Source organism: Molothrus ater, chromosome 18 (genome assembly GCF_012460135.2).
Source record: "Molothrus ater isolate BHLD 08-10-18 breed brown headed cowbird chromosome 18, BPBGC_Mater_1.1, whole genome shotgun sequence".
NCBI lineage: Eukaryota > Metazoa > Chordata > Aves > Passeriformes > Icteridae > Molothrus > Molothrus ater.
Window position 1 is genome coordinate 5,948,590 of NC_050495.2, and position 288,358 is coordinate 6,236,947.

General features: G+C 42.7%; 1 protein-coding gene across 1 annotated transcript; it reads right to left on the reverse strand.

The window, feature by feature from the left end:
- Positions 1–5,607: 5,607 nt before the first annotated feature.
- GALNT9 (polypeptide N-acetylgalactosaminyltransferase 9) lies at positions 5,608–138,115 on the reverse strand. Its single transcript, XM_036393115.2, has 11 exons — positions 137,535–138,115; positions 113,202–113,382; positions 91,733–91,899; positions 89,833–90,007; positions 77,388–77,585; positions 69,669–69,786; positions 24,540–24,725; positions 20,482–20,619; positions 18,060–18,155; positions 11,554–11,721; positions 5,608–10,850 (listed from the first exon to the last, which is right to left on the reverse strand). Exons 1-11 carry the CDS (start codon positions 137,773–137,775, stop codon positions 10,704–10,706), a joined length of 1,815 nt encoding a protein of 604 aa, XP_036249008.1. The 5' UTR covers positions 137,776–138,115; the 3' UTR covers positions 5,608–10,703.
- Positions 138,116–288,358: the final 150,243 nt, after the last annotated feature.

Sequence of the window (288,358 nt, forward strand, 5' to 3'; positions counted from 1 at the left end):
CAAATTAAAACTAGTGGGATAAATAAACCAGCATCTCAGGTGCATGAGTGGGGTTCTGTGCAGATATTTATTTAAGGATGTTCTGCTCCCATAAAATACCTGAGCCCTTACAGATTTTTTTCTTCACACTGCTGCTCCTCTCCTGTTCCCATTTTCTTACTGATGGTGCTGTGCATGAGAGTGCAGGAATTAATGATGGCAGTGCCCAGCCCAGGGGCTGCCTGGGTCCCCAATTTTCTGTGGCTCACCAAGTCAAATTTCCAGCCCCTTGAGCCCTTCTGAGTGCCTGTAGATAAGCATTCAAGGGAAGAGAGAATCTGACCCCTGTTTCATGTTCAAAACAAGGAAGATTAGGCAGTATGCAGCCATGGTCATGCTATTAGGCTCCAGGGGAGATTATTACTATTTTTTTTAAATTCACAATCCCTTCAGAGTGTGTTTGGACATGTCCAGAAGTGGTAGTGGAAGGTAGTTGTGTTATTTATCTGAGATCTCCAGGTCTCGCTCACAGGCCTTTCCTGAGCATCTTCACAGCACAGGAGATGCAGGATAGCTGTTCTCACCTTCTCTGTGTCCCAGTCTTGCTCATATGGGGACCAAAGAGCTTCCCTTGGACCACCAAGGGACAGAGGGATTCTGGCAAGCACATTGCCTAAATCCCTCTGTGGATATAGATTTGGTAAAGGCACCCTTGACAAAGACTGGCTTCTGGAGGCCAGTCCAACACCTCAATCCATAGATGTTGAAGAGATGTCACCCCAAACTCCCATCCCAAAATATTGCCTCTCAACATCTTCATAAACAGACTTTTTTTTCTTTTCTTGGACTGACCCCTTATTACATTTCAGGGGCTAGCTTGCAGAGGACAGGTTGATTTGCTAATACATGAATCATTATTGCTTTGAGCCTCTGAGCTAGCATTTTTATGAGCATATTTCAAAATGTATTTGATTGCTGTTAGAAATAATTTCAGTTCACGCTCGACAACCAGGCCAACCTAAGCCAATATGCTGTGCCTGGCACTGTGGAAGGATGTTGTGAGAATTTAATTACTAACTGCAAGTTACTGTGCATATGGCAAATTTTAAATGTAGTGGGGTTTGGTTTTTGGCTTTTTTTTGCCTCCAAGATAAAACCACCCAGTTGTTAAACCCAGTTGTTTAACTCCAGCTTATTAAGATTTTTATCTAGCATTTCTGATAAAATTGTTTCAAATTATACACCCTACAGAGAACAGCATGCTGCCTTTTCCTGTCCATGAGCTGCTTTTTGGCCATAAATGTCATCCAAGCCAAAGTGAGCCCTCTTTGCCCTTCTGTAAGCCTGATTTGAACGTTAGAGATTAGATTTACTTCATTGCCTTCATTCAAGAAAGCTTTTGGAAAAACATTTGTTTTATGTGATAAGGTACAACAAAACATCACTAGAACAGAACTTAGTTCTGGCAGCAAGAGATTCACCTTGGGGAATGAAGGGAGGGAGGGAGGGAGGGAGGGAGGGAGGGAGGGAGGGAGGGAGGAATGGTGGAGGTGTAGACTGTAAAAACACATTTAAAATAGCTTTTACTTGTCATGTCCTTTTCCACTATTATGATGCTGTTGATGCTCTTCTACTGTTTGGCCTCTGTGTGCCATAAGAGCTCTGTGATATATGTCACACTGATATTTACACACCAAATCAGAACCTTATCTTGAATCAGAATCCATCAGCACATTAACAAGAGGAGGAGAAGTAGTTTTTAGAGGGTTATTTATTTTAGAGTGTTTAGAGTATTAATATAGAGATGATATGTATATATGGCACATTAAACCCACAGGTTTTTATGAAGTCCTCAGGCCTGGCACAAATTAACTGATTAGTAGCCTCATTTTTCTAAGCAGCCAGCATTTTTCTACTTAATCTCAATCTTCAGAGGATGTATCAAAGAACAGTTCTGTGAGACATGATGCTGTGTGCATTTGCCTCAGACTAAATTTATCACCCATGCATTTATCAATGCATTTCAGAGGAAAAGAAAGAAAGAAAGACAACCTAAAGGTCCACTTTGACTTGTGCTCAGGCAAAGAACTTAAAAATTTACTTCAAAAACCACTAGAATTGTAAGGTCTTGAATAGGCTTAATAGTTACACAGAGTTATAAAGAGGGAGAAAAGCCTTGTGTCACCCTGGCCTGATGGCTGGCGAAAAAGGGTCTCTGATTCAGACTTAAGAAAGATGATTTGGCTCCAGGATCAAAACATGAAGCAGACCCCTAAGAGATGAAAAGTGTCATGACTTTTTTTCCAATAAAGCTGAACACAACACAAATCCCTCACTGCCCCTCAGGAGCCCACTGAAGCTTTGAAATTCCTTTCTTTTCAGCAAAAGAAGGCACAATGCAGTATCCTGGGTCTCAGTATTATGATAGCTTGAGACTGTGAGGAAAAAACATGGCTTGGACATGCTAGGATGTATTCTGAGTATTTTAAACAAAAACTCCAACAGGGTTATCATTCCAAATGTACCTTTCCAAAGAAAAAGGAAAAACATTTTCAAAATACCCTGTGCAACTTTAATGAACCCACACTCTGCTCTCAAGAATGACTCAAAATAACTTGTACCATCTAAAAAGAGAAAAAGTGGAGCAAAAGTTATTTAGGTTCAGACTCACAAAAATATTTAACTACTTAATTGTGGTGAGTTGGACCTCAATTGATCTGCTGGACTTGCATTTGCACCCTTGATGCAGATTGTAATCTTATAACTCTCCTTTAGGTCAGCAAGACCAGAACATCCAGGATCTGCCTAGCCTTGATCTCCTCTGCAGGGTGAGAGTGGCCAGGTCAGCACCTCACCCAGAATCATCCTGAGTAGCCCCAACATCTTGCTAATTGCCTATTTAATATAAAACAATCAGCTTTGCAATGAAAATAGCAGTTTCCCCAGTTTAAACACATCACTTTTGTGTTTAATTTCCTCCTTTTTGATGATAGGTGGCACCAGCTTTTCCTCAGAATGCCAATGCTTGAAGTACACAGAGAATTTCAATAGGTTTTGGCAAATGTTTCACTGCTAACACACCACAGCACTGACCTGTGTGTTTTGGAGCTCTGTCAACAGATTAGGCAGATTTCACTGTAATAAACTCCAAAAGCAGAAAAATCGTTCCTGAATCCTGATTAAAATCCCTTTATTAAAGCTCAGTTATTCATGTAAAGAAGCCAGGGCCTTATCACCAGGTGAATTGCTGTGTGTCAGTTCCTGCTTTCCAGGTTGGACAGTGCAGCTCAGTCTTTAACTCTCACTTTTGCCGTTCAAGGAAATCCTGATGTGCCTTGCCCTTCCTTCCCATTCCATTACTGGAACTCTGAGTTCCTCAAGAATTTTTTCTGCCAGCTGGGCCCACCCAAAGATTCATCTTAGAGCCTCCGCTGTCAGCAGGACAGAGGCTGTTAGGAAGCTCTGCTAGGCTTTTTAAAAATAAATAATGTTGCACACATGATCCAACATGATCATATCACTTTGTTGATCACAGCTTTACCCCTAAGTTCTGTAAATGACAGAATTTTGTTAGTTAGAAGGCTCTTTTTTTTCCAGTGCATCTCGTCTACATCAGTAACACACCCAAAAGAATGATAGAAAAAGATGAATCCTAAAAGGAAAATGGTAGGATTTGGTTAAACAGTTAAGTTGGGCTAATGGTAAGAAGAACAAAGTCCAGGAAAACCTTGCACTAAATTTGCATGGGTTTTGTTTGCTGGTTCTTAGGATTACATTTAGTTTTAAACACTGAAATAAACTCTTGGATTAATTCACAAGTTAGGAATGTTTAGTAAATTATAGAACAAAGGAAGAGGGTTTTGTTTGTTTGCTTTTACCTCAACATTACAGATAGGAAAATACCCCAGTCCTTATTTCCTTGCTTTAAATGAGTCAGGATGCAAAGGCAAGGCTAACTAATAAAGGTGTTCAACTATGTTACAGTAACAATAGACAGCCAAAACAAAATGAAAACATGACCAAACCATTATAGGCTGAAAAATCATTATCACTGCCAGTCAGTGCTCAGTTACAGGCACATATTAATGATTCACAGTCAATTCATGAAGATTTATTAAACAAAAGGGTGGCTACATCCATGGAATACATTCTTCACAGTGAAAAAAACTCATGCTTAGGATAACTTCTGCAGAAAAAAGGTTGTCAGATGCAGAATTGCTGACAAAATATTTATACAAAGCTAATTTTGCTGGATATTATTCGCAAAACATTCATTCTAGCAAGCATATGGTACCTTCAAAGGTGATGCTTCTCCTTTCTCAATCAAGAAATGTTGGCTTGATTACAATAGGAAGTTGGGTCTACAAAATACCTTAGCTTGAAATAGAGCAGTGTTTCTACAGAGTCCTCAGCATGGAGTTACAAAGAAATGGGAAAGAACACCAAGACTGATCCTGGGGATGGAGCTAAATTTGCCAAGGCTCTATCAGGCCATTCCTTCTGAGGCTGGTGGTATTGTCACCCAACTGAAGACCACAGCCAACCCTACCTCCTCTGGAAAAACCAAGGAATAAACAGCTGCTCCTCACTTAGGCTGTCACTGTCCTTGCAGAAATTGGGAAGGAAAAAGCTTGGGCGTTCAGGTATCACCCAGCTGATTCAGCTGAACAGAGGGGTGTAAGAGAGTCAGGAACATGGGCACATGTCCCATCCTGGTCACTTACCTGTAATCCTCCAGCAGGAGCAGCAGGGCAGGGAGGAATGAAAGAAGGACTTGGATCCTTTCTCAGATGCTCTGTTCTCCTTGATCACAAATTGCAAACTTTGTCATACACACTGGAGAAACAGCCTGGCTAAGATCCAAAATCAATGTTAAAACCAGCAATGTATGTTTTATCCCACTGAGCAGCTCAGGAACCCAATGGGTTCTCACCCTGCTATCACCCAGCACAAGAGATGACACAGACCATCTGCTTGTGCAGTTACAAAGTTGTTTGCTGGTGACACAAAAAAAAGCATGACAGTCAGTTCAGAAATATATTTTAAAACAGGATGACAGAGGTCAAACGAAAAAAGGTGTTAAAAAAGAGTTGGCAGCAGTTATTCACAGCTTTTCACCATAAGAGAACTACAGGGCATCCTATGGAATGAGAGGCTGTGGTACTGACTCACAGCAACTGTGCTATTTATTACAGCAGGATGTTGTGATACCCAGAGCTCTGAGTGGATTGGATACACACAGGCCCAGTGTCATTAAATCTAATGGTTGGGTTGGTGTGTAGAGCCTCTATCTTGAGAAGGCCTTACCCTGAGAAATTAGGGGGACATACATGGTGAAAGGATCATTCTACATTTTCCCTGCATCCTATTTCATTCTTCTTAACACCAATTATTGACAGTTTGCAGTGGTGAGATATAAATGACAGTAGTCTGCACTGTTATCAATCCAGTTGTGCACCTCCAGGCCAAGTCTCTTACGAGTGTGTGGTGACTGCCTTTCAGAACACAGTATGTGCAATTTAAATTTTAAAATGCCCATATGCTTTACTATTCTAGTTTTCCTTTGTGTGAATCTTGGAATTTTAATATGCGTGTCCAAATGTACAATGATAAAGCCTGCAGCTCATGTCAGCAGTAAAATGCATAGTAATTTATTAACTTTTTCAATGTGAATACAAATTGGTTTGATGATGTGTGATGATGTTCACATAATGAAAAAATATTTGCAGTCACAACTTGCATTCTAGTTACTGCATTTTTTTAATTAAACATTACAAAGAGTTTGAAAACTGCACAACACTTGTTGATGGCCAATAGGAAACACTAATACTATGAAAAGTAATCAATGCTTTGACATGTCTTTGAAGACACTCTTGATTCAGAAATTGTTTTGCAAAAGCAGGTTGCCATATATTGTTTCACTTGGTATTTGTAAGCATTCTTGGCCAAAACCCATTGTTTTTATTTAGGACAACCCCCAAACTCAATACCTTTTAGTTACATGTCATTAATGCTTTTGTAATGTAAGTCACTGTATTTTATGAAGCCATTCTGAAATCCATTATAATGCACTAAAGAGGTCACTGTAGTTTGGGATTCTTTCCAAAGAGAATTTTTGGGTATTAAGTTTCCTGTGGTGGCATCTAGATCTAGAGATACGATCATTCCTTGGTTTCTTTCCAGCCCGTTAGCTAGATCTTCTAATTTGCAACACCATCTTTTATCTGTGCTATGACCTCTACCATTGACTTTGATCAGCACTAAGAAGCAGGCAATCAAAGTAGCAGCAGGAATAAATAGGACATCATTGTTAGAAACGCCTTCAATCAAGTGAATTCTGGTAGTTGTTCTTGCTCCCAAAGCCTCTCATGAAAAAACAAAGGCATTTGTGCCCTAACTGAATAATAACATGCTAAACTCCCTCTGAACTACAACTTCTATTGTAGCTCTTGCTATAGCCCAACTCGCTGGATCCTGAAACTGGCCACAATGCACTTTTGTGTGGCTGGTAATGAACCATTGCAAATGAATACTGGATACTGAAGGAATTACACACTGTGTAATTGATCTAAAGAACAGATTAGGACTGGTGCTGTTTCATTAAATCTGACTAGCTATGACTTAAGTACGTAAAACTGCAGCCATCCTGCGTCAGATAGATTACACCCTTGTCACATGGCAAGTGAGGTTTTCATCTACTAGATCACAGTTTTTTAAAAGGGACAGGCCAATGAAAAGGACTGTAAATGAAGGAGCACGAAGGCTTCATCTTCAGACACATTGAGCCCCAAATTACTCATTCAGCTGAGAGAAATACTTCAACATTTTCAAAATATGTATGAAGAGCTGTTGTTTGTTTCCATATTTTGGTCTTAAATGACTTCTGTGCAACCTGAGTTTGGTTTTTTGCATGTGGAATGGCCCTGAAGAGTTCTGGTGGGTGAGCACAATAGAGAACTTACATGATTGCAGGGGAATCCAGTGAGTCCTTCCAAAGCATCAACTTTTCTCTTGTTTCCTTCCCACTGGAGCTTAGCATGCCTCAGGAACCAGCAAGCCAGTAAGGCTAGAGGACAGTTCTGGCTGAGGAACAAAATTAAATTCAGCTTGGAACATAGTTTATAGCTCTCAAAAAAGAAAGGGCTTTTATTACCTTAGGACTCAAACTCATTTTTAGGGACTCTAATATGCTTAGAAAATAATATTTTTCCTGGCTTGGCTTTCACAACAGTGTGCTAGACTTTCTTACTGGTGTGCTTGTCTTTCTTACCTTCTATTCTTTTGTCCTATGACCTAGTATTTAGCTCCATAATCCCCTAAATCAAACAAAATAGCATAGAAAGCCTTTGATCTGAATTTTCTCCACAAGGCATATTACACTACATTGAATTCTTTTCATGAGATCTAGAATGCTGCACTGTGGGAAACAAGACTGAAAATTTGAACACCATTATTCAGGATTTCAGATTATACTATGGGGTGAAATACTGACAAAAGGACCATAGACTTTGGTTAAAACAGATAATACTCAAGGCTTTTTTTATTATTATTCCTTTGACGAGAGAATATTTAAGACCCTCTCACATGCAGAGTCACCATGTTAGTACCACAGCCAAAGCAGTGGTTCATACAGATAAAGAATAAAGTAAAATTAATCCAACAGATGTATTTTGCAAATATAAGAAATTGTTCCAGCAAGTCTTAAAAAAATGACAATCACATAAAATACCAACTCCACCTTTTAAGAGCTATTTGATTTCTTTTATGTTATTATGTAAATCTCAAAGCCATTTATCTACCACAAAAACCTGTTTTCCTTCTTGTGCCCTAAGTCTGGTTCTTGCAAGCCTCCTGCAGCTGGTGGCCTTGGCACTCAAACCTGCCAGGACTGACCACTCTCAGACAGTGTGGCCACAGTCAAATGCCCTAGGGGGCAAAATCCCAAGACACCCAATTCTCTTTGATCATGGTGGTGTCAGATGAAGGTTTGAAATCTCCCTTGAAATCTCTGCCAGTAAACACAGATCTATCTGGTCCTCTCAGCTTCAAAGCTCCTAAACTGCCCATGCAAGACTCCTTTCAGCAGAGTAGATTGAAACTCTGGTATTCCTCTAAATATTCAGCTTTCCTTTTTGATTTACCCAGGGTTTGAAAGGCTTGCTGCCCTACTGCTAACCAAGGATGAAATGTGGATTGTTAATAAAAGACAAGGAAAAATAAAAGGGAAAAAGAAAGCACATGGCATATTTGCTTCTGTTCAGTACTGTAACTTCATACTCTAATAGGTCACACTGATATATAATTAATTTCCACTTCCTGCCATGTTCATATAAAACAGTAGCACTTACTCACTGGAAAGACTAAAAATGGGTGTGAATGTCCTGTTACTCCCCCAAAATCTCACCTGGTGAAACCTCTTTTCCTTCTTTTGCTTTCTCACCTCCCTCAAGGAGTAAAACTCCATCAGAGCAAACAAAAGGAGAATAAAGCTTTCATACACTTTAAAAGGTGGAAATTGTATTTGGAGAGAAGATGAAAACTCACTTACAAACTCACTCCTGTACAAAGCCTTCAACATCTGCTGCATAGATGGTAAATATAATTTTAAATTGTCTGATAGCTTAACATAAGGAGGTTAAATGCAGGGCAGCTGTTCCCAATCTATATTTAGCCTGAAGTTTCCTACCTGTTTTGGACCTGCAGGAAAGCTTGAATACTGAGATTGTCCGTGATTTTATACAGTATTGCTTGATTTATTAAAGATGCTACTCTCCCTGCAGGTCTTATTAACACTTTTCAAAAGGTTGTGTTCAACTTACCACAAACACAGAATTTTAAGTATTTTTGTATCTAGAATCTCACTCAGAATTACTCTTTTGTATATGTTCACGTGTAACTTGGTCCATGAGACATGAATAAAGATCAGCAATTAGCCACAAGTAAACTCCAGGAGAATTGGCTTTGTATTGCATCTTGCACACTCTATTTCAAGAATAAAACTGGGGCAAAACATGGTGATATGCTTTCTAGATACTAACCAAGACTTGACAAGACCTGATGGATTTTGCATGTTAAAAAGTAAAAATTTTATTACATATCATGCCCTTGAAAAATTAACTTTGTTTCCATTAAATTTTGTTCAGCATGCCTTGAAATAGGAATGGCAAAAGTTATTCAAGGAACGGATCACCAAGATTCACGGTACCACAGTGACTGCAATTATCTATTTTCCTGGCTCAGTAAAACAAAAAATTTTTTTAAACTATAAAATATTAAACTGTGAAATGAACAGATATCATCTCTGTCTCTCCTTCAGTATGACTGAAATCATCTGTACAGAAAAGCTGTGTGCCATGGACCCACATCCAAAACCTGCTGATGACAGTGTTCATCAATTTTGACAGCTTTTTGGATGAGACCTTGTCACTGCTCTGTCCATATGCACTGACCCTGCATGAACCACTGGATACATTATTAAATTCAGGTTTACAAAGATGCTGCCAATGGGTCAGCTACAGTAAAATATTTATATTTCAGAGTAACAGTATTTATATATGCTCCCTACCTCTTGCTCTAATTTGCCTTCTTATCACCAGGCTTGTGTTTGTTTTTCAAATGCTGAAAAGACTTTGTTGGTTTGTTCAGGAAATTTGTCTAGACAGTGCTCACACAGCATATTTGCTCACATTTGACATTTTCACAGGATGGGAAACAAAATGGAAGATCCAAGTTTTTAAGCTCCACAGATGGCACCTAAGCCAGTCAACTTATTCCAGAATAAGGAGGATTTGGAGTATTCTTGTTCCAGGCAGTCTCTGGAACAACACAACAGTGACCTGCAGGACAGGACACACACTCAGGGCTTTGGGGCCAGCTGAGGCCTCCTGAAATCCATCCATCCATCCATCCACCAGCACATTTACTGCCTCAGAAGAGCCAAATATCCAAGTGCTAAATTGTGATGTCTCTACAGCCAACAAATGTAAAATGCGGCAATATAACGGAGCATGTGGCTATTTTACATATTCAACATTTATCTGTGTCTAACTAGAAGAGGTCTCTAGAATGCTGCTCTCCAGCAGCTCAAAGGTTGAGAACCACCTGTAAACATTTGCAGAACAGTCTCTTTCTAGAAACAGAGACTCCTAAACAATCAACCTTGAAATGTATCATATATTATAATATATCTCCAATGTTATTTACAGATCTTCTTGTTTAGTACAACGAACCAGACATGCTGAAAAGGTAGGATTTTTCCAGTCCTCTTTTTTAAAGTACAATAAAAAAGGCACATAATTATTCACCATAGGAGTTGTGCACCAGTCCAAAACTTAAAGCTAAAAAGCTACCCATCAGAGAACTCTCTTTTTGAGGCAGTATTGAGATGTCTCCTTTGAACACAGCATAGAAAGATCTGTCTGTCAATTCCTCTAGGAGAGCTTAAGCAATCCACTTTCCTGTTGTGTTCTGGTCTTGACAAGATTTCCAAATCAACAGAAAACTCTCGTTAAGCTTCCCACGTCATCTGCTGGAGCAAGGAAAAGTCAAACAGGGCATGTGTGTGTCTGCTTTCCTTTTTCTTCTTTCTTTCCTTGGAATGCCCAACAATGGAGGACTCTTGAGAGCCAAGACTTGTTCAAACTAATTTGCTTTAAGACAAATGCCTCAGGAGATATGGCACACTGAGCAATGGACAGCACAGGAGAGGCAGCTCAGCCCCACAGTCAGTGCCGCCCATGCTTGATCCAGTTTCTAATCATCCATTTCTGCCCCGAGCACCTTTGTACGACCAATCTGAGCCCAAAATTTGCATCCTTTGACATTTCCACTTCTAGACAACGGCCTGTGTCTCTGCTGATGATTGGACCATTCTAGGAAAAAAAAAAGATGGGAAAAAAAAGATTAGAGGAAAGAACACACAAGGTGAATGGATTAGAAAAAACAGTGCTAGATCTGTAAATCCTTAAAAAACATTATAAAATGCATTTCTGTATCTATCAAGTGATAAATGGCCCAGAAAGTGCTAGAAATTCCTAGCTAAAGCTGGCTAATACATAAAAAATACCACACCAATTCCTTGATAATTGTACATTTAGGAGTTGCTGGAAAAATCCCCCCAAATCATGAGAAAATCTCTAAAAGGCACTAGTGAATCCCTGCAGAGCTCAAGCAATAGGAAATCCCAGAGACTGTAATAATGCTTTTGAAAGTCTTAAAACTGATTTGAAGATTCTAGATCTTAAAAAATGCCTATAAAGGTGCTAGAAAAATTCTAGAAAAGTTCTAAATGCAAAAAACTCCTGGACAGTAAACAATTGCAAGCATGTTCTTGACAATCGGGACAGAAATTGAGAATATTCCAAAACAGGATAAGTGAAAATTCCTAGAAATCATACCCCAAAATTTCTAGTAATAATAAAAGAATATTCCTGGGTAGCACATGATCTATGGAAAACATATCTGAATATTTCTACAAAGGACTGGGGGGAAATTCCTGGTACAGCACTCCAAAGACCTCCCTGGCATCATCCCTCTTTAATTCATCTCTTCAAGGCTTCCTCAGCTCTTCCACACCTGTGTGAAATCCCAGAACCTCTGTGCTGGCCTCAGGACGTCTTCACACTTCTTGAGGGTGGGCGTCCTGCCCTTGCCATCGTCCACCAGGCATTTGGAGTCGGGCAGGAAGGCGGTGGAGCCCAGTGGCCCCAGCTGCAGGACACCTTCCGAGCTGTAGCGGACGAGCTGGGGGAGAAAGGAGAGTTCTGAGCTGCTGAGGAGCCCTCGGTCCTGCTGCACATTGGTTCTGCACATGCTGCTCAAGGGCAAATCTTGGCAATGCTGGTAAAACAGAGCACAACATTCCCTTCTCCCACACTTCTGCTCCCCACCACTCTGCACACTGGGTCTGGCCCACGCTGCTCAAGGGCAAATCTTGGCCATGTTGGTAAAAAACAGAGCACAACGTTCCCCTTCTCCCACACTTCTGCTCCCCACCACTCCCCACCCACTATGTCACTGCAAAAAGGGCAATCAAGGAAGTGAAGTAATCAATATGTAAATCGTGCCCACTCAGCAGGAGTTGATTTAACAAGGACACAATGTCAATTTTGTCGTGCAGTTTGTTCTTAAGAGCTCTGTTAGAGGCTATTGATAGCAACAAGTCTAATTAGTTTTGTAAATAAACATTACTGAAAAAATCCAGCCATGCAACCCGTATCCAAAAATATGAGAGGAAAAAAAGAAACCATGAGGGAAATGGCAGCAAATTTGCTAACATATGCTTCAGGCCTACATAATAAAGAATGACACTCTGGTATTTCAGTTTTCTGTAAAGCACATTAAAGCAAAAATGCACGATGCTAATTTGGCAGCAGGCCAATACGTCAAATCAGACTTATCTACTTCTCACTTCTGTGCTTAACCCAGAGTCATTAAACCACCATAATATTTTGCCCTTCCTACTCTGAAAGTGCAACAGCCATGTGCCAAAAGACTGCAGAGTGGAGTCAGCTACGTGGCTTGTGTGCTGTCAGTCTGGATGCTGCAGGGTGAGGATCTGAGCTACCAAAGAAATGCAATTACCACCCAGGAAATTCACTGCCTGTCTGCTCCTATTGCTGTTATATGGCTGAAATTACTTAACAAGAAAGGGAAGGAAGGTCAGAAGTGCCTGCCATTTATTGGATGCCACTGACCAGTGTGTGAGATATCATTAAGAATCAATCAAAAAAACTCAAATTAGAGTCTGGCTTTCTACTGCCATCCTTATTAACCTCAGAAGAATCATGCTGTGAATAATCATTTCTTGCTGGTGGTAAAAAGAGCATGGTCTACTTGCTCCCAGACCAGATGCTCTTTGACATAGTATGTGTTCATTTTCCCACCTGCCACTTCTGTTCAGAGCAGCCATGTGAAGCACAGAGGTAGAAGAGAGCCTACATCAGAGAGATAACCACATGAGGATGCTCTGGGTCTGAACAGTGCCTTTGTCATGGCACAGTCTGGACACACTTAATCAAGTTTTTCCCAGTCTGAGGTTAGGAGGAACATATGTAAAATAAGCTCAAGCAAGCAAAGTAATTCAAAATATGAAGGGACTGCCAGGTCAGACAAATTAACTTTGTTTTTTCACATATAAAAGGAGCTGTTTAAAAAACTGCAAATCAAACACAACATTTTGTCTTTTACTTTTTTTTTCTTAAATAAAACCAGACTGTATATTTCACACTTCTATTTAATGGGTTTTCAGCAGAATTCAAGTGCACTGCAGGTATGGCTGAAACATTGACCAGAAAATGTATTCATTATCTCTCTGTAGTCCCAAAATACTGCCCTACAAGCTTGTTGGTTTTGCCTGATGTACATAATCAGAAGCAGTGTTTATAATGGACTATCTGCTCTGTAGGATAGGATGGATTTTCCTTTTTGAGATGAGCAGCATTTTCTGTACTGGTATTAAAATAGTCTAAAATATTCTTTATCATCAGAATCTCAGTAGCCAGAGCTCCATGTGTTCTGTATCACAGTGGTCATGCACTTTGTTATAGAGCAGCCTGTCAAAGCAGAAAGGACCAGTCCTGCTTAGGCTTTAGAAGTGGCAGATGCATTAACTCAATTCTAAACTATCTGCAGTATTGAAAGTGGCAGTTTGTGTTACAGCTCAACAAGGTCAGGGATGGCTCCGTGCAGGAAACTCTTATCTGTACAATCTTGAGACAAATGGAACAGCATGGGCCTAATTTCCTGAATCTGCACTTTCTGTCAAGTTTTTATGGCTGTTCCAACAGTCATGAAAACTTAGGCTTATTCCACAATAAAATCAAAATAGAAAAAAACCCACCCACAAAGGATTATCTCAGTTCAGACCATATTACATAGGAAAGCTGTAGAGCCTGCTTCTGCAAAAGCAGACCAGAATTTAAGGTTCAAGAAACTACTATATGATTAATAATATCTCCCTCCAAAGAATTCCTGTCTTAACTTCCTAAAGACAACATAAACTGTGAAAATAAAATAAGCATTAAAATAAGTTGCTTATTACAATAGGCTAGAAAGCAGGAACTGGGATACAGCCAATTAAAATTGTACCTCCTGTGTTCAAACTTGATCTTAAGTGTCACTAACTTATCCACAAAGAAATAATTCCTATTTATGCTAGGACTGTGGGCATGATACACCATGTCAAATCCATTCCCACTGCCAACCAGCCAAAATTAAATGACAAATTTCCCTTCGTTAAGAAATATTAAATCCTATGAATTAAAAAAAAATAAAAAATCTGTGCAGTTTTTGATGGGCTGAGATCCTTAGAAATCTACACACTCCAAATTGCAAGCTGCAGAAAGAAGCACACTTCTACACATCACATTGGGATGGACCTTCACTCAGTTTTTCTCTTTTATCTAGGAAGAGCTGAAGGATTCAAATGACACTGAAGCCAAGTGCTCTATTAAATACTAAAGATCTAATCCTGATACCATCTGCTATACTGATGTAAGATAGGACAGTTTTCCCTTCAACATTCAGAAATCTGAGCAGAATGCAAAAGATGTCAAAGGTTGTTTATCAAAGCCACCATACCTGGATCAAAAATAGTCAGTGCTGCTGCCTATGGAATATGATCCTCCAGGAATATTAATGTGGTAAGAAAATGGCAGCTTTAAACTGGAGGATTGGACTTCAAAAACATCCTTTCCTGCTAACTTCCAGCCAGGTGAAAAAAGCACCAAATGATTGCAGGTAATTGTTTGTAGGAAACAGTTACTAGGATGGGCCTGGTAGCTATCCACACTAAATTTAACCTCTCCCACTCTCACTCTTGTTCTCCAGGCAAAAGGAAATCTTTAGTGGTTCCCTAGCCCTGCAGTTAAGGCAAGCTGTCAGCTGACACAGGAGCTGAAACAGTGAGTAGTGCAGGAATCCAAACACCCTACATCTCCAGAATACCTGTCCCCTCAAGGCAAACAGATCCCAGCTTATCAAACTTCCATGTTTGCTCCAGAATCCCACCCACCTGTTCCTGCAGGTGGAGAAAGCACCTGTTCATCCACCCTGCTGCCCTGCACACAAATCTGGCCACTCACAGCTCTACCCAGCAAAATGTTAAATACCTGCCTCTAGCAACAGTTTAAGCAGAGCCTTTCATCTCCTCTCACTCTGTTTGTGTAGCTGCAGCCCCGGAATCCGAGCAGGGAGCTCTCCCTTCCCTCTGGTTGCTCTCAATGCAGAGGGAGCTCTCTCTTTCACAGCTGCAGTGCCTCCCCTGTCTCTGCTGTGAAAGGGAAGGGAGGAGGGTGGCCAAAGGGGCTGTTCACCCTGGCCCTTCTATCCCAAGATGCCATTTCATTCTGTTCTCCTCTCCTTCACACACCATATAATCAGCTCTACATCATGGCATTCAAGGCAGGCTCTGAGACAGTGAATATTTCCACTAGGGCTGTGTAGTGCTCTCAGATGGTTCAAAACCTGCATGTCCTGGAACCATTCTATGAAGCTTCCAGAACAACAAGTTCCACTTTTGGGGGTGTTGTATCTGTCCTCACAATCTCACTTTCTTTTTTTTTTTTTAATTTATTTTACAACAAAAGTGTATAGTACCACTGGGCTTTGCAGCTGATTGCACAATGGAAGCCACACACAGAGGCAGAGCAGTTCAAGCCTCCAAATATATTTCTTTATTTACAAATCTTCTGTAGCCCTGGACTGTTTCTCCCAGTAGTATTTCCAAATGTTTTTTTCCTGAAAACCATTAGACTCAAACTTCAGATCTAATGAACACATATAAAAAGGACACTACTTTGCTGTAAAATAGGTTTTGAAATTGACTCAGACTGATGCAAAACCTTGTCTGGATATTCTTAGCTGTTAGCTTACAATGACTTAGCTCAAGTCAAACTCATTAAACTAAATTGATGTAAACTCAGGCTAAATGCATTCCAGAGCATCCATAAAAGAGCTTGTCCCTGTTTGAATAAAGAAATTTAAAAGCTGATATCATTACAAGATGTGATTTATCATGGTGAAAACTGATCTTGAAAATACACATAGGGAAAGGCAGTCACAGTGGAGTGGTTTTATTTTGCCACTGTAATGCAGGACAACAACATCCAGGGGAAACAGAAGGGTAAGACATAGAGAAAAAGAACATTTTATCACAGATGAACAGCAATCTTATTCCTAATTCAGCTTTCTTTAAACACCTGCCTGACTTGGGTGGGTTTCAGTGGAACCATGTGTACACTAAAATCACTGGTAATCTGCTTGTCAGAATTGAAGAATATGAAAAACAAACAGGGCTGTAGCTAAACAGGGAGAGGCTTTCCCATTGCTAGGACGTATGAACAACACTGATAACCCAACTGGGGAAAGGGAGTTCCATATTTATATGAATTTATATTCAGTAGACATGTACAAATAACCCAAATCTCAGCTCAGTAAGGTCCTATGCTTGAGATGAAAAATGTCAGAAATGGAAAGCTAAATGCAGCAGACAACTATGCTCACCCAGGCTGATTAGAAGAGGGGCTTAAAAAAATGTTTATTTAATATATTAAAACACTTGCTGTCAACACCTTTCGTGCTATGTGCTTGAATATCCTTGATTAGGGTTTGTGCAGCTGTGGTTCTCACACTGAATTAATTTTGTAAATTGTGGTGAGATTATAGAAGTTTTCCAGCTGTGTAATCATTAATTAACTTGGCTGCATTTGAGTGGCTCCAACCCATGCTTGTCTGTGAAATACTCAACTTAGATAAAACATCACCTTTGCCTTCATTTGGTGTTTCTTGCAGAATGAAAAATCTTTTCTGTTTTTGTTGGTTTGTTTGTTTATTTAAAGGGAAAAAATCACTGTAACTTATGCCCTCATCTCTTTTCTTCCTGAAGTCAAAGTCAAAGCCTACTCTGTGAATCAGGAATCATGGAGGCAAACAAGTAGGTTAAGGACTTAAATTGCAAAATAAATTACAGTCAGAACCATTTATTTCATTACTCTTCTAAGTGCTAGCACACTATGATAGAGATTAGATGTTGCTAAGGGACTTTCAGGAAGGACTTAAATTTGCAACTTTCTGTTCCGATTAGGATGGAGCAGGAGACTGAACTCTCTCTGAGCACCTTGACATCTCTAATGAGAGTCTTCTTGAGGAGCTAATTTACATCTATTTAAGCAATGCTACTTTGTTACCTTATTCAAAGGCTGCTCCTTCCACCTCTACTAGGAGAGTGTCAGTCAAATGCTCCATAATGATCCTGCCAAAGGTGGACATTGTGCCAGCAGGAATTACTGTCTGTCTCACTTCACCTCCGTGGTGATGCACGAGCCAGGACTCCCAATCAATACATGCATGACTGAGCCTTGGATAATTGTTAAGCCTGATAAGGTCAGAGTTTATTTACACAGGAGAATGTTCATTAATATAGTTTTGATTCAGATGCCACTTCAAAAGAAACAAGAATTTCATTTCAGAAAAAGCTCAAGTTCTGGATTTAAATATCCAACTTGTATGCGTAAAATCACTATGAGCATGGAAAGAAGAAATGTCATTTTTAAATCTTCAGACATCTGAAAGAAAATAATAATATGCACAGAGACTAAAAAAAAAAAGGAGAAATCTTCTATTTTAGAAAAGTCTTAGAGGATATTCTTAATTCCCTTTGAAGCTGATGTTAAATATGTGCTTAACTTTTTGCCTACTTGGAGAATCAAATCAGCAGCATGATAAATAATTTCTGCCCAAGAGCCTGCTGGACCAAGGAACAGTTAAATTAAAGAGGTACCATGAATAAGTCATGTTATAGCAAGAACTGCTCACTCCCACAGACTACCTAAATTAATTAATCTTCAGTGGATCCCTGGTATTTAAACAAGTAATGTGATCCTTCTGTTTTCCCAACTGGCAATTTCAAAGTATGGATTCACAAGCTGGACAACCTTGGAAAAGGCACCTGACAAGACTGAAGCAAAGCCAGGAATTATACTGCCAAACTCAACCCAAATACATCCAAATTACTCTTTGTTTCTTCTGAATATTCTCTAAGTTCAAGGTGTCTCTCTCATGATGGGATTTTCACCCTTTACCTGGGAGGACATTCCATGGCAGGGATAAAGGATGGCTTTGTCATCCTCTTCAGCCCCCTGGTCCAGGCAGTAGCCACTGGCTTTGCTGTTCCGCACCTGGAACCAGATCAGAATGAAAACGCTTCAGCTGGAAATTAATCCCCATTTCAGTCCAGCCCAGCTAAATCTCAGCTGTGCTAGAGCTCCTGAAAAAACTACTATGTAAAACTGCTCTCTGAGGGACACATTCTTCTCCTTCAGCTATGACAGGGTGCCAGCAGTGAATCTGCTCCAGGAAAAGACATTATTTGGACAACCTGCTGTCTTTATACACCTTGGGTCAGAGGTACATTTTTGACAATTACTCAAGGATCAGAACTTCCTAAAATTCACCCTAAGAAACCCAGGCCAAGTTTTGCTCCAAATTGTCAATGTGCAAACATAAATTTTCACCCTGTATGTTGAGAATGTGGCTTAACAAACAGGATAGGAGCTACCCAGGATTGGTGTTGGATGTGACGTGCTTTTGTTTCTTCCTGTGGCTGATATAAAACCAAAAAAGTATGTGAAAAATTTTTATCTGAACTGAAAATATAGTACATTGTTATGTACAGAAGTGACATAAAGCACATTTTATGAAAGGGCACAGGTTCAGACATCCAAGGAAGTAAAAAATTTCTGTGCCTCCCTAGACAAGAAGAATTTACAAGTCTATAAAAACTGGGATGGAGCTCTTGTGAAAACTCTTCCAGCCTTTCTCTTGAGGCTGGAAGCATTACACACATATTTTGAACATAGAAAAACTTTAGAGATATCATAAACAAGAAGTTATTTAGACAGACACATCAAAAGACTCAACAGGTCAATTTTGGTTTAGACTGTGAAGTACCTGTCTGGCCACCCCCATAATTTAGAAACAGCAGCTGCATAAGGTTTCAGAAAAAAATCAGTATATATTTCTTCAGATTATAGTGTACAAGCACAACAGGGAATCCAATTGAATAAGGGGGCTCACCAACAACTAAATTTCAGGAGGTTTATTTTTATAGCTTGGGTGCTATAAAGGCTAAAGAAGATGAAGACAGCTTTATGAGATGGCTTTAAAAAAGGGGGAATTGAGTCACTAGGAAATATTCTTTTACTACTGTTTCAATCTGTCTCACGTCTACTCAATACATTTATTTTTCTTGAAACTCACAAAAATCCGACATCTTTTCCTCCAGGAAAATAACCAGAAGGACTTTACAACAAGCCTGATGTCATTAGGATAAAGCCTGAAGACTAAAAGGGACCTAGGATGGTTTATAACAGGTAAACACCTTGTGTGGCTTTATTCTATTAAAAATGTTAAAGAATTTGATACTTGCATCACTGAACTTCCTGTTTGACTCAAGAACCTTCTATGTGACAGCTCAGGAGGAACGAAATTTATTTTAGAGCCCAGATTGCTCAGGGTCTGATATAATTGACACAACATTGGCATTTCTGCCAATGTTCTCCACTGTTAACAAACTTCTCAGAGCTGACAGATACCAACAGCTCCTCTTGAATTTACTCAACGTCTTTTCTCAGTTTCTGATGGGGATAGTTATATTAGGATGCAAAGTGATATTATGGAATAAAACTTCCACTTTGTATCAATGTCTCAAGTGCCTGACTTATTTTTGTATGAAGTCAATCAAATGGAAGAGAAAGGAACAGTCTCCATTTAGCTGTCTCGTGGGAAAATATATTGCCTTCGGATTTAATTGCAGCTCATGTAGACAATTATTTGAGCTCTGTTGACCACTGACGTTTTCTTTATGATGTCTGTGGCATCTTATTGGGGAAAATGATTGGCTCAAACTTATGTCTCAATGTTTTAAAATGAGAGCCAAGGAGGTTGTGTGTAATTGTCAGTAAGGATGACTTCACCTGTGCTGCAGCGTCTGTCACAGTTGAGAGAGCCACGATACTCAGAATATCACCACACAATTCCAGAAGGCTTCAACCCATACAGAGTAACATCATATTACTTCAGAAGGCTTCAAACACCTGCCCTTCTTGTTCTTTAGCCCAACCCTTTATCCCCCTCATGCTGATGCATTGCCCCTGTGTGCCCTCTGTTCCCTTTGGTGGTTGCTCAGTGCCCTGGGCACTCCATGGCTCGTTGTTTCAATGCTGCTCAGCTGCTGCTCACAGCTGTAGCTCATTGGGCATAGGGCTCAGCCACAGCCCCACTCCCAGTCACCACAAACTGTCTACCTACAACCTGCTGCCCTCCAACAAAAGGAACAGGGCTTCTCAAAGCCACACTCCTTAGTGTTGATTAAAAGGAGGGGAGGGCATTTTTGTCACCACTGCTGTGCTGATGTGTAATTGCTCTGTACATCCTGATAGCCGGCTCTGAAAGCAGAGGAGTGCTGGAGTGCAGCTGTGATGTGTTGCCAAAGACGTGCTGTACCTCTCCATAAGTGACTGTGTTATTGTAGACCCTCATCTCAGGGTACACGTTCTCCAAGTACCACTTAAAGCTCCGGCACTGCAGTCGCTGTCGCAGAGCAATTCTTTCAGAAACGTCTCCAAAGTCAACTCCAGGGTTCTGCAAAGCAGAAAACGAATAAAGAAATCTCACTGCACTGGCTTTATGGTTGTTATCTTTACTGAAATCAAATTGGAGTGTATTTTGTGTACCAAGCTGTATTTCCCCCTTTTCCTTCTTTTGTTGTAAGCAGCAGCTCATCAAACAGCTGGTGCTGAGTGCAGACAATAAATATTAATGAAAGCCAGTGGAAAAAAGAGAATAAAGAACAAAAGAAACCCCAAAATAAATCAAAATAATAAGAATACAATAAGAATGTTGTTACTTACAGCAGTTCTAAGTGTTTGCAATCAATCCTGAAGCCTTTGTTTTCAGATTCATTTAGAATTTAGGCAGTAATTCTGATCTAAAATATGGCAGCTTGGTCATGGTTTACTCCAGTAAGAGATTTGAGTATTCAGTGAAGTAAATGATGTCAGAACAGATCTGTTGAAACTTCAAAGCGAAGCTGCTCAAAAATCATTAAGCTCCACTAAGCATTCATATGGACCAGCATTCAGTTTTTACTAGAACTGCAGCTCATTTGCAGACTTGAGCCATAGAATGCAGTTAAACTCAAAACCTTTATAATTCTACTTCATAATTTAATTCACATTTAAATACAAATCCCATGAAAGACACAGGCTGGAAGATTCAAGTTCATATGAACAAAGCCATTTAAAACTGGTGAGTCCTGAGTTAGAGTCTGTTGATTTAAAGTGTCATAAATCATCACAGTTCAACATTAAGACAGTAAGAGTTACCTCATCCAAAAACCTTTTCTGACACTATATTAATCAAATGGACTGAAACTGGGGAGTTTTGCATGAGATCTCTCTGAAGTGCCTTGTGCTTTTCCTCCAGAAGAATATCTGTACATTTTACAGATTGTTTCTAATGCAGGGTTCCAAGACAGCAGCAAATCTTAACTCAGGGTTTATTAAGATCCCCAACAGATGCCTGGTTTTCAGGAGAGAATACAAGTGTGATACTGAACAGGTTTTCCTATTTGCCACATAAAGGGTTTGCTGTGCTCACTGCTGCTTGCTGATGCACGTTCTGTCAGGAGCCCTCAGTGCAGCATCCATTCAAATGAATGTTAATTTACATGGTACTTGAGGCTGCATGGAAGGAGAGCAATCCTCTGAGGCACTCAGTGCAATAAATCATCCAGTGTAAGATTCCTTTTTTACTAAAATTGTCGAGGAATAAATCATAAGTGGGAATATACCAAGTATTTGTTTAACTGGAATAAAGCTGTGCTGACCTGCTGCTGAAGGTTAGAGGAACATGATCTTGCAGATGTGCCCAAGACCATCTGCTGATCTAGAAAAACATTATGCACATGTTCTCAATAACCTGTGAGTTGTGAAAAACATGGTGGGAAGAAGAGTTAATGTGAGAAGTTAAGAATATAAGTTGTAGAAGAGCTAATTTGGGTTGGTTTTGTGGTATGGGAAAATGCATGTGTTTTACCTGCCTCTTTTCTGCCCTATTTAAAATGAGGCAATACAGTGCCCTTTTTTGCAGTGCTGTTTCTGCAGAGCACAAGAGCAGCAAATGGAGCAGCTATGAAAACAAATTGAGCTGTGCTCACCCTCTGTGCCAGCTGCAGCCACCATGGGCAGGTTACAGTGTGATGGCCCAAGAATGAGATGTCCACAGGATTTACTTTGTGGACATATTCTTTTTAACCAGCTAGCAAGGTTTCTAATTCCCCTGCAGAAGGTTTTTGTGATGGCTTATGCCAAAAGTACAGTTCTTCTGTCATCTGTATTGAATAATGTCATGAACACCAACTTTTCTCAGCTTCTTTTTCCTGAGAGCTAATAGGCGGATTTTTATGATATATATTTTATCAATCAATCAATTTATTTTATGAAAAGGAAATTTTAATGTTCAGTACTTCTGCTGACTTTATGTCTTTTATTGTAGATGTGCCTGGGTTTTTTTAAAAGCTCTGCTGTATAGCTCAGTGCAGAAAACTGCATCAGTAAGTAATCTCAGAGAGATTAAAGGAAATAATGTTTTGGCGTAAATGCTTATTTAAATATCATCTTTTCTCAGAATTCATTTGCACATGCCATCAAGCAAGCAAATTTACAGAGGTTAGTTTTTCATCTCCTAATTGAAAAATGACCATTTTAGCAAGTGTACTTTATGTGTTCAGACAGGGCCAAAATGCTCATAAATTTTTAATGGACACTGCACTGTCTTCCTCCTACTGTCACAGAAATCTTGCGTGAAAAAAGTGATGCAGTATTGCCTTTTTTTAAGGGAAAATAATTCTCTGCAATTACCTCTTGTGCCAAAAGAAGTCACCAAAAACACATTGCACAGTGTCCAATATTGAACAGCAGTGAGGGAATTTAGAGCTGTGAAAATATCTGGCATATTCAGACATCAAATGGACAAAGAGGAAACATTGCTCCTTTCCAATGTGTATTTTAAAAACTGTAAGGGGAAAGAACAAAAATGGGGTTTCATGTATTAACTAGGTACCAAAGTATGAGTAGGTATTTAGGACACACTAAATCTAATGAAGTCTTTGACAAGACTCCCATGACTTTGATGAACTCCAGGTCATATCTGAATATTCCCAGACACCTTTGGGTTTGCATATTTCCTGTTCTGATAGGAACATTCCTGTTCCTATTTGCTTCAGCTCTGGCCAAACCCCTGCTGTAAGGGTTAAATAAACCATCCTTACCTACAGATCAGTGTATGCTACCCCTCAGCTGCTCTCCCTGTGCCCTTTCACATGAATAATTTGGATGCAAACACAGCCAAGGAACACACCAACAGCCAGCTTCCACCTGGCTGGGATGTAACATAAAACTCTTTCTTCAAGAATTGTGCTCAGTGCAGATGTAGCATGTGATATACTTACAGAGCTAAGTGATAAATGGAACCTACAGTTTATCTAATATTTATATTACATGGATTCCTAGAGGCCCTCACATGCCATCTACAATTCATATGCACAGTGAGCAGCAGAACGTGCCCACATTGCACCTTTCAGCCTATGGACAATAAAACTATTTAATGTGTGATTCTTTTATTGCATACTTCGTTTTTTATGCTGGTGAGGTCTACTGAGTCTCACAATGAATGATGATATTTATTTATAGACATTTCTGTTGTCCCCACTGTTGTAGCATATGAACACCTCAGAGTTTAACAGCGCCCCAAATTAATGACTTCTAGGGGAGCACATAAACCTGAGACATTTTGCTCTAGTTAAATTATAAATCTGTGTCACTGCATACAACAGTCAGGACTGAGTGCACAACTAAACTTAGACTGAGGCAGCAAGTTCTCCTGGCAGAACTCTCTGTACTGAGCATGCACCAAAGCACTTTCCCTGAGATTTGCCCAATTCGTGCAGCTGTAGTAACACCCTTCCCCTGTCACTGTGATATTTTCTGAAAAATCCCTTCGCCAGGATTTTTCTCCTGAGAAGATGAGAAGCCTCAGCTTCTCCATGTTTTGCTCCTCTGGAATGTAGCCTGGAGATCGTTTATCCAAACATGTGAATTGTTTTTAATTAATCACCAATCACAGCCAGCTGTGTCAGGACTCTGGTCAGTCACGGAGTTTTTATGCTCATTCTTGTCTAGCCTTCTGATGTATCCTTTGTCTTTCTTTAGGATAGTATTAGAATATAATATAGTATAATATGATATAGTATAATATAATATGATATAGTATAGTGCAATATAGCAGAGTATAATATCATAAAGCATAGTATAATATAGCATAATACAATATAACATAACATAATATAATATAATATATCAACCTTCTGAGAACTTGGAGTCACTTCTCATCTCTCACCTCGTCCTGGGGACCCACAACACTGGAACATTCACTTCAAGAGCTAATGAGGAACAGCTTTGTGTTTCTGCCTGTGCTCAGGCCAGAGTGTGGGCTGTACTCACTGCCATGGGGATGTTCCAGGCCATGTAGACGTGAGACTTGAAGTCGTCCATCCAGACCTCGGCGGCGCGCAGGGCGTTGCGCTTTGCATAGTAGTCGATGTCGTTGTTGTAGGGCTTCTTGGTGCGCTCGATGTGCGCCACGCGGGAGCAGGGCAGCACCTCCATGCTGCCCCCGCACTGCCACACCTGGGGGAGGCACAGAAATCATCTGTCAGAACACCCAGGATATTCCTCTGACTGCCCTGGATGGTTTGAGACCCTGGCAGGGGGCTCAGAGACCTTGGTACAGAGTCAAAGACACCCGTGCCTTTGATTTTAGCCCATGGAAAAAGTGACCAACTTTGTGTGAAGATTTACAAGCCACAAGGGTTTGAGTAGAATGTTAGTGAATTTATCACAGGGTGAAGAAGTAGAATTTTGGAGATTTTGAATGGGGGTTCAAGAGGCAAGATGGAGGAATCTGGGCGTGTCCTGTCGTTCTTCTTCCTCTTGCTCCCCATCTTCTGCTGTGATGGTGACACCTCTGGATTGGTTTAAAGTAGAGAGAGACTGTCTAACATAGGTGATAGGTATTGGAAAATTATTGTAAATAAAGTACATGTAGTTCTTAGTATCAAAAGATAACACCACCCTGAGGGAGGTCAGTGTGCCTCAACCCAAACTGCTGGACAGACCTCCAAAAGAGAAAGTATTAGATAAGAGAAAATAAACAACCTTGAAAACCAGAGCCGAGGAATCCCGACTTCTTCAAGTGCAGGGCTGGGAAAAATGACTTTTTAATATCTCAGGAGCCATTTCAGCAACATGAAACCTGAGAAACAGCCATGTGGCTTCTCTTTCCCCTCCAGAGGCAACACAGGTGCTTCTGTGCATGTGCTGTGTGTAGGGTGTTTGCCAGTCAGTTCAAAAGGATCACCCAGTTCTCCTCTAGCTGCACATGGCAGGTGGGTCTGAGGGGAGGCAGATGGCTGCATTAGGTACATAAGTTTAGAATCCTTAAAGGGACAAGTCCTTCACCACAGTGTCACTGTTCTTGGGACCATCAGGCAGAAAACAAATTGTGAGGTGGTAACCTCTGCCATGGGTGCTATTTTAATCGAGTGCTTGTTACTGAAACTTCAACAAAAATCAGCTGTGTCATCTGGCTGTGTTTGACACATGAATGGGGTATGGAAAGGGCTCTAGGGTCACCACAGAGCCTTCTCTTCTCCAGACTAAACATCTGCAACTCTCTCAGACTGTCTCCACAGGAGAGGTGCTCCAGACCTCTCATCATCTTATCTCTGTGCCCCTGAGCTGATGAAGAGGGCTAAAAGGGGCAGAGTGGAGGCTGTGTCACCCAGCCTGCCCAGACACCATGGAACCCACAGTGTGCAATTTTCTCCCTGCTGATTGTTTACTGTCTGAGCTCCACGGCAGGGGGCAATGAGGATTTGTCTCTTTGCATCAGCAAGATCTGGAGTGATGCAGAGTGTGGGAGGCTTATGGATCCAGCTCCCTCAGGTCTGCACCTAGTAGAAAAATCTGAAAATGAAAGATATAAAAATATAAGCAGTAATCCAGTACTTTCCAAGGTTGCCTTTTACTGAGAATAAAACCACATTTCCATAAAGATGCATTCCAGAACTATACTGGGGCATTCTCCACCTAACCTGCCTTTTCAAGGACAAAGATAAAGTGCTTGGGAAGTGGCAAATAAAATCTCTGCTCTGGCTTTTCTTTTTTTAATACTTTGTTAGGCAATATTTACTTGCTGCTTTCCAAACAGTTCTGTAGTAAATCATGGGCTACTGAAATTTACATTTGATAAATGGAATACACTGAAAAACACACTGCTCATACATTTGGACTGACATGTGCTGAGGGTTTCCAGTGCAAAGAGAAAGTTCTAAAAAAAAAAAAAAAGAAAAAGAATTAATTGATTTTCACAATCAGAAGGAGAAATGAGCAGTACACTTTAGTATACTGCTATTTGCCCAACCCAACCTGAAAGTCAGCTGTTTAATGCACAGCACATTTTTCTTTCTATTGATATGCTTAATGACCTTGTAACTCTTATTTATGTATTTTGGTACCAAGGGCAAGTACATTATCTGAGTGACAGATTTATTTCCTTTGAATGCCAGTGCTCACACAAACCTGAAAACGAAAAGCTACTAAACTGCAACATTAAAGAAAACAGTTTAGCTCATCTGTAAATTCAACACAAACAGTTATTTATCAGTGATAAATTCTCCACAGATGAAATCCACAGGGAACACAGACACCTGGCTTTGAAGGAAACACAATAAAAAAGGCAGCAGCAGCCTCAGGCCAGATAAATCTCACTCTGTCTGATCCTGGTGCTCAGCTCTCAGTAGGGGTCTGCCTGTGGTGTGACTGCCCCATCCATATTCCCTTGGACTGCTTTTCCCTGACACTCGGTCCCTTCCCTTTCCCCTCAGCCTGATTTCACTCTTTAAAGAGCCAACATCTGCTGAAGAGGAGGAAAGAAGGAAGGAAACAGCCAGAAAATACTAAAGGAAACTTTTCTTCCTTAGAAGATGCTGAAATTTAACCCAGATGACTTGTTATTTTTCTGGGAGTATGTAACTTTTAACACCAGCAGGGGATGTTTCCCTGGATAAGAATGGTATTTCCAATCCCAGAGAAAGAGAACTGGATGTAGAGCACAGGGGCAAGGAATCAGATACCCGTGTATCACCGGGTGAACATCATTGTGCCACCATTTCTCCACATCCCAGACAAATGCCACAGCTCCTCAGCTGTGGGAATTTCTTTCCAGGCCAGATAAAGTCTCCTGTTTCACTTCATGAGGATCAGGTGCTGTTCAGGGGAGCACAGACATGACCCAGTCTCCTCACACCCTTTAAGCACATGGCTAAGTACAGGGTGAAGATTTTGTCTCCTTCCCTTCCAGCCCAATAATTACTTAAACTCACACAACATAGAAGAGTTTCTGTAGTAGAATCAAACATGTGCATCCAAAACTGGGCAGCTGAGAGCCATTATGTGAGATTTGGAGGAATACTTGAGACTTGGTCTGGAAGGAGGAGGATGAGATGTTCAGCTCACCTTCTCCTCTCTGGACACAGAGCTGAAAGGCAGAAAACCATTCCCTGTCTGCTTCTAACAAAAGGTGAAAGAATGAGAAAACTTTCACTGCATGAGTCAGGTGAGAGACAGGTGAGTCAGCAGCTGATCCTGAACTGGTTGATTCCCATCCTCTTTTCATTCTCAAAACTGCACTTAATGACCCATTTTAACAGTAGCAGACAACACATTTCCTTCCACATCAAACTATGAAATTATGCCAGGGAAATAATTACATGCCTCTGTAAAACATTTATCAAGCAGGGTCCTTAAAGAACCTTACTGGGGGAAGCAAACTATTTCTAACTGTGAACATGAAATGATGCCCAAGGCCCTCCAAAGAGACACATTCCAGCAATCAGAGAAAACTGCCTTCTGTGTCTGTGGCTTATCTTCTGGGATAACAACACATTTCCAGCCCAAGTTATTCCTCTCATATGGAGCTGCCAACAGTAAATGTGTGTCTCAAGGTTCATTTACTGAGCTGGTGGAAGGGTTACAGTCTTTGAGCTGCTGCCCACAAGGCTGCACATCGCTGAAAATCCCACTCTGCCTTCTTTTCCCCCATGCAGAGGCAAATTCCTTAGAACAATTTTTTTTTTTTTTTGGCTTCCCAGCATGTACTCATCAAACTTCTGCAGTGGGGCAACAGCCCAGGCTCCATGTAAGGCCAGGAGCAGCAGCAAAGTAAGATGTGTTCTCCTTGACTGGTGCAGCTGAGCAGCCCAGGGACTCAGCTTTGCCTCTGTGAGCATCTCACTGTGCAACATTTTAAGACATGATCAAGTAATTCCAAGAGACACTTAATTTATTTGCTAATTGTAGCTAATTTCTAATTTCAGCACTGCTCTTTAGGCTGCTATAAACAAAATTGATGGCAATTTAAATGTTACCATAGCCGTGTTACCTTAGCATTTTTACTGCTAATTATCTCAATCAACTTTTCTATAAACAGACATATTAAGTATTGAGAAGAACAAGTACCCCCATCAGGAGTAAATTACAAACTGAGTGATTATGTTTGTGGCTTGCACTATAATGATTTACTGACACCAATTATCAGCTATTCCTGTACACCTGAGGTGTGGCTGTCCTGCAGGAAAATGTTTATTTATGCAGCAGCCAGCTGGACATCACATTTTATGCATCAGAGGAAATCTGAGATGAGGCTGTGTCTTGTCTAGCATGGCCTCAGTTGTGCATCAGCAAAGCTCTCTGAAAGCAGGTTGGGTACATTATTTAGAAAGGCTAAGAAGGTGCCAAGCTTTAATTCTTGCCAAACAAGAAGAAATTTTCCAAGGAAATGCATTTTCCCACAGGTACTTTCTACTGAAGATTGAAACCATCTTTATCAGGATTTAAAAAAATTAAAGTTAAAAAGAGTTAAACAAGCCTGGCCACCACTAAGTAGGAAGTTGAGCTGGGCTAATCAATTCCTAAATCTTGGCAATATACATAGAGAGAACATTGCTGGTGTGTTCTCCTGCCCTGCAGGTGAGACCTGCTTCCAACAGCATCATGTCCTGCAGAGCGAATGTCAGAGCTCAGAAATATCCTGGGATTTAATATTTGCCATTTTTAGCATTTTAAATATTATTCCTGGGATTTAATATTTGCCATTGGCAAGAGAGAAGCAACAGCTCCCAAGAGGCTCTTGCTAATTAAAGGGAGGGCTCTTCCCTCTCTATGGACTTGGTGCTCTGTAAATTGAATATCACATTATTGTGTACACTGGAGTGACTGCACAGGACTATTTAATTTGGTACAGATGATCTCACCATAAGCAAAATCAATAGGTAAAAATAAAAATGGCATCAGTATGAAGAAAAAGCTGGGGAGACAGTTTGAACTTTGAAAACCTAGACTGGAAGTAAAGATTGTGGTCCTTAAGAACATTGTACCTTGCTGTGAATTTTGCAGCTTTAACACCCTGGTGCTCAGTGAGAGAGAAGAGGAAGCTCTGCACTTATCCTCCAATCCTTAAGGGATGTGCCAACTCTTCTAGTGCCCACACTAGAACCCAAAAATTAATAGGAATATTGCACACTTAGTATTCTTGCATCTCTGATATTGACAATTTATGTAGTTCACTGAAAACTGATCTTTCACAGTAATTTATAGCCTGACATTTTCTTGTTTTCTAATGGAATCTTATGGATATTCTCTCCTGCATGTATTCTCAGAGCTGCCTAGAGAGTCATATTTAATCAGCTGTGCTAGATAAAGTGCTCTCTCTCTTTTTTTCACTTCACATAGGAAGCTGTTAGAGACTGGGGAGCTGTCATAATCAAACACATCATATGGAAAAATTAATCACATGCTCTCCTTTTGTTCATCAAGTGCATTTTTATCACCATCTTTAAAGGCAGCCATAATTATGGTTTAAAAAAGTCCCAACTGTCACTTCTCAAAATAGCCTGTGCTAGTTAATGGTGCACTTCTAGAGCAAAAATCTTTCCATGCTGGGACAAACCAGCTCACATCAGAGAGACTTTTAGCTGCCAAGAAGAGACTTGAACACAGGAAGAAATCACATCTCAAGATCCACAGATCTTTGTTTTGTCAGAAGTTTCAGGATAAACTTCTGACCTATGCTTTCAAATTACAGGACCCCAAAGGGTCCTTGGTTGACTGACACTGACCCAGTGACAATCCTTCCTTTTTGCTCTCAACTCCTGCTCAAAGCAGTTTGCAGATAATCTGCTCACAGCAGATGCAGAGGGAGTGTGACAAAACCTCAAATATGAAAGTTAATTCTGTCATTAGGAGTCTTCTTACCCTGCATGTGTCAATGCCCATCCTTTACTCTTGCCCTGGAAGGCTGGAAACACGGAGCAGTGTTTTTGCACTAATGATTTTTGGAAGGTTGCATTTCACCTGGGGCTCTCCTCATGTTTTTTTCCTGGCTCAAACAGCAAAAACTTAATTGGAAGAGAGAAGAGATATGAAGGATAGGGAAGTGCAGCCATACAAGTGTTTAGGATATGTCTGGCTCTAGTATTACTGCTTTATGATTATTATTTATATCAATATTTCAGTTGTCTCGATGAGGAATACTTGGAAGCTTGCTGCTTTTCCCACAACTATTACAGTAGAGTTCAAGGGTGTGCTGCAAGATTCTCCTGCAGAGTCATTTAAAGTGAATTTCATGGCAGACTCAAAATGACACCTTTTCTTTATAGAAAAGTAAAAGAATTTTTTCATAGGTACTTGATTAGCCTTTAAAATTTGTTAGAATTTTTTGGACTTTGACCAAGCTTTGATCCCTTGGGGTTTTTTGGTATTTACAGATGATTTGCTTTCAGAAAAAAAAAAAAAAGGCAGAGGAACAATAACATTCTTGCAATGAGACACTCAACACATGCATGTTTTATATTTGTCTGGTGGCTTTTCAGTAGCAAAGTTAGAGGCTGTCCTTCACATGTTTCTTAGAGGTTACACAGAACCTCAAGCCAGTTAAGATCTCAGATGTGACAACAGAGAGAAGATAAAACCCTTCTGTTAACCCTCTTAGAGAGGCAAACAGATAAGCAAGAAGAAATTGAAACATGTTCTAGAGAAACTCACACTCAGCAACTGCTATCTTGCTGTAAAGATAAACTTTGTGTGTAAAGAGCTAGGGCTGATAAATTAATAGACTGGCTGCTATGTGAGGGAGGAGATAGGATTTAAAATTATATGAAAAATGCCCCATATGCTTTAACCACTAATCCCATCTCCATAAACCTATATTTTGAACAACTTTTACAAAGGGTAATGCACATTTGAAAAGAGCATGTCTGGAGAAGAAGCAAATCTCTCTTCTGCAAGGAAAATTCCAGACTCTCTGAAATGCCTTGCTGGTGGAGGATGGAAATTCAAAACCCTTCCAAGGCAAGAAGAGCAGCCTGACCCTGCACAGGCAGGATTCCCTGTGCCACGCTGGGCTTTACACACAGACCTCACATGGCAAAGAATAAAATATCTTAAGCTCCAAAAGGTGGTGGTGGTGGTTCAGGAATTGTTGTTTCCTCCAGGGGAAGCCCAGTCAGTGCTGGACAAGCTCCCCCTGCTCCAGCCTCCCTACAGCACTGCCCAGGGTCTGGCAGGCAAGCAAGCACTGAGCAATGGGAGAAGGGAGAAAGGACAGCCAGAGAGCAAGGTTTTCATTTGCAAAGGCTTGTTTTTCTTAGCAAATTAATGAATGTTGGCACCTCAAAATGCTCCAGGAGATGTTAACGGCTCCTACCACGTAAATGACAGGCGTAGGAAAGAGACTGCTTTGAGGCAAACCCTCAAACTTCATAGGCTACAGATAATAACTCCATTTTCTCTGAGTTCTCCTCAAGTCTAAAAGAGGCTGCAGATTTCTTCTGGTCTAGTACCATCCATATATGTTGTGTTTTGCAAGCACAAATCATTTTTCCTCTATGAAGTAAATGAAATTTGGTATCTCTAATGTAGTTTGCTAATTGTCCCAGGCAGATGCTTCTCATAATGTATTCCTTCAGAATGCATTTGATGAGAATAATTTTCTGCTTTCTTACAAATTTACTCAACTTTTTTCCCAAATCAATAGAATCACTGTCAGTCATTTCTGTAAATATGCCAGCACAGATCCTGTTTGTACTATAACTGTTAAAATTCAACAAATTGGCCTTGGAAAAATACAATCTATATGGGATATATGAAACAGCAATAAAGACCAGCCTGTTATTCCTGTTCCTCACATCTCCTTCATTTGATTGCTTTAGGTTTTTTCTCCTCACTTATCCCAAAAGACCATAGAGAAAATCTCCCTCTAAGTTCAAACCCCAGCAAGGGATAAAGTCTTATGTACACTAAGCTTACATGAGAAAATCTGCAGCTGAGCTCCTGCAACATTTAAGTTCTTAGGAAAATACCTCTTTTTGCCAGCCAGTGCTTTAATAACCTGCACCAAAGCACCAGGCAATGCTGACTGCTCAGCTCAGCAGCTGAAACACAAGAACAGGAACTCACTGCCACAGTCCAGCCCACAGAAAATGCCCAAAATTAGATAAACTGAGCATGGCAGCAATCTCCAAACTACATTGAATCTCTGGCAGATGCCAGGGGAAGATCAGCAAGAATACCTTAGGTCAGACTAGGGATGCCTTGCTTGACATAGAGGTGTTCACATGATCACAGAAATCTTTTGAAGAGCACAAAATTAACCCTGCAACAGCATCTCCCTTCAATTGTCACCTAAGCTAAGCCAGAGGGAAAATAAAAAATAGAAGTTAAACTTTTTCTTTTTTCCACCAAAGTGAGTTCCCAACTTTCTTGTGCAATACCAGTAGTTCACACTTGCAGCCTTTTGCTAATGAAATAATACTTACTGTGTGCTCAGCCTTCAGTAAGAAGGGTGAAAAATGATAAAATGCTTCCTGACATTTTAGCTGAGACCACAGGGAGGAAGAATAAAGAGTGGGATTTATTGATGCTTCAATTAGAATAAAGTCATTCTTGAATGAGAAAATATTGAAACAGACTGACTAATGAAGTGATCACAAAGGGTCTTTTCAAAGGACCCTAAGTGGAGTCATCCTCATTTGTTTTCTCTTTCCACAGCAGACCCTTAAATGATCTTTGCATATTGTCTACACTAAATCCTGCAGGGTTGCTATTTCATTTTAAAGAAAAAAGCTTTTAGGCTGCAAGGGATTAATTCAGTGAGAGCTATTATGCTTATTGTGGCTTTGCTGCAGAGCCAAGGGATTTACTATATGCTCATTAGATCCTGCTTTGTTCCAAAACAATCTTTTACGATGCAAATTTCAGCATGCTGATCTACTTAAAATAACATTTTCCAAAAAAAAAAAAAAAAAGGAAAAAAATAAAGAAGAAGAAGAAAAAAAAAGGCTATTAAAGTAAAAGCTTCTTCCAAGGCAGGAACACTACAAATTCAGATTAATTACTAATGTTTTAGACCATGAAAACATCTGATGTCTCAGCTTAAATTCAGCTTTGAACATGGTTACAAGAAGTCCCAAGAACTTGGTGTTAGGGGCACACAGCAACACCATGGGTGCTCAAACAGAGCTCAGAGGCCACATTGTGAGGCTGTCACAGATGAGGAGCAGTTGTCACCTGGCTGCTTGGTGGCTGAAGCACAAAAGGTTTGATTTGTTCAAGCCTTGGCACCTGAGGCACCAGCAGAGATGTTCACTCACACGGTGCGAGCTGGGAGCTCTCCACAGCCCTGCTCCATAACGATCCCCAGGGCAGTGCTGACACCAAAAAGAAAGGAAAGAAAGCAAGGCAAAAATGGGGAAAATGGCAGAAAAATGTCAGGACCCACTGTCCTCAGGCTGGATGTGTGGCACTCAGGGAGCTGTGGCAGTTTCCATCTCCTGTCAGTGCTCTTTAAACTCACCTGCAGACTACTGAGGATGAAGGGGCCACTCCTGTTTTTCAAAGCATTAATTCCACCTTGTTCCTGCTCTGTGACCTTCCTGAAGGAGCAGTTGTATGAACACAACCATGAATATTATCATCCAGGAGATCTACCTGATAGCTCATCCTTAATAGTTCCATAAATCTTGCTAAGTCTTGGTGCTGTAGGTGTACAGCAGAGATAATCCTGCTGGAAGGAGCTGTGTGAACTCATCCCTCACCTGCACAGAGCCCAGCCAGGCTAGTGACACCACATTAAAGCATTCTGTGCCCTGAACAACAGAACTCAAACTGGAATTTGCACTGAAAACTGATCTCTAGAAGGAAAATTAGTAAAATATCTGAGGTGAGCAATAAGAAAAATATCAGTTAGTATGGAAGTACTAACAAATCATTACAGTAATTCTAGGCAGCCCTTCCCACACTCCCATTCTGAATTAGATCAGCAAACTAAACATGCAATTTACACTTTAAAAACTCACAAATCATCACCTGCTTATAATGGACAAGTTCAGCTAGAGCACCTGCTTACTGAAACAACACACAATTACTGAGTTCAGCTGATGTCCTGTTTTTAAACAGTAAGTGCCAAATGCTTAATAACCATTAGATGCAGATGTGTGTGAGCATGGCTGTCACTGGGAATGCTTATTCACGTGGGATGAAAAATCCATGATTAATATTCTCCTCCCAGGGCTATGGGAAAGTGCCAGAGGAGGGGCAATGCCCATAAAGGACTGCAACAGAATATTTGAGACTTGTCTGAAACTTGAAAAATGCCTCTGCCTACACTGCACTCTCACCCAGGCCCCAGCAGCCTTGGCAAGCTACCTGAGCTGCAAAAAGAACATGAGAAAATGCAAAAACCCCCTCTGGTGAGTCTGTTACAACATGCTTTGACTTTACTTTCCTGACTATCAGAGAGCAGATGTCTGGAGTGGTTTTTAGATACCTCAGAGAAAACTCAAAATGGCACAGAAAAGGAACTTTTAGAGAAGAAAGTGCCACTATATCCTAGTGATTCACTCTGCTTAAATGCTTTATTGCTGCTATTAATGGACAGATATTAACATTAATCATAGGCTGTGAAATAAGTGACAAATGAAGCTATTTTGTACATCACCTAAAGAGCTGCTGAGGAGATGCAATTTGGGTAAAACACAAAGGAAAAAGGCTGTTTGTGATTTTGATGGACAGCTCCCTAAGGAATCTCCAAATTCCAGGACTGCAAAGTAAGCTGTCACATTTGTAGATTTGTTGCCTCTCCAGGGAAATTTGAAATGAGGTGTATCACCAGCCACAGCCTTTTACTGGTTCTTTTAACTTCATTTCTTCAAGATCAGTTACTCCATTTACAAAGATTTAGATTAGGGTTTGCTTTAGCTGACAAATTGTTTTGTTTGGTGGATTTTCTTTTTGGTTTTGTGTTGTATTGTATAATGAAACCAACAGAAGTTTATCAGTGGTGACATATAAAAGACTTTGCTAGGCATGTTTTTATTCTTTAAGGTACATAGGCCACATTCCATCTAGCATAAGGATGGGAAAGTACACACACACATTTGGCAGTATTTTTCCCAAGAGTTAGAAGTGTCCTCACAATTGAACTCTGCAAATATTAGCTCAGCTTATTGGAAAGATAGTGTCCCATATTATAAAACTGCTGAGCAAATAAGGGATGTTCTTTGTTTGCAAGAGATTTCTAGAAGTTAAATATATAGAGATACAGATATGGTTTCAAACTGAACCAAAATGGTGCTTGACATTTCAAGGTGTTTGACAACTCAAAGTATGGATTGAAAGTTCATTTCAGATCCAGCAAAATATTTTGTTTCAACAATATCTGAAAATAACCTTTTTGAGGATGTAATATAATGGCTTCTCCTTTCTCAACACATGCACTCAGATACACTTCCTTGCCAAATCTATATTCTTTCTCAGATAAATTATTTGGCAAATTAATGTCCCGTTATAGACAAAAAAATCATTAGTTCATTACAAAGAAGGCATTAACATTTACCTTTTGCCTTTTCACAGCTTCCCTAATTAAGTCATTTATCACAATTCTTCACTTGTATCAGCACAAAACTTACCCTAAAAGCATGTCAGATGTGACCAGAAAAATCCTGCATTAGAATAAATTCAGAGCTCACATGGTGACCCACAGCACTTTATGTTCCCAGCCAGTGCCTGTACTCTTACATCAGAATATACACTTCAGCTTGGCTAAAATAAATAACTAAAAAAACCCTCCTCTGTTACTCCAGTAACTTTTTGTTTCTGTAGAATGTCAGTAATCTTCAAATGCTACTTTGCTTCATTAAAGTCTGAATTTCCAAGAACTGAAAGAGAGAGTGCCACAGGGTTAAGCAATTCTTTTATCACATGGCTGATGTGTTTTATCCCTGCTGGGTCACAAGTCCTCTTCATTTACTGAGCTCCAGGTTTCATCCAGCTATTTATTTGTGGAGCCTTTGTTGTAAACATTCTAAGCTGCCAAAGAAATTATCAAGAGTCTTTCTTATTCAACCTAAATACAATTCTGTCAGGAAAAAAAAAAAAAAAAAAGGTTTTCTGGTAAAATGGGATGGATGATAAAAAATAACCCAACCAACCAAACAATTACAGGGGCTGCATTGCTTTGCCTATAATCTATAAGAAAATCTGAAAAAAAATATAGCTTTACATCATTTTTATGAAGGTACTTTTCTGGACTTGCAGTTCATTTAATTTTGCCCTGGAGCACGTTTGCTGTGAGTAACATGGAATACAAGCCACTTGTCTGTCCTCTTGTCTCTAAATAATCTCTTTTCATCGTCGCAGAGTCAGGCTGTCACAAGCAGCTAATACCTCTACAGAGATAAAATAAGACAAAAGCAATAACCACACTCAGGCCCCTGGGGATTTCTTCACTAGCTCTAACTACAGCGTCCACTCTATCAAAATCCTGCCTTGTTGCCCTGTGTCAATGTTTACATGCTCTGCTGCTTCTACCACTTGTGTTTTCAGAGGGATTCCAGCCTTATCAACTGCTCTGTCAGCTGATGGCAACAACTATTTCCTTTCCCCATCTCCCCTGCCTCTGTCACCTGCTGCCAACCAGCTCAGTAACAGCTCCTGCTCTAGACTGAACTGTGCTGAGCAAAAATTCCATTTTTACATGAAGGATGCTGTGTTTAAAGGAATAATTCAAGTACTCTGAGGCACAGGACACAAAGCCCTTTCTGCTGCTTTCTTTTTGTCCTGTGTCCAATTGCTCAGACTAAACTGGAGGTTGGGTGGTTTATTTTGGCTGGGCCAAGTAAAGACCTAATCCCAGAGCTTTTGTGCCAGTCCTGGTTCATTCCCCCTTCCTTCCATATTTCCCCATCCCTGCTGTTTGAGCTGGCTGTGCAAATGCTCCAGAAGTTGGGTAAATTATAATTCAAGATGATAACTCTAGTTTAAACACATAATAATATATTAATATCTATATAATAGATAATAATAATATCTAGCATATATTATATATATTATTATATATATTATACGTATAATAATAATATTATATTGCATCATTTTGACATTTTTGGGAAGGCTAAGCAAGCAGCTGATATTTAAGCAAATGGTAATCTCTGTTTCAGAATGAAGAGGAAGAGGAGATAATATTTCTGGTAGCTTTGCTGGAAACAAAATGCCCAACCCTAATTTATGTTGGCATGGACCTGTTAAAGGGTAAATTTCAGTTTTTTAAAAGAGGAGTACTGTGGCTGTTAATGTGGCAGCAGTTATGGAAGCCTCAATTACATCCAGATGCATTTTGAAATACCAGGAGCATTTTGTCCTCTGAAAGATGGACATGGACAGAAATAAATATTTCCTTCCATAAAATGATCCTAACACAGCCAGCTGTGGTGAGTCTCTGGAACAGGCAGAGAGCTGCTACTCATTAGCAGATCTCTGCAGGATTTCTGGCTAGAAAACATCAGTTCTGCTCAGTATTTCAAAATTAGTGCTCAACCCAGTCTTTCTCACCTTCCTCGTTTTGAAGAGAAATCCCCCTTGGTGCTCTGACAGGAGCTGAGCAGCCCCAGGTGAGCCAGGCCAGGGCCCCAGTGAATTCCCAGCCTTTCCAGGAATTTCCAGGGTCCCCAGAGCTGCTCCTGGAGCATCCAAAGGAGCTGCCAGGCAGCACCAGAAAGCTCTGCAGATAAACCTGTCCCGTGTCTGCACTTGTCAAAATGCTCAAACAGACAAGGAAAAGTCCTTGTCTTCCTCTGACAAATTAAATGTATTTTACTAGTGTTCCTCCTAAATAGGAGAAGTGTGTTTTTTAACCTCAAAAATGTGCAACAGAGTGAGATGTAAAAAGCCCAATCTATTTTCTGAGAGAAGGCCAAGAGACAGTTTAATAAGCAGCTGCACAGGAAGAAATTCTTGCTTGTAGCTCTTTAATGTAGCAGAAGAAGACATAATGAAATCTAATAATTGGTAGATCATGTTAGAGAAATTCTGACTTCAGAATAAATTGGAGCTTTTTAAACAACAAAGATGATTATAAATTGAACAGTTTGCTGATACCACTGTGGCAAATTCTCTAATACTTTGAGGGTTTTTGCAGTCAGAGTAGGCATCTTCTAAAACCTGCCAAATTCTCCAACAGAAATGAGGGGGCTCTCTGCAAGCTGCTGGGTCAGGATCTTGGCCCTTCGTTAGCCAGTTTAATTAAAGAAGCCTGATGGAAGTTGGGGAATTTACCCTTGTACATCAAATTCACAGAGTATCAGGAAGGAAGAAAATATCACAGCTCAAAAGGAAGTCAATCAACTGGCAAACTTTGCTTTTCCAATTTTGATAAATTATACAAAACTTTTCTGTAATAAAAATTAATCAGGCAAGCTTCCTAGCCTGGGCTAAACTCAGCCTAATGATCCTTTGATGTAGAATTAGAATTTCTTCCAACAGTATTTCTTTCCTCAAATTTCTCACACTACAATTATTGTAGTTACAGGGCAAGAGATACAGGTGGAGATGAACAACTCCTTCATGAGCTGGAAAATAATGAATGCACATTGCATCAACTTCTGGTAATCCAAGAGAGAAAACAACAACCTCTTACTCTGCCTGTCATGGCTAAAGATGTGCAACAAACCAAAAGTTATCAAGCAGAACACACTTATTGCACCTGTGAGTGGTACAGTCATGATTTAATATGTTAATAACCATGGTTTTATATTAATAAACTCAAGAGTAGGCAGCAAATAATAGTTATAACTAAACAGGAGTGACCATGGCCAGGGCTGAGCTTGCTGTGTGACAACAGCTCACAAGCAAATGTTCTGTAAATGTCTCTCTCCAGCAGAAAGTGGAAACTTTATTTTGAAGCTGGCCTTTGGGACAGTCATTACATGATGCTAGGTTAAAAGTGAAGTAAAAAAAGCCAGCAGCAGAGTTACTGGTGTGGTGGGGTGCTCCCAAACCCACCCTCTGTGAGGGCAGAGCAAAGGCACCTCCAGCCTGTCAGGGTGACTCACAGGACTCCAGGGACTCTGAGGTGTCCCTGCAGGGCCAGCCCAAGGCAGAGGTCAGGAGATGTAAAAAGCCCAATCTATTTTCTGAGAGAAGGCCAGGAGACAGTTTAATAAGCAGCTGCATAGGAAAAAATTCCTGCTTGTAGCTCTTTGATGTAGCAGAAGAAGCCATAATGAAATCTGTATCCCTATATCCCTGTGGGGATTATCTCAATTTGGACCTTACTTCCAAACTGCTCTCCATTGTTAACCCTTAGATTGCCCTTTGCCTGCCTACATAATGAAAACATGCAAAGAGAAACTTTTTCTATGCTTTGAGATCGTTAGGAAGCGATGCTTGGCTGCTGCTGCAGCATGGCCTCACTGAGGGCAGGAGAGCAATTTGCAATTGCCTGTAGTTCCAGATCCAGCCAAGCACTTGACTGCTTGCCTAACTGCACAGCCCTGTGTTATTCCATTGACTAGAGCAGGACCACTCACACAGTTAAAATTAAATGCCTGGTTAAGTGCCTTGTAGGTTTTTGGCTTGTTAACAATTCACAGCCAATACCTCAACCTGCTTAGGCTGTCTCTCCTTCTCACTGCAGTGCTCCTCTGGAGTTTAAAAGCTCCTTTTAACTCCAAATTGAACAAGTAAATGTGCTCCTGAAAACACCCCTGAGAAGATCTACTGAAGAACCTGCTATCTTTCCAACTTATGTAATTTTTTATAACAGATCTGTACATCACACTTATCTCATTAGCAGTCATCTCCTCAGGCAGCACATACAGTGTGGGTGGGTTTTCCTTTTTTTCATTTACCTAGGAAGTCTTGCTGTCTCTAATTCTCCATGAATCTCATGAATTGCCACTGAAATCTTTATAGCTACAGTAGCCTGGGATGTAATGTTCTAAACCAATTTTATATCCAATAAAACAATTTAATACCTAATAAACTTTATGAAGAAAGTGGCACATTTCTAAGTAGTGCCTCTTGCTAATGAAATCAAGCCAAAGATGCTTGAGGGAGAAAAGCTCCCTGTCTGTGGGTAGCAGCCACAGACACGGATTTGTGCTGACACTCAGGACATCAGAGACCCCCCAACCCACTGGTACAATCTGATTGCCCAGCCAGATTTGGCAAAGCTGTACCAACACTTCATCAGTGAAGAATTGCTAATTGTTGTCACAACAGGCATAACCCCCTGAAGTGTTCGGGTATGGAGGGAGAGTCAAAATGCCCCAAAGTCCAGTGAGGGGGCAAGGAGAGCTCCTGCCTCTGTCCCACTGCAAGGTTTTACTTTGGCTCAACTTCCCAAAGGCACAGGCTTGGCTCCCCAGAACAGCAAGGCTGGAAAAGGCACAGAAACAGTCTCTCACCTTCCTAGTTCAGCTAAAGAAAGTGCCCGAAAACCACCACAGATGTGAAAAATGAGAGTTCATCTTGCAAGAACTTTCTGGAGCACTCACACATTGACTATGAAAATTCTGGGAAGAGATGATTTTTGGGTTTCATTTGAACAGAGAACAGCAGACATAACCTCAGGATGAAATCGGCATTCTTGAAAACAGAACTTCATTTGGGAGAACAGTCTCATCATTTTGCTCCACAGAGCAGCATGTAACAGATCTAATCAAATAATTGTAATATGCTTCAGCTAGAAAGAAGGCTAAGGAAGAAAAACTGTGTGTAAAGGAAAAGAGGATGGGTCACAATAGCAGCAATGACTTATGAGGGTTATTTCTCACATCTGAAAGCCCAATAACTCACAAGTACCCCGGCCATAAGTGAATTATATGAGCCTTTTGTGCAAGTAAAATTTTCCATTATGTACCTAGTCTGATGCACTGTAACAATTTGTCTCTTTTCACAAAATCATAAGGAATATTTCCCAGAGAACATCAAAAGCCACAGAGGGTAAAAAGCTTTCTTGCCTGAGAAAATGCCCATACCTCAATCATCAACACTGCTCTACATTTAAAGCTGCTTCAGTGCAGAATGCTTTGGATGCTCTCTAGGAGGTGTGCCCCACAGTACATCATTGACATACAGTCTATATCCTCTGTTTCCTTCTCTTTTTTCCTCTGGCACTAAGATTAAACTGCACTTTCAGTTTGGCTGCTGTCAATTTGCATTGACTCACTGACTGTGGTGAAGTTACTCTGAATCCATACCAGCCTAAAGGCAGGAGCTGGCCAGAAGAACAGCTTTTGTAATCCTCCCCTGTCACCTGATTAGTTATCACAACAGGACCTGAGAATGCTCCATGATTTCAGCATATTAAAAAAAAAAAAAAAGGCAACTAATAACAAAACTAGTGGTGTATTTCTGCAATTTGCCTCTTGGAGTAGTTTGGATGCTGTGCTCAGTATGTAGTGAGGTGCTTCATGTTTCTAAACTTACCTTAAAAAAAAATGAACTTTAAAATGAAATTTCTACCCTATTTTTTATCTCATAGAGAAGCATTGTAGAGGGTGATCATGTGCTTTCAGGAAAATAGTACAGTAATAGACCTGAACTTCATTTCTCAGTTTCTCAGCTGACACTTCCAGGGTTTGAAGAAAAAGTCCTCGATGTCATAATGACTGTAGAGAAGTAGGGACCTCTGAGTGACCTCATTCTGGACAGAAAACTGCTCCAATTCTAACCTCTGACTGCTTCAAAGGCTAATTCAGAACAGCAGTCCCTGTTATCTAAACCAAACTGGAAAATGCCAGCCCTGATTCTTCACTCCAGCTCAGGATACCACAGCCTGAAGAGACCAATTTGTGGCCCTGAGATACTCGGTCTTGTCTAAATATCTGATGTCTGGGCTTTATACTATGGTAACAAAATTTGCACATTCCCTCCTGTCCATATTCTGCTGCGTCATCCATTTCTTCATTTGGAAAAGAAAAATGAAGAAACAGATGGGTGCACAGGCTTAAACACAAGCACAGGTTTAAGCATTTTCCCTGGCCTGAGTGGGAAGTTAAAACTGTGCTCAAAAACCCCTATTATCCAGGACTGGAATGAAATCTGCCCTGGGTGCTCTTGCATCTCTGTGAGATGGATCTGTGTAATCATCTTCCACTTAATCAAAACACAACGCAGCAGAGCTGTGATTACACAATTTCAGATGACAAGTAACAGTCCTCATCATTTGTTTTGATGAATTCTGAGTTCACTATGTAGATAACATGGTTAATTTGTTATTCAGCTATGACTTTTAATCATTGAAGGACATCCTGTGTCTGACCAGGAAAAAAAAAAAACCCAAACAACTCAACAACCAAAGTAACAATAATCAAGAAGTATTTGATAAATGTGATATGTTTTGAACAATTTTGTTTAAGGTGTTGAGCTTAGCAAAAGCAGGCTAAGATAGCAAAAAATTTACTAATCAATGAATGGAAAACCCTCCCTAATCCTGCCATGTTTCACTTTTCTGATATTTCACATCTGCAAGTTGCTGCACAGGAGTCGAGGTTTTTTTCCTTAAATTACAGTCGTTTTGTATTCTGAACAAATTCACTTGCTCAGCAAGAGAAATGACATTAAACTGCTGACAAAATGTACAAAGCAGAGCTGGTTTCAGATATTCATGCTTTAGACTGTGTCAAAAGCACTGCAAACATTAATATCAAACCATGACTACTTCTAATAGAAACCATGAAAGGAGCCAAAATAAAGTGTGTTTTCTAAAGCAAGAAGCTGAAAAAAAAAAACCACGTGTCTCAGCATGATAAAGAGACAGTGGAAAATTCAGGTACTGATTTCATGGGTATTAACTATGCATAATATACCTGTGTGAGAAGGCAGCATAACCTTGTGGGTAGGGCGTTTTTGTAAGCCTGAGAAGAGGAGCTGCTTCTGTCAAAAGCAGAGCTTTGGAATCAGACACCCCACACTTCAGTGTTCTCCAGGTAAAAGGCAGATAATAAAATTTCCTTCTGTGGAAGACACAGGAGAATCAGAAGCTGAAAAAATACAAAGCAATTAAAAGACCCTGGAGTGGGTTTTTTTTTTTTTTTGTTTTGTTTTTTAAAAAAACAACATCAGGGTTTTAAAATACCGACAATTTTCTCACACATATTTAGGCAGGGCTTTTTGTGTTGATTTAGAGTGAGGGTCCTCCAGATATCCCTGATTATTGGTTTGCACATGGCAGATCTGGGGCTCCTCAAAGTCAGCAAATGCGCCTCTTTTTAGCCACCTGCAGTTGTTTCTCAATTTAGCAGCAGCAAGAAGATGCTGGCTGAGCAGGGTGACCCCCTTTGTGCTACTCCCTGCTTCAGCACACTGTGCAGCACCTCACTCCTTCTGCTGGGTGGATCATCACCACTGGAAGAGCACATGCCATTAAATATAATTGTCCCCTAACTGAAGTGTCATCTGTGAAATGGTTACTACTCCCAGCAATTTGAACAAGACACATATTAGGACAAACCAGTATTTATGTCTGCAATGGATGATATCTACCCCAAGAATGAAGTAAATTGTTCTTCTTTAAGTCTTTGATCTTTAAGGGCAGTAATTTAAACCATTTATACACAGTGAACATTTCAGTGTATACAGCTTTCATCATTTTCAGCCATTTTTAGCCACAGAATGGGCCCTGTCTGTACTAAGGTTAGCATCAGGGTGACTGCTTTCTTCACTGTTTCCCTAAGCAAAATTAAAAGTGGCATCAGGTACGGGGAGATCAAAACTTGGCTCTCATGTAGGTCCAGAAGAGGAAATTCAGTGAAGCTTGAAGGAGAAATTGTTTAGTCTCCAGCTCCCCTTGCCTTTTTACAACCCTGAAAAGAACCAAAGCATTTACACCCCAGCTGCCTGGTGGTCCCCTGGCTAACTTTAGCACCTGGGGTAGGTTTGAGCACTCACAGTTTGCTCCAAGTTGTATTAGCCTGGCCCATCTGTTGGTGTGGAAAATGTACCTGCAAACACAGAAGCACTGGAAGTGCTCGGCTGTGCCATTAGTGAGGTGATTAGTGGCACTGGCAGGCAACTCTTGCACTCAGAAGGAAACAAAATACCTTTTCATCAGCTGAAACACAGAAACTGAACCCATAAACATAAAGCATCTACTTTTCTGAAAGTGAAGAAAGAGGAGAAAAACCAAGAGAAACATCATGGCTCTAAAATGATAAAAGCCCTTCTAAGAACCACACACTGCATTTGCTGAAAAGTCTGCAGCATCATTTGTCAGTTATGAAATGTTAAAGTGAGGATCTGAAGATGGAGCAGGTACATGACACCACTCTATTTTTGCTCTCTGAAAGCCTTACAGTGCTTTTAGCACAAGACAACGTGGAGGTGCTGATCCCATTTGTGGCAGACGCTTGTGGGCACTGGCAGCAGCATTGGGAACCTGCTGGGTGCAATTAGCAAGCTCTAATATTGCACAGGAGTGGCAGCACTGGACATCAGAGCTCATGCCAGGGCTTGCTGCTGAGGAGGGACCAGCCTGCTCCAACCTCTGCCACAGGGACACCAGCACTTCCTACCAAGGTGCCTTCTTCTCCCAAAACCACCAGGGAACTGATGCTTCCACCAGCAGCTTTTCAAAACTCAGCTAAAAATGCAATGGATTCAGGAAAACAAGATCTGATATTTCTGTTTACACTCTTTAAAAGCAGCCCAAGGCTGTAAAATTTTGCAGGAAACATCACTCTCATTTTTTCCAGCTGAATGATACAAAACTACAAAACAAATTTTACCCCTGCTGTAAAATGATGTTTAGTGATGTTACAACTGTGTTATTTAGGGACAAAAAAAAAACCCACCAAAACCAAAAACAACCTGAAAAAAGGTCTCTGAGCTCAAAAACTTCCTACTTTTTCTATGCATGTACGTCAACTAATGAAACATATTCTTCCTACTGAATAGATGACTCCCTGTCTCCTTTAACATGACTTTCCTTCTTCCACAGCAGAACTTTGGAAATCCAGTCTTGGACCCACAGATCTTTGTACCTGGCACTCAGAAACAAAGATCCCATCAAAGACCCTCTCTTTTCATCCAGTCACACATCCTGGCATTACAGGGTGACACCACAATGCAAATAGAGACATGAATGCCATGAGTGGGATCCAGACTCTTGGCTCAGCCAAATGCACAATAAAGACACCACATAAGAATTAAAACAAAACTTGTGGCTGAAAATCCCATGAACAATCCAACTTTCTTATTGTTCTGATATACCCTGAAGGGTGCTTCAAAAGAGAAGAGTGGCAAACTCTCTCTTCACAAGGAATGGCTGTAGCACCGTATTTTGCTGCCTGAAAAAAAAAAAAAAAAAACGTTTTAAAGAAAATAGAGCAAGAAAAAGGTCTTTGGAGAAAACTGCCACAAACTGACAAGAGTTTTGCCTGACTGAATTCAAAATACAGCCCTGCTCAGCCCATCTACTAAAAGACAACGTTTCAAAAAAAATTCAGCTTTTGTGAAATTCTTTGGAAGACAAATCTGATTGACTTGTCAGCAGTTCCTTACTGTTCTGCAGTTCCAATAGCATATGATATGAGAATCAAATATTAATAACTTTGTTTCTCAGAAATGTTTCTGTAACATAAGGAGGTGTCTCTCATGAACCTGTTGCTTAAAATGATTGTGATTTTTCATCTTAGATGAGCTCTGAAAGCCAGCACCACTAAGAGGGAAGCAGCTTTTGCGACTCCTTCAAGTCATTCAGCAGAAACAAAGCAGAGAGGCAGCATTTGGTGATTTGAAGAGCACAAGCTCTAATATTTCTGCTTTTCAGAAGGTGCATTGGTTCACACCATCACTCCTGGCAGTGCAGCATCACACGAGGGCATCATTGCACTGTAAACACACTGAGAGGAAACCAGCTCCTACCTCCAACACTCACTGTCCGCTCAGACAAAGGGAAAAGACAGATGAAACAAAGGCAGGAACTTCCCTAAAAGCTCAGTTTTTATCTAAGGAAAGAGCAATGGAGATGGTGCACCTATTTAATAACACTTCCCAATCATTTCTTCCTCCCTCCCTCCCAGTCAGCATCCCCTTCCTCACTGTTATTCATTTTCAGTGGAGGACCACGATGGTTTGAGCAGCTCCCTGCTGCCTGCTCACAGATTTCTTTGTGGTGTCTTTGTGAAAATCAATGCTACAACACTTTTCAAATGTAACTGTTTGGTTTGAGGCACCCATTTTTGCAGGCTAACACGGACAGGACAACTCCCAGCTGCCCTGCATTCATCTCCTGCAGCAAAACCCTTCGGCACGTGCTTAACTTTAACTTTAACCAGGCACTCAGCTCCTGCTGGCATCAAGGGGACTTCCACAAGTGCTGCACTCATGGCAAAGCCCCAGAGATGCAGTAAAAGTTTGGGTCTGCTCAAATCTCTGGCTGGTTCACCTCCCGAAGCTTCTCCAACCTATTTAATGAAAAATCAACATAACCACAAACCACACTGTGTACTCCTACCCAGAAAATCAGGTTAGACAATTTTAAGATAAATGATTTTTTTTTTTCTACTGTTGTTTTTATATGTGAATCCTGTTATTACTACATGTGAATCATCAAGAAGGCAAATGGGTGCTCTGACACACCATTTAAATTTTGGGAGCATGTTTCCTTGTCAGTCATTAAAATGACATGGTGGTTACACATATTTTGATACAAAATATTAAAATCACATAAACACATGTATAATTTTAGGAATATATATATGGGATAGATATAGACACACTCTTGGCATCCTTCCACAAAATGTTTTTGCTTGAGGGAAAATGCCCCACTGCTAAGTTCCAGATCATTCCAATTGAGCAAACACCTCAGCAAAAGTAACACTACAAGTATGAAATTAAGTTTGAGGTGTTCTACAGTACTGTAAGCTCCCTGCAGAGAGGATCAGACAGAACTGCAGTCAAAGTGTTATCAGAGAAATTTTCAAGTGAAAATTCACCGGGATTTGGACATCCAGGTCATCAAACATCCTCTGGAAAATTTCACCCTTTTTATGGATTATTTCTCAAACCAGATGCACACCTAGCTTTATAAAGAAACAGAAATGTGACAACACATGTGCTTGGGAAGGGGGAGAGGAAGGAAAAGGCATAATCTGCCAGCCAAAATAATATTTAATATTACAATTACCTTATTGCTTCCACTCCACTTGATTTTTTTGGGCTAGCAATCAAGTCAGAAGGATTTATAGTATCAGAGGACCTGGCCCTCATTTTTCTTCTGAATTGTCTCTATTGGCTGCACATCAAAATAAATATGTCTTGGGCATTTGACAGGGCAAAGAGCCAAGATTGCAGGTTCATGGAATTTTATTTTTTTTTTTTTGTGATTTGTTTGTTAGTTTTCTTAAGCTTCTTTTGGAAAGGTTTAGTGGTATTTATCTACTGCAAGCAAGTGGGCAGGGCTTACAAGAGAAGCTTTGTTCAGCAGGCTTTGGTGTCAGGGAGGCTTGCTGCCTTATTTGAGTACCTCTCCTTTGTGTAGGGGATTTGTTATTTGTTTGTTGTCAAGATGCCTCTGGGCATTAGCCCCCACTCCTTTAAAGAGATTATTTTTCTATTATTTTTCATGCTGTTCCCCCTCAGCAGTTTCAGCTGCTGTAACACTCGAGGATGTTCCAACAGGCAGACAGATAATGGAGGGACACTGAAAGAATTCAATGTTGGGCCTTCAGATTTTCTTTCCTGACATAATTCTCCTTTGAAGTGGCTTCTCAGTCCCCAGATACTGACTCCTCGTTCCTTGCCCTGCTTGATCTCTACTTTAATACAATTTTTGAAGTGCTGCAGCTTTACTTGTGTCCACATGGCTCCATACTACTATTACCAGACCATGCACAATAAAGAAGGATCAAGAAGCCTACCCCTCCTGGCAAGGCTGACCCTGGAAAATAAAAAGCCTCTTGGCATCCTGATGGAAGTCATAAGGACTTCATTTTCTCCAGAACAGCTAATTGTCTTCTTGAGCCACTTACCTGGGAACTGACCCAGTTTCAGCACCCAGGTCCAATTCCTGTGCTGGATCACACAACCCTTCACAAAACCCAGGTCTTTCAAATGTGAAAGAGAGGTCACTCTGGGCAGGAGGCTTAATTTGGAAATAAAACCCCAAGTCAGCAACGTGGGAGATGCCATTAGGGTAATCTCAAGGCAAGAATATGGGGAAGAACAGGCAGACAGGGGAAAAATTAATATTACAAGGTCCTATTTCACATCTCAGCAGGCACAAGGTATGAACTTGACAGGTTTGTCCTCTGAGCAGCTGAAGGAATGAATCCCATGCACAGAGCATGAGTTCCAGTGGCATAAGGCATTTCCAAGCTGTCAAAAAACCCCCAGCACTAAATTCAAGCTGTTCTGATTCACTGGTACATGACTATAGAAATAGTGAGTCTGGCACCTTTCAGCTTTCTTCAGGATTGCAGCTCTAAAAGGATGATGTCTGGAAAAACATCAACAGCTTTCAGCTTGCTAAGGCAGAAACATTTCACACAAGGCTTTTTAACACATTTGAGAAATAAATAAAATTTAAGTGCTACATGCCTCTGGATCCAGTACAGCTTCCCTGAACTGGTGTGGACTGGCATCTCATTACCAATTTCATGGAAACCACACTCATTTGTCAACTAAGAATTGGACATAACCCCTTTATCACTGGCCATAACCAAGCTTTAGGACACATCTCAGAAGTTAAATGAAATGCAGTATCAGCAGGTTTACACAGGGCAGATAAATAAAAGCCTAAAGGAAGTGGTGGGTAATAACTTGCACAAAGGGGTAGTTGAGGTGCATGAAAAAGAAACATTAGGTGGCTTCACAAAAATCAGACAGTAACACAGTTCAAAAAGAAAGTTATCTTGAGACACTGCACTAAATCTAGTGATGAATGTGCTGATAACTCAATACTTAGCTTTGTGTCACCACTGTAAATCAGAGGCAATTTTTCAAAAGTCTGAATGTTGTTCTTGCTTAGTCCATCTTCAGCTCAGAGTTCTCAGCTCTAATGGCAAGAACAAAATTTATAGTCCAGAACTTTGAGCTGATTCTTGTGCTAGATGGGAGCTTGTCTCCAAGAGGTTAGGCTAACATATTTCTTACTCTCACAGATGCTTAAAAGTTGTTAAGGAAGTCTGAGACTGACAAAAAGCAGAACAAGATATAGCCTAGGACTTTGGGAAGAGATAAGAATCAAATTTTAAACACTTTCTAATATTTGTCATGCAAATTCTTCCTTCTGGAAAGGTTCTCTTGTTCTTCACTATCAGACCAATATTTTAGAGTCCTCAGATATTTGTTTTCATGTCTAATATATATATTTATCCATGAACAAAAGTCACTGAGCCCAGGGCTCTCCCACCAGCACAACAGAAAATGCACTTAAGGGCTCAGTGGTGCAGGACACAATATAAAACTTTTCCTTTTGATCCAGATACTTTAGGGCTTTTCAACACAAAGATAATTAAGACTGGTTAATTGATAGATATCGAAGTGAATGTGCATAATTAAACAAACATAGTGGGTTACTATGGAATTTCTAATTCAGGTGGAATTCTCTTTACAAGGCAGATCTGGGTTAGCAGTCTGAGGCAACTTTGCACACAGAAGTTTCCTTCACACTTTGAATTGATTCACTCTTTCTGAATCAGATCAGCAAGACATTAGTTTCTTTGACATCTTCACTGAAAGGATGTGTCAAATTCTGAAAACACTTTGAAATTTGTCACAGACATGTAAGTGAGAGAAGTGATTTAGTCTTCAGTGTTGACATGAATAAGTGGTTTAGTGGCACCCTTTTGAAACACTGCACAGTGAAATGCATTTATGTCGGCTGGAGGAGCAATCTAAAGCAATCTGAAAGTGGAGTTGGTAAACACAGAGACAACATGCAAGAAGGAAAACAACCTCACTGAGATGCTTGGAACAAAGGCAGAGAAAAGCCTTCCACACTTTGTCAACTTACTGTACCCCATACACCATAAAAAAGAAAATTAAACTGTGCAAAGATGGCTCAGCACTGACCATGGCTGCCCAGATGTCCTGACAGCAGCTCACACACCTGGCCAGACCAACTGGGCTGGAGATTCTGTCCACAGCAGCTGCTTACAAGATGTGTGTAACATATTAGTGACAACTTCACCTGCAAAGCAAGGTAATGTTAGGCTCTGATTAAGATCTCATCACTGAAACCAAAGACATGGATCTATTTAATAGATCCATTTTTAATAGGCTCATCAGCTGCAGAACCATATTGTCCCACTTGCACATGACAAGGAAGCATAAGACACTTGTGATAACCAGCTCTGTTCACATGTCTGAATCATTCAATTAGCTTTTCCCCTTTGTGACAAAAGAACAGTGCAGATGACACAGCACAGGCTGAGAAAATCCATCTAATGCCTTCATGGATATCTCACACTGGAGGAAGTGGTAGATTGAGCCCAAGGTTTGTGCTGCAGCCTGACACTGATATTTTAAGCAGTCTTCCCTAACTCACTCGTTTCCTTTCTAACCCTCTCTGAAGGGGCTGAGTTACAGCAACAAACGCTGCCACTGTGTGGTCAGTTTTTTTAGCATTCAGGTAAACACAGCACACTTTTTGTTCTTCATTCCCTCCCCTCCAAGGGGAAACTGAGAAGCAAGTTGATTCATCTCGTTCCAGTGATGACTTGGATGCAGGAACAAATTCAGGCTTAACGTGTGTTTTGCCAATACCAGCACATCCCTATCTACCTGTGAATGAACAAACCCTAATGATCTGCACACAGAAGCAAAGATGAGAGAAACACGGCTAGATGTGAATAAAGCAGAGAAAAGGACTGAAAAAAAAAACCTGATTCTTTTTTCTTCGGTATCATAGGGATTATTGAAATGCACTTTTCAATAGAGAAAAAACAAATTACAGAATGAATCAATGTTTGAAATCTGTCCTATTTCAGAAGAGAAAAACAAATGCATATTTTAAATTACATTGATGATGTGCTCTTTCTTCTCATTAAATTGATTTGCACAGTATTAAATATCTAATTAAAATGCAACCACTGAATTGTTTCTCTGGAGGACAGGGAATCAGGCAGGACAGGAGGGCAGAACTGAGGCTCAAAGAGCTGCAGCACCACAGCTTCACATCTGGCCTTAATCCCAAGCAGCTTTCAGGGTGTGAATCACTGAGATATTCTGTCCATGCAGGGCACAGCAAACATTTACCCCTCTGTGATAATTTCTCTTCTGGTCCAAGCCCACGAGGCCAACAGACATAGTGCAATAAACAAATGTTAATGTGCCTCATTCTTGCCAGTTAATTAATAGTTCTTCTCAGAAACCATTTAGTAAATTATTTGGATGATGCACAGTGCTTTGAAGGCGTTTTGCAGTCACTAATAACACCATTCTGCCTTCCTATTCCACAGCTGGTTTTATTAATGGAATCTTTTTATGGACGAGGGCTGATCTGCAAGAATATTCACAAAAATAACACCCAGAAATATGTTCCATATAGGTTGTTCTGAATGCCTAACCTCTAAGAGGCACAGCTGTTGCAGAAAGCCATCAGTTTGCTGGCTGCAGAGACTGATTGCCTTCAGGAACTCAGAGCCTAACATTCCTGTGTTTGGTGAAGGTGCTTGCTGTGACTTTTCTAACTTTCCAGAAGACATCAGAGTTCCTAACAAGGAAAAATTCACTTGCTCCATCCCTTATTGAACTCTACCAAGTCTAATGGGCTCTACTGATTCATTTTCACTTAATTGGCTCTAAGATGCTACCTCATTATTAGTTCAGCTGCAGGCATTCACACCATCTTGGAAAGGTAAATTGGACCTAAAACCAGGGAATTACTCCTTTAATTAGGTTGGATTGATCAGAAAGGCTACAAAGATCACCTGCATTAACTACAAATCAGCACATGTACCCTGCTTAGAGTCAGGGAGTGACAAATGACCACAGAGACCCTGTCTTGTAGCACCCAGCAGTGTGAGACCAAGCCAGGGTTGGTTCCAGTATGGAATGATCCATCCAGGGTTGGTTCCAGTATGGAATGATCCATCCAAGGGGCCACAGACTGCAATCAGGCTTAGCTGAAATTTGTTATTGTAATGAACTGAACCTCCTCAAAGCAGCAGATGCCAGGAGGGAAGGATGGTGTATGGATTTCCAATACCAGCCAAACAGCCTCAATCTTGGAGCCAAAATTCTGTCACTCTGATGCTCTGTGGAGTGTCTTGTTTATGGACTTTTATTACTTACTGGGCTTTGTAAACCACTCATTCCAGAGCTCCCCGTGGTATCAGCAACTTATCACCACTTGCCATCAGCTGTTGCATATTATGTACATTAGTAAAGTTCCCCACAGAAACACAGAACAACAGAAGCAGTTTGGTTTATTTTCCCCAGCGAGAAGGAAAATAAAAATCAAGATTTCCACAGAAATAAGGTCCTGAATATATAAAAATTAATAACAAGGCACTAAATGTTTCTGTGCCAAATGAGAGAGTGGGCAATGAAAAGCTCCTCATTGTGTTGGTGCCTGGCTAACCCAATACACATTCTGGGAGGGATTATAAGAATTGCCTCGTGCTCCTGTAAGTGTCCTTTTTCTATGACATCAGCTGCTCAGGTGATCTTAAGGATTCTCCCTTTTTAGCACCCAACCTCTGCCATCAGACAGCTCTCAGTAAGAGCTGAGCCACACAGTGGGGCATGCAGAAGACACTGCTGCTGAGATGGTGCCAAAATGTACTTTAAGAAGATTCCTGTTGCTTTAATTATTTCAAGTTCCATTGAAAACCAGTCCTTAGTTACAATACAGATACCCCTGCTTGCAAAAGCTCATAAAGCAATCTTGGTTGCTTGCAAAACATCTGTACTCTGTGTGCTGTTATGGCTATAAATCTGTGTTATGCTCCTCTGCACACCAGTATTTATCTTTGTTGTTTAGTGCACCCCTGCACACTGGAGAATTCATTAGGAAAACGACAGAGTCATGCAGTGTGGCTATAAATTAGTGTGCTGCTGCCTGAAGAAATGCTATTGATTTTGCATGGTACTCCCGGATTTGCATGTTTGCCAGTTAGCTTAACCATAATACCATCATGTGTATCAAAAAATACCCTCCAGAGTTGAGTCTGCAGCCCAGCTAAAGGTAAATTCTGGCAGAATGTGAAGCCTTCACAGAATGCCAGGGAGGAAAAAGGCCCCAAAACCAATCCACTAAGTGGCTTAGATTTGACCAAGCATGAAAAAAAAAGGATAAAAAGGACACTGCTACACCCAGGGCAAAGAAGGAAGCCCCTGCAGGACTGCTGGAGATGGAAGACAGGAAATTCCAAGGAGGAACATCTGCTTGCAAGCCTTGGTTTGTCTCTTCATGGGCTGCAGCTGCCTTGGCATCTCCACCTGGGACAGGCACATCCCTGTGTCCTGTTGGCTGCAAAAGCTGAGAGTTGGCTTTGACTCTTTGGCAATCAATTATTGCAGGAGAGCCAATTGATCACAGATCATGATTAGCCAGATAATTTGCTTCATATTTCCATTAACGAGCCCAACAGGCATGATTAATTGCTGCAGGGGGTAGAATTTCAGCATGGCTGGTGGGGAACTTGCTTTGTAATACTGTGAATCCCATTATTGTTAATGGAAATTTAACAGCCAAATCCCCTGTGGATCACTTAGTAAAAATTACCCCTTGAGGTTAAAGGGCATTTCATTAATAGTATTCCAGGATGCTCTGATTTAAAAGTACTGTGAGTCTTTAGTGTCACACAGAAATATGCATCCCACTGTTTTCTGCATATCCCTTGTTATTATATCTATCACTTTACCCTTCTCAAATGGAATTTCAAAACACAGCTCAGCTTATTGAAATGTAAGGCACATTAAGGGTAAATTTTCTAAAAGTTATTCAAGGAGATTTATCTGCTAAATTCCTATTAATATTAATGGAAATGCCTAGACAGTACTCTGAAAATGAACCCAAACAATGATTTATCAGTTTCCTTGGTTCTTGATGCCTACATAGAGCAGAAGGTACACCACATTCCAGCCAGGATTTGGGCTGGAAATGTGGGTACCACACTGTCACAGCTGATGACATCTAATGCTTCATCTGGCACTAGTCTGAGATGTAGACAGAGTCTTATAAATGACTGTCTGGAGCCAACACATGCATGTCACTTCAACCTAGCAAAAGGATATGCAGAAAAGTGTTAAGTTGTCACTCTAGAGTGCCTTCCTGACTGTCAATCACTAAGAAACACCAGTGACAGAGTGCTCCTATTGTTGGGCAGTCAAGTTGATAGAGAGTTAAGTTCCTCTGAAACACAAAGCTTACATTCTCCAGGAGCCAAAGCCCATTAAGGCAGACACCCAGAGGAGTCACCTCCTAAATACACATGAAACAAAAGCATAACTGCAGACACTAGACAGTGTGGCTCAGACTGATGGCACCAATCATATCCAATTTAGATTGGATTTGGCCATTTGAATGTCAGCAGTAGTGCAGTGTGTGCATGGGGCCACTCATTTAACCTCCACTATGACCATTCAGTGAAAACACAGCCCTGAATGCAGGCAGCTGCCTGTGCACATCTCTTTGACAGGGTGTTCTAATCATGTGGCATTGAACATCCACAGGAACTCCCTCCAGTAACATTTCACTGATGCAAACCAATAGAAATCCACAGATGATTGCTTAAAAAATAATAAATAGGTACTCTGATGTTTTGGTTCAAAGTGAGAGAAAAGACTGACTGGATCAAAATTCATAAGCTGGCACAGTTAGTGTCAGCCACAGCTTGATGCCACCACAGCCAAGTTATTGGCAAAACCCCTGACTAGTTTGGGAATACTCATGCACATAAGCTGAAACATCCAAATTAATCAACCTAAACAACCTGTCTATGATATTAAGCAGTTATTAGCATTAAAACCATACCTAAAACAATTTGGTTGCCCTGGCTATGAAGACGGATTCCCCCAGCCCACATTTCCAGGATTTAATGATACAAGGCACTGTAAGGATTTAAAATTTGTTTTCTGTTCCACTTCTACGCCCCATGATTGTTTTTGTACTAAAACTGTGTCCATATTATGCAATCTGCTCCTTGTGCAGTGTGGGGCCTCAAGGTCTGTTTCCATCAAGTGGGAGAGAGGCAGCACTGGATTCTCATTAGCATGAGATAATTCTGAGCTACTTTGTCCAACTACCTGAGGGGAACGAGTGGATGAAAAGAAAGAAGGCAGCATTAAAAAACAAGCAGCCACACAGAGAAAGAGAGACCAAAGGAGCAGAAGAGACAGTCAGGCAAGAGATAACAGAGGTATAAGGGATACAGCAGACAAACCTCAGAACAGGATTCATTCTTGAGACCTTGAGGGTGTCAGAGACTTCTCCCTGTGCATCTGAGTCCAGCCCTCCTTCGAGTCATTAATCAGATTCTATTTACATTCACCTCTGTGCTCATTTCCTGAGGTCACTATTTCCAATTTTACTTTCAAACATAACAAGCATAACAGCTCTACAAGTCTTTCTTTATCCCACTATCTTTCTACAGTCAGAGGGGATGTCAAAAGAAAGCTCTGTGATCAACAAAGGCCAATTTCCCTACAAAACATAAGCCTCTTCTGCTTTTCCTCTGCATTAATTTCTGTTCAAATTAAAACATTTCCTTTACATTCTCACTTCATGTCACAGACAGGACACCTGGTTAGTTGTTCTTGCAATTAAAAAGGCAGCTATATTTTTCTACCCCAAGTAATAGATTCTCCCCTTCTCATCTAGTTAGGCTTCTCCTATTAGGCAAGAAACTCCTCAAACCTCTAATGCTCCTCTTACTTTGAACATCCATTGTGAAAGACATTTATGAGCTTTCCTGGGAGTTGCTAAGGTGCTTAAGAGTTCTGGTGTCCACAGCAGCACTGAGCTCATAAGTCACTGGCACAGCTAGAGGAGAATGTGGAACATTAAGGTCTGGTGGAGCTGAGCCAGGAGAGGCGGAGGGAGGGAGAGGAGAGTGATGAAATAGAATGAGATACATTGGCAAGAGCAGGAGACAGAAGGTGGAGAAAAAGTCTAAAGACTTGCCAGAAAGAAAGGATTTAAGACTGGGAAAAAAGCTGAACCAAGGTGGGAAAAGGGTATGAATGTTCAGCACAGCCCTTGGACAGCTCAGGATGGTTTGGTCCTGGGCATTTGTCTCACACACTTCAGTGCCTCATCCCCACCATCCCCACAAAACACTTCCTCTGTTGCCAGTTCCATGTGCAAAATACAAAAGATACCCAAACCTCCAAGACTGCCTTAGAGAGGATTTAATGAGTGCTGCTTGCATAGCACACCTGCCTGCCAGGGCTGAGAACTGAGCAAAGTCAAACATGTACCTCCCTCTGCATCTCATTTTCATGGTGGCCAAGCTGGTGCCTGTCACACAACCAGCCTGGTTATATCTGCACCTTCCTTAGCCCTGCTTTGGTTCTGCCAGGCAGAACTGACAGCAGATCTGTGTTTAGCCCAGAGACTGTTGTGAAAGCACCTAGGGATAAATAGGGATGTGGCTGACAGTCAGCCCTCCACACCTAGACTCTAGGAAAAAAAGCCAGTGCCCCACAAGGTATGCAGAATGACAAAACTTTGTGTAAAGATCTAAAAAGCCATCTTAATAAGTGTGAGAATTTGCTATATTTTCATGTAGAAACTGCCTTTGACATCTGACATGACAGGAAGTGTTGCTCCAGTAAGATGGACAACAGGGCTGTGCCTAATTCAAACAGGCAGAGGGAATGGAAAGAGAAAGAAAGTAAGTTATAGCACACTGACACATCACTGCAACTTCCTGAAGAGATACTGAATAGGGATTAATGGGGAAAGAGAAAAATGAACCACATTTCCCTCAGCAATTATTTTTGCTGTGCTTCCAGCTGGAGACAGCCACGAGTAACCTGTTCAAATGAAAGCACCTACAATGCTCCAGGGCACACCCTGACACCAGCCTGGCTCTGAATGCAGCTTTCCAAAATCCCTCCCCACTTCTGCTGCAGCCCAGGGAACACATCAGCATAACCCCAGAAGCAAAACACATTGGCCCTCAAGTTAAAAAATGGCCCAGGGAGGAGATGGGAAGGAGGAGGCAAGGTAAAGGAGGAAAGTTAATGAACTGATTCATTTTATACCAGGTCTGGCTTAACACTGAGGGTGCTCACTGCAGAGCACTGAGGGCTTGGCTCCATGATCCATTTTCCACAGCTCCATCCCCTGCAGGGATAGGCCAGGCTCATTTCAAGCAGCTGGTACTACCAGAGATAGTTTCCAAACCGACTTTACCAAAACCCCACATCTCCTCTCAGGAGGTTCCTGGCAAAGCTTGGTTTGACACAGAATCAGAGCCGTGTCCCACTCTGCTGCCCTGCCCCCTGATCAGAAAATAACAGATATTATGAGTGGAAACAGGGAAGCACATTTGTAGGAATGCAAAAAACATCCTTAATAATCTCTGCAGCCTTTTTGACTGAAGATCGTTCGACTCTTATGAGCAAATCCCTCCACATTTCATTTGGCATGTGTTCAAGAAGCCCCAGTTCTAGCAATACTAATGCTTCTCTCTTATCTGTTTACTTCAACAGCATTTTTTTCTGCAGTTCCTAAGTCTGGCACAATACTTCCCTGGCCCTCAAAATATAATTTTCATTCTCCTCCCCATCGCTTTGTAAACATTTATTTTTTTTTTCCTCTAATACCAGTAATCAGAAAAGCACACATTTTGAGGCTTGGAGACACCTGCCTGCATTGGCTAATCTTCCCAGAGCTCCTCTATGATTCTCAAAATCCTTCTTGCTAGGCAATTTGCTTCTTCCCACTCAGCACCACAGCTGACCCTCCTTTCTCTCATACACCCCATTTTCTGTCCTTAACACCTTAGCCCTGTGTATGCAGGATATCACCCATCTGGTGAAGATTTTGTAATCAAGATAATCACCTTATTTTTATATTAAAAAAGGCATTTCTATACAAGCAAAAATCCCTTTTAGAAACTCCTTCCATTCTAACACTACACATGTATTGAAGATGTGTCAGTTCATCACAGCACCCAAACATTTTGGCACATAAACAACAGATTTGTAATAGTCTCTTTTAGGTTATACATATGTTATTGATTATGTGTATTAAAAGGACAATTTATGTACAAAACTGGTGGCTGTATATTTATAGTTAGGACAATGGAGCTATGCAGAACATTCACAATGAAAATTTAAAATCCACTTAATTTAGACTCTGTTCTGCTTTCATTTTGTAAAATCAATTGAGGCAAACCCAAAGTTTCTCTCTTTAATTCCCTTGCTACAAAATATAACACATCCATACCTTTCTGCTTTTGGAGAGAAAAATCCTTCTGCATTTGGAATTGTGCATTTCAGATTAACTGTACTATGAAGCTCAGTGTCTCAGCATAAATCCAAGTATTTCACAGAAGCCCTTGTGAGGAAGAATGGCCCAAAATGAGCACTAGTCCATGATCTCTACTTACATATAAATATGCATACACAGACTTATTTACACAAACACACAGATGAGTTATCAAGATGGGGAGACAGAATGTGTGCATGGTGCTGCAGAAAGAGGGCATGCTTAATTAAAGGATATCAGTAAAAGAACAAGTTGAAATGTCTGTGACAAAGTCTGGGTTTGTGATGTGTCTGATGTTGGAGAGCATTGCAATATTTGATTGTAGATTTAAGAAAACTGAAAGTCCTTAGGTGGAGATATATGAAATAGGAGCAAAAAAATCCCACCCTATCCGTCAAATTCTTTTCACATGCTCATTTAACAATCAACAAAAGAGAAAACACTCTTATTAAAAAAAAAATTAACTAGTGATTGGCATTGCTAAAAGTTATGCGTAAGAGGGAAATGAAGGAGCCCAGTTACGTTTTATAGGAAATCGTAGAGAAAGAAAGCATGTACTCTGTCATGTGAATTTCTCTAAATATCAGCATTGGTTTCCAAGTAAAAAGACCCTGCAAAGCCAAGATCGGACATGCAGAATTCAGTTGTGGCTTGACAGTGTTCAGCATACCAACAGACACTTCCAATGCCTTCTACTTCTGTTTTACTGTAGTTAGAGACCTGCTTGCTGTTTGGGACCCAGAAGGGCTGAGCCCAGGTCATTTTTACCACCCTGGAAGGGTGGGGAGGGCAGTGGGTGGGTCAGGCTCCAGAGCCCTCTCGCTTCACAAGGCACAGCAACCCAAACTCCTTCTGACAAAGGAAATCAATACCACAGCCGGAGACGTGCCCTGGCTTGGCACAGAATCTCAAATGAACAAAAGGCCTCCTCCTGCCTGAAGATCACCCCCTGAGCACTGTATCAAAGCTCACCTCATTTAATGCAAGCATCTGCAGAGGGTATTTTCCCCTCCAGGCCTCCCACGTCCTTCTCCAACATTTGCTGTTTGAGATCAGTAGTCTATACAATTTATCGCACCTGTCAAGGCTAATTTATTCATGCGATCTGGCACTAATCAAAAAGACTGAGATCGATGTGCCAGCAAACCCTGACATTTATTCATATTTTAAAGTCCTATTTGACCTTGAACTGCAGCTAACTGGAGCTGAACTGTCAGCACGTCTCAGAGGCTCGGGGGGTCTGGCAGATCGGCGCCTCTCGGCTACAAGAGCGATGTCAGGGCAGCAGAGCTTGGGCCAGCAGCAGGACAGGCTGAGCCACAGACAGAGGGCAGGAACACAGCACCACTCACAGCTCAGTGCTCACACACCCACCAGCCAGCCCAGCACGTGCACCAGGGCAGCTGATGCCTTAAGATTTTCGATTTCGTATTTTTCAGATCCTATACTGCATCAGTGCCTAGCTCTAAACTCCATGGAAAGTGCAGGTAATTGTCTTCACATTTTAGTTAGGCAAAACAATCCCTCTGTGATCCGAGGACACCTCAAAGCCTCAGGCCCTGAAAAGTATGGACAAAAGTGAATTGGGGAAGGAGCAAAATGGGAGAATATGACTTCATTACCTGAAGCTGTAATTGGAGGATTATTGCCTGATACGCAAATAGACCACACTTATGTCTGAAAATCTTGACCATTGTCCATCCTGGGGGCAGCCTCTGCAAGGCTTTTGGCTGCTCAGAGTGTATCTATTGAAGACCTTTGATAAATACCCACTTTATCCTTCTAACTCTGTCTAGCCTCTGTTCTAGGCAGCCATTCCAAGGCATCACAGCTTGAGACTGCACATTCCTGCAGTACAAGGGCTTGGGAGCCACTGGATTTCTTGATGAGAGACAGGAAGGGTGAGGGAAGGGAGTGAAGCAGGAATATGATGTGTGTGTGCACAGGCAGGATATTTCACGCTTCCTCAGCTGCCAGACTGGCCCCAAGGGCTGTTCTTGGCAAGTGGAGGGGAGGCAGAGACAGAAAATGACACCACCTCTCCTCCCTGGGGGACCAGGGGCAGTGGTGCCCACCTGGCCAAAGAAGATATATGAGAAACTGTGCAAGCCACCAGGAACCTGCCAGCACAATGTGGCTACACCAGCTGGAAACAGGAATGGGAAAAACAGATCTCAAGAGGATTTTTGAGTGTGTTTTGCACTCTTACTCAGGCTTTGAATGTGCTTTGCACTCCTGCTCAGACCCAGAACTTAGGACTCACTCATTCCTTCTGAAGTCCATCACCCTTGTCCTTTCTTCACTCAATCAGGCCCTAAAGGAACACAGGAATTTCAAGTGCACTTCTCATAATGTATGCAGGTGCTGTAGCCTCCAGTAATCATTTCGGGCTTTGAATTCAGACCAATTAGTAGAGAAATACAATAAAGTTTGTTTTAAATAGATTCAGCCTGGCTCTGCCATCAGATGCTCTCAGACATCCCATGGGGGACATCTTTGGAGCCTTCTGCCTCAGTTTCCTCTTGGTTAAATGAAACCAAACTCATTTACCTGCTTCTTCAGAGCATGCCAGGAATTACAGACAGGACTTGCTCTGAGGTTATTGAATCAGTTGCTTTTCTTCTGATAGGAAGATATTTGTGCAAATTACATTCTCTCAGAGACACAGAGGAAATCTGTGGCATTTTAGGTAGAAATATTCAGCTACAGTTTTACTAAAACACGTGAATAAATTATTTTATCACAGTCAAAACACTTGGCTATGTGATATGCAGTTGCACCCAAAACAGATTTTGCAAATGGATTTTGTTGCTTCTCTGGGTTCTCCTTGGCTGCATTTCTCATGCTATAAATTCTGTATGTCATATTAAATATGATTTTTCAGTGAGATCTGCTTTTTCTAAGCCTAGAGTACAAATAGAAATGACAGTTACGTCATTTTGTGTTTGTTTTCCCTCTCTTTTAAATAGCTAACACCTTTCCATTATGTTGAAAGAAAGCTACCAATGGAAAGCAATTGGCATTTTGACCAATGCTTTTGTGCACATTAAATATATGTCTAACACTGCCATGAAATCTAATCTGATATTCTGGAAGAGAAACAATGACATATGAGGATGCAGAGGGAATTTATCTATGTGAATCTAGACTGGCTGCAGCATGCAAGCAGTGAAACTACACACAGAGCTGGGTTACAATAAACATGCTAATAAAATATTTCAGCCAACGCGTTTCCCTATTTTTCCTGTGTAGAAAACAAAATTTATGAGCATCTTGAAATGTTGTGGCTGTAAGAGTTTTAATGATTCTTTTTTATCTGTCTGTGCTTGGCCAGGATCTGGTTCCCTGTTCTGGCTCCTCTAAGAGGAGGTGCCAGGTCCCACTCCTCTGGGAGCTCTTTGGAGGAGAAGCACCAACTCACCTCTCACTGCTGGCTAATCTGCTGCTGCCTTCTGCACAAAATGCTCTTACCAGCACAGTGTTAAGCTGCCTTTTTTCCGTGTGTTACACACAATGCAGATAATGATAAATTTGGCACCGAGGAGTGGACCTTTATCCAACAACACAGCTACATGAATTAATCCTTCCCCGCTCCTCTGCTCAGAGGTACCTGTCACACAGGTCAGCTCAACATGCTCTGCCTTATTCAGGTGACACTAGTGCAAGGATAATTATTAGTCAGTTAGAGATTTCTTTAGCAGACCAAAAAAGGTACAGCAAGAAAATGTCAACCACCTTGCAAAGCCTTCCAGGCAGAAATAAAACAGAGCCAAGCAAACCTAGGCCCCACAGCTCTTAACCCTCCAAGCCCACAGCTCTCAAAGATCAGCTCTGTTACCCTCATGCTCCCAAGACAAAAACCCTTCCCCTTTCCAGTGGTGATGACTTACACATTTAACACCATAAATAATGGTGTTAACACCATAAATAATGGTGACCTGAGCACTCCTGCAAGGGGAGCCCCTCAGCTGTGCATTTAAATACCTACAACCCCACCTCCAGACCTGCACTCAGCCTGGAGGAGCTCAGCCCTAAGGCTGAAAAGCATTTCCCCAGTGAGATCACTGGCCCTGGTCACTGCCAAGGGGAGCAGTCTGGGCTGTGACCCACACATCCAGAACTTACCCAGGCTGCTGGGCTGGGGATGAGCACACAGGACATTGCTTCAAGCCAAATCTTTGCCCCAACTGCAGAAATCTGGGCTGAAAGGACTCATCCCATCTTGAGAGCTCTTTATATTTCCTAGAGATGCCTGATTAAACCTCTCATCCCCCAAAAAACAAGAACCAGCTGGGGAGCTACTCAAAAAGTCAATTAGGAAAGGGGCATCCCCTCTCTCTGGGAACAGCTGGTGTTCTGGATCACTTTCACATCTTCCCTTCTTTTTGTGTGGAAAAAGGATGCTTTCCACAGAACTGTTGTTTTTTTTTTTTTTTTTTTTTTAAGATTTCTGAGAGAGATTCAAAATGGTTCCAGAAAAACTCAAAGAAATCTTTTGCCAGGTGTGCTGGGACCAGGCTAAAGACTGACAGTTGGGCACCTCTGGGTGCAAAACATCCCAAGCCAAGCTTTCAGTAATCAGCATCAAAATTTAGAGTTCTACAGGCCATTTGGAGTTCTGGATGAGCTGTTATTTTGCAACACAAAATATGTTGTATCAGAAAGTTTCTGAACAGCTGTAGCTCATCTCTAGTGTTTGGTTCAGACTCATCATTAGACAAGTGAAACCTATTTCAATCTCAATTAACACTCTCCTCTTCATTTTCCCCCTCCCTCTCTCATCCAGTTCACACTTGCCTCTGAAGAGGAACACATGTGAGATTGAGATCAAACCTGCAGGAAAGGGGCTGAGAAGAAAGTGGCAAAGACTAAGGAAGCTTTTTTTTTTTTTCCCTCTCAGTTCTTTTGCTGTTGATCTCTTTCTGAAATTTCCAGCCCTGTGCTTTGATAATGTCCTGGTACATGAAAGAGTTAGTAACACAAAATGTTACACTCGATGGAGCATGATGTGATACAGGAGCCAAATGGCCAGATGCTCTTTTCTGAGCCATTTCCAGTGCTCCCACTTTAGAGAGGGTTTTTAAGGGTACTCACAAGCTCCAGTCCTGTACTGTGCTGGCAATTTCCTGCTGCAGCACCACTGTGCTGTGTTCTGATGAAACCATTGTTGCCCACTCAAGGTTAAAGTTATCCTTATTTTAGTAAAATGAAAAATAATGAAGAAAATAAAAGAGGGCAATATGGTTAAAAGAAATTGCAGATAGGGAAGGATTTGGGTTCTGTCCCCAAAACCAGGATCATACATCCCATTAGAAGTACAATTAAGACTATATTAATAATCTGGTCAGAGAAAAACCCAAGTACTCCTAACCCCATCAGAAGAGGCCCAGGGCCACATTTTAGCTGTTTAGCTCTGCTTTACACTGTTTACACATCCTGCTCTTTCATGTGGGGAAGACCCTTTACAGAGGAAACCCTGTGCTTTGAAATGTGGCTGAGGTCAGACATTTGAACCCTGTCCCCAGGGCTGCTTATCACTGGAATCATCCTGTCCTCATCTGCTTTCCCACCTTCTCCCTGGATCTGTTTTGGGGTGGGAATCTGACCTCAGAGCTGGGATCAGAGTCCCTGGCAGTGCTGACAGCTCCCTCCCAGCTGTGAGCACAGATATTGCCCTCTGCAGCCCATGGAGCTGGCCACTGCACAGGGGCAGCCACCAGTGGTGACTCTGGGTGGTTTTGGTGACTCTGGGTGGTTTTGGACACTCCAGAGCTGGAGTTTAACACCTGCAGGAGCTCCTTGCCTTGCCACAAAGTCTGTCTCCATTTCCAGACAGAATGTGTGACTGCTGGGCACAAATGCCAAGCCTGATCCCATCCTGCCTGAACCTGTGCAGCTCCAGCGGAATCAGGAGATGCTGAACCTTGGATGTGCTGAGGGCCTGGCTCATCACTTCTGCACACCAGCACAGAACCAGCAGCTCCAGGTCCTGCTCTGAAGAGGGGAGGGAGCTGGGAATTCATGGAATGCAGGCACCACGACTTCAATCCTTTGACTTCTTCATGCTTGGCTCCACAAGCTTAGCGTTCCTTTACCTCAGGAAATGCCTAGAAAACTGCTAAATTAAACTGGAGATGGTAAAAGGGGACACCTTTACTCACGCACTTTATCTGGAGGGTGAGACCTGGGAGGGTGAGATTTATCACTGAGATCTTTGCAGCCTAAGCACTGGGGCAACTTCCAATAACAGCAGATTACATCACTTACCAGGATTTTGCTTAGGCAGTGTAGAACTGCTCAGAAACATTTTAATAGCATTTAACTTCATGCTGAAAATGCTGATTTATTGCACTCCAGTGTGAATAGGCATGTCTAAGGACAGAGCACACCACTTTTTCAGATGTCAGCAACTGTGGGGTTTTGTTAACATAGTTCAAGTGATTAAATGTCTTTGAACTAAAAGGCTTTAAGACTTTTAAGTCAAAACTGAATTAATTGATACAAAAAATTATAGCTTGGGAAAGGTCCAAATAAAAATGAAGTATTTTCAGATTCACCATAATACGACACTTTGATTAACCTCTATTTTTTGTGCAATTTTGACTTGTATTTTACCACAGCACATGTGAAAAAATGCTGGAATTTTGAGTAACTCACCAGAGCTGAGTTTCTATTTAGCTCTAAGACTAGGAACCTGGCCTCATGAATCACACAGAGCAAAAAGCATTGTCCAGAATTCAGAATTAAAGTTTGCTATACATAAACCTTGTGACATTTTTATTACAGCATACCAGTCTGGAATCTGCATTTAAAACACTGACTGCTCAAAGGAATCTAAATCTCTTTAGCTAAAGGTAATAAAATGAGGTCAAAAATTCACTACTCAACAATCTACCATTAGCATTTCTGCTCAGAAAAAAATGTAGTTCATCTATTTTTAAAGAAAGTAAAGGCAGAGCATATAACAGAAGTTGGGAAAGTATAATGATGTGCTTGTGTATGGAGGTCCATTAGGTAACGAGTTTCATTTCCTCATCAAGAGATTTTGGTGCATCTACATCAGGATTTTTTTACAGTACTTGTGTAAGGCAGAAGTGGGACTGCATTTCTGTTGGCACAACCCATGGTTTCAGCCTGGCCTCCATCACCAACTAAATCAGAGCAGCAGAGAGCACTCAGGGTCTGAGCTGGATCCTGGCTGGGATCAGCTCCTTTCAGTCCTGAGGAGCTCTGTGCTCCCGAGATATTGCACTGACAGTGCCACAAAACTGGCCAGAGGTACCTGGGACACACCTGCTGATGTGACTCAGTGCTACTGGGAATAAAGCAGCCTGATGCTGGCCATAAAAGAAAAGGAGTTTTACTTGCAGTTATCAACGCGGCAACAGATTTTTTAAAATGTAATTTGTTTGGATTCTTAATGGTGGAAGCAGAACTTAATTTCTGCTGCAGTATCCTTTAAAATAAATGCTTGATCTCTTTCCACCCACCATTACAGCTGATGGGCACAAAGTAGAAAGAACAGCAACTCATTCACCTTATCACTGGAGCACCAGAGGAAGAGAGGGATCCTTAGTGCAATGATTAATGACTCACTATAAAAAGATGCATCATAAACTGCTTGTATTAGGTTAAATCATAAACTAGGCTTTTAATGTTTATGTGATCCCTTTCTAAATAATTAAGTGTGTCTGTAGCTCCCACTAGGAATGGAACTCACATGATGCTTGCAAAGCATGCAGCTTCTTACAGGGTCATAATTTGGGACCCTTACTTAAAGGGACCCCTGTCTGCCTCCACATTCAAGCACTGCTTGAATTTCTCTTCCTGTTGGGACATCTCTCTGTACTCAGAGAGACCATTTCATGTTCAGGAGCAGCAAAGATGGTCTCCCCTGAATTTAGAGTGTCTTCTTCAGCCTGTGCTCATGAAGGGCAGCTCATCCACAGAGGAGTCAGCCAAGACTGGATGCTGTAATTTCCTGTGTTTAGGTGCTAATAATAACTCCCATCAGCTTCAGTAGCTGGTTGGAGATCAGTGAGAGAATGGCACCGTTTGTCCTAACAGAATTCCCCCAATTTATCCATCTTGTGGTGAAACTGCCACCTTTAAAAAATACAGTGCAAGGTGACATTATGTAAGTGTCCATCCATTTCCTTACTTCACAAGCCTGCAAATGTGTCCATTTCCCTTTTATTTCCCAGAACAGCTGGTGCTTTTTCTCAACCAAACCAGAATCTCCCTCTCTTGGCAAACAGGCATTGGCTTCAGTGTGAAGTCACCCCATCAGGAGAATGTTGCACCTCTAACCATTCTAACCACCATTATTTGCTCAAAAAATAATAGGAGTTTTAAAAAGACCTGCAGACCCCTAAATACTCTCAATAGGCACAGCAGGCAACCCCAGTCTTTTGCTGCACTGCTTATTCATACTCAATACAGAAAATGTCTTTGGTTAATTATTTAAATATTTCCATCTATGGAATTGAGAAAAGGGAAAAGCCAACAGTGGAGAATCCAAGGTCATGATTTTTTAAAAAACAATAGATTTCATGGGAATTAGCTGGGTTATCAAACAGTATCCTCCCAAATCAGCTCATTAGTTTCACTGAGTTTCCCGATTTCATTTTATTAACACAATTTAAACAAGGGTTCACTAGATGCAATGTAATCTATTTCAGACACTCCAAGCCTAATCCCTTTTCTCTTAGCAGTTGCATGATAATAGTTTTCAAAAAAGTAGAAAAGGATTATTGTCACAGCTATTTTAAATAGGGACTGTTTTCAGCCAAGCATGGGCCACCACCTTCCCTACATCTTATTACTTATTATTATATTAATTTTTGTTCTTTACTTATTCATTCATGTATTCCTTCCTTTTTCTATCTTTCATTGCTTCACACATGGTCAACAGCACCCCACTGTGCAGGTGGGGAGGAGGCACCAAATATCCCTGCATGGGTCACTGCACCAGGCCTTAGGAAATAAGTGATTTTTTTGCAATTTACTTGAAGGTTTTGGAGTTAAAAAAAGCCCAACTAGGTAAATTCACAGTGGTTTTAAAAATAGCCTAGAGAGAAGGGAGAAGGTTCCTGTGCATTTTCACACTGTTAGTTTCTGACAGCTCTGAAAGACTCACAGGAGGGGATCACACATAGGATTTGCAAATTAGGAGGCAGACACTGTATATTACTTGCCAGGCTGGAAACACAGAGTAACAGACCTGTGCTATGGACACACAGCTTATTTCACAACAAACTCAAACTCTTGTATTTTCATAAAACCTTTCCAAACAGCAAGGATAGCTTTTCTTATAGGGCAAAAAAAGGCCCCCAACCAAAAAAAAAAAAAAAAACACCCAAAGAAAAAGAGCTGTTTCCTAGATCCAAGCTTTCTGCAGGCTTTAAGAGGTTCCCTATCCCTGAAAACCCATCCTCACTCACCTCAAATCCTTGTCTCTTCAAGCAAGTGCCATTTCATAATCCTATTAAAACCTTTGCCTCTGTTTACCAGGAGCTCTAATCGTACTCAGCAAGTTCTCCTGGGCTAAGGAAGAGCGACAGCTTTCAGATTTCTTAGGAGCCTTATTCATCAACCACGCCAGGGTTTTGCCAGAGTGTTCAATCTATTCTGGGAGCAGCCATGTGGAAAAAGCTTCAAACAGCTCAAAGCCCTGCACAATGATAAAGGAAAGCTCACACAATCCTGGTAATAGCCTGACCCTCTTAAGGAAAATTGGATGATTTGTGGTAGCAGTTTTTCTGTCCCCTATGTGAATTCTGAACCTTAAAGTATAAGCAGTGTATTCACACAGTCCCATTACAAACCCATCCCTCTTGCAATGCTGGAATAACAAATACACACCCACATGTGAAAATAAACTCTTGCTGCAGTGACCTTCCTCCTCAGTCCAGTGGTGTGAAGGAGTTTGTAGCCATTTTAGAAAAAAGAAGAGCCAGATAAAGAATGGACTAATTTTATGTTCAATGTTTCACCAAGAGCAGAATATATGCTTTAACGAGCACATTACATGCACCAGGGACATGTTACTGGGAAGCAGGGGATAAAGAGTAAAGGGAAAATAATTAAACAGTCAGCTTTATAATGAGGAAACTCTGTTCATGCAACATTAAGTGGCCTAATTTTCAAATGCTAAGCAAAGCCATGTTCCTTGGGCTTCAGGAGGACTTGCTGGCAAGAACCACCTTGAAACCAAGGGCAAAGGATCACAGGTATCAAACCTCCTTTAGGTCCACTGTTATTCCAAAGTCATCTGTTCACACTTCACACTGACCTGTCCAACAGGATTGAATACCTGCACCCTGTATTCTTATTCTACAAGGAGGATCCTTAGAGTTGTAAAATATCCCAGCATTCATAATGTGTGTATGATGAACATTACAAGTGATTTCTACCTGCCTGGCCTTAGTTTTCTGTAGGTGTTGCATCTGTCAGAGCACAAATGTACAACCTCAGCTAAGGGCAAGAGCACCTGGAGACTTAGAGTGGCTGTTTGCACCAGGAAAGAGACTGGGAAAGGGGAAAACCTTTCTCACTGGGCTCAGACACTGACAGGGTGAACCAATAAAGCATGTTCCTGACTGTCATCAGTTCTCTCGAGGGCCAAAAGGCCAGGAACATTCATTAACTGGCACTGTAACTTCCAGATTGTCCTGCAGCACCAACTCCTCCAGCACTACAGCCCATCAGTCAGGCAGCAGCTCTGCTGGGCCACGAGCTCCCCAGCGCCCTCTGCACATGCACAAAGTCTCTGTGTTACTCACTCTCATGCCTAGCTCGATGTTTTCTCCTCCATAGACCTCCATGCCAGGGTCCAGCAGGCCAATCTCACCAAAATACTCTCTGTCCACCACAAAGGAGCATCCAATCATGGCTGGTGTCCTGCACAGAGAGATCAAAGCAGAAAATTAAGCCATTGATTAGCTCTTACAGACCCCAGCTCATAACAAATGTACATAGATTAAACAGTTCTTTGTTTTCAAGTTTACATTCTAAATTTACCTATTAGCATCAATCACATGGCACTTCATGTATGCAAGAAATTCTCTGTGTGCTGTAATTTCTGAAGACTTTCTGTTGAATCAGTCTCTAGCTAGAAGTGGTCTCAAAGCTCTAAAAAAACCACATGGGGCCCTGGATACTCCTGGCTGGGCACTTCCATCCTCTGCTGATGCATATATTTATACATCAGGATCTTTGCATTTATAAATTCAAGTTATTTCAGGAAATGCATCTTCTTGATTATATTTCCCAGAGCCAAGCCTGGAAAAGGATTTGCCTAAAAAAGCTGAGAGCTCTCCTGTACCCAGGATGAGACATATTCTATATACATCTTGATTTCACATCTTGTACCACTGAAAAGCATATCTTAGGCTAACAAGGAATAAATTTGGTCTTGGAACTAAAATGAAAGAAAGACACAACCAAGGTAAGGAAATTCAGTACCTTTGCAATGAAATAAGCCTTGGAGGGAATATTTCAGGTATATTTTTAAAGTTTTACCCATGATAAAAGAGGGAAGGAGATGAGGGAGAGAAACACACACCACTTTCTTCATTTTCCTTTTCTTATATTCAAAGCTAAACACAGGCTTCACTGGATCAAGGCATCACTGCTTTGCAAAACTGAGATGCTAGTTTGGGCTTAGACTCATTCTTTTTCCAGCCCTGTCTCCCCCACAGAAATCCTCTGGAGGCAGCTCCTTACAGCAGCAGGATGCTCCCATGAGGATGTCTCCTCCCTTTCTGATGAGGAATGGCACTGCCAGGCTTTGCAGACTGCTCTCAGGTGCTGGAGTCTCTCTCTCTGGGGGATGGATTGCTGCAGCTGTAGGCTCTGTCCATTAAAACCCTGAGTTGTTAATTGAACAGGAATGGGAAATACATTTTAGATGCAACTACATAATCATCACTCACAAACGAATGCCACTGAGTCTTTGCAACTCCCTCTCTCTTCTAGGGTTTATTCCTTCTCATTATATATATTCAAAGATAGACTTCACAAGCTTTCACAGCTTTTTCAGAGAAAAAAAATGTTTTCAGGAGTGAGCAACAGCAGCAGAACAATGACAGAAAGAACCACATCCAGCTTTTATAATTTTATATTGGACTACAGTGTCACACTGGCATATCACAAACACTTCTCAAAAAATGTGCTGGAATTAAGCTCCAGGCCCTCACTTGGCATTAGAACTGGGTTTTTCCAGTACCTGAAATACTCCAGTCCATCCACCACTTTTAGTGCAGTGCAGCAGAAAGCTGGAAATGGCCACATGAGCAAAAGCAGCTGTGTTAGCACCTCTTACCCCCTGCTCACTGCCAAGGGGCAGCACATGAGAATCTGAGTGCCCCCAGCACTTCACAGCTTCAGAGCACAAGATATTAACCTGCTTTATATAAAACAACCTTTTCCCTCAATCATGCACTCTCTAGTAAAACAGAGGCACTTCTAGAAGGAGAAAGCAGCAATTAGAAGTGTACTATTTTTTACCAACACCTCAAAGGTGTTGTGAAACTTAATTGATCTGTGGAATATACCTTGACACAATGGAGGATGTTATAAGGATTAATTATAATCAACAGGAGCACTCAAAGGATAATGTGGGAAACACAGCAAAATGGGTTTTACAGCTAAAAGCTTAAAATGCAGCCTAGAGTTGTATTGATTCTGCACTGGAGAAAGATACAGCATAGTCAGGTTGGGGGAATTACCTGACAGCATTGCTGTAGCAGGGGAGGCATGAGAGAAACATTTCTCTGGGAATGCCCTGGGAAAGGGAAGAAGCACAAGGAGGTTTCTGGTGCTGAACTCTCCCTCCTTGCAGCAGGAGGAGAGGCCCTGTGAGAGAGGGCAGTGCCTGCCATGGGATGGGGCACATTGGCCAGGGAAGAAAGGCATTTGCTGCAGGACTGGTTTGTGTCAGTGAGACCCCCAGGAATAAAATGTGGGTAAAATTCCAGCAGTGCTGACACCCATTTCTCCAGCCAGGTGCATCCCCCTCCTTCCCTGACTGAAGGGAGATGCCTGGGGGCTTCACCAAGAGCCAGTGAAGGAGAAAGGGATGGGGGCTAAACTGCACATGGTACAGTCAGTCTTCCTCTGCCTTATGCATCTTTCTCTCCTGCCTAAAGGCCAGCATATATTTATTTTTATATATATTTATATATACATATGTGCACAATGCAATCAGGTCACATTTGAAACAGTTTCCTGAGCAGCCAACTGCAACTTCCAGGAAAACTGACAAACACTCACAATAAACACATAAATTCAAACACAAATAGAACCATAAATAAATATATAAGCATGAATGTATATATACAGGCATAGAGAGAGAGACAAGGAGTTTCAAATGACACATCACACATCCAATCTCTGAGTGTTCCACCTCCCCCAGCAGGATGTTTCTTTGATTCAGGTTCTTAAGAAACACCTCAGCCTTGGTCTGACATGTAAGTGGGGAAACCTGCAGGGTACCTGCAGAAATATTTCTATTTTTCTTACAGCTCATGTCTTTCTGCAAGAAAGAGTCACACCAGGCCCCGAGAACACAACTCAAGGACAGATTTGCTGCTCAGGAGATACAGGAAAAAAAAAGACAAGATGACAAGCTAATGCTCATCTAGAAAGGCAGAGCAAATAGGGATGCAGAATAACTCTCTGATGCCCTGTGGAAGTAAATTTTTTTGGAACAGGCAGGACACCCATCAGAACCTGGACAAATAAAAGCAAAACTGCTTTGTTACAGGCTCCTGTGAACCAGAAACTGTAAAGATGGCTGTGAGCAGTCAATAATCACTCCCCAGTTTTATTATTACATGGCAGCATGGTTTATCATGAAAGACTTTACCTCCTGAGCTCAGGTGGATTTCTTCCCAGAGCAGTGAGGGCTCAGGCTGGCTTCATCATTATTGTTACTGCAGACCAGCATGGGGCCTGACTTGCACATGAGATGGGCACACACAGTCTCAGATAGAAGCAGCAGCACAAAACACTTCACTGGGGGCACATCAAACTCTAATTTATGTCCATGAGCAAGGCACTGGCACTCTCTGGAGCAGCTGATGCAGTGCATGTACATGCACATCCCTACTGGTAGCAAGCTATGGCATATTAAAGCAGTAAGTGAGAACATATGCAACAATGAAATGCACCACTGCTGCTGGAGGAAGATAAAATGGAAAGCTGTGCAGTGCTTGGCTGGGTGAGGCTGACTAATGACTCTAATGTTAGTGGCTGCTGATCAAGAAATCAAATGCAGAGCAGTCCATCATAATCACAGCAGGTGAGCGAAGACAAGTCAGAGCCAGAGTTCAGAATACCAGAAACCTTCCTTGCTGTTCCAAAACCCAGGGAAAAAAAAATACAGCATGCATTAAAAAAGCCAGCTCGTTTCAATGCATAGTCAAATTCATGAGAAGCCCTGTGAACCAGATCCTTTGTTGCACAGTGTGGTGCCAGATGATAAGGACATTTTTGGGCAGCGTGCTCGCAGGAACATGAATGGAAAATGACGCGATGGACACAGTGAGTCAAAATAACAATCCTCATTTAAATCTTCACCTCACAGACACCTTCTATCTCAAATGTCAAACATGGAAAATGGATTGCCTGCAGAAGCCAGCTTGGGGAACATCAATTGTTCTGAAGTTCAGAGTATTAACGTGGGGGGGAAGAAAGAACCGACTTTAAAGTGCATCAGAAATCTTTACAAAATCTGACACCTTGTTCTTGCTATTTCTTTACCTTTGTTAGCACTTCAAAGCCATGTCCCCTTTGTCACTTAGCTCACAACAGCTGATGTGACATTTTATGGTGCACACTTGACATGACTGCCCATGAGTGAGCCACTGGTGTGAGGGACAGTTGCTGCTCTTTGCCAGCAAGGCTGAGTAGAATCATGTCAGTGTTCAAGAAATTAGAGGGTCAGGCTTAAAATAGAAAAATTCTTAGGAAAGAAGCACACCTTTTTTGTATTCCCAGAAGAAAACAGGAATTGGACCCTGCTTTTCCAAATGCCTCACCCAATTCTGCACATTGATGATATTTATTCATACAGTGCAAACATGAGAAATGCCAGGGCTGTGATCCTCACTGATATCAGGGTACACATGTTCTTTAATGCTGAAAATCTCTAATCCATCTGGAGATCTGGCAGAGAGTATTCAACTACACCAACCACAAAACCGGTCACAGGGTTATTTGTTACCAGATTTTTTCACAAAACACACAGAGAGGCACAAACCAAACCCACTGCTTGCTGGAAACAGAGTCAAACAAAGCCTGAAGAGGGACAGTGGTAGCAAGGACTAAATGGACTTGCAGTTTTCATGCTGATGAGCAGCTCTGAAATCTTTTGAATGCACTGGACAGACACATGGATTCAAGCACCATCAAAGTGCACAGTTTCTGTCTTGTAAAGTGGACTGAAATGGGAATCATGGGTGCAATATGTGATTTGGAAAGCTGGTTACAAAACCAGAACCTGTACCAAAGCAAGTCACATCTGATATTTTTTAAAAAGTTACTCACTAGCCTGACTTTGCCTTCCTTTTGAAAATACACTTTAAATATTCCACAGCTGGTAAGTTCCCACTGTGACCACTCCCAAATCTCAGTCCTAAGGACAGACTTCCTTATTGTTTTCATCAATAACACTCACACAGTCACTCTTTCCACTACCAAAATTACAGTGGCATATCACTTAAAAGCCACAAAATCACATTATATTTCCACAGGCAGGAACAACACAACAGCCAGATGCTTTAGTAAATCCACCTGGGTGCTAGAGCTTCAGAGGCCCCTCAGCACACACTGCAGTGTGGCCATAAAGGGGGTGCTCTGCTCTCCTAAATCCCGTCCTTCAAAGAAGGAAGTGTTCATTGTTGCAGGTGGATGTCTCTGCATTTTAGGGCATGGAATTGTTAATTTGCAGAAGCCGTGCTTGGGCAGTGGCAGTGGGGCAGTGCTCCTGATATTTGCCAGCCAGGGTTGGGTGTTCTCCTTCTGCTGCTTGTCTCATCTGTCTCTGGGCAGTTTCTGCACTGGTGAACTGGAGGGTTTCTTTATTCAGGTTCAGAATGAAATCTGAACTGCTCTTGGGAGCCAGCTACTCTTGTGCATCAGATTTTAACCCTGCTCAGTGCTTGAGTTTGGATTTGAGTTTTTGATTTTGGATTGAGTTTGTTCACTCCTGTGTCAGTCCAACTCAGTGCCAGCATGGCACCAGCAAGAGCCTGAACATAAATCTGAAGGAAATCCATGGTAAATCAGGCCCTTTATTGCTGAGGTTTAACCTCTTAGTTCAGTCTTATCTGTTATGTGATCATTGTCTCCAGAACAGAAGATACTGAAATACTGGAGCAATCCATGGGAAAATTACTACAATGATTTCACATATAAATTGTGAGTCATGAAGTGCACAAAACCTTTCAGGAGTGAAAGCTTTGGATGATTAATTTTCCTTTATCAATAAACTTTCTCAGGGTTGAGTGAAACAGGTATAAAACATCTGCACTTTTAAAACAATGTGAGGTGAGCAGGGCATGTTACCCAGGAAAACTGATTTCCTAAGTAATTACTTCCCTGCTTATTGAGGTTTCCAGCCAAGCAAAAGGTCAGTGATGATGGACTGTGCTGTCCTGCAGTAAATAAGGTTAATATTACTGTATAGCTCTGTTTTGCAGTCACAGAGCATGAGAATGAACCTGAGTACAATTTTCAACACCTGGTGAAATACAGATTAAAATATTCCTCTTGATGAGGGAAGGATCCTGTGAGGTGGTTCCATCCCTCTGATCACTTAGAAATGTGATCAGTGTGTCAGTGTCCTTTCACCTCCAAAAGATCACTGGCACTTTTTTCAGGTGGGTCTGTTGTTGGAAGTGCTTGGCTGAACTTTTCAGGATCTGGCAACTCAATCTTTGCACTGGAAGGGAAATATATCAGCTCCTCTGCCAGAGCCCACACTGGGAGCATACAGTAGAGTTTTAGCTTGCTTTAAGATGATGCAAATATACAAGAAAATGAAGATGACTTTAAGCTGGTAATTTGTGTCCTTAAGAAGTCTTAAAAAAAAAGAGCATCCTAAAGTGCATACTTAGGCTTCAAATTTTTTAGCATTTATTTCTAGAGTTGGTAACAGCAGTACCCTTAACCCAGCACAATATGTCCCAGAGGAGCTGTTAGACAAACATCTGCACTGGAGATGAAAGGCTAGGAGATGTGAATTTTCAAATGGAGGGGAGAGAAAGCCTTTTTCACATCAGTTCCAGTTTTCCCACCGTAACAATTCTCAGAAACACCTTCACCATTCCTGTAATGGCTTTTCCTCAGAAAATTCCATTCCTGTAATGTACAATGTTATCTTGTAGGGAAAAATAAATTGACACACTGACTACATGGTCTGGTGTAGGTTCGCTTTAAAATTCAACCAGTAGGAAAACTCCAAACATGAGCAAAGTTCTCAAAAAAACCCCAAAAAACAAAAAAAAACCAACAACAAAAAAAAAAACACCTCAAAAAACAAACAAAAAACCACACACACAAAAAAATCCCACAAAAAAACCCCAACCAACCAAAAAAACCCCCAAAAACCCACCACAAACCCAAAAACAAACAAACAAAAAAACCAACCCAAAAAAAAACCCACAAAGAAAAGAAAAAAAAGAGCAGTTCTCAAACACAGCTCCTAGTGATGCTCCAGGGAAGCTCTGGTTTGCACAGATGATCAAGACTGCCCACAGAACAGGAGGGAAACCAGCCACATTGTAATCCCACACACAATACCTTTGTTTCTCTTACACACAATGGGCCAGAGTCCACTGGAAAATAAAAGGTTAGATGCAAAGGATCCTGCTATTCTACTAATGGCCAGAACACGTGCTTGAAGCACATACTCAGAACCAGAGCACTCGTGTACATTGTGGGGCAGCTCCGAGGGGCAGCACACACATCCACAACTTTTGTGGAGCCATTAGACTCATTTTGTTATTCCTGCAGGCACAAAGCCTGTAGCTTTATTTATAGTGGATATTTTTGCCCCTGACGAGGGGGAGAGATGAATGCATCTGACTCCTTCTTATCAGAAGGCTAATTAATTACTTGAGTATACTATATTATTCCAGACTATATTACACTATATGACATTACAACTAAACTGAATTTGCCCAGCACTCAGCTGCACTCCACTGCACTCATCTTGTGACTGTCAGGGAATGGTCCTGACACACACACACCTGATAGGCCAAGGGAACAAACCACTATCACTCTGGGCAACAATCTCCATGTTGTATTCTACTTTGGCACAACAAATAAGAATTGTTTTTTCTTTCTCGGAGGTTCAGAAAATGTGAAACCCAGAAATACTCTTGGGAAGAACTGTGCCTTGCTTTTCTCTGTGAAGAGAAATGTGGCAACACTCGTTCAGACAGCCGAGATGGAAACACCGCTCTGCCCGAAGTGACAGCGCAGGGGAGATTTACCTGATGGGAGCTGACTCATCCCCTTTATCAAGCCAGTCCTGTGGTGGGATGATGTACATGCACCAGAGCCCCCAGTTGTAGCCGTGGGCAGCGTTGGCGTACTGCTGCACCTCGAAGGTGTTGTACTTGATGTTGTCGATGGCGGGCAGGATGATCCGCTTGCGATCCTCCTTGATCCGCGTCAGCGCCGGCTCTGCCCTGAGAGCAACGAGAGCAGCACAGCGTGTTACAGCCATGCCACCCTGCAACCCCAGCGTGTTACAGCCATGCCACCCTGCAGCCCCAGCGTGTTACAGCCATGCCACCCTGCAACCCCAGGGTGTTACAGCCATGCCACCCTGCAACACCAGTGTGTTACAGCCATGCCATCCTGCAACCCCAGCGTGTTACAGCCATGCCATCCTGCAACCCCAGTGTGTTACAGCCATGCCACCCTGCAACCCCAGCGTGTTACAGACATCCTGCAACCCCAGCGTGTTACAGCCATCCTGCAATCCCCAGGTGCTACAGCCATCCTGCAACCTCAGGGTGTTACAGCCGTCCTGCAACCCCAGCGTGTTACAGACATCCTGCAACCCCAGCGTGTTACAGACATGCCATCCTGCAACTCCAGGGTGTTACAGCCACCCTGCAACCCCAGGGTGCTACAACCATCCTGCAACCCCAGCGTGTTACAGCTACCCCCAGGTGCTACAGCCATCCTGCAACCCCAGTGTGTTACAGCCATGCCATCCTGCAACCCCAGTGTGCTACAGCCAACCTGCAACCCCAGGGTGTTACAGCCATGCCATCCTGCAACCCCAGCGTGCTACAGCCACCCCAGGGTGCTACAGCCATCCTGCAACCCCAGCGTGCTACAGCCATCCTGCAACCCCAGAGCCCGCTTGGCAGGCTGAGGAAATGAGGTTCTCTAATTCTGTTGAGACATAAACTTTAAGGGATTTAGAGATTTTAGAGGAGCTAAGGTTTTAGTTGGAGATAAGCTTTATTGGAGATAATTAAAATAAATAGGTAGGTTTTGATGAACTAAGAGTTAACTAAGTTAACTAATAATTGATTGCTTGTCAACACAATGTTTTGTTAGCTGGGTTTATAATGAAGAATATAGAAACTGGTAAATAGCTTTTAGGAACATAAGACAATTGTAGGCCTCCTCTGTCCTGGAACCAATTGAAGACAGGAACGGGAGTTCTACCAAGGGTTCATTTGTCATATTTGCATTGAAAAGGTAGAAAGAGGAAGACCTCATTTACCTCCTCATTTTGGGACCCCTCCCCATGGAAGGTTCCACCAACCCATTTCAAGGAACAAACTACACATGCTTAATAGCTTTTGAAGTAATCACCATACAAAGTGGGGAATGGGATGTACCAAAGTTATGAATATTTGTATTTTGGGTATTCAATACTTGTATAGATAAAAGGACTCTGTAATCACCTGTAAATTGGGGTATGTATTTGGGAGCTATCCCACAATAAACATACACTTTCTAACTTTAAACTGTTAGAGAGTTTTTGTCTGTCACAGTTGGATATCAGTACTAGATCAATATCCATATTTTTTAATAAATCACTGTGAGCATCAGCACAGTGAGATGGCAAAGCCAGAGCAGGCAGGGAGGGATGGGGCACGGATCACAGACACACGCTGCTGGGACTGCAGCTGGTGTGGGACACTGCACACAGCACCTGCACAGGAATCAGCACTTCTGTGAAGCTGTGCCAGAGATAACTGTTGCCCTGATTTTTTAAGATTTTCTAAGCCTTCTGATGTTTACGTTCTTGTAATGAACTGTCTCACACACTTTCTGTAAATAACTTATTGTTTTGCATTCTGTTATAGAGGAGAAATTTGAGAGACTCTTAGTTTGTCCAGTGTAATTGGAGAGGTGGCACTTTCACCCTCCAATCCACTGTCACTTTTAGAATCTATAGATGTTAGAGTCAGAAAATAAACTTCATTTTTTTTGCCTTGAAAACAGCCGTGTGTGTGCATCATGTTTCGTGTCCTAGAGTGACCCCAACAACACAAAATTTGACCTCATATTTTGCCTGTTACCATAAATGTTCTTTTAGGCCAGCAGAAGATACTGTATATGGTTCAGACTCTCAATTCCTATGGGTTTTAGGCCACACTTGTGCATCCCCATAGAGCCAGTGTGACCTACCAGATCTGGATAAGCCATTATTACTATGAGATTATATTTATGAGATTAATTAGCACCTCTGTGAAGCTGTGCCAGGCCTAACAACACAAATTTTGACCAAATACTTATTCTAAGGCCTGGAGACTGTTAATTCATTTCACAATGGACAAATGTTGAGAGACACCATCACCAATAGCAGCTAAATGGTCTCCTACTAGCTGCACCACCAGGATTCCTGGCAGCAATTAAATACTGGCTGGCATGGCCTGAAGAACTAAAAACACACCAGGGGCTGCAAGAATCTGAAGGTTACACAAAGATTTTAATCCTGTTTCCCAAGACTGACCCCATCACATCTAGTTTGAATGACAAATGTGGCTGCATTATGCCTTCTAAAACCTCTTTGGTGATGAGAAGATTTCAGGTGCCAGATGGTGCAAAAGCAGCGAACTGCAGGAAATGTTCAAGCATTTCAAAAGGCTTTAAAACATCAATGTGCTTTCCACAGAAGCTACATCCCAAAAGGAAAGTAAAAAGCTTCAGTGCAAACACTCATTTCTGACCAAGGTAGTCTGAGTTTGCTATGAATTTACAGAGAAACTGATCCAAAGAGGTAGCAGACTTACATAAGGGTGGAAATCGTTCCTCAAAGCAGTATTAGAAAGAGCCACTGGTTCACTCTTTTGTGTGTTTCCCCTTGAAATGTGCTTTGAAAATTTTGCAGAGCTCTCACATGGATCTTTAAGGGAATGGTGGTTTGCTGAGACTCACAGAGGTAGGAGGATTTGAACACTGATCTTTTCTTACTTTTCTTTTGCTGTTGGTCAGAAGACAATTGCTCCTTTGTGATTTCAATGTTACCTCATATTTTGCCTGTTACCATAAATGTTCTTTTAGGCCAGCAGAAGATACTGTATATGGTTCAGACTCTCAATTCCTATGGGTTTTAGGCCACACTTGTGCGTCCTCACAGAGCCAGTGTGACCTACCAGATCTGGATAAGCCACTTCCATTATTAGTATGAGATTATATTTATGAGATTAAGTCTTTTAAAAACCAGTGAGTGGGTAGCAGAAACACTTGCAAATCCAACAAAGCAGGGAAAAATGCAGAAAAGCTGAATCTGTTTTTTCCATCATGTTATGTCTGCTAGAAGAAAATACAGAAGGATGGACATGCCATCACTGGTCTGGTGACTCCATGCCTGGGCTACATAAACCTTTGGGCATAAAGCTCTCCTTCTCCCTCTAAACTCTGAAACAAAGGATTTCAGAACACCAGAAAACAGGTACAGGTGTCACTAATGTTTGCTTGACTCCCATGGCTTAAACAAATTTATTGTGTTTGAGTCTGATTTCCAGACCTGCCCTGCAAAGAGGGAAAGCTGCTTCCATGCCTTCTGAAGCAAAAACCTGTAAATGGCTTTCCTTTGCAAGAATCAAACTCTGTGATTCACTACTGTCTGATTCTGGAAAGGTCTCTGACAAACAGGGAAAGACTGGGAGTTTTCCAAACTACTTTTTATCTCTCTTGGTGGGAATTCTTTGGTCACCAAATCCTCAAGTCCTCAATTAATGGCATGTTTATGCTGAGACAAAGCAAGACTGTTTAACCATCATACTTAAAACTATCCTGGACGTTCCATGTCCCTTCTACAGATCCTCCTGGGGTGCTCATTTTTCAAGTACTTTACTTTGTAGGGTAGATTGAGATTGTGTAATGAAAAAGCTGAAAGAAGAGAAGGATTTCTTCTCCCTTAATGTCAGATACCTGCAATGGACCCCCCACATGCACAGTAATTGCCTCAAACTTTCATTCTCAGCAGAGAGAGGCAGAGGCTGGCACTTTTATAGTCAGATGCTTCTCATAATAATGTAGACACTGAAACTAGGTGAGATTAATAATGTTCCAGAGGAGCCTGTTTTGAATATAAAGGGAATTTAGCCTGCTACTTTGCAAGACATCTTAAAATTGGACTGCTGAAGTATATCCCAAATAATGGTTAGAGAGATAATGTGAAGAAAATATTCAACAGTCATACTGGGTTTTAGCCCTTAATCATATTTGTGATTGTGTTAATCCAATACTTGAGTCTTGCAAATGCTAACCTGGGACCTCATTTTCTTCTTTATATGAAGAACAATCCATTCCCAGCTCTGGAGCTGCTCTCACACAAACTATCACCAAACTACTGTCACTCTACACCTCAAAAACTTCCGTTTTCCCATTTGTATGGCTCACATTTATTACCACCTAACTTGGTGTTTTGCATCTGAATGGCACAAGGGGGGATCTCTGGATTGTAATACAACAGCTGGGGTCAAAATGCATGATGAAGTTCCATTACTCTCTATCAATCTATTAATGTGAAATCACAGATTCTGAACTTTCAGGAAATCTGAGGCATCTGTCCTTGTGACGGGTGTTCTGCTTAAGTCTTCTGCACTCAAGAAATGTAAATATTTAATATATTACTGCTTCGAGAAGAGTTGATTTCTCTACCCTCAGGTTACAGATGAAGTCAAGTGCCATGCCAAGGTTATGGAGTCAATTGGTATGAAAGCAACTGCTGGAACTTCATCTTCTAAACCTCCCATCTCACCCATGGAGGTGATTTCCTAGTTCTCTTGGTACCCAGATGTGTGGAAATCACATCTCTGTATGTGTTAGGAGCAGGAAATATCGAGTATCTGGACAGACTGCACAGCTACCTAATTTCCAAAATATTTTCACACCCACAAGTAAGAAAGTAGGCTCTGAGTCACAGAAGGAAAGAGAAAATCCAGGCCAGAGCTGTTCTCTTTGCAAAAATGCAGAATGAAGGGCCTTTTAATTAAACATTGCATACCTGAGAGATTTCACAGCCTGTCCTGCCCTATAAAAGACAGCAGAGAGAGCAATGGGGTGTTCAGAGGCTCAGCCCAAGCTGATCTCTGTGAGATCTGCAGGAACACTCAACTCCCAGAGCCTGCCAGTGCCCTCTCACTGCCAGCACTGCTGGTGGGCTGTTTGTCTGCCTGCCAAGATCCCCAGGTAATGGCCAATAAAGGAGGGCTCTGAGCTTGAACAGGACTGGCCAATGCACTGTGTTTGCGTTGCTTATCTTGAATAATCCATGGAATATGAGAGGGTTTCATTGCTATTCATGGCTAGCAAAGCCCAGCCTCAGAGCTGCTCTGTAATGCTGAGCTGAGCTGCACATTCATCAAATCCTTTGTCAACCTTCCTGGTCACTCTGGCTTTATGTAATTGCTTCAGATTTTAAAAAAGAATTATGATTAAATCTTTCCAAGTAATTTCTAATTTTTTCCCTAATTTTAAACTGCTACTTTATTGTGTAGATTTACCCCTCCTCTTTATAGACACCAGCATTCTTTCTATGGGGTTTTTTTTTTTCCCACTTTTCCTTGTTTTTTCTGCTGTCCATCTGCAGAAGGCAGGTGCTTCTGGCAGCTCACAGGACTAAAGGAAAAGAGGGGAAAAGGTTGCTGATGTCCAGGGATGTCCAACACACTGAGCTGATGAGCTGCAATACGTGTTTGGAGGATTGCCTTTCCACATGGCACTGCTGGCAGTGAGGCAGGATTCAGCACTGCCTGATTAGGTGCATAAGCCAGATGTGGATTTTGGGATCCATCTCCATTTTTCATAGTGCAAAATTGTTAGGTTCCTAGTTTGCATCTGAGTCAAGGTACTTTATGGGCAAAGAGCAGCATGCATTGTTAACAAGTTATTTACTGGAGCAAGAGGGAAAGTTCTCCCAGGCATATTCATAGACATGATGGATTTCAGTAAACTAAATATAATCAAAAGGCTCTGCTTTAAAGGTAGTGCTTCACATCATTCAAGTGGGGGTTTTTTTTCCACTTAATAAAAACCAAGCAGACAATTTGGACTGGAATTTGAGTGACATATGAAGAGCCTCTCCCTTCCATCCCCTCTAAAACTATTTGTCAGTGTCCTCCTCTCTCTCTGAATAGATTGTTGGTGAATGGATAAAACCAGAAGAGAAAGGACAATAAATTTAGTTCTCTTACAGACTCCACTAGGCTAAAGGGTATTTTCACTTCAATTTTATTCACTTTGATTTGTCCAAGTCAGTTGAGCACATCACTAAACAGCACATGCATTCAATGCTTTTGCCTACCAGTGGAAAGATTTCTTCATTAACAACAGATTTTCCAAGGTGTTGAGCACCCATGATGACTTTATTGGGAGTTCCAGCAACGCTGGCTCTGTGAGATTCAAAGAGTAAATGCTCCCAAGATAAGCATTGGAGGTAGGAAGGGAGCTGGAAGGCAGAATTTCAGGCAGAGTACAGAATGAGCCTGTAAGAAGATTGAGAGCAAAGGCAGGGGCCATACTGTGATCACACAGGCCTCTCCAATCCTATTGTAAGTCTATCTCTGAACATATATGCATTCTGTATTTAACACTGGCTTGATTCAGAGCAGCTCAAACCCCACGGGAAACCACAGCAAACAAAAACTCTGTGTTGTCTTACATCCTTATCAGATTGCTGGAGAATTCATGCCAAAGGGAAAGCCTGATTTGTCACAATGCTAAAAAGAACAGCTTCTTCCAGATAAAAAACACATAAAAAGAAGTTAGTAATGAGCTCCTCGGGTGCACATGATTATATAATTCACCTTTTTAAATATGTAAAAACACCTGCTGACTTCAAGCAGACTTTAAAAAAGGCACAACATCAGAATAAATGCGCAAAATCCAAGGGAATCCACATGCATGCCACAGGCCACATCTCTGCTGCCTAGCTCTGCCACTTCAATGGCCTTCACAGCTTCAGGGATGCTTTGCTAACATGCAGCATCTGAGAAGCAGACCTTACCTTCCAGTATTTAGTTAGAATGGCTGTATGAGGCATTTGTCAATAAATTCCTCCCTGCAGCCCAAATGTCACTTTTTCTAAATTTGTTCGCAAGTAAATCCTTTCCTAAATGACAGGAATTACACTGGGAAATGTCTCTCCAATTTTGCCCTATCTCATGTGGGTATATACCCTGATCTCTGGTTTATTTTGAGATAAACATGTCTCTTTTTTTTTTTAGTTCTCCACCATCCCTATGCTGCTTTTTACTCCAATAAAAAATGAAGAATTAACATTAAAAAACTCCAGCCTTCTTTGTCCTGCTTTCACAAATCAGAATTTCCTCTTCTTGCAAGCAGTCAGGGAAGAGTCCTTATAAGACATAAATGAAAGACAACATGGTCTCATCTGCTAGATTTTATGGCTCACTGGGTTTAACACCGTATTTTACTCTGGCTCTACCACTGTCAGGTACCATGAAGTATAAACTTAACAGAGAAATGTAAGAAAAAAGAAAGCTGTGTAAACTGAAAGCTTATTTTGCATGATTTCACACGCTACCTCACATTTCACTGACAATATACATTTATCAGATGCAGACAAGCAGATCTACTGACACACATAATTCTTCACTGAGGCCATCTACAGAATATTTAATGCAAAATGCTTTTCCTGTAAATAAGTGTTCAGAGAACTAAAAAAGGAATAAATTTCATTCTCCCTTCCTTGGTCACTAAGAGAACTCCCCCATCTGTCCTGCCTGACATCTCTATCAGCATTCCCAAGTGCCCAGGGAAGTTTCAGGCCCACAGTCCCCAGCTGGAACAGAGGGAACTCAGCACCAAAGCCTGCTGGAGAGTTAAAGATCAGCTCTTTGGCTGCCAAACCTCAATGGCTCTTTTCTGCACCACTGAAAAGCAATGAGGATGCTTCAGTGAACATCCTAGCTTGTTGAGGTAGATGAATAGTCAAAGCTGCTTTTCTGGTACATCCTCTGCATGTAGGCTGGCACCCTCCCATGGATCCCAAAGGCCCACGTGGCTTCTGTTGGTTGCTCCACTCAGATTATATTGGTTTTGCTATCAAACTTGTATTCCATTAAGTTATCAGAGTGATCCTAAGGCTTTGGATGAGGAAGAACTCCCTTTTCTTTTCATTTGGGTTCCCCAGGTCAGCCTGAGCCCAGGGATGCTCAGTGAACCATGTCCTGAGCATGAGTGATGTGCCTGAACGCTCCAGAGGAGAGAGACTGCACAGGAGAAGGACTGCAAAGGTAATTTCACCTTCACCACTTCTCTCATTTAGAAGGAAAGAGCCACCTGGACCTCGTCATGTCCCCAGAGAGCCACCTGAGCTTGAAAAGAGGGGCCAGGGAGTTTATCTGCAGGTAGAGATTGGCTTCCTGTATGTACACTGCATGAAAATGTCACCAGGGAGCTCTCAGGGGGACAAAGACCCTGTGGCTTTGCCCCAAAAAGCACAACCACGTCTCTGCTACAGAGCACTTGGGATAACCAAAGACACCAGAGGATTAGGAGGAAATCAGCTTCCTTTATCCTTTACACACCTTTTTGAGAATCCATTGCCTATGGCCACCACAACAAACTGCATTACAGTTTACAGTATAAAGTGGCATCTGCAAAGTACCATCCACAGGCCTAGGGATCTTGATCTTTAGCTCTTCTTAGTTTATTAAAACACCATTTTTGTATATTTTTAAAACACTGACAACTTCAGGGATCATCCATAAAGATGGGATGTGTGAGACACAATCTGATGGATACTCAAATTTCACGTTCTCTTTCTCATGTCAGCCTCTGTCTGGCTGGTATGTTGAAATATTTTGATTAAATCCTCTTACTTCACTGCTTCCTTATTGAAACTCATCCTTTGTCTGGCAAAATTTTAATTACTACAGGACTGCATAACTCCATTCAGTGCTCTGATAACACCTCTGTGATAGGAGCAAAAGCAATTCCTAAGATAGAATGCAACTATAATACTCTATCATTATGTCTTCTTTTATGGCTCCTAGCACCCTCTTTATGGCTGCTAATATATTGTGGTTTCTGCCTTCCACCTACTGATTTCTGCTCTCCTTCACTCAATGTGTCCTTTTTCTCACCCAGAGAATTAACACCCTATCTCTGTAATCTCTTTCCTGCTCCCAGAAATAATGTAGGGAAGGTCTCTTCTCCTTGTCATGTTATTCTTTCCCATCTCTCAAAGACAGAGGTTTTTACAATGCTCTGCATGTTCTGCAACACCATCAGCACCCAGGATGTGCTGTCTGCTCTCAGGGGTGCCTTCAGGCATGCTGGGTGCACCTAACCCAAAGGTCAGAGCAGGAATGCTCTAATCTTCAGAGGACTGAAGGAAAACTGAACTAAACAAGCTTAACTACACCCTCAGAGGGGAAAGCACAGCAGCTTTTCCTCCTCCTTGGTTCTGCTGGGTTGCTGACTCCCACTGACATCAAGTAACCATCAAAAACAGACCAGGTTCTACTCCAACGGGACAGGCAGAATTTTAGAAATGAGATGTACACATGCATTACCCTGTAATTCTGATTTAAAATTCCATTTGAGAATTAATAGCAATGGCCTCCCTTTCAGGCAGTCCTCTCCACTTCCACTCTCACAGCAGCTGTATTGGCTCACACTATCAAAAGCCTTAAGGGGAACAGGTCAGTTGAAAATCACTGCTCTGAGATAACACATTTCTACATTTCTACACCTGAGAAGCCAAAAAGCAGCAATTAAGCACAGCAAAATAAATAATTCAATAGCTAATTTGACCTGCCAGGTTGCAGAGTATTTTTTTATATCCTACCAGATTGTAATTTAGTTTAGAAGAAGTGTCCCTGGAGAGCAATGCTGTGAGAGCCCATAAAATGCTATAGTATGATATCAGGCAAAAAGCCACCTGTAAATGGGTCACTATTGTTTAAAGAAGTTTTTGTTTTTTTTTTGCTGTCAGTCCTGCATATTTCATGAGGAAGTGATGAAGTCCTTCTTCGATTCTTTATGAATTAATCTGCCAACTGATTAGGCAGGTAAAGCAGCCATAGATTGGGAAACTAAATTGCACTGCAGGCACTTGACTTTTAGATGGAACACAAACCAAACAGAAAGCTAAATGCTCTTTTCTGTGGTAAAGGAATTGGCTTCTTTTTAATTGCCTCACAAATAATCCATGGACAGCTTTTAGTGGGAGCAATCCACGTGGCCTCTGAATACATAAATAAGCACTGAAAATGGGGGGAAATATTCATGCAAGGTGCAACTTAGTGGGAGAATAGAACAGCAGAGCTTTAACAAGAGACTCCCACCTGATTCCTGAGTTTGTAGGGCTGTGGAGTGGGGGCAGTGCTAACCTGGTGGGAAAAAATAGAGCAGTCCAGATGGAAGGACCTCAGTTCCTCCCAGTCAAAGGAGATGAGATGAAAATGGAGATGACAGGCAACCCCATGTGCACAGGTGAACTAAAACTGGGAGAAGTGGGTGGAGCAGGGTTTGAGATGGCTCTGAGCAGCCACAAAGGCTGAGTGGAACAAGAGGAGAAACACCAGGGAATACTCTGAGCCCACAGGTTGATATGAAGGGACACAGGAGGCTCCTGGAGCATGTTTCTGTCCCCACTGGTCACTGAGTGCCCCACAGCAGGGGCAGAGCTTGGCTGAGACCTGAGAGCTGTGCTGGAAGGAGGGTGCACCAGGGAGTGGGCAGAAAACACAAACCTTTTATCTTGGATGTACTCTCTCATTTACTGAGCACTCCAGGTTCTTCCTGTGCTGATTTCAAGCCTTTCTGACATTAAGGCAAAGCTGTGCAGTAAAAAACCAAACCCTAACAAACCCCAAAGCAACCACAAAGCAACCACAAAGCCCTTTCCTGCTTACTGACACAATTGCTGATCCTCCCTGGGTACAGTACCTCAGACTGATCTCAATGTCCTTCTAAAATGATAACAAAGTTCTCCTCAAGCCCCAGAAAACTGCAGCTTGGGCAGGACAAGCACTGGGGACAGCACCCAGAGCATGCTCTCCCAAGTTCCTGATCCTGTCCCATAGCTGATATTACCCTAGATGAATGTTTGAAAAAACCTGAAAGATCTACTTGCTTTAAAAGCAAATAAATAGATTAAACCAGCTCTTAAGCTTCTAGAAAATTACTACAGCTGCTATTATAGTCTAACATAGTCCTAAGGAAAAAAAATGGGATGATCATAAAACAGGTGCACTACAAGACTTATTTTATTGCATCTCCCATTTTATAAAGATATTCATGAACATATAAAAATAAACACTCTACTCCTTTGCAATTAAGTTTCTCTCTAGTTGTAAGTACAGCTATTTTTAGTTTTAATTTGAGGATATCTCCCAGAATTGCAGAGCATAATCATTTCCACCATAACTCTGCATCATAATTATCAAATACCAGCCTATCTTTGGAAAATGCATGTTTTACATGCCAAAGGTCCCAGAAGTCCTTTTGCAGCTGATGGTACAGATCAGCTCCTACAGTCCCAACTTCCAGTAATGCCAAATATTGGCCACCAAGTGGTGCTACAAAGATTTATTCCAAATGCAGTTCTGGCCCATTAAACCAAAAGGGGATGGGGAAAGTCATGCTAATTTCAAGCCCTATTAAAATTGCAGGCAATAATTTAATGTTTCCCTCAAATGTAAATGCAAGGAAATTTATGAGGAAATCAGATTGGTATTCAAGTTTCTAAGAAGAAATGATAGAAAATGATGAGGAGGTAAAAGAAGCACTTGAAATCCTCCAGCCCAGAGCCTCCTTAATGGTGTCTCCCCATCTGACTGCTTTGGGATTTCACACCCATTGTGGTTCCAATTACTCCTCTCTCCACAGAGCCGTGGTAGACCAGGCACAGCAGCTTTTTTATGGTCTTGCAGCCATTGCAGGAGCCTGTCAGCAATGTTGCAATAATGAGGAGCACAATTCAGGAGTGCTTGCTGAGGTGATCCCTCCTGTCACCGACATATTTTCTGAAAAATACTTTTTCTAGGATCTTTTCTTCTGAGAAGCTGAGAGGCCTCAGAAATGAAATGTAAACAATAATTATCTGCTGCTGTGGAATGCAACAGCTGCATTTTTGATTGGTCTCATGTGATTGTTTTTAATTAATGGCCAATCACAGTCCAGCTGTCTCGGACTCTGGTCAGTCCCAAGATTTTATTATCATTCCTTTCCTTTCTAGCCTTCTGATGAAATCCTTTCTTCTATTCTTTAGTATAGTTTTAGTATATAATTTTCTTTCAATATAATATATATCATAACATAATAAATCAGCTTTCTGAAACATGGAGTCAAGATTCTCATCTCTTCCCTCGTCCTGGGACTCCTGCAAACAGCACCACGCAAAACCTCATCCCTGCAGCTGACACAGCCCTCCCTCAGCCCTGTCCCTGTGCCACTGTCCCTCTGGGCACAGCCAGCACTCACCAGCCAGTGTTGAACTCCACGTGGGCATCAAAGAACCCCACGACAGGGGATGTTGCAGCTTTCCAGCCCTGGATCCTGGCTCGGATCAGCCCCTCGCGTTTGTTGTTGCGCACGATCTTCACCAGGCCCGGGTACCTCTTGTGGACGTACTGGTCCAGGTTAAACTTCAGCTCAACTGCAGGGCAAAATCAAAACCCACACAAGCATTTAGAATGAGAAGGACCCTGCAATGTTGTGTTTTACTCTTATTCTGCAACAGAAAGGGAGAGGAGTCCTTAAATATTCCCGAAGCCTTAGTGAGTCTCAGAGATACAATCCCAGTACTGAGGCATGGAGCAGTTCCAGGGGTTTCAGCCCAGAGAAATTCCCCACACACCAGAGACTTGCCCAGCTTTAATATGGATTTGAGTATACTGTTGAAGAGGTAGTTTGCCTATGTATTTTTAAAAAATGACTATTCTGATTCTCTGATGATTTGCATTAGGTTACAACTGGCCTCTGGAAGAACAATTCTGACCATAAGCAAGTGTAACATGCCAGTCTGGTGATTTTTTTTTTCTGATTTATGCTGTTTAGTAGGAGTGAGAAAAATAACCTCAATGGATTTTGGGTCAAGAAGTAATTCAGATCACAATTAATTTCCCTTAATTTTCAGGATTTTCCCTTAAATATAATTAAGATTCTTCAATACTAGGCTTCTTTCCTTTTTAACTAAATGGATATTGAAGATCTCAAATAGACTTCTCTTTTGTTCATTTTCAGGCATTCAATCACAGATGGAGCAGAACTCATTCACCCTTTTCAGCTTCATTTCAAGAGGCTTATAAACAGGCAAATTACCAAAATGGTCTCTCTATATTTTTTTTTTAAATCAATGCAGTTTGGTAATTCATTTACTCTGCAACTTATTCATAAAGTGGCTTTTGCCTAAATATCTTTATCAGAAAAAATAGTAGAAGCTTCCAGGACATTAGCAGCCTCATTTTTCTGATCTATATTAGACAGTAGAATCATTATCATTAGAATCAAAGACTTGATAAATCTCCAGTTTTTTAGAAGAGTGACAGAGAAAAGCCATATAAGAGTTCACTGAGAAATGATGAGTTCAACTCTCCTCAGGATTGCCTTGACTCAAACACTTTGCAGTCTCACATAATTACTCCATAGGTTACACTGCCATAACTGAAATCTGAATTGCATAAACAGGTTCTTAAATCTATACGTTTTGGAACTTATTTTCATTTGAGTTGTCTCTTCTCTCAGTTCTCTCTTCTCTTCAGAGATCTCAAAGAGTAAGAGCAACTTAAAACTGAAAGAACTTAAAGCTGTTGATCTGAGGAGGAAATGCTAAATTTTAGGCTTATTGGAAATAAATATAATTTTAGAAGATTAATCAGATCTAGAAGTGTAATGTACAGATTTAAACCCTACAGCTCTCATCCCTTGTATCCTGAGAATCTTCAAACATGACTGTATTGTGAAACATGCTGATAATAGCACCCTATATGCTCACCAATATTTGGATTTTGGATTAAATCATGAAGAAACAATGTGCTGCCATATAAAAGAGTAGCATCTATCTTTAAGGGGAATCTGTAGCTTCACTTTTCCTTGGCAGCAGAACTTAAACTTTTATTCTATTGATGATGATATTCCTCTGGATTTGGAGAAAAGTGTCCTATTTAGATTGCCTACATAAATGCCATTCATTCTGTTAGGATTTCAATGAAATCAGCAGGCTTTATCCACATAATGTTTATTTGTTATACAAATAGTCAATATTTACTCACAGCTTTGTGCAAACGGCTCGATCAACCCTCCCATCAACAGACACATTTACATTTCACACCTAGAATGCACACGGGGCAGCGTGCTTAGAGGCAGAGTGACAAAAGCTCACCATTGTCACTGTTGTCATCCACCAGGATGATCTCCTTGAGCAGGTGGGATGGGGTGTGGTTCACCACGCTGTGCACCGAGCGCAGGATGACAGAGAGAGCCTCGTTCACAAAGATGAACACCACCGAGATCTGGGGCAGGTCCTCTGGGTAGGTCATCTGCTTGCACCTGAGGGGAAAGACACAATTAAAACCCAAGCAGCCACTGGGAGCCAAAACAGACTGAAGAGCATCCTCTTCTCCTTCCTCTCCATCTGCGTAGGGATTTGCAGACTTTGTCTTTTCTTGATGCTTGAGGCTTTAGCTTTTATATTTTTCAGATTCTGTGCTGCTTTATTGTGCAGGTCTGTGCTTCATATTAGGGGATGGTGAGCTCTCTTCACAGAGTGAGGAGATAAAACAATTCCTTCTCTAGCTGGGGACCAAGGACAAATGATCCAAATCTCAGGCCCAAGAACACAAACAACGTGGACTGAAGAAAGAAAAACAAGAAGGATGGGACTTCATGGGCTAAAGCTGTAATTGGACAATTAACTCAAATAAGCTAATGGACCAAAACTTCTAAAAAATAGAGATCTCATGACCAGTTGTCCATTTTGTGACCATTTGGGTTCATCTTGGGTGTAGCCCTGGCTGGGCTCTTGTACTGCCCAAGGCGGATCCATTGAGGCCTTTTAATAAATCCCTGCTTTATTCTTTAGCTCTGTCCAGCCTCTGTTCTAGGTCAGCCTTCACAAGGCATCATTGTAACCCCAAGGAAAGATGCAGTAAAGGCTCGAAAGAACCAACCTGGTTAGGAGTAGCACCCTCTCCATCAGCCCAGTGTAAAACACAGGGTGTGTGCGTGCACACAGATTTGCAGCAGCTCTCCTTCCCTGTGAGGTTGAAAGCATCTCTTGAAAACCAAAGGACTATCAATGATTCTGCTCAAAAACATCCTGGAGAAGGCCTACAATGGCACAGCCTGGCTGTCCTCCATGGGGAACCTCCAGCAGCTCTGCTGCTAACTCACAACTGCAGCAGAACTTTAAAACCGGCATTGGCTCAAGCAAATTTTGCATTTGCCCACAGAGAGAGCATTTGCCACCCTTCCTGACTGCACAGTTTGTGCAGCAAGAGCAAACACATGGTGGTTGTTGTACAGGCCTGCACTTGCTGAGTTGTCTGCAAACAGGTCTGCTTCCTCTGAGATGCTGCCTTGCTAGGCTGCTACATCCTCATTCACAATTTGCTTTTGTGCTGCTCACTGATATGTATATTTTACCACAGACCATTTTGAGAAGAAAAACTGAGGCCTGGAGAAGTTCCACAGCACAGAGCAGAGCTCCTGCTTCCCAAGTTCTCAGCCAATATCCCTCTGTAACACCACACTGCCCTATTTCAGTGGGATTCTCTCCCATTAGCAAAGAGGCTAACTTTGAAAACTACCTACCTGTTCTCACAGTCCAAAAGCCATTCAGAATTACCATAGCAATTGCTGAACTTGCTCTCTAAAATACTGCTAATGATATCACAGAAAATGACTTCTCCTGCTCTTATCAAACTTTCTGACCTCTATGCTCATTACTTTGGCATAAAAATCACTTTTTTCCCCACTATCAGCAGTCATGGGGATAGGGCAGGTGACAAATGCTTGACTGCTGACTAACCTCTGGAAGTCAGTTATGAATTCTAGTAAAGTGTAATTATTCGTAATTCCTGCTCCCAGCACTATTTGCTCAGAGACCTGAGCACTCATCATTGATTCCAGTGCTACCATAGCTACTCACTGGCAGCCTGCTGGTGGCCTGTGCCACACAGAGGACCACTGTGTAAAGCTTCTGGCTAAGCAGTATTCTTACACAGCCTAAAAATAAGCCTGGAACAAGGAGAGAGGTTTTCAGAAGGCATGAATGTTCTGACACAGCCCTCGTTTTTGAATTTCTTTTTTGAATTTCTTTTTTGAATGCAATTTTCCTCTTGAGCATACTGACTTATCAAAGAAGTGAATCAGGAATACTGCAGTAACAGGAAAGAGCCATCAGCTAAAAACATGGACCTTGCAAGGTTTCCTGTGATGAGGGACATATTTTACCTGACAGTAATTTTCTCTAGAGTCCCACACATCCCAAATTGCGCCTCAGGAAATCAGAGCAGTCCCCATGGAGTGGGTGCCCTGCTGCTGCAGGTGAGGCAGAGGAGGAGCCCACCCCAGGCCATCCCTCCTCGTGGGGTCCTGCAGCAGCACTCGGAGCTGCCAGGGAAGGAGGGAGGGAAGCAAAGTGTGAAACCCATCTGTGATGCCCCAGGTATTGGCTTTTGTACTTTTCAGATTCTGTACTTCATATTAGGGGATGGTGAGCTCTCTTCACAGAGTGAGGAGACAAAACAATTCCTTCTCTAGCTGGGGACCAAGGACAAATGATCCAAATCTCAGGCCCAAGAACACAAACAATGTGGACTGAAGAAAGAAAAACAAGAAGGATGGGACTTCATAGGCTAAAGCTGTAACTGGACAATTAACTCCAATAAGCTAATGGACCAAAACTTCTAAAAAGTAAGATCTCATGACCAGTTGTCCATTTTGTGACCATTTTGGTTCATCTTGGGTGTAGCCCTGGCTGGGCTCTTGTGCTGCCCAAGGCGGATCCATTGAGGCCTTTTAATAAATCCCTGCTTTATCTTTAGCTCTGTCCAGCCTCTGTTCTAGGTCAGCCCTCACAAGGCATCATCTGGAGACAAAACAAGAGGTTGTGGCACAGGAGGAGGGATTGCAGCAAGAATGAGAGGTCACTCAAAGCAGCACTTAGTACAGCAGGGACAAGCAATTAAAGGAAAGGTGGGATCACCACAAATGTCCAAAACAGAGAAGCATGTGTGCAAGGAACAAAGTTTCCTAGGAACAGACAGGGAACCACTGAAATACTACAAGACCTCAGAGAATTAGGAATTTTGCTGAACATTTCTGAGGAAAAAGTATTTGTTTTATTGGCAAGCGAACTGAAACACCTGGGTACCCACCCATGTGTTCCTGGTCAGACTGATAGCATAAGTACAAGTGGGACTAATTCCAGTGCTTTTCTGCCATCCTCCCACTTTAATTCAGAGAAGAAAAAAAAAGGAAAAAAAAATCTAATTCTAGCTTTAAAACCAGCACTCCTAAGCCATAACCTCCTAATTTTTGATTTATTTGTTCTTCATCACATTCAATCAATGCATTATTGTCCCAAGTGTGGCTCCATGGCCATGCTGGTTCACAAGACTTTTCATGCCTTAGTTCTCAGTGATTACTTACACTGTAGGGCCTCAGGGACTGCTTTAGATAAAAAGCTGGTTTGAATTTCTTATTCCACCTAGATGAAGTCATCCCTATCACTTCTCACTGCAACCTTTTGTCTCTTAGTTCTTCCCTTTTTTTTTTCTATTGGCAGGACATAGTTGAAAAACTGCATTTTGACTGCATTTGGAAAGAGTATTCCAAACAAAATATATTGGAATATCTTTGGTAGTGCCACTGCAACAGGAACACCTAGATGGGAAAAAGCAAAGCTCAGAATTTAGCAGTAGTTTAAAAGCTGTCATAAATTTATTTATTGCAGTGAGGATGAAGAACAGCAAAAGCAGCTGTCCAGCTGAGCACTTTCCAAAGAACAGCAGTGATTTAAGGGTTTATTTCCTGCAGACTTCAAGTCAACCTTGAACTCCCAACTCCTTAGGTCACTTCACAAAATGAGATTGATGCGCTGAGGTAGTCAGGAGAAATTACTGGTCCACTACCAAACACTTCTGATGATGCTTGAGAGCATGAGCAATCCCAGTTAAGGTGTCTTTCCTTAAAAATCAGTGGGTGCTTTAAGTGCTTTGCTGGATTGTTGCCTGAGTTCTTCCCAAAGTGTTCTCTAATTAGACACCAGCCACAGCAATTTACAGTTAATACTTCCTTCATTCCAAGAAACTCTAACCAGAGTTTGACACTCCTAGCCAAACAGACATGAGCAAACCTCACCCTGCCAAAGCACACCCAACTTTGGGTGCCACCTCAGCCACCTCTGCTCAGCCAGAGGCTGACAAGGGCTCTGCAGAGGGTCAGCCAGAGTGCCTGTGAGCAAGGGACACAGAGAGTGACAGAATTCTCCCTGGAGCAGCCCTGAACTGGCCCTGGAGGAGGCAGCAGGGGATAGTTCATTACAGAGGGAAAGGGAAGGCTGTAACAAGCCTGCTGACTTCCAGCAAGCCAAAGGGCATCCTTGTAGAAAAGGGCTGGAGCAGCAGCCTGGACACAGAGGAAATCATCAGGCAAGAAACCTATGAGCTACTGATGGGGCAGCTTAGCACAAGACTAGGCACTTTTATTATTTCTTTTGAGAAGAAAATTACCAGAATGGGAAGAAATCAAACTGTACAAAATGCACTATCAAGGCACACCTTTATAATCCTTCAGCCTTACTGCCAACAGAACCATAGTAAAAAATTTGTAAATCATCCCTTTTTCAGCCCTGGTGCTGGGCAGTGCCTGAGTGTTTGAAGCTCCCAGTGCTCTGCCAGGGAAGGGAGCTGGATCCCACCACAGTCTCCACTTCTCTGCACCAGCTCTGACCACACTGTGAACTGTGTGAAGAAGAACAATTTCAGCAACTGACAACTGAAACCTGGCCTTGTTAACATCCAACACTCCTGAGTTTGGGAAGAATTGAGTGTACTTTTGACCTGTGTGGTAGCTAAAGATGGTGTGAGCTGGACAGGCATAGCTCACATTCAATGTTCCTGTGATTTTAAATCAGCATTCAGGACTGTCAGCAGGTCCCACAGAGTACAAACAGCAGAGGAGCCCAGGTCTCCAGGGCACACAGGTGCCTGGGCAGGGACACAATGCTGGATGTCTGCAGGACTGGGGATTCCAGAAAAGCCATGACAATGCCATGGCTAATCACTTCCATGGGCCAGCTGAGGATGGATTAAACCTGATGTGTGAAACAGCCCTGCAGGCTCCTTTCATACAGCATGCCAAGCATCAAACCTGGGGCATCCTGCTGTTGTCTTGGGAAAGGTCTTTGAGTGTTCTCATTCTGCATTTGCTACTGCAGAGCTTGGCTGGCAACCCAGAGGTATTTCCTTTCAGATCATTTTTCTCTGTTCTAGAGATGATTTTCACTCATTCATTCCCTTACATTGAACTGGCTCCTTAATGAACATTTTCCAGCCAGCCTCCTGAGCCCAACTATGAGAACTGTCTTGCAGGCTTCATAAGAAAATGGGAAAAGCTCTTTGGTTGGCAGATCAGAAACTTGGGGAAAAAATCATGTACTAACATAAAAAGGTCACAGATCAGAAACTGGGACATGAGAAAACAAAAGGTGCTCAGCTGCACATGAACCTGCTCATGGCAACCTTATAAGCTTGGAGGCATTAAAGGGAAGGAAATTTTCTTGTGGCTGAAGCTTCATTCCCTGATAGATGTATTTACTCTATTGGTATCTGATCCAAGAGAAACACGTGAAGTCCTCTATTTATCAGGCTGCTCTCACAGTCCATTTGGGTTGCACTATTTTTTGTGAAGGACTGTCACTGCAGCCATGCAGGTAGTTCAATGCATTACCAAAAAAAAAAAAAAAGAACCATCTCCCTGCTCTATTTCCCCGCCCTTTTATCCTGTCTCTAAACTTGCTAAACTCCAAAAATGAGTTTTGCTCACAGACCTTAATATACTGAGTTTGGAAATGGATTAAGCAATGCTTTTAGAGATTTCTGACAGCTTTACCCTTCAGGAATAAATGCAAACAAAATTAAAGCTGCTTCATGAATCTTTAAAGTGTTTAATACAAGATACGTTTTTCCAATGAACTATTGGGACGGAGATGACTGAAGGTTCCTCTCCTTCACAAACCTGATGAAATTGCTGGGCTTGAAGAAACATCTGCAGTTCTGGCAAAAAAAAACCCAATCCCTACATGATCTGTACCTGGAAAGCTTCAGAATGATCTGTGTTCATGTTTTATAGCCACAGCAGGAGAACAAGTTGGAACAGCTCCTTATTTGGTACACGATCAATGAAAGGACAAAGATAAATATTTTAAAAGATTATTGAACTCTTTCTCTTTAATGCTAACAAATACTACTTTTAATCACTAGGTCAATATGTATTTTGAGCCCTGTTAAACCAAAGGCTCAGATTAATCTTACCTACATGGTTACCTTTTAGCACCTAAATGCTACTGTGACTCCTATAGGCACAGACGATTTACCACAGCTAAATCACTAAATTTAGTGCCTAGCTCAGTGCCCGATTTCTTTCTCCAGAAACCCACTGAGGCTTTACAGCTAGTGCTGGATGCAATAGTAACTTTTGAGCTGCAGAAATAAACTAACATTCCCTTCCTCTTCCACATTGGCATGGCAGAGGAGACGTGACAAGCTGCAAATGTCTCGTTCCCCAGCATGGATCCAGCTGCTGACCAGTCTGCAGCAGCAGCAGTGACAGGCCACAAAACTGATTAGCTTCATGGATCATGAATCTGTCAGCCAGAGGCTCCAACCCCTTCCTAATTAATTCTCTTTCTCAGCAGAGGATGTTAACTGTATTATGGCACAACATTCTCTTTCCGTTGAGGTGGATTTTCCAGCCCTATCCAAAAACCCAAATGGAAAATTTTTGAGTTCAAGGCTTGTTCTTACTTTCTCTCCCTGTTTTGCAGCTCAGGGATATTTCCTAAGAACATACAATATAAATACATTTCCTATATGTTCATTATATACTCAAATATATATTCATTTCCTAAGAACACATAATATAAATACAACTGTGAACAGGAGAGCAGTGGTACAGAACATTGATGCTCTATGCACCTTGAGAAAAACAGCACATTGTGTTTTCAAGTAAGGTAAGAAGAGAAATGAGCCATTTTCAGAATAAGCCTTGAAATTATGGTGATACCAGAAGATACTTTCTTCACAGTCTGTGGTCCTTATGGAACATCTTCCATTTTGAAATATCCTACAGCAGAAAAATCAACACCTTCCTCCTGAATTTGTTTGGGGAACTGCAGGTACAAGATACAGTGCAATTCTTGTTGGTGCTGCAAGTCTGAGGAAATCCACTAAAATAACCTTTTCTCCATCTTTTCTCATATACAGTTTCTCACATACATTTTCTCATAAAGAGAGATCTTAATTCTACTCCATACTGTGGGAATTCCCACCAGCTTTTTTCACATGCTCCTTGACATATTTTTTTCTTATTTTGCATCCAAAAGTCTAGGAAAGAAATCCCCTACACTCATCAGAAAGAAACCAGGCCAAGTCCTTGCACCTGAGCTAACCTCAAACACTTCCTGTATCAAGGAAAAATGTCCTTTCATGTCAACCACAAAAAAATGACTGCAATGTGCAATGAGTTTTCCAGAACACATCTGGTTCTGGGAATTTCCCACATTCCCAGGCTGGACAATTGGATTTGATGTCTGTAGGATTTGCAGACTGAAGTACAGCAGCAGCCTTCCTAAAATAACTGTTTTTTGTACCTTAGGAGTCTCCACTGTTCTATTTCCTACAGGAAAGACCAAATTTGCAGGAATTTCTGTCCTGTAATATTTCTATGAAGTCCAAAGCCCTTTCAAGCTGGACACAGGTAGGTTAAAGTTCTCCATCAATTTTCAATAACACACATTGGACAAGGGTTCCCTGAGAATGACAGATTTTTTTTTTTTTGTTCTTTTGCCTTTCTTTTAAATTTCAGGCCAGTACAACTGTGACTAATTGCTCTGCTCATAAAAACCCAACACATGTTTGTGCCTTTTGTTTTATAACACGTTTGCTCTATTTGGTTTAATTCCTCCTTTCTCAAGCAAATTATTTTTATATTTATAGTAGAAAGCCCTGAAAACTGTCAATCAGTGACTGATAGCACACTATATATGCATAGTTAACATATGCAGCAAGATGACTCTACTTGTAGAGAATATTAACCCTTATATTTAAGATTATTAGACTCTTCAAATGTAGCTGCTGCACACATAAAATAAGAGGCCTTCTATTTCACTAAGCTATTTCTGGTTTTCCTCAGGCAAACAATACCAGAAACATGCCATTATGTCTAATACCCTTATTGATTTATACATATAAAAATGCTAAAACTAGTTTCAATCACTTTTAAAACAAGCCTCTTTATTAACATGAAAAATGGCTCAAAGCTCGTGCTCACATCTTTCTGTAGTAAAAAGTCTTTGCCTTTTTTTTTTTTGGTAACTTAACTTGAGTCGCTAATATGTTTTGAAATACCATCTGTAAAAAATTTCCACTCTATCCCCCAGTGTGCCTGTCCGGATCTGCCTCTGGCTGTATGCATGCTGCATCACAAAGCATTAGGCTCATTGGAAATTAATGGAGAGGCTGAAATCTGCTTTCAAATGCTTTCCAAAAATCCCCAAAGAAAACAGATCCCCTGTGCAACTTTATTTTTAATGGTGTTGCACTTAAATTTAAGGAGGAGCTGAGCTAAATTCCAAGTGACATGTATTCTGCCTCGTTTTAGGTGATTAAAACAAATGGATTGTTTAGTGATTCTCAAGATTTTGCAAATATCTTTGCCTCTGTTCCAACTGGATTCTTAGCTTGCATCCTTTTAAAGTAAAAACTAGAAAATAATTGTCTTTTAAAAAAGCCATAAAGGCAGTCTTAGAAAATTCTGCTTTGAGATTGGAGAGCTCTCTGAAGTCAAGTGAAATATAAAAATTGGTGAAACTGATGAAACTATATTAAATAAAGGCCAAACTAAAGGCATTATGTCAATTTGATTTGAAGGTCTTATCAGCAAAATACATTCAGGAAAACACTACCTTTTGTGCAACTTTTTAAAAACTTAATTTTGGGAACTATGTTGTCTGTGAAGAGGAGCATTTCAGCTTTGCCAAAACTAAAATCTCGTATTTCAAACAGGGAAGGTTTGCAAAGAGCCCATCCAGAAAGCCAGAAGATGTTTCCCAGGGTGCATTGACAAAATTGGCTGCTGCCCAGTGTCCCCACTCCTTGCTGCTGCCACCAAGGGTCATTGCTCTCCAGCAAGCCATGTGGAGCCATTCAGCTGCACTTCCAGCAGTGGCTGTTAGCACTTTTCCCATCAAAGAAGTAATTTTCCACTCAAGGTGATGCATCAAGATCCCAAAAAGGGTTCTTTGTGGCGAAGGGATAATTAATCCCAGCATGTCTGCAGGGAGTGAGATGGTAACAGCCCAGATATCCAGGGGTCCATATCTGAGGGCACCACCTCCTCTGAAGCTCCTCTCCCATTGCCTACTGAGCCCGTGCCAGACATAAAGGAAAAGCAGTGGAATTGGTGAAATCAAAGGAATTATTTTCAATAAATAATGCATAAGAGTAAACTCACCCTTTTCCATTTGCACAGAAGAGTTTGCTGTACCTTTGAAGCTATTTGTTATTCAGATAATAATATGTAAATACAGGAAGTTATCCTTGACTATTAAAAATGTACTGCAAGTATTTAACATTAAAAATTCCAGATACTTTTGTTTAATTTTGGCTATCTCTCTGCCTCAGCTGGTGTTGCTGGTGCTGGACAGAGGCTGAGTATCAGAGTGTTACCTGGAAATGTAGGGCAATAAAAAAGTTTTCAAGGTAACTGCTGCAGAGCTCTTCATGAATTTCATTAAGGGTTTGCTGTCACGTTGCAGTGTAGTGGTAAGGAGGAGAATAGAGGAATGCAATATTTTTCCACTATCACTTCAGCTAACAATGTTTTTTATGGTCTGGGGAGGATATACAACCACGTTTGGCAAACAATCCCTTCTTTAATAGGCTCCAGTGTATTTCACAGGAGACCAGCTTTAATCTCTGGTCAAATTCAGTTATGCAGCAGAATGTTTCTTTCTACCTATGTACAAATACAGGATAGTTGGAGGAGTAAACCACCAAATGGGAGGTCAGCCATAAACTGGATAAACTCCACCACTGCCTGCCAAAATTGTAGCGAGAAGCTCTTTGATCCTGACTTGTCCCAACTGCTGCAAGGCTGGTTGTAGCCCAGCAAGGTAATGCTCCCCTGGTAATCACAGCACTTTTCTCAGGTGGTGCACAAGCTCATTTGACTAACCAGCAATAGCCTTGAAATGTTTGAACAGTAGTCACGGGCTTCCTCCTACTTTAAATGATCAATTCCTATCAGAGTAAAAACAGAACCAAGTTTATGGTGTGTGGGAGGAATTATGGTTCAAATAGAGCAGTGTTCCAAGAACAAATGCATAAAGAACATTGATTTAGCACTGAAAATGGGAGTATTAAATCCAGGATGTTTAGATGCTTTATATGGGATTGAGGAGAGAGCCTGGTGGCAGCAGCTGAGTGTTCATAAAAAGTCTGAGTCAGGCAGGGAGGACAAAGGAAGGTGCATGTGCTGTGTGTGGGTAGGAAGCTGCCTGACAATCAGATGATGGAGCACATCCAAAGCTCTCCATGAGCTCTAGGTCAGGATCCCACAGGATAAATCATTGGGCCAAATCCTGAAGTGCAGATGGAACTTTACTCTCCCCACATCTTCCCCAGTGATACTTGCAGGGTTGTTCTCTAAGCATCACAACTACTCTGTGAAATGTCCTGTTCAAGGAAAGCACCTGAGCTTGCCTTAACTTCACTGAGGTTATTCATACACTTAAAACTAGGAACATATTTAAGTGCTTCTTTGGACTGGAGCCTAATTGCACTTTTATAGCTTTTGTTTAAATTAAAGGCTAGTTAGAGGTGAACAGCACAGTATTCAACAATTTCATGCACTTAGAAGTTAAATGTTAACAACAGTTCCCTTCTAACTATTTATGTTGCTTCAGTTTGTATAACTTGAGAAAACTCTTGTGGTTTTATTTAGCTTTGGTTGCATTTAGAATTGCAAAAAGTTTTTAAAAATCCAGCCACATTTACTGTCTAGCATACAGCCAATACCTAGAGCACGCACTTTATAGCAGCAAAACAGTGCAGTGCATGGGGATTTTTTATATTTATGAGCTCTTATCCTAATTTAAAGAAAAAACAGGTCAACATGTGCTTGCTTTTCACTCAGGTTGACAGAAATTAGGCACACATCCTAGACCAGGCAACAAACTTAAGTAAGGCTGTGAATTTGAGCAGGCCAAGGACACTCAGAGCCTTTTCCTGGCTCTGAGATTTGGCCATTGCAGCACTTCACTGTTCCTGCCCAAACCAACCTGCTGAGAAACTACTCCCCACTTCACTTCATGTTGTCTGGTATCTTTTCTGTCTTGTCCACAGACATTTTAAATTCACATCCTCAGTGTTTGCAGAGTTCAATTAATTTGCCACCACAGAGAAAGGCAGGAGTGAGCACCATCACCTGTGTGCCCAGCAATCCTGCCCTTCCTCATCCCTCATCTGCAGACACACACATCCAACCAGATCCTTCCAGGCTCTTTGCTCAGCCCTGCACTCAGGGAAACTTTCCCCCCAGTGCTTCCATGGATTCCCAGCTCTGTCAGGCAAAGGAGGGGAGTGCTCCTCTCTGAGCAAACAAAACACAAATTCCCTGTCTCTTGGTACATGGGTTAATAACTCCAAGGCAATGAGGCAATGGAGTAGCTGGAGGTCAAGCATTTGTTTTCAGGCAGTGTAGAAAGTACAGGAGCAAAGCTTCAATGTCATTTTTATCTTGGGTTTAATGTAAACTTCACCATGACCCTCTGGGAGAGCTGTGTCCCAGTGAAACATCCACAGCAGGGATGAAAGCTTGCTCCAGTCACTGAATGAGACAGCTGCTTGCTTTGTGGATGGAAATAACTAAAATTTATGCCTTTCCTCTGAAATTTTAGGGGTACAGACTAACTTAGCAACAACGCCCTAGGGTATTTTAGTGCACTGTTTTAATTATAATTGCTGCTATTAATATTCCACCATTATTCAAGTCTGAAGCACTGTGCCTGCCTGAGAGGTGTGTTTCATTCCACCCCAGAGGCCAGCCCACTGCTGGGGCCTTCAGAAGACAAAATGCATAAATGCAGACTAACAGAAGTCTGGGAGTATAGAATAAATAATATACTCACCCCCTGGAGCAAAGAAGAAAATAAACTAATTAAGGAATTATTTGACAACCTGAAGGCATCTCTCACAGGTAAAATGCAATTCCAGAGGGTTTCTTTTCTAGAAGCTGAGAAACAGGGAGCCTGTGCAGAAGCAATACACAGAGATGATATCTCCAGTAATTTAAAGCTGCCTGGAGCCTCACTGATAAATCCTGACACACCAACACCACCTGAAATTGTGGGTGCACTTAGACCAAGCTCCTTTGGTGCTGCATCCAGCCAGGTGCCTGGGTTGACTGTGGTTTGTTTTTGAGACCACAGCAGAAGGTCCAGAAGCAATGCAACAGAAGACAAGAACATTTCAGAAAGCAGCAGGAACAGAAAATAGAGTCCTCACACTTCAATATCATAAAACTTTCAAACAGCTGAACTGGCAGGTGCTGTTTCAGAGAAACCAAACTTTGGGAAGCATCTAGATCAAGCTAACCAAGACAGGGAGCTAACCTTTTCCAGCCTATATCTGTCAGGTACTTCTGGGTCTGGCTACTTTTAAGAGTCTCTCACTTTTATTAGCACTAAATTCACTCAAAACAGGAGACACAGGCAAAACAAGCACGAACTGACACTATTAAAATGAAACACTGCATCAACCTGGAGTTCACAATTCAGTTTTATTTCAGACAGAAGAGTAAATTGTCTGACATTTTGGCCTGGTCATGTTTTTACCACAAAGACACAAACAACAACAACAACTAGAAAACCTTGAGGTTATGTGACCTGAAACCTTGACTTTCCTATGCTATGAAACCTATCCAAATAAAATAGGAATAAAAACCTGCTAATTTTTAAAGCTACATCAGGAAGTCATCTGGAGATAACACCTCACACTGTCAGCAGAACTAAATTTGCATAAGCCTTTTTAAAAAGAAATGAGAAATATTATTTCAAACTGTTAGAACTCCTTCAAAGCCCTACAAAGAGTCTCAGGTATAGTATAACAGAGATACATGCAAGGAAACATAAAAGGAAAAGAAATGCCACCCTGAATTCATTGCCTGTCTTGTTCTGTTACTTCTTTTTATCCTGTAATGTGATATCATGGAGTGTAACATAACATGACAGTTCAGAAATTTACAGGAATATCCTTTTCTCCCTGGAAGTGATAGCAGGCAACAACCAGCCACGGGCTCAGGGGAGGGAAATGAAAGAAATTCTCAAATGCCAGCACACAGCTGCAAGTCCTGGCTGGATCTCAGCAGCGCTTCTGCCCTACAGATATGCATTTACCTATGAAAGAGCAGCTCACAGAATTTGTGGACAGCACCCCACCATTGCTCTTCTTTAGGAGGAAATACTCTTTTTACCATGGAAATACTGGGGCTTTCTGGTTTCAAGTTCAAAAAATTACCACAGTCTCTAAAGCATACTTTAAAAGGGAAAAAAACTGTGGTGCTTAAGGTGAATGTGCAGGTCACATGAGACACATTTAGTCTGAGGATTGGTGAGAAAAACTGAGGGATGCAAAGCAGCTTTTTGATCATTGTTTCTTTTCCTCCCAGCTGACCAGGCTGCCCATCCTGGCAGGTCATTCTTCAGTGAGTGTTGCTAGCACAGAGATCTGGTCCTGTTTCTGCATGCCTCAGAGCATGTAACACTTTGGGCTGGATTCCCCTGCAATCCTGTTTGGGCTGGATTCTCCTGCAATCCTGTTTAATCTGGCTGCCCATGGCTCCTGAAGGAGGGACTTGCAGAGGACATTACACCCTGCACATGATAGGCAATGCTGCCATGGCATCTCCATCCTCTGCACAGGCAGCCAAGTCCATCACCCCAAATTAGATGTCTAATTTCTAGTCCCTGTTATGCAACCCACCTTAGGTAAACTATTCATGTATTCAAGAGTACATTCTGGTGCAGACAAATTGCAGGGAATGGCTTCCAGCCTTGCTGCATTTAAACACAACATTGCAATCAGTTATTTTTCATACTCCCTAGTTAATCAAATTCAGCCTTCACTAAATCTACATTTATTAGTGCTGACAGTCATGCAGAACTTGTCTTCAACAATTAGTATACACAAAGGCACTGCAAAAATGTAGAACTGAAAAATTACTGCATCTGAACATAAGGTGGCTTTTTGGAAAAGGTTGTTCATTTTTATGGCTCTTTTTAATTTAGCCTTTCTGGTTCTCCTTTCATCCCACGGGTCAGTGTTAATAATCAAGACCTATGTTATACACTTTGCAGTATAATTAAAGTCACTACTTAATTGGAAAGCCTAGCACTAAACAAAAGGGAATCAATAATGAATCTAATGGGAAAAGCCAGAGAAAACATCTATTGAATATCAGAAATAACTGTGAGACACTGCCATGTGTCCAGCACTGCTGCTATGGAGACAGCATGGAGCCTGCTGATGGGGAGGCTCTGCTCATGAGCCATGTCCTGCAAAGAACTCTGGTACTGGCCTCAAAAAGGGGATGGAAGCTTTCTCAATATATTTTTGATTATTATTGGGAAACAGTCACTGTTTTAACCTGTTCCTCAGTCTTCTCATTGGAGTAATTTAACATTGCACAACTAACTAAATATACAAAGACCTAAAGGTGGTCTGGGATTTGGGAGACCAAGGTTTGAGCCCACATTCCACCTAATCCATCATTATCTGTGCCAGGTGAGCAAAGCTCCAGAAGAATTTGGGAGAAAACCTGAAATATCTTCATAGACAGGGTCAGGTCATGGCTCCAGGCCTCAGCAGCAGAGGGACTGTGCTGATACAGAGCAGTACCTATGGTTTCCTCAGAGTTTTCTTGCCCAGCCAAAGAAAAAGGTGGATTTTTTCCTCTCCTTTGAGGGATTTGCACAGTTCCAGCCTGAGCCCCTTACAGCCAAACAAGAAGCATTTCCCAAAAGGCAGAGACAAGCCTGTGGCATACTCAGGGATACACAAATAAGCACAGCTGGCCCAGGGGCAGCACTGTGAGTGAATTTAGGTTGTCAGCTGATATCCCAAATGAACTGAGTCAGAACTACAACACCAAATGCTGGGGAGGAGCTGGTCAGAGCCCAGCTCACTGCAGAGGAGGAGCACAGGGATTCACTCAGTCCACACCAGCTCCTCCTGCTCCTGGGCAAGGCAAAAATCAGCTGAAATTGGCTGCATCTCTCTGGGGCTGCATCTCCACTTGTTCACACAGCTAATGTGCATGCAGAGGTGCTGTTTGTAGGTGATTCACAGCCCAAGGAAAATGCCCAGCCCATGTAACTTGACAAAGCTACATAAACTCCCAGAGCATGTGTCTGCATCCCTCTCCTTCACCCTGCTCAAAATCCACATCTGGACATTGATTTGGGATCTAATTAAAACACTTCAGTTAGTTTCATCTCTTACTGAATTTCCCTCCAATAAACAATCTTAATCTGTTGCCCAGAGGTAATTCTGTCTGCTCCGTTTTCTCTCTGTTTTTCCTTCTCTCTGCTTCAATTTACGTCATATGTTCAGAGTGGGCAAAAAAAAAAGATTTTTCAGAATTTTAGCATGGTTTTTAGATTGATTGAGAGTGGGTGCAAAAACAAAGTCAAATGCTTTCCTATGAAAAATAAGCCTAATTGAAATCAAAATATCATGCCTATACTTTGATTGTGAAACACTGTTCTGCTTAAAAAAAATGAAATGCTTAATTTCAATTAACGTTTCATTAAACTGTGACCTGATATTTAATCTGAAAGTATTGGTAGAAGCTAGTAATGGAAAATTCATCATTTCAAGAGTGATTTTTTAAATGGGAAACTAAAGGTTTCATTGGTCTAAACTCTTTGTTTAAACAAACATTTCACAGAAGATGTTCAGCCTAACACAAAATATTTTTAGGCGTTTTTTTTTTTTCACTTGTCATTTTCTGCTAATCAGAAATTCTGATTCCTGGAAAGCTCTGAACTTCAAATATTCCTTGTGAAAAGGCCCATTACATTGCACTCTGGTTAACCTGGAAAGGGTCTGTTTTAATTTGCACTTTCTTGTGTCATTTCTCTAAGTGGCTCAAGGAACACCCAGCATCTCCAGAGGATTTGAAAACAGGTCACGAGGCAGAGCAAGCAGCAATGGTGGGAAGAACCAAACAACCCCAGACCCAGCCTTGTCCAGTGCACTGATCCCAAAGCTGATGCTTTGTGAGAGCCATCTGCCTTCGTGCCCTGCTCCTGCAGCCACGTCCAGCGGAGCACGGGGGTCATCCAAGCACAGCACTGATGACCAAGGCCATCCAAATCCAGCACTGAGCCTCCTCCAGCACAGAGAAACTGCAAACACACCCCTGATGGGGCTGCAGAGAGCTGCTGACTGATGGCTGAAACAGCACAGGGGCTCCCCAGACATCTGCTGCCCAAAGAAAGGGTCCAGGTTGAAGGGGTTGGTTCTGCCTTCACAGAGAGCTGGAGCTCAGTGGCCACTGAGGATCATCTCTGACAGCAGGGCTGCTCCCCAGCTGCTGGCCTCACTGGAGCTGCTGCTATTAAACCTTTGAATGAGCAAATCAGAGGTCTATTTACCCAGCCTGCCCCCTTGGTAACATTATTTGATCAATTCCGGAATTCTTTTTGATAGGTAATTAAAAAAGCTTTTCCTTAGGTATGGAGTGGATTGAACCATTAATTACACTTCACAGCCCTAGAGATGCAATTCTTTTGCAATTGTGAAATGTCTATGGCAAACCACAAAAATGCTTGCCTCCATAAAAGAATTGAATAAATGAAAGCAATTTCCTCAAGACCCAAATTTCTCTGAATTTTATGGCTTAAGACTTGAGTTGCCACAGCATTAATAAGTTTGTTCTTTAGGGCTGAATTTTCTCAATACAAACGTCCACGACTGTAACACAAAGAAAATATCTTCTTTGGCTGATAGATCCAGCAGACTGAATCCATATATTAATATTATTGTTATCACTGAACTGCCACAATGCACTGTGCATCCAGTTGCTCAAAAAAAGATCAGTTAAATTAAAGATCCTCACCAAGCAGCGACAATTTTGTGTAAAAGCCAATTTAGCCATTATGGAAGCTGCAGGATCATATTAACTTTTCTCAAAAGTATGCATAATGCATGACAGCAAGTGGTTTTGACAAGTGCCTGAGTGTTTGTGTCTGTGTGTGTGGATGTGTCCTGCATGTAAAGAAAGCCCTGAAGTAATTTAAGTTACAAAGTCAAGTGATAGAAAGATAGAAAATGCTGGATTTACAGGTGTTGCACCTGTTCAATTCAACCCCTTGCTATCCAGCCTGTGCTTCAAAAAGAGCAGGGGAATTGATGTTATCCTGAGAGACAATGCTTTTGTTTGAAAGCATCTGGTTAGCTGACACTTCCCAATTTTCCAGCATGCTACACTGTAAAACAAACAGCTTTTGTAAGTTTGGGGACCTTTACCCCGTCTTTGAATGACATCCCCTAAGGTTTTGGACATTTCTACTTTCCTTAACTTTGATAGTCAAAATCTACTGTTACATGGGGCTTCAGCACCTCTGCCTTCATGCATGACTGGGAAGGACTGAGTCTGATCCTTTGTTACTGGAGCAGGAGCTGAAGTTTTGGCTAGAGCTGGCAGCAGTGGAGGCTGTTGTTTGCCAAAAAGGGCAGGAGGATGAAAACTCTGCCAGACTTTTATAGCCACACAGGGAAACCTGTTCTCCTCTGCCCAGTGCCTGCAGGGGTTTAGGTGGCTGACCCTGGGAAGTGCAAAACCTCCACCAAAATCTCAAAATCAAAATCTCCACCAAAATCTCTGCTCTGTTGCTTCAGGTCTGGTTTTGACTGTTCAGTCAAACATTTTCCCATTGAAATTATGGTAAGAGAGGCATGGACAGAGCCCAGCAGATTTTACAGCATTCCCAAGGGCAGGATTCAGGACAATTCTACACCTAGACATATTGGGAGGGATAGCTGCCAGGAATACAAGTTCTTATGCTTTCCTACACACAAGGTTCATTGGCATCAGGAGATTATTTTCACTCAGTGCTCAGGTTTTTTCAATTATGACACTCATTTTATATATGGAAGAACATATATGGAAATTACTCCAATAACACTTCACCATCAAATAACACTTCTCCCAGAGAACCACAGAACAAGCTCTAGCTTAGTTGTGTGCTTGCAAAACAAAAATAACCTGTTCCTTACAAGAAAATGGTCTCTTTCTTCCATCTCATAGAGGAAATAAGATGTGTTAGTGAGGACTAGAAGTCCTGCTAATACTTTACTGCTGTGAAGAAAAATCAGGACATTAAACATTCTGAGCTCCCTGCAACATATTTTCTACAGTGGTATAGACCTTGAAAAACTTCAAATATTATATTATTTATAAAATATAATCTGATAATATAATCTCTAATAGATATTCAAAAATCTCTGATATTGAGAAGAAAAAGCTGGGATATATTTATCATACCATGCTAGAATCAAACTGTGATTTTGTAATTATTGTGTGATCTGTAATCACAAGCAAGAAGTTTACTGCCATTGCCTCTATTTGGCACACAAACAAAATTTGCTGTTGTCTCCTGTACCAACAGAAATCTGTATCCTAAAGAAAAGGTTTCTGAGCTAAAAGGAATAAAAGCAGTGGCAGCAGCAGGTAGGAAAGCAGAACAAAATGTGAGAAAAGCATCTTGAGGGCTGGAGTACCCACCCAGGTTTGAGGCTTTGCTGCAGTGGAAGGACAGGGGGAGGTGATTCCAATTTAGGAGCTTCTTGGTCATGCTGGCTGACTCTGCACCTCTGTAGTGCAACATATTTTTTAATTTGCTGCATGGGGATGAAAATACCTCCTGAAAAGCAATTAAACTGCCAAGTGTTTACGAACCTATGCTTGTAGATGGAATAGAAGGCTTATTCTATCAGAATAAGAGAGTGGACAACGGTGAGAGAGGAGTTCAAATGAAGTAAAATCCAGTATTTCTCATCAAGCTTGGAGTATGATTAAGCTTACAAAGTCCTGAGTTTGCATACTGAAATCATGTTTACTTTCATAAATTGTGCCTGTGCAATGTAGACTTGAGTATAAATTCTTCCCGTTCATATCTTTAATATTGGTTTGTGAAAGTACATAGGTTGGATATTTCAAATGGAAGCCAGAATGGGGAGAAAGCAGAGTTTAATACTTTGGGAATGCAAATTCAGATGTTTTTATTCACAGGCTGGACTTGGACTTTGTACATGGCCTTGGACATTGATTCTACCTTGCTCCTCAATTTAAAAATGAAAAGCCCTCTCCTTTAAAAAATGGACACTTCTGGGAATGACATGAATAGAAATCACAAGCAAACTGACAATGGAGAGGGGAGACCACTGGGCAAGTGTGCACACAGAGACATTGGACAAGATTTCAAAGTCTGTCTCAAGCCCATGGAGATTCAGTTCTCTCCAAAACATAATTAGAGTGTCTCTAAACCAGACTCTAAACCAGAGTCAAGCTCAGCCTTGGTACATGTCCTCCTTGTGCTGGGGGCCACAGAGCTGGCTGCAGTTCCAGTGGGGTCCCAAGAAATGGAGCAGAGGGTCAGGATCCCCTCCCTTCCCTGCTGCCCATGGGGAGGGATGAGCCCAGGACACCTTTGGCTTCATGAGCTCCATGTCAGCCAACACCTCTGCTGCTCTCAAACCTTCTAAGTGGGCAAAATCTTCTTATGCAAAGACCTTCTACCTTCCCCACACACTCTCACTCATTTTCCATAGCAAATTCAGTCTGAAGGGTTTTCCTGTGACTCATCTAGAGGCGAGTGCATCAATTGCAGCCTCTAGATCTAACTAGAACCACCTCAGGAGTGTTCAAACATGACAAGGGAGGCAGTTCTCCCAGTAACACAGATATTTAATCATCTGGCATGGCCTGATGAGATACCCACAATGAGAATGTCAAAAAGCTCATCTGAGTGACTCATCAAAGCTCCTAAGCAAAACTTGGGAGAGCATAATCTGAAGTGAAACATCCCTGCATTGCAAAGGGTCTCATGCCTCTGACAGCTGCTGAGCTGGATTTGAGCTCTGCAGCCTTTGCTTTTGCATTTCCCAGCAGAACACATCTCATTTATCCTCATCCCCCTGCCCACAGCAGCAAATAACAGCCAGGTCAAACCTCACCAAGCTCCATTTGGGAAACTTCACTTTGACTTTAGGGTCTCTGGGCCTCATCTGATGCACAGCTCCAATATTTGCATAACTACAGACTCCTCTTTCCCCAGCATAATTCCAGGATGGATTTTTATGATACATCAAGAGAGGAGAGATGAGACCATTAAACAAGTCAGAGTACATCAAACGTGGTATCAAGGCAGTAGATTGTCTTCTTTTTGCCTCTTCTGATACCTGGGTTTTAGGTTTTTTGTAGCAAGGGTTTGAGAAAACAAATGCTGAGTCAATACTTCTGGGATCAGTTTAATATGCAACACAGCTAAAGAAATTTGTAGTTAAGCTGAAGTTTTTTTTTTGGCAGCTTGAACTACCTAAAATCCTAATTCAATTGCAACCTACTCACAGACCACGGCTGTTTAGCTTGGCTAAACTTTTCTCACCATTTAATAAGATACTTTTTTATTTAACTTTCAGTTCTGCCTAGGAGCCCCAGTGGGTCTTTTAAAACAGAAAATTATTATTAGAAATTAATTAAGTATTCTTTTCAATTCTGTCTCCTGAGAGCAACTAGGCATTGTTGCTGATCTCCTCTGCATTAAGACATTACTGATTGTCATTCATGGGATGATAGTGTGGATGTCTCATCTGGAAAATATATAACTCCATAAATATGAAAGATTTGAAAGTTATTTAATACAAAATATAATAAATCAGTGCAAATAATAAACATGTAATTGCAATGTCAAGCATAGCACAGGCATGTGAAGACTATAAACAGTGGAATAAAAATAGACACACATTCCAAAGACAAAAAAACCTTACTGCAATTACAGGACCCCGATGGATTGCACTTAGTCCATGTTTCAGCACACTGCAAACCCTGACTAAACAATTCTAAGAATATCAAATGCAATTAAAGACAATTGATTTGATAAGCTGGGGTTATTTTTAAGGGACCAGTGACTATAAAGTGTTGCACTGCTCCCCTCCCACTGTACGTGACTACAAGAGGCACAGACTAAATCTGCAACCTCTGAAGGCTTTTTCTAAATGAACCAAACCCAAAAAGCACTGATATCCTGATGTAATTTTTGATCTGAGACATTGAGCATGCATATTAATGTACTACTGACAGAATTAGCTATGCATTTAATTTGGCACTTCATGCTTGAGATGGCAGTTGGTTTATTTCATTTTCACTCAGCTCAGGGTATCTGTACAAGTAACTGCTGTCATATTCCAGCCAGAAAGGATGTGAGGAGAAGAATGGCACCATGGCTCAGCAGAACAACAGTCAATCCCTTACTCCAAATAATAAAGCAGAATTCCACTTACTTTTTAGGTCTGTAGTCAGGGATGGACCTGTCCAGTGATATCCTGTCACTGAGCTGGGCATTGTAACCATATTCTTCATACTTAGTCTCTGATTCATGGCTATCATCTCTCAGGGTAGCAGCCATTCCCCCCTGGCCCAAGCCTCCTGGACCTTCAACTAATCCCATGGGCTTTGCCAGACCTAAATGAAACAGATTAAAAAAAAGCAAATTATTAATATAAAGGGTATAGACAGAACCTTTTCTGTGACACAGAATGTTTTCAGATAAATGAGATCTGAACTCCCAGCTCTTAAAACCCTCATGGCTCTGTGGAAATTATGCTCAGTTTCTCAAACCAAAGTCCAAATCAACACATCTCGTAGTATCTCTGCATAATGAGCAAACTATAAAGAATCAATTAGCAGCTTTCATGATTCCTTCTTTTTCCAAAATGGCTAATTATTGTTAAGATAATTAAGAAAAAAATTTTCCCCATTAGAACTGGAGTGTCTCCCCATGTAGCCCATTAAAGCTTCACTCATTTTAAGGGAGAGATGTTGAATTTCTACCACCTGTGGGTGTGCCAGTTTAACTCCACATCAGTGTCAGTTCTGGTACCTGCTCTGTGACTCCAGGACCACTGCAGCCCTGGTCCAGGTTTGGTTCCTATGGACTGGCCACCAGCTTCTGTTGGGTAGGAAATACAGGATAAATCTGATTTCACTGCCTGAGTCAACAGATGGGTGATTTGGACTCAAATACACCCTGCCCAGCCTGTTGCCACAAAGATGTGCTAAAAGTATTTTAATGGAGCTGACACTCCACCTGGGAATCACTCCAGATTTCCTCTGCACTTCACATCTGACAAATGAAATATGTAAGATACTCAGCTCTGTAGAGCTCACAGAAGCAGAAAGTTTGGACACTCAGTAAGTGCTGAGAAATCAGCCGATTAACAATGCATTTACAGGTTTCATTCACTGGTCAACTCAAAAATAAAAATAAAAATAAAACAAAACTAAACCAACATAAAAATGCTTGTATGATCACATCACCAGGAACCTCTTCCATGGCAACAGGCATTTAATTTGGTGCTGAATCCTCATAAATAAGCTCCTCAAATATCCTGTGTTTAATGTCAAAGCTCTCCTTTCCAAAAGGCTGGCTATCAGCAAGTCATTATAAATGACAAAGTTATTTATAATGACCCTGGGAACACCATACAGGATGTGTGACTCTCCCCCAAATCATTTACAACACCAAGTAAAGCAATTAGAGCTTGACCCACTCAACATTTTTCAAATCAAGACTTTTTCAAGAGGAAAATGACATTATTTCAACTAAATGATTAAAAGAAAGGAAGGAACCGTCAGCATTTGGTAGCAACAAACACACATGGCAGAACAAACGTGGGACTGCTTCTCCAAGGCCCATTAAGGAGGGCAGTTCAGACCCTTGTGAGGAAATTCTCTTGCACCTCACTGCAGACAGAATTTCCTTACTTGTTACAGCTCCATCACCATCTCTGTTTAATGACAGACAGCCCAGAGAGACATTGGTTCATTACTGATCTGAAAGGGTAAAATTTTGCATTTTTTCCCTCAGTGCTTATGACAAAATCCCGTTCTGAGATAAAGTGCAACAATACAAACAGTCACAAATTAACATAAAAGGAATTCTGCTCCTGAATTTCAGACACTGCTGACAAAAACACATAAATGCTGCAATCATTGGTGAGTCAGGACAGATCTTGCTTGTGTTTGTGTCTTTGATGCCTTCATGCTCCTCATCACCATGCACTGAAACGTGACTAAAACTCAAGACTAGTCTGGATTTCAAACCAGAGAAATTCTTCTAGTTTATTAAGTGAAGCACTTCAATCCATGTCAATATTCTGAAAATATTTTAGGGAGCTTCATTTTGAAGAAAATGGTAACATTTGTCCTTTTTGTTCCAATTTAGGATGAGAGGCTACTTGGCACATCGACTTTCCTTTGGAAAAATTTGAACAGAGGGCCCTGCATGCCTGGCCTGACAATGATTCCTTGCTTGAGTAATTACAGAAATTACACGTCTGAGACTCCACATCTCTCCCCACTCAAAAGGAAAAGCAGAGCAGCCTAATCTTCCTGCATGATACAGACTTAGACTCAACGGACACCAGCAGCAGTGATGCTGCAAGCTCTGCCTGACATGCCCAATATATGGAATCTAAAAGGAGCTCAGTTTCTGAGAAAAGTCAGCTGTACCCTCAAAAAAAGAGTCAAATTAAACACTTTAAAAGTCAAAATCCCGGAAAACTTGACAAAGCCTATGTCCTTGAAAGACCATAATGTGGAAATTCATTTGATGATCATTTGGAATCATCTGGGCTAGGTTCTGATATAACATCAAAGCAAATTGAAGATGACTTCATTAAAATTAACTGACCTGCTTTAATTAAAGGGTCTCCAAGATGTGATGTGCTCATTTGACTTGAAACAACAGTCTAATTCCAGTGGTTGAGAACTTTATTCTTCGTACTATATGCTCTTGCAGTTTATGGAACAAAACACTTGAGTCTTCATGGCACAAGTAATGTGAGAATGAAACTCCACCCCACAGGAAGCATCAAGCACTTGGATATTTTACTTCTGAGAGAACTGGTTAGACAGCCTGCCCAGCCATCCATGATGACAATTATTTCATGTACCTTTTTCTAAATCTGATATTCTAGCTCCTTGTGCTGCTGATCTGATCCTGTTGTGGGAAGGAGTCATCATTTGTCCAGCTTCCTCTCAGAGCATATTTCTGTGAGCTTTTTGCTCCAGCTACCACATTGTAGCTTAGTCTGACTGACAGTTATCCCAGAAATGCAGTAACATTGACCAAAATAAAGCAGCAATTAAATAAATGATATCACATTGCTGCCTTCTTCAAAAAGAGCACTAGAGTGTCTCTGGAAGGTCTTAGGAACAATGAATATACTGTATTTTATGTATGTGTGTGAGAGGCAGCAATTACAGGCAATGTTCCTCAATGCATGGTTGGTTAGCCAGACCATGCCTCACATATTTCCATTGCATTTTCCATCTCAAAGTTGATTTGCTGTTGCTTCAGCAATTGTCTCCTCAACAGAGGGCTTTCTCCCATCACTTTCTGTGTCACAATGATGACTTGCTAACCCCCAAATCCACAGTTACTGCACTGGTCAGCCTTAAAAAAATTAAAAAAAAGACACAGAAAAGGAGTTTCAGTTCAGCAGCATCTTCACAAAAATAGGTTGGTATCAGGAATTGGGATCAGGGGACAGGTGATGGGATGAGCATCCCCCAGCCTGGCTGAAGCAGAGGCTGCTGGTGAACACCCCCCAGCACATCCTCCAGGCCCTCATCTGAGAGCACTTTTCTGTTTTCTTCTTGTTTTGAAGCTCATTGCAGATTTTCATCTTCTTCTCTTACCTTTAGGTTATTCACCTGCAGACCAAATTCTCACCCATTTTTCCACAGCATCAGAGGGCAAGGCACAGAGCCAGAGCCAAGGACTGAGATCATGGGGCCAGCTCTGAAATGGGGATGTGCAGAAAGGGGATGCCCAGTGAGCAGCTATTCTTCAATCTATCCTTTCTTTAAATTTTCTGGACTAAAAATATCTGCAGCTGATACACTGGGAATGGTCATAGACTGTTCCATGCTGCAGATGACAATGAGGTCACAAATAATTAGTGTCTGTCATTCATTTCAAATTTATTGCTCTCACTGCAGAGATTTCTGTGTAGGACAGAAATTGGGAGAATGGAGAGCAGAACAAGCCAGCCTTAGTTCCTTAACCAGATTAATTACTCCACAGGATGCATCATTTTCTAGGAAGAAAAGAGATCTTCTATTTTTCATCATAAACCCTGTCACAATGGGAAAAGTACTAAGGAGATTTATATGAGAAACTATGGCAAAATCTAGATCAGATTATGGCTGTGATTATTTTACTATCATTTTTTTTTCCTTTTTGCAGCACAATTACGGGCAGCTGTAAATCAGGTTCAGCCAAGGTTCTCAGACAAAATTAAACTTCTGACAAATCAAAATAAAAATAAGTGATTGAAAATAATAATAGAATGTCATAACACTGAGAGAACTGCTGCAAAATCTGCAAAATGCCCTTGCTGGCCAGTCTCAGCCCCAGCTTGAGAAGGGCTCCAAAATCCAGGCTTCTCAGCTTTATCTACACATACAACCTCTGCATATTTGAATAGCTGCAGAAAAGTATTTCAGTTTCTAGCACCTTCAAAGGAGGGAATAAAGCATTTCTTCTAAAAAACCTGGCACAGGTCAAAAAACCTGACAGAGTCACCCAGGAATTCTACCTGTGACTCCTGAAACACTTTAACAGGAAACATAAAACTCATCAGCAAAACAGTTGTTTCCTTCTTTCTCCAATTATTATTTCTCAGCTGAAAATATGACTGCATATCATGTAAAGCAATAAAAATCTTTGGATCCTAGCTCAATCAAAAGAAAAAAAAAAAAAGAATCAGGGACAATAGCAACTCCACATAGATTGACAAAGCTGACTTTCAGCATTTCCAGTTACAGCTTTGCAAAGAAAAGAAAATGGTTCAGAGATTCTGGACTAGGTTCAGTAACAGCTTAAACAAGACTCATCTTACAATATCTTTTTAAGCTATTTTTACACAAACCCACCTGTTTAGAGGCAGGAATTAAAGCAGTTGCAACTACTGAACAAGCCCCAATGCTTCCACCTTGAATTACTGTATTGTGCTAATTTTGTGATCTTGTTCTGTTGCAGTTAGAAACCTCAGCTGAAGGTTAGAGCCTCAAAGAATGGCATGGAGTGAAGCACTGATCTTCCTCCTTCAGGAGCTGCATGTCAGAGTGAAGCACAAGAAAAGCAGCTGGTTGGAGGAGGAGAAGTGCAAGGCAGGTGAGCCATTCAACACTAAGCTAAAGGTCTCAGCTCTCCAGCTGTTTGTAACTTCATTTTACTGATGCCTAAAAATAACTATTAGCTGATGATTTCTAAAAGAACACACACCAGAGAAAGGCTCTCTGGTGTAAGCAGCCCCTTTTCTCTCACAGCCCCATAATGGCATAAATTCAGTGAATGCATTGGCAGTTCACTGCACTAATATTAAACCTGAAAAACTAAAAGCATTTTTCTGTTGCAAGCACAAGGATCAACAATATGCAGGAAAAAAAAATCTTATTTGGAACTATTTCACTATTTGACAGAGTTTCAGCCAACTTTGCAAACAGTAGCATGCAGCATGGGGAGTTGCTGGTGTCTAGCTCATGATTCAATCTAAATGTTAAACAGAGCCTGGCCCTTAATTTCTGCATATCCCAACTTTCCATATCCCAGATCAGCTTCTCCCACCATGACCCTGAAGCAAGCCTACATAATATGTCAGATTTGCTGCCCAGAGAACTGATCTGAATTTTGCCCATATCAAAAGGTGCTCACTTTCTGAGCTAGAAGGAATGCTGAATGTGGAGATTTATTTTACATACAGCAACATCCAGCAAATCACATCCCACAGGGATACAAGCTCCAACTTTTGGAAATTGGAGAACAACAAACAAAACCCCATCTAATTTAAGTGACTCCAGCACTTCCATTTATCTGAAACCCAAAACACAATCTTATTTTTTTATAGTTGTACTCAAGTTTGCTGCATCCTTGCTTGAAAAGTTTACATTCCCTGGTGCCTGGTATCAGCCCCAAGTATCTCTGCAGATATATCAGGGAGAAGACAAACAGCATCCTGCAGCTGATGGCTTGAAAAGGACAAAAGTACAGCAACCTGTGAAGCTGAAGCACTTGCTTTGCAACTTTTTGCCTCTAGAAACAGGGGGTGCAGTGGTTTTGTAGCTTAACCTCATCTCCAGACCCCAGTGGAAAGCCTGAGACAGCATTTCTCAGTCTTGGTGCCCAGATGAGAGGCAATGCTATAAAAGACATCCATCTGTGAGCAGGTGAATGATAGGGAAGGGGTGAAGTGATTTGGGAGCTCTGCCTGGAGGGGGGCTGCTCCTTTCCCACCCCCAGCAGCCAGTCAGGCAGAGAGTGCAGAACCAGGAGCCTGGGAAATTATGTGGATTATCTGGAAAGAGGACTAATATCCAACCCCTTGTGTGCTTTGCCATATGTTTCTTCTTCAAAACAGGGACTTTTCCAGGTTGCAGAGAGCACTCTGAGACACAACATGTGCATATCTGTCAAATGCTCAAAATACATTTTATGGAAAATTCCATGAAGGTGCCCAGGGCTGTTCTCAGCAGCTGGGCTGGAAGCTGACCCTTATTCCATCCTACACACTCTGCTCCCACCATATTGATGCTTTAATCCTTAAATCCTACATGCTAACTCCTACCAGGACAGGATTTGGCCAGGAAATTTTTTTCCTTAGAATTTCCATGGCACGTAGTCCAGACTCAGGATACCACTGCAGCAGGTACTACATGAACCCAAAGAGCTCATGTTGTCCTTAAAATCCTAAATCCTACATGCTAACTCCTACCAGGACAGGATTTGGCCAGAACAGTTTTTTCCTTAGAGTTTCTATGGCATGTAGCCCAGACTCAGGACACCACTGCAGCAGATGCTAGATGAGCCCAAAAAGTCAGATCCCACCCCAAAGAACTCACCATCAATACAGGTAAGAACCAGATGCAAGAAAGATAATGAAGAAAGGAGACATGAAGGCAATATAACAAGGTCAAGGTGTTTCTGAAATGATCCTTTTTGTAGAATAGCTTGTGATAAAAGCTCCCTAGTCATTCAGGTAATTTTGAGATGATGAAAGGTGACAGTTCTGTGTCTGTAGAGGGAAGGAGTCCATCTCTGGTAAAGCTGCCCCCTGCCAAATGCAAGACTTAATACTTGGAGGAAGAGAAGAGGGATATCTGAGGAAATAAAAAGGCTGAGGTGTAGAAGACAGGAGTAGCAGGACAAACTGTGTTAGTCCACCTTGGCACAACGTGGAGAGGGATCTGGTTCATCAGTGTTGACAAAAGGCCTGCTGGGGACACAAAGGAACAGGATGTCCTTGCAGAGCCATGTTCACCCTGAATCTGCTATTCAGTGGTGCAGCACACACACCACTGCCCTCTTACAGTTGCCTCATCTTTTGTTCCTTGGCTTCACAGAAACTGCAGCACTGCGTAGGCTACTGCCTCTCTAGACACAAAATTCATTAGTGCTTTTTAATTGGAAGAAATACTGTGTTTTTATGTACAGATATCTAATATCAAAAGTAATTGCTTTTATAGAACACTCATTTGGAGCTGGTTACCCCTTGAGATGAGAAAATGTATTCTAATTACAACAGATAATTCAGGAGGAGATAAACAGATTGAGGACTGGAAGGACCAAGAAATAGCAGCTGTACAGTCCATTGGAGATGAAGATAAAAGCTCATTTGTGAGGTAGGACACTGATCCCAAATTTACAGATAATAGGAGAGGTGCCAGAGTTTTGCCAGAATTTTGATATAAACAAAAATGGATTTCCTCCTCAAGCAAGGAAGAGCTGTATAAGGATACATTTTGAGAGGCAAAATAAAAAGCCCCTACCCCAGATGCATAATTTTAAATTATATGTGTGAGACTGATTTTTTTTAAAATTTTCCTTTCAATGATCAAAAAGTTCATTCACAGAGAAAGATCACTTTGTTATCTTTAAATAAATAACAGATGCCACGATTCTTCTAGAAGTTTTTAAATCCCAGCTGACTCGTGGTTTTTGCTGGTGAAACATAAAATGTATTTTTCTCTTCAGGGCTTTGGAGGAAAGCCAAAAAACTCCTCTGGTGATGGCATAAATCTGGAGTTGAGGGGGAGGAGCTGAAATGTTGGTGTATCTGCCTGGCAGCCCACTGATATTAAAAGGAAACAGAATCTGAGTGTCATCAGTTTGGCACCTGTCCTCTGGCAGTGGCCAATACCTGAGGCTTCAGAGGAAATGAAACACAAACGATGAAGCACTTGGCCAATTAAACTCTGCTCAGTCCCTGGAAGCAGAGCTCCCTCTGAACCCCATAGGCAGGTAACTAAAGCCCTGAAGCATAATATTAGATTACCCTCATTATCTTAACTCAGACAGGTAGAAACAGGGCATAAAACTACCCAGTGTCCTTTAAAAGCCCAGCCACTAATATTAGATTCAATGGGCTCCTGCAGCAATGAATTCTCTGCTACTGTCACGGTCAGAGTGTCACCAACTCACATGAAATGGATCATCTGTATCAATATATTAGATTTGCTTTAATTTTTCCAGGGAAACAGAGGTGAAAACTCCTGGGTGAAGTGATCATTAAAACAATAACAGAGCCATTCTAGAGGAAGGGAGAGCGACTTCTCCTTGAAAAGCTCCATGGTCCAAGAGCTAAAACTTTGGGGTTGTTTAATTAGATTCAGGAACAAGCTGGTTCAGCCAAGTTAAAGGGTTTTAATTTCATAAAAGAGAAAAATATCTTGTGAAGAGCAAGGAGTTTGCTTGTGTTAATCAAAGGTAGGGAAGGGAAGCAGTGGACCATGGTGGAAAGGGAGGTGTGACCCAAGGCTCTGACAGGATGGAGCCACAGCTGGAAAGCTGCTGTTGGATGCAATGACATTTCCTTGACCCTGCAGAGCTGACTGCACACCTCTAATCACTAAAAATACCCCTTTTGACTTCTGGTGCAATTCTAGATGAGAAGTCCCTGACTGCTCTATTCTCAGACCAGCTCCACTACAACAGTCAATCCCACAGGCATAGGTTCCAAAAGGGGAAAAAAAAAAGTCTTTAAACACAAGGGACTAAAACCAACCAAAAACAACTACGTAATTTCAGGTCCTATGCAAGTTCCTACTGTTCTAGACTCCATTGTGCTGATAATAAAGTCCAAACTCACCAAAGGCTCTACCACATCTGACATTGCCCAACCTGCCAAATTACTGCCCAGGGTTCACCCTCAGGTCTCTGTCTCAGAGGGATTTTGTCCAAGGTTAAGGAAGATTCTTCTCTCCTGCTCAAGGGTGTTTGGAGAGCCCTGACAAGGGCCAGACAAGCCCATCTCCTGCAGCATCATTTTGCAATCATGCTCCACATTATTTGCAGACACTCATATGCCTCCCTGCTCATTTACCTAAACAGCCTGCTATTAAATTAAACTAACATAATCACACAGATAGCTTTCCCAACAACAAAGTCATATAGAACACTTTGCTATTTGTATGGCTGAAAAGCTCCTGGTCGTTCAGATCATTTTGCACAGCAGAGGATGGCAGCATTAAACCCAGACATGGGAGCTGCTGGAACTCAGAGTCACGTCATGCTTGAAAGTGGATCTCCATTTTCCACTCCTGTGAAATTACTCACTGAGTTCACCTCTGGCAATGCAACCACAAAAAGGAGCCAATGTTAACAACCACAGACCTGCTGGCTACAGCCACTGCTCTCCTTCTGTGCTCCAAGAGCCACTGCCTGCTCTTCCTATTGGCATCAGAGAATGAAGTGATCTGAGAAAGTCCCTGGGTTTGTCAGAGCAGGGCTGGCTCTCTGTCTGCTGCCTCTCCATCTCATCATCAGACATTTCTCCTTGGGAATAGATGGGAGAAGACATCAGCTGCTGTTGAGGATGAGAGATTTCAAATACTCCCACAAAATCTCTTGAAAAACAGTTAATTTGGATATTGGTTTTCTCAGGAGCCAGAGAGAGCCTTGATTCCTCCCCTTTCCTTTCAGTGTGGTATTGCCTTAAAAGCTCTGTAAGGGTGACATACTTTTTTTTTTTTTTGCATCATTGCACATTGGTTTCAAAACATACTCGTTTTCCTGACAGACTGTCTATTTCAGATCTGTAGATCTGTGTATTTTTCTTGACCTGTCTTTGTATTCTTCTTTCTCAGCCACATCTTTGACACCTCTCAGGGAGCTTGGCTTTTGGCTCTCCGCTTTTCCTCCTCTTTCCTGCCTTCACTTTATTTTCACATCTCATGTCAACATACACCACAGCTGTGCCTTGCTTGTCAATGCCAGGCTGCAATGCCTCCTTCCATCAACCTCTTAATATGTGTATGATTTAATTTCCTACCAGCAGGACAAGTCAGCTCAAAAACAAATACAGGACACATTTTAAACAGCAAAAAGACACTCCTGAACCCAGCATCTAAAGAAAAGTGCTTACAAATTAACAAATTATGGCATATTTGAAGCTAAAATGGATGAAGTAAATTATTCTGCAGAGTCCTTCTAATTGATGAGATGAAGTGACAGCCACATTTATAACAGATCTATCTACCAGAGAATGTGCGCTACTAAAGGTCTGAGTCTCTCCTGCTAACAAAGGGGGAATAGAAGGAGATTCCACAGTGCTGAGAATCTTACTTGGATTTGAAGTGCCTTGCTATTGTTAAAGGAAATGTTGAGTCTGGATGTGGTTTTGGCTCTAGAAAGGAAAGCTCTAGAAAGGAAAGCTCTTTCTTTATATTCATAAAAGAAAGCCTATTTAGGAATGAAAGACACGATGTTGCATGGATAGCTTGTAACATAAGATTAATCAGGGATTTATCAAGGACAAATAAAAAGAATTAGGTACCACATTCTCTGGGGGAAGCAAATCAAAGGATGAGATAGCTTTGCAAAAGAAAGGAGAAATGAAGATAAATAGCAATTGCCAATAAATTTGAGAAAATAAAGATGTAATGTTAGGGGGAAAATATTGGCACAATGTTATATTTAAAAGTGGTAATAAAAACATTGTTTACTTTGATTTCTGCCCTTTCTGGTTTATTGTTGATATAAAGATAAATTGACTCAGAGTTCCAGGAGCGGGAAAGCTACAATCTCCTATTACAGGCACTGTAAAAACCAGCTCTCCTATAATAACTGATTCATTATTAACAAGATTGGCTTCATTGCATGTGGGTATTTGTAGGAATTGACTGTGACCCAGGGCTGATTTGGGCCCTGACAAACCCACAGCAGGACCCCTGGGCTTGCCTTGGAGAAGGCAGGATGCATTTGGTAACAATGTGCTGCTTTGATCTACCTACAGAGCACGTTTAAATTACCACACATATATAGAATTCAGATCATATATAAAGACAAGTTTTTGCAGTTGTGAACCAACCTTCTTCAATTTACCTTCCTAATACCACTGACTGCAACAGTGCTTATCTGTTTTTCACCAAGGCAATGTAAAAAGAAACTCAAGTTTTGAGACTCAATTTTTCTTCAAGCTTTCCTCTCCTTTATGCCAAAATTCCATGAAAGAAGGAATGTCCCTGTCCCCTGATGTGTCTCTGGTTTGTACTTACGACTACATTATGAGGTGTTAAATTGCACAGTAAAAAGAGAAATGAGGACAGTGATAGAAGGTGCCTTTATACAGCAGAAGATCATCCTTCAGTGGAGAGACTGGCATGAATCAAAATTTGAATTTCAGGAACCCGAGTTCTGAGTTTACAGCTCAGGCTCATCACTCCTCAAGGACACCAAGCAGACACTGCTCTGCGGTCACGCTTGAACTTCAGGTCACACCCACATTGCTCCTTAGCAGCAAAAGCTTTCCAGCACCAAGTGGAGCCAGGGAAGGGCAGGGCTGAGCCCTGGGATGGGATGGGATGGGATGGGATGGGATGGGATGGGATGGGATGGGATGGGATGGGATGGGATGGGATGGGATGGATGAGCAGCAGGATGCACGTCACACTGCTGAGCACAGAGCACCAGGATTGCTGCTCTGCTCGCTCATAATTTAATTATTCACTCCACTGAAAGGCACTGAGACAGGCTAGTGGGATCCCAGTCTGCCATTTCAGCAGGATGAAAATAAGGCAGGCTCTCCTGCAGTACTGGTGTAGTGTCAGGGAAATGTCATGCTGCTGTAGTTATTAACTGAAATAAGCAGGAAAGTAGAGAAAAAATGCTTGTGCTATAATATTGCCAATTAACAGAGCAAGCAAAGAAGTTCCATGTGGACTTCTGAGTCTGATTCCTTTAAAAGCTCAGAACTTAATTTTCATTATTGTGTTTAAGTAAGTAAAAATCCAATTTGTCACCAATGTGATTTTTAGCCCGGTTTGCTAAGAAAAACCATTTTGTGGGATCATGCTGTCTCCATTTGTCTATCAGTCTGCTTCCCTCTCCATACTCTCCCTTCACTCTGCTTGTTAGATTTCAAGGAGTGCTTCTAACTTCAGCCAAAGCTTGGCAGACAGTCAGAGGTCTCCAAAAATTGCATTTCTGTGAGTGTCACAGAAACTGACATCTGGGAAGAAAGTGCCATTAAAATGTTCCTACTGAGAGAAGAGGTTTGGTGAAAGATCAAACACAAGAGACCTGTTGGAGCTCTTAGAGACCACCCAAGAATTCACTTGTGGGTTGCCAACCCGCAAGAAATTGAGTTTTCTTGGTTTAGCTGCTCAAGGAACTGAACACATATTTTTTAGGATTAAATGTGTTAATTACTGACTGTCCAGGTCTGTTGGATGCCTGGCTGTTATATCCACCACTAATTAACAGTATCCCACAGTTAACCTGAGGACACAGATAAGGGGAGGGATCAGGGGAGCAGAGAGATGAGCTGTCACCACAGATAAGGAGCCCCCTGGAAATGCAGGCCAGGTCTCCTGGGTCTGGGACTTGGATTTCAGCAGCTTAAAATATTTTCTTGACCCCTTCTGTCCCCAGTTCCAGTTTCTGGAGCTCACACACTCTGCTTCTTGTCAGGGGTTAGTGGCAATGATGAGAACCCGGGTAAGTGATAAGAGAGTGTGTTTTCTGGTCACATTTTAGGGAATTCCTAATGAAATAATGAGGATCCCATTTAAAACTACTTTTCCATATTACAGAAAATTCACATGGAAATGCCTGACTTGCTAGATTAGCACTGCTACCCTTGGAAAGGGAGAACACAGGCTTGGAGGTGAGGCACCCTGACAGCAGGACACACCACTCCATGCAGCTCTCTCTCTTTCCCCTGGAATTAATAAAAAAATTAATTCCTTTTGATTTCTTATTGTTGGAGTGCTTTTCCCTCCCCACCTTTGATAGGAATATAAAGCAAGGTATCATCCTAAAACCCATGAAGCCTCATGAGCAGAGGAGCAAACAAAACCTCTCTCTCTTTTTAACAGGGAATCTGTCAGTTCAGTATCTGTCAAAATACTTTTGAAAATAATCAACCTCTAGTTTCACAACCATATGCTGAGGCACTGAGGAGCCACAGGCATGCAATATCACCCATCAAACAGATTAGAGGCATCTTCTTCCAGCTCAGGGACAAAACCAGAAGATCATACACTGATTTCTGCTTCTAAAATGAATTTCCATCCTGAAATATCATTTTGCTTTATGACACTGCAGCGTGTCTCAGCCTAGTCATGTCTAATTGGTCCTGATCCTGCATGAGCTGTCCTGTCCTCTGGGCCTGGTTCTGACTTTGCTACTCAGTGCCATAAGGAATCCACACAAGAGCTTTTCTCCCCTGAAACTGGTCCACAATAGCTGTCAACACTCCAAGTTAAGATGCATTGTCAAACTGTGGAATGGCTGTCCTGGAGTGACCTGTTAAAAACACCACTGATTAACAATATCACAATATCATTGGTGCTTCCATGGGGAGCTCCACTTCTCCTTAGGGCCAGAACAGCTCTGCCATGAGCTACAAACCCTGACCCCAGCTCACTCATCCCATGAGCACTTCCATTGGCTTTAAAAGGAAAATTTCACACTGGCTTCATTCTTCCACAGGCTCCACTGTGTCTCAGATTCTATTTGTGCTCCAGCTCCTTGTCAGGCTGATTAAAGGCTGAGAAATGCCTAAACAAGTAGTCCTGTAGCATATGCAAAAATCCTTCTGCAATGCTCATCTCCTTCTCTGAGGGCTGCATCACTCAGCCCGTGGCCCTTGGCACGCTGGGCTGCTCCATCCCAGCTTCAAAGTCAGGGCCAGGTCTTTGTTCCCTCATAAATATTTCTCCTCCATTTATGCACATCTTTTGTTCACTCTTCTCATTGTGCAAAGAAGGACTGGAAATTCTCACTTTGGGAACTTTTTAATGAGTGACAGAAAGAGGGAGACAAAGCATCCAGTTATTAGGCAGATCAGGTTCAGAATGAATCACAGAAGAAATTCTTCCTTCCATGATCTCATCCGAGAGGGCTCTCTGCAGCCTGGCTTTGAGTTATGTGGGCCTGGAATGGGAATGTAGCTGTGAATATGGGACCCATACCAAGCTGCCTCTTTCAGGAAGCAGAGGGTTTTGCATACAACCCCACTGGATACAGGCATTATAAAAGGCACTTCCCTTCTGGAATTAATTTTCTGTTGAATGGAAACGCATCGAGCCACATGGATCTATTTCAGGAGGAGCATCATGCTGGCACAGGTCTAAAATCAAAGATTATTGGGTTTGTGTATTCAGAGCAGGAATAGCTGAGGGTGAAATGTTCAGTGCAGGTGCTGCCATGGTCACGTCTGTGCCTTTTAAAGGAGCACCCCACGAAGGATGTGTTGAGTGAGTTTGCCAAATGTTAAATTGAAGAAATAGGTGACATTTATAATTAATACCTGCAAACATTTTCACTGCTCCTTGTGATACTAGCAGTGAATAAACAAAAGACATTTTTCAACTGCTGAGAAAGTTGCAACTTTCTGGCAGATGCAAAAGTTCATTAAAGAGTGGTAGAAATGACTGGCCACCTGAAGAAAGGTGGCTCCAGTGAAGAATTTGGCTCCCCTCATCCCTGTGATGGTTTTGGAAAGTCAGCAGCCTAAATCCACAGACCTGGGTCCTGGGGACTCTCCAGACAACACACAAATTTTGTAACAGAACTACCTAAAAAAAAAAAAAAAGCGTTTTCCATAACCAAGGCTAGCACAGGCTCGCACCTAAACCACCCAAGCACCCATTTTTCCATCCCCAACATGAAAATTCAAAGCATCAACTCTTCCAGCAGCTGGGCAGCTCAGCATTAGGCTGTGCAATAACTCCAACATTCTCAGCTCTCTCCCCCTCATGCCCCACTCCCATCTGTTACATGGAGCCACCTGCAATCCATCAGCAGGTTTTAGCATTAACAGCTCTGGGCTGGAAAATCTGTTTTTCCTGTTAGAGGTGTGAACAGTGCCTGGTCCCTGCTCTGGTAGCACAGCCAGCACTCACCCCCAGCTCACAGCAGAGCAATGGGTGCCAGCATTGGCCACCAGCTGAATTCTGCTCCTGGCAGCCGCCAGTGGGGCTGAGTTTTGCAGATACAGAACTTTGCAGCTATCAGTAGCCTCGTTTCACACATGGCTGCATGACCAGAAATCTGTCTTACAAGGAACCCATAGAGCAACTGCAAATTTTCATCCTGAGGAAAACTAACCTTTGGGTTATACAATGCTATTTCAATTGGGGATATTTTTAGTCTTATCACTGCCTTCAGTTCAGCATGCACAGGAAAGAATACCACCAATCTTTGCTACAACACAAGGCTTGCTTGAAAATGAGTTAATATAACAAAAAATACATTTTTATTTACAAAAGCTGTTCATCCTAGAGGCATATGAGAGCTGTAGAAAAAAATAAACTCAATTTCTAAAAGGGCAGTAAGGCCCCATTGCCAAATAAAATACAAAACCAGCATAAAAAATCCAAATGAAAAACAACCAATTAACCCTACCACCCCACCAAAAATGCTAGAGGGGAAAAAAAAAAAAAGAAAAAAGAAGAAGCAGCAAACTTCCCCAGCATTGCAGGAAAGGCCTTTCCAGCTGTCTTCATGGATATCTTCCAAGAGAAACAAAATCCTGTGCAACAAACCCCCTTTTCCTGTGCAAATGGCCCTGCAGTACCACGGGCAGTACAGCCACCATGAAGTGCTCATCTGACCTGGTCTGAGAACTTCTTTTTGCAAAATGCAGACTGGAGGCAAACAGCAGAAGCAACAAGAGCCCTCAGGATTAGGAGTCAGAGGTAAAAAAAATACAAAGTTCTCTACTAGAAAGGGGAATCCTTCCAAAACCTCCCAGGAGGAGGGGCCCTGTTCTCAACCATTCTGAAGCAGCACAGGGACACAGCAAGGCTTCATCCTTTGTACTACATAGACATCATCATGACTACCAAGCCTACTCCTCATCCTGTGACAAAAATGCCTTCACTTGGCCAAATTTACTACTGGAGTTACTGTACTGAGAACCACAGACTGTGCTGATGCCTCTGGATCAATAGCAAAGATTAATTTAGGCAACTGGTTTCTCCAGGACTAAGTGCACGGGCGAGCTGAGGAGAATTTGAGTCACTGCTGCAGTGATAAAATCCTGCTTGAGGCAGTCACCCCGTGCAGGCAGCAGTGTCTGTCACCCCCACACTGCCACAGCAGGGCTGGCAGCATCTGCACTTTGCTTAGAAAGCAGTGCCACTTTTGCACCTGGCTTGGATTCCCAGCTGAACACGAGTGCTGACTCAACCACAGACGTGGCAATTTCAACAGGAACAAAATCCAGCAACACACTGGGAACACAGAGAGACCAGCCAGCTCTGTGCTGTCAATCCTGTATCCTACAGCTCCTTTCCACAGGGCTGTCTTGGCTTTGCACAGGGGCAGGAGGTGTCAGGAGCCTGCTGGGGGAGAGCAAGGCTGGTGCCAGTGCTGTGCCATTCTGCAGGGGCTGCTCAGCCCAAGGGAGAGCCTGCTCTTGCAGCAGCCTCTTGGGCTTGTTGCTCTAACCTGCAGCCCAGGAGGTTGAGACTGGAGCAAATGCACACTAAAGAATCTCCAGCAAGTCCCTTTGTATCCTCTACCACCAAATCTGAGTTATTTAAATGTGATTCCAGACACTGGGATTCCAAACATTGTGCTGTGAAATAGGTAACACTCTCCTGTAGTACTTAGGCATCCATAATCTCTGCCAGACAGAGCCATTTTTAAGTAGCAGAAAGCTACTAAAACAGAAGCTCTTTTAAAAACCTTTTCCTTGGTTTAGTTTTCTTCATCATTGCCCACTCTCCCAGGATGACATGCAAATTACAGCTCATGTATTAAAATTATAAATCAGACCGGTGGCAAGTGAAAGTGCTTCTAGAGAATGGCTCCATGGGAGGTGATACAAGGCTTAAGATATTCAGAAATCTATATTCTCACCTTCTCCAAAAACGTTTTGCTCATTTACTTCAACAACTCTTCAGCCCCCAAGAGAACTCTGCGTCCACACTGCGCATGATGACAAAGCAGAATCACTCTATTGTCTCCTCAGCTCCCTACCCTGCTGCTGCCCTCAGACTCTCCTTCAGAGCCAGTAATCAAGGACACATTTGATGGGGAAAAAAAAAAAAAAACAACAACAAAAAAGATTAGGCCTTTTACCACTTGTCAGTGATTCTCAAGATCAGCCCATTTCTGCTGCATTTTGCCCTCAACAGGGATACAAAACAATTCATGGCCCCAGGCTCATCCTTGGTTTGTGAGAAGATCCCTCAGAACAAGTCATCCCAGTAAATGAAACACAAACACAGAATTGTTCAGAAATGAAATGGCCTGAGAAGTGCAGTAAGAGGGGCAGGGAATGGTGTGAGAGCTCCTCTGGAACACCCATTCCACTGGGTTTCCCATAAAACGTGCTGCTGGGCTCTTTCCATGCACAGCAAGGAGTCCAACTGAGCTAAACCAGGTGGAATAAAAGTTAGTGTGAAGAACTGCAGAAAGCAAAGTCCCCTTCCTCACTGTGGGAGGAGGGCATCAAACCAGAGGGATAAGAGAGCAGAACTCAACTCCAAAGTACCACTTCCTTGGATATAAACAGATGTGGATATCACATCTTGCTTCATGTGGACCTACACCAGATCAGGGGTGTGATGTCACTTCAAGAAACAAGAATTTGAAAGCCCAACAGATCAAACTGAGAAATAACCAACAGAAACAAGGTTGTCACCTTTATCCTCAGCAGCACTACAGTGAATTTAAACTCAGAATAACCCCAGCTAAATCAGAGGGCCCTCTGATTTAGACCAAGTTGCATCATTGCTGCCTTCTGTTGAGTAAGTCAAGAAATCTTGGCTCAGGAGATGGCCTTACACTCTTTTAATCTCCTGCAGGACTTGCTGAGTAAGCAGCCAGTGCCAGTTGTGCTGTATCTTGTCTTCAAAACTGTCTGGAGAACCTAGATCTTCCAGAACCCCTGAAAAGATAGAAACTCTAAGGCAGAAAGACAGTTTTTAATCTGTTTGCACCTGCCCTGCTGTCCTCGAAACGAAGCTTTCCACCTCTGAAGCTTTCAGATATTCACAGGCATTTCCATGGCACCACAGCTATGAGTTTTAGGAAAAGCAGACACATCCAATTAGCATGTGGCTGGTTTAGCTCTGTGCTCTCAGGAGAAGATGACTTTGGGTCACTGGGAGGGTTTCTCTGGCTTTCTCTCTCAGGAACTGGAGGTGTCTTATTTCAGAGGACAGTTTTGATCAATAGGACTCCAACAAGGTTGGAAGCTGCTCTGCTGTCACTGGCTCTCTTCCTTCCTGTTATCCAGAACATCACAGGCTCTTTTTATTTTCTACTTTTTCCTTTTTCTGTCCTTCAGTGTGCTGGTTTAAACTAAATGATGGTAATGACGACCAAGAGAAACCCCACAAACAGCAATAATACTTAAAAAGTATGCCAAGTATACCAAGAAACAGAAACTGAATGCCCATTACTAAAGTTAGGGAGGAACATTAAAAAAAAAAGGCAGATTTGTTAAACATGACTCATTTATTTTCCTTCCCTTCATAAACCTTAATATTTCCTTGGATAAATGCCACACATTGAGTGTCTGGAACCTCATTCCAAAATGATGCTCCTGGTTCAACTGCTACCTGCCTTTATTTACTAAAAGATCAAACAAACAAACACTAAAACTCCCTAAACTCAAAAAACCAGCTTCACCTCTCTCCATCAAGGGTATTAAATTAAAGCCAGGTTTTCTAATCCTCTGAACTTGTGCAAGGGCTGTAGGTGTGCAGCCACCACACTGCAGCTCCTCTCTGGGAAGATGACAGACCCATATTTGCTTTTCCAATTCCAGCTAAAGGTACAAAGAAATGGAAAGATACTGAACCAGAATACAGCTGAAAAGGCAACGAAACCAACATCAGGCAAAGGTTTCCTTTCTGCCTCTGTAAACATTGCTTTTAATCTCATATGGTACAAATGATTCAAGTTCCACAAAAATGAGTCAATGATAAAATTACCACATGATTTTTTTTCCTGTCAAAATACGCTTTCTTCCCAGCTACAAAGGCAAAAAGCAGAAACATTACATAAAAAGTAGTTACCACTATATGAAACAGAGTAGAGGGAAAGACTTAAAAATCACTGATGTGCTGCTGGAATGGAGACATATCTTTTTGCATTTGTCAATATTTTTCAGAGCTGAGTGCAATTTTTTCTGTTTTACAAAAGAGAGCTGCCCTCTTTTTTAACCAAACTTTTAGAACTTTTCTTCCTAAAGTGCCTAAATAGAGTAATTCTATTCAAATATTACCTTATATTTATATAGGGGCTATCCAAATATTGGCTCATTATGTTTTCCCTCTGTTGTTTTGGAGAATAAAACCTTGACCTTCCTGAAAGCACTGATTGTGAGTTCCCTCAGCTGCATAAATCAATACTAACACAACCAAAACAAGTTTGATGGGGAAATTGGTCTGTTGGACTTGACCATCACTTTGCAATACAGAAGGTCAAGTTTGCATTGGGTAAGTCAATGGTGACTTAGCCAAGCTTGAGAAAATGACCCAGCACTATAGAAAATACTGTGTAGTAAACCAAGAAATGGCAGCCTAACTTAAAAAAAAAATAGCATTTTTCCCTTATGTCTTCATGAGAACCAACCTTGCTCTTCTTTAAAAATGTCCTAAAAATGATACCACATGAAGAGAAGCCCACCACCAGAAGGAAACCACATGGCTGAGGGCAGAGCCCACATGTGAGCTGATATTTCTGGACATGTTTTGGTGCTAATTATGCCAGATGTATGCTAGCAGCAGACCATAAACACATAAGACAGAAATAGTTACAAAATGTGTGGGCATGAGAAGGTGCAGTTTCATTGGTACAAGGCTGCACTCACACTAAATGTGCCCTGTGTACGTGTGGCTTTACCCCTCTTCTCTACCAAGTATCTGATCTTCAGCTGAGAGCTGCCAGCTGTAAAAACTTCTTTTTGACAACGTGGACATGTGATGTGGACATTCACATGACTCTCTTGCAGCCTGTTCCCAACCCTTACTTTCAAACGTGGAAATTTGGATCCATTTTCAACCAGTCTAGAGCTTATGAAGAATAAACTGCCCTTTAAAAAATACTACTGTAACTTTTACCTATGCAGATTGCCAGGCTGAATTTTAAATGCAATCACTTGGCTTCCAGTGCACTCTAAAAATCAGGACTCCCAGTCAGCAGGAATCAGTACTCTGCACCCAGGACCTGCTATTTCCATCATTTGAAGCCTCTGTGCTGCAATTAATGTGAATTGTCCACTTTTTCCCCCAGCCTCCTCCATGAATTGCATATGTAATGTAAACCCCATTTATCACACTGGAAATTGCTATTGCATTTAATCTTCCCAAAGAGACCAAAATCGAATTATGATGTGTAACGAATGATAACCTGTCAAATTCAAGGGAAAACTCCCAGCTCATCCCTCCACATCTAAAATAGCACAGGTCAAAGGGGTCTAGTGTAGAAGACATGGGTAGGAAGACATGATGTGAGAATACATAATGAGAAGATGAAAGCTCTCTAAATCTTTGCAGATTGAATGAAATCTAATTACATGCTGTATTGATTGTTGTGTATTACTGGAAAGAGACAGTGAAAAGGGAAAAAGGCAATTAGACTGAAATTGTAGTCTGACCTTCAATTGCTTTTGGCATCAAAGGTTATGCTCTACTTGGGGCATCAAAAATTCTTTATCCTCTCTGGTGAATCATTATCAACAGACTTAGATGCAAAACTGATTAAGGGAAAAAATTCAGTCAATTCAATAATTTTTTAATTTTTCCCCTTTACAAAAAAAGTAAAGGCAAAGGAAGAAAATACTAAGGTGTTATCATTATGACATTTAATGAATTGCTACCATGTCTAGCTGGTATGAGTTCTGTGTTGAATGACAATAAAATATATCCATCAATAGCAATCCCATAGCAAAAATAATAAAAAAGAATATATATACATTGCTCAACTAGGTCTATAATAACTCTGTTTTTCAAAATAAACATTGTACCCAAGGTCAAACATCAGGACGTAATACAAAGTCTCACCAAGAAAATTCCACTGACATGTTTCATTGCTTTCCTTTCCCTTTACATGCTCTGTTCATTTGCTTCCACCAAACCCAGCAGCAGCTGAGGGAAAAGAAAGCTTTCAGAAATACTATTTTCCCCAAGTTGATAAAAAACCAGAGCACGAGCCAAATGAAAACTATTGTTTGGGTGGATGTCTGCACGACTCTGCAGGGAATCATGGCAATTCTCATTCATCCTATTCTAAAAACTCCTGTTCTGCCAAAGATAATGGCAAGGACCAGCTTTCTCCTGACTTTCATCCATGGTCCTCTGTGTTCTGCACACACCTCCACAGGCACTGCACTCACTGATTTCATTCAGACTGAAAAGTTAATGAGTTCTCAAGTGATCAGTTTTGGGTTGCCTCTTTATACATTTATAATGTTACTGCCTGTGTTTCTTTTCCTTGCAGAAGGTACACACTTCTAAATAACATTTCCTTGATTGCATGTAAACAAATATGTGTGACAGAAACAAAATTCTGTGCAGCTGCAAGGGTGGTATCTCTCAGAGTAGCATTTTATTGCTCTGGATCATCAACAGAGTCCCTAGAAAATCCAGGCAAGTTTTATGAGTTCAGGACTCATCTATATAGAAGAGAAAAATAAAATAAAAGAACACTGAGATATTACCAAAAATATACTTAATAGGTAGTTCCAAATTTGCTGATCTCAAAGAGAAAGGACCAAGAGCAGAAAACTCAAATACTGGGCTGTGCTGACCTGCTGCAATGGTAGCATTGAGCTGGACTCAGCCTCCTGGAGCTTTGAGGGGCCCTGGGTATGCAAGGAACTCATATTCCTCCTGAATAAAAACCTGTCTACCTGTGTCTGTCTCTCCACACAGAAGAGACTTTGACCCAGCTGATGAAAAAGTGACATCCAGGACAGCCTCATTTGGCTCTCTAACCTTGTGATCAGGCAGCATGGGCAGGGCTGAGAAACCTGACTCAAGCCTGAGGTGAAGCTGCAGAGCTGCAGAGCACAGAGTGTTTGTGCCACAGCAGCCCTGCTGTGTGACACAGCACAGCCCTGTCACACAGGCTCCCCTGGATCCCAGGGCTGCCCATTAATGACACAAATAATGAGTCATGGCATTACAAACAGAGCAGCAGCCAGCTAAACCCAAATACAGATGCTTGGTCCTGATCTCACTTACAGCAATGCAGCTCTGATGATTTCAGTGGAGAATCTCTTAATTTCTTAGGACTTTTTCCTTCTGTTGAAACATGATGGGGGGAAAAAGTATTTTTTTCAGAATTAATCTATGTTAATGTACCACTGTGTAATAATAAGAAACTCAACAATCACATCAGAGAAAAAATTAAGGATAAATAAACAGGAAATTTTAACAGCTCAGCTTGAAAAACTTTCTGTATTTTCCTGTGTAAGAACTTCCAGGAAAAGAAAACTGCCTGCAGTGTTTGATATGACCTGAAGAAGCAATACAACATTAAGTTCAAGTAATTACACCATGACGATCCATATCCAATAAATGGAATTAAAGAAGATGAAGAAAACAGTTCCCAAGAAAGAGGCATGCTTTACAGAGAACTTCCAGTCATTGTGTGCAATGGTCCCTGCCTATCATGGTAAGGACTCTGCTGATTCTCCAGGGGATGCTGTGCTGAGATGAACACAGAACATGGAAATCCTTCCCAAAGTCTCCCCTATGAAGAACACCAAGAACAAATCTATTTGAGCAAAAAAGCCATTCATTCAGCTGTAATGGATATATCTAATTTAGTTTGTGAACTTTGTGGCTTGGTGGAATTCACGAGAATGATTTTCCTCTTAAATCCTACATTCTTCAAAACTGTTCCAAAATATGGTCAGAAAGCACAGCTGTTGACACTTTCTCTCTAATTCCTGAATGTGTGGGTTTGGGACCAACACCCCACTCCACATTCCCCCTTCTCTCTGCCCTGTTCATCCAGAGGAAAGTGTGAGGGGATGCCTGTTCCCTAACACTTGCTGGCACAAACTGCATATTACCATAGCAGCCTAACTTAGATTTATACATTCATTCACAAAGTAGTAATAGGAAACATACTTTATGCTAACCCTCCTATTTGTCTGCACTTTGAGGCTACAGTAGCCTTTCTTAAATCAATGTTACAAGTAAGATTTCCACAAGCAGCCCAGAAGCACATATTAAACATATCTACACTGACCATTTTATTTGCTGAGCATTTATTTAGTGAAACACTAAATGTTACATTTATATTATAATCTCATGCAAAAGTTCACTCCTTCAGCCTTTTCTTGTCCAAAACACTGCTGTATTTAATCACATACTTATTTCTTTGGTGTCTCACACTTAAAACTTCACAAATCCACGCAAATACAAATGCAGTCATTTTGAAGAATTAGTTTCTATATCAAATGTTATCTGTCCTATAACAAGTTTGATGGCTTAGCCTATTGTAACTACCATGGAAGGGTTCTTTGCTTACCTAGCAATATTTTACAAGGCTGGTGAATTAGAATGGTAAGTCATAAAAAGAACTGGTGGATGCTTCCCCTCCTCATCAATGACAATAACAAATTTAAATGGCAAAATCATTAAGGAAACATATGGGTGCTATGTTTAAACAGACCATTAATAGTGCACAATGTAAGAACTCAGCAGAATGTTTTTAAGATAGCTCTGAAACCAAGAATATGACTTCCAGCTATAATCTAACCCTGTATTTGCTATACAAACAACTTCCTATGCAGAGTTAATACATCCAGACAAACTGTAAAACCTGGTACAGTTTGTAGGGACTTCCTCTGATCCTGAAACCCCTGAACTGCAGCATCCTGAACTTTGCATCTATTGAGGAAGTCCTGACTTTGGACCAAGAGTTGGCAGAGAGGCAGGGTGGTGGTGGGAGGCTCGACGAACCCCTCCAGCAAACCCTGCATCACCTCTTGCCCTCGGTTTTCAGCACTTCAGTGCTGGGGTCGGTGCGAGTGATGCCCGGCTCCCCTCCCCAGCGGGGGGACACTTGGGGTCTCTCACCCATCCTGCAGCACCCCCCGGGACACAAGACATCCCCTCCCAGCCCCTCGTACCATTGAGCTGGTTGTAGACCACTTCCTCCAGGTGGTCCAGGCGCTGCAGGATGGACTCCCTGTCGGCCAGGCTGCCCACCTTGGCGCCCCGGCTCCTGGCCCGGCGGTCCGCGCTCCGGACGATCTGCACCAGCTCCTGGGAGCGGTCCTGGATCCTGCAGTACACGGAGAACAGGATGATGCCCACGAAGACCAAGATGTTCACCGTCAACAAAGTTTTGATTTTCCGTGCCACCGCCATGGGAGCCGCGGGCGCGGTGGCGGGGGGCGCATCCAGGCGCGGCGAGCGGCGGCCCCGCGGCCACCCGGAGAGGGCAGCGCCCGGGGCGCGGAGCGGAGCCGGGGGGAGCGCGGCCGAAGGCAGCGGAGCCAGGGGGAGCAGAGCCGAGGAGAGAGGAGCCGGGGGAGCGGAGAGAACAGGAGCGGAGCCCGGGGAAGAGGAGCGAACGGGAGCGCAGCCGAGGAGAGCGGAGCTGTCCTTCAGCACCGCCGCGCCGCTCCCCGCCCCGCGCCCGCCGTCGCCCCGCGGGGCCCGCGCCGCGGCGGGCAGGGCGGCATGGAGCGGGGCCGAGCGCTGCTGCTCCGCCGAGCCTCCTCCTGCTCCTCCTCCTCCTCCTCCTCCTGCTGCTCCTCCGGCGGCTCCCGCCCGCCCGCCCTCGCTCGCTGTCCGCCGCCCCGAACGCAGAGCGCCGGTGCGCAGTGACGTGCTCCGGGGGATCTCATCTACATGCACACGGCGGAGCCGCGCCCGCCCCGCTCCGCGCCCTGCCCAGCGAGCCCGCCGAACGCGCCAGGGGCCATCTTATCATCGCTGCCCACCTGGAGAGAGCTGGTCCTGCCCTCGGGCAGCTCCCGAGGGCGGCAGGACCAAGGCGTCCTTGCAGCCCCCGAGGGGAGGTGATGCTCCACCCGGCTCAGCGGTGGAGAAGAGATGAAATAAGTTCGCACGCTCCCCAGCAAGAGGGAGAGCTGGTAACGCACTCTGCTCCGTGGGTTTCTCGGCAGCCCGAGTACGGCTCTGGCTTGGGATCCTGCATGGAAATGACATGGTTGGGACCACATGCACAGGCAAGAGAAGTTCTTGCCAAACATCCATAGAAAAACGGACTCATAGAATAGTTTAGGTTGGCAGAAATGTTTAAAAGCCCATCTGCTCCATGCCCCCTGCAATGAGCAGGGATATCTTCAAATAGATCAGGTTGCTCAAAGCCCTGTCTGAGCTGACCTCAAATGTTTCCAGGGATGGGGCGTCCACCACCTCTCTGGGCAACTTATGACAGCACTTTACCACCCTTGTCAGAAAATATTTATTCTGTATATCTAGTCTAAATTGATAATCTCTCAGGTCATAACCATTAACACTTTAATCTCAATACCTATGGACATTAAATATGTCCTTTCAACAGCTTCTCCGTTCATCCTCACAGGATATACAGAAGGTCTATCCTTTTATACAAAAAGATATACCCATCTCACTTAAAGGGTTGCATACCATAGGATATATCCTGGTTCTGGGAATTTTTCTCCTTTCATCCTTCCTTCTTGGTTTCAGGAGCTACCAACTCAAAATCTAGCAAAGGTTACAACCTCCCTGAGTTCATCGAAGCTTGGCAAGCCCTGCTCAGGGTTTTCTGAGATATAAATTCTCCACTGCTGCTTCTGCTTCTGACCCTCTTGCTGCTCACCTTCTGCAAGGCCCCTGAGGGTGCAGTTTCTTGGAGAAGATGTGTTTCTGTCCTAGAGGAATTCTCTTCTCCCCTGGTCTTTTGAGGATCACCAGTGAGACCTGTGCTGAGCAGAAAAAACCTAAACTGGAGTTTCACTATCATCTCATCTTATCCCTGGAAGAAGATGCCACAAGTTTCTGCAGTGTCATCTCTTCCAAGTATGGAAATATGTACAGGATTTTGTTATTTCCTACATTACTGGATTCTTAAACACAAATAATGCCTAGGTGCAGGATGAGATCTTTCACTCAAACTGTAGCAAAACTCTCTTAGTCACTCAGCAGAAGCAGCTCAGAATCTGAAATTTTCCAGTGCTTCGATTATTTCAGGGGTATTCTTATTGCAAATCACTCACAGAATTACATTTTCCTAGCATATAACAATTTGGTTTAAGAAAATATTGAACTAATGCTCAAGTGCAGCTTATTTGATGGCTCCACAGCATTTAATATATTATAGCAACACCTGCTGGTCTTGATATGGTTAAGAATCTGTTACATCCCTATTTCCAATTATAAACTCCAAGTTCACAAGCTGGCCACAAGAATTCAGATTAGATTCTGACACAAATTTATAGTTTGTCCCAAGGCTTGTAAAACACCTTCAACATTCTTAGAGAATTTACCAAGTTTTGATGAGGATTTTTTGCACCACTGCAGTTTTAAACTGGCTTTCACAGACATGATTTCATCCATGACTGGCTTAGCCGAAGGAAACCACTTTTTCACCTAAGTAAATTTCTTAAATGGTCAGCTTAAAATATTCTCATATTCTTCTGTACACACCACAGACTGTGTTCACATGGCTGAAACCTCACCCAATATCACTCAAATAACAGCTAGCTCGTGTAGCTCACTGTTCCTTCAGACAACTCAAAGCAAGTTGCAAAAGAGATACCAGAGCTGACTGAAGGACAGAAGTGTTTCTGGATAAATACCATGATCAAATGATTTATTTCATTTTTTCCTTGGAACCAAACAAAAAAGGCACTGTAATATTTTTACATGAACAGCACTTGAGCTGAAGCTGCTGTTTCCTGCCCAAAAGGAAGTTCCAATTTCAATTCCCACTGAAAAGACTTATGTAGCCAAAAGAAAATTTGATCAAAATCAATATATATAACAGCTGGATTTCAGTGAAAATGCTTTAGCTGAACCCATAGGAATCAGCTCTGATTGCTGATCCGTCCTGCAAAGGGAGATCATGGGAGGCATTGCTAGCTGTTCCCAATCAATGGATCAAGCCAGAGGCAATGTTGGGATTCCATTCCAAACCACAAATCCACTTTCTCTCTCTCTCTGATTTTCACTCCTATTCATCTCCTATTTCCATTCATCATTGAAGATGGATCACAAAGATGCTGTAAAGGCACACCATGACCCCGTGCATTCAGATGGCAGCCCTCAGGTGATCCCACTCCACATCCCTGTGCTCCCCCCTGTGCTCAGCCAAAGGGAACACCTGGATGAAGGACAGCTGGCTGCAGGTGAAGGTGGTGTCAAACAGCCAGAGGTAAGGACTCTGAAAAGCCAGGCAGCACTCAGAAATATCCATCTGCCACAAGCATCTCCCTGAAAGCAGCAAAGATGGTTTATTGCCTTGGGGCACTTCTGAGCTGCTACTGGGCTGTCAAACTGCTGAGGCTGTAGTGGTAACAGCAGCATGTAAAACCAAACCTTGATGTTGTCTGAGGCTCTTCTGGAAGCTGTGCTTGGTCTTGTGCAACGTTGGCCTTACAACATTTGTATTTGCTTCTGTTAACTCTTGGTTACTGCAGGATGCTCCATCTTGGCATGAGGATGTTGATACAGAGGAAAACTTCAGCTGCTTCTGCATTTAAAATCCTGTTCTACTTAGCTACTGAACTATGAGACAGAAAATTTCACTTAAAACAACAAGAACTAAAATATTTTGAAAAGAACTCGAGTAAAGCATCAGTCTTACAGCCACTATGTACATAGCCTATCATGCAGCTCCTCAAGGCAACAGACTCCAAATCAATCTCACCCAGTTCATTTGGAGCTACAAACCTCAACCAATACACAATGGGCTTTTTTAGCCATCTACTGAAATCTGTAAATTGTACAACAACTGAGTATAATCAACATACCCACCATCATCTGGACAGTTCTCAAGTTAAGTTTTCCCCAAAAGTGCTCAGAAAAATGTATTAAAAGAGACCATGTGGAAGTGCCATCCCTACAGCAGAGTCCTTGGAGGAACCACACCTTCAGTCCCAGGTGTGGTGAGTACATGCTCAGATAACCAGTGAGTTTCAATGTTCTATGAGGGGTTTTATGTTGAGTTTCATTTTAAATGAGATGAAGGAACTGGCTGATGAAACGAAAAAGTAAGATTTTACTTTGGAGAAAAGGCAAGAAGAGGATGATTAAAAAGTTGCTTGAAATTTTTTTGAATTTTAAAAAGCATAGGTTGAAAAAAAATATTGAATTCAAGTTAATAACCATAAAATCATTCCCAACCACTTTTCCAAAAGGACAAGATTGATTTACCATTTCTAAAGAGACATACCTTTCTGATCATCCTACTGCATGATATGAGACATTTGCAGGAATGAATAATCTGTAGAAGGGAAGACTTTGATGTTTCAAGTATTTGAGGACTAGCTTTAAAAAAGAAAAAGACACCACAGACAAAAATATTATGCCAGTGATGATCTCCCACTGCAGATTCCAGCTGTAGTTACTCACACACAGACATCACCACCATTTTCCCAGTGAAAACCCACCTGCATTTGCCTGGACTTTGCTTAGAGTTTTAACACAGCCTAATATTGTTCTACTTCATTTTCTACTTTTCTACTTATTTAGAAGAAAACAGCAGCAAAAGCAGCCAGCAGAGTTTCAGACCTGTGAACACCCAGACACACAGAGCTGAGGCCCTCACCCTGTTGCAAAGAGGCACTGCAGCCCCTCAGATGCTGAGATGCCTTAAAATCTGAACATTTCAGAAACTATATATATATGTAATATAGGTGTATATATCCTTTTAATTTTCGCTGTATCGGTCACTTAATAAGATTACACAGAAGTTTCATAAATGGAATTTGGGAGGCTTCCTCTAAAACTGCAGCAATTCCCACTTGCACATGGGACAGTTCTTCAAATGTACAAATCATGCTGTGTTCTAGCACCTGTGACACAAATATGCACTTCTTTTATATTCTTCCTGTTGCATTAAAGCTCCAGGTTGACCCTGCAGAGTGAATTTATAATAGACAGCACAATTGCCAGCAGATCTGCTGCTTTCAAGCCTGTGAGATTGTGCTGATGACCACCCTGTAGTAAAAGCATGCAGATAAAACTCAACAATTATCCAAACGTGCATTAAAACCCCTAAGAAACCTGTCATTGTAAAACCAGAAGATAAATAATGCCAAGACTAAAATATTCAACCCACATACATTTTACAAAGCTCTAATTAATAAACATTACAGCTCTCACCAATTTTAATAAGAATTGAGTGGAGCTGCCTTTTAAAAATCCAACTGCATAGTCCTCCATCCATTTCCTATTATTATCTCCTACTGTAATTCCTGAATAGGTGCTTGTTTGCTAAGAGAGGATTATCACCATTCACCATGATCAAAAATTACTTGCAGGGACTTAGATTTACCCATGCAACAAGAGAAAAAGCATCTTTGAGGACCTTGTCTCCCCTAAATGAGAGATGCTCAGCCCACCTGCACCTCAAAACAGGGAAGGTGGCTGGGACCAGCTGCTGCACTGGGATTCTGAGCTGCAGACTGATGGTTTTGATCAGCCCCATAACTTACTGCAAGGAATTTCAGAGTTGCTGTGATAAGATAGAGACTCGCCCTGGAAATAAATCAGGGAAGCTTTTCAAGGACGGCTTCTATGTTTATGAGAGTTGCAATAAAGAAAATAAATGTGCAAGAGATATATAAATGTAATTTAATATCCAGCTATTACAGATATAGAAATTACCTCATTATACTCCTTGAAATCCATCTTTACTTATTCCTGATGCCAGAAAACTTACAAAGCCCTAAACAATGGTTAGGCTGTTAGCATGCTGAGACTTCTACTTTTCACACTGTCCAACATTATCTTCTGGTTCTTCATGTTCCTTCTTCTGCTGCTCTCATGCACTGCACAGGCTTTAAAACAGAGACTGCTTTTTTGATGGGGCTGTTTTAATAAAGGCTTCATGAATGATACCCCTAATTCCAAGAGAAAATCAATTTTCAGCTCTGTCTGTGACGTGTGGATTATGATCCTCAGCTCCTCCTTGGAATCCATTTGTCTCACTTCCATTTCTACTCTTAAACAGCCAACCTTATGGTGGCACAATTTCCTGTCAGATCTTTTATTAGTCTTTGATCAGATATTATTTTAGGAAACCTGTCCAGATCAAGTTTCCTATTCCAGCATGTTTTTAATACAGCAGTTCTGGCTCTGGGGAGAAGCCTGTTCCCAGAGACATGTGGCACCAAAAAGGAAGGATGGGAAGGATGGAGAGGATGGAGAGGATGGAGAGGATGTTTCTCCCTGTCCAATGCAGCTAAAAGCTGATGAAAAAGCTGAACATTATCCCTGGCTTAGAATAGTTAAAAATATTTTGCTACTGGAATGGCTCTGAATCCAGTAGGGCACATTAATCTTTGGCCATCACTGTGGCAGTCCCAGTTCTGCCAGGAGGAACTGGCCTGTGGGCTGGTGCAGGTATTTGTCCAGGCTGATCCTCTGGTAGGAAAAGAGCCTCATGCAATATTCATTACTGACTCGTCTCTGTCTTGATGCACATTATTAAGAGCTGCCTGGCCCTCCAGCAACATCTTCACAACAAAATTAAGAAACACAGCCAGCCATCATGTCAAAGTCCTAAGAGATTAAATATTCTAAGTGCAGCAGCACCAGGGTAAATTAGTATTGTTACCTCCTGACCCCCAGAGCTGCACCCAATGCTGGCTTTAAACAATAAAAGTAATGAGATTTTTAGATTCCATTTATTTTGAAACAACAACTGGCAGCTTGAGAGAAGAAAACATGTTTTGGCAAATAAAGTTGACATTGACATTTTTAGTAAAGAATAGCTTTATGGTGCCTTGTCACTGGGCAAATCTGAAGAATCACTGCTGCCTCTGATGTATGATGTTTTTCACAGGGACAGTGTATGTATGAGTAATAAAGAACATTTAGTACAGTTTGTATCTGCCTTTAACAGAGATGTTCAGAATATTTAAATAGAAACCAAAACATTTCTAGCATTGAAGTCTTCAATGTATTTTTAAAATATTTCATCTTAAAAAAAAAAAAAAATAAAGGCTGATGCATGATAAAATTCCATCCTAAAACTATGCCTGTGAGAAGCCTTGGCAGATGGAAGTAGGATGACAAAACCACATTCATTTAGTTGGGTTGGATTCCCTAATATTCCCAGTGAAGGGCAAAGTCTAATTTAACAGTTTTGGAGAGAGTTTTTGGGGAGTTTTGGGGCTTTGTTTTTAACACACTTGAAAATGAGCCAGTCAGTAGGAAAAGAACATTTAAGACTATATTGGACCATGCAAATGCTTTCAGAACTGTTCAGTCTTTTCCTGCTCCAGACCACACAGCTTCTCCAGCTTTCAATTTCTCCATCTGAAAACTGGGGACAGCTTGCCATAAGGGAAGTGACAGAATTTGCTTTTATTAATCTCTCTCTCAATTGATGTAGAGACCATATGGAGTTTAAAACAAAAAGAAGTCCAAACCAAGAAAAACAAGGAAAACCAAGGTGTTAGGAGGCACCAAAAGTGCAGTGGGGAGGGGAGCTGCAGGTAGGCAGAGACATGGAGGTAATGACATGCCCACATATTCATCACCCTTTTAGCTCGAGGTGCTGGGAAGACATTCTCTATTATTCATTAATTCTGTGGTGAGAAGACAGATTAAGCATTTTTCCCTATTAATTAATCTTGCTCTGGGCTATGAAATTGAAAAGCTTCATTTATTTATATATTTACTTATTTTGAGGGAGAACAATTCCTCAGCAAAGCCCTCCCCAGTGAAACTGCAGCATCAAAGCCTCTGGCCAAGCTCCCAAGCATTCCATACTGTGCCTGCCTTCAGCCTCTGCATCATGATATATAATTACAGACACAGATCTGCTTCTGATACTAAATACAGGGAGATATTTTACACTGGGGGCTTGATTGTGGTACAGACGTTAATACCAGCCACAAAGGACAGATCACATCCCACTGATATAAAGGAAATGTGAAATGGATCAGGCCTGTAGTTTTCTTTATGTTATTTACTATTATATATTCTATCCAACACACATCCAGTGGTATCAGCTCACAAAAAAAAAATCCTGGCATTAAATCCTTTCATGTCCATTGAGCTGATTTTGATTCGCATAAACCAAGGATGAGCAACAAGCAGTGTGTGAGCAAGTGTTTTATTGGTGGTTTTATTGCCCTCCGCCCCTGAGGCTCACAGACCCCAGGAGGACATGGCTGGGCTGAGCTTAGCAAGGACCTGCTTTGGCCTGAAATCCTGGCCTTTCAGCTGCTGTTTAACAGTCTTGCAGGGAGCTGCACTGCTGCCTGTTAGCACACTTTGTTCAACACAATTAGTACAATTCCCTGCCACAGAAAACACCAAGGGATAGCTCAGTGACAGACTGGGGTTATTCAACTCTTGACAAAAGGTTAGGAGAATTCTCTTGAACCAGTAATTGTCTGTCACATGAAATACTGCAACTTCTTGAGCACAAGGAGGAGGACACCATAACATGAAGTGGATTAGGGCAGGAGGAAGCTGGAGGCAGGCAGGTTAAGAGAGAGGAATCCAAATGGACTTGCAAAAACAGTCTAAGAAAGAAAGGACAAAAAAAAAATAAAGAGTAGAAGTTAATAAGGACCTCAATTTTTTCTGATGTTTGTAGGTAAAGTAACTGAAGCTGCTTTCCTTCCAAGTCTTCAAGCTTTTTGAGGTCAGTATGTGCACAGGGAATTTCTGTGGTATTGCACAGAGGGGCCTCAGAGGAATTGGCACATGAGCTAAAACAAGAATGGCATAGGAGGAATAATGGATTTCCTGTGGTGACAGCATTGACTACACCATGAAAGGAGACTCACAAAATCAACACATCATCCCAAAGCTCCAGAGCCCAATCCAGACACGCTGCCACTGTTCCCGGGTAACTGGAGGGAAGTGGATTGCCTGCCCTGGAAAATGTTCTGCAGGTTTGGTTTGAGGAAAGGAGCTGTAGGAAGCCTTCAGAAGGGGAACATCTTTTTCAAGTACATGAGTGCACAGGTCAGGCTTGGAACAGAGGGTAAGAAAGGCTTAAAGTGAAAATTTACAGTTTAATCTTGTAATGGAGCCAGAAGGGATGTTCACAGCACACATTTTACTACTAGCTTTAACTGGTCACAGATCCAACTCCTGATTACCACTAAATTAATTCTGTTGATGAATCCTTCAGTATGTATCTTACAGTCCTCTTTTCTCCCACATGATACTTTCCTAAATTTTTTGTTCTCAATGCCTGAATGGAGCATTTATCTACAACAGGACCCTGATCTTGACTGGGACAGGGAGCTGCTTCCACCTGTCACACACAGATAGGACAAGTGATAACAGCAGTGATAAGAACAGAGCATCTTCATAACACCCACTCTATGTAGGACATAAATGAATACATCAGATTATTCTTTAAATAGCCTACTCTAAAATTAGATGAGTGAATGCTGCCACATAGCACTAATGCTAATGGAAGAGCTGGATACCAGGAGCAGACGGTGTTGAGAATATTCTCTGCCTTGAAAATGTTAATTCATTTAATTGCCACTGATTGTACATAGCATCAGTGCAAATTCAAACACGAGAACTGAACAAGCAGTTCTGAGCCTGACCTTTGCCAGGTGAAACCGTGAGTTTAAGGAAAATCTATCTCAGAATCAGCAATGTATTCTCTTTCATGCTCACCTAGCTTTCCAAAGCACACTGTAGGTGTGCAGAAAAGCCCAATACTAAGATAAGTGTAGCTCAAATTCATCTCAAACAAAATGCAATTCTGTGGCACACCCAACAGTTCTGAGCCACATCTTCCATCACCTTGTTCCTCAACTGCATGATTGTGAGCTTGCAGCAAACCTGGTGGTGTCTTAAAATGGCCAGAGAAGGAGCATTTCTATCCACTCCTCTAAACAACAGCAAATCCTGTAATAGATAATTCAGTTTTATGGTTGGAATTTTCCAACCTAAACCATTCTATGATTCAATAATAATTCCTAGCCCAAGGGGATTCTGGGGTGCAGAGAAGAGAGAAGACCCCTTTGTTTTATGGAATGAAAAGCTGAGATCTGATAGCCAGCAAGACACTGAACAGAGCCATGATGGACACAATTTGCTATGCTAGAGGAAAATTCTTTAGTCTTTGGGGAATTTATTGTCACAAGCCAGCTGCTTATACTGGATTAGAAAGGGAATTAGAAAATACACAACCCAATTAAAAAGTAATGTTTGTTTGTTTGCTTCTTGCAGTTCTTTTGCTCTTTCATACTAATTCCTTGTCTTTCTCATTTTTACGGAATTCAATATTAATATTGATATTCACAAATAAATCCCAAGATTCATGTCTTTTTAAAATGCCTCCAGCATTTTTTTCACAGCATGGCCTGATCCTGATCCTGCAGCTGTGAATGCTGCAGTTTCCAGCAGCTCAGGATCCAGCCCCAGGCATGGCTCCAGTGGGAGGTGACCTCAGAGCACAGTGACCTTTCCAGAACATCAAACCAAAATGAAAAGGTGCCCCAGCCTCTCAAGCAAGGACACTGAAAGGAATCAATATCACTTTGCACAGATTTACAGCAAAGCTGAAGGAGGGATCATGCTGAAGGCAAGACAGAAGGGGAATTTTTCTCTGTGTGTTTTTCTGTTGGTGAGAGTTGGAAATGGAGCTGGCACGTAACAAATGCTGGTGGTTAACTCTGCTACCCTCTGGAATGGTTCATTAAAATAACAAGGACAATAACAGGTGATATTTCAAAGTGGCACTGAAATTCCAGCAAACAAACTGTAGGACTGACTGTAAATACCTGCGCAGGCTTTAAAAAATACCCAACCCAGATTTACCAGATTTGAGGGTAAATTCCCATTTTCCATCAAAGCACAGCAAAATCAAATTACACAACTCCTTAGACCTATGAATTTTCTGTTGCTTTTAGAAGAAAAAAGGTTTTTAAAAGTTCTTCCTTGTTGAAAAGAAGAAAGAAATCCAGTAATTTATTAGGTTCATTTAAAACCTGTGGAAAAAATTGCAGCTAGAAAGCTTGTGGCAGTCTACTTATTTTTACTTTCATGAAAGAACTCACATGATTAGAAAAGAAACACAAACATTCCATACTGAGTAAAAGAAAAACTTCAAATAAGAAAAGAAGAAATAGGAAAAAGAAAACCCTCCAAAATGATGGCCTAGAAAATTCCATTAATCTTCAGATGAATAAGATGATTATATTCAGATGATAATATTTGATTAGATGATAACATTTGCAACCCATTGTCACATCTGACATTTTGAATGGTTCCAATCCTGATAACTTCTCAATTTGGGAAGTTTATAAAAAAAAAAAAGGACTCATTCAGCACTAACATATTTGCAAGTCCCATTTTTTTTCCATTTTTGTGCCATTTCTGCTGCCATCCCAGAGCTGGGCCACCTGGCTGCAAAGGGGCTGTGCTGCACTCTGGTGAGCTCAGCAGGACAAGGCTGAATTTGAATTTTAAATTGCAGAGTTCCCTCCATCTTTCAAGTTATTCTTGTTTAATGCTCAAAGCCAGGAAAGTCAATTGAAACTTAATTCTCTTCTTCTTTGATTTATAGCAGCTGTGGATTAAGAAGCTGATTTGGGACAGATTCAATTGTTTCCTCACCGAAAAAAAACCCCAAAAACATAAGAGCTTTTCTAAAGGTTTGCACCTTGAATAATGGTTCTGTGTGTTTTATTGTATTGCACCACTATATTTTATTAGAAAGCATTATTCAACCCTTATTTCCTGGAATTTCACCGTGGCCCATTAATGTGTTGTCAGAACATGGGAGTGACTGAACAGAGCTCTGTGCTCAAGACAAGGGGCTTGGTTAACCTGGGATTGCATCCATTGAGAAACAGAATTCAGGCATCCCAAAATGGGCCATATGAATTCACTGCAGCTCTTAGTAGGATTTTTTTTCAAATAAACTTTTAAATAGTGACTTTGTTTCAAAATTTTCACATCTTTCCACACTTTCAAATTCTACATTTCTAAATGATGCCCTGACATGAAGTGGGGCAATTCTCACCCTGAAGAACTTTCACTTTTATGTACATATACATATATGGATTTCACTATATATTTTAGTGAAAAAGTTTAAATAATTCATTTAGGTCTGGATATTTCTCTTCACCAATGTTTTGATTTAGTCCACAAAGGAACAAACAAACCAATTATTTGTATATCTCCAGTCTCCTTAGTAAGCCTTCCCTTTTCAAGTTTATAGGAGACAGCATGCTTCAAAACAACCCATTCTGATCTGGGGCTTAGAGAAAAAGATGTTTAGTTCATATAAATCAATATACCCTCAGTGAGGAACATGAAACTGTGCTTTCATGCCAGGTCAGGAACCTACCTGGTTTTACTATCTCAATTCAGAGTAACTTTTTTGTTTGAAAATGTATGTGTTTCATCACTAACAAATATTCAGTTAAAAAAATAATAATTACAGAAAACACGAACGCTGTATTTCCCTAAAATATGAGCATTGAAATGCACCAAGTATTGGAAGATAGGGATGTGTTGTACAAAAAACAGGACCCCTTGACAAAAGAGGAATGCTTTGAAAAGATAAAGGGAAGATCAATATGTTCCATCTTTATAGGCTCTCATCTTGTATTCTCCTGTAGTCTCAAGTCAAAGCCTACTTTTGTCTGTAGTATAACAAAGAGTATTCGTGTTATGAAAGGTACAGTGGCTCCTTCTTTATGCTCCCTGATAACTCATAATTTACAATCAGTCTGAGATTCAAAACAGCTTTTTCCTCACCTGCCTGGCTCCCCTGGCAGAGCAGCCCAGGTTCCCTGCAAGGCTGCTGTTCCCTCTGGCTGATCCCTCCCTGCAGAGCCTGGCTCAGCTCCCTGCCTACAATGGCCACTGCAGAAAGCTGGGGGAAAATAAATCTGTTTATCTATGTACCAGGGACTGCCATACCTGACAGCTGTGTTACACACTGAATGAAGAACACACCTCAAAAATACCTTCAGTACAGGTGAGGATGTAGATCCATCCCCACTCACCAGAGCTGCAAAGACAAGGTGCTGGTGTGGTGCAACATCTGCCCTGAGGTTGTGCTGCCTTGCCACAAGCAGCTGAAAGCAGAGATTGACCTAAGCAGCCAACTTTGCATCCTGAGAGTCCTGCTAGGTAAATATGAACCAGCCCTCTCAACAGGTAAATATAAACCAACCCTCCTCAAGAGGTAAATATTAAAGAGCTCTGCTCATCAGGTAAATATGAACCAGCCCTCTCAACAGGTAAATATGAACCAGCCCTCTCAACAGGTAAATATAAAATAGCCCCCCTCAAGTGCAACCCACAGCTGCACAGCAGTTACAGAACAAAGCTTTTTCTGAGAGAAGTACCTGGGTGTGACAGCAATCACTTGTACATAGAGACACCACTTTCTTCCCTTTTCACCTAATTATCTGTATTTAAGCTGTGCCTGTTTACAGGGAGTCATGCAGGATGGAAAAGGAAGTAGAAGATCACACTCCCTCTTCCACAATAACCTAAAATAGCTTCCCTGGAAACACAGAGTCCCTGTGATGTTCCTTGGTGTCTCAGCCAAGAAAACTTTACCAAGTCCTGAGTCGTGAGGTACACTGTGAGTCTGTTATTTTTGCTTGTATTTATAGCAAGGTTTTCCTCTCCAGTTAAATAGCTTTGGTGTTCAGCACTATTTTGAGAATTTCTGGAGGAGTTGGGGGGAGGAGGAAGGGACAGGGGATGGTGGGTGGTCTGTCTGGGAAGCAACATCCCTCCAGAAACTCATGGCAAGGCAACTTGCTGGACCACCTACATGAGTTGTCACTTTCTGTCTCCACAGACAAATCACTCAAGAAAAATGAATTCTCTTCAAACCCAGATTGATTGATTTCTTTCTTTTTCATATGTCACCATTCTGGCCAATTACAATTACACCAGGAGCAGACTGGTTAGCTCAGAACATTCTCCAGCAACTGCACAAAATAAAGAGTGGGGTGTTAGAGGGTGCAAATGAACTCATGCAAACACAATCTTTGTCCACCAAAGCAGCTCCACTTACAGGCCCCCAGAGCTGGAGGCAGTGGAACGTCCTTGTTTCATTTCTGAACCCCAGAATCCATCATTGTAACATCAGGGATTGCAGGGAATCAGAAAATCCTTTTCCATGTTGGCTCTGATCACAAAACCCCAGCACTATGCACTGATGCAGAAGCCCATCAAAATATAAGATGGGTGTTTCTAATCTGAAAAATCAGTCAGGACCTTCACCTGCTTGCTGCCACCTGTCCCACCTGAGGAAAGCAGGGTGCCCACCCCATGCAGAGGGCAGCCCTTGATCCTGGGCAGCACCAGGAGACTTGCACTGCTTCCTTAGCAGGGGCTGGAAATCAGACCCTTGCTTTGTCCTGACACAAGTGTATTTGTTCCTTGTGTTACAGCAGATAAGGAAGTAGCCAGCAGGACCACAGAGTAAATGATGCCCACAACCAGCCTGCAACTTGCAAACACACAAGAGCACCTTCTTTAGAAACTCAGAGCTCTGTTAGTTGAAAGCCTGAGTTCTTGATAAGGAGGCAGATGTATCCTTGGAAGAAATGCTAAAAAAACAAAATCCTTTTGCTGCAGACAAAGAAAGGCTCTGAGGACTGAAACCCATTTCTTATCTTCTAGAGAACTGTTTTGTCTGGATGCTATTAGCACAGCATTCCTCTGATCATTTGTAAATGTCATTTACAAACCCTGGCGCAATTGTTCTTTGCAGAATAGATTACAGGGTCCAGCCTTCCTCCTTTCAGAGTGCAGCCCATGCTCTGTGTTTAATAAGGATGTTGATATTGTGCTTTTCAGTGCCCATGACCCAAGTGCTGCACTGTAACAAACACTGCTGAATGTGTGATGTGGGACCACAGAGCATCCCACTCCCAGTTTGAGAACCTGCACTCCCCTTCTCCCAGAGCTTCCCTTGAAGTCACCACTGATCCAGGCTGGATCAGAGAAATGGGCTGAGCCACTGGGAGTGAGCTGCCTGAATTCCCTGTGCTCACAATCATGCACACAGGGATTTCTGGCCTGTTCAGGGCTATCTTCACATCTGGGTTGATCCCTGGCCTCACACCTCCTAGTGTAACATCAATTTGCAGTATTTTTGATACTTGTTTTGTTTTTGCCAAGAATGTCACAAATAACAACTGCTGTTTACACAGACCAGATTGCATCTGTGTTGTCTCCTCAGAGGTACTGAGGCAGACAGAAAGGGAAGTTTTCATTTTGATCCTATGCTAAGAATTGCACATTTCTTGACCTAAATCCTGCCTGCAGAAAGATCTGAAATTCATGAGTGGTGTCCATTAAAGAGGTATTTGACATGCCTCATCTCCATTCCCTCCTAAACAAAACAGGGCCCAGCTACCACACCATAGCATCTGATCAGCAAAACAATGAGGGAAGAACAAGAGCAGACGTGGCAAATAAAGCTCTTGGGATGGCACACCCCAGACAGAATTCTGTCTGGATTTAATTGCTGCATGCAGGCAATCTAGGAATATAGAATAAAAGTAGTGGATGCTTCACCAGCCATTCATATGGGGGCTGTATCTGCTTGCTTAATTTTAAAATTCCAGTTATCAAATAAACATGCTGAACTCTGGGCCACAAGAAGCAGATGCTGTATGTTTACATCTACTTTGAGCTGTAAGGTGTGATTTTTTTCTTGGTATTTTAGTGACAATGTCCAATCCTGAAAGGCACTGGCTGTTTATTAATTTCAAAGGAGGAAAGGGAACTCTCTGTTGAATTAATTAATTTCCTTCATTTCATGCAAGGCTTCAACTTCACAGTTTGTGATCAAAGAAAGGACATCTACAATAATGTTAAATATGGTTTAGGTTTTACAGTGTGCTATCTGCTAGTTTGGTTTCCACTTCTCTAACAAATCTCTTGCAAACATATCATGCACAGGCTCTGCAAAACACCACACAGGAATGACAGAGAGAGGGCACTGGAACCAATGCTGAAACCAAACAAAAGCCATTTACTGCCCTATTATGACCAGTTCAGAGCTGAAATAGTGTAACATCTCCTAAAAACTACCCCCTCCAACCTCCTCAAAACCATCCATGAACAAACACCTTCAGCAAGGGGACTGGTCCCATTTCTTCCAGAGGAATCCAAAGCCAGGTGATTCCCAAATGCTGCCTGGTACCAGATCCCATTCTGGTGACCTCTGGATTTCTCTTGGAGCTGCAGTGAGCAGGTCCCAGCCAGAAGGGAGTTTGCTCCCTCAGCACCCTCCAAAGGTGTGGAGCTGGTGAAACTCCAGCACCAGAGACTCCACTGATTGCAGCCCAACACAGAGAATTATGTCATGCTTGCCAAAATATTAATGTGTTTTATGCTCCAGTGTTAACTAAAAACATTTCTTAATCCATCGGCTAATCCAAACAAACAAATTAGTATAATTGGAGAGTTGTGCTTGTGAATACAAAGCACAAAGAGAGGGAACATGAATTGTCTTGTTGTCATTCCTCTCAGGCAGCATGTGCAGCTAGTTCTGCTCCTTGCAGTCTGAGCATACTGGTATAATTGATGGCAACATTTATCATAACAGCAGCACAAAAGCATCAACTGCTTGATGAATTTATTTACTCCTGCCCAGAAGTGAAGCTATGATTGGACCACTTTATAAACATCAAAATGCTGTAGACCTGGTCTGCTGTTGTTGATTGCACAAGGGGAGAAGAGGGGGAAGAAAAAAAGAATTAAAAACAGGGCAAAAAACCCTTGATTGGGAGGCTGGAGGTTCAATGAAAAGACAAATGTCTTTCATTAGAGGAAAACAACCATTACTTTATCTAATTAAAAAAAAAATAATGACTCTTGCATCCATGATCAACAGCTGCAGCATGGTCTGCTGCAGAGTTTAGTCCTTTCTCTGGCAGGTTTTTTTCCCCCAACCCACAGCACTCCTGGAGGCAGAGAGCTGTAAAGAAAGCACCAACCTTCCAAAGTAACATGACAAGGACACTGGGCTTAGCAAGGCAAGGCCAGGAACCACACCAAATTCCTATTTTGTCATCTCTTGTCTTCCACAGAGAAATATGGGGTCATGTTCTCTTTGCCCTGACACAGCATAGCCATCTGAACTTATGCAAAGCTCTGCTGCTTTTCCTGAATGGATTCTGCACTTTTTGTCCCCAGTTGGAAGGAAATCCAACAGGAAATAGGTCCAATGGCTTTACATTTGCTAGGTTTCCAGACTGTATCTCTAAAAGGGTCTGAAAACATTGCTTGAGATGGAATGGTCTGCCACACTCAGTCTGCATACTAATTAAATATCATGGTTTTTCAAACAATAGTTTAAAAATTTTCCTTTTTCCCTGGTTGGCTCCTTTGACTCCCCTCTGGGAAGCAGAGAGGACAGAAGTATCTGGAGATGAATTTCAAACATCCAGTTGCTGTTTGGAGCAGTCTCTATCCAGCCGACAGCAGAGCCAGCAGCAGCATCACAGGATGATTCAGAGACAGGGAAACAACAGAAATTCCATTACAGGCTTCTGCAGGGTAAAGAGTTCACCCTTAATGAGATCTTAATGTCTTATAACTCACCAGATAAAATTTAGTTTATGATATTTATGCTAAGACACCAAAATGTAGTCAGCCCTGACACAGTCAGGCTCTAAAGTGCATAATTAAGACTCAGTGCTTCAAACTGCTGAGAAACTCATATTTGATTGAGGGTAGATTTTTTTTTTTCCTTTAAAATAATAGGTTCTGTGCTCAATGGTGTCAGCTTTCACAGCACTGGGACAAGGAATTCCAAACCTGCCTTGCAACAAATAAATTTAAAAGCTCTCAGGGGTACGTCCCAAGGGGAACAGTGGTGAGCTGTCCTCCAGAGGCTGTGCAAGCTATCAGGGGTGAACATTGTAGGGCAGAGACCAATGTGCTCCACAAGCAGTGTGACAACTGACAGCTGCTGTGTCAGGCCCCAAGCTGAAACAAGTGGGATTTCAGGAGCATCCCAGGCCTTGAGAGCACAAAGGTCACTCCATTTCTTTGTTGTTTGCATTCCTTAATGACGTGGGAGCTTTATAAAATTCCTGCTGAGACCTTTTAAATTCCCTTCCTAATTATGCTGCATCTAGCTCTGAGGAGGCACACACAGGGCACTTGGTTGGAGAGAGTGGTACAAGCACCATGCTCCCAGGAACAGTCTGGGAAGGAGAATGGGAACAAGCACACTGCCTCCAGGGCCTGCAGGACCAGCCTGGAATTAATCTAAAGATTATTTTTATGACTGGCACTCGTCTCCCCTTATTGTTTTATGCAGCACTTCAAACTCCAGGTCAGTGTCACACAAAGAACAATAAGATAATCATAGTAATAAAATGCTAATCTATCCCATTAACCTCTGCCTGGAAAATTGCAGCAGACCTGGCTCCCAATAACAATGCAGGGAGGCCTGAGGAGAGAGCAGATTAGACAGATTCCAGCACAGGGAAATAACCCACCAAATCCTGCTGCATCCAATTGCTAATGTTATACACCCCATGGAAAATTGGATGACTGGGAAGAAGTCAAGAACTGCTGGTGGCACAGTTTCCATGCTGGCTGCTGAGCACAGGAATTGAGTGAGCCCTGGGCAGCCCAGCCAGGGAGAGGGGTGGCTATTAATGGAAAAGAAAAGCCTGCATAAATAGGGGTAAGCAGTTTCCACCACACTCATTGCTGTTCAGTGAAAGGCACAGCTGCACCTTTCTCTGAGTTATCAAAGATTATTTCAAAAGAGCACAGAATGGCATTCACAGCAAGATACATCCCATCCTCTCTTCTGTTACTCTGTTCTACAAAGCACTGGGATGTGGTTCCCTCCCTTTAGCAAAAGCCTCTGGGCCAAAATATTGCTTTCCACACGAGGTGGCTGCTCACAGGCAGCCTGGCCTGACCCAAGTCCTTCACAGGCTGTGCTCCCTTTGCCAGAGAGGCAGAGAGGACACAGATTTCCAACAGCTGCAGTTGGGACTTGGAAGAAAATTTAAATTCTCAGACAAATGCCTCGGTAGATGAAGCAAGGCTGGCCCTGCTTGCCCCTGCTAACAGGAGTCAGCCAGGCCTGGCTCTGCTGGGAGCCACCAGAGCAAACAAATGCTGGGCATGGAGGAGCTGAGCACAGCATGAGAAACCCAGAGAGCAGGCCCTGTGCTTCCCTTTTCAGCAGGAATCTCATGGTTACTTCAAAAACCCTGCGAAGGAAGGCAAAGGGACTCTCTACTGGCTCTCAAAATTCAAGAGGCTTTCAACAGCAAGGTACAAATATCTATCAAAGACAATTATTTTTGCTTTTAGTGTAAGTAGCTCCTTAAAAAAATAAACCCACAACAGCACGTAGCAGCTGAGGACTTTGCTTCCCCCATACCAACAGCACACCTCTGCTGTAATCTTTGCTTTCCTTCCCTTTTACATGACAGAATGAAAAGGTGATGGCATTTCCATGTGGTTACTGCTCTTTTCACTGAATACAAAGCAAAGGGTGTCTCTGGAGTTACACCTTGGCAGTCTGAGCCGCTCTTCAGCCCCAAAGGCAGCAGAGGCCCAAGGGGGCTGAGGGCTCTGGAGCTGGGTGTGCCCATGGCCAGCTCAGCTCAGCTCAGCTCTGGAGGCAGACAGGAGCAGCTCAGAGCAGCCTGGCTGCACTTGCTGGCACTGCTCACACTCATTTCAGGACAGCACCAGGGCCCATCAGCAGGGTTGCTCTGAGCTGCTCTGTCTCACATGCACACAACATCTCACAGGAGAGAAAACCACATCCAGCACGGTTTGCAAAAAGTCCTCAGCAACATCAGAGTGAGTCCTTCCTTGCTATCCAAATATACTTTTGAGGGATATTTTATCACAGCATTTATAGGGTTTTCTAAATCATCATTATTGTTTATAACTATTAATACTCTTTCTACATTAATTAACTATTTTGCAAGCACGTAAAAGCCCAGCCAATTTACAGGCATTTCTCTGCAAACTATTAATAATCTCTCAGGTGTGCAAGATTATTTGCAAGCAACAGTGGGATGTACAGCTCAGGGCAACACCAGGCCCACACAGTCAGAGGCAGGAACAAGACTGACAGAGCTGCCAGTCACATCTCCTTAGCCTGGGTCTGCTGAGGAAGAGCTTCCCCTCTGCAGAAGAGATGGAGCTTTCCTGTAAAAGCCCAACACTATTGACCACATTAGAAGGGCATGAACAGTTTGCTCTTTATTTTCCATTGTCTTTCTGCTCATTTCTTCTCTCTGCTGTATTTCTGAATGATCTCATTCCCTTTCTCCTGCTTCACACACCAGAAGGATCACTAAGAATCACTCACCCTCCAGCCTAGGGAGAAAGGGGAGCAACGCTTTGAGGAACTCAGAGCTGCTGCAAAGAGTCTCAGCTGAGGTCCAGGATCCCCTGTGGCCATGGCAGCATGAATCCCTGTGGAGATGAGCTCTCACAGGGTGCTCTTGCCTTTCTGGGGAGCTCTGCGTCCTTCCCTAACTCCAGGCTGATGGAGCTGCCCCACAATGAGGAGTGGCTTTAGAGCCAAGCTGAGGATGCTGTGCACAACATCTGCAGGCAATGTGAACCAGCACCAACACCAAGGCAGATTTATGCCAGCTGAGAAATCTGCTCTCTCCCCAGCCCATCCTGCAAGAATAAAGCATTTTCTTTCCTCAGTCATGAGACACTAGCAGGGTTTGCAAGGCTCTGTGTCTCCAGCTCCCTCCAGAGCCAGCCCTGCCTCCTGAGGCTGCAGCAGTCTCACCCAGGATGTTTGGTCTTTTAATTCAATTCCCTTAAACCAACAGCACTGCTGAGGCTTTCCCCTTCCATTCTCATTAGCAGACCAAATATGTTCTAGAATGAATTGCATAATTATATCAGCAAATCCATTTTCTCCTGCAATTTTTTCTCCAGTTTCCCAAACTGCAGGGCTTCTTTTTCCCTGCAGAACTCCCCAAAGAGATGCCACAAAGCAAAGCAATCATGCAAAAAGATTTATGACAGTCATTTGTATACATGAGTATGCTCACAGACATTCAAGTTCCCTCTTCTGTCTTCTCCTTTTATTTAGTGTGAAAGCACAAGCTGTTCCCAAGTCACATTTATACATTTTTCATAAATCAGATACACTACTCATATCATTTTAAAGATGGACATGAAGGGGGGTTGTGTGTTTTCTTGTGTTCAGGGTCCCAGCACACCTCATGCTTTGCCTGAAGTCTTTAAAAAAGCATCAAATTTAAGCAAAAGTGACACTCACCTCACCATTAACCATGCCCTGGACTGAGCCTTTGCTCAGTGTAGGATGAGCACAAAGAGAGGGGCCTGGGGAAGGAATGGTGCTGCAGACACAGCCCTCAGCAGGCACAGGCTGCTCTCATGGGGTCACCTTCCAGGTTGTATTCCTGCTCAGGAAAAGCAGGACACAGAGCTGAGCAGCAGCACCCCAAAAAGAGCATGACAGGAGTTCCTGCAGGGCTCCACCACAGCCTGGCTCTTCTTCAGCATTAAACCACCAAGATCTGGTTAAAACACATGATTCATGAAAACTTACACAGATTCCTGGAGCTGCTGTGGACTTGGAGAAGAAACACAGACATTTCCTCTAGGTTTTCCCCTATCTCAGTTTCCTATTTGCAAGGGCCCACCCTATTTTACAACACCACATAGCAAATGTAGAACATTTGTTAAAAACAATTTTGTCCTCAGGTTCTTCTCCTCAACCCATCTTGTTCTCCCTGAAAAAATTAATGAAAGCTGAATAAACTGGGAAGAAATGTATATTTTTTGCCCTAAAAACCCCAGCAGTATTCATACATCTCATCTTGCAACCTGCTGGAAGAACAAGCCAGGTCACAGCTTGATTAGCCCATGTTTGTCTTGTGCTATCCTTTGCTTTATTCTGTGCAAGGTAAAGGAAAAAAATGCTCAAAATGAGAAAAGGCAGGTTCAGCTTGGAACCCTGGTGTCCTGGATGGAGTTTGGGCTGCCCTGTGATGCAGGGAGAGTCCCAACATTTGCACAGGTTCCCTGAGTGCCACAAACCCAGAGGATGCCATGGTTGCATGTCACAGATCACACACACACACAACTCAGAGGAGTGGAAGCAGCAGCCCTTGCCTTGCTCTGCTTTGGCAACTCTTCACTCTGATCTCATCAACATCTAAAAACCAGGCAAATGGCAGAATCCAGGGCAGAATCCTCCCCTGCTTTGCATCGTTTCTGCACAGGCACACAGCCCCCTGAAGAGCTTGGCAGAGGGCACTCAAAGCACAGCACATCCTCTGTCCTGTGTGCCTGGTGAGGAGCTCAGCTCAGTACAGCTCAAACTGGACACACAGAGGCACTGAGTGAGCTCCTGGGCAGGATTTCTGCCCTGTTACCCAGCTGAATGCTTCCTCTGAGTTACCAGAAAATATCAATCTCCTCTGTTCCTGGGAATGTGCAGCATGGAGAGTTGAAGGCCAGGGAAGATTCAGCCGTGCAGAAATATTTCAGTGCTCAGCACAGAGCCTCCTCTTCCAGCTGCTCTCTCAGGGTTTGACTGACATCAGTCACCCAGAGCACACAGATCCATCTTTATCTGTGTTTATCACATGTTTTGTGCTACTTAAGGCAAGTGTCTTCTCTGCTGCAGCAGAACTGCCAGAATTAGGATTAGTTATACAAATTTATCTTTTTTTTCCTTTCTTGGGGAGAAGTTGAACAAAGCGTTTTTCATTCTTGTCAAATGTACATTTGCAAAACACTGGCATCTATTAGACACAAAAACTAAAGAAGGTGACATTAAAAGCTGGGTAAAAAGAGAGTTTGGGCTGTTTCCTGTGAATAAAAGACAAAGAATTGCTAGACAAAATCAGATACTTTCTGAAAACATTTCATTTAATTCAATAGAAGCACTTTGCCTGATGATGATGATGTTTGCCTGGTGATGATGTTTTCCTAACACACAGATGCTGAAGCTCTGTTCAGAAAGGCTTTGAAATGACACTGAAAGATGCCATTTCTGTACAAGAGCAGTATCAGAAAATGTTCCATATTTTAGCAGTCCAGAGTATCAAGATCACTCAGCAGTAGAAGGTGGTGAAAGGAAGGGGCTATAAAGTTATCAAAACAAGAGGAGAATCTGTCCAGATTAGAGAGAACTGTGAACAGAAAGTCTCTTTATTTTTAAATACTATGTTATTAAAAGCCTAGCATGACCAAATTATGCTGAAATTGTTGCTAAGTGTTGAAAGAATAAAGATGAATATGACAAGAAGGGGAAAACAAATCACACATTAGGAAAAAATCACTTTCTAACTGATAGCAATTAAACCTGGGTATGAAGGTTAGTCTCCTGATGTGATTTTATTTCTAATCACTGCAAAGGTGGCTGTGTGAAGCTGTAAAGCCAGTCAAAATGTGTCTATCTCAAGATCTATGGATTATACACTTGGCAGATTATTTCTTACAGGGACATTATCAAGCTGCTGTTCCCAGTGCTCTTTTAAATAATCCTGTAAAGATAACAAGTAATTCTCTAATTAAAAACATTCTTTTCCATCATGTAAATCACTTTAAAGATATCTGTGACTGATATGATGGACATTACAAATTCTGGTAGCACCCACCCAAGCCTGTGCCAGCAGCATGCTGGGATATAATTTTATCTAATTGATCAATTAAATTAAAATAATCTTTGAAACAAGCTATAATAAGAGTTGTATAATTCCAGTGCTACCTATTATATTCCTTGCCTCTTTATCTCCTCTGTCTCATTAAAATATTCACCCAGGCCCTGGCTGAGTAATAAAATGGCAGCTCTGATGGTTTCATGACAGAGCAGTGGATGAGCTATGGCTGAACAGTTCAATTAATTCCAGCCTCTCCCCATGTTAACTGTTTCTTACTGGTATAAAAGGTATTGAACCAGGTCCTTTTCTGCATCCCAGTTGTTTCATTGCTGGCAGAAATTCTCAGCCTTTAGCAGACAACCAAAACTAACATACCCCCCATGAGATGGCAGGTTCTTTATGGGGATGCTCCGTGCTGTAAAAAAGCCCAAAAACTCCCACTGTATTTTTTTTCATCTCATCATTCCATGAACAGTGTCAAAATGTGATTACCTCCACCTCTCTGTCTTTTTGAAGAAACAGCACATGGGATATCCTTTTGCAGGTGGTATTCATTGGTAGTTTAAAGTGAGTTCTGATTGCTTTGCTTTATTTGGGGACAAAAAATTGCCACATGAGGGAAAGCTGAGAGACAAATGGTCTGGTGGGTTAGAAAAAACCAAGAAAATTAAAAGAAGGGGAATAAAGAACCTGGAAGAGAAAAAGTGCAAAAATCTGACATCTTTCATGAAGAAGATTTTGTCTTTCATATTAATTTACAACCATTTTGTAAACCTTGAAGAAAGAAATCTAAATATCTCCGTCTTACTTGGGAAAGAAGGAAGTTAAAAGAGACATGCTGCCATGCCCAGATGACCACAGTCTTTTTTGGGATGCTGATCTCAGGAGGGTGAAGTTTCCCATTTTTTCACAACTCAGTATATTGCAAATGAAATCTATTGACTCAGGCACAGAATGGGGAAATTCTATTTCAGCCAGCCAAGATCAATGAGCTGACTACTGACCAGTAAAAGAGTCAAGAATTAGCAAAGCAAAGGACTTTTTAATGGAACTTTATATTGTCAATCTCCATCTGCCATCCAGAGTCTTCAGCCAAAGCAGGAAATTTATTCAGACATTACAACCACCTAGCCTTACTCTGACATTGGGATATAACATGCCTTCTCTTGTTAATATCATTCAGCAACAGCTGCATTATATTACCTGTCAAAAATTATTAATCCAATTCTGTTTTCATGTATATTTATCATTTCCCTGCCAACCACAGTCAAATGATTCTGTAAGACACATCGATTTCCTGAATGAATTAAATGAAAAGTGTCTGTCATAAGTTTTACAGACAGTGGAGTGATTTTCAGGTACTCTCAGTTTTTTGCTGTATTTTATTCCTAATAATGTGCAGAAAATAATCAGGGAACAGGTATGTACTCATTATGAGACCTTTTTTGCTTCCTTAAATTTCACTTGCTTAGAAGAACTGTGCCATGGAGCCAAATATTCTTACTTTCCTCATATTCTTACCCCATTTCAGGCAAGCTCCTTGGGCAAAATACTATTTTACCATAACTGCTCATCTGAGTAGTTCCCAGAATCAGAGATAACCAAGTTACAGAACCAAGGGTTTGGGTTGGAAGGGACCTTAAAGCCCATCTCGTTCCAAGCGCCCTGCCATGGGCAGGGACACCTTCCACTGTCCCAGGTTCCTCCCAGCCCTGTCCAACCTGGACACCTGCAGGATCCAGGGACAGCCACAGCTTCTCTGTGCCAGGGCCTCAGCACCCTCACAGCAGAGCATTTCTTCCTAACACCTAATCTTCAGTTTGGAGCCATTCCCCCTTGTCCTGTCACTGCAGTTCCTGAAGTTCCATTTTAACAAAACCATTCTGTGCTCCTGCCCTTCCATTCAAATCATGACACCCAACAGATGGGAAGTCCCTGCCCAGCTCCCAGCACATCCCATGGCAGCTCTCACACCCTGTTTAAACAATTCCCCATTTACAAAACAGTGCCCAGGTGCTGCAGGGGAGCACAGACTGCACTCTGCCTTCCACAGCTGGGCAGCCACATGGCAAAAAGTGCAACACAGCTCCTGCAGGGGATGAATATTTACCATTTACATCTAGTATCCACAAAGAGAATGTCATGCATAGCAAAAACCAAGTGTGAATTGTTGAAAGACGACTGGAGGCCTTGGTCATTGAACCCAGGAGTCCTGAGGAAACAGGACAATTCTCAAGCAAGTCCCTTTCATTATTTTCTTCAAATGAAATTATAATAAAGTTCACCGTGCCTAAAGCAAAAATTAAGGTCCACAGGGACTTCAAAAGTGATAAAAGGATAAAAGTTATGTTAATAGGAACAGTGAGTTTCCTTCAATCCAGAGCAGGAGGTGCCAATCACCTGGAGAGAGCAGACAGAACCTTTCAATGACATTAACTGACTGGTGAGGAGAAGTTATTTTTCTGGAAATGTCTTTTCCTTTCAACTCCCTTCAAGTACTCATGAACTGAACAAAAACCTTTACAAGTTTCTTTGTCTCCCCTCCAGCCCATCTCCAAGGACATCTTGTAGATGCCCCAGTGTTTGGAAGATGCTGCATCACAAAGAGGTTCAGCTCTTGCACAGGACCATGACTGAGTGGGGAGGCAGAGTGACTCTGATTCATCCCAATTTGATCATGCCAGAGGGAGCACCCAGGTGACCCCAGAGCTGCTCATCCCTCAAGCTCCGTGCCTCCATCCCATTCCCCAGGATACAGCTTCACCCATCCTCATTATTTGCAGGCAGTAAATCTTCCCCACCCTCCCAAGGGCTGAGATGCAAAGTGAAGCATTGTTTTCAGGGCTCTCAGTGCCAGCAGCTGAGTGATGCTTCTCAGAACGACACCAAATGAGCTGTGCAACACAGCCTGTTATGAGTTGGACCTTGTGTGCAATACATCAAGCTTTTAAATGTGAGACACAGCACTGTGCAGGTGAGGTTTGCTGCACAGGCTGTAGAACAGGCATGGTGCTGAGCTCAGCAAAGCATTTGCTGCCTGTGCTCTGGGCTCTGCACTTGCAAAAAGCACAGCAGCTCTGACCAGGGCCCTCTCTGGCACACAGCACATTCCCCAAACAAATATTTCACATTAGTAAACCAGACAAAGATTTGTCTGGTTTGACATGGATGCATGACAAGGATATATGTACAATAGTGAGTTTTTCCACATTTTCCATATCAACATCTATCTCTTTTGTCCCCTGCTATTTATTCAGATGCAAATACATCTGGGAGATGACACAGGGGGACAAAAAAGGGGACAATCTCCTCCCCTCCCCATCCACCTCTTTTGGTCAGCCTAATCTTACCCAAATAATCTCTTAGCAGGAGCATATGAAAGAAGGGCCCTGACTTGAAGGAGCTCCCAGGAAAACAGGCAAAGTGAGAATCAGAAAGATGATTTCAGCATTTGTAATTGTGTCTGGGTCAGGCAGAATTATGCCAATTATAAGGACACTGAGAGAAGGCTACAATATTTTTTATTTGAAGGCATGACAGTTTAGACAGGAAACCTGACTGAACAAAGAAAGAAAAAAAGGTATTTCTTGGAAGTGGTCAAGAAAATAGAGTCTGTCCACTGCCTGAAGGAGGGAAGGGAATTTGGGATGAGACAGTGAAGAGCTGGTTTCTAGGTAATAGTCTAGGTCAAACTGAGCATATTTCCTATGCTGCCCCTGATGCTTTATTGCTGAGGTAAGAGGCAATGGTTTCATATCCCCACCAGGCAAAGCAGATCAGTAATTTCTCCAGGATCATCTTGATTTCATTCTCCTCTTTGAATTCTAGCTTTCTGCATTTGGTATTTCCTCAGCAAATTTATCTGCGGCACTGTGAATAACAAAACAATGCTATTCTACTCTCAGTATTCCCAATTCTGCTGCTATTTGCTCTGGAGCTCTTTGCTTTGGCCATATTGACTCAGGTATCCCACAGCCCAAAACTGCTTCAGTACTGTTTGCAAAATTGAACAGTTACTCACTGAAATCCTTCATTTCTCACACCCACCCTTGCATTTAGAATCATCTCTCTGTGAAACAGCTAGAAAACATTCCTGAGTAAAGAAGCTGGCTTTCCTCCCCTGGTCTGACAAAATGTGAAATAGGAAATCAGAGCACAGTGACAGCAGAGCCTTAGCTCGGGCTTCATTTAGGCCTTTGAGAGGTTTCCTCCCTCACCAACCTGCAGGGACAGTAATGTCTCTACAGGTGTACAAGAAGTGCTACTGACATCCCATCACACTCCTGCTGCACACTGAGTATATCACAGAATGTGGAGCTGTGCAATAATTCCTTTCTTTTCCCCTCAATATTACAATGAGGGATTATGCAGCTGCTCAAGAAAGCTGAAAAGTAACCTACAGTTGGATCAATGGAGATTCAGACTCAGACCATGTGTTTCCTGAGAAAAATCTGTGTTCCTTCCTCAGAGCAGCTCCCCAGAGCTGGAGCAGGAGCAAGCACTGCATGTGAACATTTGGGTGCGGATTTGTGCTGTGCTCAGAGGGGACAGCCAGACAGCTCAGCTGGACAAACCCCCAGCTCAGCTCAGCTGCCACTGGGAAGTCTCACAGGTGGTTATAAATCAAAGTTATGAATTGATAGCAAAGTGCTCCTGAGGACAGGAAGAGTTTGGAGTTCAGAGTGTGCAGGGTCGCTGCTCCGCGGGGCTCTCGCGCCAAAACCGCGCGCAAGCCCAAGGGGCTCTCTGGGAAGCACCTGGGTTTGTCTGAGCTTCTGTCCCCAAACAAGCATCTGAAGCTTCAGCTGGAAGAGGAAACGACACTGTGTACATATTAAAACAGCTACAATGGAGGAGGAAATTGCCTTTCATTAATTTTCCATAAGTAGATTACACCAAGCAGAGTGTAAACAGTCCCACGGGCACCAATTACCAGGCTTATTCTATAACTGAATTGTCCTAAACAAGCACCATTTTAATTTGAATATCAAATACTTTACACAGCAGGAAAGAGAAGGAATAAACCAACCTAACAATGCATTTGTTATGGATTTCCACAAAATTGCTGTGGAAACCTCTGTGTCCCCAGTGGATTGTGCGCGGTCTCTTCCCACATGCTCATGCTGCACATCTCCCTCCATCACAGGAGAGGCAGCATGGGCACATGCCAGCCATTGTGCCACTAACAAAATGGCCTCAGAATCTAAGGAGAGGCCAAATAATGAAAGTAAACCAACCAAACAAAAATACCACAACAAAGTCCCCCCTACATTTAATTAGATTTTGCATGATTCCCTTGTTTTTCTTTTTTTCTCCTTTTAAGAGACTAACTTAGAGGTATTTGCTGCTTCTAAAGGTCTTAATGAAATCAGCCTTCAGGCACAATTTTTCTCTAATAAACTGGAATGAATAAATACCTCATATGTCCAGGAATGAGTGAAGCCAGTGGCATTAAAGAAACAGAACCCAGCATTATCCAGGTCAGTTCTCCAACATAAAAGCAGCAGCACACATTCCCATGAAGATCTGGAAAATCCTTCTCATTTCCTAAACTCTAGCTTGCTTGTGAACTATGAACATTGGCAACATCAGCAAAAGGCCAAAGATTCAATAGATGAAATTAGAAATGAGGAAATAGAATTTTCTACTCTATCCAAAGGAAGGCAGGGAACTTCAGAGGACTCTGCACATCTCTCAATTCCGGTGAAACACAATTTTTTGTCTTCATATTTGTATATAGTGCAATTGTGGCTATTTCAGACCAGCCCTTGTGAGTCTTATTCTCACTCAAACACATTAAAGCCCTGTAATTTCTGTTTGTGGAACTGAGAATGTGCAACCAGTTTGGGCTGGAGAAAGGGTCTAAGAGAGGGCTGGGTTACCCCAGTTTAAAAAGCAGGAACCAAGGCATGCATTACTAGTTTAACCAATAAAGCTGAGGCACAAAGCCTGAAGAACATCTGCTTAAACCACAGGGCTCTGAGCTCTTCATCTTCTCTCTCAGAACATTCACCCTCCAGAAACAGTAACAACTCTGGAAAAAGCATCAGGAAGTCTGCCTCCTGATCTGAATCTGCAACACACCCTCTGCCATGGCAGAGCTGCAAGGTGCTGTTCAGAGCCTTTACTGGTACAAGTTCAGCAATCCAGCCACAGCACACTTGACACTGCAGTGTGTTCCAGCAGACCATGCTGTAAATTGAAAGCCAAGTGTTCTCTGTACAGTTCTTGAAGAAATAATTTAGTTCCTAGGTGAGGGCAATGTTGTTAAATGTATTTCAAGCTCTGAATACTAAACAGTCCTTTTTTTTCCTGCTGTATATTTTGGGTTTGTTTTATATCACATAGATGAATGGGCAGGGAAGAGCAGCCTTCTGGAAACCAGGCTTGGTCTTTGCCCAAAACCCATTTTTCATTTTCATGTAACAACAGCAAGAACTGCATGTCCTTCACTTGTACTTACACCACTGAAAGAAAGGCCCTGAAGAGAAATGTGGAGAGAAATTTTTACATGTAAAACAGAAGTTGTGAAGTTTTCTCTTCTCCAGTTTCATTAAACAGAAGAAAACACAGCAATCATTTAGACTGAATCTAAATCCTGTTTTATAACCAGTGTCCAAAAAGGCCAATCCACAGCATCTCTCCATTAATGTCTACATATATCAAGGCAGGATTGAGCCACTACATCAACAAGACCCTGCAGGAAAGAGTTTGCTCTCTGCTCAATCTGTCTGGCTGCTCCTACAGCAGCAGAATTTGAGCCCCTTTCCCCCCACAGTGGCAGAGTAGAGGTGATCAGCCAGGGGGCTTTGTGCCCAGACATGGAGTGCTCAGGAATCCTGTCCCCATCAGTGCCAGCCTGTCCCCTCCTGGGCCAGCCCATGTCCCGCTGAAGCTCCTTGGATCCCCACGAGGGGCTTCAGCCAGCCCTGCCTGGCCATGGCCCACAGGCATGGACAATGCTGTGGAACACTTCTGGAATTGGCATTTAATTTTTGCCACAGTTTATTAGGCTGATACATCATTCACAGAAGAAGTGAAGAGTGCAAATACCACTGCACCAGCCATTTCCAGACTTTGCCACCACTGAGGAAGCAGGAAGGGCAGGCCTAGCATAAAATGTTCAGTCTTTCCTATGGCTGCCAGGATCTCAGGCACCTCTCTTGCTCAACGTGGGAAATGAATTTGTAGAGAATTTTTAAAGTTTGACAGAAAATTCACATAATATGCATGTATGTAAACTTTGACATAAGAAATGGTTACTTAGAAATGTTATAGAATAAGATCTGCTGAACATAGCATAAGAGCTACTGCCTTAGAAATGCCACGGGATAGGACAGACACTGTTGAGAGAGAAATAGAACTAGAAACAAGTTTCAAAGGATGGCTTTGCAAATAAGACTAGATACTTTGGAGAAATAGAACTATGAAAGATTCATTGTAGCAGGACCCACAAGAGGCAATTTTAGATGATTGGTTTTAAGGTATTTACAGCATGATGTGGCTAAAGCTGATAGGTCAAGAAACACTTGTATTGTAATTAGGAGATAAGTAGCTTCTGATTGTAATAGCATGAATTATAACACCTGTATTGTTTCACCCTTCTTATGAGACTGAAAATGGAATAAAAGTTTTTAAAAAACACCTCTCAGTTACCCCATCTCTAAATCAGAAAAGAGCATAATCCAACAGCTCATTACATATATTTATTGTCATTTATCCCATGTTCCTGTATTCTGCTTGCTTCCTGGATCTGACAGGGGCACATACTTCTCTTTCAGCCCCATCCATTATTACCAATCCAATGGAAAAATCATTCCAGGTCCCTGCTCCAGCACAGATTTCCATGTGACCTTGACCAGGTCATTGCATCCCAGTTGTTCACCCAGGGTCTTGCTTCAATAGATCACCGAAAATATAAACCACAATTTCCTGGAACAGATAAGTTACCAAACACAGGGATAAGGATTAAGGGTGGTTAATGGGCTGTGCATGCTAAACTTTACTACAGAGGTCACTGGGTTCTGTCCCCCACCATAGCCACTGTGTCCCAGTGTCACACAATGTCATGTTAGCAATCCAAACCACATCCAAAGTCTCCAGTTCAGCCTGTGAGATGAGATCTGTTGGATGAAAAATAGCAGCAACGAATTTCAGGCTCAGCAGAGAAGGTGCCTGTATATTTATGAGCCTAAGCCCAACCTTTAAAAACTCTCTTTTCTCCAGTGCAGCTTTCTTCAACAGGAAGTCATGGATAAAACAAAAAGAAGGTGCTAATGATAGAATAGTCAGGCAGAAATAATAGATTCTTACTTTTTTCACATCCCTAGAAGCACAACAATTTATTTACTGGTCTTCAGTACCACATCCTGCTGTTTTTCTACCCCCAAACAAGACCCTGTGGGTTTAATTAAGTTTTCAGAGGAGGCTTGGGAGACATGATTTCAGTCAGTCGATGTCATTTCTTCCACGTTTTCTACGGATGCACAGAGAAAAAAAAACCTACACAGCAAAATAAATCAAACATGTTCCTGGTGAGCAATACACCAGACAGACATGGCAACCCTCTCTTGTCCTCATGTTCTCACGCTGCAAGAACACAGTGGAGGGAAGGCCAGAAAACCTCTGCCTGTGCAGGACAAGGAAGCTCTCAAAACTTAGCTCCTCATGGACACCATTCTTCACCAAGAAATTGGAATGAGATGTACCTGAGTCCCCTGATGCACCTTTCCTCCCTCCCTTGCCACATCCACCTGCCACTGCCTTATCCCTCAGTGTCTCTAATGAGGTTGGCATCTCCAGTCTCATGTTTGAGTCCCCTACAGGCCATGAACCAATGCTGAGGTCTGGAGGGATCCCCCAGGAGCAGATCCAAAGCAGTTTTGAGACCTCTGAAGATGCAGAAGGGCACCTGCAGCTGGGAGTGCAGCACTTCCAAAATCCAGCAGCAATCGGACGCGGATCTCGGGACGAGTTAAGGAGTTTATATATTTGGCCCTGTAGTTCTGCCTCAGTACATCACCTGCACTGCAGGAAAACAGGAATATCTGACCTCCTGGGAGGGTAAGGAAACACCCAGGTGCAATAGGGAGCTGTGCTTGTGCAGCAGGATTTGCAGCACGAAGATCCAAGTGGGCCCTCATGGCAGACCCTGTCGTACAGCACGTTCAGACTCACAGAAATGATGCTACAAAAAGTATCAGGATTTCTTTTTACACCTTCCTGATGAAAGCCTAGACTTGTTAACAACCCTCTTTCAAGTCAAGCAGCCAGCCAGTGCTCCTGTTTCATAAAATACTGTGTTCATGTTGAACACAACATACTCTGCAGAAAGAATAAACCATTTTTTAAGGTTGTTTCTAGCAGAACTGGTGTCAACAATCTAAACCTTTTGCCTCCACTTTTTTTTCTGACACAGTGAATGTGTTCTGCACCCACAGCAAGCATGCTAAAATATGTCCTTTGCCCCAGCATTTTGAGGTAATCTCCCACCTGAATCATCTCTGTCCTGAATCCCTGCTTCATTTTTGGGAGGCTCCAGGTCAGTATCAAGAGTCTCTTGACTGTGGTCACTTGTGGGCACATTGACTCTGTCTTTCCAGAGGGAAATCCTCTGCCCTGACTCATAATTACCAGCAAACCATTTGAATTTCAAGGCAATTTTGCTTTGGAATTTTAAATGACCAAAAAAAATTTCCTATAAAAAACGGGAGTTCCTGCAAAAACAAAGGAGTTTAGCACACCTATCCAAAACCTTAGCTGAACACTACAAGCAGTAAGAGGTTCAGGAATTGTGCTTTTAGAGATATTAAGGTCAATCCATATTTGAGGAACATGACTAGAACCCCAGAACAATAACTGGAAATAATTCCCAGGCCTGAGCCTTCTGTCTGCCTCTGCAGGCAACTCCCCCCGCCCTTAAACTGCTTAATCTCACAGGCTCCTGTCAGTGTCTTTTTCATTATTTTAAAAAATGACTGAGTTTATTTTCTCTCTTTGTTGTTTTTAAGCCAATGTCTTAGAAGCCTGAAAGTGAAATATATTTCTTTATCAATTCCTTGTTTTTCTCCTCCTCTGCCACCCATGCACAGTGGTTTGCTTGCTGAGGCTCATTCATGTGTAGGAGCTGCTGGCATTGATGTATTTTCTTAACAGGGTGGAGGGTTTTGTTTTTTATATTTTTAGAGCTGGCTGGCACATTGATTTAGGCTGGCAGAAAGAGCAGATGAAGATGATGTTAAGTTTACAAGCAGAAATAGGCAGGGAGAGGATGCTGGGCTCCTCTACCAGAGACATCTCAGTTGGCTACCACACAGACAAGCTCAGGACTTCCAGACTGTAATTCCCTGCCAGTTTTACTGTGACTGATGACCCACAGGTAAAGGAATTCACTTCCTTTTGAAGGAATATTTTGTGGAGATTTTGTAATTGTTTCTACTCAGACTCATGGAACACTGCTGGTCACTTGTAGGTAAAACCTGGATGTGCACAGTGGTAGTGGGAGCTCTCTGTTACTCCAGGAAGATGGATGTACACCAGTTTATCCCTTCCAACCATTTATCAGTTCATTAGCACCACTCAAAATTCTTTTTGTGGATGTAACACACAGAAACCCAAACGCAAACAAACAAAAGCAGTGATTTGTTTACAAGTGCTCTTTTCACAGGAACACCAGCCTGGGAGTGAACACTGCCGTCCTCCACTACCTTCCTGCCTTCCTTCAGCACTCCAAACACTGTCTACAAGCTCCTGTACCAGATTATCTCTTGCATAGAGATAATCTCATAAATTAACTCTTGCATGGAACCAGCTCTGGAGCCCCTTAGCAGGTAGCAGCACATTCCAAGGCCTTGTGGCAAAGATGACTCAAGGCTGATAAGGAATGCATCATCTCCCATCAGGTCACACAACCTGCTCTCTACAGAAAAGAAATGTAAAGAGCCACTGGTCCTCTTCCATCCCCAGCATCATTGAGCAGCATCTGAATAACTCAGAGAAAAGTTAATTGTGGCCAGGATGAATCTGATTACCTTAATTAGATGCAAGCTCTCTGGAGGGAGGAGGGAGGCTTTGTCTTCTCTTTTAGAAAGAGCAGCAGTATTTATCTGGGGGAACCAAGACATGCCAGGGATCCTGCAGAGAGGCTCATGGTGCTCCACTGTGAGACAGAGTCACAGGGAAAACACAAGAAAACAGATCCAGAGCTGATCTTGGCCACTCCAGGTCCTGACTGAGCACCTGCTTGAATTTCACAGAGGGGTATTTCCCCTTGCAAACACCTCAATGCACTGCAGAAAAAAAAAAGGACTCCCTCTTCTTTCACTCTGCTTCACCCATCTCCAGCTATGGGAAATCCATGCAATATCAGTAACTTTGAGTTAAAATCCATCTTTTAGCTCCAGAAACTCTCATGGCTGCTCATTCAGATCTTTGCAAGGGCTTTGGTTGGTGCATGAAGCCATTTTGCAGCAGTGCTTTGCACACAAATACGAGGCAAACATTTCAGATCTGCCCTGAAAACATGCTCATGCTCCATGTGGACACATTTGTGTGTGTCAAATTTGTCATCTGCCTGGGAAAGGGTGAGTGTGTGAGATCCTGCACCCCAGTAGAGGCTGCCATGAACAAGAGCAGGCTCAGACTTACACCAGTATTTCCACTTCTCCAACAATAAGGACAACTCAGAAGCAATCTGAGAACACAGAATTTCATGCATTGCTTAGGGTCTCTTGTAATATCACAGATTATTATCCCTCCATATTTGTCAGAGGAGTTTGGAAGAAAGAAGGAGGATTGCTGGAAATTGGCTTTTAAATCTGGCTTCCCCTGAGAAAGATGGTCATGCTCTGAGGTTTGTGGTATTACTTGATAAGCAGTGATTAAAACAGTAATCCCGAATTGTAATCAAAAAGCAGTCAAGGCTCTGAAATTACTTTTTACTAAGCTTTTTTCCCCTTTCAAAGACAGCTCTGTATGGCAAAAGATAATAAAACACCACAGACGCTGTTCCAATTTCATTTAGAAATATTTGAGCCATTAATTTATAGTTTGGAAAGGTTTTTCCTCTTGTCTTTAAATCCACCTCAAAAATAGGTCTATAGTCCAGGAGAAAGGAGGAAAAACTCTTTCCTGTGGCTATATTGCTCTTGAATACCTGATATATTTACATGTCATCACAGTATGAAGCAGAGGAAAGGTTTCCCCATACCCAGTGAAATACTCAAGTCAGCCTTCCCCAAACTTTCCCAGGCAACAAAATATCCATGTGTGATTGTCAGCAAGAGCCCCTCCTACTTTATATGGCTTTGAGATTTCTGACATGGAAAGCTCCTGCTGGCTTGGTTTCACAAGGAGAATTCAGTGCTCTGACTTCAGGGCTGATGTCTGCAGGTTCACTGGAGGAGGAGACCCAGAGTGGTTGTGCTCAATAATTCTCCTCCAGCCCACTCAGCCAGAGCTGCATGTTCACCTTTCCCTCATCAGATCAAAAGCACCAGCAACAGCTCATGACAGTTTGATTTTCCACTCAGCAAATGGCCAAACTATCAACCAGTTTGTTTGAAAACAATGATGTTGCCAGAGGAAAGAACCAGTAGCACATGTGCTTTTTAAAATTTCAGACGTAAGTACAAAGCTTTCATTAAGCTGGAAAATTTTCCATAGTTATGGGCAATGATTTGTGATTTTTCCCCTTTGTGCTGATTTTGCAAGAGAACAGAAATAAAATTCATCAGGCTGTAAAAATCAATAGTGATGCTTTGTCCTGTGTAATAGAAAAACTGCAGAAGTTTATCAAGCTGAATAGCAAAATTCACAAAGGAGTGCAGGTCACATCTGAGGGAGGAACTCAGCCTGCTGCCTGTGTGTCCCAGCCTAACCCCACACTCCAGCCTCAGTCTTTATTAGGGACAAAATAAAGACACTACAAGGTATTGCCTTTTGCCAAACATGCCCTTATAGCTCTGCCACCACACTTATTTATTTTAGAAACAACTTAGAGATTCCTGCTCTGTAAATGCCACTCATGGACTACCCTGAAACACAACTCACACCATTCCAGGTCTCACATTTCCCCCAAAGGTCAGTCAAGTGTTTTTTAAACCATATCTCTCCACAACAGAGTTTTCAGCCTGACATTTCCCCACTGCACATTTCCCAAAGCCCACTGAGGAATCCTGAGGAAACAGGATCAGCTGCTGCAGCTGCTGGGTGGACACAGAGCAGCCTGAGGATGAAGTGGGAAACCTCCCCCAGGCACCTCCCCATCCTGAGTGCCTTTGGAAAAATGTGGAAAGAAAAGCAGTAAACTTGTGTGTGTGTTGATTATCCAGCCACACTCCTGACACTAATGAATGCCCTTGTTTTACAGGACTTGACGGAAGCAAAGCTATAACACAAACTTCTAAAAAACAATTTTTCTCAGGGATAAATGCTCCCCTTCTGTTCCATTTAACAGCTGGATAGTGAAGATGAAGACAAAGCACACGTTTTATCTGTGGATTAAATTAAACCCTGGATTACAAATTGTAATTGAACATAATTATTTCAATAGTAGAAAAATTTAAGGTTGTCCTCATGAGGCAGAATTTGCCCCACAGAGCAGCATTAACATGATCAAAATGGTTATTTTCTACTAACACACATTCTGGTATTCCATTTTCGAGCAGCTAGCAAAACATCCTCCATTTCTTGTGGAGGAACAAAAAATCCCAAGATACCTTTATGTTTTATGCTACTCTCTAAAACCAGCAAAGTGTAAACTCCATAAAATGGCTTTTAATCTAGCACAAGTTTACGTTATACCGTGTGATACAATCATCTAAAATAAATGTTGTGGGTTAAAATTGGAAAACAGAAGATGAAACCTAAAAAACCTCTCCCTTTTAATGCCTGAAGAACAAACCCCAGCTGCCTTTCAGAAGCAGAGAACTTCAAACCAACAGAATATTCTATCAGCAGTGCTGCTAAGGTTTGCTTTCTCCCCATAGAAGGAAAATTCCTACTCTTCCTTGGCTGCAAGAGTTCTACTGCTCATGTCAGCAGGGCAAGCAAGATCTGACTGACAGAAAAATAGTTCTGTGCAGGATACAGAATCTGTGATAAATGCAAATGTCCTTTTATTACTTTATCATTCAATCTCATGATCTTACACTGGTGAAATTGAAATAAACATAATGTAAAAATTAAATTTAAAATATATGAGTAGGACTCTGCTAGAAATCATAAAATAAGGGCTGCATCAATGAGGAGATTTATTTTTGAGCACTGGGTTCATGTCCTTTAGAGACAAAAATAGGTACTCTGGACAAGAGACAGAAGTTGCTAAGCAGGCATCAGGTTTGCTGTAAGGACAGGCAACTCCCTGAACATGTCTAAAGTCATCAGCTCCCAGAATATGGAAAATCACTAGTATCCTTAGAAACCCTAAAAACCCACATAAAATCACTGGGTTGTTTTTTGATTTTTTTTTTCTTTAAGTATGGCATGGGTCAAAATGTCGGCATATTACGTGGTATGTCATAAAAGTGAAAGTACTCAAAGGCAAAATTGACTCAGTTACATTTGTATTACAAACAGCAAGAAGCATCTGACTCATCAGAAGATGATTTCATCCAGCCTTTTCAGAAGGATAGGCACGAATGCATCCAGTATCCCTCAGGATGTTGTGGGATGCTGTGGGAACACTCAGAGCCCCAAAGATCAAGAGGAGCCCGTTTTTCTGGGCAGCAAGGGACACCAGAGCTCCTTTGGAGGCAGGTGAGTGGTTACAGACACAGGGGAGAGGGGGAAGCTGCTTCAGCATGAAGAGAAATGCAGCACTTTTAGCAGCAGTGGTTGCAGTGCATCCTGCTGAAGTGGAAGGGAGCAGTGATTTGGGAATAGGAGAGGGATGGCAGCAGGAGAAAATCTGATTGGCACAGTGGAGGGGCCTGGTTTGATGGGCTGCAGGAGAGGAAGTTCTCCCTCAGGTGTGAAGGAGGAAAAATAACAAAAGAAGGAGATAACTCCATTCCAGACATCAACAGGAGTAAGACTGCCTCTAGGACAAAAACAGGATCACAAAAGGCAAAATGAAACCTGAGAATAGGGAATGCCTAGAAGGGAATCTCTCAGTTTTGCAGAGAATGAAACTAAACCTGAGACACACTGGATAAGAAGAAAACCAACAGGGGGACTGAAAAACACAGCAAGGAAAGCTGTGAAACCTTCAGCTCTCTTGACCCACAAGGCACAGATAGAAAAATCTTGGGTTAACATTTTTATTTCTGGGATTTTTTGGGTTATTGCTTATATAACTTTGTTTCCATTGCAATAAATATAGCAATATATTAATAATTACAATGCAGGATGAGCACTCCTGCCCTGATATTTGTAAGGGAATAGAAACTGTAATGTACCCACACACCATCCAGAGCCATACACACAGCATCCATAAACCTGGATAAAGGTCAGGTTGTGTCATTAATCTGCTTTTAGGATCCTTCACAACACATCAGGATCTTACTGCAATGAAGACTTACAGACCAAAGCAAGAGCTCCAACCACATTATCAGACTAAAAAGTGGTGGATCACAAGGAGGAAAGCAAGGTGTTACTGCTGACATAAAAGTAAGCAAAAGTGAACTCTGGCAGTCGTCATTCAGAGGAAGACAGTTTGAAGATTTGAAAGAAATGAACAGTAAAGCTCTATGGACTTTTAACAGAAAGCTTTTCTAATTCATCTCAGAAATCCCAGGTTCTCCTTCCCTCCCCCCCATCTCCCTCAGAGCTGCTGTAAGTGCAGCTCTAAAAATACACAGATCTATGCAGAACACAGGTGTGTGTCCCACTTCTGCCTCTCCCTGTACACAAGTGAATTGGGATCATGATTTGCAAAAAGAGGAAATTCTCACTCTATATTCAAAAGGTAAATAATGACTCTGACCTACTGTTCTGACCCAAGACAGTGCAGGCTGTCCTTTATCCATCACTTACTCTCACAGCATACAGAGCAGTACAACCCAGGGAGTAAATTAATCATTTTCTCTTTCTGCAGTGTACAGGATATGGACTGCTCTACTGAGTGACTACTTCTTTATAAGATAAGGTTAATCAATAAAGATAATTAGACACTTCTGGTTAATACATCCACGTCACTGAAAAAAACTCACATTATGTCCTGCCGTTCCCTGCTGAAATAAAAAACACTGGAACAAATCCAACTGGTATAAAAATGACCTAACTGTATGGCATTGAAAAACTCAGATTAAAAACACTGTGTGGTTCACTCCAACCTGAACATGCCTGAATCTCAGAGGAAATCACATCCTGCCTTATCTACCACAGTCTGAGCCACGAGGTTAAACCTCTGTGTTCAGCCAAAGCCTCCCTGATTTTAATGGATCTTTGAGCAATTTGTAGCAAGTGTCAATTTGTCAAACCCCCAGATTTGAGCTGGTATTTGGCATCTGGGCAAAACCAGCTGAGAGAAAACCCAGCTCTGTTTTGGGGCACAGGGGATCAGCCACAAAAAAAAATTAATGCCACAAAAAAAATTAACCCTTTTAAGACTGACCCTTTTTCATTGTTCTGTGGCATCTCTGCACAGCAATTATAAAACCAAAGTCTGATTAACCTCACTCTAAGCCCATAACCTCTGCCTGCTCAGGCTTCTTTGGATGCAAAGGGAGACTGAAGGATGGGCAGTTTGAGGTTCTGAGGTGCCCACACTGCTCCTTGGAGAAGTCCTTCTTTGCCATTGCACCTGTGGCACCTACAGCTTTTATTTGTAATTCCTGTGACCTGTCCCAGATCACTGCTCAGCTCTGAACAGGAGGGCAAGATAAACCTCTCCAGCTTCCAAGGAGAAATCTATAGCCATGGACAAGCAGCAGCTCATCGGGCTAATCTCCTCTTGTCCCACTTTAACTGAAGCTTTTAGCAAACAAATATTGATCCATTGTTCCACAGCCACAAATCCTCAAGTAATTCTCACTGAAAAGCAGTGCTTCTTTTTGTCAGGGAAGCTTTCTTTTAACCAAAAGAGAGAGGGGAAAAAAAAATCAAATAAAACATTTTTTAAGATTTTGTAAGACCAGCAGTCACAGATATTTTGCTCCTGCCCACAGATCAAGAACTCTCACTAAGTCACACAATCCTGTTTTGCTTCCACTTCCCTTGGTTAACATTTCATCCCCAAGTAGGATTTGGGCATAATTTTACTTTTTTATAGCTGTGCTATTGAGTGTCCTCTGCTTTTCTTGCTCACATTTCACCTTTTCACTGGCACTGCACTAGAAGCCTTCCCTGCTTTACTTTCCTGTCTGTAGAGTTTTCCCTTTCTCAACTTCAGAATGAAGGCTCCATCTAAGAGATGTCACCTTCTTATTTTTGTAGGCCCCAATACCCAGCCACATGCAGCAGTGGCTGCTCAGAGTTCCAGGGATGCTTTGCCATTGCCTAATCTAAAATATCCAAGTTTATGTCTTTCAGAAGTAAGAGATGGCAGCAGCTTTAATGAAAGTGGAGAAGAAACAACAACAAAAACAACATAAACCCAGCAGGAGCCCTGGCTGAGAAAGCTGTTGCAGAGAATGAGTATTTTGCTTTTCCTCTTTAGGAATGATAATAGTTTCTTTTCTACCAGCACATCTCAGCATGTCCACACTGGTGTTATTTTCACCTAGGTGGTTGGAATTAAAAAACCAAAGAAACAAACACAAACAAAACCACAAACAAACAAAAAACAAACCAACCAAACAAAAACCAAAACAAAACTCAATCAGCTAAAAAAAAATAACAAGTGTTATGCTGAGGTGGAATTACAGAACATTGTGAGATGATGACCACAACCCAGAGGAAACATTCACAGAACTGGGTGTCCCAGAAGTCTGAAATGATGGGGAGGAATCAAGCTCAAGTGGGCCAATGGAGAGGGGCTGAAGAAGCACAGACAGGACAGTGCCTAGAATTTATCATTCTAAAAGCAGCACAAACAGGAGGCAAGGGAGGTGGGAAATGAGCCCAACGCCTCTATTTTATGAAACAGAATAAAATTTTGGCTAACAAAAAGAAATTTCAATGTTCTTATAGCTCCAAAGATCTCTGTTGCCTTTTGAAATTTGCCTTGTGTTAGGTAGCAGGTGGATCTCTCATGAAAAATTCCAGCTCTTCAAACTGGGGCTGTAGGTGACACTACTGCCTGCATTACACAAAGCTAAAGCAGATGATCACCGCTGATCCTGAAGAAAATTAATTTTTTTTCAGATAAACAGATTTTACAATCCAGAAGAATAAGAAGGGAAATGCTCAGCTCTGCCATTTTTACTTTTAAATGCTTTTTTGCTCTTCAACTCTGAGGTCAGAGACAACTTTACTATAATCAAAATCCCAGATCTACTGAAGATTATTCCGAATCCTTATATCACCCAGTTTAATTGTTTTCATTATCTTTGGAGTTTTATTATTCTAATTATCTGTGTGCTTTTATTATCCTAAATATTGATCTTTCCTTCTAATTAAGCCTATAGTTAAGATAGGAATATATTGAATTAATTTCAACAAATAAAGCAAACCTTTATCCCCTTGGTGCCATGATGGGAGATGGAATCCAACATCTGGAGAACTCCTAAACAGCTGAATTTTGTTTACAGGATGTGAGAATCTGAATTTTAAACCAGTTTCTACCCAGAACTGAGGAGCAGAGCATTGCCAGCTCCCTGGCACAGCTGAGCTGCACTGGGGAGCTCTGAAGGGAAGAAAATCCTGATCCCACACCTGAGCTGAGCTTGGCACAGCTCCTCTCTCCTGGGCTACACTGGGTGTCACTGCAATGCCAAGGTTTGGCAAGCAAATCCTGCTTTTCTGGGCCTCGCTGCAGCCTTTTGCTCCAGTGCTTAGGAAGTTATCACGGCGTGTCATATTTCATTTGGAAAAAATCTATTTTGCATGGTTCCTTCTGCAATTTGCATGTGCTTTGCTTGCTCCTCACAGCACTTCATGTGTGACAGGCACTTGTAGTAAAGGAGGAATATACAGATATGGTTTTCTGTTCAAATTTGGTTTTGTTCCTGCTGAGCCAAGACTTTGATGCTAGACAGAAGTGGGAGGAATGCCTGAACTCACAGCATTTTAATTTTTTTTTTGAAAGATTTACAAAATGCATTAAAGTGGTGTATAAACACAGAGTATTAACAATTCTGTGGCAAATAAATTATTAGCTCTTTATGTTGTATGATAATATTTTTCTCTTGCATTTTCTTCTCAAAGGGACCCCTGTTAAATATTTATGCAATAAAAGATAAAGATGGTGATGCTACAGAGCAAACAATTAGGCTTTCCTAACAAATTCCTACAGTAAATTAAACAACATGTTCCTGAATTTTAAAATCCTTCTCCACTAATTATTTCAAGCTGTATTCCAGGATTTATTATACTATTTTGCATGGAATTATGTAGGCAAAAATAAAAACAAAACGCAGGATAATGATCCTTAGTCTAGAGTAGGTATAGGAATACTGAAAAGAGTCCAAATAAGCATACAGGCTCCTGTGTCTCACCTTCTAATGCACAGATGGATTTGGGATAAAGCCATGTAGGCCTTTAGCAGAAATAAAAAGTCCTGATCAAGTATTTTCCATCCCAGGGCAAGGGGAACAAAAGATGGATCTTGTGCAACTGCCTGAGCCAGCAATGATAGTGTGAGACATTGCACCAAATGAAGCAAATCCATCCTTACAGACAGCAGGAACTGGTGATGATTTTTACGCTCCTCAGGTTTTCTGGTTAGCAAGGAGCAGCCCTGGCCCAGCTGTGCAGCAGGACAGCCTTTGCTGGGTATATAGGGCACAGGGAACTGCAGAGCTGCATTCTTGTTCCTAAAGTAGGACACACTACAAAGTCTTATTAATAACACAGTCCATAAAACTGTGACAGTCCCAATGACTTGATTTGTAAGGAATGCAGAAATCCTTTAGTCAGAGGTGGACAAGGATCCAGCATCAAGCTGAGTTCTGCAGACAAAACATTATCATTGTGCCTGGAGAAGTAAAAATGGCCGTTGAGTTCCAGAGGAGGCCCATTCCAAGTCCTCCTGCAAGAGCTAGACAAATTTCTGACTTTAATTCCAGGGCACGTCTCAGACAATGGCCTGGCCAGACACCACCACCCTGCAATTCCTGCTCACATTCAGATTTCATCTGAGTGCACCCAAACTCCAGACTGGGAAATTCAGAGCAGCCTTCTGCCTTGTGGCAGCTTTATCACCTGCTGGAGCAGCTCAGTGCTGCCCATCTGACAGCAGTGTCAATTCAGTTGAAACTTGATTCTTAAAAGCAGATGCACAGCTTCAAAACCTCCTGGTCTGTCACATATGGAGATGCCATCTGCTTTGTTACTGCCTCAGTGTGACCCAGTCACTCAGCTCTTCCCTTCAAGATCTACTGAATGCCAAGACAAAGTGAAGTTGGTGATGGGGGGGGAGGAAATTCAGATTTACTTTTCATTCTGCCTTGACTAAGGGGATGAATAAACAATAGAGGTTTATTCTTAAGTACCACATAAAATTAAGAAGTGCATATGAAGAACAAGTGTAGCTGGACAGATAAATCACACAGTGACGAGCATGTTCCTTTATTTTTCAATTTTAATTTTCAATTTTAATTTTCAATTTTTCAAGAAGCCTGAAGTGCCTATTCTCTCCTGAGGCCAGCTGTGCACAGCTGATGGCTCTCCAGGAACAAGAAAAGCATATTTACTTGCCACCCTGGTTTCTTCAGTTTTGTTCTGCATCACAATGGTACAGGTAAATGAAAATAACCTGCTGAAACATTCTGACCATTCAGATAAATAAAGCATTCAAGCTTTAGATTGACCTTGAAATGCACAGCCAGAACCTGGACATTTAAAAGTTCAGGCACAAGGAACAGGTTTTTCTTGAACAGTGAATTGGAGAAACACAATTGAGAGGTGAAGCCACTGTTAAAACTGATAGAGAAAAATCCTGTCAATCAGGATCCTAAGGAAAAAAACCAGTCCTATGGGGTGCTTGAAAACTTGATGCTTAGCTACCCATTAGATTAGGAAGGATGGTAGAATCATTTCCATGGCTCACACTATTTATAGACTGTGCCTATCATCCCTAAAATGCCAGCAAAAAAAAAACTCAGAAGAGCCTTCTCACAGCAAAGAGGAGAAGATCTAATTCAAAATCCTGGATATCACCAGCCAATTAGCAGCTTCAGCACAGATGTGAGCTATCCTTCTCCCTGCTCCACATCTTGTCAATCATGCCTAGGTAATGCTCACTTCATCCTTAGTTTATTTTTTCAGCTTTTCAGGACAGTGGCCATGGTAATAAATGACCCTGTTGCTCCCATAATACAAATGGAAGTCAGCACTTGCTACTGCTCATGGAACAAGAGGAAATAGAAAATGGTTGTGAGGGGACATCAGGCAAAAGAACACTATTCAGACATTGTAAGGCCATCTTTAAGGCAAATCTTTACTCTGGATAAAGATAGAGAGTTTGGAATAATATATTTAGACCCCTCTATACCTGGTTATGGTCCAGGCCTAGTTCCACATCTTTGACAGAGCCTCTGAAAATAATCCAGTCCAGATGCAGCATTTTGAGTCATTGATATGAGCAAATAGTCATAACCTGTCAGGGCTTCCCAGATAGTGAAATGAAATATTAATAACAAACCTAAGATATAATTCCTCTGATAAACCAAAGGATAGCACAAAAGCCACACTGCTGCTGTCAAAAGAGCTTTGCTTTGAGAAACCTCTGGAGCTAAAACATGAGTCACATTGGCTTCCCACTTGCAGAAGCATCCTGGGTGATTCAGCATCTGCTAAGATGTCACATCACCCTTCAGACATGTCACTGCTGGTGCTTCAGGAAGGTATCAGAGCCAACTCTTGTCTACAGACCTGGAAGGCATTTTCTCTCTTTTGCTGTGACTAACACTGAGAGTTTAGACCAGATTAAAAGAGCTGCTCCACATAGGCAAAGATCTTCTGTTTTACTGAACTGCTCCCAGTCTGTAGCCTCAGCCAGGTTACATCCTGAAACAGAAATTTTGGACAAATACAAGTTCTGAGGGCAGCATTGGAATAGTTCAGTAAAACAGAAGATCTTTGCCTATGTGGAGCAGCTCTTTTAATCTGGTCTAAACTCTCAGTGTTAGTCACAGCAAAAGAGAAGAAAATGCCTTCCAGGTCTGTAGACAAGAGTTGGCTCTGAATACCTTTCCTGAAGCACCAGCAGTGACATGTCTGAAGGGTGATGTGACATCTTAGCAGATGCTGGAAATGGGGAAGGCACCACTTCCTGTTGGACCTTTTTGAACCCTGGGCCTTTTCTCTGTGCACTCAGGCTCAGCAGCAATAGTGCTTCTGGCTCTGCTGTGGAATCAGTCAGGTGAACCTCCTCCAACACCTGGGGCCCTTTGCCATGCTCCCAGATGTGTGCCAGATGTGAACATCACGCCAGGGGGCTGCACTGCCCTCCCAGAACTGCTCCAGTCCCACTGTATTTGTACTAAAGGTGCCACGATATCAGAGCTAAGCCCACAAAGGTGAGATCCTCCCCACATGCAGCACACCAATTTGTATCCTTGCCCCCTGATTACTCCTCTAATTGCTAAAAGGGAACTCCTATTGAGAAGAGTGGACACAAACCAGCACAGAGTTTAGTGATGAGAACCACTGGGCAGTCTGTTAGCTTGGTCACCCAAAGACTTATCAAAAACTCAACAAGGAAACCTGATTGCAGCATGATTAATGCCAGTCATTCACCATTCCTCCCCCCCATGCTGCCAAGGATGATGTTTTCCACCCTGGCACCTATAATACAGTTAATGCTGTGTGGCTAAAGGCAGAAGCAGGAGTGCACAGAGCCAGATGGGAGCAGAGGAATGCAGGGTGGAAGTTGTCTATGAAATGGAGATGATTATGGGCAGTGCAATTAGCAATCTGTCTATCTGCCTGCCTATGACTCCCCAGGTCAGAACACACTCATATTGTTTCAGTGCTCAGGAACATTTACATGCTATTGCAAGAGGATATGGAGCAAAACCCTCCAAATATTCCTACCCTGAAAACATTTATCAATTAGTGGCAGGCAGGAGAGAACCCCACCACATGGTGATGTCACTACGGTGAAGGCTACAGCAAGAAACTGCCCACCTACATTCTAGTGAATATTTTTCCTCTCAGAGTTGAGGGTGCACAACATCACAGTCACCTGCAGTGAAAAGATTCCTTTAATTCAAGCCCAAGTCAGGGAGTTGCAACACTGCACAATTTCCCCCATCTTGTCTCAATCAGGTCCATTTCCATCATTTCATTGTGCCCAAGAGCTGCTTTCTCTGCAAACAGGCAGAATTCTCACCTTCACTGAGCACAAATCCCTGACAATACCCAAATCAAAGAGGCTACACAAGGGAAGAGGGGAGGATTTGGTTCTTCAGGGCTGATGCTCCAAATTGATTTCAATTTCAGAGAGAATTAGTTTGGGTCTGGCTTTTCAAAAAGGCTTGGCCCTGCAAGTTCATGGCAAGATCTGAAGTGATGATGGGATTGTTGACACCTCTGGAGGTACTTTTCAGATGCACAAAAATTCACAACAAACCCCCCAAAAAAACCCAAATATAAAAACAAGCAAAAAAAAAAAAAAAAAAAAAAATCCAGCAGAGCTAAGGCAGGAAATGTGATAAAATCCTCCATATTGCCTTCATCACTTAATTTTTCAGTGTTCAGCTTTTCAGTGCACAAAAATCTCAGAGGAATGCTACTCCTTTTCTGTATCTCTTCTGAATGTGGCTTTTTTTTTTCTTATGGAATTTAATATATTCCTAACATGAAACATTTAATGCCTGTTGCACAAATGTCTAATAAAATTCAGCCCCATGGCTCTTTTACTGTCAAGCTAAATAGGATCCATTTGAAACAAACGTGCAGCTTTAAAATTTCCTCATCTGAATGCTCCTGCCTTTGAAGGGAGCAATTCTCTTCTCCCATCCCCTACAGATCAACAGGGATTTAGAGGAGCAGTAGGTGGGAATCTTTCAGCTTTGGTTTTGTTTTGCCAACCCAGGGTTTTAGATGGCAGAGCTGTGCCCTGCTGCACTGAGGAGAATGAAACCTTCCTTAGAGACACTGATTTTTGGAGGTATTAAAAGTGTACACAAACACAAGAAGAAAAGCACCCCAGACATTTTCAAATGAAGGAAAAAAGGGGCTGGATATGATAGAAAGGACAACTACTGCAAAGAAAAGTCTTTAACTTAGCCTCACATCACTCAGGGCAAATCACTCTTTCCCTAACACTGAGGAAAGCTCCAATTTTACAGCCAGCTTTAGTCTGAAGTTTAGTTCAGCAGTCAGCCCTGGAGGAAATCGGTGCTGGTTAGTAGGGCTGGCTTTCCTGGGACTTTTTGTTGCCCTTTAAATCTGTAAGGCTAGAGAAGACTCCCAGGAAGGAGTCATTAGCTTTCAGGATGGCATTTCTGGAAGGCAGAATTGTCAGAGTACTTGCTCTGTGGTGGCCTCTGCTCCAGCACTCACTGAGGTATGTAAATAAAGAGCTGCATTTAATACTCTGATTCTCTGCTGGCTCCTCCACAGGGAAGCTGATCTGCACAGCTCATGTTTCTTTAACATGCAGCAGCATGTCCTCTTCTACACAATATCCAGAAGAGACACCTCCACTTTCTGAATAATGAAGCATCTTTTTATTTTGAAAGAGGAAAAAAAACCACCTGATTATAAAAGCCCCTGCTGCAGGTAATAATGGGTTTAAGAGATTTTGTGATTAAGCATGTAAATGCAGTTTTACAGGTGGAAAATAGACTGCTATGACTTAACCGGTACATTTAGAGAGAGAAAGGGAAGTTATTAAACCTTCATTTTGTTAAATGTGTTGGTAAGGAGTTTTAAACACAAAGAGGGAGAGAGAAGGATATTGTTCATGCAAGAACTTCAGGCTCAGTCTTACTACACTGAGCATGCAAACAAAGCTTATATCTAACTAAACATTTCTTTTAAATGAATCATGATATAAAAGCATTAATTCAGGGTTCTAATTAATTTTCCAGAAGAAATTATAATTATATTTCTAACAATTAGCATTTCTGGCTCGCAAACACGTTTTAGCCACTTCATTCTTATGCAGCACAAGAACAAGAGCTGAGAGCAGGAAATAAGTCAATAAACCACAAACTCCTCAACATTGCAAAGTACAGGATGAAAAGGACAATGGTAACTTCCAGTGGCATGCAGAGCCCTGTGGGGCTCATGGGCTTTCATTGGGTAGCAAAGATTTCTGCACCACCAGCTATCAATTACATGATGCCTCACATCCTCCTTTTGCCAGTGGCCATTTCTGTGGAACTCCTGCCAGCTGAGGCCACCCTGAGCTCTCAGCACGAGGTTTGTGTTCCATCTCCCCCTGTGAGCACACAATGGGAACCCCCTGATGTTTCTGGAGCCCTGATGCACAGACCGCTGTGCCAACAATCATTGCTCAGATCAGAAATAAAGAGCTAAATCATAAATACATCTCTGGGCACAGCTTAGGCATCACTGCACAGGAACTCCTGCATTTTAAAACCCCTCACTTTTTGCAGCCAGCAGGTTGTGCAGGGAATCTTTGGCAGAGCTCAGCTGTCACCAGTTCAGAAATACAAACCCAGCTCTTTGCCAGAAGTCCACAGTGTTGCCTTTGCACCCACAGCAGTCATGTTCATGAGAGGTGGTGGGATCTGACAGAGGCAGCACCCACAGCTCTTCCACAGACCTCATCCCACCCCTTTCTGCCCTTTTTTCCAGCACAGAGGAGTCTTGAGCAAGACATTTTGCATCTGAGCATTTGATGGCCAGCACAGAGCACATCCACAGAGTTTCCTTTGCCTTTTATGACAGGGACGTGCTTTCTGTGCTCACCTGCTCAGCAAAACGTGATCCCTTTACACTGAGGTGTTTTAAAAACTGCCCAAGCTCCAAAGCTGTCAGATGTCTCTATGCAACCACAACTCTGCAGTCACCATGCCCTGGCAATTTAGGGTGGAGTGGTACCATTGCATAATCCTTCCTGCTTAGTGATTTATAAAGTCCTGATGCAAAATAGCATCAAACTTCAATGCCTGTCCCTAAAATTCTCTCATTTATTCTGCTGTTTTGTCTACCTGCACTTTTTTTTCTCCTTTTTAATAGGAAAGTGTTTAAACAGCTCTTTCAAGTATTGATTAGGCTGATACTCAAAGAAGAAGGGAAGTGATTGATGAATATACCTGTTCATTTAAAGCAGGTCTGAGGCAGCAGTGAAATTAGTTGCTGACTTAAGTAATTTGGTCACAAAATTATGCTCATGTAAGTAGCAAATAGAGTATTTCTGCTGTGCAGTCAGAAAGTCAACTTTGGATGCTCCCAACAAACAAGAACTGTGTGTGACTTCTTTACAGCCCCTTAGATCAGTGTCAGACTGCTGGATTTATGCAGGAAACACACAGTTAAGGGTTGAAAGCTCCCTGCTTCTTTAGCCAGTGATAAATCATCCCAGGTGCAATTTGTGAGGCTTTTATTTGTGAAGCTGAATGGGGAACTTACACTTTTTCCTTTTTAAATACACTTTCTCCTCTTTAAATACATGTCAAGGCTAGAAGGAATTACAGTGCTACACACACAGTAAAACCTGTTCCAAGCACCTTGACACACTGATAAGTCAGAAATTACCTTTGAAAGACTTAAAAAAAAAATCCTGTCTTGATTGTGCTTGGTTTCTAATAGAGCTACAGCAGAAATGTTTCACAGCTTTGGAAACTGCTTCAGCAGACACAAAACTTCAGGTGTGCTGAAGGACAGAGAGGTAGGAATGCTGCTTGACTCCATGGAAAGGAAGGCTGGGCCATGCTCACAGCACTTTTTGCCGGGGGTGGGAGGCTTTGCAGAGGAATGAGCACCCCCACCCAAACTGTGGCAGTTCTGGGCAAGCACTGAAGATGCTGCTCAGCCTGTGGGATGGAAAAGTGCTGCTCCAAGAGCCTGGGCACCTGGAGGGGTCCAGCACCAGCCACTGCCACAGGGGACACCAGACTGGAGAAGGGCTGGTCCCCAAGGAGCAGCTTCTCTGTCCCCAGCAGGTAGGATGTGATACAGGAATATAAAAAACACCAACTGCAGTCTGCATAAAAATCTCTGCTTTTGTATCACTTCACGTTTGAGGTTCCTTTCTCCAAATCAGAAGCAAGTGGTCCAGCACACATCCAGAATAAATATTTAAAGCACAAGTAAGAAGAAAAGCTCCCTTGTCTGTCTTTGCCAATCTCTTCATCTTTCAGCATCACTAACAGGCCTGCTGTTTACAGAGCAGTGGCAAAGCCTGATTAGGGATGCATCTTTAAAAACAAAATAATGTGGGGGAAAAAAGGAGCACATATCCTTGAGATCAGATGATTCCCCAAAATGTTTGATCCCTGAGATCAAATGCAGTGTTTTTCCTCCCACTGTGCCTCTGTACCAGATTACTTGCAGGTACCTCAGTCCTCAGAATTCCTGATCACAGTCATGGGGGAATCACCACAGAAAGGAACAAACATTGTCCATTAAAAGACAGCCTTGAGTTGTTTTTTGCCAGTTTTCTTTCTTTAAGCTAATACTTTGGTGTTCATTCAAACCACTGAAGTCTCTTATCAGGGACAGCACAGCACAGAATTTGAAATGGAAAACACAGGCAATCTGAGTTTCCTTAGAAAATATTAGAAGACTAACTTTGAAATGCCTTAATTTTAAATTTCTTTCTTTTCACAATTATCTTTCCTTAAAAGCAAAACTATGTCAGTAAAGTAACAGAAGGAAAAAAATAGAGGTGGAAGAAGAAGAAACTAAAAAAAGCTGAAGAAAAAAAAAACTGGGATGAAAATGAAAATATTACTTCCCTAGGGTTTCTATTCTGCTTTTTCCTATATATCACCCTAACTGCAGAACACGAAAATGATCTATTAATCACATTAAGCTTAACCATCCATTAAAAGCTTAACCATCCATTAAAAAGTATTTTAATATCACCTGTCTCTCAAAACATAAAAATCTCCTGACAGCCATATTATTTTCCTGACTTGCTCGCTCCTTTTTCACGAAATGAAGTTTATGCCAAAGGAAAGCAAGGGATAAGTGAGGGTCTGTTTCACCATATTCCCAAACTTTGATAACCTGGAGTCACTGGGGATAGGATTGCAACGGTAGAATTAACACTTCCACCAGAGCACAGGGGGGTTTTGTCCTTTTCCCCATTGGTGAGGGCTCAGCAGAGCCAGGTCCTGTCTTGGTGTTCCTGTCACCCTCCAGGCTGTCCCTGCCACACCAGAGCAGTGGGACACACATCCCCCATCAGTGCTGGGAGGTTTTTAGCTGCAGAGCTGATTTACAGCAGTGCCCCAGAGTGATCTCCTGCACTTGCCTGATACCCAGCAGGGCTCATGTCCTGCCACAGCTCAGTGCTTGTCAATGAGAGGTGGAGAAATCCAAGTGCCTCCCCTTGTTCAACAGGCAAAATCACTGGTCAGCTACCCAAAAGAATCTCATTTTTTAAACTCTCCTTTTGAACCTATTTTGGTTTTCAAGTAACCAAGAAACTCATCTTTATTCGTTGGTGATTTTTTTTACAGCTGCCTGTAATCTCCCAACTTTCAGACTGAAAATCATTTAAAAACAAATGAGCTTCCCTACAGATAAAATTCAGAGCCTCTCTGAGCTTTCAAGATAATAAAACTAAAAGGCAACGTTAAGTTGAAAGGGGAGATGAAAAACAGAGGAAACCAGAAAGTCCCATAAAGTTCAGAATTAAGCCTTAAGGCTAAAAGAAATGGACAGAGAGTAAATTCTCCTTTTCAATGCACTATTTTATGGAAGTGGGATGAGAGCAGCAGCAGGGCACAGTATCTCTATCTTGTTAGCACTGTTCATATTCTCATGTGTTTCTGGATGTGTGTGTTTGTACTCCAGCTGGGCCTGCTGCCATCACATATTAGATATTCACAGCTTCAGACTTCACAGCCAAGATTTTCAAAAAGCTCCAGTAGCTGGAGGTGCCTCCAGTGCTGAAACATCCTAAGGCAAGCAGCTTGGCAGCACTCTCAGTAAAGGGCTTTTTAAGGCCTCTCAGGCTGGATATTCAAACAGCCTGGTCCTCATAATCATCAATTTGTGACAAGAGCTGGCAGGGGCACGAGGCACATTTCCATCTATATCAACTGCTAGAGTTGGTGGGTGGCTTTGGTTGGACATTGCAATTACATCTGATATCAAATACAGCAGAACTGTAAAGCTGCCTCTCTCCTCTCCATCCAGCACTTCAGCATTTTAATAAAACTGCTCTGGGAACTGCACCTCTTGTTTGTCTAATACCAAGCATTGGAATAAATTACTTCATTTTTCTGCTGTTTTAAAAGATTCTTAAAGACTTGAAAAAGTTGTATATGTGATACTCAGCATATGATTTTGAGCTTTTATAAAATTTCCCTTTTAACTTGAAGAAGTACCTTGGAAACAACTGCAGTTCAAACATCCTTAATCATATTCTCTCCCCATGAAAATTCAGCAGTACAGCCTCGTTCTTCTTTAAGCTCACAACACTTTACCTTCCTTTAAAATTGGCCTGCAAATGTCCCTCTCAGGGGCTGCTCAGCTGCTCTGGTCCCAGTGCCATGGAGGGAGGTGTTCCCCAGCAGCTGGGGGGAACCCACTCATCCTCATTCACTCTACAACCTCTGACAGCCTTAGCATGTGAAAGAAAAAGATTTATTAATCAGAAAAGATGACAGGCTGCCACTGCTGTGGAAAAAAATAATAGCTATTTTGTTGGGGAGGTGCAAAGTGCCTTTAATAAACAGAGAGAACAGGATGGAGAAAGGCTCTTGGGCAAGCAAATGAAAACAACTGGCCCAAGACGAGGTTACATCCCCCAGCACATTCAGTGAAACTCTGCATATATGCAAATGTCCCCCTGAGCTTCTGTACACCAGCAAAATGTAAAAGACATGGTGGCTCTATAGGGGGAGGGAAAAAATTAGGCCAGAGGAGCTCCTGCACACACAACTGCTCCACAGGAGAGAAAGGAGAAAGAGGCAGCGCAGTGCTGTGAGGCAGTTTTGCCTCTGTCATTACTGTACCTCCTACCACAGGATTAGGCACTTCAGGAATTAGTCACAAATTGTTCACAATATGGAATGTCCCTGTCCACAGAATGAGTTCATCACAGTCCTTCCTTACTGAAAGGCTTCCAAGTAAATACCTTCACTTGCTGTGGCCGTTGGAAACCTCAGTTCATCCAAAATTCATCACTACAGGCAAATGATTCAAGATGTTCCTCCCCACACTTCACTGGCCCTGAAGCCCACTTTGTGTCCAGGCACTTCAGAGGCTGTGGGAGCCAGCTGCAGGGCAAGGAGGGGACAGAAGAGGGACTTCTGAAGGAGGATGAGGGATAGAAAATGTTGGTTTCTTGCTACAAAACCCAACCCTCTGGATCCCTGCCTGCTCCCCACATGGGGCAGAAAACACCTTCTCACCTGTGGGGGTGTTTGAGGGTCCCCAGGATGAGGGAAGAGATGAGAATCTTGAGTCTGTGTTTCAGAAGGCTGATTATTCTATTCTATTCTATTCTATTCTATTCTATTCTATTCTATTCTATTCTATTCTATTCTATTCTATTCTATTGATATACTAAAACTATACTGAAGAAAGAGAAAGGAGACATCAGAAAGCTTGAAAGGAATGAATAATAAAATCTTGTGACTGACCAGAGTCTGACACAGCTGGATTTACATGATTGGTCATTAATTAAAAACAATTCACATGGAACCAGTCAAAGATGCACCTGTTGGTAAAGCATCTCCAGACCACATTCCACAGCCATCAGATAATTATTGTTTACATTTCTTTTCTGAGGCTTCTCAGGAGAAAATCCTAGTGACAGGATTTTCATAAAATACCACAGTGACTCTCACCCACTCTGCTGTTTCTAAGAGATGTGCAGTGGCACAAATCCATTCCAAAGAGTTTTTGTGCTCCAGTAACCCAGCACTGCCTCAGTGTCTTGTGTCACCAAGGTGTGACCCCACAAAGGGCACCTGGCCCTTGTGGCAGCTCAACATTTACATGCTGAAATAAGAGCTGTGGGTTGTCCTCAGCAGAGAGAAGGGAAAAACCTGTTTGACCTCCAACACTGCAGCCTCTTCTGCCTCTGCTACAAACCTCAGGCTGTGAAATATCCTGTCCCTTCTGAAGAGGATGATCCATATGCAGCAAACAGGCAGATCAAATGGATCCCCATTTGCAGAGAAAGAATTATCAAGGTGGACTGAGGGCTCTGTGATCCTGTTTGCTGCCTCAGAGAAAGCAAAGATTCACCAGAAAGATCCCATTAGTCTCCTCTCACAGCAGAACCCCAAAGCTGCCCTAAAGGCACAGCAAACAACTTTCCTTAGCAAGATCCAGGCATTTTGGAAGGTTTTGCTGTTGTCAAGTGAGATTTCCAAGCTGAGTTTTATTTTTCCAATCTAAATTGAACAAATGAAAGCAAAAAGTAGAATAGAATTACCCTCAGTTCACTGGCCCACACCAGCAGATGTCTGGTGCTCGCCCTCACCTCTTTCTGTCCAAAAGAATTCCCAGCAGAGTGCTCCAGGATGTGTCTCAGCACTGTCTGACTGCACTTGAGCCTCTCAGACATTTGTGACCATATTTAAAAGATCCAAGTAAGTAAGTGGAGTGTGTTTTCAGCTCCACCGCCTTCAGTCAATTAAGTACATCTTTTCAGAAATAGGAAAAATGCAATTATTTGCACTGGATCAGCCAACTCAGCATGCTAGTCCTGGATTATCCCATCTTTCTCTAAAAAGAAAAAAATTACAATTACCCAGCAGAATTCCCAGTCTGGACCCAAGTTCCAAGCAGGACTGTGAGAGGGGTCAGAGGAAGCTTTATGATAAAGAATTGCCAGATCATTTGGGAGAGGAGAACTGCAGGATTTGCCATCTGCAGAAGGGACAGAGACAGCACCTCCACCTTTATCAGCTGGAGCCACAAAGAGCCAGTCCAAGGAAGCACTTTGGGGTTTTTTCTGCTGCTCCTGAAGAATAAGGTGAACCCTAATCAGCAAGGCATGAAGCTGAGATCACTTATGAAATGCTGGGAAAGGTCAAAATTCTGTCAATTTTGCAGGAAAGTCCTGCAGCAGTTTTGATCAAGATGGTGAAGCACAGATTGAGTTAAAAGCAAAAGCCCCAAACAGCCTGATACTGTGCTTAGTGGAACCTCACGTTATCTAATCTAACTATAAAATATTTAGCAGTTTAAAAATCAGTCATGTCAGCTGGAGTCTAATTTCTTTTTCCCCTGTGGATTTCAAGTGTCTTTTTGAAACTTTTTGGCATTAAAAAAGCAGAGGGGAAAAAAAATAAGAAGGAAGGAGAGTTTACAGGAGGACTTCTGTACTTCCCATAGAGCTTTGTGCTAATAAATGAGGGGTGGGGGCTTGATTGAAAGAATAAAAGTGATAATTAGGATAACATTCACAGCACCTAAACCAAAGACTTAATCAGTCTGTCAAAATGGATATTATTCACTGATTCATCTCCAAGAATGAACATTATATACAAGACACAGGCAGAAAAGAAATTGTCATTCTGTAAATTTTGAGATTTACACTTGCTTTCATTTCTTATTGAGAGGGGAAAGAACCCCCAAGCCCTCAACCAAATAACTCAAAAAATAGAGCAAATAATTCCATAATCTAGAATAAAAATCACTGACCTGGAGGTGGCAGAGATGAGTTCAAATGCCACTTCTGAATCATTTCAGCCTAAGCTCTTTCACATTTCACAGTTATTTAGGTGTACAGTTAAAAAAAAAAAAAAAGCCATGACCAAAAAATAATCCATGACAAAACAGAAAATTCACAGCAACGTGGCCTGGTGGTTAAACCACACACCTACATGTGTGTTTGACAAATCCTTTGCAACAGCCTCTCAAAGATTACTGTTCTGCCTTGTCAAGATAGCTGTGAAATTGCCCTGAAGAAGTTGTCTCTTTTTGAAACCAAAGTTACATGTGGTTGAGAAATGCAAAGAACTGGACAAGAAAGGAGGAGTTTTCAGCCTTAGCAGGGCAAACCAACAGGCTACATTAGAAAAAAAGCATGGAATGCAATCAATCAGCAGCAATGAATTTCAATTATTGTGCCTAAATTCCACAATTTACCTTGTGCCCCGGTGAAAAGAGGGCCTGACAACAAAAAAGCCCAAAGAATTCTGGAATACTATCCTGATACAAGGATCACCAGAAACTACTCAAAGGTCTGCTTACATGCTGTTCAGGTTACAACACCAATTAAAAATTGCTGTCACCATTAAAATTATTCATAAAATCATTATTTTTTTCCCTGGCTAATAATATTCATAATACCAAACCAGTTGAGCACAAACAAGTTTTAAATTAGGAAATGGTACACCAGGCTTTTATGTTCTCCAACACTCGAGGCAGTTTTCCAATTCTGCACAAATCTATCTTAGAACTAAATTCATGACCCTTCTGTCACTGAATTTTTGTTGTTGCTGTTGTATAAAGAAACCTAAATTGTATTTCACTTCCATCAAAGCACCAATCAGTTTTTTGTTTCTTCAAGCATGGGTAGAATTACAGTCCCTTCTGCACTTTGATTTTGATTTCTGTTGGCCGGTTCAAAGAGCAGGCAGTGCAGGAGAAAGATGTTGAAATAAGATGGCAAAGTCAAGCATTTTCAGCTATGATCTACAGCAGATGTCAAAACTCTGCAATGCATATCACACTGCTAATCAAGGCTTGCTAGGATGATTAGAGGAAATCACCATTTGAAGTAAATAAAATAATTTGCTAAAATGTATGTCACCTCATGAAGACGCAGACATTCTCATATTTTTGCAATTGCTTCTTAGCAAGGAAATAAATACTAATTCTACTGGGGGAAAAGAGATATTAGGAATTCAATCTTAAACAATACTTGTGCTCTAGGAAATTGAAAACATCAGAATTCAGCTCTTGTTCCTGTGACACAAAGAAGAACAAGAATCTTTCATCTGAAACAGCAAAGACTAAGAACTGCAAAAAGATATTTGGGAGGAGAGGAAGATGCCATGTTGGAAACAAAAGCTTCTGTTCTTTAAAGACAACAGATGAGAGTTAATTGCTTCATAATGGAGAAAGTATTGAAGTATGAAAGCAATCTGTATTTTGGAGAACTGTTCTGTGTCCACAAGTTAAGAGTTCATTACTAATGTTTTATTCATTTCTTTTAACAACACTGCACTAAATTCCTACCATAATTCATCAGCTTGCATCAGATATCCTTGAATTTTAGCAGATCCCAGTTCCATTCTGGAAGAGTTGGAGGCAGATAACAAAACAAGTGTTTATGTGGAGACAGCTGCTTGATAAACCAAGCTCAGCAAACAGCCTCATTGCTGCACCTGGGAAAGGCACTGAGGGTTCCACTAAAAGAACTCTTCAAATAAACAAAAACAGGCATCAGGAACTTCTCAGCCACAAAATCAGGAGCAGTCATTGTCTGGTTTTCTTAGAGATAAGAAAAAAAAAAGAAGAAAAAAAAGAAGAAAAAAGAGCACCCCAGGCATTAACACAGAGAAAGTCAGCCATAAACCACATTTTACAGCATCATTAAATTGACCAGAAACCACAGGTTTACCATGGTTAGTACTGTACATACCCTTAAAAAGTAAGCACACACACAGACACAGAGTTTGTATATGGAAAATATAAGACCTGCAATAAAACCCATTCTTGGCTCATTTCTGGAGGTCTCCTTGCCCTTTCTGAGATGACCTTGGACAGGAAATGCAGCAATTTCTCCTCTCAGCCTGGGATCCACCAGGCATCCCCCAAGGCCTTGGTTTGCCCTCTCTCACACAGCTCCCCATTTCCCCAGCTGCATCTGTTCTGTGATTCTTGGACACCTCTGGCATCAATCTCTGTAAAAGAAGCTGCTGATACCCACAGGGAGTTCAGGGTGCTGAGCAATGGCCCTTGGAGGCAGTTTTGCCCCTGTCATTATTGTTCTTTCTAAAACAGGATTAGGCACTTCAGGAATTACTCACAATATGGAATGTCCCTGTCCACAGAATGAGTTCATCACAATCCTTCCTTACTGAAAGGCTTCCAAGTAAATACCTTCACTTGCTGTGGCCATTGGAAAGCTCAGTTCATCCAAAATTCATCACTACAGGCAAATGATTCAAGGTGTTCCTCCCCACACTTCACTGGCTGAAGTCTACTTTAGGTGCCTGTTTCAGAAGCATGGAAATACAAACCTAAAAGTTTCCTTTAAAATACAATTTTCAAGTCTGGGATGTTATTTATTTATCAGAGGGAGATGAAACTCTTTCCATATTTCCCTAAAACAAATGTACCATGGAGTATTGAGTTAGTTTAACTAATGTTGCCTTTGGTTTGGCCTGCCTGCCAGCTGCACAGCAGTTCAGCTGTTAATAACCTACAGACCACACCTCATCTCCAATAAAAACTGAATTCTAACATCAGCAAGTATTCTTGTTGCAGAGGCTGCATGGACCTTCAAAACCCCAATCACTGAAAAATTCTGCTAAACTAGCAGAAAATGCCCAGGCTGCCTGTGAGAAAATGGGAGCTAATTTATATGTAAACCCATGGAACACAGTGTTCATTCTCCAGGCCTGACTCACACTGATAAGCTGTTAGCCCAAATAAGGGGGGGGGGAATAAAATAATCTATTTTTTAACATAAAATTAGCTGTTGAACATGCTGCTCATTCTCTGTGTGCCTGATCTGAGCTGTCTCACTCAGTGATATGGAAAACAGCAGGAGCAGAGAGCAGCACTGGGGGGCCCCAGGGTGTTTTGCTCCACTCCTGTATCAGAGGAGGGTTTGGAGGATGTCACACACCCAGGAAGGGAAGAGGTGAAGCCACACCAGCAAGGAAAAGGACCTGAAGGCAGCCTAGAGGGCTTGTCCATCCCTGCACAAATCCAGGTTACCCCTGGATCTCCCTGGCAGGAGGGGAGGATCCCCAGAGACAGGAGCTGCAGGTGTCCCAGGAGTGACCCCTGGACATGTGAGGCTCTTCCTGCCCAGCACCCAGCCTGGCCAAGACTGCATCCCTGGGGGAGCCATCCCTGCTACTAATTAGTCCCTAATTATCTCTAACACGAGATTGTTCTCCAGTCATCTGTCCTTAGGAGCAGCCTTGGAAAGCATCACCCATGACCACTCACAGGCAGCTTCCTTGTTTCAAATCTCTCACTTTTTCTCCTTTTCTACAGTTTCAGGCACTGGGGTTTTTTCCTATTTTTTTTAATTGCTGCTGCTGGAGGTGTCACACCTCACCTATAGCTGTGCACCCAGGGGGAATTCATTTCTCCAGCTCACACTGACTGTAGTGCTGTGAACAACTCATCTTCTGCATCTGTGGGAAACCTGAAAACTATGATGGACCCCAAGACCAATGTGTTTGGTTTTTTCCCATTTTGCAAATACCTGCAAAAACTTCTTGGTTTCCATTAAATTCATTAAAGTCATATATACTGTTTGTTCTTTACATTATTTTTCTTTGTTTGAAGCTATTTTTTCTAACACATCATCAAAAAAAATTCAATTAGAATGTTGGGGAGAAAATATTGAAAGCTGAACCATATTTAAGTATTACTCTAAAAATAGCATGATCATAGGTGGAGTTGATCATTTCTCTCCACAAAGTTTTGTACAATGGTATTTTCATACCCTTCTCTGCTAAGACTATAACCGTCCCTCAGAAAAAACTAATTAAGCCCAAACAATACAAAACAAAATCCTGTGTCATGTTCAAGGAACCTGCTGGGACCTATCTGAGCTACTGTAAGATAATTTAACGAGTTCTCATTAAATTAACATCTACCCCCACAGCAAGTTCAGCAGTGAGAGATTCGAGCAGAAGAGCTTTAAGTGGCTTTTCCTGCTCTGGGGGCTCCTGCTGCCTCATCTGGTTCAAGCAGCTCCAATCCTGTGCCTCCGCACGCTGGGGAAGCCCCGGCTGCCTGCGAGAGAGCTTCACTAAATTCATTCTTACTGTAAATTTCCAGCTTTGAGAGGAAAAGAAGATTTATTAGCCTCGAGCAGAGCTGCCTGAGGAATCCTAGTGTTTCCTCAAGGGATTCAGTGCTCAGAGCTGCTCAGCCAGGGCTCCCCACTGCAGCCCTGAGCTGCAGGAGGCTCAGGGTGGAGGACACTCACCCTTGGGGTGTCCCTGCAGCCACCAACCCAAGGCTGTGGTATTTATATTTTTTGAACATGATTTTTTTGCTTAGGGTTTTGTTTTGTTTTTGTTGTTGTGGGTTTTTTTTTTCCAAAGGTAAAAAAGAGGGTAGTTGGTGGTATTTTCTGAGGAATGATTAAATCTAACTCCATGTTCTTAGAAGGCTAATTTATTATTTTATGATATTATATTATATCAAGAATACTATACTAAACTATACTAAAGAATAGAGAAAGGATACAGACAGAAGGCTGAAAGATAATAATGAAAAACTCATGACTGTCTCCAGAGCCCTGACACAGCTGGAGGGTGATTGGTCATTAGGTCACAACAATTCACATGAAACCAATGAAACAATGACCAGTTGGTGAACAATGTCCAAACCACATTCCAAAGCAGCAAAACACAGGAGAAGCAAATCAGATAATTGTTGTTTTCATTTTCTCTGAGGCTTCTCAGCTTCCCAGGAGAAGAAATCCTGACAAAGGGATTATTCAGATGATATGATGGTGACAGTAGTTTATTTCTGAACTCTAATATTTATAGACTTTCAAAAGTGACCATGGATTGGAGGATGAAATTGCCACCTCTCCATCTACACTGGTCAAACTAACAGTCCATCAATTCTCTCCTCCTCCAGAAAGGAATGCAAACCAATCATTATTTATATGAAAAGTGTGTGAGAAACTCCCTTACAAAAATGTAAACAACTTAGAAGAACAGGGCAACACAAGGCAGGGTGGTTCTTCCCCCACTCTGCAAGCTTTCACTTGGCCTTGTTCATCCCTGATTTCCTAAATGAAGGATGGTTGTGGAAGATGTTTGTCTGGTGGGGAAAACTCCTTGCTGGCTTGGAAGAACCTTGCCCTGAAAATGGCTTTTTTTCTTACAGAGCCAGGCTGGAGCCAGAGGGATGCAACTGAGACAGGGGTGCAGTTTGATCTTATTCAAACTGGGTTTCATGGGCTGCCCACTAATCACAAATAAATAAATAAATAAATAAATAAATAAATGCCCAAACAAACAAATATTTTCCTTCTCTAGCAGGTGGTTTAGATGCACTGGTAGGGTACTGTGGAGATCAGCAGGGATGTATCAATGTTTTATAGCAATATTTAGATGAACACAAAGAAAACTCAGCCAGGTTTGTGCTGACTCACATGCCCTGGGGAAAATGGAGGTAACTTCCCTTTGAACTCAGAACAGGTTTGTTTTCACAGCCTGCCATGCTGTTTGCTGTCTAGATAATGTGCTTGGTTCAAAAGGCATCCACAGACAGCAGGCACTGCAAAAAGGCAAACTGCTTGATGCATTTTTAATATTAAGGTACTACAAAACAAGTTACCAGTGTTCAGGATCACCCACTAGCAAACTATCAGCAAAATGCATGAGGAATTTAAATGGCATATTGGGAGAGTCCATCACCATGCTAAGGATACTCACTCTCTTACAAACCCATTGCTAATACCTCATCTGGGCTCACACAGACTTCAGTCTCTGTCAAAGGAGCATCCAAAATTAAATTTATTCACATCCACACAATCCTGAATGATATTGAACTGTTTAAGGAAACAGTATGTGTCACATACTGCAGTACAAACTGAGTGGTGATGATTAGAAAAGTACTCCCCAAATGCCCCACAAATGCCTTCTTGGCTTTTGGACAGCCTAAAAGGAGAAAAAACCAACAGCTGATGAATCTTGTTTAGGCTTTTTTTTATACCCAAAACCATTCAAGGGACCAACTGTTAGGCCCTCAAGTCTGGCTCCAGCTGCCAGATTTCTGCATTCAAAGTGCAGCAGCTCCAACTGTGGGGCAGCTTTTGGGGATTGTGCTGCTGTCAGCCCCAGAGGTGAACCCTGCCAGGGAGAAAAGGAGATTCCAGAGAAAAAGGAGATTCCAGAGCAACCCTGGCTGGGCACATATCTGCCCTTTGCTACCAAACCTCTCTCAGAGATACAGGATTCTAGCTTTCCCTCTGCCAGGATTTCAGAGGCTGTGCTGGAACCATTTGGGAAACAATGCCTGGGGCAGTCTTGCTAAGAACAAACAGATCTCTGAGCACAACCAGGACACGGCAGAACGAATGGCACAGGGAAATCAAGAAACAAAACTCTGCAGTGAAATTGCGTAGACACAGCTTATCAAAGTCTCAACAGCACTTTTATTGCTGCTTGCAGTAGGAATAAAGTAGTGACTTCCCAAATGATTCTCTCAAAGAACAGAGATGAAGATATTTCTATCCTATAATGAGAATTTGGGGGTGGAAGGATTTTTTTTCTGGAAAATAAAAGATATTGTATCTCGCCTAGAGTGATAGGGCATAAGATATATGTGGACCTGTGTGGCGATAGAACAAAAATTTGTAAACAAGAGGTAAGAATAGTCTTTACTCCCTATAGAATGTTTTGGTGTGTTTTTGTTTGTTTTGCAACCACATGGCAGCCCTGTGTTCAGCTTTGGATGCCTTTTGCAGCTGCAGTGGGCTTGGAGCTCTGGGCTTTGTGGTTTTCAGAACCCTTAATGCTGGGAGGAGCAGGAAAAACCTCATGGGGTGAGGCTGGTGCCAAGCAGAAAGGTGTGGAGGGGGCTGTCTTGTGGCAGTCTGTTCCCCTTGGGATGCCTTTTTGTTACTCCCTACGTGTTTGTTTTGTTCTAATGCTGTGTTTGCCCCTGGGACATTTGTCAGGTTATTTCTATCTATGCTTCTTAGAAGGCTGTGGAAGCAGGGAGGCTGAAGCCTGGATTGCTTTGCAATAATGCTGCAGCATTTTTAGGCTTCTGCTACTGATAAATCTACTTTTATGACTGGGCCATAAAGCTTGATGTGGTGAAGCAGGATTGCACCCAGGAGCAGTGCCCATCAGCCTGTAAGCCATGCCCAAAAACACAGCTTAGGGTAAAAAGCAAGTCAGTCTGGTTAAATAAAGCTCACTGTGACACACAGAGGCTGCTCTGGGACTGACCACTCCTTTTGGTCAGGAGAGCTGAATTACTGCAGCCCTTGGGAAAAAATTGTTTCACTGATTTCTATATGAGTCATTAGTTTTAATGAGGACCCACATTCTTCTTTAATGAAGACCCAGACCCAGATTACTTTCTGGCCCATATTTAGTACAAGAAAACACCAGCAGGCATCAACTAGCCCAGCTTATCCTAAATGCTCCTTCAAAACTCAGTGGAGTTCTTCAGCTTAAAGGAAATACAGATTGCCAGGCTAGATGCCTCTCACCCATAATACAGAGTTTCCATCCAGTGTGATGTCCCAAACCCCTGCCTCAAAACAGTCCTAGACCAAGGCAGCATTGATTTCTACCTGCCTTGCAGTCCCCATTGTCCTGGTAGTCCAAGCCCCAGGCTGATGACAACAAAACCTCATTGTCCCAGGTCAAAATGTGCCCAGACAGACCTGGGTCACCAGCTGGAGTTTCTGGGTTTGGCACTTTTTGTCCTTTACCCAAACTATAACTCCTATCCAACAGCTCTTCCCAGTCCTAAATCCAATCATTTTCTAAGTCCAGACAAGGCCTCTAAGGCCCAAACCCCACGTTCAATCATATTGTCCCCAAGAAGGAGCAAATCAAATCCTTCCTGTCCAACACCAAAGCTAAGCTGGCTGCTCATCTTAATCGGTAGCTTTCTGTCACAGTCACACTTCTGCTGATCCTTTATGTCAGTATTTCTCCTCCTGCCTCAGGAATTCAGAGACACAGAGGAGCTCATTGCCTTCACCAGCTGTGAAGGAACATGAATTACATCCAAAAAAGAGAAAGGCGTGGGCTGAACAGGAGAAGCATCCTGTTCTCTGATGGGTATTTCCACTCAGCTGCTGAATCAGGGAACACTTTCAGATTTGTGCTGCCACTGTTGGGAGCACACATCTTAAATGATATTCATTTCCAAGACCATGAGCTAATTTGTTGAATACTTTGCCACTTAACAGTGTTTTACATAGAGTTATCATCATCATCCTTCTGGTGGCATTTGGAAAGCCCCATTCTGGAGAAACAAGCTCTCAGGGAACAGCCACAGCCAGGGAACACAAAGTCATTAATCCATCTTTGTGATGTTTGTACCAGGCTGCACAGTCAGATGGATCCTCACAGGTGTCAGCTCTGAGGGACTCACAGCAGCACACATCAACCTTCAGATGCCTGCACACATCAGAGATCAGAAGATCCTTGATCTCTGCTGTCCATTGCTGAAGCACAGGCCATGGCTGGTGTCACAGCAATCTGCACCCTTCATTTCCCTTTGCAGAGCAAAGGAGCCAGTCCTGACACAGGAGATGAAAGAGTTTGTAGCTCTGAGCTATGGGTAAATCCCTTGAAGCCAAGATGCAGAGCATGGAGTTAAAGACATTTAAAGTCTTTCTGCACAGCAAACCCATCCCTGACAAAGCAAAGGCCCAGGAAGCAAGCCCTGCCTTAATTATGAACAACAGTTCTCGCCAAAAAATGCCTCCAAAGCATGGAATATATACCTCCCAAACCTGATGTGCACTTCAACAGAAATAGCCTCTGCTGTGAGGGATCCACTAAAGGAAGATACCATTTCAAGGCTCCTGGCAGCCTTAGCAGAGCACATCTCTACAAAGCTTGACACGAACAGGGCTGTAATTCCAGTCATCTCTGTCATCCTGAGATGACTGCATTTCCAACCACACAGGGAATTCAACAGTCACCCCCAGCATCTGCTCCTTGGCTGTCAGGAGCCATCCAGTGAGAGGCCTTGCTGTTTGCAAGTTTCCTAACAATTTAACCTGGCTCAGGGCAAACAGAGCTCAGCTCATTTTTTTTAATTAACCACTCTATGCACTGATGTGCCCAGGCCAGTAGAGTTGCTGATGGCAGCACACATCAGCAGCTCTGATTATTCCAACCTAGATGAACACGTGAGACAGTTTGACAAGAATTGTGCTGTCAGGGGATTTACCCAAGAGGCAGCTGCATGGCTGGGCTCTGGGTTAGATGATAGCTTGAACAGAAAAAACATGCTCAGAAGAAAGCATTTCCAAGTGACCTATAATGCAAACATGATCACTTCTAAACAAAACCATGCAGGAGAGCTCATAAAATCCTGCTCTCCTCCTGGGCAGAGCTAAAGCTCCTGGGGTAGCTGCCTTTCTACACACAGTGCCTAAAGGCAGCACACAAGTGCACAGTCAGAGGCATGTTCCCAGGACCAATTGATTGGAAATGTGCTAAGACACAACTTCTTCTGAATTGACCAAAAATCCACGTAATACCATGACATTATTTTCCAGCAGGAAGGGATTACAAGAGTCAGAGGCCAGTTTTTATTTATACACACAGAGGCACAGAGTGTGCATGCACACGTACACCCACCACTGCAAAAGAGTCTCTCACAGCCCAAATTGAAAGATTAGTTCAGGCTTTCTTTAATGTGGCATCAACTCCTGACACTTCCTTTGTCAGTGTTATCATGCACTCTGGATTTGCTGCGAGCAGGAGCTGCCAAAACCCTTCTGCTCAAACTCTCCACACTCCCTTTTGCAATTGCTGCCAATCCCTCTTGGACACTGACACCTCACCCCACACCCACAGCAGCACCTCAATCCAAGAGCCAAAAGGAAAGGGTTTTCCAGGCAAAGGAGCAGATCAAACAGAAACAGAACAAATCCCACAAAGAGTTTCTCTCTGCACAGAATTTTCTGCTGGCAGCAACCCCCAGTTTATAAAAGGAAACATCTTGCTTGGATCAGCTTGGAAAGAGATGATCAGCCTGGGTTGTGCACTGTGCAGAACTTTTGGGATGCTTAGCTTCCTACAAGTATCTGTTTTCAGAGCAGACTTGATTTATGGCTTCATTGACCCTGCAGTGCAGCATTACAGCAGTGGGGACAGTGACAAGGCAGCAGCAGAGCCTGATCACTGCAGCCTGGAGGAGCCACAGGAATGCTCAAGGATGAAGTGCTCACATGCACAAAGCTGGGAGAGAACACAAGGATGGCATCCTACAGCCTTAAAAAAGGCATCAGTACCACTACTAGCACCCCATTCTCTTATTCAAGACCTTGTTCAAACACATCTTAATGATGCACCCCAACATCAATGGTATATGCCCCACAATGAATTTTTGAAAGTCAGCAGCCCTTTTTGGCAGTGAACCAGTCCTGCACAAATATCTCAGTGACCCAAGGGAAAAATCAACACTAAAGTAGATGAAAATATATAACTATCAGATATATGGAGGTAGACTCAAACTCTGGAAAATTCTTTTCCTTATGGCCAGTGTAACTCCCAAACAATTAGTCCTACTATTATCCTTATCCTACTTCAAATATTCAAAATTTAGATACTTGCCCAAGCTCTTCACTCAACTGGTAGTAAGATTAATTGGTATGCTATATGCACCTCTAAGTGATATTTCCAGTTATAAATACCAACCTGCATTCTGCCACACTAAATTTGATATGCACCAGTCATCACATGAATTTGAGAGTGGTTTTTCTCAGCATCCATCATAATTTTGAGTCATAAAAAAAACCCAAAAAACTGTGTTATAAAACTTTTGCCATTTTGCCCTGAAATTTGTGGTAGCTGATGTCTGTCTCCCTTCAACAGACATATCAGCCATACTTGCCCTAACATTTTTTCCTGGTAAGTGCAATTGTCCAATGAGAACTGTAAAGTGATCTGTGCTTATCTTCCCTGGCTATTGCAAAAATCGGATCTTTCTCTAACAAAGTCCTCTGCAAGATGAAATTAAACACAAACTTGTGGGCTTAATTGTATTACTTGGAATGGAGTATTGATTGTAGCTAATTTTATCCCCCATTTTGAGGGTTTGCTTTGCTGGCTGGCTGGCCGTCACTTTGATAAATGGGAGCCAGTGGATATCTGAAGAGGGACTGATATTTATAGTTCAGAAAATATCACCAATAAGTTTACAATGAGAAGTAGCCCCCTTTCTTTGCTAACAATCACAGGAGCAATTAGGTTTGATGAGGCACAGGAACACCCACTGTAAAGCAGATGGTCAGCTCAGAATGTCTGGCTACCTCAAATGGCATTTTCCAGCAGTCTTGACAGCCCAGGTGAGTTTGGCCCCTGCTTGAGCAGCAGCTGCCACTTGGAATTTCAACAATATCCCACTGCAAAGGCCCTCAGGACAGTCAGGCCATTTAGTCAGGACAGTGACCACCCAAAGGCTGAGGGAGAGACATGAGATAAAAATGGTACCAGGAGCCAAACCAGCAATCTGGATTTCAGCATCAGACACTGAGGCTGTCTGTTTGTCACATTTGGGGAATTATTGTTATTCTTTGTATTTTCATAACTGCAGGTAAAGGTTCTATGACTATAGAGGACCATGGTTATCAAAAAGCATTTGCTAAAACATTTGACTCTATTCTACAATGTGAAAAAAAGTGCTGTCATCTTAAGATTAATTTCAGGCACTATATGCATTTAGGGCCACCAAATCCTAGTATTAGAACCATGTCTTATATTTAATCCAACCCTTTTCTTTGTAGACCATTATATTCAGCCCAATTTGCATATCAAGTCCACTTAATGATGTCCAACAGTGACTGAATGACTGAAACTGATGAATGAGGAAGGGGCCACAAGGCACAGTGGTGGTGGCAAAGCTGTACCATGAAAACATTTACCTGATGATTGATTAGCCCCAACTTTGTTTTTGAATGAAAGTTATTCATACTTATAACCATTTCCATTGCAAATATCACAAGGATTATCACTGTTATTACACAAGGATTATACTTATTATGATTCTTTTAGCCACAATAGCAGGATTATCGTATCAGATGAGTCTCAATTTGCCTGCCTCCCTTGACTTTCTGGTTCTAATGAACCATCTGGGTGACCTCCTTCTCTCACAGCAGCTTTTTAAACACACAAAGCCAACATTAAAGTGACTGCACAGAGCTCCTGCCAAAGGGAAAGGAGGAGAACAATGCAAAACCGAGTTGAATAAGCAAAAATGCTCACCAGCAATATCCCTAACACTCCCAAACTACCCAGGAGCTGGCACATTTGTTGCCACACAGCCACACCAGAGTGGTGTGAGCAGGCAGAACATCTCTGGCAATAGCAGGCAAGCTGTCCTGCAAGAGCAGGCAGGGAGCTCTCAGAAGAACAGGCACAGCCACTCTACAGCCCACCATGGGTCACCCACCCTGACCAGGCTGACAGGAGCAGACACGACAGCAGAGACTGAGCTCCAGTGGAAAACATGAAACAAAATAAAGGGAGGAGGGAGACAACAGGGAAAAAATATTAATGAGATTTTAAAAGGAGATAGGGAAAAGTGGGGGGGGAAATTAGTAAATGCAGAATGCTGGAGTGAGGGAAAGAAGGTGAAAAGCGCCAAGGAAAAGAACAAAAAAAATTAATCAGAAGAATTAAAAAAAGCAAATGAAAAACAGGAGAAGAAATGACTAAAGGAAAGAATTAAGGAGCTTAGTGCAATAGCTTCATTATTCTCTGAAAGCTCCTTTAGTACTAATAAGAGGGGAGATTAAGGGTATTTCTTTCAGCTACCAAATTTAAGAAATATTTCCTCCTACTATCTTTCATTCCAAATCTAATTTCCCCAAATATTAAATCAGAACTAGGAAAGACTTTCATATATGATTAAAACTGGGATGAAGTCTGGAATAGGAATCAAATGGCAGCATCTTGAATAAGGCATCGTGGTTTCTGAGGAGATTTTTGTTTTCTTGCTTATTTGCATTTTAATATCAGACTTTGAATTCTGGAAATAAAGGCAGTGTATTCTACCTATGTTGAACTCCTTCCCTTTCCAAGATGCATCAAATCTCCTACTGAAGTCAGGTTTTTTTCCTATACCTGCCATTGAATATAGAAGTATTGCTGAATATAGAAGCAAAACCACTCACCCTGTCACCGCAAGACTAAATCTGCCTTTAAAAACCTTGGGCTGCAGCTGGTCTCACATCTGTTTCCCAAGAGATTTCCTTGCTCACCAGCTCTAAGCACAGACATGGAAGGGTTCACAGGTGACTCTCTCAGAACCTGAATATCTCCTGCAGAAGCTGCATGTGGAGCTCCATCAGAAAAACTTAAGTTTTAACAGGGTGAGGCAGGAATGTTGGCCAAACATTACCACAATGTGGGAAATTCTGACACAAAAGAAGTGTTTTCTACAAACTGAACAAAAATGAAAGGGCGACTTTCAAGACAAACAGTGGGGAAAGAATTTTTCTGTTTCAAATTTGAGTCATCGCCTAAACTTTTGGGAGGGAAATGGAGGCATTGAAAATCCAAGAAGTCTTTGGCTTTTCAGGATCTCCACCTTCCAGTGGAGGTGCTGCCAAGGCCAGGGCAGGGCCAACTGCCCAAAATCCTGCTCCAGAAATTCAGGCTGAAGCAATCCTACAGATGTACAACACTGATCTCCAACTTGGGCCTTTCAAAACCATATTTTTCACCACCACTTTCCTCATTTCTATCTTCACCCTTCTGCTCCAGAAATGAAGCAGGAAGCCCAGAGTGTTGGAGCACACAAGAATTTGACCCTTACCCATTTTCTGGGATGTCTCCTGTCCTTCTGGAGACTCATTTTTGAAGGCAACTAGAAAGCATATCTATGACTGGAGAGCATAGGCCAGTCAATAAAATTAATGGTTTATATATGAAAACAAATTAAATGCCAGAGTCCTGTGCTTCTCACGTGAGCATGCTCAGGCTCATTAATGGAACCTGGCAGATTCCCTGGAGTACATGCTGGGATAATAGAACAAATGCATTTGTACTGACAGTCATTGGTAAATGGCTAATCAATCCCTCAGTGCTGCTTAATTAGTGACTGCAGGAGACCCTTTTAATTGGCATCTGATACTTGATTTGAACAGACAAATAAAGTGCCACTCAGCCCTTTATAGCCAGTGAACCCCCTTTTTCCCCCCTATTAACTCCACTGTAGCTCCTGAAGACCAGACCAAATTACCAGCTCCCTGTCACAGCCTAGCCTGACACCCTGAAGTATTTTATCATGATTTCAGTGCTGATGTTGCATTGAAACACTGCATATGATCTGCTGGTTGCTCAATATGGTTTATATTAATACAAGTTGTAGACTGTCACTGTTCAGAGAGTAGGTAGTTACAAGGAATGCATTGGTTACATTATAACTGGAATAATTTATTATTGAGCAAGCAAGTTCAACAAGCACTATAAAAATCAATTTATAATTTTTATGCACTTCATCTGGGCTGAAAAACGGTTTTGTTCTCCACTATTTTCTGACTAGACCTCTTCGACAGTAAAAGGGGGAATAAAGCTTTTAAAATTGCAGTTTGGTCAGCAATGCACTCTGGAAATCGAGATTAAAGATGACAGTTTTCAGATGCATAAGTTATGCTTACTTTGTTTTATGGACCTAAGGCCACCACAGTGCCAGGCACTCCCTTGGCAAAGAAAATCATCCAAAGGTTAAAGAAAGAAACAGAGTTTGAGAGAGTCAGCCAAAACCAGAGGTGACTTGCATTAGCTGAAAAGCTATTCCACTTCTGTTTACTCCTTCAAGTCACTGATTCACAAAAGGTAAGCTGGTGGTTATTAAAAGTTTCAAGAGCAATGGCAGTTTTGGAGGAATTAAGAAAGGAGTACTAAAATCTTCAGTGGCTGTGCCTGCAATTGCTATGCAAGGCACAAACCACACACCTTCCCAGTAGCATGAAATCCAATTAATACAGTCCTGGGAAGGCTCAGTGCTCCAGTTCTGATGAAGATTTAAAGGTGCAATGACAGATTGTAAGAGTTAGCTGGGACTCACACCCTTAAAGACCTTGTTAATACTGGCAAGATTTACTTAGCACGTGTCCAGCTGGTCAAGTTAAAGGGAGAGTTCATCATCCCTGTGGACAGGGGGGTCTGATTTGAATTGTATCACCAGGCCAGGTAGAGGGAGGGGGGGCACAGGCATCTGGCAAGAACCTATTCCAGCAAAGTTTACCCAGAGTGTGACACTAGGACATCAGCCTCAGAAGGGGATCCCACCATCACACACCTCTGAGCTCCTTAGGCAGCAATAAATCTGTCACCAGATTGCCCTGCTCAAAACCAGACCCAGCTGCTCAGTTCTGGGGTGCTCCTTGTGCTGTGCTGCATCTACAAAATGAGCAGCACACCTGCCAGGATCCCAGCTCCCTGCCACCACCACTTTTCACATTTATTAAAAGGGCCTCTGAGCTATCCTTGGCAATGATCAGCTTTGATGAAATGCCCCCTGTTCACAATCAGCACTTTGCCTCGTGATTTATCACTACACTAGTTTATCATGTTACAATCACCCTCTAATACTTTACAGTCTGAACTGTTGTGCAGTTTAACTCTGATGCTATCTACTTCATTTTTATAATATTCAACCTCTTGGAATCACACATCCTGGGAGGCTGTTGCACCAGAATCCCGTCTGTGGAGAAGGGTGAGGAGCACAGTGCAAAGCCAGCCACACACAGGACATTTCCTGCAATATTCAGGAAATATTGCTTTGTGCACTATGCAAGGTCACTGTCCCTGTTTGACATGTGGCTCCTTAAGCCAGAGGGAGAGGACATGAGAAGACACTGTCTGAAAGAACAAGCAGCTCCACAAAAGAACCCAAACCTATTCTGCAGGTAAAGGAAGAAGCGTGTGTGCTGGAGAAGCTTTGAACCCAGAAGCTGGTGGCAGATAATACACTCCCACAAAAGTTCAGGCTTTGCAGGATCATTTATCACCTCTGACTGTGGCTTGCAGTGAGAAAAGTTCAACCTGTGCAAAGCATCAGCACAGGAGGGTGATACCTCCACGGAGTTTGAACAGTGCATTTTCAATGTTCTACCTATCAAACTATTTAATGTCAACATACATTTCAGAGAGGCTTAAAACATGAAAGATATAGAGGAAGGTTCCAATTTGAATTACTTAATCATCTTTCTCCCCCTTCCTACTATCCATAGGAAATATATTATATATATATAATGTGATATATATATATATAATATGTTTACATTATATATAATATGTTTATATATATAAACATATTCAAATCCACCAAACCTTCAATGGTAGACTTCAATGTGGGAGGAAATTCAGCTTCTTATGGAAAGGGGAAGGAAGGGATATGATCATAATTTAGACAATTTTAATTTCCTTGCTCACCACCTAAGACAACTCCAATTTTTTTTGTCTTAGAACATTTAACAGAGGACAGGAGTTGGGCAACAACAGCAATGAATAGGAAGCAAGAGAATTTCAAATAACAGAAAAGTAAACAGAGCTTAAGGTAAACAAGTTATCTTTTAGAAAAAAGGATATCACTTCAGAAGAAACTGATATAAGAAGATTCTGGAGAAAAACGAGACCAACTGTATATATCTTTATTTTCAAGTGGAAATTTCTGCTTCCTATTCCAGCTCAGAAGCTGAACCTTTGTCCCTGAAAGCAGAACAGTTATGGTTTGCAAGTGTTGCTGCCTTGCCCAGAGAAATTACAGTTTGGCTGCTCTGTGTTTTCACTTCCTTCTGAGGACCAGGACCCAGGTGGACACAAACATTAACAACACCTCAATTTCTCCTTATCACAGCCAAGAGGACAAAGATATTCTTAAAGGAATCTCCAAGCTCAGTAGCTGCAGCCATAACAGAGATGAGAAAAATGGGTTCACTAAAGGGAAATGCCTAGGAAACCCTCCCAGAGCTATTCTGTGAAGAGCAGTGATTAGTCAAGAACCTGTAACTCGCAGAATGAGACATTTCTGCTGAAAGGCATCCAGCCAGGCTGGAGAAACACAGCCCTCATCTCCTTGCTGCTTCGTCAGCTACATCCAGAGCAAAGGGAATCTGTGTCCATTCTGCAGGTGTCTCTGGCTCTGACAGGCACAAACCTTCCAGCAGAGCCCTCACCACCACAGACACACATCTGCCAGCTCCTTGCAGGAGACACAGTCACAGCTGGGCATTATTTAATGAATGGCACTCCCAAACTTCATCTCTGCCTGCATCCTTTCCAAACCAGCTCAAGGGCTGTCTCTACAGCCACACCATTTAGGGGGCAATGGAGCAACAAGATGATCAACACCTGAAGGAAGGCTTGAAAAGTCTGAAAATGCAATTACTGCAAAGCTGGGCACGGATCTGGACAATCAGATCAGAGAGAACTCTGCTTTCAGATGGTGCAAAGTAATTTCCTGAGTCCAGCTTTGCCCCAGCAGCAGAGTGCTGAACCTCCACAGCTCCTGAGGGGATGCCTGCAGTGCAGCTGGAGGATCCAGCTCCAGGATGCACAGGAATGTGTCACAGCTTTCATCTGCCTGGCACAGGCTGGGAAGCTTCAACTGGGCACTTCTGAAACAAACCACTGCATTCCAGCTGGAGCCAGGGATATTTTTTATTCAGCACCTTGGGGATGGCACCATCACAGGAGCCCTGAGCTGTTTAGAAGAGAGGCAGCTGCAGGGATGCTGCATCTCTTCGATCTCACCTCTAAATATCACATTAAACTTTGAAGAGCAATGACAGAGCAGCACTGCTCTGACACTGAGACATTTCAGCTTTAAAATGCACTTTGCCCTGACAGCTTTAGCCAGAGAAGCTGCAGAGGGGGGAATGATGCTGCATACCAAGAGGGATTTGTCTGTCACAGAATTAGGGTCTATATAATTTAAAGTCATGCATACTTACACTGCCTGGCTTTTGTTGTTATACTTTCCAAGGGCTTTTTGAATGGCTCAAAGAAACATTTAGGTGAAGAAAAATAGCCTGAGATCTGGACTCTCCAAGATATTTTAGCATTAACAGATTAGAAAATTACCCAGGGAGCATCAGAAATCATTCCCTAAGTAGTCTCAAAGGTAATGAAATAAAACCCACTGAAAGACAAATAGGAACATGAAGGCCTGAATATCACTATTTCTGCTTTAATTGGATTTCTGAGAGATCTAAATCCACTAATGCTAAATAGCAATAAACAATAATAGCACTTACATGGACCTATTCAACTCTGAGGTGTTATAGGCACTCATTTATGAGTGCATAGCACATCAAAGAGATAGGTACTATTCTTCTGTATCACCAATATTAGCTAAAATTGGAATTTCTGTTCCAGAAGAAATGCTCTTGGAGTGTATTTTCTCTTCCAAGCCATAATAATTCTTCTAAAAACTTAATTTCATGGGCATTTTTAAGCACACTTTGCTTCATTTTAGCTGAAAAATCATGAAAATAATTGATGCCAGTATTAGGTCTGCTCCACGACTTCCCATCTCTAAAAGCTGATCCTCTTCAGATACTCCAGCTCCATTTTTCTTCCAAAATCTAGTTTCACCCAACTGCCACATACTGCAAAGCTGAATTCTGATAAAGCTGCTTTTTCTAGAAGAGAAATGTACTGATGAGAAAGGGACTGCTGCAGCAGGAAGGACCATGCACAGTTACTCACACAGCACCCCATTTTCCAAATAAAACACAATCAGATATTATTACATGACCAAAATTTGACAATCCAGACCAAGTTTACAAATTAACAAGGATGAAAAACCCTTTGGCTGTGCAGGGAACACAGGCAGCAGAGCAGCATGATAATTCTGCCCACAAAAAGAGGTTGACTTGGAGTCACCCAGCCAAGCTACAGCCAAGCCATTTATCCCCCATCACAGAGAATTCCTTCTCTCCAACAGGATTGGTTTGCAGTGATCAGCATTGGGAACCATTCACTTCCCCCAGGCTGATTCAGGAGTTATTAAACACACACACACTCACACAGATTAGCCTGTCTTAATTATGTCTTTATCAAAGGCAATCAACAGTGGCTGGAACTTTCAGCTGACCACCTTGTGCATCAAAGGCAATGCAATCCTTCAGGCAAAATGTTTACCAAGCTGAATGACCCAGAGCAGTGGGAAACCAGTGTCACATGAAAAATTAAGAGCCTTGGTGTTTCTAAAAGCCTTCCAGCAGTGAGGAAAAAAAGCAAGCATAATGCATTAGCAGAGGAGGGTATTCACACCTCCCTCCAACCCCTTTTTTAAGCTATAAACGCAAACTCTGCATGAGCAAAGCAGATAAAGCTTGAATGGGCAGGATTAATTAGAAAACAAAATAGTAATGGGAAAAGCTGCTGTGCTTTTTTTTTTCCCCTGCAATTTTTAGTTCAGTAAGTGGCCACTTATAAAACCCAAACAAAGCACTCAAAAAGCCCTACCATGGGATGACATCTCCTTGTCTTTCTCTGAGTAATGAACCTATTTTCTTCTTCCTTGAAGATAAGACAACTTTTGACTATGAGAAATATAGGAGAAAGTTTTCTATTATATGTATAGGTCAGCTAGAGTACAGAGGCAGAAAATTGCAATACAGCAGTGATACAAAGTTGTGGAAGATAAGTTTTCCAGATGCTCTGCTACACTTTCTTCTCAGATTCTACCATTTCAAGGGCAGCTTCTGGAACTGCCAAGAGATAAGAAAAAGTCTCTGACTGGAGTTCATTGATTTCATAGATAAAAGAAGGAATGGATCACAGGAGTGGGGGAGAAAGGGGAATGGAGGAAGAAAAAAATGGAAATAAAACTTTTCTGTTCCAGTGCAGGGGTAAATGAGGATGGGAAGGAGAAGCTTGGCCAGGAGGCACCAGGGACTATTTGCTCAATCTAGCTGGAACTGAACCTGAAACTTCAAATCTTGGTGCTGGTTGTTCCCCTGGAACCAATGGAGCAAATTTCCCACATTGTGCCCATGTTCTTGGCCCTGCCAGGAGGATTTGAAATCCAGGTGTCAAACACGGAGCTGTTTAAGCAACAGATGAGTCAAGGACTTTGTAACACACAAAGCAAGACTGGGTGACACCAGGACAGAATAAGAGATGGCTGATTAGCTGTGAGCTGAGAGGCTGAGCCACAGCATCTCTGTTCCACAAACATCATCCCAGTGTGACAGGGTGACACGAGAGATGGGGGAGAATTCTTCAACAGCAGCAAAGAAAGGGAGAAAATTAAATTCCCTGTCACTCAGCTGTAAGTGGTCTAATGAAGTGACAAGCAGATTTCCCAAAGTAAAAGCAAGGCATGCCTCTGTCTGAATAAGGACCATTAGACTGGAACATGAAAGAAGCTTGTGAGCACAAATGCTGAACTGGAATAATCACTTTTTCTAGGAAAAAAACCTCAAAAAAAACCAAAAACCAAAACAAAAAAACCAACCAAACAAAACCCACAAAAAATAAACCAAACCAAACAAAAAACACCCCACCTCACCAAGATTTTCTAGCCAATCATGTTTCCTTGCCCAGGCAGCAGAAGGCTGGGCCCCAGGGCAGCACCCTGGGCTCAGCAAAGGTCAATCTCAGCCCAGCTCCGTGTGCAGTGTCCCAGGGAAGGAATCCCTCTTCTTCCAGGGCAGTCAGAACTACAGCTGTAAATGCTCTCTGCTCTTGAATCAAGACCTCTTTTCCCAATGGAGAGATTGAGAGATTTTTTTCTGGTGGAGAAACTTCCACAGAACCTCTCCAAATTACTCCCTGCGTTAGGGCAATTAGTGCAGTCCAGGGCTGACAGAGCTGGATCCATTCCAGAGTCCCCCAGTCAAGCAAATCCAGCTCTCTACACTTAATTAAAGCACTAATAGGTTTGTTTCATCACCAGGGTGCCCCACCAGCCCAGAGTTTTGCTTCCAAATGACCTAGCCAGAAACCACAGGCATTCAAGTGATCTGTTATTAGGAGTATTTATCACCAGGCAGGTATTTCAGCTCTCAGAACTCTGCATGATGGGGAATTGAAAGCTACAGCAACTTCTCAGGGCCTGAGGAGAGAACCCCAATGCCATCACCTCCCTGCCCCAACAGGGTCACCTGGGTCCTGCCCTGGCCCACACACAGCTCTCATACCAATAAAATAATACACATTGTATCATATAGAGCACGTAGCTAATTAGGAAATGCTTTCATTTACATGTTAGCTACATGGTTTTGTTTCCCTGAGAGACTGATCTCAGCCCTGTTTCTGAGTCCATTCACAGACTGCTGGCACACAGAGACAGTTCTCAACTCACAAACTGCCTGTGGAAGTTTCATTTCCAGCTTGTCTTACTTTCCTTTCACTCAGGGATGCATCTGAGTTGGCTCAGGAAGCTACACATGATTCTGGGAAGAGGCACCAAGGACAAGGCAGTTTGGGGAATTCATTTTAACACCAAGTAAGGGAGTAAGGGTGTCTTTTCATTAGTTATCTTCTTGGAACTACTCACACATCAGCAGCTCATGACCCATGTAAATGAAAACAAAGGCTTTGGTTTCATTTTTTACCCATTTTAATTCAGAGCCTCTACTCTGATCAGTTTACAGTATGATTTGAGATAAGCCACAAACACTCCAAATTTATTTACAGTGGCAGATATTTCCAATGTTGATAGCTCTCACAGGTACTTTGCATAGCAATTGCCCTTTTGTAATAAAAATAAAAAAATAAAAAAAAAAAAAAAAAAAAAAGCAAAAAGCAAGCAAAACTAACAAAGGAAGAAGTGTCACTTTGGGCCACTTCCAACGCCATGAATTACACAAGGCTGGATTCAGCTGGAACACATCCCATAAGGATGCATTAATTCCACACACTTCAAGCCACGTTGGACAGATTTATCAGGAATAGACAATTCAGAGTGTAAGAGTGATTTAAGATGGTGCAAAGGGGCACATATGCTGAGCCTCTCCTTAACTGGCCAATTTTTTTCAGCTGAGCTATCACTGACTGTGGCATATTTCATTGCTGTGGAAACCCTCCTTGGAAATAACATGAAAGGGGAATGCTCAATCCCATGTCTATGTTAAAGAATCTGTTACAAGTTTCTTTAGAGCAAAACAGGATTTCAACTGGGATTTTTTTTCTGTAGTCCCCCCAGAAATTAAGAGACATATTTTTTTTACATTTTGAGTTCGGGCAGGGAGCACCAACAAAAGCTTTGGCACCATTTCTATAATGATTTACTTGATCTTCCCTCTGAGCTTAGGTAACACCCAAAAGGCTGAAGGCCTCCAGCAAATCTAGAAACCTTCACAAAATCTCAGTTTTGTCACCTACCTAGACAGCTCAGGGCAGCCCTGTTAACAAGGCTAAATGACTCTGAGACATTTCAAGCCAAGCCCTTGCATGTGGGCCCTTGATCATGGCCATCGGCAGGGTATTGTTCACACCTCACCTTGCCCTTTCTCAGAGCTGAGCTAGGTTAGAAAGGATGGAATTGGCTTCCTGTTCACAGCATTTATCGACCTGGAGAGGTCACCATGATAGACTGCAAGTGCACAAGGTCTCTGCACTCCAGTCTGATTTCCATACAATTATAGATTTTGTGATTACAGCTGCTCTGTGCATTTAGCTCACAACTGCAGCCAGGTGCCCAGGCCAGGCTGGCTGGGAGCAGAGCCCTGGTGCAGGGGGTGCTCTCAGCTCCTGCTGAGCACTTGGCCTCTGCAGAAACACAGAGCATTGGCCATGTGGGCAGAGATGAGGTGATGGAGATGCTGGAGACCTCCAGCCTCAGCTCCACAGCTCCATCCAGCCCCAAGAGATGTAACAAGGCCATGAAAAGGCCCTGACAGCACCAACCTGACCAGACTGTGGCTAAGCTGGTTTCCAGGGCTGCCTTCAGCATTTCTACCTCTGTTTACCAGGTAAAATACAGCACTGCCAGGCATTCAGAGTGCACTCCCACCTCTACATGAATGCTGAACTGGCTTGTATTTCAGGAAAAAGGATGAGCCTGAATGCCTCAAACTGCATTTTCCTCTCTTATAATGAGATCCATGGGTCTAGCAAGAGATATCAGCCCCACCTAACACACTGCCCATGTTTTCTCCCATTGTTACTTAGATAAATGTACATCTTCCAAAAGATTAAGGCACTGACAGGATGAGATCCTGGCCTATACCCTGGTTGCTTGTCACAGTATTTTAACTTGTGTCCCACATGGCATTTTTATTTGCTTGTAAAATATATTATAAAACTAGATTGAGTTTTCCTGGGGGGGGCAGTGGGGGAAGGAAATTACAGAGACCAAACTATTGCCATGGAACATTTTTCCTGGCTGAGAGGAAATCTTAAGGTTTCTGATCACAAGACTTTTTAAAAACCATCAACAGTTCTCAGAGGAAAGACACAAATCTCCACTTTTATTTGCTAACTTGATTGGTGCTTTATTTTTCTTTCAAGATTCTGCTGAGTCTGCTTGGCTCATGGCCAAGGGATGCATTTTGCCTCTCTATTTGTATCAAATTAAGAATGCCCATATCCAAGCTGATGGGGAACAGGCTGGTAGAGAAACAGAGTATTAAATAAGCCCATTTCCTTAGCAGCATTTCCTTCTTCTCTGGTACTTCTGAAGCTCTGGTTTTCAGCACCACACTGACACAAACTTTCTGCCTCTTGACCTTAATAGGAGCTGAGCTGTGCCAACACTGTCAAATTCAGATGTAGTAAATTGCTCTGAACCTCACCTTTCTCACAGCCTTCCCTGCAGCTGACAATGCTTCATATTGCAGGAGATCATTACCCAGAGGAAGCTGTGGCATTTAAAGTGGATGAACCCTGCCCCAAAGGGCACCTGGACATCTCCAGCCCTGCATTTTTTTATTCAGCCAAAGACATCCTTAATTAAGGCCAACTGAAATCTTAATCCTGGATGCGCCTGTTGTTCAAAAAAAAAAAAAATTAACTCCAAGCAGACATTGCATCTGATCAGGGTACAAAAGTTTCTGTGCTTAACATAAAACCTTTGGTAGGAATGAAGATGGTATTTCTCTGCTCCTGGAGCAACTAATTAGTGCTCAGAGCTGTGTTCAAACATCTCCCCCTAATGCAGCAGACACCAGCTATGGCTTCACACTGAACTTCTCCTAAGCCTAAGATCTGTAATGTCTGTTTCTGTAACTTAAGAGTCAAAGATAAATCCCTTCTCAGAAGGAGAACAAAAATTGCCAAAGCACAAAGGGGTTTAATTAAACAACTCCTCATTTATCAGTATTGGTATGAACATGTAAAACCACACAGGGAGCTCTTAGCAGACAAGAGTCTCAGGAATGAGAGACCATTTTGACAACCTTTGACAGGGTTGTGGTTAGTTCTGTTCTCGTCAGAGGTGAGCAGGAGCTGCCAACACCCACTCAGTCACAGTGGTGAAAATCAGGAGGAGCCTCACATAATCCAACATGTTTAAGAGAATTCATGTGCTTATTTTTTGATTTAAATCTTCTGTGAATCAGATTCAGTTTGGGGTCTGAGGTTTACACACATTTGTCTTGAGAGCCTGAGGTGCTGTTAATCCATTTACCCAAGCCTGATCGACTGTTAATTACTGCAGTCTAAACAATTGGGAATAACCTGATCCAGATCCATAGTTATCCTCTTCACATTAGCGAGGCAATACCTGCCCCAGCACCACCAGCCTAACAAAAGATCGTGGATTCTTTATCATTTCAGAGATGTTGCTCACAAACTCAAACATGCATACAGATGGTTGCAGTGCAAGCCACAGAACGAGGAAAATGAACAGGGGTGCAACAACTCTGCAAATCTTCCATTTGCTTCCATTTTGCCACTCTGAAACAGGTGTTCTGCTGGGCTTCCCCACTGGATATGCAACTCACTAATTAACAGATTTGTCTCAGGACCACTGGCACTAATTAACACTGCAGTCTAATTAATCAGAAATTTAAATTCCACTGAAGAGCTTTTGAGCTATTTCTGTTAGGCACAATGGAGGACATTTTTTGTTGTTTGGTTTGGCTCTTTTGACAGTTGTTTTTGCTTTGAACTAGTAGCAAGATTAATAGTCTTGATATGAGTAGAATTGATCACTTTCTATTAAACACCTTTTTGTCTTTGTTTGTTTTTTTAAATTAACATTATTCTTACCAAACTCAAACACATACCTTGCCTTTTATTTTATTCTCAAAAGTGTTTTTTTCATATGACATTAGTCAATATGGTAACTGTTGCTTGCCATACAAACTTCCATCTCTAGCCTATGACCAGGCTGGGCTTAACCAAGGAGTCATCCTGGCACAGATTTTGAAGATTGAAGTATCTGCAATTCCTTCTTGGTCAATATTAATTTCAGTCCCCTGGGAGAGAATCATAGCTTTTTTTTTTTTTTTTTTACCAACGCAATGATTTTTGGAAGATATGAAAAAATATGAGATGTGAAAAAATACTGATTGCTTTAACTAAAAAAAAAAAATTTAAAAAAATTACACTGGCATAATAATAGATGATAAATGCTATCTGCTTTAAATATTCCTCCTTCCCTACTGTTACTCCTCTGTGCTGGTTTATCATAATCCTTAGCCCTACAATCTATGATTAAGGTGCTTCATTAGCTCTTTGTACTTTGCACTACTTAAATCATTCAAACACAGCATTACACGAGCCTCTGCTCCAGAGGCTTACAGCAGACATGGCTTTGAGGAATTCCAGCACAGCTTGGTCACACAGGGTTTCACCAGGCCAAGACAATCCCTCAGTCCCCATCCAGCAGGACCACGAACCTCTGGGAATGCCCTGCCTGAATTTCTGGGCCAGCAGGAGCAGGAGTGGTTAGCTTTGGAAAACACCAGTGGTTAGTTTTGGAAAGCAGAGACACACCAGCTAAAATCCGGGTACTAAAATCCAGATAAAAGCCAGGGAGAGAAACCCTCCAGTTCTAGCTGTTCTGGCTGTTTTGGGTCACTGAATGGTTGGGCAGCTGAGGCAAAGGGAGCTACAGGTGCTGAAATATCAGACCTAAGGTGGGGTGGGCAGAGTACCACAGGCAGGGCTTAATCCTGACCCTTCACTGAGTCAAAACAAACAGAAGTCAACTATTGTCTTGCTGGCTTCCATCTGGGGTAACATGGCAAGTCCTGACTAGTTGCACACTTTGGAAAACTTTCACTGATTTAAGAGATTAAAAGCTAAACACATCTGAACAGGCAACAACTTGCAGAAAGGGAGATCTTTGTGTGAGCAGGAGGCATAAACAGCAACCCTCCCTGTGCCTGTGGCCCAAGCCATCTGCACTGAGAAAAGCCCCAGAGAAGTTGCAGCAGCTGAACCAGCAGCTCCTCCACCAGGTACAGCCTGACCCAGATGCTTTAGTACAAAAATAACATCATGCAGGTCTTGTACCCCTCTGAAAAACCAAGGCATGTTTTCCATCTCCCATTACACATCCATGCATGGCTGCATTGGCATTCCAGAGTTTTTGTATGGAAGGAAGAAGAGGGGCTTTGCAATCATCCTGCTGATTACACCTACAGCTGGTGAAAATTAGGGACAGCCAGATGGTGTCTCACCAATTGTTCTGCAGCTGGCCACAATGAAGGCAGCTGGGGGAGACAAATGCTCCCACCACACTCATCACAGAGAACAGCATGGAAAAAAGAAATAGAGCTCCATAGAGCAGAACTCCAACTCATTGTTTGAAAAAAGATAGAGGATGAGGAAAATTGTTTTGTGTAATTGCCAGAGGAGAAAGAAGGAGTAAAAATACCACTGACATAGAAATTCAGTGGTATTATCAAACCAGTGCAGCAAAACCTGAATGAATGTGGTCAATTCCCAAGACACGGAAGTGAGGGATGGTCCTTTGGCTGCAGATGTGCCAGCCATGTGTGTTCCTTGTGAGGCTGCACTCTTACACCTGCAGCTCCATTTCCTCCTGCCCCCTGAACTGCTCAGATCACACAACACTCAGGGCAGAGGCAGCTCTGAGGCCCACAGGTTGAGCAGCCCATTTTTGAGCAAACACGCTGGCTGACAAGAGAACCATCCACCAACACAAGCAGTGAGGGGATACCAGGGGCTACAATGGAATTCTGCTCTATTGCAGTCCCTACCTAAAAACCCAGGCTTTGGATTTCATTTCATGTGACACACACAGACCTGTCCTTGGCTGCCACAGACACAACAGGCTGCAGTGAGCCATCCTCCCACCTGAATGAACCAAACAAGGAATCTCCATCTCAAGCTTTCCATAATGCTCAAGCACCAGCTGACTTGAAGATGGGAACTGTCATTTTGATGATTTCACAGATGATTTGGAAAGGCAATTCCCTGAAAGGTCACTGATTTGTCTCTCTACACCTTGAGCTTCATTGCATCCAAGGGCTCTTCAACTGCTGAATCCATTCCCAGAGCACTTTCCATTACACCTCTCAGGCCAGTCATGCCTTTAGCCTCACAACCCTAAGCTGATATTCCCATAGCCCTGAATAAATTGTGCTTCCAAGCTCTGATTTCTTATTCCAGAGCTGTGATGGCAACAAGTACACCAAAAAATGTCTACAACAGTTGTGCAAATCTTATTATTTCCATCCCCCTCTCACTGCAGAAGAATCTCTTAAACTGCTTGTGAACACTCAGGAGCATTTACACACCTGCTGAACCTTCACTGTGTCAAATAATTAGTTGGGATCCATCACAAAAAGCAGGGGAAAAAAGACCCCAAACATAATTTCAGTCTATGGCAGACTCAAAGCCACCAACATTCTTCCAGCATGACAATACAACCCTGAATGAAGCCTCTTGTCTTTGATAGAAATTGCACAAAACTGCAAATGAAGCATTTGAAATGCTCATTTTCTTGAGAAGGAAAACCAGAGCAATCTCCAGAGGCGTGGTGACAAACTATCCCAGTTCTTCCATCATGCCACATGATCAGGCATTTGTTCTCTTCTGACACTCCATCTTTTCAATGCACTCAGAGTTTCTGGTTTTGTTTTTTGGGGTTTTTTTTTGCTGACAAGTAACTGCTCAGCACTACTACAGAGCTTCTGCATTTCATCCCAGAGGCTTCACCATCTAAATGACAAGGAAAGGGAATCCTGTGCATGCAGATTAGGCAGCTGTACCCTGCAGAGCCAGCCAGCATGAGACTGAGGATCTCATCATGACCAGAGCTCATGAAGCTTCACAGAGCACAGAGTGGCTGCTCAAGCAGGGGCAATCTCATTGCTTGTGCATCTCACCCCAGAAAGAGGGAACGTTCTCTGCTTATTTGGGAAAGGAAATGTGGTCACTGACACTTTGCCTGCTCAAGAGGCTTTTCAGTCCACAGCCTGAGGAATATCATGCCCCAGCTCAGTTTAGCCTGACATTTAAATCAGAGGTCCTGGTACACAAGTACATAATAAAAGCAGTATTTTGACATTGAACAGGACATGAGAAGGAAAATTTTCTATCAACAGTAGAAAAATTATTAGGTCCCCCATGCTTGTCCACATCTGCTTTGAAGACAGGTTCCTCCACTAGAGAGAACAACACAGGGCCATACATTAGTCTCAATTTTTTAATAAGCTCAAACTTTTAATGTGCTGAGTGTTTTCACTGAATGGTTATCAAGGGTATAATTCTGTGGGCTTTAGCTAAAGGAGGAAGAAGAGAAATAGATCAAACTTTTGTGCTTTAAGAATATCATCATGATTACTTTTGTTTAATTAATATTGCTACACATCTCTGTAATGAATTTTCAAGGGCAAAAAATAACACTTCATGAACTTTTCCCCCTAAGGTTCCCATACCTGAATGTAGATACCAGTAATGATCAAGAAGGAAAAATGGAGATAGATATAAGCTTCATGCAAGAAACTTTAACACTGTAAACTCATGCCTTTCTACAGATGATGATTCACTTGTTAAATCTAGAAATATTTCCAGACACTGAAGCAGAATAACGTGTCTGTGTGGGTATGGGCTAACTGGAGAACTCCTGTGATGGATAGCTGGAAATGTTAAGATTCTATATTAAGAACATACACTTGTGATCAGAGCTGAAAAGACTTGAAAATGTCCCCAGAAACTTAATGACCATGTTTTGCCTGTATTTGATTGATTTACCTATAAATCAAAAGGATTTCCTATAAATCACCAGTTTGGTGAGCTGCAGGGGGAACAAACCCATTTCTAACCATGTCCCTTAGGACAGGAGCACAGTGCCCATACTCCTCCTCCCTGAAGGGACCCCCAAGGCAGCCAGCATGTCTGTGAGCAGCTGAACCACACACTGCTGGCTCTTGCAGGCTTTAACAGCCTTCACTGTACACCTGGAGGTAGGAAAACACATATATTGTGTACACATAGACAGATTTATCATTTTAAACTGAGACAGGTAGATAGAGAAACACAATAAGCAAATAAATAAAGTACCAGAAAAGAAGCCCAGACTAAATTGGTAGTGGGACTGCTGCTCTGGGCTCTGCTTTCAGCACTCCACATCCCCAGGGTGCTCTCAGCCCACGCTGAATCCTGCCATATCCACCAACTCCACACAGACCAGCTCCTCATCTGGTACAAGCTGGCACTGCTCCAATGACTTAATCAGAGTTTTGCTAATTAGCACCAGCACACGACTGATGGCTTTCTGCCTGAGAAGATGGGAACGTTTTTCCTGCCTGCTGGCCTGTGAAAGCTTTTGCTAGCATGGGATGATCTTTTCTGAGGTGGTGGAAACACAGCTGTGTGCTGCATTTGCATTCCTGGAGAGGACTCCAACAGTTCCTTGCCACCCCAGTGAGACAGCCCCTAGCAGGATGCAGTCCTGTGTGACCCAGGGATATCCACCAGGGCCCTGTGAGCACACAGGCAGCTGCAAAAGTGCATTTCTGACACCCTGCCAGAGGAAATGAGCCCTGCAGGTCATTGGCATGGAGCTGTGCTGAGCCAAGCAGTGCCCCCATTGCAGTGAGACCCAGCACATCTGCAGGGCAATGACAGCTCCCAGTTAAAAATGGACAGGGAACAATGGAGCAGCTCCAACGAGGGACAGGGGACAGCACTTCACTGTCTCTGGGAGGGGGCTGTGTGCACACAGGCAATGTAGCTCTCCTGCCACCCCAGCAGGATTTATTGATGATATTTGGGACAAGAGGCACCTGTACAGTGCAACAGGGATGGAATCCAATTGCAGCACACACAGGCTCTGCCTCCAAAAGCACAACACACAAATGGCATGGTGACAGATGAGGCATTTGTTAGTGAGGCATGGACAGGTTAAGTGATGTGACCAAGGTTACACTAACAGCCAAAGGATGCTGAGCATCTGTTACAGTCCCCTTTATCCAACACTGGTAAGCTTTAAATGCAGTTCCAGATGGAAACAGACAATAAAACCAGAGTCAGTACTGCCAGGAAGCCTAGGTTTAACTGGAGTCCCTCAGATTTGCAGAACTGACTAGAAAAGCTCATCAATTTTACTAAGTGAGCATTTCATTAGATATAAAGAAGATGGACAATAATGGGCATGAAATTAACAGAATGAAAGCAGTCCAGAATCATATAAAATTACAGCCTGATTGGTGTCCAATAAAATGCAACATTCAGGGAATGGTAAAGGCACTGCCACTAATTAACTAAACGTGTTTGATCATATCATCTTACTCAGACAGACTCCAGGTTGCAGTTGCAGCTGTGCTGGCGTTAAGAATTGAGGCAGTGGAAAAGGCAGCACTGATCTTTTAGCTGACCTGCCAGTACAGTGCTCCCACTCCCATTTCAGCTGCTACTCCTTCCAACGCTGCCAAATGTTAAACAGATCCTAGCAGCAAAGAGCTCAGCAGTTAATGTGGTACAATTTACAGTAGGAGCTTCACCTATGTAAAACACAGCTCTTTGTCACCAGCCTCAGCTGCTTGGGTCTCACACAGAACACACAGAGGCTACTCTGACTCCCAAAGTTATAACTCAGCAGGAGAGCTGCAGCAATATTTTATTATGAGAGGCTGCAGGCTTATTTATCCAGCTTGTGCAGCAGGCAGGGGCTAAGAAGAGGATGAGCCTTTCCCCCAGGCTCACACAGCTATGTGAACAGCTCCCTCCCAGCGAGGGAATGGAGCCTCCCTGAGGAGAACAATCCTGCACCGCAGGAAGCCAGGGAAGGATGCTGTGGGAAGACAGGACAGCACCACAATTCCCAGCTTTTTTCCAAATTCCTCTCTTTAACATTCAACTGAGAACCAGTGACAATCCAGAATTATATTTAATGGCTTGATAAGGCTGTCAGAAAGAAACCCTGAGCCAACAGGATTTTAACCTCTCCATCTTGGAGCAAGCACAAAGTGTGAGAGCAAATGTGACTAGAGGGGTGTTTAATGGATGGGGTTTGTATTTGCTTTATGGGGAATCTCCTCAGAGCTTTTGATCCAGATGGAAAGCAGCAGGGACAACACGGTGTACAAAAGCAGCTGTTGGGTACAGCTGCACAGGTACCTGACCTAGAGCATTCACACATTGCATGGGATGCTGAGACCTGTGCCAGGACCACTTCAATTGGCACAGATTGTCAGTGTCCTCGAGGGGCCACTCTAGAATCCAGGGGTGACTAATGCACAAGGGAATCAGCACAGGCAAGCATTGGATTCACCTGAGGATTCCCTCTTAGTGACCTTCCATAATCCCACAGGCTGGCTTCATGGCAGCTCTGCAGAACCAACTGGGCTTAAGGAAGACATTTCTTTCTGGAGCAACTGGTGGAGTTGCAGCAGGGCCCTGGGGAGGTTATGAAGAGGACAGGCGTGAGGGGTTGCCTTTTAAAGATCAGGCCACACTCTGGCCCTTCCCCAGCATCGATTGTAGAGCTCACAGTCAGCTCTCCCTGTTGCACTGCCATTCCCCAGGTCATCAGCACACACCAGGACAATGTGACCTTGGCAAGGAGAAGGTCTGCTTAATGGGTCTCTAGAGCAGCCCTCTCACCTCACTGGGACTTTTTGCTTGTGGAGTTAACTGCCCACTTGCAGCTTCCAAATGAAAGTTGTCAGCTGTGTAAATACTGCTGGTCCCAAGGGAGCCGAGTTCCCAACCCCTGTTCCAAATAGCAGAGAGGATGGGAAATCTGACAAACTCAATTCTTTGTAGGCTCTCTCTGAAGTGTTTCTGCAAATGATAGTCTGGAGCATCCTTCCAGGCTTTGCATTTTCCTTCCTTCCTGCATCTGCAGGCAGCACATGCTCAGCAGCTGTGTCCCCACCTTTTTCCTGATGCCAGCTCCTGGCATCAGGAAATGCCAGCTCCTGGAAATACACTTCTTTGAACTCCTCTACAACCAGGACAAAATTCAATGTGACACACAAAAAACTGAGTGCTTGTTTTTTAGGCCTGGCTGCAATTTAAATCTCACGAGCTGCAAGATCACCTGGGGGCTCTAAAATTACTTGTGTACAGGTGAGAAAAAGGTTCATTTATTTTCTGGCACTTTCTCCTGGAGAGCTGGGTAGCATCTGCGAAAGGCAGAGATTTCATTTTGATCAACGAGAAAGGTTTGCTGAGCACATGTGGAACAAACCCAAAACCACTGTGAGCACAACTGCTGGGTTCACTGCTACCACCAGGAAAACACAGCACAGGAGGGCAGGGAGCTGACATGGGCATGTCTGTGCATTTCCATGAGACACAGCCCAGAAGGACTCCCAGTGCCTAAAGCCAGCAGCCACAGAGCTTTCAGAACCACAAGGACAGGCTCGGTCTCTAGAAGGAAGAAGTCACCATTACTACACAGGACTTTGGCCTGTTTTAATCAGGGTGGTGCCAATTTATGCCAACTGTCATTAAGCCAGCACTTCCCCTGCTGGTGGAGGTAAATCAGGTATGGGTTATAACTTCCATAGCGAGCACTGGCTTCCACTTAAAACAGACACAGATGAGATCAGGCTGCTGTTGAGGCTCTAAGAGGCATCCTACCAATGCTTCCCCCTTGGCTATCCCCTTTCTCAGGTTTTCCAGCTCATTCTTCTTTTGTCTAAAAATTATTGCTTGTTCTTTCTTTGAAAAATCCACTTTTTCAAAGTAGTTTTTCTATCTTCTTCCATCTCTGTTTCTTAGTTTCAGCTCACATGCTATTTCTAACTTGCTCCCACACAGCTTCAGTCCATCCACCTTCCCTAGAATTTTACATTTGAATCATGTCCTCTCTTAATTTCCTTTCTCTAATGAATTCAAGCCTACTTTTCTTAACCTCTCCATATGGCTCTAAAACATTGAGACCTTTTATCCTACTAGTTACTCTCTCCTGCACCTTCTCTAATTCTTCAATATGCTTTCTGTAATAAGAACAAACTGCTAAAGGTAAAAGCAGAAAGAGATTAGTGAGAATAGAAAAATTCTCATGGCAGCCCTATTTTCTCTCTGTGAGGACAGACAGACACCCCCTTGCAGCCTGAGTAGACCCCAAAATACCAATCCTGCAGCAGGGCAAAATGGGAGCAGCTGATCTGGAGAGGATTCCTTCTGCTTCCTCATTTTCTCACACTGCACAGACTGCAGCTGCTTCTTGCCCTGCTAACAGAACAGTAAAAAATCTGCTGCCCACTTCAATAAATATTTCACTCAAAGCACTTTCAGCACTATTGCACAGTGCAAGTACCTTTCAGGCTGGGACAGAACAAGTTCCTTTCAACAATTTTACCAATTCACTTCTTTCTTGACCTAGAGAGATGGGGTCAAGCATTTCATTCTGTGAGCATGTCTATCAGCCTCCTCATCTATTTCTTGGCAGCACAATACCACTGCAAATTCACGACAGAGATCAATCTAAAGACAGCAAAGATCAGCATCTTTACATCCTGGGTGTCACCTGTAGAATGGCCTGAAGGTTTATTCATCCCTAAAATAACTGCCCTGAGCAAAGCCCTGGGAGTCTCCTGGAGGAGTTACTGCAGTGTCACAATTAATGGGTGACAGACAAAGCAGTTCAGAGAAACTTCTGAAAGACTTTGTCAGGCATCTTCATCCCACCAAGTTAAGAGAATATGAAGGAGACAGAGCTTTTCCCTCTTCATCTTCATTAACAGAGGAGAAGCACTCTGCAGTGACATGCTGCCAGCTGTCATCACATTCTGCCTGTTAGTCCTCACAGTAGGAGAAGCAGCAGTCTCTGCATTAGAAATGCCTCTAACCTCAAGAAACAAGCCTGATGCAAGTCCCTGAATTACTTTGACTCTTCTGAATTACCAAAGCACTTAAGTTCAGCTCCTAATTCCCCATCTAATTCATAATTTGTAAAACTGGAAGTAGACACACAATGCTAAATTTTAACCAACCTTGGAATTCGAATCTGATCGGAGCTTCTGCTAGAAAGGTTCAGAGCAGTCAGAAGCTCCTTGAAAAAACAGTAGCAGTAACAGTAACCCATCTTGCTAAGCTATTTTTTATTATTATCTGATGATTTTACAAATTAAGAAAATACATTAATTACGTCAAGCCATTAAAAGACTTTTTTTCCCTTTCATCCTTGTTTCCAAGGTGTTCTCAGAGTAAAGACAGTGCCCCAGAGGTAGGAGCTGCCACCCTCCTCCTGCTCATCAGCTCAGCAAGCCAGAGAGAGCAGGCTGCTGAGGTGAGGCCAGAAGGAGAATTAACCCTGAAAATACAACACCTGCAGGAATATTTTGATTTGGTTTTTTTTTAAGTTTCATTCAACTTTTAAAAACCATACCTTTTTTTTTTCTACCAAGCAATGAGCAATTCCAGCTGCATTTTCAGCAGCTTCCTTTGGTGGAGGGCAGAGCCTGGTAGAACACAAGGACATCAAATGAAACATTAGATATTCCTCCCAGAATGATTGAACCCATTCCATTCCATGAGATTGCTACATTTCATTTAGCCTAAAATAAAACAAGGGCTGTGTGTCTTGCCTGAGATTTTCTTTTCACTAAAGGACTGAGACTCTCAGGAGGCTTCTCTGGGCAGAATTCTCTGGATCAGAAGTGCACTGAGGCACCTACATATTAAGAGGGGCTTGGGTGAGCACAGTGACTTCATGTTAAAGAAGAGCAATAAGAATTGCCCCAGAATTTTCCAGTGGCCCTTGACAGACCTCGAGTGTCAGGCTGAAATCATTAATGTATAAACATGGGGAAAAAATAGAAATATTTTATCAAGTTTAACTGGGTGAACTTCTGTCAGGAAAAGCACCAGGAGCACCCAGTGTCTGCTCAGTGCTGCTGTGAAATTGCTTCAGCATCTCCTGACGCTTTCTGCCTGCAGTTTCTCCTGGGTCAGAGAGGCCTGGCTCAGCATGGGGTGCTAACAGTGCCTGGGAGATTCAATGCTGCATTTCAGTACCAGCCCACGGAGCAAGCAGTGAAACTCCCTCATTAAGCTGCTCTGAGATAAATCAGGGCTAAACTGTAATTGCAATTTGCTTTTCAAGAACACCCATTTCTCAGAAGTCTATAAAAGTTCAAGCTGAACATCAACGAAGCCAAATTTTCCTCTTCGGCCCCTTTGTTTTTTTGGATTTGAACTATCAACAATTACCTTCCTTATATACTCTGACATTTATGAGATCTATGGCCAATGTGTTGTGAGCCTTTTGACAGGAGCACAGCATTATTCACACCTCAGATACCACTGTCTGTAATAACTCAGTCAGGAGAAGGTGTAAGCACAGCAGCCTGGCCTATCTGCAAAGAAAAATAACATTTTCCTCTTCTGTGCTACAAAAAAAAAAAAAGTGTTTTTTTCCATTCACATCTAAAAAGGGAGCTTTGGGAGACAAAGGTCTCATTTTGAGCTTCATACCCTCTGAGGATATGGAGAATAATTTCAGAGGCATGAAGGGGAAGAAAAAAAAAATTAAATTTACAGTTAGCTCTTCCTGTCCAAATCTGTCATTTGCTATCAGAGCCAGGCACACCTGCCCTGTGTTTCTGGGATCACATCTCATTAGCCTGGGGTTCACACGTGCCTGGGGTAATCAGTGCTCTGCAGAGAGCACACAGCACAGACTGCCATTTGAAGAAGGGAGCCATTTGGAAGCCCATTTCCCAAACAGATGTGAACAGCTCTCTCCCAAGGCTCACAATGCAATGATGTCCTTGGCATTTCCTTCCTCACCAAAGAGAAGCCCTCAGGAACAGCCTCTCTGCCAAGCAGACCTGGCCAGACACAGCCTCATGGGCCAGCAGGGGCCTGTGCATTCCCTGGCAGCAATTTGGCATCATCTGCCCTTGGGACCAGTTTCTCCAAGAGCCAGATGTGCTCTGTGCCAGCTCTGGGACAGACACCTGGGCCAGTTCCCCAGCAGGGAAACAGGGAGGGCTCTCCTGGTGGAAAACTGCAGCTGACACAAGAGAAGCGCAGCTCCACGGTGGTTGAGAAATGAGAGGAGGATGGTGGAGGCCCATTTTGGAAAAGACTCTCTGGGGAACATTTCAGTGGAAAACCATATGCTCTCCTTTCATACCAAGTTCTTGCCACTCTGGAGTGTCAGGAAAGGGAGCTGTGCAGTTAGCACAGAGAAGAACTCTGGCAGCAATGATGTGGGGCTGTAGAAATGTACATATTGCTGCAGGGCACGTAAGGACAAAGTGACACAGGGAAAGAAAAAGGATGGTTGATTGGATAGACATGGCATTTGGAGAGAATAATTATTCAACACAAGGTAAATTTCAGCACTGGCATTACTGCATTCCTTAGCAGTGGCAATTTTGTCACTTTGGACAACAGAATTTACTTTTGGCAGTGTCACCTTCCAGTTCTACTGTACTTAGAGATTACTTCTGTGAACTTCTTGTTTCTAGAACACAAACTGTACATTTCTTCCTTTTCAACCCATTGTTTCCCTTCTCCATTTGTGCCTTAGCAAACTTAGTAGGACAAGAACCTACTGATGCTTTGAGCTGATTCTCAGTACATACCCAGCCAGTCCTTTCTGCAGATACTTGTCATTTAAACATGTCCTCCTCATTTCCAAAGTTTAATTGTGAGAACTTTGCAGCAATAACAGTATGCAAAGAAAATGGACTGTTGCTATACTGCAAATAAATCATAGTCAACCCAGCCAGCTGTGTCAAGAAAAACTTAGAATTCTATCTTCATTAGCTCTACTATGTGCTTATAAAAGAGATCAAACCAATGAATCCTACTTAGAATTTTTTAAAAATGGGCGGAGGAGGGCAGGGAGAGATACTGCTTTTAGCACTGACTTGCTGATTGCTAGAGAAATCAGTGTTGCAGAATTGCTCCATGCCATGGAGTATTTTAATGGGCATCCTCTAGTTTGTACTGCAGAGAATTTCATCTCTAGGATGTTAAAAGCTAAATTACATAGTAAGACAGCAGAAGCTGGGAGATCACAGTGGAGTTCCAGATCTGTTTGGGTTTTGTCTAGCACAATGGAGCAGCATTTTTCACTTCTGCTCAATATTTGTCATCCATTAAATCTGCTTAGGAGGTTAGTCCAGCAGTTCACACACACTCCATCTGGTTTCACAGAATGCTGTATCCCTTGGTGACTGGTAAAGCCAAGGAAATCAAACAAGTGACTCAACTGTGTGGCTTCAAACAGTGCAGAAACACATGGAATGCTGAGTTACATCCATTTCAGTCTTCCCTCTGCAATACAGTGTAAAATGGAAATGAGTGGTTTATGATGCAAGAATTGAAATGATGTATTTGCAGCTCCCCTGTAACAACACAAAGACACTTTTACCTTTCCTCAGGAATTATAACCCCCTCATGTACCAGTCTCAGGGCCTCTCACTGAGAATTCCCTCACAGCATTTGGCCCTTGGTCAGCAGGGCTGCACAAACCAAGCAGGAGGGAACACACTGCCAAGGGGGGAATGCACAGACCTTACTGTGTTTTAATTATGGAGAAGAGAACAAGATATTCTGAGAGATGATGGCAGACTCATTGATGAGTTCTTTGATGGAAGCCTGTCCTGGTCAATGGAGTGTATTTCAGTACAGTGGAAATAATGAGCTCCCTAGTGTAGGCTCAGCTGTTTTTAAGAAACCATTTTCATTCTGCTCCACAGTTATCAGCCAAGCTACACCAAAATCCTTTCAAACATGGCTCAGGGTGAAAAAAGAATAGCTGGAAATGCATGGCAGTCCAGCCTATCATTATGGACAATAAAACACACTGTGCCAAGCAGCACTTCACTCTCCGATTCAGAAATCCCACAATTTGATCAACAAGGCCCTTTACAGCCACAAGCAGCACAGGTTTCACACACACACAAAGGATTCAGCCCCAGCATCAGCTTCATTAACCTTCATATTGAACCCAACATTTCCCCTGGACACTGAGCCTTGGCCATGACTCCACCAGGGCACCTTCAGCTGAGGCTTCAGGCTTTCGATTTTTCTGCTGGATTCCCAAATCCACCCCAGCTCAAGCCTCAGCCACAGCTCCAGCCTTCCCACAATTTATTTAAGGTTTCCCTTCTCTCCATGGACCATTAGGCCTCAGATTTCTTTGGAAATACTTTACTAGGCAGCTCTCAAGAAATTCTGTTTGACCCCTGCCTATGTTAAACCATGAGGACATCAAGAGTTTCCTAAGACACACAGCTCCATGCATCCACATTTCCCATAGATGCCAGGTTAAGGAGATAATCTCTTATTCAAGGGTTGAGTTCCTGTTACCCTAAAAATCAGATTTCTCCATCAACGGCTCAGTGTAACCCAGAGCAAAGGTGATTGCATTGTACACTGGAGGAACACAGAGACTGACACCAATGCCAGGGCAATGTTTCTGGCAAATGGCAAAATTATAAGCAGATAGGAGGAGAAATGGTTAAGCACTGAAATGAATACTGACCAGAATAAAACAGCATAAGAAAATGAACATCACATTCTAATTATGAGAAGGAAATAACTTTCAGTAATAGCATAGCCTTAATTAACCCCTACAAAGAACATGCAGTGGTAAAATAAGACAAAAGTAAAAACTGCAAATCAGAAATTAAGTAATATTTTCCTAGAGATAATAGGTGGGTTTGCCCCCTCTTCCTTTCCATGCCCTTAAATATAACATACTCCCTGAAATTATTCCAAACCTAATACTCCTTTTGAATGAATCAGCATTGATGCAGTAACTTCAAAAGCAGATGTACAAACCAGAGACCTAATGCTGAAACTTAAATGAAAGAAAAGGTCTTCTCTACCATCATTTATCTTTCATGAGCAACCCCTGATTCCTGCAAATTTATTCATTATTTGAAAGCATTTCCCAAATAGGCAGCATGAATAATTTCCAGACTTTGGGCAGTTCACTAAAATGTCCATTTCAGCAGATGCAATTCAAGATTGGCACTTTTACAGCACATTTCTGCTTCTGCCTCACCACCGGAAATGTTTCAGCAGGGCTCTAATGAATGAAAAGGAGAGAGACCGTGCACATCCAGCACAAGCTGCTGCTTTTTCAGGAAATGGGGAATGTTCTTCAGGGAAACCAGACACAAAGATGAATTTCTTATACACTGTAAGCATCCCTGAATATCACAAGCAAATTATTCATGAGCATAATTGAGAGGGATGTGGTGAATTCAGCTGCATCTTTTAGTCAGAGCTGGGACCCTCTGTCAAAGGCCTGGCCTCTGTATGTGAATCACTCAATGGAGCTCATTAGCCTGAGTCATAATAAAAGGTAAGATTAGATGATGAAGTTCTTAATTAACTATAAATCTCTCTCATAATTCTCTGCTTCTGAAGTACACAAAGTCTACAAAGGGGTGGCCAAATAGCAGAGTAATCCTTTAAGAATGACAGCCATGCTTGGTGCACCTGCAGGACCACAGCTCTGCATCCCCCAGGACAGTAACTCCAGGAAAAACCTGGATGCAGAGCTGCAGTTCTCCCCTGCACAGTTGCTCCAGTCCAGAAACCAGGAGGATGCAAAATCTACCAGAATAAACCCATGAGTCAAAACCTGACTCAGATTTCCCATGAGTCAAAATGTGCTGGTATCTCAAAAAAAAAAATAAGACCATGTACCAGCTGCCTTCAGCTGCCACTCACCAAAGATGGATGCATTCATTTATTTCAGGGAAAAAGTCCCATAACCTGTGCTCTCAGCAGATTATCCTATAGATCACAACTTTGAAATTACTACTTGGGCTGAATCTTTTTAACCAAGCCAGCCTGATTCACTGAAAATCGTTAAAATTTGGAGAAACTTATAAACCATACCAGACAGGTTTGGTCACTTCAGCTCCATGTGCTGGTTTTCACAACTACTGAAACTCTAAGAGGAACATTTCTCCATCTAACCAAGCCAGTGCTGTGGAATCATGCTCATCCAGCAGCATCTTGGCACAAAAATCTTTCCCAATATTGAGGAGATCACTGTCACAATAGGACATGAAATGAACAACATGCATGCTGAAACCTCCAAGGTATAAAGAAGGAAATTTTTTTCTCGATCTCAATATTTATAGAATTCCAAAAGTGACCCTGGATTGGAGGATGAAATTGCCACCTCTCCAATCAAACCAACGGTCCATCAAATTTCTCCTCCTCCAGGAAGGAATGTCAAAACAATCATTATTTACATAAAACTGCTTGAGAAACTCCATTACAAAAACGCAAATATCAGAAGGCTTAGAAGAACTTAGAAGAACAGGGTGACAGATCACCAGAACCTCTTTGCTGGTCAATACCTGGTCCATCCTCAGTTTGCATGGGAAGAAATTGGCATTGTACTAACTCTGAGGGCGCAACACCCAACATGCCCTGTGGATGTTGTAAATACTCCTTCTCACTCACTTTGTGGTAACAATTTCTACTCAACCATTTGAGCGTCTCTGCTCACAAGACAGACCAGAGCCCACGTGCAAACCCAGCGTTTATCTGAGTATTTTTTCCCCTCAGTGAAGACCATTCACCTCTCTGACAGGACAAGTCACTCAAATTGGATGGATTACAATCCCCACCGTGGGCAGAAGGGGATTTAGCTGAGGTGCAACACAAGTGAGGCCAGCCAGGGAGGCTCCACAGGACGCTGAGTGCTCCTGACAGCCGCGGTGTCGCTGCGGCGCGCGGCTCGGGCTGGAGAATAACAACGGGGAGGGAGCCTGACACATCAGCCTGGGCTGCCTCAAATTGGACTGGACTGACTCCCTCTCTCCCATCCCGAGGACAGCACCAGAAATTTGAGCTGTTCATTCTGAAATAGAGCTGGAAGTAGATATGAAGTGGGCTCCCAGGGGTCTGGGTAGTTGATGCACTCGCGCCCGGCGCTCCTTTCCAGCTGTCACTCAGGCAGTGCCTGTGCTGAGTGCAGATAAAAGCTGGTTTTTCGTACCCAAAGACTCCTTGATTGCTGTTAGGGAGCCTGATCCAGGCTGTGAGGAGGAGGGAAAGGCAGAGCTGTGAAAACAGAGGAGTGCCTCACTCCCTGCATGTATTGTTTTAATTTATTTGTTTACCACTATCCAAACCTATGGCAATTAGCAATAAATTTAAATTACTTTTTTTTTTTTTGAGTCACGTCTGTTTTGCCCATGATGGTAACTACCATGTCTCGATTACAAGATTTTCTATCTTATTTTCTCCCTGCCACCATCCTGCTGAGGGGGAGTGAGAAAACAGCCCTGGCAACCAGCCAAGGGTCAACCCACCCCTGGAATATATCAAAATCCACTGCCTATTCTCATGTATTACAGATAAGGGGATTTAGATGAAGGCTTTCTAAAACTGGGGAAAACAAGGGAGACAGCAGCAGAGTGCACTGGAGAAATTTCCATCTTGAGATGTCAAGATGTTTTAGAGAGATCAAAAAGCACATTATATCTGGTTTTATGGGAGTCTACAGGAGCAAAAATAAGAACAGAATAACAGCTTCCTGGGCCCCACCCAGTCATGTTTGTAACATACCTGGCTCTACTGCTGCTAATACCCATGAGGACTATGAACAATAAAAGTTAACACATCTGGCATTTCCTTGACAGACTGGCAGGAGGGAAATACAGGTCTAACATCTGGTTTGGGGTTAGGGTTCCCTGGCACCCAGCTGTTGGGAAGCACAGCCAAGACACACTTGTGTGGAATTAAATTGTCCACAGCTCAGCCTTCAGAGGCATTTGCAAACTTCCCCTTCATCAAAGCGAACCAATTCTGGACATTTTGCAAAGCTTCAGCACTATGGAATGGAAAGTAGAATGAAGAAGAAAAATAAAAGCCAAAACATAAACCCTGTTAAAGAGGGGGAACTGTGCTTTGTGGAACAGAAGGGGGTTTTATGTTTGAAAAATAATGAAAATGGTTTGAGGGGAAGAGGTACATTAATCTTACATGGGATGCCCAAATAGTGGGAGCAGCAGAGGGTCCATAGTGTCATTAGAAAACAAAGTTATTACCTGAGATATGTGTATTTTGTGTCCTGACCAACAAAGTGTAATGTTCCATAGAATAGGAACATAAATGAAGGAAGAGCTTCACCAAGATCCAGCAACAAAATGAGCATGGAAGAAGCACAAACACTGCTGGGCTAGGGAGAAAAATTGAAGTTCAGAGTAGCAAAGTGTGGTCAGCAGAGCTGATGCTCAGTAAATTCATTGGCACAGCTGACATCCACTGCACTGTCGGTTTCAGTAATCTAGACAGAGAATCTGATGGCATCAAATTGGGATCCTGAGCACTGAAGAGCTCCACACAGTGAAAGATTCACCCAGGCAATGAGGCAGCTGCCTCGTGGTCCCCCATTCTGTCATGCTGAAGGCAGGGGCATTGCTGCTGTCACTGAAATACCTCACTCCAAGGCATGCACTGCCTGGCTCTGCCTGGGGCTGTGCTGGGCTTGCTGGGCAGGATCCCATCCCTGCTTTGATTTCTTCAGCCTTTGGCTGGGCTGAGGAAACACAACATGATGAGAGGCTGCAGTCTGCAAGAGAGACAGAAGCACAAGGATTCAAAGCACAGCCCCCACCCGGCTCTGCAGGAATGAGGTATTTCTGTTCAGCACCATCAGGGCTTCAGAAATGTTTTCTTCCATTTTTCAAAAGGAAAAATCTGCTTTTTAACTGCAGTGTTTTCAGTCTGCTCTGTGGAGGGGAACAGCTGTGCTCAGACCTTTGCCTTTCTCAAGCCAAGGATTCCTATCACCCAGAGCTGCAGCATCAAGGCGGCCATGGAAAGCTTTTGAAAGGTAATACTGCACTTTTAAAGCCTTGAAACATGCTGAGAAAGAAGCAGGTCACCTTTTCTACATCTATCAGCAGTGTGAGCTACCTTCCCTGCAAGGGAGGCAATTCTGTGGGCACAGGCTCCTGTGTCTGTGTGCCTATTTCTAAAACAGCCACACTGCAGATGCCAGAGAGACATTTCTCTGGAGCAGTCACCATGTTATAAAATTTGCTTTGTTGTAGGATACCAAGCCCATCCTAGGAGCCTGCAATTGAGCTTGAAGACTTTCTCCTGTGTGTGCTGTCTGTCCATGCTGTTCTGTATCACCACACAGCACTGACTGCTGGCAGTTTGTTCCTACTGCTGCAGGAGCTTCTGAGCAAGAGAGAGCTGAGCCCATTAATTTAATTCTTCTCTTACCCAGCCCCATCTGATCCTCCCTCCCACTCCACCTCTGGCATCACTCCCCTCCAGCTCAAATCTGCAGGTGTAATTCCCATGGAGCTTTATCAATGGTTATCAGCTTCCTCCTGTGAGTTTCTAAGCCTTTCATTGACTTCTAAGGCAACAGGAATCATCACAATTTCTCTCCTTAATATTTATATGTAACAATATTTCTCCTGTCACTTTTCAAATGCTTCAACTGGCCCCAGCTCCATGCCTTCACTCTTCCTGAGCTGAATCCTTTAGAAGTTGTTGATAGTGACTACAAATCTCCTGGCACATAACCAGGTTTCTTCCTTACAGGGTTAAAGCCTGCCCAGCTGCCAACCCCCCTTTCCAGGTACACAAAAATAAACGAGCTGCTGAGAGCATTTTCAGCCTGTTATCACTGTATTGGGTGTTCCACACAGAGAAAACTGGAGCAGCTACAACTCACACTCCTTTATTTAATATGTATCAATGCCAACCAGTATCTAATGGACATAATGATTGAATACTGACAGGCATATTTCTCCAGCCTAGTTCTCCTTTGGCAATAATGCCTGACCAAGATTGATGACTCTAATACCAGAGCAGGCAGTTTGTTTGTTTCTTCTATAGGCTTCATTTTTCAAATAGCCTCAGATTCCTCTTCCCTCTCTCCCAAAGAAAAAGGGAATGGAAAATTGCAGTGACTGCTGAGATACCTGTACAAGTGCTGCTGCTGTCTCCTCAGGCTACCAAACCACAAAGGTCAGATTCACTAAGGTGCTAACTGGGTTTATTCTGCCATAATTCACATGGTTTTACATCAGTATCAAAGTGGAGTGTCACAGTGACACATGCAGCTCCCCGGGTGAGGATTCAGCCACTGGAGTGGAACAAAGCCTGAGCAGGCCTGAGCAGATCACAACGGGCACATTTCACAAGCACTCCTCAAGTGCTCACACAAGATTCCAGGCAGTTCTCAGGAACAGGAGTGGCAGCAGCACAAACAACATGAACAGAAGAGACTCCACGAGCAAGGCATGGGTTTTCTTTTTTACCCTGGCTTGAGGAGTCAGCAGCAGATGCCAAGGACATCAGAACAGCAAACATTGATGTGCAGAGCTGAGCTAGGAGCCAGCTTGCAGCAGGGAGCAAGGCTGCAGTGTATGGGCTCAAAAAGGAGATAATTAAAGTTTGTCTTGCCTAAGGACAATCCACTGGGAGGCAAAGTGCACTGCTGCATGCTCTTACCTAGAGAAAGAACAGAAAATGGAAGAAGGCTCTAAAACAGAAGCTTGGTGGTGTGTTCTGCTCTTTAAGGAGAAACCCAGAAATAATTTGTATTTGTGGATCAGCTCTCCTGTGTTTTTATCAAGAATGCTGTGAACTTAGCCTACTGCTTAGTTCTGTTGGTCTACTACTTGTATTTTTACATGCTCTTTACAAAGTTTTGGGGTGCATTAAAAAAAATTAAGATGCAGGTTTTGCTCCTTACTGGCACAAGGAACACACACAAGGAAGATGCTCAAGGACTGGACACAGGAATGTGGCAATACACAGAGAGGCAGAATTCCCTGTAATCCATAAGCAGAAACAGCCTCTCTCTACAATTTCCTGGGTCTTATTTCTATGAGGTCTTAGACAGCAGCAGTACTTGTACTTCACAGCAAAAGCAAAATGCAATTGTAGAGATGAGTCCCCAAAGGGATCTTTGCTTATCCTCAGCCTAGAGAGCTCCTCACCAGTCTTATTACACTGCTCCTAATTTGAAGCAACATCTGCTATAGAGGAAAGGTTAAACAGGACTGATCAGCAGCAGAAAGTGCATTTTACACTGAATTAGGTAAGGCTAAACAGGAGCCAGAAGCTGTGTTATACCACAGATCTACACTACAGTGACCCCATAATGTTCTCACAAATCCTGTCCTGAAGCATCACCACACACTCACACCCCTGGAAAAGCTCACAAAGTATCCCTGCAGCTGCACCTTCAAATACAGGTCCCTTTCAGGGGGGAAGAGACAAGACAGATTTCATTCTTTCTCGAGGACCCTGAGCCATGATTCTCAGTCATAAATCCCCAACACCATTGCCAACACACTTCATTCAGCCCTCTGATTGTGCCCCATTTCTTTGTCTCAGTTTCCCCCCTAGTTCCACCAGTAATTATTGAAAAGTCCTTGAAAAGCCCACAAGCCTGTAATCATAAACTACAGATTAGGCAAAGGTGATTTAAAAAGTCTGGACTGAGTGCAAGGACATTTGGTAAATGTCAATTAGAAAACACAAGAGCCACCAAAAAAAAAAAAAATCCCAGACTTTTATTGCTCTGAAGCACCTTTTGCACTCTGTAATACCTAAATCTAACTCATCCTCTTCTCACTTTATTGGGAGTTTTTTCTCAGAGCAGAGGTGCCTTTGAGCAAAGGTAGATCAGCCAGGAACAAAGTCTCACTGGTAAAGAATCTGAGAGAAGTTAAATGCTTGGGAAAAGGGGCAGCAAAGTAGGAGATGCACCATGAAAATATCAATACTCAGGGTTCATTATGCAGACACTGGAAATAAAACCAAAGCAAGGTCTCCCTGTGTTGTTTAGTGCTGTAGCTGTCAGTGAAGAGCTCCAGAAACACAATGGACATTCTCATGTGACCTCCACAGACACAGGTGCATCTTACACAACCATCTTTGGACATGCATGAATCCTGAATTTTAAGGTTTGAAACCAAACTAGCAACTGTGTTAAAAACCAGGCTAAAACATTCTTATAACTATGAATTTAAATATCAGATCAAAAACCTCTTGTCCCAGAATCCACAGCATTTGCACCTCAGAGATCACTTGTGTCTGTAAGGTTCTGGTTTACTTTTCAGCTTGGGACTTAAAAATAAGTATTTTCTTTCACATTGTAATAAAAGACAGTCACAAAACACCACAGCTTCTGGAGAGTTTTGTATACCATGAATTTAAACTAATCCTTAATTATTCATGTGTATAACATATGCCAAGGGCAGAAAAGATATTAAACAATTTAATAAGCCCATTTTTAATTTATAACCTGGATCAGGCAAAACTTTGCCTGGATGTGCTCCTTCTCCAGGTGCATCCAAGAATTTATTGCTAGCAAAACATTACTGTAAATAGCCCAGTGCTGTAAAGCACAGACAATCAGCATCCACAGTATTTGATAGAAATGTAACAGAGAGAGAGCACAGACTCACCAGTCACTGAGCAGAGTGACTTGGATGATGTCCTGCAGTGCTCTGGTCAAAAGCAAATGCATGAAAAGAGACTGAAGAACTGAATTCTGTCAGCTGAGGCAGGAGTGAGGAACTGAGAGGACCTGAGAGCAGCACAACACTCTCAGGGAGCAAACTGAAAACAGAGTTTTGGTATCTGAACCATTTAACAGTAAGCAGAGGCTGGGCCATTACTGATGTGTTTCAGTTTCTGCAATAAAAATTTCCAAACAAACAAATACAGTCAAGGAATACAGACAAAATAAAGAAATCTTACTGCTTATCAAAGGCACACACTCATGGCTTTTTCTCTTTACTTCACAAGTGCCTGGCTGAACTTCAAGATGCGCTTTCCTCTGAGCAGCATGGGAGTCTCTAACATTTCTTGTCCTTTGCTATTTGGTTTGCACACACATGTCTGACACACAAGCAAGCCTGGCACATTTCTATGTGGGAAATTCACATTTATTCTGAGTAATATTGCCTTATTACTGCTCCTATTTGCTTCTAGAGCAGCAGCACTAAGGTGTTGTTGAGTGAGAGACCCTGCACAGACCTACAGTGTCTAAATCTTACCAAATCTCTCATAATCCTGTTAGGGCAAAGAGGTTCAAATGATCATAAGCACAATAAAGGGTAAAAAAGGGTAAAAAGGGTAAAAACCACTATGACACTATGATGTCCCCCTGCATGTAGAGGGACATCATGCAGGTAAGGTCGTAATTATTGGTATAGATCACAACTTAAAATTACTTTAACCCACACTTTCTTTGAAAAGTAAATATGTATCAGCAGACCTCCAGACTTTGCTCAATACTCTAAAATTATCAATAATTGCCTTATATGTAACAGATGTCACAGAAGTGAGTCTTGAAGATATAGCTCTCTTAAAATAAGAATTCTTTCCCTCAAAAAGCTGTTTCATATTTGAAAGCATTTGCAAAACATGAGGGATTCCAGCACAAATTCCAGCAGCCCAGATCTCCAGGTCCTGAGAGATGCCTCACTGCTTGCCTCTCACTTGGCACAACAAACTCTGACATATTCCAGTCCCTGTCCAATGTGGTTCTGCAGGTTTGCCTCTGCACACCAGGGCAGGTGTGCACGTCCCTGGGAACTGTAACTCATGCAATAAACTGGTTTCTTTGAGGTCCTTGGAAGCACTGTTACTATTCTTGGGATCTTTTCCACCAGCCCTTGCTAAATGATCCATATCCTCTGCTGCAGCTAAACAACAATTGATTTTTCTGTTCTTTCTAAGCACTGTCCCGTTGCCAACATATATTTCTCATTTAAGTTCCTGGAGCATTTTGTTGCCTCTCCAGCTTAATCTTGCCTTTCCATAAACTTATTTTATGAGCCTCCCCATCTGTTTCTGAGATGTGTGTGCATGTTGTGTGGATCTCTCTCTCCAGCTATTACCCAGACAGGTGTATGTTTGCTGAGTGCACAGCATGTACATGCAGCCTGTCAGGAAAATGAGATTCTGAATCTGCTTCACTGCTGCTCCTGCTCCCTGCTTCATACCTGTGACCCCAATGAATCATGTTGGACACCCTGAATCACAGCCTGCAGCTCTCTCCCTGGTGCTACACAGATTGTTTTGAGACTACAAGCTCTTTGTGTGCATTAGGACTCAATTTCTGGCCCATTCCTATTGTGGATTTTATGCTGATAGTAAGGCATGTTGTTAGCATCACATTCCTTCTCATCTGTTTGCCAAAGACCTGTAATATTGAAATACTGAGTGAGGAATCACTGCCCTGCCCAAGCCTCCTGCCTGGTATCAGCACCTTGGGGAGCTGCATCTGACACAATTAAATAAAGGTCAGTCCTAACTGGGTTTGGCCCTGAATAAAATGGATTCTCCACCTCTTTGAAAAGAAAAAAAAATTAATAAGTGTCCATAGCACTAACAAAGGGCCTCATATTGACACGTCCCTGTTGTCAGGGTTTGAAATCAGCCCTGCTGGGCAGGTATGGGCAGCAGCTCAGAAACTGCAAGAGCAGTTACTCAGGAGCTGGAGTAGGAGCAGGTTGCAAGGGCTGCTTTGTTATAGCAAAAAGCACAAACCCCACAGCATATTTTATGTTTTTGGGATGGTTTTGGGGACTCAGGTTAGCCAGAGACAGCAGCAGCCAGGTATTTCCTGCTTGAACTACTGGTCCCACAGGCAGGGCTCTGTGTCTGTCACCATCCCATCCCATCCGCCCAGCACTGTGCTTGTCATGTTTGTGGCTAGGGTTTAAAAAGAGAGCCCATAAAGCTCTTTTTTCACCCATCATCACAAAGCAGGATGCAGGATTCATTCCCAGTTGATTCATCCTGCAGGCAAGCCAAGGGTTAGAACACCTCACCGGATTTTGTGTCTTTTCCTGCCCTTTGGTGATTTCTCATGACAGAGGATGTGTTTCTCCTCTTAGGTCCTCAGCTGGGAATTTCACCTCACTGAGCTGCTGCTGTTGCAGGGACCTCTGACCTCCAGCATGCCTCCAGGCCCTCCTGCTCTTTTCTTACAGCACACCACGGCTGTAGCTTGTGATTTTTATTTCAAATCCTAAAGTTGTGCAGGGAAGTATTTTGTGCTTTATCACTGTGGGAAGCCATGGAGGATGGATTCTTTCAGACACTGCATTTACCCCCACCCCCAGCTCTTTCCAAACTTGTCTTTCCACAAGTTGAAAGCTTTTCTCAGTTGGAGTAAAGAGCTGAAAAGAAAACCCATTTCCCTCTGAGAGTTTGCAGAGCAGCCTGGTTTTTTTAGGAAGTGAGCATTCCTTTCCTGCAGATGGAACACCAGGATGACCAGCAAATGTAATTTAATCAACAGGGAAACAAATATTACCGCTCAAAAGCACCCATGAACTTGGAGAAGGGGTCAGGTGCCCACTTGACCAGATCTAAGCAGAGAGAGGTTAAAGTGTCAGGGAAGAGACTTTCCCATGAGTAGCAGAAAAGTACTCCTGGAAGTACTGAAACTCTCATTAAACACAGCACAAGGTTAAGTGCTGGAGACCCTGTTTAAGTTCAAGCATTCCATGCTTCAAAACAAAGAACTTTGCTGCCCTACAAAGGGCAAGATCCAGCCTGTGCCTGGCAATCAAGGCAAGGGTTCTTAAGTGAGCATTTCTAGATCCACCTATGCTCATATTTAATTTTTCATTTAAGTTTACTGCAAAGCAGAGAAAGAAATTGCAGCCCAAGGGTCTTTGCTACAAGATAGATTTTCCAAGGACCTTCTGCCACTGCCACTGTGCCAGGCCATGTGTCCCCAAGGGATGGGGGATGACAGAAAGTGATGGGGGAGCATCTCTGACATTGCTCAGATGTAAAAGTCAGGGTGTAAATAGAAAAAAGACCATCAAATTAAAAGGTTTGTTTTGCTGTTGTTTTTCTCCTCCCACCCTCAACAAATTAAATAAAAAGTCTAAAGACTACAGCTTGCATAATTTAACATGCCTGTAAACATGGAACATGCATAATTGATATTAAACAACATGCTAATCACCTCATAATGTGAACAGAGGGGCAACCTACCCTCAGTTTATGTATAAGTAACAAGATGGAAGCCTGCTGAGCTCTGTATAATAGGTCCCCCCCTCCCCACCCTTGCATTTGTGTCTCAGCATGATGGTAAACCACAGCTTAGGCAGGAAAGCTGATGTATTATTTATGCCAAGCTTTGAACTGAAATGCTTTTCCCTGTGTTATATAAATATATATATTAGTCCTTCAAACACAGTGATTGATTCTGTCAGGTCACTGTGAGAACACATTCCCTGCTACCCCGGGAAGGAGCTGCCATGCAGGGAGCTGCAGCAGCAGTGAGGAGCTGCTCCCCCAGTGCCCAGACACAGCCCCAGAGCTGTTCCCACTCCTGCAGCTGCCTTGGGAACTCCACAGAGCCCAGGGAGTTGGACAAATGCTGCCAGCACAGGGAGCACTGCCAGAGAAGCCTGCAGGGGTGTCCTGAGATCTCTCACCTCTGCCCCCTTCCATTGCTGAATCCACTGGGGAGCAAAGGGCCAGGGGCTGCAGGCAACCAGAAAGTGCACCAGGATGCTGAGAGCAGAGACAGAGCTCCTGGTGACTTCAGAAGGAACATGGATGAGCTTAGAAGCAAATTTCACAAGAATTTTACCACATTTTGTTTTCACAAGATGATGCAGCTGGGGCTGAGTAGAGCTAAGAGGTATTGAGCACAACACAGCAAAGAATCCACAACTGCCTTCCACCAGCTAACCCCACACACATGGCTTTGCCTTGTCAGAGGTCTGGCTTTAATTAAAATCAATCTTAAATAATCTATATGGCATTTCATTAAATGTATGCTGAGCTAGACCAGGGCACTATCAGTACAAATCCATGCGTCCAGTACATGAGCTGAGAAGCTGAGGTCACAACAGGGCATTTTGGGCTCTCCATTTTGGAATGTGTTGTTTAAAGATGGAACACCAAATCATCTTTAACCTTGCCCCAGGGCAGAGCAGCTCTCTCCCATGCAATATGTTAGCCAGATAATTAAAAGACTACAGATAGCCACAAACAGATGCAAGGCATTTTGTTTTGATGCCAGAGCTGTTTCACCAGTGGCAATTTAGAAATTTGACATCAGTTCCAGCATGCCCAAATTGTGCTCTCAGCTGAAAAAGAGGTAAATATTTAATGCTGGAAGGAGTAAATAAAATTTTTAAAAAAGAGAGAGAAACAAAAGGTAGTATGAAGTAAGAGATATAAGCCCTACAGGAGGCAGCTAACATAGCCAGGTTGAAAAAAAGTGGCTTTTCCATCTCTGAATGGAAATCATCCCTTTATTGTGATGGCAGTATTGCTGGAAATTGTGCAAACTCTAACTCCAGGCTCATTGCCACTGCCCCCTCTGTTCATCTATATTGGGCTGAATCTCCTTTAACCTGGTTCACATGAACATTAAATCTTACAGCATCAAATACTGTATTTTTACTGATTTGAGGAATTCTGGGCCAGGTGGATTCCAAGGCTCCTGCACAGCACCTGTGAGGATGTGAGCACCAGAGGAGGCTCCAGGAGGGGCACAGCAAAGCCCTCAGTGAAAGGAGCAGGGTGGGCACACGGGAGGGGAAGGTGGAGCACAGGGAGGGCTCTTGGTGAGAGGATTACATCCCTGGGAATGAAATCCAGCTCCCAGGCAGATGGAGCTGAGTTTGTTTATGAGCCTGGGCTGTGAGATCCTCTCAGTCCATCTGGCTGGCTCTGAGGGGAAGCATCCAGCAGGTACCCAGGCAGGACCAGGCTGCTCCAGCCTCCATTCCATCATTCCACACGGATCAGGGTGCTATCCAGCCTGGTGGGGAGGGTACCATGGAGGGGAAACACCAAGCTATGGAATGCAGCACTCTCTTCCTGATTAATGCTAATGACTAGAAAAATTCGAGTCTCTTGAGCAAACCCTGCCAAATTTCTGCAGTCTCTGCAAAGCCTCACTTATACAAAGATTACTTTACAGCCCTCTTACCACTTGCTGCTGCCTTATCATGGCTGCAAATTGAATTAACACATCCAGAGCCCTGCAGCACTGCCAGGGGATTTAGAGGTCTCAAGATCAACAGGAGTCTTCTTCTGAACTATTATCCTGACCATAACCACACTGATGCTGGTGAGGGAATATACAACATCCTGCTACAAAGTGATGAGAGCCTTCAGGAGATTGTCCCAGAGGTACAGTAACAAGTACCCAAGTACTCAAGAAAAAAAAAAATCCAAACAATAAAATACTTTTTGCAATGAGTTGCTGACAAGCAGTAATGAACAAGGGGTACCTTGGCTCATATTCATCCCCCAAATGAGATGATGGAGTGCCACCATGAAGACAGAGCTATGTACTAAACATCTGTATATGCAGAGAGTATTTCATATTATTCCAAACAAGTTTTCATGGTTCAAACACCTGGTATAGTCACCGATAATGAAACTCAGTGAGGGCACCCAAAATAAACCCTCAGCACAACTGTTTTAGGCTCATTTCTCTTAAGTGATGCAGGCATAATATCCCAAATTAAACACAAGGAATGAACTGAACTTTGATGTGAAAACTGTCTCCCAGTTCAGAGGGGAAAATAGAAACAAAGCAAGAACCTAAGGAGGGTAAAGGCGCTGATTTTTGCTTTTCTTTCAGCAGAGCCTGGCTGTCCCCACTGCGGGAGCAGTGGAATCACCCCATGGCAGAGCCCATTCCCAGCACAGAGTCCGTGGGACAGCACCGTCACCTAGTGGGCATCCGGGAGAGCACTGCCAGCATCTGCTGCCCTGGGACAGCAAACTGTGAGAGTGAACACCTGAGAGAGCACTGCCAGCATCTGCTGCCCTGGGACAGCAAACTGTGAGAGTGAACACCTGAGAGAGCACAGCCAGCATCTGCTGCCCTGGGACACCGCCGGGAGCTCTGAATGCCCTGGGCAGACACACCAGAGTCACTCAGCTCCTTATCACCTGCATCACAAGCCAGGGCAGGCAGCAGCTCCCTCTGGGCTGCCAGACAATCAGTCTGCACAGATTTTCAGGGATGGAGATGAGTCTATGGCACCCTCACCTGCCAAGTCTCAGATATTTATTTTTGGCAATCAATAGAAAGACTCATTTTGAATAAGGGTGAAGAGTTCAGGTAGGAAAATCATTGGCACACATACCCAGAGGGTTTTCCTGATTAAAGCTGCCACAGTACACCAACCTTAGAGATCACCTCTTAGTACTACTGCCCTCTTCCTAATAAAGCCAGAAAAAGGAACTTTTAGTGACACTAATCCATCACTAAGTTCTCCTTTGGGAGAAAACACTAAAACCACCAAAGGTTGCAAATACTCCTGAATCAGAGTGTTTAGGTCTGCATCCAGGTGTCATTCTGTTTGTTCATCACCATCAGCTTTTCTCCAGCCCTGTTCCTAAGACAATATTGTCACCAGGCCTTGCCTTTGGCTGCTAAACTTTGGACCTTTCTTCCAGAGGATGCATGGCAGTGGCTAAGACAGATGCCCCCTGTCTTAGCTGAGGGAAGCATGAGCAAAGTAATGAACTTTTACTATATTTTAATATTTTGTCCCTTTTTTGCAATTCCTCTCAGTGGCAGAGCCTGGATGAGGACAGAGCTAGGACTGGGAGTGTCCTGTGGGAGTTACAAACATTCTCAGTCTCTGATGTGCTGCTTGAAGTTCCTGGTTTAAAGTTGAGCCTCTGCTGTCAACACATCTGCCTAGTTTTGAGTTGTGTGATTTTTCTTCCACATTCCCATTCTTCTCACAGTCCCTCTTACAGTTTTATATCCTCAGCAAAATTTCCCTTATAACCCAGTTTGCCCCTCCTCCAGAGATATTAACCCACTTCATTTGCTGCCTGCTGGGTGAAAAGATAAAAGGGCTCCACTTGTGTCAATTTAAACTCTCTCTTAATAAAGGGAACCAGAGCATTTATGCAGCAACTATTTACCTCCTTATGTGGTGTTGTAGCCAGGTATGTGCTCCAAGTTTAAAGCAAGCAGCTAAAATCCATTTTCTGTTTCTAAGAGAAGGAGTGAAATCAATTCCTAATGAGACTGCAAAGTCTCCATTCCCAGCAGAGGACAGAGCTACATTTACAGCACAAGAAAAGGTGGAGGTAATTCCAAAGATAATTCCAAGGCAGACATGCAGAACACAAATGAAACAGCCAAGATGAAGTATGCCACATTGGGATCAGCAATGATGAATGTGTTGTACAATCCTCATCAGATCCTGGGGGGATTGAAAGATGCAGGAAGGTCAGACATGCTGTTCAATTCTCCACTGTACATAGAGAAGCCCAGAACACTCCAACCTCTGGGTTCTACTTTTTGCCAAATATTTTACTCTTATGAGCTAAAATGATGCACTGATGCCTTCAAAAAATGCTTTACTTGAAGTTTCACCTTTTTTTAGTTTAAACCTATGAATGCAGTCAGAAAAGGCATTTTTCTTCACTCTCCTCTGTGTAAGAGTTTTTCTGTCTCCTAGATAAACACTTCTGCTCTCATCAGATAAATCTGGTGCTGGAAATCCCAGAGACATTGACTTTACTCTGACTTGAAGAAGCCAAAGCAACTACAAGTATTAGTTTAGCTTTGTAGTGCACAGGCATTCATTTAGCCACAGAGCAAAAAGAGTTTCTAAGCTTACCACAGCCTCAACTAATCTAAAGTTATCATCCCAAAAACCAGCAACAACAAAACAAACTGAAAAACATGCATTCAGCCTGCAGTATTTTTTTAGATGGGTAAGTGGCAGTGATTGAAAATCAGGAGTTGGATCTCTAGCATAAGAATAGCCAAGGAGAACCCTCACTATGCATTTAACTGTTCTCACATAAAATTATCCCAGAAGTCTCACATGGTGCCACTAGATGTCATTCTTGGACTTTCAGTTGAAACAATTGTTTGGGTTTTATTTTTTCCTCTAGTTGTTATGCCAGTTGCCACAAAGAATGAAGACCTTGCCATGATTCTACATCTTAATTTAATGTGATAGCTCCACAAGAATATATTTGGCTTAATGTTTATGGGAGAAGACACATGCCAAATTCCTCCAGTATGAGACAGGAACTGGTCTGCTCATAATTCAGCCCAGTATATAATCTTTTTAAAAGGAACACAGGCTTCAAGAACTTCTTGTTTAAATATTGATCTTATCCTCAGCATTGTTTAATCCCTCTAAAAATATTAGAGGAAAGCAGTGCTTTATTGTGGGGAGGCTCTATTTATTTGAGGGTTTTTTTGTCATCTCCAATTTGCCAAAGCTGGAGGTGTAAATGAAATTATATTTCTGAAGTTCTTACTATGTAATGAAACTCTGATGGAGGCAATGTGCACAACTACCCACATTTTAAAATGCTTACAATTTCCACTTGGGAAGGGGGAACAAAGTGAGGGAACTGGGAGGCATTAAGCAGCAGGATTGCAGAGGGAACAGAGCACAGCAAGCAGACCAGGACAGGACACAAGGATCATTGCCAGCACCAGGCACCCACACGTGGCCATAGTGAGCACCATGCCAGAACTGGTGTGCATTCAGAAACAAGGAGTGGTCTGGGGTCAGATCCAGACCGTGCTGCTCTAAAAGCTCAACTCCAGACATCATTATTCCAAGGCCAGGGCTACAGACAGCCCCCTAACACACAGGGATTTATAGTTTTTGCTGTGAAGGTTACTTAGATGCTTGAGTAAATCCATCTGACCCTTTTTCAAGGTTGATTAATCAAAACACTGGATAAACATTCCCTTGCTAGCAGCAAGTGCACTTGGGCAGGCAGCTCTGTGTCCCCTGAGCTGATCCCAGCAGGGAAGGTCACTGCAGCACAGGCACAGCCTCCCCTCCCCAGGCAGGAGCAGGGCTCACAGAAGCACAGCTTTCCATCCTGGCAGCACCATCCCAGCCCCTCAGCACCTTGCAGTTTCCCTGCATTCAGTTCTTTCAGGGACAGGGGCACAGAGCTGTCCCAAATGCCAGCTCCTCCAGCTGAGGGCTGATCCTCAGGGTCCTGTTGTGGTGTTGTTGTGGGTCCCCAGGATGAGGCAAGAGATGAGAATTGACTCCAAGTTCTCAGAAGGTTGATCTATTATCTTATGATATTATATTAAAAGATAATTAAATACTAAAACTATACTAAATAAACAGAAAGGATACATCAGAAGGCTAGACAAGAATGAATACTAAAAACCCCTGACTGACCAGAGTCCTGACACAGCTGGACTGGGATTGGTCATTAATTAAAAACAATTCACATGGAACCAATCAAAGATGCACCTGTTGGTAAGCAACCTCCAAACCACATTCCAAGCAATCAGATAATTATTGTTTACATTTCTTTTGAGGCTTCTCAGGAGAAGAATCCTGACAAAGGGATTTTCCAGCAAATATCACAGTGATGGTCCTTTTTGCATTTCTGCAGGCAGGCAAGAGTTCACTGATCACAGCCCTGATCACAGTTTGTCCCTGAACAGAGTGCAATAACCAGGGTGCATGGGGTAGGCTGCTTTCCTCCCACTGATGTGCAGAGGGAGGAGGGTTCCCTTTGCCAGAGCTGCCTGGTGGCTGCAAATGAGCAAATGTGCTCCTGTCACCTGAAACCCATCACATTTGTGCTGGCCATCACAGCATCCATCTCCTGTTCCACTTCCCACAGTATCTCTCATGTTTAAGCATGTGGAAGCAATGATCTAAAGGTCAATACTCCCACTAAGAAAGGAAAAATATTGAAAATGTAAAAATTCTAATCTAGTCAGGAAAGAGGAAAAAAGAGCAACTTGCACAAGCAAGAGACACAGAAGAGAAAGCTGAGCACAATCTTTACACAGGGAAACAACCACAGGGTAATAAACAGATCTAAAGATGCAATTTGTGTGGAAAGAGAGCAGTTTTTTACTGAAGGAAAACCACGTGTAACATTGAATTTGAAATAATCCATCCAGCATCCATGAAAGATCCCAGTCTAGCACTTACTCTCCTGAGGCACATTCAGAAGTGAGCAACTCATGTAGGGGTTGTTTCATTTACTGCAAGCTACAGCATCAGCCATGGGGAGCCTGGTGGCCACTGACCAGCAGCACCACAGAGAAGCTCAAGATGAACTGAACAAAGGTATTTCTCTGGACATGAAGTCACCAAACCCAAAACCAGCACGTTCTGTAGCTGAAGAAGCTTCAGCCATCCTCAGGATGGACACCCAGCTATAATTCCAGCTCAGCAGCTGCTTGCTCTCAGTCTTGACTCAGTGTTTTTTATCATAGGAAGCTGCTTCCTATACAAGCAATCAACTTGACAAACATCCCAGCTGTTTCCCCCCCTCTGCACTACAGCAGCTCCATAAACCATGAAGTCCTTCAGCTCCAGCATTCCTTCTCCTGACCAAGAAATAGGCCATCTGCAGTTGGAATTTGGGACACAGCATGCCATACCTCTCTCAGAGGCTGCCAGCACGTCCCAGTTCTGCTCTGGTGCTGTGAGTACAAGGGGCAGAGCAGCCTCCCTGCCTGATTAAAGCAGCCTTGATTTATGCAGTCGACTGGAGCTACAATAAATAGATTTGTAACAACACAACACAAGCCTGTTACAAGGGGTAGCTGGGGATGAGTTCAGGACAGGTGTTCTGCAGAATTTATAATCCACATCTGTAACATGAAGCAGCAGGCAGCTTATTTAAAATGACAAGGCTGGGGAGAGTCTGAACAGTCCACTTTTCCTTTTTAATTTTTTTTTTTTTTAAATACAGGGAGGCTGGTGGGGAGAAACTCAGCCAGCATTTGCACTGAGCCAGTGGTCCCACTGCAGTTCTAACATGCTTAACATAGGGGAAAACATCTTAAGGGAGTGAGTGGTAATGGGCCATGAAGCATATGGCAGTGTTGTGGCATCTCAAGAGCCATATGCACAGGCCTACAAACTGTTGGGATGTGATACACTACAGATAATATCCGTGATAAATTATTCACTTAACCAAAAATTGTACATCAACCCTCAACAGCTGGTAAAAGCTGGATCCTTGCCCAGTACATTAAGGAAGTTTGCTTCCTCAAAGCTCTACTGTTCTTCAGGGGATTTGAATTATGCATGTTACCATGAAAGCTAATGCTGTACATATGCATTCAAAGTTATTATTAACCTCATCAGGCAGGGAAGGAGTGGAGCAGGCAGCTGTTTTTCTAGCTCATGTGCTTAGGATGTGGTGATGTTTTAAAGGACTTGCTGAGAGCAAGGATATAGGAGAGCTGATTTTCCCCTTGGAGCAGCTTGACAGTAGCCAGTTCAGCCTGAAGGGTCTCTGGGGTGGTCATCGACAGAGCCAGGCCTGCTCTGTAATATTTTTATACCACAAGAACTGAAAAGTAACATTTTTGGTGACCCACATTATAGCTGTGCTGTGCCTTTTATTTAAGGATCTTAAAATGCTTCCCAGACACGTGGGGGACAAGTCCCCACCAGCAGAGCTGTTACTTTTAGTGACAACACCAAACTCTACTGCACCTCCCAGAGCCCCTGCTTGAAGTGTGACTATTGCAGGGTTTGATTTTTTATGGACTGGCCAAGCTGTCTTTGCTGGCAATTACACCAGCAAGTAAGGACCTGAATCTTAAAACTTCAGCACACAAAAATCAGCTTTCTCTCTGCAATGTGCAAGATCCAGGATTTTTCCCAGCCACCAGTTCATCAGTCCTCCTTTCTCAGCCTCCCCCAGCCCCTGGGACCACCTTCCCCCATCTGCTTTAGGGAATTGTCTCCTCATGACAATACTGTATATTTTTCCTCAAGCATCCAAATTCACCAGGCTCCCACCTTCAATGTTTACATTTCATTATACAAATTCTGAGTTGAACTTGTTATTACAGATGTAAAAATCAAACCAAGAAGCTTCAAAAACCTCTCCTTGTCCCCATACCAAATTCATTGGAGAAGCCTGACTTGCCATTAAGAAGACTTGGATTTTTTCTATGCAGCTTTAAGGCTGCATCTTCAAATGCTGCCTGCAGGACTGACATTTTCCTCTTCATCCCAAACAGGATGGAGCAAGGCTGTGGCACGAGCTGCAGCTGGAGAGCCTGGGACAGTAAAGGTAGCACCATTATCTCCTGCCTGGCATCCACGTGCTCTTGACATTCATTTTTTTGAAGCCCCCCCAGGCTTTCATTTCTCTCCCTTTCAAATATTTTGCTCTGCCAAGAGATTCAAAGCCAGGCTCTGTGGGTAAATGGCCAGCTGGTGCTACAGCAGAGTATCACAGGCTGGAAATGGGTTTGGAGAACAGTCTGGGGGCAGTTTGGCCAAATGAGAATGGGGAGGCAGAGCAGACTTGCTGCTGGGACTGCAGTAAGATTTTGTAGCATTAACTGAGCTATCCTAGCAGCTGCTGGATAGAGCAATAAGCTTTGAACGTGACTCCTTGGTCTCCTCTTCCAGAAAGACAAGCTAATTAAAAAGGGGTTAGAGAGAGATTATGTGGACCAAGGGGAGATTTCTGGAAGGCATAAAGAGCAGCTCAGCAGCCAGATCTCCCCAAAAGTCAGTGTGAATTAGGCAACTAACTCCCACTTGTCCTTTGAAAAAGCTCTGCTTGCAGCTTTTAAAGCTTGTCCTCTGGTTAAAAATAAATAAATAAATGCCAATATCTTCTAGCAAAGCTGTGCATCGCTTAGAGACAGATTTCTGATCCCTTAGAGGATCAGTGCACACACACACTGTGCAGCAATTTTTGGTAGTTCTGTTCTGTTCTCGTGTTCCTCAGATGATCAATTGTGCAAACACAGCCCATGGACCCTGGCTCCACGTTCTGCCAGAGGTGTTTGGTAAGTGAGGCCAGAAACCCCTGGTGCTGTGCTGCACACAGGAGCAGCACTCACTGCCTGAATGAGTAAATCAAAGTGTCCCCATGTCTTCTGGAGACACAAAAGGAGGGGAAAAGCACCAAAGTGAGAACAAGGCTCACCCTCCTCCCCAAACAGCCCCAGCTGGCAGCAGCAGCTCTTTGCTGCAGCCTCTTCTCCAGGGCACCCTGGGAGGAACCAGCATCTCAGCTTGAATGTCAGTGTCATTTACACAGCAAATGTCACCTCAAGCTAACACCAGGAGCTTGTCGGGGCAATTCACCAAGAAGCAGCAACAGCAGCTCTTTCCCCCGTACATATATAAAAAATAGATTTATCTAAAATTGGATTTAGGCTGCGAAAGGTTTTCCAGTGATGACATCAGAGTGGTGAGTTTGATTTTACAGCACCAAAATCAACAAGGTACAATGGTGTGCACAAGCCTGCCATGATGTAGACACTGTTCTGAAGATGCAGGCAGTTTATAGTCAGTGCTGGCTCAGTCCCTGGCAGCTCTGGGCCCTTATAAACTCATCCATAGCTGGGCTGAGGATTGTTAGCACATTCTGCACAAGTGGCAGCCACTCCCTGCTAGCCTGGATTTTAGTTGGAAACAGGACAGTTTCTCTCCAGCAGATTTCTGATGCCTCAGCCCAAATGTCAGAGCTGCACCTCAGCACCTTAAATCAGCTGCCAGCCTGATGCCACCCCAGCACACAGAGCCAATCCTCCTGCAGAGATTCCAGCAGACACTCACACCAGGGCTTCTGGCAAGGGGAGGCAAGCCCAGCAGACAGATCCCATCTTCCCAGCCTGCAGAGGAGCTGCAGAGAGCCCTGCCACAGCCCATTTCCCCTGCAGGCGGAGGGAGGGAAGCTGGCACTGTGCCTGGGGAAGCCATTTCGGGTGCTTAAGGGGCTGACACCAACCCCAGAGCTGGTGCTTACAGCATTTCCTACAGACAGAATCTTACACTTGTAATAACCTCATCTCTTGAGCCACTAAAATCATGTGGTGGTTTTTTTAAGATGTTTATTATTCCTATTTTTCCTTTTATTATTATTTTTCCTATTTTTCCTTTTATTATTATTTTTTCCTATTTTTCCTTTTATTATTATTTTTCCTTTTATTATTATTTTTCCTATTCCTCTCAAAATCTTTCCTGCAAGTTACCTGGGACCTGCAGAGCAAGCACAAGGGCAGTTTTTGGAAGAAGAATTACAGAAGAATTGCTCACCATCAGACAATAAGATGACTACAAATTCATTTGGTTACTCTAACCCAACCCACGTGCCTGACACGTGCAAACAAAACATCCACCTGTCGAATGGAATTACCTGTGGTGATGTGCAATATGTATTTTTATAATGTAAAACACAGATTGCAGCCTTCATTTCCTCCTTCCTTGACAGAATGCAGCTGCACAGAATAGAGACATAACAGGGGAGCCTCATGAATCCAGAGCTAAGCTGCAGGAGACCAGGAGCAAATAAATATTTCACAAAGTGTTAGCACAAGACACGACAGCATAAATAAGTGTGAGGATAATGGCTCTGAATGCAATTTGGCTTAAGTCATCTGTGCCTTCAGAAATAGAAAGATGATTTATTTCAAGCCCGAACGACCTGAGAGGGAAGCAGTGGGGGTTTTCCTGGGTTATTTATTTATTTTTAATCATTATCTTTGACCTTTCTGCAGGCAGCAAAGGGAGCAGGGGTGCTGGGTCGCTGGTACAATATGTAGGTTAGCACTGGAAATATTTCTCAGGGGTCTGAGAGATACATGAAGTTAGCTGAGGTGATCAGAGCAGTCCCCAAAGCCCCTTTTGCTGGAACCTGTTAACTGTGAGCCCATGCTGTGGCCACAGCTGATGAAAGCTTTTACATTTAATAGCTCTCAATGGACATTTCTTCCTTCAATGCATCCAATTGCTTTTTGACCCACAAAAACTCAACACCTCCCCGCCCTGTGGCAGTGTCAGCACACTCTGTGAGGAAGGATGTCCTTTTTCATTTGGGCCTGCCCTCCAATCCCCCTGTAATCACACCCTAAAAGAGGAAATGTATGGTCACTCCCTATTCAGTTTCCTTGTTTCACTCAGGATTTTACAGCCCTTGGTGATATTCTCTTTGGCTATTTCTTTCCTAGGAGGAGACTCTTGACTCTTTTCTGGGTCTGCTGAGCCCTGCTTGAGTCAGAGCAGGGCCCAAACCCAACACACTTGTCCTGCAGCAGATGTCCCACACATTCAAACAGTGGCAGAACAAGGCTGGACATGTCAGAGCCTAAAATGAACCAAACTGCTGGAGTGAGGAACACAACACTTCAAGCAAAAAAACTGCTGAAACAGTGCCCTAAATCTGACTTACTCCAAGATCCAACCCCAGGTCAGAGGGCTTGGCAATTACAGCAGAGAAAAAGCATCTTAAATGTATTTTTCATCTCAAGGCATTCCCTGGTTTTGGGGTTTTTTTATATTGCCACAGCTCATACAGAATGGTATGAGCTGTGGCAATATAACAATGGTAAATCTTTTGCTGTCCTAAAAGCCTTCATCAAGCATTAATCCTTAATCAGAAATACTGGGAAACAGTAATGAAACAAATACAAAAGTCTGGAATTAACCAACTTTGAATGAACACAAACTCTGACCCACAAAGGACTCTCAGGTCAGCTCATGAGGCAGAGCATTGCAGGGTATCTCTCCCAGATAAGCAGGCTGGGCTTTCCAGCTGCACACACCCACTCCCAGGCACCACAAGAAGGGGTTTGTGTGTCCCACACCGCTGCACGCTGAGATTTCCACAAAGTCTTTGGAGCCTGGTGGTGCTTCCAGGCAGTGCCAGCCCTTCCCCAGCAGAGGAGCCTCTCCCCTTCCCACTGAAGCAGAGTTGGAATTTTCCCTCTGGGATGTCAGGCTGGCAGGATGCCACCCTGTGTCCCACAGAGCTGGTGGCACCCAGCCAGGGGCAGAGCTGTGCTGGCACCTCCAGCTGGTAAAAGCACAGTGGGAAAGGTAAAAGCCATGTCATGCTTTGGGTGAGAGTGAGAGGAATTGCAGATTTGTCTTTACAAACAAGCTGGGGGTCTGCTGGTAGATAAAACCAGCACTGGGAGATAAAAGAAACAATGGGAAGGATTCCACTGATTGATGAATGGAAAAAAGATATTTGCTTTTACAAATAAACTTTAGGTTTGCTGATAAATGAAATTAGCCATTGAAAGATGAAAGAAACAATGGGGAAGAAAAAACCCTAAATTCCATTTCAATTAACAATTAAAAGGGAGGGTTATATATTAGAGGGAAATCTTTAGTATCAGGCATATTGGGAAGTCTGAACTTCTCAAGTACCTCAGCCAATGGGGAAAGAGAGAAGGGAAAATTGGGATAAAAAGGAGGCTGCATCTTCCAAAAAACTGGAGAGACCCCAGGGGAATGCCCCATGGCCTCTCCCTTTATTCAAATAAAGTAAAAGGACTCCTCTGTCTCCTTTTTGGACATAAACCTCTGATGTTTGTGGATTAATTTTCCTAGCAAGAGGGAAGGGTTGTGCACAGCCTGCTGGGGGAGGAGGTGCCAGTTAGGATAGTGCTGTGTGAGCCAGCACAGCCACCTTCTCTCTGGCCCTCATCCCCATCTCTTGCTGCTGGAGGATGCTGCCCTGGCAGCTCCTTCTGGATGCTCTCTAACTCTGGAGTAGGAGGCAGGTTTGAGGAAGGAGTGCACAGATAATTATTTCCTCCTCTGAATTCCCTGCTGGATTTGGCAATCCTGCAGCAAAGCCTCAGTGAAAGCCAAGCAGAGGCCAGCCCTTGTTTGGTATTCCTGCTTTGAGTGACTGGCAATAACAAACCCAAACCCTGAACAACCCCTGGCTGAAAAAAAGGCAAAAAGAAACAGAAGCTGCACTCCTGGAAGTGCAATATCTGTTTGGAGAGTGTGGCTGGGGGCCTCCCCAAGGACACCAGGCAGAGCTGGCAGCTGAGCACGCAGAAGGGCTGAAATGCTCTTTAATGGCAAACCAGGCACTGAATGCCTGCTCTGTGCCCACAGATGGATCTGTGCACACCCTGCAGCTCTGGCAGGGCCATGGAAACAGCTGCCAGGACATGGGCACAGCAGCCAGCCAGGAGGCAATGCCACCCCTCTGGCCCTTGCTGCTCCTTGACAGCCACGCCAGGGCTGGAGCCCAACCCAGCAGCCCAGGCAGGGCAGGACATGCAGTGACACCCAGGAAAAGGCTCTCCCTGCCTCTGCTCACCCTCCTCTGATCCCCAGCAGCTGTCAACCAGCCCAGCACCCCTGATTTCCAGGACTGGAGTATTGCAGCTCCAGCCTAATTGAATCCAGCCCATCAGAGCCTGGGCTGGAGGCAGGAGCACAACAAACAAACAAACAAACTCTGCTGCCAAGGCCAAGGCTGGATGCTCCTGCCAGCCCTGCCTGCAGCTCCCACGGGCTGGCCCAGCAATCTCAGAGCACAGCAGGGCTGGAAATGTGACTCAGGAAAAAGGATGGCCACGATCTCAGCTGGGATAACCTGGCTGCACTCCACTGGCTTCTGTGGAGCAGCAGCTATCCAGAGCAGCTGACAATCTAATCTAATTGCCCTGCTTTGGCCTGACAGAAGGTACACAGCTCCCAGCCACAGGGTGCAGGTCAAGGCCATGAACACACATATAGGAAAAAAAGCAAACTCTCTCCAAAAGAAATTGTCAAATTTAGTGAGAATATTGTCCAACCCATTGTCTGGTTCAGTTCAATTAAAAAGATGCTATAAAAGACTCATACTGCCAAGGACTGTACTTTAAGCACTTCCCCCTGCCTCTCTGCTCGTGCCTCCTTCCCCAAAATAAATTTTCTCTCATGCACACGTGCCCTACTTGCAAATGCTCACCCTCCACAAAGCAGTTTTATGAAGAGAACCCAATTACACCCAGGTAAATTGCACATAAAGAGCTCCACCCAGGGAAGTTATGTCATCCAAGATTAACTAGCCCTACTACCTGACTACCCAGTCTTTTTACATGGTACAACCTACCAATCTGTTTACAACTACAGAAAAAACCCACTACATCAAATAACATTCAATATCCAAAATTAGCTGTATTACAAATATTGTTTAATCCAGTGTCATGATTTATTGGTCTCCTCCCCCTGAGAGCTTCTACTGACCTCAGATTTACCTCAATGAATCTTGATTTTTGAATGAAAACAGCAGTCAATAATATTTACTTCCTATTGACTTCATCCTCAACAGCACAAGGAGAAGACTGAACTATTCCTGACCCCCCTGTCTCAGTTCTAATCACAGTGGTGAGATCCCAGGCCCCATCTCTGCAGGTCAGAGAGAGCAGTGACACCCAGCAATGACCCCACCAATGGGCAACACACACATCCACCAAGTTCATTTATGCAGAGAGGCACTGGATTTCCTGAGATCTCACAACCACTTCTGTGTGACAAAACCTTTAGTTTGAAAAAAACCTGATCCTGCTCCTGGCTAGTCACATCTGTTAAATCTATCATCAGGCAGCAGCAGCTTTAAACCATGATATGAAGACTTGCCATGAGCATCTGGCAGTCAAATTTACACAGCAGGAGTGATTCAATTGCATTCCAAGGTTACTGCTGCTGTTTATTTACACCTTTCCTGATGATCCAGAGATTTGAAATTGAAAAGCTGCCATGTGCTACTCCTCACCCCATAGGCCTTCCATCATCAGTCTGGCAGTCAGGTGTCTCTCAGATGGTCAAAGTCACAGGCTGGCTTAGCTGTGACTGTCAACAGGAAACCCAAACCCTTCCCATCACACCTAATGAACAGGCAGAGCCTCTCCGGTGCCAGGTTTATTCTCTGCCTGTAGGATTATCTAAAACCAGACTTGCTAGCCTTGATTTACACGTGGTGGATCCTAGGGAATGCATCAGGCTCCCTTGGAAACCCAAGCCTTGTATTTACCAACAATTTCCTATCTATTAGTCATTACTTCATTCTTAACTTTATTAGACTCCCTCCTCCAAATCCAGCTTGTTCTCTGCCTGACAAACCCAACTCAGCTGGTGATGAGCTGTCCTAGCACCGTCCCATGTTCCCATCACAGAGGTTATGTGTCCTGCCATGGCCTTTCAAGCCAGGCCTTGGAAAGGTGAGTCCATCTCCATCCTCTGCTCACCCCCGAAACCATGGCTCCTGCCCCCAGCCTCCCCAGTTCTGCTGCCATTTCCCAAAGCAGAGCTCCCACACCACAGCATGTCCCTGCTCAGGTGTTAGATGTTATTGTTAGGTGTTAGAGTTTCCTCCTCTGACCCATCTGCCTCTGTAGAACTTTGTGTCTAGACACATTATCACTCTCTCTTTACAACAACAAGCACTAAACTGAGTTTACATCCCTCATTCTTGGTGCCATGGGCTGCAGGCAAAGCAAATGTCACCATCAGGGAATGTGGGCAAGTCCCACATGGCCAGCAAAGCCAGTTGTGACAACACAAACCAACCTGCATCCAGCAGGCACCAGCTAAAATAGGCCAATTGCCTACATTTTTTTTTTTTTCCCTTGGTACATTCAGGCTCAGGGAAGCAGTTCCAGGTTACCCCTCATTAGGCAGATGTTCTTTAAATGATTTATGCTTCTATCAAGCTTGATATCCCCACAGAAGATTGTTAGTGAAAAGCTCTGTGTAATCATTTATAGTGGGATTTATGATGTTTAACTTAGGAACTCTCTGCAGGCCCTCTAACAGGATGGAGGTGGGCTGTGGGCAGTAAAAGGTCAGTCCCAAAGGAAGCCAAACACGATGCTAAGAGGAAACTAGAATAGGGCTCTGAAGGGCTTTGTTCACATTAGAGGGGAAGCAGCACAGACTTTAATCATCCTTGCCAAAGGCATGCACATGTGAGGAACACAGGAACCAGGCAAGATTTTGCCTCAGATTTTCAAGGTTGGTGGTAAATGTGGTTTTAGGCTGGTTATTGGCTTAATCTTGCCCTCGTTTCTTCCTTTTTTTAATATTCAGTTGCCTCAATTACAGTCCTGTATTGAGCAAGGAGTCATGCAAATGTTTTTGTTTGGTTAGGGCTTTTTAATGTTTTTAACTTATTTGCAGGCCAAAAAACATACCCAATCTAAAAAAAAATCCACCAAAATATGGGATAAATAGTGAGTAACTGATTACACCAGACTTTGGTCCCCTCTTGCAGCACTAGCATACTCAGAGGTGGGAAGAGCTGTTAAAGGCATCTCAAGGACATCTGCTAAACACCAGGATATTCTGGAATTAAATTTCAAGTTTTAGTAATATTTTTTACTTCCCTGTTTCTTCCAGAACTGGGAGGTAAAGTGATAGAATACACCCAAAAGAAAACACAAGAAAAACTCGGTAACTCCAGAAGCAGAAATTCCTGACAGTCTCCTGGGAAAATCCTGAACTTTTCTGCTTTGCAGTGCAGCCCCTCAGTGCTTGGATAATTCAGCTGTTTGCATTTTACCCACTCAGTCTAACCTGAAGCAGCTGGAAGTGCCTGCTCCTGCAGCCCAGGACTCTCACAGTGATAATTCTGGGGCACTTGAACCACCCTTTCTCCAGTCTGAGCTAATGAAACCCAGCCAGACCCAACAGCATCACTGGGCGGGCCGGGAATGTGCTAAAGAAATCTGAATTACAGCTCATCTAAGCAAAGAGCATTATCCCAAAGTACCTGGGGGAAGGAGCAATCAGCCTGGATTCTCCTCCCCAGCATAGCCACAAAGGGTCTGCAGGGCTCTGCTGAGCTCAGTTTCCTGCTTGCTGCCTCAGTTTCTTCACCTGCAAGATGCGGTTTTGTTGAAAATCCTGTTTCCAGAGCACACTGTGAACGCTCTTACAGGACTGGAAAGTTTACAGATCTATTACTGGTTTTATGCAAAGCATCCATGGGACACATTGCTCACAGTTCCATGCAGCAAGGGATGCTTCCCACCCCAGAGAGGGGCAGGCAGAGCAGCCTGGACATCTCACAGAGGTGGGAGGGAGCAGCAGCAGCTCCAGCAGCTCAACCCCTGCTCAGCACCCCCAGCACAGCCTAACCCTAACCCTGGGCAGGTAAATCAGCCTAGGGTTAGGGATGGGCCCAAGGAAGAAGCTGTGGAGGCAGCCATGCTGTGGCAGTTTTGTGCTCCCCTTGGGATGCCTTTCTCAGCTGCAGTGTGCCAGGAGCTCGGGTTAGGGTTGTGTGGGCAGCTGGGTTAGGCTGTGAGGGCAGCTCATTAACAGAGCTCCACCTGCAAACCTGGCTCCCCCACAAGCTCCACAGGCACCCTGAGAAAAGCCTCACTGCTTCCTTCCCACCCACTTGTCCCCCAGGCCAGCTCTGCTGGAAAATCCCATCCTCCCTCCCACACAGAGCAGGGCTTTGACAGTTCCTGGAAGAAAATGTTTTAACCACACACTTGCACCTGCAGCCTGGCCCTGCATGTCACAGAATTCAGAATTAAGCAGCACAGCTATTGTAAAAATGAGTTACAGCACAAGCTCCTTCATCTCAGTCATCACAAGGGCTATATCCCACTCCTGTTTTGGTACCAGATGGCTCAAGGTCTATTTTTCAAGAAGTGCTGTCTGCTACACTTGCAGCAAGTCCTTTGAGTTACAAGGCAAATCTCTTCCCTTAATATCTTTTTCATCCTCTCCCCCTCCCCTCTTTGAGCTCACAAGTACATCTTTTCTTAAGAAACAGAAAAAATCTATTATTCTTCAAAGGCCCAGTTGTGTCCTTCATGTACTGAAGTAGTCAAAGAATATTATGGGTCATTTTGTCACCATGGAAACCACAAATAGACCTTCAGGGTTTTGGAGAGGTGATATTATTTTGGAGAGGCTGTGCAGGGCTCTCTGACAGAAAATAATAGGGATGGCAAATCAAGGAGACCTTTTATACAGACTGTGTGAAATGCAAAGGGTATCAAACATCATTTCTCTGCCACCAAAGACTACTCCAGGCAGCAGTTTAATATGGTATCCTCTGACAGCTGAGCCCAAATGGAAAATTAATGAGGCAGCATGATATATGAGTCTTTTTAAATCTCATAACCAGCCTCCTTTATAGAATAAAAATGGCCAAATCAGTTTAATATTAGTGGAGAGGTTCTCTGTGTGTCTTTCTTCTGAGCCTTGTCAGTGCAGTGCTGAAGAGACAGTTTTGGTTTATTGACTGTGTAAGTCCAGCTGTTTTCAAGTTTTGGACTGTCTAAATCAAGATAATTCTGAGCTTTATTGGTTTATCAAAATACAGTAAAGATATGAAAGCCTAAGGAACAGCTGGGATCTCAGAGGAGCCTCATCCTGCATTCAGGAGCCCTCAGTGCCCTGTGTTGGTGGCCTGGGACAGCAGCTCCTCCTCTGCCTCCTGCCAGCAGGGCTTTCCCAATCCCACCCACCAGAACACCCCCCAAATTTGTCATTTCTGTCATGAAAAGAGGGACTTAATGCACAGTGAGAGTGCTGGCTGCTCTGAGAAAAGAGCAGAAAACAGGAGAGCACCTTGAATTAAACGTAACCCACCTCAGGTTCAGTCCCTGCCCACACAGCTCTCTCCTCTCCCACACTGCTCCAACAAAATCCTTTGGGGTTGACCTTGTTCTTCTGCAAGGGAAACTCCTAACTGCATAAACAACTAAAACCATGCACTTCTCAGGCCAGAAGACCCTTTCTGTGGGCATTCTGGCAACCATATTCTCCCAACTGTGTCCCAAGCTAGAGACCTACAGAGAAGAGAGCAGAAGCAACTGCCAACAAAGTTCTCACAAAACTACATCATATCCTACCTGGTGATAGATGAATTCTAAACCTACTGGGTACTCTGACACTTCCAAGGTGTGTCTAATTCTACTCTGAATTAGAACAAAACCTTAAAATCTCAAGTCATTCTGCAGAACAGAAATTTCAAAATGCTTCTGTGTTTAGAAACAAGCAACCATTTCACTGAAACACTGAAAAAAACAGCTCAAACAAAACAAAGGAGTCAAAACAAACACTCCTTTCCAAAGTTTTCTGTCAAAACATCTTTAGATGAAGGTGAAATAGACACCTTCATGCAAAATATTTCAGTTGCAGAAGAAAAAAAGAGCTTTCTTTCGAAAACTGCTTTATAAAATACACCAACTCTGGCAGCTTCCTCCACAGAGCAGGTGTAAGCAGATCCATGGCACACAATCACCCACTGTGGCTCAGAGGTTGTGCTTTTCCTGCCACCCCTCAGCTGGAACAGTGCCGTTATCTGGGCACCCTCAGCACCCAGACCTCCAATAAAACACAGTGCCCTAAAGACTGGAACTTCACCATGTGAAAGCAGAGGGATCACCAGAAGTCAGACAAATAACACTTGGCTAAAAGTGAACCCTCAAGAAAGAAAACAACAAGCATTCAACACAGAGCAACAGAAGGAAACTGCTGTACCTTTCATTGCCTTGTTAAGACAACCTCAACCTCTCCAAAACACCACACTGGCTGTGGCTCAAACACACTGATGGCACTTTGCCTCTCATTTTACAACTTACCCAGCCCTGGTCCTGCTGAGCATCTCCAGTAAGGCGATTCCAAGAACATTCCAAGCAGGCTTGGAGGAACTTGAAGTCACAGCCCTTCACTCCACTCCACCACAGATATGTGGCTGTTTTCCTGATTCCTAGCCCAGTAAAATCCACAAGCAGAGGGCCCAGGGCAGCACATGCCAGGGCAGCACCATCAAACAGAAGGGCAGGAACCCCTGATGAGCTGTTGGGCCAGTCAAGGAGGAATTGGATGCACCTGTTTGAAAAGGGGTGGGCAGCAGAGCATCAACCAAGCCTCAGTAATTTCAAAATTGCCCAGTTTGATGTGTTTAAGAAGGATGATAAGGGGGAAACAGGGATATAAGAATTTAAAAATAAACTTTCATGATTTCCCTCATTCCCTGGCTCTTTTGAAAGACTGAATGCTTTGCTTTCAACAGTGCTAAAAGCTCCCACTGCAACCAATGTTTGATGCACAGATGACCCAGCTCCTCCAGCACTTTGTGGAACCTCCTGCACCTGTGCCAGGCAGAGCCCATTTTTACCTTCATAAATGTAGTTTTCCAACAGCATTAGGAATGTGGGTGCTATAAGGTGGATGTGGAATAAGAAACACACAAAAAGTAGCAGAGAGAAATGTGAGTGTGAAAGCAGGACTGCAGCTACACCAACATCCCAGGTATCAGAAACATGGGTGATGAATTCTGGTGTCTTTCCTGGGAGTTACATGGAGATCCTAATCTGTTTCATTTCTCTGAGCAGCATGATAGTATCAATAAATGTATTTATTGGCCTAACAACATCTCCATTCCTATTTCATCGAGGCTTCACTCAGAGGGTGGGAAGACAAGAAGGTCATTTAATGTTTCACGTGAAAAAAAAGTTCATTGCCCAAAGCAAACAGTAAATGTGGAATAACGTGTGCTTGTTTCCTTTATCATCTGGTGCTGTGTTGGTTTTGCTCAAGTTGTAAATGGCTGTTTTGTTCCAAGCCCTCCTGCTCTTAGCACCAGTGGCTGCACACAGGCTGAGCTAAGATTCTGTCTGCTTTAGCCATCCCCAACAGGCAGCACCACATCCTCAGAGCAGGGCTTGAAATACGGCCCAGTGTCAGCAGGAACACAGCAGCCCAGTGTTTAACTTCTTACTCCACTAAGTACTTGGAGACGTCTCTTTCCCTAGGCTCCCTAAATGCTTTATAAACCTTTATAAACAGGCAGAGTGAAAAATCAATGCAGAGATACTGTGGGGAGGAAGAGATAGCAAGGAAAGGAAAGACAAACTCAATGAAAAATGAAATAGTGCCCATATATTTGCTACCAGCAGCCTTGCTGTTCCAGGGCTTTTTCCTCACTCCTCCCTGTCCCAGTCCTTCTGTGCAGGAGGCAAAAAGCAGGATTTTGTTCTGATCAACTGCAACAAGCAATGTGGTTTTAACAATGGGAGTGTTTTCTCTTCTTCCTTGAACTAAGATTAGGTTTGGAAACTTAGAGAGTTCTGTAAATAATTCCAGGCTGAGCTCTGAGCTGCAGTGGTCACTGCTCAGAGCCTCCCTGGAGCCCTGGGGTGAACACTGGGATCCCACCCCCATTTCAGAGCTTTTGGGGAGAGGATGAGCACAGACATGTGTGGGGAAGCTGGGTGGGGGGATGAGCACTGCCAGGGCCTGTGGGTGAAATCAGTAGGGCTGTACAGGCATAAAACTGAGATGAGATCAACCAGACCCCACTGCAGCCTGCATTGCTCAGGTGAATTCAGAGACTTTAAAAAAATTATTAAATGTAATTACTCAGCTATACAAGCCCAGCATAGAAAAGACATGGTTTTGCCCTGACATGCTGTGGGAACTTCCCTTTTGCCTTCCCCAGGATCAGCAGCAGAGCCTGACACAAGAACATTTGCTGGGAACAGGCTCAGTGCACCTTGCCCAGGTGCTGTGTTTCTGTAGCCCAATGCAAACACTGTTATCTCCCTTACCCTGGCAGACTGCTAATAACAAGTTTATACAGTTCATCTTAAACAAATATTGGGAAAGTCATCCTTACAAGGTCTGCTAAATTGCAGAGACGTCTGTGCAATTGCAGCTGATGACACAGTGTGGAATTACACAAAGGAAGGGGTCAGTGCCAGTCAGGCTATTTCTCAGAGCAGATTGCATGGAGGTCTCATTTAACACTGCCAGATCTGAACATGTGCACTGTATAAAGCAGAGCCTTTATGGTTCTATCAAAGGTCCCTAATTTGGCTCTAGGAGCCATCTGCTGATTTAATAGGGGATCTGGATTGTTAGGTTGGGGTTGGTTTTTTGGGTTTGTTTTTGGTTTTTTTTTTTCATTTGTTTAAACACCTAAAGCTTAGGCATTTAATAGAGAAAAATATTGCAATAAGTTAATCCTCAGTGTGGTAAAAAAGGAGAAAATGAATGTGTTCAGCTTTGTTTAATTTTGTCTCCTAAGCAACCAACATATTGGATATTGTGGGTACCAAACCTTGAGTGTGTGGAAGTCATTAAATTAGCCCTTCCAAGACTGCTGCAACCATATTATTAGGAAATTTCAGATGAATTACACTGTCAAGACTGTTAAGTATCACCTTGTGCTTTTATCAGCCACTAATTAAGACTGAAACAGAATGTTAATGCCCATCTTACTTTGGCTAAACAAACAGAGATAATACTCACAATGCCAGCTATATTTAAATAGGCCCAACACCCACCATGCACATTACTCCTCTATTTCTTCACACAGATCTATGTGATCATTAAAAGCCCCCTGATGCCAGAATAAGGAACCCTGAAAGGGGATTTCACCCCCTAAGCACCGTGGGGCTGGTGACATTCCCATTTATCTCCCAAGGTAACAATCTGAGAGCCTGCTTCAGGAGGAGCACAGTGAGAAATGTGGGCTCAGCCACAGCCCCAGAGCTCCCTCTCTACACACAGGTGATTTGCTGGGAATTTATTCAAAACCTGAGCTGACACAAACCATCACAGGACCTAGTTTGTGCCAGAGCAAAGCAAGGATTACACAGGATCATTCCAACAGCTCAGGCTTTACAAACACCAGGGATAACCCCATGAGGTGCTCCCCAAAACCATCCTCCCCCCTCCCTCAGGTGCAAGGGCATCAGCTTTCCAGCAGCAGAGCAGAGGGAAGGCTTCATCTGATGCAAAATTAATGCAGTGCCACTGAAATCAGCCCACCCTCACCGGGGCTCCAATTCAATCACATTCCCTCATTTATAAAGAGTCTTGAACAAACATTTAATGTAAAGGTCTCAGATTTCTCATTTCAAGGGCTGTGAATCTCACAGGCAATCCAGAGAGCACAGGAACTGGGCAGAGGTAATTATCTTAAACTGGAAATCCCCCTCAGGACCCTGGGGGATTCCAGGGCAAGCAAGGAGTCAGCAGCTGAGCACTTCCCCAGGACATTTTGGATGAAATCAAGGGCAGTTTGAGCACTCACATGTTGAAGCAAGATTAGGAATGACCACTGGATGTGACAATTTACCTTGCCACCAGGATTTCTCCAGGATTTACTTTTTGCCCTTTATTCATGCAGTTGTTTGCAGGTCAAACATGTTCATCTGTTTTACTTCCCTGATTCAAAGTAATGGATAGGAGCACAAATAAGCAAACAAATCCACCTCCCCCCCCCCAAAAAAAAGAAAAACAAACCAAAACCAAACCAAAACTAGAGACCCAAACTTATAATTTTTGTGTTATAGCAATAAAGATGAGAGAGAAAACAATTTGCCAACCAATTTACTGGAAAACCATGGTACATCTCCTGCTACTGCATAACGGAAAATGCTTTGAAAATGGGTTTCCAGATTTCCCATTTGTGAGCTGTGAGCACACATGGATTTAATATCATGGGTAAAACTGTTAATTAGACAAGAAAAGGTCTGCCTTGAGTTCATAATATCTTGTGATCCAAGGTGATTCCTTCTCATTCTCAGTCCATGGTTCAGACAGACCTGATGCATTTCTGAAGCCCAGGGGGGAAGAGGATCCATCTTGTCCAGCACATCTTAGTTCAAGGATGAGGGATTAAATTAGTGATGAATTACACCCCGAATGAAAGCAATCCTTTTGATGTGCATTCAAATGCAATGAATGTGTGTTCTCCCACTGCAGTCAGCTGGGGCAGCCACAGCCTTCATAACCATTAGTTATCCCCTAGGCCATCAAATAGTGGAGCCAGTGGGGCAGCAGCAGATCCCTGGCTAGATCACACACAGAATATGACTGGAATCCTGAAGCCAAAGACTTACTGCTGCCTTTTGTGTGATGGCAGAGGTTGCCCCCTTGGTGCTCAGAGGGACACAGCTCAGAGCCAAGCCCATCCCAAAAACCCCAGAGTGCTTTTGGTTATGGTGGTGTGAATTGCAAAGAGCACGAACTGGACCTGTCCCCAAGAAGAAAAGGGAGAGTACAGGGGCAAAATATCAACAGATCTAAAATTCCTGCAATTAGCAGGCTGCAAGAAGAAAGCCAGGAAGAGGTGGGAAATTAGAGAGGAATGAAGCCTTCGCCTGGGAGCTGGGCCTGTAGGTGTACAGGGATAGACCAGAGAAAGCCTGATGCAAAACCTGGCACTGCAATCTGACACTCTGATTGACCTCTTGGAGGAGATAACTCAAGAGTCTCTCTGTTTTTGTTCTCTTTAAATACATGTACAGTCTGCTCCAGCTGCTTGGCTCTGGTGTGAGCTCAGGGTGCCAAGCCAGACATATTTGGCTTTGATACAACATTGGCTCAGCCTTCAAATAAACCACTGCTGTATTGTCATTAGGAAACAGGAGCTCCTGAGTGATTTCGTGGAGAGGTCTCAGAGCTGCAGTCAGGGCTGGGGCACAGCCCAGCCCAGCCCTGGGGCTGAACGTGACTGGGAGCAGCAGCTGCTGGCTGGAGGCAACAGCCTGCTGGGGAGAAACCTCTGTTCCCAACATCTGCTGTTTATTCCTCAGCCTCACATCATGGGTGACACACAGAGCAAGTGCACTTGGGACAATCTGGATCTCAAACTGATGGCCTGGTAGGATTTGGGTCTGTTTTAATTGATTAAAGCGTTTTTAATGAGTTTTCTCTGCCCCAGCCTTGTGTTGGTAATGCTAAACCTGAGCTACACAGGAGCTCTGCTAATTCATTCACTCAGTTAAACTTGGGTCCTCCTGCAAGGCCAGGATTAGCAGCCAGGCTGAGCAGAGGGAGGGCAAGGCCTGTCCTCTTGCCACCACAGCACTTGGGACTTGCCTTGTGGCCATGGCCCTCTCCCTTTCCTGGCAGGATCACACTTCCAACACTGCTGACACAACATCTCCCCTCTGCCTGGTCTGTGCCAGATCTGAAATTTGCTGTCAGCACCAGCCAACTGCAAGAACCCATCAGGCTTGGGGTCACAAGTAAAGCGAGTCCCTCCTGCCATGCCAGTGAGGCCATTCTCTGTTCTCTGTATCTGCACCACTCACCCCAGGGCATGGCCACGGTGGGAGATGAGAAACTGGTGAGGTTTGACTGCAGCAGCACACAGGGAAGCAGCAGCAGAACAGGATTGAGTCAGAAATACCTGCCAGAAGCCAACAGTGATCTTGTTTCATCTGCTGACAGAAACTGTGACAACTGTGTATAATCTGCCTGATTTTCTCTACCCCAAAGAGTCTCTAAAACAGAAGTAGTTTAGCTTTTACAGGAGCTGGCACAAGAGAACAGAAATTTGACTAGACAAAACACTGACCAGGGAGGAAGACTCCTCACCCTCATTCTTCCCATCTCTCCAGCATAGCAGAACCAGAAAAGCAAACACATCCAGCAGACTGTTCCCCTGAAGATGGGAAATGAAAGAAGGGAGACACAGAGAGAGACTTTGTTCTATTTTTAAACACTTGAGAATGGCTCCAGAACTACTGAGAATGGCATTGAAAGCACTCAGTAAAACCCCCCCCCAAGTGCACATCCAAACTCCAGCTGGCTCCAGCACAGGCTTTACCCCAGAGGAGGCAGGGATGTTTTCTCTCCCTCTCCATGGGTGGCTCATGTCCCCAAACCTGAGTGAGGAGCTGAGAGCTGGGAGGAGGCTGCTGCACTGCCCAGCCTGGCATCTACCCCTCCCCATGCCCTCGCCCCTGTGTCCCACACAGCAGCACAGCTCTGCCTGCCCCAGCTGCTGTCCCCTTCTTCATTTTGCCTCCAAGCCCTTGGAGGACATTGACATTCCTGCTGCAGATTCCCAGCAAGCTGCAGGGCAGGGGAAAATAGGGGGAAGAAGTGTGTGAGCAGCAGAAGCCCTGAAAGGATGGATGTGCACTGCTCTGAACTGCAAAGGATGTGCTTGCTGGAAGCCAAGGGCAAAACCTCTGAGTGATGTCAAAGGATTCAGCATTTTTACTCACTTTCCTGAGTTCCCAACATTATCACAACAGTCTGGCAAACTTTAGGAGAAACTTATTTAAGATGTGAGAGTAGGCTTTTCCAATCATATTCTGGGATTTATGCAGGGTTGGGAACTAAATTTACAGCTGAGTTATGGATTTCATCAAAAAATTTTCTATTGAAATGAAAAATGAAAAATCAAATAACTATCCAGATGCTAATGGAAAGCAGGTGTTGGGCTTTAAACACGAGAGCATTTACTGGTTTAGTCACATTAATATTATGGTTGAGACATACTGTACTGATTACAGCTTTAATTTAATAAAACTCAGTGGTGCAGAGCATCATATCCTTTATTTACACATGGCACCCTTCCTCTGCAGAATGGAACCAGAAGAAACAAAGGGACTTTGACTAAGTGAAATTCACCTCAGATTAAAAAAAGCACTTCAAAGTTTAAGGTTTTAATAAACAACATAATGTGCTGCTGAACTAATGGCACCACTGTGTTGGGGGTGTTAATATCGATAAATGTCAAGGTTCTGATTCTGTAATCCTGCACTGCCTCTTCCCCATCAGAGCTGATGGTTCCTTTTGCCCTTTTCCTCACATAATTATTGTACAATTTTGTTTGGAAGGACTCTGGGACCTTCTGGTCTTGCCCAAAGCAATGCTGACTGCAGTGGCAGCCTGAGTTTCTCGGGACAGTTCCTTTACCAGAACAAACTGCTCAGCTCAGGGACTTCCAGCCACTGGGAGTGACTGTCAGCACCTGCATTCCCCTTCTCCATTCATTTTTTCCCTTCTGTTTCAGGAGGAGCAGGGCCAGGACCACGTTCAAAGAAAAGCTTGGTGTTTGTGGAACACAGTGCACTGCCCGCTCAGGTCAAGAGGAAAAAGCAAAGGCCATAAAATTAACAAAGAGAGAAAATTTTCTGCAAAATTAGGGAGAAAGGTGTTATGAAAGCCTGCATTTAAAAAAAAGGAAAAAGCCTCAAGAAATCTCAGAACGCCTGGCCAACCTTACAACAAAATAGAGGAAGAAACCGAGAACGCAGCAATGACTTTGAAAAGAGAAGCAGCCAAGCAGTGCCACAGTGTGAGTTTACTCCATAGCACCTTTCTCAGTGTGGAATGAACCCCCAAACAAAGCTGCCACTTGGGAGCAGGCCCTGGATCCCCCTGGGTCCCCCCAGGGATGACCAGAGGAGCTCCCGAGGGCTGCTAGGAAGGGAGGGGAGGCTGATGGCCACTCCTCCCAGCCTCTGGAAAGCAGTGTTTGCACAGCCCCCAAGAACAATAGCAATAACATTCTATTGTCTCTAGGTTTTAGAGCCACTAAGACTAATGAGTTCATTTATAGCCCTGATGGAAGTAATTAAATCTGAAAATCAAAGCACAACATTCTTGTTTAGTGCTCTTTGAAACCAATATTCTAATGGAATGCTATCAGCAGCTAATTGAAGCACTAATCTTGCCCAGGGTTGGGCCCATTGCCCAGATGGCTCATACATCATTTTCTAGTCTGGCAAGCAACATATTGCACTGGCTGGATGAAGCTGAGATTAGATATAGCTATAGGATACAATGGAAGAACAAGAATTTTTCCAATCAATATTTTGATAAAATTGATATTTAAAGTCAGTCTGCCAATAAACTTCTTGCTGAAGTACAAGGACACATCCTTGGCTTTATAAATAAAAAAAAATCTGCTGCCTTATGCAAATAAAAGCTCCTACCAACTGGGTAGTAATAGCAATACAGAAACATTAGCAAGATAAATGCCCAGTGAGTGCCATGAGGACAACAGGGAAGCTAAAGAGCTTAATCTTCCTCCTGGAGCTGAACCACTTAACAAATAAAAGTCACATTTTTCTGCTGCAACATGTCCTTTCTTGAAGTTTTTGCATATTGTATGCTCTGTCAGGGAGAGGAGGGCAGGAGGGTGCAATGGTGTGTAAAGTACAGCTGACAGGGATGTCTGAGGAGGCAGCAGGATTCTTGTCCTGAGATTAATGAGCTTGGGGTGCAACATTCTGCTTTTCCCAGGACTGGAAGTTCAAAGTATCAGGAGCCACGTTACCCAATCTTATATCCAAGCAGTATCATTTCCATGTTTTCCTGGCAGCTGTTAATTCCTTTGTGAAATTCAGTAATAGGACAGATGTTGGCATTTTAGTTATTCAGCAGCTCTGGCCTCTATGATCAGCTTTTCCTACCTTTTCCTGGTTTCAGCTGTGGGTGTTTGCCCAGGCAGAGCCTCCCCTGGTGTCAGCACAGAGCTCAGAGCTCAGAGGCAGCTCAGAAAGGGCTCCTGGGGCACAGGGAGGCAATGGAGCAAGAGAACTGCAGAGCATCCTTAAGGAGCCCGGTGATCTGTGTCTGCCCTCTGAAAATGCTGTGTGAACTCCAGCCTGGAGCCATGAATTAAGGACTGCTCTCAGCACCCGTTTCTCCCTGTCAAGCACTGCACAAATCCTGTGAAAATGGGTTTCCAGATTTCCAATCCTGGGGTTTGTGGGCAGCACAAACCTGTTCTGCTTCTGTACTTGAGCTTGCTGCTCACACAAACCTTTGAAACGGTACAATTGTCTGTGCCAGCACCCAGTCCTCTCTATAAAGCATGAATTATCTCAAGAATATTCTATAAAACATGAATTATCTCAAGAATATCCTGGTTTATTGATATTTTGCTGCTGGCTGGTTAGATAAAGTGTTTTGAAATATTTTTTTTTAATACCTGATGAGATATGGTTTAATGCCAGTAAAAGTCCAAATGCAGCATTATCTGGAGGCCTAGCAGGAGGCAGATGATACAAAACTCTGACTTGAGAAGACAAAAATCTGTCTTGACAGGTGGTAAAAGTGAGAGAACTAAACATCCATGTTCATCTATATTTTGAATATGTGGATGAAATACTTTGTCTTTCTGGCCCTTTACCCTCAACACTAATTTTTTGGTTTTACTTTGCAATTTAAGCTTTCCACTTACAGTTAAGCATTAGTATTTTCCCAAGATGTCTAAGTTAAAAGCATAATTATTCAAAACTCCCTCAGTGACAGGGAAAGAGAGATGCAGCTTCCAAGGCCTGCTCAGCCCATCTGAGATCTGAATTGCTGCTCTCTCTGCCTCCCTTTGTCCCTTCACTGAGTCTAGGAGTAGCCTAGGACAGGAGTTTCCCAACTTGCATATCACTATTTGTTCAAATTCCAGGTGAACTGGAAAATAAAGGTGAAATATGATTTCTGACCCTTAAAAGCTCAACAAGTAGGTGAGAGAGTGAAGGCATGCTCATCCTGCTTCTTCAAGAGCTCTGCTAAAAAGGAACATTTCTGGTGGAGTCAGGTTCCTGGGAAGCCCTCTTCAACAGGCATAAAATCATCTGAAGATGTCAGAGATCCATTGGCTTTTAATGGCAAAGCACATAATTGTCTCTCGTCTAGTCCAAAATGCTGTTACCAGCACACATTTCCTATTGCTTTCTTGTTACCATCTCCATTTAAGTTCTTAATTAGGCAGAATCACTCCACCCATGCACAGAGAGGAAAAAAAAATCCCCATAGGCGACATTTTAACTAATAATTAAAAGGCTCATCCAGGGATCCTTAGGCACAGCTCAACACAAAAAAATATTAAAGCATGTCTTGAAATGTGCCCAACGTGAGGAGTGAGAGGTCCTGTGGCAGGAGGGGGCAGGGGAAGGGCTGGGGCTGCTGAGGTGGATGTTAAGTGATGCTCAGCAGCTCGGTGATAGCTGCTAAGAATAATGAACCTGACCTTGTCAAAGGCCGTCATTATTGATAATAACAAAGTTCAACAGCATTATTATAGGATTTTACAACTGCTAACCTTTATTGCTGGAAGGCTAATTGTGACCTTTCTTGTGTCTCCTTCACACCTAATTAGGTTTCTGTTGTAAAGAGATAAAAGAGTGTTTGTATCAGTGGGGCATCTTTTTCTGCAGCTGAATGAATTCATGAAAGACTGAGGTTGTTAAGTGTGAGAGAGAGAGAGAGAAGAGGAAATACAGAAAAAGGCAGGAGGCATTAATAGACTTTAGAATAAAATCCTGACAGATTCAAATTGATTCTGCTGCCTGAGAAAATTGAGTGTGGAGGGAATTAGATTTATGCACTGTTAAATGTAACTGCCTGGCAGTATCCATACAGAAAGCTGTTAAAATGGTAATCTTTAGAGATGTATGAAAATTGTGTGTGAATAGACCAATGAACCATCACTCAGAGCATGTCTCTTCTAGCTGAATAACACAAGACAGTATTATTATTATTAATAATGTATTACAAACACTATGCATTATGTATGTAATTTAATCACAGTATCTAAATGTATAAACAACAGCACAGGCACGTGGTGACTTTTTTTGTGCTTGTGGCTCTATATTCCCTTGTTCTCTTTGAGGACCCCCTGAGGATGCTGCTGGTGCAGCTTGGGAGCAGCTGAGCCAGGGGACCTGGGGAGCCCAGCTGGGTGAGAGGGGCTGTGCAGGGTGTCCAGGGTGCTGGTCCTGCAGCCTGGACTCAGGACAAGAGAGCAGCAAAAGGCCTGGAAAGGGGCTCCTTTCAGACAGGGAGGCTGGGCCACTGTGGCGGGGCTACTGGGCCTTCCTTGCAGGCAAGAAAGATGCCTATAAATAGGAGCAAGACCTGTCTATGGAACTTTTCCATGAAACTTTAATGGCACTTGGCAAATTCTTTATTGCCATCCTGCCTGCACTAACTTAATGTCAAAGTGAGTAGGAGAATCAAGAAAAGATTTCTTTTATGTGTTCACAACTCCCTTTTCTTCAGGCCTGTCTACCCAAAAGGCTGGCTGCTGCTCCTGGGCTACCCCTCTTGGTGCATGCTTGGATTTGGGGACAGAAACAGCCCTGCTTCCCAACTCCTGCTCTTCCCATCCTCACCCAAGCACCTCTGCCTGCCCCTAAAATCAGGGACAACTGGGCACTCTAGACAAGCAAAAGGCAGAATTTTCTTCAGAGAAAAAAAAAAAAAAAAAAAAAAAAAAAAAAAAAAAAAAAAAAAAAAAAACCAAAAAAAACTCAGAGCTTTCTCCCACCTCAGTGACCCACCCAGCAAGGGTCTGCCTCTGGATGAGGTTCCCAGCAGGTGGGGTTCATGAAGGATGCGGATTCCCTATGGCATAGAAGGCTCTGGCCCAAGCCATTCATTATTTCTGTATTCAGAAAAACCTTGCACACACTGTGGGCAGACAGCCCAAGTGCCTCTGACCTGGTTTTTTTGTTGTTTTAATCCAGCAAGGGGCACAGAGCATGTGGGTTATTGGGAGTTTTGAGTTGCCATCAAGGAGGCTAGGAACAAGTTTCTAATAAACATATCCATAGCTCAGATTGAGGGGAAAAATCAAGCTGGAAATAACCTCTTGATTCCCCTATTTGAATTCAGATCTGTGGTTCTTATGTCAAGATTATCCCTGGCATCAAAGCAACTGGATGAGACAATGTTATCACTGATGGCAGGGACAATCACTGATCTTTCACGACCTGATTTAGATTAAATGCTCTTTTTATGACTCTAATGGTGGTAAGTTTCCTCTACCCACATCTGGAAGTGCACTTGCTGCAGGAATTGAGCTATTGCAGAACAGAGCGAGTTGCTCTTTGGTTCTGGCTTCATCCCATCAAGCAGAGGGTGAAAAGTTGTAAATCCAGAAATACTTCCAGGTGAGCCACGGAGTTGTTTCCTTTGGATCTCTCTAGCACCAAGTTTGAGCTCCTCACATCCTCACACACTTTTTTCTATTAGGAAAATGCTGTTTCTGCACAGAACATGAATTCACTAAAGTTTTGCAAAGCATCATTGCCATTTCCCAGGTCCAACCCACCAAGCCATCAGCCTGTACCCAGTGCAAGGCCTTGCAAAGAAACACAGGGGTGTAAGGAATGGAAGTAACACAAATTTAAAAAAAAAAAAAAAAAAGCTGCAGAGAAAAGCCACTCCTGCCCAGCTCCCACCCTCCCCTGCAGCCAGGCTGTTTGTGTCCTCCTGAGGGAGTTAAGATACCTTATCTACTGCATCTGGTTCCATGCCAGACACTTCAGAGTCAACACACTCCACCAGGCTTCCTGAAGCTGCTAGGAGAGAATCAGGGCCAGACCATCCACCCTCTGCCAGATAAGGAAAGAGCTTAATAAGCAAACAGAGAAAGAATTTTGTTTTCAAACATCTCGGAGGGAGCTACTAAGTACATATTATAAACACAGGAAAATATCAGAAACTCTTAATGATTCCCTACATCAAAAATATCCAAAATATCCTGGTTAAAAAGCTGGATGAGCTGATAGATGTCTGTCTTTTAAGGGCTTTATAGGCTGAAGAGACATTTTCATGCATATTTGTGGAAAAACTTCCAGAAGAATACAAAAATTAGGGTTCCAAGTACTCAGTTACTGGGATTTTCTGCATGGGGATTGTTTCACTCTAGTTGTAGATAGATGTAAGGTATTTTCCACAACTGTCCTGAGCAACCTTGGGGGAGCAGAGGCATCCTGAGAGAGGCACAGCTGGATGAAAACAAGCCACAGAGGAGAGCTTTTGGGTTTAGTGTTGCATTTTTGAGCAGATGTTTTCTGGGCATCACAGACCCCTGCTTTAATTTGCCTTGTTAATAATACAGAGCAGAAAAACCTGCTTAACAAAATAATTAATGAGCATTCAAAGCAATTTTTTTGGTAGCATGTTTCATTCTAGTGAAGACTGTAGGTTGGCTCTCAGGAGTGGAGGAACAATTGGGACACAATCCCCCAAGCAGACACTTTGGCTGCCTATCAATGTATGGGGAATAAATTCTCCTTCTCTCCCTTGCATGTTCCTCCTGGATTTTGGGGTCAGGAATTGTGCAGTGCTGCCTGCTCATGAGTCCCCCTCAAACTGACAGGAAAAGCAAGTGCTCTGGGAATGTATTAAAACTGCTTAAGTAGGCATATGCAATAACATGTTGACAAAAACATATGAGGAAAATATTCCTGGGTATATTGCTCTGCAGAGATGAGTATGCTAGCAAAAGCAAGTGTTTTATTTACCAGGCCAGCTCATTTTCAGACTAGCTTTCTATAACAAAAGAGTTTAATAATAATGTTGAAGGCAAGAAAGATGCCTATAAATAGGAGCAAGACCTGTCTATGGAACTTTTCCATGAAACTTTAATGGCAAGAGAATTAGCACTTGGCAAATTCTTTATTGCCATCCTGCCTGCACTAACTTAATGTCAAAGTGAGTAGGAGAATCAAGAAAAGGTTTCTTGTATGTGTTCACAACTCCCTTTTCTTCAGGCCTGTCTACCCAAAAGGCTGGCTGCTGCTCCTGGGTTACCCCTCTTGGTGCATGCTTGGATTTGGGGACAGAAACAGCCCTGCTTCCCAACTCCTGCTCTTCCCATCCTCACCCAAGCACCTCTGCCTGCCCCTAAAATCAGGGACAACTGGGCACTCTAGCCAAGCAAAAGGCAGAATTTTCTTCAGAGAAAAAAAAAAAAAAAAACAACTCAGAGCTTTCTCCCACCCCAGTGACCCACAGGGTCCCACCAAGTGGGGTTCATGAAGGATGCAGCTTCCCTTTGGGATAGAAGGCTCTGGCCCAAGCCATCCACTATTTCTGTATTCAGAAAAACCTTGCACACACACACAAGGCCTCTCAGATTGAGCAACCCATTCATTCCCCTTCATCCATTCAGGTGGCCTTTGCTGTGCCTATTAACTATCAAATCTCCAGCCTATCTGAAATGCAATCTATCTTCCATGACATGAAAGATTTTATCTCTGTGCCTCAGCACACACTGCTCTGTGAAAAGGACAGGGATTTCATTCTGGGCACTTCAAACGTTACATATAGAACATTTGGCATTTCAGGCAAAAAAATGGTTTTTACAAAGGAATGGTAGTTCTGCAATTATTTTCCATGTTAATAATTCCATTGGTGTATATTATCCATCAATTAACACATATTGCTGACAGGTATCTTCGTTTTAATGATGACTAACACTTCTTTTAAATGGGATGCTCCAGATTGCAAAGACCTTTGTCTCTCCTTCCTCTTTAACCCCTCCCTCTTTAAATCCTTGCAGTGCCTGTAATAAAATAGCAGCTTGCTCAGCCTGAGACTCCTCAGAAAGAATCCAGAGCTGCATTACTCTTCCTGGCTGCTGTGCATGTTTATGTGGACATCTGAGAAAGATTATAAATATCTCTATCTTTTAGTTATTTGGCTTCCTAGAACTATACAGGAATATTTCTAGTTGGTGCCACTGCTCATCTCTCAAGCACCTCAGTGACTTTTATAGTGTCTCTAGTCCCACAGCTCTTATCCTCCCAGAGGTTTTATTTTCCTTTAGATGCACTCCTAAAAAAGGAGTAGAAAATGCCACATATCCCAAAGTGCTTCTAAATACTCCAATTTCCTGTAAAAAACTGAAATTTTCAAAGAGAGCCTAAGGGAATCCAGCACCTATAACCATATTGCTGATGGTTAGGGGAAGCAATACTCTCAGACTAAAGGAAGATTGCAGAGTTGATCAATTCCCAAATATTTCATAGCAGAGCCAATAATAATATCATGTTACTTAATAACTAGCAAGGGAAGGGCTGGGCAAAGCATGTTTGCAGCTGGAATTTGAAATGTACTGGAAAGGCCTGAGCAGAGGGGCTGGGTGGCTGCTTCAGGCAGGAGAAAAGGGTGTTGGTGTGTCTGGATTTTGCTCATGAACAGAGGAATGGGGAAAAGGCCAGGGAGGGAATGTGTATCCACCTGACTGACACAGAAGAGACTTGCAACAGGGAATGTAAATCCTGACTGTGACAGCTCAGCCAAGAATTCCTCCTGCCCCTCCCTCATCCATGATCTTACTTCACCATCAGTATTTGAGGCTGCCACTGCACCAGCAGTGCTTAAAACCCAGCTCATGCTCCAAGGAAAATCACTTTACAGCAGGCACACACAGAGATGCTTGGATCTCACACAGCTGGGACCGGAGCAGGCGATGGTGATGGTTTCCTTCATCCAAGAGGTGCTGCAACCTTGTGGCCAGAGAAACAAACCCTCTCTGGGGCATTTTCTGTAGCTTTTCCTGGCAAAGATGATTTCATTTTACAAGTGCACGTGGCAGTTGCGATGACCTCAGTGTCTCAGCCAGCTCTTTCCTTCTGCCAGGTAAGTAAATCCAGCAGTGCCGCCCATTTTAGCAGCACGGTTTGTGCTCCAACTCACCCATTTTGTAGATTGGAGCAAAGCCTCACTCTGTTACTCCTGTTACTCCAATTCTCTGTCAGGTCCTGACCTTCCAACCCCATCATTCCATGCTGGCAGGGTCAGTGGGTATCTCCCAGGACAGGCTGGTGGCTGTGAGAGCCCCAAGCCGAGCTCAGTGTGTCCAGCCCAGCTTGACAGAAATGTCTGGCTGGAAATCATCAGCCTCTGCTCCACACCAGAGCCCAGCCGTGTTTACCTAATCTGCAGACCAGGCACATCCACTCAGGGAGAAAAAAAGAAAATCACAGGCAATTTGTCAGAGCATTAGCTGATAATTCAGACAGAAATGTTAGATCTTGAGGCATGGCTCGGGGCTGCGGGGGGAAATGTTATTGACTCTGACAGATCCCTGATGACAGACCCACTCCCTCTCCCAGGGGCAAGGCTACATTTAGACACACTTAAATTTTCATTGGAATTCCAGGGTAAAGCAGCAAGTGGACAGCAGGGAAAGAAAGGGAGAGGTTAGTGGAGGAAGAGGGAGCTTGCATGGTTTGGCTTTTCATCCCACCCCTGTAATTGTGGCCTAATTATTTCCTTTTAAACTCATTGACTTCGCCATGGTAATTATTACTCAAGCTTAGAAATAAATATCCCTTCTGCTCAAAGAAAGCCATTCCTGCCTACTTAATGCTACTTCACTCCATGTAATAGCTCAGAGTCCAGATTTAGACAACAGTGGATTCTTTTCAGACTTGATGAAATGTTCCACAGCTATTTCCCAGCACCTCTGGCTTCCCAGCCAGTTGCATCTATTCTCGTCTCTCAGGCAGAGATTTTAAGAGCCTTCAGGTTATTTTTTTTTCTTCTTTTTCTTCTGTGTATTCATAGCATCCAGCACAAAGCTGTCCTGAGCCTCCAATGACAGCTGTTAAGTAGCAAATAATAGTAATAATTGGAGCATTTCTAATTGGGCTGTAGTTTTTTAAATTTGAGTGCCTGAGGAGGTGTATTATCCTTGAGCATGGCTCAGCCCCTAATTCAGTCAGGTTGCCTTGAAAATGCACACTCCCAGTAGTATTTAAGCACCTAAAGAAAGATCTTCATTTTTGGAGAGGCTGAAAACAAATTTCAGTAGAGCTTAGGTCTGAGACCTCTTCCAAGAAGAAAAAAGCACATTTAATTTGATTTTTTTTTTCATCCGAATTGAGCAAAATTCCTACAATTAAAATAATTTACAATTTCCCCCCCCCCCATGTGGTTTGGCCCCCCATTTGTCAAAACTGAGCCTTGTGAATATTGAAACATGCAAACTTTAGCATAAACTTATGCTGCCCAGTGGTTCTGAGAGCACTGAAGGCACATCCAACATTTCATTAGCCTACATTACCTTTCAGGCAGTATATTCCTTTCACGCCTGCCCAGGTATTTCCACTTGGGAATGCTGTGCATGAATTCAGCTCAGAGCTGCCTGACTTTTGGCAGGTGACCAGCCCCAGCTGCTCTGGTGGCTCTTTGTGTGTTTCAAATGGCACAAAGGCTCTGCTGAAGCAGGCACAAGTGTACCCAGTGAGTCAGGGCCACAAGCAGCAAGGGGGAAACAGGAACCCATTTAATCCTGGGCACGTGCAGTAATTTAAAGAAGCTCCTCTTCCATCCCAGCCAGCACACGGGGTGCAGCTGTTAACTTTCAACACACTGAGGGCTAAAGACAATGAAAAATCCAGCCCTGGCAGAGGTTAAACCAGTGCATCATTTGCCAGGGAGCTGTGAGCCATTAACCTTTCCACTGGCACTGGCAACCAAGAGCTGGGAGATAAACATGTTGGGGAGGAAACAAATTGGTTCATTGGAACACTATTAATGTGCCTGCCCTTGGAGGCCACGTTTATGCTTTTGGAAAATTACACATTCATGCATAATGAAGTGAGATAGAGCTCACCGATTGCCAACAGGGTGCAAAAAGCCTACAATAAAGATTTATAGCAGGTGCCTAATTCTCTAAACATTTGCAAATTAAGTATTTACGGGTGTAATGCTGGCGATTTTATTGCCAGTTTAAGTTACCATCATTTGAGCTCTTTATTTTGCACTGAAACTGAGCTGAGCATTTAATATCCATGATGTGTAATTTATTCAAGTATAATTTGGTGATGTTATAGTGGGAATTAAGGCAATACCCAGAGACGCTAATTATGACACAACTACATATAAACATAGGAAGAAATCCCCTGACCTAAAGAACATGTTCTTAGCTGACAAAACCAGATGAAGATTGTAATAGACACTGCAGAGTGGAGAAATGCTGTAAAGGGGGATTGAATGACTTGCCCAATGACACATGAAAAACCATCCTGTTATAGATGGAAAAAATCCAGACCTCCTTCCCCACACACCTAGGGCACAAAAGTAGATTTTTCTACCTGCTCACATAGGATGGGCAACTCTCCCAGGCTGAAGAGCCTGGCTCTCAGTGGTGCTGAGCACAGCCACAAAGCAAACCCCTGCTTCTGAAATAACATCTTTCCCTGGGGAGCTGCCACAGCTCACAAGTGAGCTAATATAAAGATTTCCACTGATACAGAACAGACAGAGGTGAAAGTATGGCTAGAAGAAAACACACCACCTAAACATTCCTGCTGCAGCTCTTTCCCATGGAACATTCAAGGCAAGTACAGGAATTCACTCTGATTTCATAAGAGATTTTGCACAGCAGCACGGGAAGCATTTCCCACATGCTGTGCCACCATGGCCGTGCCTGGGGAGCACCAGCTCAGCCCAGAGAGGAGCTGGCAGTGCTCAGTCAAACCCCAGCTCACTGTGTTTAACAATCCCCTCTCCCACCACAGCTGCTGCAGCCTGGCTGGACCCCGGGAATGGGTTTGTTTTGGAGGGTATCCAGTTCCATCCACAGCTCCATCCACAGCTGAAGGAGAGCATGGATGGTTGGTTGAGTTTCAGCCATGGAATGGCGTCAAAAGTCAGCACAAATGACCCTCAGGAGGAGCAGGGGATGAAGTGATTCACAGTGGTGCTCTCCTCACAGGTGGAGGGAGCACATCTGTTTTTCTCAAAGGGAAGGAGCAGGGTCTCTGTCCATGCTCAAGTGGCTGGTGACATGTTCAACCAGCTTCTCTGGATGCACTGCAAGAGAAGGAACTGCCCTGCCTCTTCTCATCATGTGCTGAGGAGCTAACAGTTCAGAAAGGGAGGAAGAGAGAAGATTACTCATTCATTAAAAATGTGGCTTTGAACCAGGCCTAAAGTGTTATTCCAGGACTTCTCCTAATGAAACACATAAGGGCCACTGGCAGCTTTCTGCCTCTGCTGAGCAGCACACCAGTGCAAACGCAGAGATTTGTGAAGCCATTCCTCAGGAGACATGTGGAGGGCCTTACCTGATGTGAGCATTCCTCCCACCAGCTCCCATGGCAGCACTCACTGCCAGCAGCATCCTAAGCAAATCAGCTTCAGGGACACGACTTACACAAGCAGATCATGAGAGATGAAATCTCTCTTGGCCTCATCACCTCTTAGAGCAAATCAAAACAGAAACTGCCTTTTGACATTGTCCAGATGTGTGTGAAAGGAGCCGACTGGTCTTTGTTGCACATAAATACAGCTCCTGTGAAACAAGATAGAAAAATCTGACACTTGGCCTACCACAGGGTTTTTAAAGATGAAGATCAGCTAATCCAGATGAGTTCATGCCAACCCTGGGAGCCACTAAACATATTCAGTATTTCTGGTTGGATGGAAAGTGGATAAAATTACATCATTATGGGAAAACTGTTAATGCACAGTGGTTCAAGAAAGAGGAGAGGAGGGAACAAAAGCAAATAGGACTGGAACTACTAAGCAATTAAGCTGTTTTCCAGCCAACATGTATTAAGAATGTATTTTCAAGTGTAGCAAGGGATGCTGTCAATAACTCTAAGTAAGCCCTGATGCCAAGTGCTGCATATACATTTAAAACAATTGACACTTGCAGAGGTTAAAATGGACATTCTTCATCCCTGAGATGCTATTTTGGTCTCTTCTTAAGATGCTGAATGAAACATAGGTAGCTACAATGACAGATTCAGAAGAGCTGTTAACACAAGGGCAGCATTTGGAAGCACCTATTTTCCTGGGAGAAGCTAAGTGGGGAAACACACACAGGGCTGTAATTGTTTTCCTTAAACCAATAGCTCTTTCCACTCACTCTCATGAATTCCCCTCTCCTGGGAGAGCCAGAAATAGAAGGCAGGCAGAATTTTCAGCTTTTGAGCTGAGTTTGGTGACAAAGCAAACAGGTCAAGGCTGTGTGACTTTGAAAATCCCATCCATTACCTGGGGTTGAAGCAATGACAGGAAAACAAGAGAAGAGATGGAAGACACAAAGTGCTATTCCACTGAGATCAAAACACATCTCCATCCACTAGCAGAAATCTAGTGGACTATCCACACACCTCTTGGACCTTCCCAGATGATTCAATATGCAGCATTAACTTCCCTCTGTTTAAATAATTCCTGATTTGAAACTGTTCTTATGAAACTCCTTCAGAGTGTCTGCTTTCCCTTCTAAAGGCATAATTTTCATCCCTCTGTCACTTTACACACATGTAAGCTTGGGATGGTAAAGAGCTTGACAGCATGTTATAAAGACACAGGGTATTCTCTTATCTCCTCCTTTTTTTTTTTCCCATTATTAATCCAGATTTTCCTGGAAGTTCTGTAGGAATTTATGAAATAATCTCACAAAATAACAACACATTGAACCAGGAGGAAAAATGAAAATTAGAAGCATTAGGTGAAATGTGGGCTGTGCATCAGTAGAAGAGTTCTTACATCTGACAAAAATGAAGGATCCATGCCACAGCAGCCACAGCTCAGAGAGGCAGCTGGGCTGGTGTGTGCCATTCACATCCTCTGAAAAAATCCCTTGGCCCAGGATTTTTCTCCTGGGAAGCTGAGAAGCCTCAGAGAAAAAGAAAACAATTCTTATCTCATTTGCTTCTCCTCTGTTGTGCTCACGTGTGGAATGTGTTTGGAGATTGTTTACCCACAGGTGATTGTTTCATTGGATTCTGCTGTGAGTTGTTTTCACTCATTGGCCAATCAGGGCCAAGCTGTGTTGGGACTCTGGAGAGAGTCAGGAGTTTTCATTATTATCTTTTTAGCATTCTGTAAGTATCCTTTCTGCATTCTTTAGTATAGTATAGTTTAGTATTCTTTCATATAATATAGTATAATAAAATAATAAATTAGCCTTCTGAGAACATGAAGTCAGATTCATCATTCCTCCCTGCCATGGGGATCCCTGCAAATACAAAAGTGCAGTGCTGGTGTGGACAGACACCACTGCCAGCCCGAGCACAGCCCACGGCAGCACAGTTACATCTCTTAATTATTACCAGCCTGGCTCCCCCAATGTGCACATTTTTTCACAGTTACTAAATAAGTTAATCACTTCATGAACAAGGAAATCTGCAGATGCCTTTGAGGCTTTGTTAACATAGTGCCTAAGCCAGCTTTACACTCTCTTCTAATCCTCTTTAAGACCGTATGAGGCAGTGAAGTAGCCTATAATCAGTTTTTAAGGTTATAGACAATATCCCCACTCAAGCTGGTTGCCTAGAGCAACAGTGCAGGAACTGAATACTAGCAATGAGATTGGATTACTTGCCTTGTTTATTCATCCATATATATTTATCTTCTGCTCTGCCTACAGCAGAAGCAGGGATTTTTGTAGCCTGTGCCTTACACGTCTGGATGCAGAGCAGAATTTATGTAAAAAAATGCAGACAGGCTTCAAGAATTAATCTCCTTCCATTTCTGATTCTCTCCATTCCCTCTCTGCCTCAATACCTGAAGGTTCAAAACACTCCCAGAACTCAGATTGCCTGCAGTCTCTCAGCAGCAATAACAGCCTCCCACTGCTTCTCATACACATGGAGGCAGAAATCCCTGTTCCCAAAGAGCTGGCATCACCAGCAGCATTTCAGCAGCCTGAGCTGCCTCCTGAGCTGGTGCCTGCTCACCAGCAGGAGCTGCTACTGCACTTTCACTGAGGACCTGTGCCAGCCTGACCCACAGGAAACCCCAGATGCCATTTGCATAAAGCAAACCGCTCTGCATTTGAAACAAGTCAGTCCCTGTTCCTCTTTTGCTCAGTTACAAGCATTCTGACTTCATCTTCTCTGGAAAATTTGGATTTTCCCTCCAGCCAAAGCCACTTCCCTTTTGTACGTTAAACTTAGGCATAGCTTTAAGCAGTCAGGGGGATTTTGGTATGCCTTCAGCCTCTCTGGAAATCCCAAAATGCACAGAGTCCTAGTGCTGCCATGCTGCTGCTCATCTGAGCCTCTGTGGAGTTCACACCTTCTGTATCAATCTAACCAATCTCTTCTGTGCCAAAATACCTGCCTGGAGCTCTCTCCAACCACAGACTAGACAGAAACCTCCAGATCAGTCATGAACAGTAAAACTGGAAGGAATTTCTTCACCTCTCACATCCCCTGGAGCATGGCTGTGTTCTGTGGCCAGAGCTGACCTCTGCTGTGCAGCAAACACCACTTAGCCGAGTTACGTCTCAAAGAAGAAATAATTCACCCATTTTCCTCCCACCATCAGAGCATCACATCCTCAAGCAGCCCTGGTACATGAGAGCTGGTTTTTACTGCTCATCAACTCACTGAGGAGCTGGTGTGGGCAGCTCTTGGGGAAAGAGGGGCTGTGGGAAGGCACAATGAAGGTCCAAGTCTCAGGGGGACTGCCACACACTCCTCCACATTATCTGGGATATTTCACTTTGTGACTCACTTCTTTACCAGTAAAATGTTGTATTCACTCAAGCAAATAGAGGTTTGACAGAAAATTGCTGAGAAATCAATTTGTAAAGAGATGCAAGTGAATGGCAGATGAATTATGGGGATGGTTGTTGCTGTTAGCAAAGAGGGTGAGGGGATGTGAGGTTGCTCCTAGGAAGGAAATCTAAAAAAAGACTTCAAGACACTTCATTTCAGGACAAGACTGTTAAAATCAAAGGCCTCATTTTGGGAAGGATGAAATGTATCCCTGAAGTCAGCTCAGCTGGTTAAAGCATGGTGTTAATAATGCCAAGGCCATGAGTTCTGATGGGTCATTCACAGAAGAGTTGGACTCAGTGATCATTGTGGGTCCCTTCCAACTCAGATCATTCTGTGATTCTGTGATAATATTTTCAAAAAGAAACTTTTTGACTTCTCTGTTTGAATTGGTTTTTTTCCTCACACTAAAAGCCACCTAAATTAAGAAGAAAAGCAGGTGATAAATAACCCCATATCAAAATAAGACTGCTTCATTTTTGGACCTAATCGACATGCTAGGTTGATTTGAAAGTTTTAAATTTCACTGAAAAAACTGAAAACAAACAAAAAAAAATCTGTCTCAAACCGACATGAACCATTTTCCCCCACCCATCCCACCTGGAAACCTGTCTTTGGTTTCTGCACCAAAAGATCAGCAATTCTCACACATTCTTGCTTGGTTTCTTGCATCACTCTCCCAGCAGGTGATGCACAGCCCAAGCTGTGCTGCCCCTCTACCAGGTGTCTGTAAAGTCTCTCCCACAGTGGGATTTGGTGCCACATGCTGTCTCTGCTTTTCCCAAATCCTCAGAAAATGAGGAGGCAAATATGGGAGCTCTTCTCCTGCCCCAAGCCCCTGTCCCCCGCTCCATGGGCTTCCCTGCAGATGGCACTGCAGGAGCATCTGAGACCCCCAGAGCTGACAGGAGCCTCTGCATCCTCCACCCCCTGCCTTATCCCCTGCACTCACATCATTTCCTTGGCCTACTTTCTATTTAGGTTTTTTTTCTTTTTTTTTCCTCCCAGAGAAATTATTTATCATAGGGATTGCCAGTGCCTAATAAACA

What these genes read in the sequence shown, in the direction of transcription:
- GALNT9 (XM_036393115.2), bottom strand. Translation starts at nt 137,775, where the DNA reads ATGGCGGTGGCACGGAAAATCAAAACTTTGTTGACGGTGAACATCTTG. An exon ending in GCCATGGAATGTCCTCCCAG is followed by an intron (nt 11,722 to 18,059) that starts GTAAAGGGTGAA and finishes TTTCTCCCCCAG; the next exon opens with CTCGTCCGCTACAGCTCGGA. An exon ending in GGTTCTGGGATTTCACACAG is followed by an intron (nt 10,851 to 11,553) that starts GTGTGGAAGAGC and finishes TTTTTTTCCTAG; the next exon opens with AATGGTCCAATCATCAGCAG.